At 40.7% G+C, this 266,972-nt stretch overlaps 78 non-coding genes across 78 annotated transcripts; all 78 read left to right on the top strand.

Moving 5' to 3' along the window:
* The first annotated feature begins 76,506 nt into the window (after positions 1–76,506).
* On the top strand, positions 76,507–76,580 carry TRNAF-AAA (transfer RNA phenylalanine (anticodon AAA)). The gene has a single exon. It is a non-coding gene; the product is annotated as a tRNA-Phe (tRNA).
* Positions 76,581–91,621: 15,041 nt separating this feature from the next.
* TRNAI-GAU (transfer RNA isoleucine (anticodon GAU)) lies at positions 91,622–91,695 on the top strand. The gene has a single exon. It is a non-coding gene; the product is annotated as a tRNA-Ile (tRNA).
* A 16,650-nt stretch (positions 91,696–108,345) lies between these two features.
* TRNAI-AAU (transfer RNA isoleucine (anticodon AAU)) lies at positions 108,346–108,419 on the top strand. The gene has a single exon. It is a non-coding gene; the product is annotated as a tRNA-Ile (tRNA).
* Positions 108,420–109,589: 1,170 nt separating this feature from the next.
* Positions 109,590–109,663, top strand: TRNAI-AAU (transfer RNA isoleucine (anticodon AAU)). The gene has a single exon. It is a non-coding gene; the product is annotated as a tRNA-Ile (tRNA).
* A 1,993-nt stretch (positions 109,664–111,656) lies between these two features.
* On the top strand, positions 111,657–111,730 carry TRNAI-AAU (transfer RNA isoleucine (anticodon AAU)). Its single transcript has one exon. It is a non-coding gene; the product is annotated as a tRNA-Ile (tRNA).
* Positions 111,731–112,900: 1,170 nt separating this feature from the next.
* TRNAI-AAU (transfer RNA isoleucine (anticodon AAU)) lies at positions 112,901–112,974 on the top strand. Its single transcript has one exon. It is a non-coding gene; the product is annotated as a tRNA-Ile (tRNA).
* Positions 112,975–114,967: 1,993 nt separating this feature from the next.
* TRNAI-AAU (transfer RNA isoleucine (anticodon AAU)) lies at positions 114,968–115,041 on the top strand. The gene has a single exon. It is a non-coding gene; the product is annotated as a tRNA-Ile (tRNA).
* A 1,170-nt stretch (positions 115,042–116,211) lies between these two features.
* On the top strand, positions 116,212–116,285 carry TRNAI-AAU (transfer RNA isoleucine (anticodon AAU)). Its single transcript has one exon. It is a non-coding gene; the product is annotated as a tRNA-Ile (tRNA).
* Positions 116,286–117,456: 1,171 nt separating this feature from the next.
* On the top strand, positions 117,457–117,530 carry TRNAI-AAU (transfer RNA isoleucine (anticodon AAU)). The gene has a single exon. It is a non-coding gene; the product is annotated as a tRNA-Ile (tRNA).
* Positions 117,531–118,708: 1,178 nt separating this feature from the next.
* TRNAI-AAU (transfer RNA isoleucine (anticodon AAU)) lies at positions 118,709–118,782 on the top strand. The gene has a single exon. It is a non-coding gene; the product is annotated as a tRNA-Ile (tRNA).
* Positions 118,783–124,525: 5,743 nt separating this feature from the next.
* Positions 124,526–124,599, top strand: TRNAI-AAU (transfer RNA isoleucine (anticodon AAU)). The gene has a single exon. It is a non-coding gene; the product is annotated as a tRNA-Ile (tRNA).
* A 4,900-nt stretch (positions 124,600–129,499) lies between these two features.
* TRNAI-AAU (transfer RNA isoleucine (anticodon AAU)) lies at positions 129,500–129,573 on the top strand. Its single transcript has one exon. It is a non-coding gene; the product is annotated as a tRNA-Ile (tRNA).
* Positions 129,574–130,743: 1,170 nt separating this feature from the next.
* TRNAI-AAU (transfer RNA isoleucine (anticodon AAU)) lies at positions 130,744–130,817 on the top strand. Its single transcript has one exon. It is a non-coding gene; the product is annotated as a tRNA-Ile (tRNA).
* Positions 130,818–131,987: 1,170 nt separating this feature from the next.
* TRNAI-AAU (transfer RNA isoleucine (anticodon AAU)) lies at positions 131,988–132,061 on the top strand. The gene has a single exon. It is a non-coding gene; the product is annotated as a tRNA-Ile (tRNA).
* Positions 132,062–133,232: 1,171 nt separating this feature from the next.
* On the top strand, positions 133,233–133,306 carry TRNAI-AAU (transfer RNA isoleucine (anticodon AAU)). Its single transcript has one exon. It is a non-coding gene; the product is annotated as a tRNA-Ile (tRNA).
* Positions 133,307–136,972: 3,666 nt separating this feature from the next.
* On the top strand, positions 136,973–137,046 carry TRNAI-AAU (transfer RNA isoleucine (anticodon AAU)). The gene has a single exon. It is a non-coding gene; the product is annotated as a tRNA-Ile (tRNA).
* A 1,170-nt stretch (positions 137,047–138,216) lies between these two features.
* Positions 138,217–138,290, top strand: TRNAI-AAU (transfer RNA isoleucine (anticodon AAU)). Its single transcript has one exon. It is a non-coding gene; the product is annotated as a tRNA-Ile (tRNA).
* A 1,178-nt stretch (positions 138,291–139,468) lies between these two features.
* Positions 139,469–139,542, top strand: TRNAI-AAU (transfer RNA isoleucine (anticodon AAU)). The gene has a single exon. It is a non-coding gene; the product is annotated as a tRNA-Ile (tRNA).
* A 2,111-nt stretch (positions 139,543–141,653) lies between these two features.
* On the top strand, positions 141,654–141,727 carry TRNAI-AAU (transfer RNA isoleucine (anticodon AAU)). Its single transcript has one exon. It is a non-coding gene; the product is annotated as a tRNA-Ile (tRNA).
* Positions 141,728–144,149: 2,422 nt separating this feature from the next.
* Positions 144,150–144,223, top strand: TRNAI-AAU (transfer RNA isoleucine (anticodon AAU)). Its single transcript has one exon. It is a non-coding gene; the product is annotated as a tRNA-Ile (tRNA).
* Positions 144,224–145,393: 1,170 nt separating this feature from the next.
* On the top strand, positions 145,394–145,467 carry TRNAI-AAU (transfer RNA isoleucine (anticodon AAU)). The gene has a single exon. It is a non-coding gene; the product is annotated as a tRNA-Ile (tRNA).
* Positions 145,468–146,645: 1,178 nt separating this feature from the next.
* TRNAI-AAU (transfer RNA isoleucine (anticodon AAU)) lies at positions 146,646–146,719 on the top strand. Its single transcript has one exon. It is a non-coding gene; the product is annotated as a tRNA-Ile (tRNA).
* A 2,110-nt stretch (positions 146,720–148,829) lies between these two features.
* On the top strand, positions 148,830–148,903 carry TRNAI-AAU (transfer RNA isoleucine (anticodon AAU)). Its single transcript has one exon. It is a non-coding gene; the product is annotated as a tRNA-Ile (tRNA).
* Positions 148,904–150,081: 1,178 nt separating this feature from the next.
* TRNAI-AAU (transfer RNA isoleucine (anticodon AAU)) lies at positions 150,082–150,155 on the top strand. Its single transcript has one exon. It is a non-coding gene; the product is annotated as a tRNA-Ile (tRNA).
* A 2,415-nt stretch (positions 150,156–152,570) lies between these two features.
* On the top strand, positions 152,571–152,644 carry TRNAI-AAU (transfer RNA isoleucine (anticodon AAU)). Its single transcript has one exon. It is a non-coding gene; the product is annotated as a tRNA-Ile (tRNA).
* A 1,178-nt stretch (positions 152,645–153,822) lies between these two features.
* Positions 153,823–153,896, top strand: TRNAI-AAU (transfer RNA isoleucine (anticodon AAU)). Its single transcript has one exon. It is a non-coding gene; the product is annotated as a tRNA-Ile (tRNA).
* A 1,171-nt stretch (positions 153,897–155,067) lies between these two features.
* Positions 155,068–155,141, top strand: TRNAI-AAU (transfer RNA isoleucine (anticodon AAU)). Its single transcript has one exon. It is a non-coding gene; the product is annotated as a tRNA-Ile (tRNA).
* A 1,170-nt stretch (positions 155,142–156,311) lies between these two features.
* Positions 156,312–156,385, top strand: TRNAI-AAU (transfer RNA isoleucine (anticodon AAU)). Its single transcript has one exon. It is a non-coding gene; the product is annotated as a tRNA-Ile (tRNA).
* A 1,170-nt stretch (positions 156,386–157,555) lies between these two features.
* On the top strand, positions 157,556–157,629 carry TRNAI-AAU (transfer RNA isoleucine (anticodon AAU)). The gene has a single exon. It is a non-coding gene; the product is annotated as a tRNA-Ile (tRNA).
* A 1,171-nt stretch (positions 157,630–158,800) lies between these two features.
* On the top strand, positions 158,801–158,874 carry TRNAI-AAU (transfer RNA isoleucine (anticodon AAU)). Its single transcript has one exon. It is a non-coding gene; the product is annotated as a tRNA-Ile (tRNA).
* A 1,170-nt stretch (positions 158,875–160,044) lies between these two features.
* TRNAI-AAU (transfer RNA isoleucine (anticodon AAU)) lies at positions 160,045–160,118 on the top strand. Its single transcript has one exon. It is a non-coding gene; the product is annotated as a tRNA-Ile (tRNA).
* A 1,170-nt stretch (positions 160,119–161,288) lies between these two features.
* On the top strand, positions 161,289–161,362 carry TRNAI-AAU (transfer RNA isoleucine (anticodon AAU)). The gene has a single exon. It is a non-coding gene; the product is annotated as a tRNA-Ile (tRNA).
* A 1,170-nt stretch (positions 161,363–162,532) lies between these two features.
* On the top strand, positions 162,533–162,606 carry TRNAI-AAU (transfer RNA isoleucine (anticodon AAU)). The gene has a single exon. It is a non-coding gene; the product is annotated as a tRNA-Ile (tRNA).
* A 2,413-nt stretch (positions 162,607–165,019) lies between these two features.
* TRNAI-AAU (transfer RNA isoleucine (anticodon AAU)) lies at positions 165,020–165,093 on the top strand. Its single transcript has one exon. It is a non-coding gene; the product is annotated as a tRNA-Ile (tRNA).
* Positions 165,094–168,189: 3,096 nt separating this feature from the next.
* Positions 168,190–168,263, top strand: TRNAI-AAU (transfer RNA isoleucine (anticodon AAU)). Its single transcript has one exon. It is a non-coding gene; the product is annotated as a tRNA-Ile (tRNA).
* A 2,792-nt stretch (positions 168,264–171,055) lies between these two features.
* Positions 171,056–171,129, top strand: TRNAI-AAU (transfer RNA isoleucine (anticodon AAU)). Its single transcript has one exon. It is a non-coding gene; the product is annotated as a tRNA-Ile (tRNA).
* Positions 171,130–173,922: 2,793 nt separating this feature from the next.
* On the top strand, positions 173,923–173,996 carry TRNAI-AAU (transfer RNA isoleucine (anticodon AAU)). Its single transcript has one exon. It is a non-coding gene; the product is annotated as a tRNA-Ile (tRNA).
* A 1,170-nt stretch (positions 173,997–175,166) lies between these two features.
* TRNAI-AAU (transfer RNA isoleucine (anticodon AAU)) lies at positions 175,167–175,240 on the top strand. The gene has a single exon. It is a non-coding gene; the product is annotated as a tRNA-Ile (tRNA).
* Positions 175,241–176,418: 1,178 nt separating this feature from the next.
* TRNAI-AAU (transfer RNA isoleucine (anticodon AAU)) lies at positions 176,419–176,492 on the top strand. Its single transcript has one exon. It is a non-coding gene; the product is annotated as a tRNA-Ile (tRNA).
* A 2,415-nt stretch (positions 176,493–178,907) lies between these two features.
* TRNAI-AAU (transfer RNA isoleucine (anticodon AAU)) lies at positions 178,908–178,981 on the top strand. The gene has a single exon. It is a non-coding gene; the product is annotated as a tRNA-Ile (tRNA).
* A 1,178-nt stretch (positions 178,982–180,159) lies between these two features.
* On the top strand, positions 180,160–180,233 carry TRNAI-AAU (transfer RNA isoleucine (anticodon AAU)). The gene has a single exon. It is a non-coding gene; the product is annotated as a tRNA-Ile (tRNA).
* Positions 180,234–181,403: 1,170 nt separating this feature from the next.
* On the top strand, positions 181,404–181,477 carry TRNAI-AAU (transfer RNA isoleucine (anticodon AAU)). Its single transcript has one exon. It is a non-coding gene; the product is annotated as a tRNA-Ile (tRNA).
* A 1,170-nt stretch (positions 181,478–182,647) lies between these two features.
* On the top strand, positions 182,648–182,721 carry TRNAI-AAU (transfer RNA isoleucine (anticodon AAU)). Its single transcript has one exon. It is a non-coding gene; the product is annotated as a tRNA-Ile (tRNA).
* A 1,178-nt stretch (positions 182,722–183,899) lies between these two features.
* Positions 183,900–183,973, top strand: TRNAI-AAU (transfer RNA isoleucine (anticodon AAU)). The gene has a single exon. It is a non-coding gene; the product is annotated as a tRNA-Ile (tRNA).
* A 2,413-nt stretch (positions 183,974–186,386) lies between these two features.
* TRNAI-AAU (transfer RNA isoleucine (anticodon AAU)) lies at positions 186,387–186,460 on the top strand. The gene has a single exon. It is a non-coding gene; the product is annotated as a tRNA-Ile (tRNA).
* Positions 186,461–188,313: 1,853 nt separating this feature from the next.
* On the top strand, positions 188,314–188,387 carry TRNAI-AAU (transfer RNA isoleucine (anticodon AAU)). Its single transcript has one exon. It is a non-coding gene; the product is annotated as a tRNA-Ile (tRNA).
* A 13,292-nt stretch (positions 188,388–201,679) lies between these two features.
* Positions 201,680–201,753, top strand: TRNAI-AAU (transfer RNA isoleucine (anticodon AAU)). The gene has a single exon. It is a non-coding gene; the product is annotated as a tRNA-Ile (tRNA).
* Positions 201,754–202,922: 1,169 nt separating this feature from the next.
* Positions 202,923–202,996, top strand: TRNAI-AAU (transfer RNA isoleucine (anticodon AAU)). Its single transcript has one exon. It is a non-coding gene; the product is annotated as a tRNA-Ile (tRNA).
* A 1,170-nt stretch (positions 202,997–204,166) lies between these two features.
* TRNAI-AAU (transfer RNA isoleucine (anticodon AAU)) lies at positions 204,167–204,240 on the top strand. Its single transcript has one exon. It is a non-coding gene; the product is annotated as a tRNA-Ile (tRNA).
* Positions 204,241–205,410: 1,170 nt separating this feature from the next.
* TRNAI-AAU (transfer RNA isoleucine (anticodon AAU)) lies at positions 205,411–205,484 on the top strand. The gene has a single exon. It is a non-coding gene; the product is annotated as a tRNA-Ile (tRNA).
* A 6,162-nt stretch (positions 205,485–211,646) lies between these two features.
* On the top strand, positions 211,647–211,720 carry TRNAI-AAU (transfer RNA isoleucine (anticodon AAU)). The gene has a single exon. It is a non-coding gene; the product is annotated as a tRNA-Ile (tRNA).
* Positions 211,721–215,346: 3,626 nt separating this feature from the next.
* TRNAI-AAU (transfer RNA isoleucine (anticodon AAU)) lies at positions 215,347–215,420 on the top strand. Its single transcript has one exon. It is a non-coding gene; the product is annotated as a tRNA-Ile (tRNA).
* A 6,026-nt stretch (positions 215,421–221,446) lies between these two features.
* Positions 221,447–221,520, top strand: TRNAI-AAU (transfer RNA isoleucine (anticodon AAU)). Its single transcript has one exon. It is a non-coding gene; the product is annotated as a tRNA-Ile (tRNA).
* A 1,729-nt stretch (positions 221,521–223,249) lies between these two features.
* TRNAI-AAU (transfer RNA isoleucine (anticodon AAU)) lies at positions 223,250–223,323 on the top strand. The gene has a single exon. It is a non-coding gene; the product is annotated as a tRNA-Ile (tRNA).
* A 2,414-nt stretch (positions 223,324–225,737) lies between these two features.
* On the top strand, positions 225,738–225,811 carry TRNAI-AAU (transfer RNA isoleucine (anticodon AAU)). Its single transcript has one exon. It is a non-coding gene; the product is annotated as a tRNA-Ile (tRNA).
* A 1,170-nt stretch (positions 225,812–226,981) lies between these two features.
* TRNAI-AAU (transfer RNA isoleucine (anticodon AAU)) lies at positions 226,982–227,055 on the top strand. Its single transcript has one exon. It is a non-coding gene; the product is annotated as a tRNA-Ile (tRNA).
* Positions 227,056–228,955: 1,900 nt separating this feature from the next.
* Positions 228,956–229,029, top strand: TRNAI-AAU (transfer RNA isoleucine (anticodon AAU)). Its single transcript has one exon. It is a non-coding gene; the product is annotated as a tRNA-Ile (tRNA).
* Positions 229,030–230,200: 1,171 nt separating this feature from the next.
* On the top strand, positions 230,201–230,274 carry TRNAI-AAU (transfer RNA isoleucine (anticodon AAU)). Its single transcript has one exon. It is a non-coding gene; the product is annotated as a tRNA-Ile (tRNA).
* A 1,170-nt stretch (positions 230,275–231,444) lies between these two features.
* TRNAI-AAU (transfer RNA isoleucine (anticodon AAU)) lies at positions 231,445–231,518 on the top strand. Its single transcript has one exon. It is a non-coding gene; the product is annotated as a tRNA-Ile (tRNA).
* A 1,170-nt stretch (positions 231,519–232,688) lies between these two features.
* TRNAI-AAU (transfer RNA isoleucine (anticodon AAU)) lies at positions 232,689–232,762 on the top strand. The gene has a single exon. It is a non-coding gene; the product is annotated as a tRNA-Ile (tRNA).
* A 1,170-nt stretch (positions 232,763–233,932) lies between these two features.
* On the top strand, positions 233,933–234,006 carry TRNAI-AAU (transfer RNA isoleucine (anticodon AAU)). Its single transcript has one exon. It is a non-coding gene; the product is annotated as a tRNA-Ile (tRNA).
* Positions 234,007–235,176: 1,170 nt separating this feature from the next.
* Positions 235,177–235,250, top strand: TRNAI-AAU (transfer RNA isoleucine (anticodon AAU)). The gene has a single exon. It is a non-coding gene; the product is annotated as a tRNA-Ile (tRNA).
* Positions 235,251–236,420: 1,170 nt separating this feature from the next.
* Positions 236,421–236,494, top strand: TRNAI-AAU (transfer RNA isoleucine (anticodon AAU)). The gene has a single exon. It is a non-coding gene; the product is annotated as a tRNA-Ile (tRNA).
* Positions 236,495–237,664: 1,170 nt separating this feature from the next.
* Positions 237,665–237,738, top strand: TRNAI-AAU (transfer RNA isoleucine (anticodon AAU)). Its single transcript has one exon. It is a non-coding gene; the product is annotated as a tRNA-Ile (tRNA).
* Positions 237,739–238,909: 1,171 nt separating this feature from the next.
* On the top strand, positions 238,910–238,983 carry TRNAI-AAU (transfer RNA isoleucine (anticodon AAU)). The gene has a single exon. It is a non-coding gene; the product is annotated as a tRNA-Ile (tRNA).
* A 1,170-nt stretch (positions 238,984–240,153) lies between these two features.
* TRNAI-AAU (transfer RNA isoleucine (anticodon AAU)) lies at positions 240,154–240,227 on the top strand. Its single transcript has one exon. It is a non-coding gene; the product is annotated as a tRNA-Ile (tRNA).
* Positions 240,228–241,397: 1,170 nt separating this feature from the next.
* TRNAI-AAU (transfer RNA isoleucine (anticodon AAU)) lies at positions 241,398–241,471 on the top strand. Its single transcript has one exon. It is a non-coding gene; the product is annotated as a tRNA-Ile (tRNA).
* Positions 241,472–243,885: 2,414 nt separating this feature from the next.
* On the top strand, positions 243,886–243,959 carry TRNAI-AAU (transfer RNA isoleucine (anticodon AAU)). Its single transcript has one exon. It is a non-coding gene; the product is annotated as a tRNA-Ile (tRNA).
* Positions 243,960–245,129: 1,170 nt separating this feature from the next.
* On the top strand, positions 245,130–245,203 carry TRNAI-AAU (transfer RNA isoleucine (anticodon AAU)). Its single transcript has one exon. It is a non-coding gene; the product is annotated as a tRNA-Ile (tRNA).
* A 1,170-nt stretch (positions 245,204–246,373) lies between these two features.
* TRNAI-AAU (transfer RNA isoleucine (anticodon AAU)) lies at positions 246,374–246,447 on the top strand. The gene has a single exon. It is a non-coding gene; the product is annotated as a tRNA-Ile (tRNA).
* A 1,170-nt stretch (positions 246,448–247,617) lies between these two features.
* TRNAI-AAU (transfer RNA isoleucine (anticodon AAU)) lies at positions 247,618–247,691 on the top strand. The gene has a single exon. It is a non-coding gene; the product is annotated as a tRNA-Ile (tRNA).
* Positions 247,692–251,370: 3,679 nt separating this feature from the next.
* TRNAI-AAU (transfer RNA isoleucine (anticodon AAU)) lies at positions 251,371–251,444 on the top strand. The gene has a single exon. It is a non-coding gene; the product is annotated as a tRNA-Ile (tRNA).
* Positions 251,445–252,614: 1,170 nt separating this feature from the next.
* On the top strand, positions 252,615–252,688 carry TRNAI-AAU (transfer RNA isoleucine (anticodon AAU)). The gene has a single exon. It is a non-coding gene; the product is annotated as a tRNA-Ile (tRNA).
* Positions 252,689–255,102: 2,414 nt separating this feature from the next.
* On the top strand, positions 255,103–255,176 carry TRNAI-AAU (transfer RNA isoleucine (anticodon AAU)). Its single transcript has one exon. It is a non-coding gene; the product is annotated as a tRNA-Ile (tRNA).
* A 1,170-nt stretch (positions 255,177–256,346) lies between these two features.
* TRNAI-AAU (transfer RNA isoleucine (anticodon AAU)) lies at positions 256,347–256,420 on the top strand. The gene has a single exon. It is a non-coding gene; the product is annotated as a tRNA-Ile (tRNA).
* A 1,170-nt stretch (positions 256,421–257,590) lies between these two features.
* TRNAI-AAU (transfer RNA isoleucine (anticodon AAU)) lies at positions 257,591–257,664 on the top strand. Its single transcript has one exon. It is a non-coding gene; the product is annotated as a tRNA-Ile (tRNA).
* Positions 257,665–260,078: 2,414 nt separating this feature from the next.
* TRNAI-AAU (transfer RNA isoleucine (anticodon AAU)) lies at positions 260,079–260,152 on the top strand. Its single transcript has one exon. It is a non-coding gene; the product is annotated as a tRNA-Ile (tRNA).
* Positions 260,153–266,298: 6,146 nt separating this feature from the next.
* Positions 266,299–266,372, top strand: TRNAI-AAU (transfer RNA isoleucine (anticodon AAU)). Its single transcript has one exon. It is a non-coding gene; the product is annotated as a tRNA-Ile (tRNA).
* Positions 266,373–266,972: the final 600 nt, after the last annotated feature.

Below are 266,972 nucleotides of genomic sequence, written 5' to 3'. Positions count from 1 at the left end.
CATCAACACTTGGTACGGGCCTTCCCATCGGTCTGTTAAACAATCTGAGCGTAAGAAATTGCGGATCATGAAATATTCCCCAGGTTCAACATCGTTAAATTTTTTTTTTTGGCATACCAGGTGACAGCATTTTGAGTTTCTGTTGCTATTGTCTTAGCTGTTTGCTCATTCTTATGAGATATTGAACAGTCACTTCATTGTTGCATTTTAAATCATCCTGTGGACCTATGATCAAATGATTAAGAGGAGGTCTGGGAGTGGTTCTGATGCTATGGAGGACTAGTGGCAAAGCTTCTGGCTATGCCAATTCAGTTTCAACCATTACCTTTCTCAATTTTTTCTTAATGGTACCGTTTACCCTTTCCACCTTACCACTGACTTGTGATCGGTAAGGAGTATGAAGTTAGCTATCATTTCCCATAAGTTTATATATGATCTGAAAGATATCACCAGTAAAATGAGTACCCTTTTCGCTTTCTATAATTCTAGGGACACCATATTTGCATACAAATTCCTGAACAATTTTTGTAGCAGTAAAAACAGCAGTATTAGTGGCAGCTGAAAATGCCTCTACCCAGTTAGAAAATACATCAGTGCACACAAATACATATTTGAGATTCTTGCACGGTGGAAATTGGATGAAATCAATTTGTATCAGCTGGAAAGGTCCATCTGTAGGAGAGATATGGGATGGCTCTGTTGGTATTGTCTTCTGGACATTTTTCCTTAGACAGGTAAGACAAGACATTGCCGTCTTACTGACTTGAGAAGAAACCTGGTGCACACCGGTATGCTCTAATGAGCTTATACATACCTTCTTTACCAAGATGAGTCAAATCATGTGCTGCCTCAGCTAGGCCTGGGAAATATGCTCTGAGAGCCACAGGCCTACCTTGACCAACTCTCCGAGTCCAAAGGACTCTTGACCACATCACTTTACCTTTCAGACCGCATTTTCCTTTAGGGAACACAAATCTTGCATTTCAATACATTTTTGTGTGTTTGTTATTTGGAAAACCATCATCTTGTCAATTAACATGTTTATAGATATCCCTACTTCCTACTTGGTAGCTTTGTCTGCCCTGCTATTGCCCACTGATGCTGGGTCTTCTTCGTATGTGTGGGTTTTGCACTTCATGATGGCTACCGTCTTAGGTAATTGTATCGCTGTCAAGAGTCCTTTTATGTGCTGTGAGTGTGTTACTGGTGTGCCTACCGATGTCATAGAGTTTCTAAGACGACAAAGGGCCCCAAAATCATGCACTACCCCAAAAGCGTGCCTAAGTCAGTGTATATATTAGCTTATTTACCCTCTGTCAACTCACACGCTCTTCTCAGTGCCACATTTTTGGTCACTTGGGCTGAGTGAGGTGAGTCAACAGATTCAGCTTCTATAACATTCTCATCTATGACAGCATAACCAGTACATAGTTTTCCTGTGTCTGTCTATGACAACTCCTATCCATGTAAAACGTAAAATCTACATTTCTAAGGGGGTGTCACGTTTGTCAGGTCTCACACTAAAAGTCTGGTTCAGATATTCCATAAAATCACGTGTATAAGTATGCCTGCAAAATTCACCCTCAGCTAGTGTCTCCTCTTCTTCCACTCTTTGTGCATCTTGAGGCAAATATGGTAGGTATGTAGCTGGATTTAAAGTGTTGCACTGTTTGATGGTGATTTTTGCAGGTGCCATTAGAGCTAGCTCCCACTTTGTGGACCTTGCTAAGGAGACATGTCTAGTTTGAACTGAATTTAATAGAGCAAATACTGCATGTAGTGTATAGACATTTGAATCATGTCCTAGTACTATGTCCTCGCTCTTACTTAGCAGAAGAGTAGTTGCTGCATCACTTCTTAAACATGTAGGGAGTGAATTTGCCACAGTGTCCAATTGTGCACTGTAGTATGCTAGTGGTTTGGTAGTGTCATCATGTTTCTGTGTCAAGACACCTGCTGCAAAAACCATCTTTTCATAATCAGGTTTTCCCAAAGCAGGTGCTTTAGTCAGACTCTCCTTAAGGTTAAAGAATGCCTGCTCTGACTCCTGTGTGTGTAACATGCTCAGGCTTTGAGGATGAAACTAACTCCTGCAATGGTAATGCCAGAATAGAAGAACCTGGAATCCATGATCTACAATACCCACACATCCCCAAGAAGGTACGGATCTGCTATTGGTTCTGTGGCAGGGTCATGTTTTCTATGGCCTTAATTCTGTCCATTGTCAGGTGTTTTAGCCCCTGGGTGAGACAGTGTCCCAAGTATTTTATTCTGATCTTACATGGCTGTAATTTATCCTTCGCAACCTTGTGTCCTGTCTGTGAGAGATGAAGCAACAACAGTTTAGTATCATAAACAGATGACATAAATGACTCAGGGCACAGCAACAAATCATCTACATATTGAATTAGAACAGACCCATTGCTTGGTTGGACGGATTGTAAACAGTCATATAAGGCTTGGGAGAAGGTATTGGGGCTGTCATTGAACCCCTCGGGCAATCTTGTCCATGTGTATTGCATCCCCCTATAGGAGAATGCAAAGAGATATTGATAGTCAGGATGAAGAGAGACAGAGAAGAAGGTAGAACAAACATCAATGACAGTAAAATGACTGGCAGATGGTGGAATATGCATTAGGTGTTAGGAACCCCTCCAGCCGGCACAACACAACCCGGAATCTACTCTGCCAGTCAGGTGCTCACTGGAGCCCCTGATGGTGGGGACAGACTGGGCTGCAGACTGACAGAGGGTCGTGAAGTGTGTACCGGCTGGGGAGAACACAGGCAAGCGGAGTAAGGTCCACGCAGAAGTCAAGGGCCGGCAGCAGACAGCGGTATCGGTAAACAAGCTGAGGTCAGGGCTCACAGGCGGATAGCAGAAACGATAAACAGGCCAGGGATCAGGGTCACAAGATACACGAGCGAAGTCAGTTCAAAGCAAAAAGGTCATACACGGTAAAGCAGACGTGGTCTCAGAAGACTAGAGCAGGAACAAGCAGGTCAGCAGACTGGAACACAGAAGCTATAACCGGCAATGAGGCAGCAGACCTCATTGCCTTAAATACACAGATGGGCCAATCAGAGCTTGCCTGCACCCCTGAGGACTAATCAGCAATCTGGCTCCAGACCAATCAGAGTTAGACCCTGTCAGACACCCACCGTTGCAGGCTAATGCCTGTAACTACAGCCCTGTATTAATTAGCCCACAGGCTTGCCTAGGCAACGGCCGGAACGAGCCCCCGGAAGTGACATCCCGGTCGTCATAGCGACGGCCGGGACGGAGGTAAGGGGGTCGCGGCGGTTGGGCACCGCCGCGGCTCGTAACATTAGGATAACAGCAGGATTGGACACTACGGGGAATTGACTCTCAACTACCTTATTAATTCCCCTTAGGTCTTGGACTAATTTGTTGTCCCCTCACCCCATTCTTCTCCACTGGGGTAATTGGACTATTGGCTGTGCTGGATGTACGAATTAAGATCCCTTGTTGCAGCAGCCTTTCAATTACAGGATACACCCCTAATTCCACCTCTGGTTTTAATGGATACTGTGGGATTTTTGGAGCTTGCCTGCCACTTCTCAGATGAATCATTACAGGGGCTACATTTGCCATCAATCCAGTGTCCTGACCATCTTTGGTCCATAGGGAACCCGGTATTTGTGATAACATTTCCTCTACCTGAGATGGACTTTGTTCTAGAATGGTAGAGTGCAGCATTAGCTTTTGTGGTGTGTCCAATATGTCCTGTACCTCATGTGCAACCTTCACTGGTATATCCAGAAATACACCATCAGGGGTGCAGTAAATGACACAACCCATTTTACACAATAAATCCCTGCCCAGTAGGTTAGTAGGAGCCGCTGCAGCCAAGAGAAATTAATGCTTGGTGTGCAGGGGCCGATAGAAACCTCTGCGGGTTTAGTGAAAGGGTAATGTAGCACTCTCCCCGTTACTCCCATAGCTGGAACAGTTTTGTTAGTAACCTGTAGACTTAAAGGAGAAGTTATCACTGACCTGGCTGCCCCTGTATCTACAAGAAAAGTTTGTGTTACACCAGATACGTTAACTGTCACTGTGGATTGTTCCCTAAGGTTTTCAGTTAACCTAACTGGTTTTAGAATACAGGTATGACCTGACCCCTATTGTTGGCTATTGTTCTCCTGCAAGGCATTTGCTGTCATGATGTGTGCGGGCAACTGTTGGGAAACCTCTGAGACTTGTGAATGCCTTCTTTGTAAGTATCTATGTGATTCCCTCCTAGGTTGCCCAAATCTTTTATTTTCCCCCTGTTCCCTCTATCTGTTCTCTCGTGTCAGTTTCTTGCTACATGTCCCATTTTAAAACATCTCATTGGCTCCTGCTTTTTTTCGCTTCCCATAATAAGTGTTGTTATACTGTGGTCGTGTGTGTAGTCCTTCTAACGCCTGGATACTCACCATCATCAACCTCTCACTCTGTGACTCCTTCCTTTTATTTATTTTTCTATCATGTTCCACAGCAGATTCCCTAAGGGCGTCTACTGTGATTCCCCTCCAATTAGGTAAAGAGGTCTGTACCCTGATTTACACATTTTCCTTGAGGCCATCCAACTGAAACAGCTACATCCCTGTAGTGCATGTCATCGTTTATGTCTGATAACCCAGTGTATTTGGCTATTGCTGTCAGGGCTCTGTCTTTTTGTTTGATAGTGAAAATTTTGCTCCAGTCCACTACTACTGGAAGATATATAACCAATTGGAGAGTTATGCGGCTAATATTTTCCTGATTATCGTCATCTGTTAAGGACTTATCTTCCTCTAACATACAATCCTTAATAAACTTTTGTAGGTCAGTATTGGGATGAAGACAGGCCCTGAACACCACTCGCCAATCTTTATTAGTTGGCTCATGGGCATTCCCCAGATCTTTAACAAATTTCTGACATCTGGCCAAATATTTCCTTGGGTCTGGGAAATCAGACATAATTGAATGCAGGTCAGATCTAATCCATGGACAATGCATTGCTAGGTGTTTTATGGAAACTACACCATCTTTGTCCGCTTTCCCATTGGGAACTGCTATTGTACGGACAGGATGTAAGCCTACCGAATCACTACATTCTGGTCTAATTGCTGGAATCACTGTTTCAATGCAATGAATGTTCCCCTGCCTATTGTTTTCTAATCTCACCAATTTCAGCCGCTGCCCCTGCTGTTGGGACCGCTCACTTTCCTTGTCTGTGGCACCTCTTACATGTCAATTGCAATTTCTTCAGAAACATTACCTTTCAAATTACTCAATATAGGGTATAAATTACTTATGTTAGTTTTATCATTTTTGGTATCGGCTGTACTTTCCTCTCCGTCCTCATATGGCGGCGGGGGCGCACTTACACTTCCTTCTCTTTGCACCGTTTCTTTCCGCTAAGCATGCGCTATCCTGCCACGTGTTACCTACCTGTTGCCACATTTTTAAACAGTCTTTTTGTTTAATTCTCAGTTTTAATAACTTAAAAAGATTTTATCTCTAACAGTACTTAACACCTCTGGATCGAACCTACCAACCTTAGGAAAGGATTTCACACACTCATTGGTCATCTTGACCCATTTATCACACTGTGCAGTTGCATACGCACCATATTTCCTACACATATAAATAACTCACAGACCCTATCGGGCCTTCTTTGACCTGTACGTCGGTCATATCGGCCATCTAACACGTTTGTTTAGCACTCATGTGGAAACGGAATCCTCAACGCTTTGCGGTGCAAAACTCATGCTTGAGATTTGTGGTGGCCATGGATGAATTCCGTAACCTGCGTCCACTCACTTCTTCCCAACTGCGTAAAACTTAACAATTCACGAGGACCCCTAACACAGTCACTTAACTGGAAAAATGGAAATATCAACACTTCACTGCATAAAACGATATCCCGCTTGTGACAAAATGGACCGCCTATGCCACCCTGTCTGTTGCTGCTGGAAACCGTTTGGGCTTACTATGCCACCGTTCCCTTTCGTTATCCCAAATGCGCCCTCTTGCCGCAGTAGGATGGGCTTACAAATGCTACCACCACTGGACTCCTTACCATCATCCAGTACTGGGTTTCTGCTGGGTAACTGATGCTGCGAGTGTACCCCGTTACTGGTGTACCTTGGCTGGTACTCTTGACCTCTTACTATGGATCAGGGTTGCTGTGGATGGATCCCTCCTATCACACAGACCAGAGTTGCAGGGTAGCTGGCAGAGTGGTGGTACCTGAAAAGCTGGGTCCAAACATCAGAAACAGCCGGGAACAGATTAGATTTTGGGTGTAATCTGTAGGTCACAGGATTTTCAGCATGGAAGATATTTTCAAGCAGGTATTTGAAGCAAGTGATGTTTATTTGCAGTCACACTGATTGGAGGTACTAGTGCTAAGGTCAGATGAAATCAGAAGAACAACTTTTAATACAAAACAGTGCTGTTTTTATACACATTTGAACACAGCCTCACTGGGTAAGCCAGCCCCCTTGAGGTTTGAGCTATTTTTAGAATCAGGATGTAACCCGTTTACCAAAACATGGATTTACCTGAAATGCAAAGCTAACAATATTTACACTTATCTGTGATATCCTAAAACCTTGCTGTGATTTCCTGCATCTTATTCCAGACACAACACGACATCACCACCTTGTCTATTTTGTCAAGGCGCAAATTTATGGCAGTATGGAAAATCAAATCCCTGCATGCAAAATTAAACAGACCTAAGAGCGCCTGAAATTGTTTCAATTTAAGGAAGGGAGCAGACATAGCATCAGATATCATCACTCTTAGCTTCGCGATTTTATCTGCTGGCAACCGACAGCAGCCGGCCACTGTGTCTATCTCTATCCCCAGGAAAGACAAACATGTAGTCGGACCTTCCGTTTTGTCCCGCGCTACCGGTACCCCCATGATCGTAAATAAGGCCTGCACAGAAAACAACGTATCCGCACACAATGAGGACTCCGCCAGGCCAACAAATAAAAAATCGTCAAGGTAATGAGCAATGCCCTCGTGTCTTGTCCCCGCTTAAACCGCCCAGTGAAGGAAAGAACTAAAAGATACAAAATAGGCACATGACAAGGAGCAACCCATGGGAAGACATCTATCTATATAGTACTCTCCTTTAATTTGAAACCCCATGTACTTGAAAGAACCGGGATGTAGGGGAAGTAATCTAAACGCCGATTCTATATCTAATTTTGCCATAAGAGCGCCCGCGCCAAATTGTCTAACCAACCACAGAGCTTCCTCAAATGACTGGTAGACAACCGAGCTAATATCCTGATCAATCGCGTCATTAACTGAACCGCCTATCGGGTGGGAAAGGTGTTGGATTAAGCAAAATTTACCGGGGGCCTTTTTTGGGACTATCCCTACCCGGGAGATTACTAAATCAACTATGGGGGGGGGGAACTGAAAGGGCCAATCATGCGTCCCAGGCTAACTTCTCCCCGATGCTTCTCGTCAAGAACTTCCGTAAAAACATAAGCCGATTTCAGATTTCTAGCGGCCCTAGCGTTAACCATAGACCCAATCGGAAGCCGGAACCCATGACGAAAACCCTCGCAGAGAAACTCAGCCTGTTCTGCATCTGGGTACAATCTAAGCCATCGCTCTAAAACATCATTGTGAATAGGAGAAGGGGCTTTAACCAACGTTTCCGCCGTTGCCACGACTTTTGCCAAGACCGGCGGCACTCCTCGGACACTCTTTGGCAGAATGCGGTCCGCAGCAATATGTACAATTGTGCCTGTACAGACACGCTTCTCCCCTTCCACACGAGGAATTATTAAACGCAAAGCATCTGTTTTTTGTAAACTGGGGTGCTCCACGTCTCCCCCCTTGCTGAAACCGAGTCCCCTGGGTTGCTGTACCAAAAACTACACTAGCCCGATTAAGCTGCATCCATATCTCCACGTCCTTAACTCCAAGCGGCATGTCCACCTGCCCTTCCACCTTTTCTCTAAATAATTCATCATACCTAAGCCTGGACGATCATTAATATACAACTCATTTATGAGATGCATATTTTTTTCCATACCTCCTCGCTCGCTTCCGGTCTTGTCTCAATATAGCAAGCAGCAAAAGCACAATAACCCTCAACCCAAACTGGATAAGTCTTATAGGCCTCTTCACCTATGCCCCCTTTCGCGCAAACCGCTTCTAGCCCTTTCTTCGCTGCTTTCGTAATCTCGAACATATTCACTAACCAACCCTTTTTAATCCTGTCCCTAATGCAAGCGCGCACGCCCGATATTAGGGCGGTATACTCACACTGCACCATAGGGGCTCTAACCGCAGCAGACTTTCCTGACGTAACCTTCCTACCCCCTTTTGACCCAGACCTACTAAAGTGAGTGTTGAGTATTTTTATCAACTTACGGGGACCCTCCCCCGAAAATGAGAATCCTCGTCAGTGGAAGACATGGGAGGACTATGTGTAAGCACGTGGGAAATATCGACATTCAACAATTCACCACCAGCGCCCGCCTCCTCTTGGTGCACGGCCCCTGTCGCTCTGGAAGGTCCAGGTGCTGACGCCTCCATGACGGTAGCCTGCTGTGATACCGGTCCCGACAAAGCTCCTGATGATGCTGCTACAGGCAAACTCTGACTCTTAGTTGCAACCACCTCTCGCTCCTCTGCACTCGGCCCGCTACTGACCACCCGCAAAGGCTGCATTGCTGCTCTTCCAACCAGAACTTGTGAATCTGCAACAAGAGGCACGATAACATCCGGCAGAATTTGTTGACTCCCAGTAGGAATGCCTACCAATCCTTCTGGTACGTTGCCACCCAAGAGCTCCGGTCCCAAACTGACAAACCCAGGGGGGGGGTCTGCCTAAAAACGGGCCTATGTCCCCCTGGCAATGCTCACCCCCCAACGCCATACGCTTGAAAGGAACCGGATAAGAATGAGTGTAATTGCCCGAAGGGATAGGGTAAGGGGGACCACCCCCTGCAACCAATGGACCAGCTAAAACCCCCCCATGGGGGGGTATGGCAAATCCCACGGGACCTGAGAGACCCCCGATGGGTACATCGTCTGCGGGAAGGAATGAGAACGGGAACTGCCCCGAACCGTCTGCCAAGGATCTACCTCTACCCCTACCAATGACCCTCCCCCAAAATAGAACCCGCACCCTTCATGCTAGGATAAGGGAGGTTAGCCTGACCCTGTCCAGAAAGGCCCATCCCAGCCCCCCCCCGCTGCGGATGGCAAAGGGAGTCCACTTAGCCACGGGTTGCAGATATAAGGTACCGAGCCCATGGCCCCAAGGCCCATGACACCACCCGGGGAGGGAAGGGTACCTGAACTAATACCACCGGCTATGTCCCCCTCCAAACGATCCATCCCTGACGACTCTCCAGAAAACACCCTTGAGAATGGGGGGTCCCACAAAATGGGGCCCAAGCCCCTGAACGCAGAGGGAGACTGCTGAGGCCTTACATACGAGGCCACACCCCTGGCCGGCACCCCCCCTGCAGACTACCAGCCCCTAACAATATTGCCACCCTGGGGCCACAGAAGAGGACAACGCTGCGGGGGGAGAAGGAACAGGAGAGCCCCCCGCCCCACCCCCCGCCGCTGCACCATAACATCCTCCCCTGCCATCCCCAACAGTGACAGGAGCCTCCAGTCCCGAAAACCACCTTGTGACCGCCTGGCGCTAAGTTTCCCTCTACTGCTGGACGGGGAAGATACACTGCGAGTCCCCCTGGCGTGCACACCGCCAGGAACTCGCTCCCCCGCTGACCGCACGGCTAGAGCCACTGGAAGTGACTCAGACTCCAGCCCCGCCTCTCTGTATCCAGCCGGTGCACTGCGCACCCGGCTCGGCCTAGACATGCTCCTGCAGAAGAAAGATGACCACGGAGCCCCGCGGACCACCGACAGAAAAAAGAGGTACGGGGAGGGAGAGGAGGGAAGGAGGGGGGGTGGGGAAGGGGAGAAATAATGAAGGGAAGAGACACGTGGAAGGAAAAGAAGGGGAGAAAACAGCACAGAAAAACAGAAACAGAGACAAGAAAAACAAAGAAGGCACAAGACCAATGAAAATAAAACAAAATATACAGATACAGTACAAAATTACAAACTCTACTCAGCCTGACTCCTCAGCTCTGACCAAACAGCTCGAAATCCGGAAGCAGAGAGGGGAAAATGGAGAACATTCACCTAAATAAAACAAAACCACTCCCCTCCTCTGCCTCATTGGTTACAAATAGAAGAAGCCCATAGGCTAAACACCTAATCACTCACCCACGTGATTTTAACTTTGTTTAGGCTGATGGCCACACTTCCCTAGATATACCGGTATATCTCACCTGAAAAAGGAGCAAAGGTCACTAATTCTGTTAGATGCTCTATTTTTGCTCCACTTTCAGTTCAATGCCTCCCCTCAATGCTCTGTAGTGCCTTCTGAAAGGTATATTCACTGATGTCTGTCCCTGGGATAATGGTGTCCATCTTCTCTGATTAAGCAGTTCCCAGCCTCCGCAGATGGGTGGATTGGGGGATTCCTTCATGAAAACAGGTTAGGTGCATCAGCGAGTCTACTTTTGTAACATGCTAAAATTACATTCCTTTTTTTGGGATAACATTTAAATGAAATAAAGTCAGAGAAGGTGCAATTAAAGGGGCGTTTCCATCTTTCCGTGAGGGCACTACTTTTAATGGAACACATCCTGCACATTGAGCTTGCACTTCGATCCAAAAAGTGCATTTCTATGTGAAATGTAATTAAAATAGCTTAAAAACACACAAATGTGACATGTAATAAAGATGTCCCCTAGCTCCGGGATATAAACCAGTAAGGAGGAAAAAAGGGCAAGCGTATCTGAATGACTGACAAAGGACAAAGTGAAAAAATGATAAATAGTATGTAATTAACTCTAAACTTAGAATGCTCTTAATTCTGGTAAAGACATTGTAAATACACGAGACAAGACCAAATTTAAGATTTTTTTGACCAGATCATAGAAAATAGGACTCTTGTAACCAGAATAACATAAATCGAAAAGAAGCTTCAATTTAAGAATAAACATTTCTATCTCTTTTTCCCAACATTAATCATATTGTCGACAAGAAAGTACACAAAACTTGGCATAATGACCCTGTATGTGTTCCCCAAATCACAAGTGCAAGGTGCATTTCACAAGAAATGCAGAATTCACAACCATATATAGGTGGCCATCTTATGATGTGTGCCAGCCTGAACAGCAACATATGCATCTGGTTTATGCCATGCACAGGACACAGACCTTTACATTCCACTTGCACCCATATTTTAAACCACTTATTTTATATGCAACTCATTATATTCATTAATATGCATTAAATCTTTTTTTTATCTTTTTCGATTAAAAGCCCTCACAACTCCCTATCTTGTGTCCAAAACAAGAAAAAAAGTTTAAACACACACAAAAGCTTGCTAATTGGTTAAGCAATAAAGAGATCACAATTCACTTTCAGGAATGTATTTGCAAACAGCCAATCACATACCGTATATGCTCGTGTATAAGCCGAGTTTTTCAGCACATTTTTGTATGCTGAAAAAGCCTTCTCGGCTTATATACAGGTGAACTAACCTGGTGTCCGGTCCCTGAGCTCCTATCTTCCGCAGTGGAACGCATGTGCGTTCCACTGACAGGAAGTTCGGCATTTGGAACGCAAATGCCGAACTTCCTGTCAGTGGAACGCACATGCGTTCCACTGCGGGTTAGTGAAAGGCTGTCTCGCTGTCTCGCTGTCTCTCTCGTTGTCTCGCTGTCTCCTTGTAAAGTATATTTGTTGCGCTGGTCAGGAAACAGTGTAGCTTTATATTAAGTTGGTGCACATCGTAAAATAGGGCAGCTAATAGGTCCATGAAAATATTGTGCCAAATATACAGCGCTGGTAAAGTAAAAGGTTAAAGTGTGGACTATTTGCAAGCCATCACATCTCCATTAAAATATATGGAAGACATGTAGTGCATGTTAATTTAAGATAAATAGACTAATGCATACAAGACCATTCACAATTATCCTTGGAATGCCTGGTTTTCGGGAGTGTGAGTAAAACGAGAATGAATGGCACATAAACATTAAAAGTCCTCTAATCTGGACTTAAATAGACCTACAAAAGATCTGGTGAGAATCCCTATAAAAATGTTTGAGTTATGACATCATTTTTTAAGACTGTGATTATCCTGAGTGTTTAAAACTCTGACTGAAATTACAGTAATTAAACAGAAGTAAGCTTTTGAAGAAAAAAAAATTACCAGTAGCTGCTGCATTTCCCACCCTAGGCTTATACTCGAGTCAATAAGTTTTCCCAGTTTTTGGTGGTAAAATTAGGTGCCTCGGCTTATATTCGGGTCGACTTATACTCGAGTATATACGGTAATTCTGGGGACAATAATCATCAAGTATTTACATCTGCCCCTGACCACCTGCAAATACAGATCTCATCTTTCATACCGGTTAATCTTATTTTTTTGCTGTGGCTTATTGATGTAACTGGTCCTTATGGGGTGGATAGGTTGCCTGCTCATGAGAATTCTTTCGCTTCTTAACCTTTTTCTGTCAAGACACCAAAAATGTCTGGAAATCAGCATTTTCTAAACATTGAGGGATAGATTCAATTAGCCGTGTTGCTCTAAAAAACTAATTGAATCTGCCCCATTAATATTATTGTTCATAAATATAAAATACATGAAACGGGAGATTTGTGCAAACGTATTGCAGTATTATTAGGGATTAGAGTATTAGTTGGTACTAAACACTAAAAAAGTTTGAAAGAAAGAATTATGGTGATCCAAATTAATGGTGGCCACATGTGGGCCTATCCTGTCATTTGGCTAAGATGCCAAGCAACAAGTTCAATGTGTTTGGCTACCTACATCGGCCATATACAGACCCGGATTAGGAGGGTCACGTGGATACGTGCCCTGGGGCCACCTCTTTCATGGGGCTCAGACTAGGGATTTACAACGCTGCAGCTCATTCCGGGGCCCTGACCTTAACTTTGAGTAGATGGGAGAAAATGTTATAAAATATTGAAAGGCTTTCCATGCAACACTCATTCCTTAAACTTGTCCAAAGATACATGAAAGAGAAAAAATCCCAACAAAGCTTGCAAAATCTCAACATAGAAGAGAATACACCACTTTAATTTAGCATGTCCTGACCAATAAGCCTAAAATGTAACAAACATTACATAAATGAACTACAAATAAAAGACTAATTTAGATTTGTAAACATATTAGGAACTTATATGAAGTAATGTTTTATGATACATTTTAATACTGTAATCCATTAGGTCGGCCCGTCCATTAAACAGTTGCATCCTTTCAATTTAGCTATCCACCATAGAAGCCAGATTTGAAACAGATCCAACCAAAAAAATTTACACAAAATATCTTGAAACCAACTTTACCAAATAAAATTGGCTGATAAGTGAAGACAATAGCTAAAATAATATATATCCAAATATATATCCAAATAATCCCCAGCAGCTGAATTTGCAACACATAAAACAAAAAAGCGAAAGTAAACAGCGCCGAAGATGATTAATAAAAAAACATATAATATATTATAAAAAAAAAACCCATATACATACAGATGGGCGATTAGACATTCAGGGATATGTACAAAACATTAAATCCATTTAAAATTATAAATGAATACACAGTCAAACACAATCCTAACATATAACGGATAATAAAACAATTTCATTGCAGAGATTAATACAGGCATATCAAACTCAAAACCAAAATTTTGGCAAATAATCAAAGTCTAACATTGTGTGGGCCGCAAGAAAAGTAAAAAGAAATAAATAACCATCGTCAGTATAAATGGGTAACACATTTGATAAACAATCGAAAGAACTGTCATATAAATGTACTAGGACACCAACATACCAAACGAATTCTGATAATGTTTTGAGCACAGTCACAGATTAACAAGTACCAAGTAGTTTGCCTGAATTACAAAAATGTACTGTTCCGACTGCCTGCGACAACATAAAGCAACTACAGTAAACCCAGGGCCTGATTAAGGGTTCCGGTCACCGTAGGCAAATGCACCGACAGCGCCTCCCTACCCCCCCAATGTATAGAAATGCTCCTAAATATAAATATTCGGAAATATTCTCCAGAATTCAAATTTAGATTGATTGCGCCGTTGTCTCTTACCTGTTCTTGCTCTTCTCTTGCTGCTTTATTGTCTTCTCGCTGGCTTTTGGAAATTTGGAGTCCTGTATTGAAAATGCAAAAATTGTATTATATTGCAAAATGTTAACAAACCCTGAATGATTAGGCTCTATAATTAAAAAAAAACCCACTCCATTATGGCCAGATAAAACTACCCCATTGTGCAGGCATACATAAGTAATATCTGAACATTTGTGGTCAATAAAATATTAACCTTTTCCATCCCCATCTCACTGGTATTTAATATTCTAGTGATAACTGAGACCAGAGAGCAGCCTTGTAACCGCCACACAAAAAAGATATCACGCCCCCCAAAGCTGCTCTATTTTTCAAATACCCCCCCAAGACATTTCATTAACCCTGTAGGTATTTTCATTAGCCACCAAAAAGCTTCAAACAGGTATAAGGCTCCGCTAATAACAAGGTAAACCAACGTGAAAAAATTAATAAAATAAATAGAAAAAAAATAAAATAAACTATATATATATATATATATATATATATATATATATATATATATATATATGTATGTGTATATACACACACACACACACACACACACACACACACACACACACACACATTTTTACTTATTCCCCCCCTGCAAACATTTTCAGTCCCTCTCCCCCCTGCAAACATTTTCAGTCTCTCTCCCCCCTGCAAACATTTTCTGTCCCTCTCCCCCCCGCAAACATTTTCTGTCCCCCCCTGCAGTAACTGTCACTGCCCCCACAGTACCATTTCCCTAAAGTTGTGCAAATAAAAAGTAAATACACCAATACATAACTTACCTGAGCAGCCTCCTGGAATCCACTATGCATCCTCTACAGCTAAACCGCGCTTTGTGAATGCTACGCGGCTGGGCGTGAAGTCACAATGTCACATCGCGTGGCCACGCGAAACTTGAAGCGCGGGAGCCGGGCTGGCCCACACAGCCGTAGTGATGTCACACGTCATGACGTTACACCGTGCGGCTGCATGAAACTTGAACTGCCGGATCCTGGGAGCGCTGGGAGCCGGACCAGCCCACACAGCCATCGGCCCTGCTGATAACTCTGCTGGACTCTATGCAGTGAAACACAGGCTCAGTTAGTAACCTGCTCCATCCTGTTCATCACTTCTGTGTAAATCTGCATCAGAGCATGGACTAGTAATTAGTCGCCAGCACATGAGGCTTCATCCATATGTTCATGCCTATATAAGCAACTTCATGAGACCAACACACTACCAGTTTATTAATCTTTTCTCCTTAAACCAGCACTTTGTATTCTGTTGTCACCTGACTGCCTTACACGGTCTGTCCCTTGGCTCACAGATGACTGCCCTCTCTTACTTTGACCTCTGGCTATTGGATAATATTCAAAAGAACATGACCATGGGGCTAGGGAATTTTCCCACTCTGCCGGCTGCTGCTCCTCTGTGTTCGTGCAGAACTGTGTTGAGTGTGTTCCACCTCGACAGGATTAGGGTCAGAATGAGTTGGCTCATACTGAAAGAATTGCCTTGCCGAATGTCCGGCTAATACAATTGTGCTACATTGTGGACAGCAAGCCTTAGTATCTAATTGCATCAGGATCGTTTGACAAACATCGAAGGTAGGATTACACCACCTTATACTATATTGTTTTTCAGCGGATAAAATACCCTACAGGTGCATGATTATTGGACTTTTTTCTTTTGGGGTTTTACCAGGGCCGGATTAACCCGAGGTCTAACTGGGCTATAGCCCAGGGGCCTCGGGCATCCAGGGGGCCCTTCAAACTCCTCAGCAGCATTATTGATCGGTCGGGGGCGGGGGCGCCCCCGGCCCGATCGATGCTGCTGAGTACTGTCAGTGCAGTCCTCCGTCCCGGCGCGCTGTAGTCTGCTTACTGAGGATATCTCGCGAGAGTTCATGAACTCTCGCGAGATCTCCTCAGTAAGGAGCTTACAGCGCGCCGGGACGGAGGACTGCACTGACAGGTAAGTGCTTGGGGGGGTCCTCGCGGGGGGTGGGGCGGCGGACGGCTCACATTGGGGGCCTCGCGGGGAATGGAGGGCCCCTTAGCCCAGGGGCCTCCATTCCCTTAATCCGGCCCTGGGTTTTACTGAGACCGGTCTCGTTTCATGGTACATTTGGGATTATATTTTACTTGTGTGTATTTTTTAGAGATTGTTTATTATTAAATATTTGTATTGGGACAATTATTCCCAGACTACTTCATTTATTTTTGCCATACGGAGGTTGATTTTGTTTTGCCATTTGTTTATATTTTGGATCTCTAGCATGGTCATGTTCTTTTGATTATTTTCTAAGAAAGGGTTTGGCATCAACTCTATGTATAGTACAGCTGCTGCTATTAAATTCTTAAGCTCAGCGCAGGACTTACATTTTTCTTTATTTATCTGGCTATTGGATGACTTCTTCATTGGTTTTGACCCCTGGCTCTTTGACATCTACCTTCTCTGGCTTTGACTCCTGAACTTGCTGCTGCATAAGACTCACTCTTTGTGTTTAAAGATACAGTACCTCTTCTCACTAAAGTCTCTTCCAGTGTTTTCCTGCTACTGGAAGCCAACAACCCAATATTTACAAACATAAATCCTACAGACCGGACACAAGCCTCTCAAGTAGTTTGGAAACAAAAGGGAGGAGAGTAAAAAAGTGGTAGTTGGAGACACAGGTAGGGTTGCGAGAGTTATTTGAGGGTAGGTGTAACATTTTAGCTGGATATTCCACACAAAAGTTATATGGAACTTACAACTTGGCACCCAAGACTAGAGGAATACATGTAGTAACATTGTTGGTTTGGAAACCCACCTACCTACAATAAGAACTTAAGTTTGACTTCCTCCTTAAGAGCACATTGGTCTTATTCCTTTATGGTAACTCAATGTTTTAATTCACATTTTATATACGAGCTGTTTTAACTGTTCTATAAATTAAGAGATACATTTACTCATACATGTGAATGATATCTTATAATGGGTATACACCTTGTGCTCTATAGACTGCATATTACTGGATTGTCTATTGTTCCTATTAGTAGCAGAGACACCTACATTTCACTTATCCTGTGCAGCAAAGACCTTGAGATGTGTTTATTTTAAAGGAAAATTCTATTTGACTAAATGAACTGGGGTCACTCTCACACCTACTTCTGGCCACACTGTGGCTATTATTAGCAGTGAGCACTCACTCCTACATGACTGTGCAGCGTCAATTATCCTTCACTTACACAATGATACAACCGTAACTCAGTTATTTATATAGGTCTTGCAAATATGTCTTTGACTATGCTTGAAGCCACTTATGGGTCCTCTTCATGTTAATATAAGACAGAATTCTTCATTACACATAAGCTACCTCATTTTACTTAGATGAGCTACAGCTATTTTAGGCCACACCATACTTAAAAAAAAAAAAAAGACAAAAAAACATTCCCCTCCTATTTTCACCTTTTTTACCTGTTCGAATCTCTTATACTCACTGTGCCTTGGAAAACATGTATGTCCCCTCTTTAATTTTGGGAACCACAATCAAACATTCACTACCAATCAGATGCAATACAAATATTGATTCATGTGTAAACCATGCAATCACTGCTGATAAAATACAATACACACTATATTTCATATGTTGACTTTAGATTAAAACTAACACTTTAGTAAAAATATACAAATGTTCTTTATTACCAGACAACTAACTGGATAAAGACATAAAAACATATCAGTATCCAATTCTCATGCAGTCTTCGATCCGGGTTGGGTACTATATAACGAACGTGTAAAATCCGACACTACTTACTCTGGCAGGTTGAAACCGAACAGAGCGTTGCCCACTGACTGAAAACACTGACACCTTCCAACATAGACTACTACCGCTTCGATCCCCGTACAGATGTACTCTTACCTCAGTGAGCAGAAACACAGGCACATAAGTGAAGCAATTCTCTGCAGTGTGGAATAGCAGAATGCCGGCAGCTTCTTCTCACTGTCCTGCAGTTCCCAGAGGATTTGATCTTTCAGAGTATCAGGTCCCCAATTTCACCAACATGTTTCAATTGTTAAATCTTTATCAAGGTGTGGGAGTGAGCTGAACAGTTCCAGGTTTTAAACTCTTAGGGCTAGATTTACTAAGCTGCAGGTTTGAAAAAGTGGGGATGTTGCCTATAGCAACCAATCAGATTCTAGCTGTCATTTTGTAGAAAGTACTAAATAAATGAAAGCTATAATCTAATTGGTTGCTATAGGCAAGATCCCCACTTTTTGAAACTCGCAGCTTAGTAAATCTAGCCCCTAGGGGCCAATCCTAATGTTTATAGCACATATGCATATAATTAATCAATCAGCTTTGCACACTAACTTCATTACAACCTATCATTACCTTTGAAAAGATTGAATTGTCTCCCAAATATAGTTTTTTACTAATCATGTTCCAAATTGTATTTGTTCATAATAAAAAACAAAACTTTTCTCATGTTCTTATTATTGTTAAACAACCTATGTATAATTCCAATAAACAAGATTTTACAAACACAATTAGCATAAAGATCACATTCACTACAATTTGAATAAATGCATTCCAGAATTAAAACACAATGTTTCAAATACTTAACATGAATATCATTAGTGTGCCCAAGGATCATATGGGATAAAAATGTATATTTCCTTCTCCCTATCTTTGGGGGGAAATTTTACAATTCTGTGTTTTTTTTTTTTGTTTTTTTTTAAAAAAAGGCTTTGAATTCTTTTTAAATACAATCCTAACTATAGCTTTCAACTCCCAACCTTAAGCATTATAAACAGAACATTACCCCTTGTGGAACATCAGGAGCAGGCTGGACTGGGGGGGGGGCAGGGGGGCATCTGCTCCCTGGGCCGGACCCATAGGGGGCTACCTTGGTCTGGATCACTGGGCCACCTGCATTTTTTTTTCATCTAAAATGCTCCTTATAGGCTGAATCGAGTCCTACGCCCTGGGCTAAAATTTGCGAACCCTCCCCTGTCACATAGATCTTATATAAATCTTCATAATATGTGGACACCATAATGTTTAAAATCAAGTTGAATACATAAAAAGAGAAAAAGAAGTACAAAGGTATCCACCAACAAAAGACATTCCTGCACATTGTTGTTAAAGTTACAATAATATGTCTGTCTCCAAATGCTAGGGCTTTAGACTCCAATCTTTTGAATATTTGGCATAACCCATATTGGTGTGTCCAGGGAGTCATAATACATGGAAATATGCTTGCAAATTTCATGTTTCTTATTAGGACAATTTACATTGAAGAAAAAATTATATGTTACTATTTACTTCAATCCTGATTTCAGGACTGAGGCCCCATCCTTCAACTTTGCAAACAAACCATTTCACTTTATGCCACATGGACCTTGTGTTGGATTTCTTAAGCTGGTACACACTACAGGGTTTTTGTCCAATAATCGGCTCAACCAGCCGACATACGACCGCTCGTTAGAAAGTCAGGTCAGTGTGTGTAGTGACACGATGGTCGAAAGTCTGCCCAAATGGACGATTGTTGCCTCATTTCGTTGGTCGTACCGTTCAATATTTTCATTCCAATCTGTTTTCTGTTGTGTAGTGTGTATAAGTTTCCAACCGATCCATGACAATCCTCCGATACTTTCTCGACCTGGGGGAGGGCATGTGTATGTAAATTTGTGATGCCTGTACCAGTCCCACATGGTGTGGTATCCACACATCACAGACTTGTGTTTTGTATAGATGTGTATTGCACCTGTCTGGTTCCAGACCATTACACTTGTATAAAGCACGTGTGTTGTTACCCTTTGCATCTATGTTGGGAATCTATTCATATTTACACTTTATAAGCTTTTACCTTTATAAACTATTCAACTTATAAATTCATATTAACCTTTTTTAACTAATATTTTTAAAATACCCAGAATAAACCACACAGTGTTGATGCAACAGTTTTATTGCAGGGAAAAAAAAGTACAACATTTTTTATTGTAGAATATTACAAGTGAAAAAAATAGTATTACATTTAAAAGGTGCTACTGGTTTGTGGCACAACAGTTTCAAACAGCTTATACATTTCAATAAAAGTATTCTCAAGATTTTTAATTTTTTTCTTGATGTTGGTTTCCTTTCATTTCTTTCAAATATTCGTAGAACTTTAGAACGTTTTTTTATCCCTCAGAACTTTCATCGGATATGACGATGGTATCTATGAAACAAGAAAATAAAAAATGTTTACCATTAAACTTCTATATCTGTAATAAAGTTAATAAAAGTCTTAATCCAACACGAGAAATGTGCTCACCTTGCAAACTTCTTGAGATCGGTTTGTGTTGTGGCTCCTCTGGCACAATCGCAACAATAGCGGGCTTAGCCTCCATAGATTCTGGAAAACAGGCGCCATTTTGGTTATTATAACGCTACAGGTATGTGCCCAAAGAATTTAGTTGTCTACATATGTTCATTGAAATACCTTTGTGTATAACTTCTTTCAGATCTTGGTGTACAACATAAAGTTTTTATTGTTTGATAACAGGTGTTACATTAGTGGTATCAGTGGTATCTAAACAGGACTTCTCACTGTTAATTATTCCTTCTGACAAAAACAAAATCAGGCGTTTGCAATGCTTCATGTGAAACTAGAATGAAATACATAAAGTCCTTCAAACAGGTACACTACACATGCTACTCACTTTTTTTAATGTTTCTATGAATTCGCTCCATTCTCCTTTCCTCTTTATTTTTAAGGTCCGACCACCTCTTCTGGGCTTGGAATTTATTTATTTTCTTTCCAAGTTGTTCCTTCAGTAATCGCAGTAGTTTTGCATTATCATTTCCTTTCTATTATTAACTTTTCTGTACTTTTGCTTTTGACAGTTGTAGTCGTACTGGTCCAATACTTTTACCATCAACTTCACCTTGGGCTCATTGACTTTGCTCTTTTAACTGCAGTAAATTTTATTTCTTCGTCTGCTTGAACTTCTCCATTCCCCACCTTCACTTTTGCAACATTTTTTGGCCCTTCCAGCACCATCTCTGAGTGCGTCTCTGTCTTCATAGCTGCAACCCCCACTGACACCTTCTCCTCACCCGCCATCTTCTCATGATCCTCGGCGCCAGACAGGCTCCTCTGTATTTTTATACACTCAGACATGGGCGTTTGTTTCTGCTGTGGACCAATCAGCGATGATGCCCGCAGAGAATGGAGCATTGTGGGTGATGCATATTCTTGTATAATAACCTTGTGTATGGAGATTTTTTGCTATAACTTTAACCCGTACAGGACCATTACATACGAAGGGATTTTACGATTGTTTTTAGCTGTACATTCGTTCACATATACGGTAAGTTCTTTCTGATTGGTGCATACATGTGTACTTGCATTGGTTTATTGTACACCACAGATGTAAAATATGTTTATTTTTATTGTAGCCAAACAGAACACAATGGCTTACAAAAGAAATGCTGACCTAATGAAGGATTTTATTGAGACCTACAGGGCTCACCCATATTTGTGGAAAGCCAAATCCAAAGATTATTCAAAAATAATGATGTGGAACGTGGCGATGCAAGAGCCATACCACCCTCGAGCAACTGTGGTATGGGCAAAACGCAAGATCCAGAACCTTAGGACTGTGTATAAAAAATAATTAAATAGAGTTGATGCTGCCAAAAAATCAGGAGCTGCAGCTGAAGACGTGTATGTGCCAAAGCTATGGTACTTTGATCTGTTACACTTTGTGAGGGACCAAGAAACACCACGTCCACTAGCAGCATGCCCATGCCCACAGACAGCAGTTCATCCACAGTGGTAGAGGAAGCATATGATATACCTGCAAGTGGCACAGTAAGTTCAGTACATTGTGATGTTGTCATGTAAAAGGTTTATTCATGTTAAAAGAATCAACAAAACAATAAAAATACATAACATGTATATAAACAGTTGTCATAAGCAATCATTCTGCCATGGCACGACACCATCTCCATTGAAATACGTAAGGTACGCCTCCTGATTTAATTTAGCCAATGTACTACTATTTCTAGAGTGTCCACACTCTAATGGTGTCAAGCCCTACTACCTACTACCTCCATGTCCTCTGTATTAGTGTCCACATAGGCCTGAGTGGTACGTCCACTGCTGCTTTTACGCCGTAGAAATTTATGCAGAACACAACAGGCCATCACTACTTTGTCAACTTTGTCTAAACGCAGGTTTATAGCAGAATGAAAAACTCGGAACCTGTTACTTAGAATCCCAAAGGCATTTTCAACAACATGCAGAGCACGTGACAGTCTGTAATTAAAGATACTTTTTTTAATGCTCCGATTTCTTTGTGGGTACGGTTTTAATATATTGTTGTGCAATGCAAAGGCGTCATCTGCCTCAAACACAAAGTTTAGTCCATATTTTGTGCAACTCCAAGATGGAAGGTTAAGCTATGTTTTGTAGTTTGTTATGGAAGGTAGTATGCTCCAATGCACCTCCGACACTCTTTCATTTTTCCCAATGTTTACAAATAAGAATTCATAGTTCGCATCCACTATGGCCATTAAAATAATGCTAAAAAATCCTTTGTAATTATAGTGGAAAGATCCACTGTTTGATGGTGGCATAATTATGACATGTTTGCCATCAATGGCACCACCGCAATTTGAAAATTCCATAGTCTCTCAAAGTCTTTGGCTATCACTTTCCAGTCTTCCTCTGTCATTAGAAACTGAAACATAAAGTCGTATAAATAGGTTACATGTGAACATGCATGCAATTGCATACCCTCATTATTTTTATTTTGCACTTTTTCAGCCTGCACACCTGTCTGAAGGCCTCTTGCTGGATGCTGCAGGCCAGGAAGCTACAACAAGTAATAGCACTGCACGTGAAAGCCAGCTAACTGCTGATAGCCAGGACATGACCGAAGCTGGTACACTAGCAAAAAACATTCAGAAGCGAAAGAGACGTAGCATAAGGGAAATACAAGAAAGTGATGCACTAACAGAAAAGATGCTTAATTGGGCTAACACTTTGATGACAAAAAGAAAGGAACAGGACACATTTGATTTCCTGGAAGCAACAATAGCTAGCAAATTGAGAAGTAGTAGCAAGCGCATACAAGCAGAAATGGAGCGGCTGCTGTGCGACCTCATGTGTAGGGCTATCGCTGAAGATTTGTGGTCGGACACAGTTATTTCCCCATCTAACCGCAGACACAAACAATCATACACATTTCACACAGCACAGTTGCAGCATGCTACCATGGGCGGACAAAGCGTAATGTCTCAACCGTGTATGACATCCACACCAATAGCATAAGGAAGGATGCCACATTAGCAGCGGCGGGCTGGGCCGGGGGGCAAGTAAGACCCCTGTTAGGACCGGCCGCCCCCAATCCCCCGGATGGAATATTACCGATATATAACCACGTGGCCGCATCACATCACACGTGATGCGGCCGAGTCAGTGCACGGGCAGCCGCATCACATGACAAGCGATGCGGCCGCGTCAAATGACGCGGCCGCATCGAGTGTCATGTGATGCGGCCACCTGTGTGCCCCCCAGGCTGCATGTTGCCAGCCCGCCTCTGCACATTACGCTGGGGACACATGTGGAATGGACACAAGCGACATTTTGCACAATTATAGACTGTTGCTCTGGTACACATAATTATTGCATTGCACGTTACAAGTTAAATGTATTTTTACAATTTTCTGTATGGTAATAAACTAGAGATGGGCGGGTCCGGTTCCCCAATAACCGAATTCACCCGAACTTTGCCTATCCGAGTACCGAGCTGAGTAGCTCGGTACTCTCCTGCCCCGCTCCGAATCCAAATCAAGGCCGAAGGTCATCGTGACGTCGTCGGATCTCGGGGCTCGGTTCTCGCGATACTTCAACATTATAAATACATGCCTCCACAGCAATCCATAGCCATTTGACAGAGGGAGAGAGCAGGGTGTAGTCACAGGCTGATTAGAGCAGGGACAAAGAATCCAATATTCTTCTTGCAATTGTTCTACCAAAAATCGCTAGAGAAGAGAGGAGGATAGAGGTTTATTATTATTTTTTTAATTTTTAGCACTCCTCAGTGCTTTTGGGGTGTCCCCCATAATTGTGCATAAATATTTCTGGCTGTCAAAAGTCATATCTGTCAGCAGTATCTACCAACTAATTTTTAGCACTCCCCAGTGCTTTTGGGGTGTCCTCCCTAATTGTGCATAAATATTTCTGGCTGTCAAAAGTCCTATCTGTCAGCAGTATCTGCCAACTAATTTTTAGAACTCCCCAGTGCTTTTGGGGTGTCCCCCATAATTGTGCATAAATATTTCTGGCTGTCAAAAGTCATATCTGTCAGGAGTATCTACCAAATAATTTTTACCACTACAAGTGCTTTGCGCTCAGAATGGATTCAAAGCAGTCCACATATGATCAGAATGAGCAACCAGGTTCTGTCACCAGTCCTGATGTTAGTGTTCCCAGTTCGTCATCTGGCCAAGGCGATGTCAAACAACAGAGTGTTTCCAAATCAGTGCAAAAAACAAAAAACAATTTTTTTTTTACTGTATTGAAGCGAAAAAGAAGTGTTGCTGAGCAAAAGTTAGGTGCCGATAAAAAAAATAAATTGCAAACATGCCATTCTACACACGCAGTGGCAAAGAGAGAATGAGGCCTTCCCCTTTGGCTATTAGTGGCAGATCCCAAAAAGTTACCCAGCCTACAATTGGTGCACAACTACTGTTACGCGTCAAAGCCGAGCTGCAAGATAACAGTAAGGCATTAGAGGAGAATGTTTGCTCTGATTCACAAATGACAACAATCCCTGTGGAGAGTCCATCCAACAGTGGGATGTCTAATCGTGAGCATTCTGCTGATGTGTGCCTAAATAGCCTGAGTGTAGCCGGTCATACCCAAATTGAGGATGCCACTTTGGAATTAGAAGAGGATGAGGGGGAGATTTGTGTAGGGCGCTAATGAGGATGTTGATGAGGATGAGGTTGTTTGTGTAAGTCCTGCACCAGTGGCAGCAGTTCTGGCACGTGACAAGAAAAAGGCCATTGTCATGCCTGGGCATAAAACAAAAAAATCCACTTCTTATGTGTGGAATTATTTCTACCCAAATCCAGACAACAATTGTATAGCCATTTGTAGTGTATGTCAAGCCACAGTCAGTTGAGGGAGGGACCTCAACCATCTTGGAACCTCGTCTATGTTATGCCATTTAACGAGAGTTCATGGCAAAGTGTTGGGAAAAGCTGAAAGTTCTTCCCAAAAAAATACAAGCACTCCATCATCAGCTAAGACCCTCCGCTCACCGACATCCCGACGGCTACAAAATACACCCACTACACCATCCTCATCAATATCCTCAGTAGCGCTCGGAGTTAGCCCGGCATCCCACTTAAGGCTGGATGACTCCTGCACTATTATTGATTCCTCTGAAGAAAGCGTTAGTCCCACTGCTGCTGCTGTTGCTGCTGCTGGGGGTGATTCGTCATCCCAGAGGCAGGTCAAGAAAATGAGCAGTCCTACATTTCAGCAATTAACTGTGAAACAATCATTTGCGAGCGGAAGCAAATATGACAGCAGTCACCCAGTGGCCAAGCGAATCACAGACGCCATGGCTGCAATGTTAGTGTTAGATCTGCGTCCAATCTCCACAATAAACGCAGCTGGTTTTTCACAGTTAATTGAGGTTTTGTGTCCGCTTTACAGAATTCCATTGCGACACCATTTCTCCCGTAAAGCAATTCCACAACTATACCAAAAAGTGTGTAAAAATGTAGAGATTGCGCTGAAAAATGCCATTCTGCCCACTGTCCACTTAACCACAGATATGTGGACAAGTGGAAGTGGCCAAACCAAACACTATACGACTGTGACAGCCCACTGGGTTGGTCATTCACCTTCACCAGCAGGAACAGCAGCAGCATGTACACCACTACGTAACATTTGTCACAGGCAGGCCACTCTTTGTATCACCGGCTTCACTAACAGGCAAACGGCTGACAATTTGTTACGCAAACTGAGAGATGTGATTGATGCATGGCTTATACCACTCGGACTCTCCCCAGGGTATGTCATTTTTGATAACGCCAACAATATAGTGCGAGCATTACAGCTGGGTGATTTCCAACATATTCCCTGTTTTGCTCACACCATCAACTTGGTGGTGTAGAGCTTCCTACGAAATAACCGTGAGGTGCAGGAGATGCTTTCGGTGGCCCGTAAAACTTAAGCCATTTCAGGCATTCAGCCACAGCATGTAGGAGATTACAGCAGCTCCAAGAGCAGTTTAACTTGCCCTGCCACCAACTTAAGCAAGAAGTGGTAACTAGGTGGAATTCCACCCTGTACATGCTTCAGAGGATGGAGGAACAGCGCAAAGCCATCCAAGCATATTGCACAAGCCATGACATTGGGAAAGGAGGGGGGATGTATTTCACTCTTGCACAGTGGGGAATCCTTTCAGTCCTGTGCAAGGTGCTGAAACCATTTGAAGTTGTGACGTGTGAGGTGAGTGCAGACTCTGCTAGTTTGATCCAAGTCATTCCTTTAATTAGACTATTGGAAAAGCAGCTTGAGAAAATGAAGGAGGAGCTGAAAGCAAGCAATTCAGCAAAGTATGTTGGGCTTGTCGATCAAGTACTTAATTCGCTTCACAATGATCCTCGAGTTATTAAGATCTTGAACTCGGATCAGTACGTTTTGGCCACTGTGCTTGATCCAAGGTTTAAAACCTACATTGTAAATGAGCGAGATGTGAACTTTTGCAAGGAGCTATTGCTCAGCAAGTTGGCCGCTGAACTGGGCCTCGGCTTGACAACGTGTCCTCCTTCACTTTCTCAAGCTGCTGCTGCTCGTAAAAAATTAAATTTCCCAAAAAGAAGCAGGGAAGACGCAGGGGGCAGACCAGAACAATTTAACATCTGGGCTGGTTTGAAGGATTTTTCAAAAAAATTTGTCACTTTGCCCATAACTCCATCCAATACGAGTATAAACATGCAAAGGATGGTGGAGGATTGATTTCAAGAGGTAGTTGATATGGAAATGTCAGACAGTCCCTTTCCTTACTGGGAAGAAAAGCAGTCCATTTAGAAACCCATGTACAAGCTTGCTTTGCAATACCTAAGCTGCCTACCCTCCAGTGTGTACTCTGAACGAGTGTTCAGCACAGCAGGGAACTTAGTCAGTGATCGCCGTAGAAGGTTACTTCCCAAAAATGTGGAGAAAATGATGTTTATAAAAATGAACTACATCTTCCACGAGGAAGGCCTTCAACATCCAAGACATCCAAGTACTGACTGTTCTCTAATGGTGGATTCAAGCGGCGATGAATTGATAGTCTGTGATGATGACGTACACACTGATGAGGGTGAGGATGAACCTGAAGATGATGACGATAACATCTTTTTAAAACTTTCTATGTAAGTGTAGGGTGCAATCTACCCCCAAAAAGGAAAGGGACTTGTGGCATTTCCATATCACGTACCGTCTTGAAAGGCTGCTGTTTGGGCAATTTATCCTTAAGGGTAGGGTGTCATAGACAGAGTGACCCCAAACTGCCTTTGTCCATTTCTCTTAATATTGTACAGTCTATAACGGCTGAATTTTTCGGTATTTTATACAAGTGGAGGGGGGCCTAGAGAGACAGAAACCAAACTGGCTTTGTTCATTTCAATTAATATTGTACAGTCTATAACGGCTGAATTTTTTTGTATTTTCGACAAGTGGAGGGGGGCCTATAGAACCAGAAACCAAACTGGCTTTGTTCATTTCAATTAATATTGTACAGTCTATAACGGCTGAATTTTTTTGTATTTTCGACAAGTGGAGGGGGTCCTATAGAGACAGAAAGCAAACTGCCTTTTTCCATTTCTTTACATATTTAACTATAAGTGTAGGGTGTAATATACATCCAAAGACGATGGCTGCATTGCCAATATGCATAGATGGAGAAGAAGACAATCTGTTTTGTGTGTAGAATAAATGAAGGCCTACCAACAAAGAATTAAACTGTATTTTTGGATGATTTATTACCTCTACAATTAGATTACTTATCTCTAAAACAGTTGGAAAAGTGAAGAGGATCGCATCGGAGAATAAGGTAAGTTAAGTTTTTTTTTAAATTACTTCAAGGGACGCTGACGGCTGACCAGTGCATAAAAAAAGTGATATATATATATATATATATATATATATATATATATATCTATCACTTTTTTTTACACACACACACACACACATATATATATATATATATATATATATATATAAAATCACTTTTCTTTTGTTTTTACGTGTGTGTATGTATATATATATATATATATATATATATATATGTGTGTGTGTGTGTGTGTGTGTGTAAAAAAAGTGATATACAATTGAGAAGAATCTTGTGGAAAATCTAAGGGATATTATTATCCAGATAAGCGATTTTATCTTCTGTTTTTGGTACGAGACCAATTTGGAATATATGGTCACTGTGTTGTTAATTGACGTTATCACACTATGTTTGGCGCTCCTTTTTTTGTATTTATCTAGGTGCCACATCCGCAATTGATGTATAAAAGTGAAGCAGCCTACTGTATGTGAATCTTTTTATATATAAGCACAATATATTCACGTGACTGTGTTAATGCACTAAGCGCCGATGTTGTTAAGAGGGCCCTGCCAGTGTCCTCCCTGTTGCCAACAATCTTAGCGTTGCCACCAGTCTTTGCTCTGGCGGTATGGATCTCCTTAAATGGGTGTTCTCCCTCTGGATGAGAGGAGTTACTAGTTGGAGCAGTTCCTGAAAAGTGGCATCATTCATACAAAGAAAATTCTTAAAGTCATCTGGGTTGTTGTCCCGTATCTCCTGTAGCAGGGGCATATGAGAGAATGTGTCTCTCCTCTTGAACCAATCTTTGCTCCAACAAGATCTACTCTTTCCCTTTTTTTCTCTTTGGTTCCGTACCTGCAGTTTTCTTGCCACAGCAAGCAGGAAAAGTGAATTTGCTTTTTCTTCTTCTACTGTATCCATTGTAGGTTTAAAAATAGAAATGAATGAATAGACAGGGTTGCCTCCTCTTTTTATGCAGTTTTGGGTGTTAACTATAGCAAAAGCTCTGCCCCTTTATGCTAATGTCTTTGGTATATCGTTACATGCCCCGCAAATGCTGCTTCCGTGTGTACGAAATTACAATCATTGCTCACGACAACATGGCTGTAAAAAGTCGCTAACGGGACGGCCGCTCTTCCCTTTATCGTCTAAATCAAGGCTAGTGTGTATGCAGTCCATGGACCGAGCGATCGGACCATTGATCACATGTAAAATCGATTGGAATAAAAAGTTGGTGGAAAATTCTGTAGTGTGTACCCAGCTTTAATCCATGGACACCCTGATACTTACAATTTAGGATGTTTAAAAAAGACAAGAAGAGATACAGAGATACAGCTATATAAGAAGCATTTCTGCACATTTTGTTACAAAAGGAACCACTTCAATTCAAAATCATTATTTAGTCCTCTAGGGAAAAATGAGCCAAATAAATAAATGAGACCCATCTCATTTTGTGCTAATTTAATAGTAGGGTCTTTCTCTCTCCAAACACCCTATACTTTTTTAATTCCACAGACAAACACTATGGAGTTGATGTTACAATTGTTCTTGTTTACAGTGTTTGGAAAATTAGTGTAAAGAATACCCTTTTTTGCTATTTCTAAGATGCTCTGCCAACCTTTCCCTTTGTCTTCTAGATGTCCTCCTTATATATTGCTTTTTACATTCACATTCTATAATATAAATGCAATTTTGGGAATTACATGTTATAAACTCACTAATACGGTGTATATATAATTCGACAAACTAGATTTAACTTTCTGTATTTTTGTAGTTTTAGTTTTTATGTTTCTACACATTATACAGGACCCACATCTCTGGAGGCTCTTGGTTGTGATTTTATTTTACCTTGGTTTTATACTGCAGCCAGTGGCGGACTGGGTCTAACAATTTTGGTTACCAGGAGACAAAGTGGGCTCACCTACAACTATAAGGCTATCATTTAATTTTTATAAGAAATAAAAACAATTTTCAAAAAATACATAAGTAGAAAAAGGGTACAATTAAATTTTTGCCAAAATAAACGTATATATTTTTTAGTAAATACAGTGTATATATTACTGGCAGTGTACAGTAGGTATTAAATGTAAAGATTGTTATAATTGATTTGTTTTTATTTTAAATAAATGGTGGATATTTTTAAATAGTTTGCTTATACTGAACATTTTACACTTTAACAGGTAGTTCAAAAGCATATTTCATGCAATCCACTATATAAAGAGCAATTGTTTGAATTCACTAGATGATTGTGTGAATCTGTCAATAATTGCTTCTGCATCCAATTCATCTAACAATTTATTTTCAATGGATAACAACATGTATGATTCCAAGTTCTCCTCAGACAGGGAGTTTCTTAGTCTTGTCTTTATGATCTTTGGCTTTGAAAATGTCCTCTCACATTGGACTTGAGTAACTGCTAGTGTGCAGATGACTTTATAAAGTTCATAAAAGTTATCATATGTCTTGTGATGAAGTCTGTTGGATGGCAGAATTTTAAGTACACACGATGGGCAAGTGCTACAAATTTTACACTTGTTGCAACTGGAATCCATATTCTCACCATCATTAAATAATAGCTTTAATACATCAAAGTTTAAAACAAAAGAAAACAATTCCAATATTAACAACAAAAAGAGCGCTTGAGCCAGATATATAATTGAATGTTTAATATAGTAAATGCTAAAATTGATAAAATACACCCAATATTAATTTTACTGTATGGGCACCTATTAAAATAATAAAAAAAAATATATAAATGAATAAATACAACATTCACTTTGCACAGGACCATTAGAGGCATTAATAGACTTTAAACAAAATGCGATAATGTATAAAATGGGACACATAAAGTACAATTTGTCAATACTCCTTAACCATAGTGGAAAAGTTCAGTATTCCTCCTTTAAATATCTCCAGGTGGTAATCGAGATGAGAATATAGGGAACCCCTTAATCAGATGTAATAGGATTACTGGTCCGCTGAATATATAAACTGTGTACAACAGAACCCTCAAGCATGTGGGAGCAATCCACAGTAAAGGTGATTATGAAAATTCATCTTGTTACTTATCCATCCAAGGAGTCCTGAATCCTATTCAATAGGGAGATTGGAGGAAACAGACATGTCTGGAGTGAAACATGTGCTCAGTCCCTTGATGTCCAGCAATTGGTCTCAAGTGCACAAATTCCAACACAGCGTCAACTGACGCATTTCTCAGCCTGAATGGCTATTTCATCAGAGTTATACATTAAAGTATTTTGTTTAAAGTCTATCAATACTGTCAGAGGAGGGCTGGCAGACTTTAGCCCGGGGGGCAAGCACACAGCACTGGCCCATAAGTAGCGGCCCATCCTTATAGGGTGGTTTTTGGTACAAAATATATTTATCTATATAAAAAGAGGCTATGTTAGTGTTGCTTAATCATATATATATTTGTATGCCCAGGCCCAGAGCTGGATTAAGGCTTTGGGGGGCCTGAGCACTTTAGACAGGTTAACCCCCTATGAGGTAGCATGGTTATCATTTAGACAAATACACAGGCAATACTGTGTGCACTACTGTTAGGTGCACACAGTTCTGCCTTCACGAGCAGTACACGGGGAAGCAGGACATTCCTTCCAACTGTCCTAATCGAAACAGTCACCCAAATTCGGGACTGTCCCACCAGATTCAGGACAGTTGGCAGACTGTCCAGCTTTCTCCTACATGTTATTGTTACTTTCACCACTTGTGGCTGCTGGTTACTTTAGCTCATTTGCTGGTTGTCTGGATCCTGGAATATTGGAGGCCCTATTTGGAAACAAAATGGGTACATAAAATTTAGAAAACTCCAACCAGTCCCAGTGTTAAATCAATAGCACCCACATTTTATAATTAGGTCTCCCTCCAGCCAAAATATTAAAATAATAGTATTCACATTTGAGAAATAAATCTATTTCCCTCTAACTAGCCCTGACATTAAATAGCATAAACATTTCATAAATAAACCTATTTCCCTCCCTCCAAACACCCCCAGCAATAAATTAAATGGCATTTACGTTTAATAAATATAACAATTTCCCACAACAATCACAGGCATTAAATAATTCAAAATCACATTTAATAAAATAGACCTCATTTTCCCCAAACAGCCCCACAATCAATTAATATCTCCCAAATCACCCCAGCATTAAAGTAAAAGTCCAATCACTCCATCTTAAATTCATAGGCCCCACTATTAAATTAAATTACCCCACCATACCGCACAATAATTAGCCCCCACCTGCCCTTCACGGTTAAATTAAGACCCCCTCCCTCACACACACTACACTCATTTAGTGGCCCCCACACACACACACACACACACATTCATATACTGGCCCCCCCCACACACACACACACACACACACACACATTCATATACTGGCTACCTCTCACACACACACACACACTCACATACATTCATATACTGGCCCCCTCTCACACACAAATACATTCATATACTCGCCCCTCTCACACACATATATTCATATACTGACCCCCTCTCACACACACACATACATTCATTCATATACTGGCCCCCTCGCACACACACATACATTCATATACTGCTCCCCTCACACACACATACATTCTTATACTGGCCCCCTATCACACTCACATACATTCATATACTGGCCCCCTATCACACTCACATACATTCATATACTGGCCACCTCTTACACATACATAGATTCATATACTGGCCCCTTCTCACACACACAAACATTCATATACTGGCCCACTCTCCAACACACATACATTCATATACTCGCCTCCTCTCACACACATACATTCATATACTGGCCCCCTCTCACACACACATACATTCATATACTGGCCCCCTCACACACACATACATACATTCATATACTGGCCCCCTCACACACACACATACATTCATATACTGGCCCCCTCACACACACATACATTCATATACTGGCCCACTCACACACACACATACATTCATATACTGGCCCCTTCTCACACACATACATTCATATACTGGCCCCCTCACACACACATACATTCAAATACTGGCCCACTCACACACACACACACACACACACACATTCATATACTGGCTACCTCTCACACACACACACACACTCACATACATTCATATACTGGCCCCCTCTCACACACAAATACATTCATATACTCGCCCCCTCTCACACACATATATTCATATACTGACCCCCTCTCACACTGTTAGGAACCCCTCCAGCCGGCACAACACAACCCGGAGTCTACTCTGCCAGTCAGGTGTTCACTGGAGCCCCTGATGGTGGGGACAGACTGGGCCGCAGACTGACAGAGGGTCGTGAAGTGTGTACCGGCTGGGGAGAACCCATGCAAGAAGAGTCAGGTCCACGCAGAGGTCAAAGGCCGGCAGCAGGTAACAGTAATGATGAACAAGCTGAGGTCAGAGGTCACAGGCAAAGTAGCAGAACGGGTAAACAAGCCAAGGATCAGGGTCACAGGAAACACAAGCGAAGTCCAATACGAAGCCAAGGGTCATACACGGGAAGTCAAACGTAGATACAGGATACAGGGACTGGAACAAGCAGGTCAGCAGACTGGAGCACAGAAGCTATAACCGGCCATGAGGCAGCAGACCTCATTGCCTTAAGTACAGACACAGACCAATCAGCAGTTGAACACACTCCTGCAGGCTAATTTACTAGTATCCAGCAGGGCCAATCAGGGCTTGCCCCTGACCTACACAGTTGCAGGCTAATGCCTGTTAATAAGCCTAATCAGCCCACAGGCTGCCTGCTATGCGCATGCGCCCGGCTACCAGCACCGCCGGGACGCAGCGCTAGTGTACTAGCGTCTGGCCGTTGCCCTGGTAACGGCCGGACAGGAAGAGGAAATGACGTCCCGGTCGTCAAGGTGACGGCCGGGACGCTGGGGCGCATGAGAAGCGAGCCGCGGCGACTGTGAGTACCGCCGCGGCTCGTGACACACACACACACATACATTCATTCATATACTGGCCCCCTCGCACACACACATACATTCATATACTGCTCCCCTCACACACACATACATTCATATACTGGCCACCTCTCACACATACATAGATTCATAAACTGGCCCCTTCTCACACACACATACATTCATATACTGGCCCACTCTCCAACACACATACATTCATATACTCGCCTCCTCTCACACACATACATTCATATACTGGCCCCCTCTCACACACATATACATTCATTCATATACTGGCCCCCTCTCACACACACATACATTCATATACTGGCCCCCTCACACACACATACATTCATATACTGGCCCCCTCACACACACATACATTCATATACTGGCCCCCTCACACACACATACATTCATATACTGGCCCCTTCTCACACACATACATTCATATACTGGCCCACTCACACACACATACATTCATATACTGGCCCCCTCACACACACATACATTCATATACTGGCCCCCTCACACTCACATACATTCATATACTGGCAGGGCCTGATTAAGGGTTCTGGCCGCCCTAGGCTAATACGGCCGCAGCGCCCCCCCGCCCGAATATATAAGTGTATAGGAACACTCCTGAATATGAATGTTCAGGTGTATTATCCAGCATTCAAATTTAGACAGACTGTGCCATTGTCTCTTACCTGTTCTTGCTCTTCTCTTTTGCAGCTTTGTTATCCTCTTGCTGGCTTCTGGAAAGTTGGCATCCTGTTTTGAAAATGCAAAAATTTATTATAATGCAGAATGCCAGCTAAAAGTACCCCATTGTACAGGCATATATAAGCAATATCTGAATATTTGTGGTCAATCAAATACAAAACTCTACCAGCCCCATCTCACTAATATTTAGTACTCTAGTGATTGCTGAGACCACAGAGAGCATCCATGTAACCGCCACACAATCATGAGATTATGCCCTCCAAAGCTGCTCTATTTTTTAAATACCCCCTGCAACCATTTTCCTTAACCACTCCCCCCCTGCAGCCATTTTCCTTAACCCCTGCTGCAGCCATTTTCCTTACCTCCCACCCTGCATCCATCCCCCCTGCAGCTATTTTCCTTACCTCCACTCTGTAGCTATCCCCCCCGTCACATCAAAACTCCAGTCACATATATCAGCCCCCCTCCTCTGCCCTCCTTCACACATATAAACCTCTCTCCCACCCTATAGATTTGTATGACAGTCCCCCCTCTCCCACCCTATAGATATGCATGGCAGTCCCCCGCCCTCTCCCTCCCTATACATATGCATGGCAGTCCAATCCTCTCCCTCCCTATAGATATGCATGGCAGTCCCATCCTTTCCCTCCCTATACACATGGCCGGATCAAGGGGGGGGCACAGGGGGCACCTGCCCCGGGCCCCCCTCTCTCTGAGGGCCCCCCGCCGCTAACCACCCGCCGCCGGCCGCACGCTGATCGGATCACCTGTCAGTTGGTGATCCGATTTTAGAGTGCTTCTCCGGCTGTGGGGCCCCCCTGACACAGGCGCTCCGCCCCCAAACAAAATTTGACAGCTGGCCTGAAGTACAGCAGCCGCGGTGCTGCTGTACATCAGGCCATTCCAAGATGCCGGAAATTAAGCTGCTGCGCATGCGCAGCTCCTCCCATACCAAAAGAGACTGGGGTTGCAGTGCAGAACGTGGCTTCCAATGTAAGTCACACTGTCACTTGGAGTGTGTGTGTGTATTATGTGTGTATATGTATGTATGTATGTATGTATGTATGTATATATGTGTGTGTGTGTGTGTGTGTATATGTATGTATCTATATATGTATATATATGTTAGTTTATAGGCATACTTGCTGTCGTGTTTATTACATTTAAAAACGTACCCAACCCACTATCATATATTATTGTGTTTTTTGATTTTTTGGAAGATCAAATACTTGTTTCTGGAGAGGACGTTTGGAATCCTTTAATACCCAGATAAGCTACACATCTATATTTAGTTTGGTACGTGTCTTGAAATGACACCATTTACTGTATAAAATTTTTATGTGCATACTACACCATGTTTGGTGCTTTGGCCTTTTTTTATGATTTATTTTAGATATAAACTTGCAACAGGAGTTTAATAGAGGAGCAGACAAACTGCATGGTAATTTGTAATTTATTTAGTCTGACTTCACCTATCACAGTTGTTTTATTTGTGTTACCACTTTTTTTTTTACCAGGATCTTATCTTTTCTATGTGACATTTTACATTTTCACGAATAATGGAATATTAGATGCAAAATATATATATATATATTGGCTTGAGTAATTACCTTAATAAAATAGAAGATCATATAACTTACACGTTATAATAATTATTAATCATTATATATATATATATATATATATATATATATATATATATATATATCTATATATATAGATATATATATATATGTGTGTATGTATATGTGTGTAGCCTAATTAAACCTTTAATATTTAATAGAAGAGGCAGGCCTCAATGATTACTAATAAAATAGAGGATCCCGTAACATAGTTGTTGTGTGTGTGTGTGTATATGTATATACATATATATATATATATATATATATATATATACACACACACACACACACACACACATATATGGCAATGATACCGCACATTAAAAAGAAAGAAACAGTGATAACATGTCAAAAAAATAAATATATATATATATATATATATATATATATATATATATGTTAAAACTGATGTCATTTTATCAGTGTTTCTTTTTTATTTTAATGTGCAGTATCAATGCTATTTTCTGGGGCGGGCTGGGACGGGGAGCTGGGGGGCATATGCCCGTTGGGCAGGGCAGGAAAAAATTACTATTTTGGTCCGGTTCCTGCACTGGTCCAAGTCTCTATTACTTGGTGGCTGGCCCCTCCTCTGAGACCAGCCACCTTCTATCATTGGTAGCGGATTCTTATGATCCATCCTCCCCTTCCCCTATGTGTAGCCTGCTATTGGTGTTACATGGGACGTGCACCACATGACAGGTGCCGTCCCATGTGTGAAGAGAAACAAGGTCATACAGCGAGCGGATAGAACAAAGTTAGTGGTGTTAGTATGTTAATAGAATGTGGTTGTGAGGGGGGTAGTATGTTAATATAATGTGTGTGTGTGAGGGGGTAGTATGTTAATATAATGTGTGTGTGTGAGGGGGGTAGTATGTTAATATAATGGGTGAGGGAAGGGGGTTCTTAATTTAATCTTGGATTGCAGGTGGATGCTAATTATTTAATATATGCTATTTTATTTGTGGGGTGATGGTGGGGCAATTTAATTTTATAGTGGGGGCTATCAATTTAAGATGGGGTGATTGGACCTTTAAATTTAATGCTGGGGTGGTTTGGAAGCTCATAAATGAATGTGGGGCTGTTTGGAGAAAATTAGATATTTTTCTTAAATGTGAAATATGAATTATTTAATGCCGTGGATGGTTGTGGAAAATGATTATATTTTTTAAATGTAAATGCCATTTAATTTATTGATAGGGCTGTTTCGAGGGAGGGAAATATGTTTATATATTAAATGGGAATACTATTGATTTAATGCTGGGGTAGGCTGAAATTTTCTAAATTTCATTTACCCATGTTTTTTTCCAAATAGGGCCCCCAACAGTCCAGGATCCAGACAAGCAGCAACTAAAGAAACCAGCAGCCACAGGTTGTGACCGTGACAAGAACAGGTAGGAGAGAGCAGGACAGTCTGCCAACTGTCCTGAATCTGGTCGGGCAGTCCTGAATTTGGGTGACTGTCTCACATAGTCAGGATTGGGGCCGACATCAAGGACAGTTGGGAGGTATGTCCCCCTCCACACTGTACTGCTTGTAAAGGCAGAGCTGCATGCACCTAACAGTAGTGCACACAGCATTGCCTGTGTATTTGCCTAAAATGATAACCATGTTATATCATAGGGACCCCCCTGCCTAAAGTGCCCCGGGCCCCCCAGAGCCTTAATCCAGCTCTGCCTATACACATGCAAGGCAGTCCCCCCCATCCCTATAGATATGCATGGCAGTCCCCCCCCATTTCCATCCCTATAGATATGCATGGTAGTCCCCCCCTCTCCCTCCCTATAGATATGCATGGTAGTCCCCCCCTCTCCCTCCCTATAGATATGCATGGCAGTCCCTCCCTTTAGATATGCATGGCAGTTCCCCCCTTTCCCTCCCTATAGATATGCATGGCAGTCCCCCCCTGTCCCTCCCTATAGATATACATGGCAGTCCCCCCTCCATCCCTATAGATATACATGGCAGTCCCCCCTCCATCCCTATAGTTATACATGGCAGTCACCCCTCCATCCCTATAGATATGCATGGCAGTGCCCCCCTTTCCCTCCCTATAGATATACATGGCAGTACCCCCTCCATCCCTATAGATATACATGGCAGTCGTCCCCCCCTTCGCTTACCTGTAGTTGAGTTGTGCTGGCCAGCGTCACTCCTCAGATCAGCAGACAGGAAGTGAAGACTTCCTGCTTCTTGTCTACAATGCTTTTGATCATCGCCACCTCCCCTCCCCCACCCCCCCGCGGCGACCCCCCTACAGAACCACCCCCCCACCCGCGGCGACCCCCGCGGCAACCAGTCCCCCCCAAAAAATGAATGAAAAAAAATGAATGTAAAAAAAATATAAAAAAAATAAATACCCGCAGCGCCGCATCCTCCGGGACCCAGCGCCCCAGGCTGCAGCCTGGTCAGCCTAGTGGTTGATCAGGCCCTGTATACTGGCCCCCTATCGCACTCAAATACATTCATATACTGACCCCCTCTCACAAACATTCATATACTGACCCCTCACACACACTACATTCATATACTGAACCCTCACACACGCATTACATTCATATACTGACCCCTCACACACACACTACATTCATATACTGGCCCTGTACCATTCACATACATTCTTATACTGGCCCCCTATCACACTCACATACATTCATATACGGGCCCCCTCTCACACACATTCATATACTGACCCCTTACACACCCACTGCATTCATATACTGACCTCTCACACACACACACACACACACACTACATTATTATACTGGCCCTGTACCTTACACACATTAATTTAGCATACTGACAAAAATACACTATATTAATGTACTGCTACTCCCCCCCCCCCCGACACTCACCTGGTTCCATCGGCGTGCGCTGTACAGTTCTTTACCTCTTCGCACATGGGACGGCACCTATCATGTCCCATGTGACACTATTAGAGGACAGATAGAGGAACGGAAATAGATCCGCGTTGTGGCCAATCGAAGAAGGTGGCTTGTCCCAGGGGAGGGGCCAACCACTAACTACATAACCCAGGCACTGGCCCAAAGTAATCTTTTTTGGCCCGGCCCGGGGGGCATGTGCCCCCATGCGCCCCGGCCCAGCCCGCCCCTGAATGCTGCTAGTGGTCTTGTGCATACAAAGTGAATGTTGAGCGCATTTTGTATTTATTCATTTATTTTTTTTATTATTTTAATAGGTGCCCATACAGCAAAAAGTATTTTATTAATTTAAGCATTTATTGCATCTGTATTAAACATTCAATTATATATCTGGTTCCAGCGCTCTTCTTGTTCTTTTTTTCTTCTTGTGTTGCATATTTATCTGACTACAGATCCCAGATTTGGAGAGAAGCAGTCCAGATAAGCACTGTTTATATATAAACAGTGTCACTTGTCTTATATATAAACAGTGTCACTTTTCTTTTTCTTTTCTTTTCTTTTTCTTTTTAATAATAATATAAATTAAGGCTGTTACACGATATATTTATACACTTTATAATAGATTTTCACTTTAAGTCACAATATTGTTTTAAAAGAACAATTACCTTGTTCCTCATTTTGTTATAATGGAACTCCTACATGACACTTTTATTGTAGTTATATTATTAGAAATTAAGCACGTTTTAATTTTATTATTTATATATTTTACTCACGCCATATGCATAGACAAGCTTATTATAATATAATATATATTAGTGATCAATATAAGATTTTATGTATCTAATAATAATTTTAATTTATGACAGTCACGTCACCATAACATAAAATATAATAACTTTACACATCGCATTATAGTAGCAGCAGCCTTTAGCTATTGAAGCATCAGAGACATGTAAACTAAAATTTATTAATTTGTGAGTAGTGTGTTCATTTTAAAAAATGTCTTTTGTTTCACAGAATGTTTTCCTTCTTTATTACGTTGAGCTGTTATTCGCAACTAAGAAAGTATGATTCTGGACTTAGCATTATTTGATCGATTCTGGACTAATCAGAGTCACTAGGAGGCGGGACTTTTAATATATTTACTTCTAATAGGACGTCGCTACTGTCAATTAATTCAATACAGCCTTCTCATGGTTGGTTATCACCTTGGACGTCAGATGGAGGCGCGACCCCTTGACTATTTACTCTGCCCTTCGGCTTGCCACAGATTACGCATACCTTAGCGAAACGCATGTCAGTGTTTTTGCTATCTGCACTTTGTCTTTCAACAATACTGAGGCTGCTCACTCTCTAGATATATATTTGCTCCGTTAAGCCCACAGTTTATTTGGTGACTCTGCAAGGCAGTCTGCAAATCACCTTCCATAGCAAAGACTACAACGTTTAGATATTAAGATAACATATAGCTTTAGGGCACAGAAATTATCCCTAGCAGTTTTAACTCACTCATGTTTATACACTTCTCACGTTGTTTAATATTTCGCTAATTTTATATTATATTTTATAATACTTAATAAAAGTTAAGTTTTAATTGAAGGATGCTTCTTCTGCTAAATTAATAAAATATTGAGAGTTGAAAGTGCACCTGCAGTAACCAACTTCTTTCTCTTTTTCTTATTATTAATTTAGTTAAGTTTAAGATTGCACCCCCATTCATACATACTTTATTGAAGATACAATAACAGTAATTAAATAATAATAAGTATACTTTGATAGTGGGTTAGTCAACTCCAAGTTATTGGTGCGACAGTCTTCTTTCTTGTACAATATATCTGTCACGATCGGACTTAAAGATGCCGCTGACTGGTATTGACTCTGCTAGGCTGGAAGGAGCGGAGTCTAACGTACCCCCGGTATTCACCAGGGACCCCCGCAAGGAGGTATGGGTTTGGCTGCGTGGGGCACACAGGTCGCGGTCCTTCAAGTTAGCTAACAGTGCAGCGGGAGATAGCAGGAGTAGTCGTACGTTCCGGGTCAAATCCAAACGATAGCGCGGTACACAAGGGAGATCCAGAGGGAAGGTCAGGTGGAAGCCAAGGGTCAGAATCCAAGAGCAGAAGTAGCCAAATCACAGGACAAAGAATGGTCAGGAACAATCCGGGAGTCAAACACCAAAGAAACACTAGGTATGGGAGCTGGATACAAACGCTGGAGATTGGTGAGCCCAATACTCTGGCACTGAAGGAGGGATAGGAGTGGCCTTAAATAGAAAGGCAGTGGCCCTGATAGGTCCCTGCGGCGGTCAGGTGCTCCTGACTGCCGATATAGCGGAGAAAAGCGTCCCATTGCCTAGCAACGGGATGCAGACACTGCGCATGCGCAGGCAGCGAAACTGGAAATACGTCCCATTGCTAGGCAACGTTGCTTTCCGAGAGACAGGCGTCTGTTCCCGACACCTGGCATGGTGCGGTTGCGGGGCTTGACAGTACCACCCTCCTTACTCTTTGGAGTCGAGGACTTATTCTTCAGAAATTGAGCCAGGAGATGAGGAGCATGAAGTTCTTTCTTGCTGACCCAGGATCTTTCCTCAGGTCCATAGACCCTCCAATGGACCAAAAACTGTGGTTTACCTTGAAACGTACTTTAAGGATACACTCGACTTCGAACTCATCCCCAAACATGGTCCTGACCGGAGGAGGAGCAGGAGTTCTTTTTGAAAATTCATTGATAACAAGAGGTTTGAGGAGAGAGATATGAAAATAGTTATGCACTCACATGGAGGAAGGTAATTGGAGTTTGTAAGTAACAGGATTCAGAACTTGCATCACAGGATAGGGTCCAATGTAGCGGGGTGCAAATTTCATGGATGGAACTCTGAGTTTAAGATTTCGAGTGGAAAGCCATACTTTTTCTCCAATGTGGAGTACAGGGATATTTTTCCGATGGCGATCCGCAAAATGTTTATAACGATTCAAAGAATGCTGTAATTTGGCCTGTACTTGAGACCAGATAGATGAGAAATTGTGAACCAAATCTTTAGCTGCCGGAACCATGGAAACAGGCAAGTCTGAGAAGGTAGGCATAATAGGATGTCTGCCAAACAGAATGAAGAAGGGAGACATAGTAGTGGATTCATGTAGATGATTATTGTGGGCGAATTCTGCCCAAGGAAGGAACTTACTCCACTTGGATTGTTGACCAGAACAGAAACATCGAATATATGACTCCAAATCCTGGTTGACCTGCTCAGTTTGTCCATTGGTCTGGGGATGGTATCCCGATGAAAACTTCAAATTGATTCCTAGGAGCTTACAGAAGGCTCTCCAAAAACTGGAAATAAACTGTACCCCTCTGTCGGAGATAATTTCTTGAGTGCAACTGTGCAGACGGAAGATGTGATGAATGAATAATGGTGCCAGTTCGGGAGCAGAGGGAAGAACTTTGAGGGGGACAAAATGAGCGAATTTGGAGAATCGGTCAACAACAACCCAAATACAGGTATAGCCATCACTGTTAGGGAGATCCGTGACAAAGTCAATACTCATGCTGGACCAAGGATGTTCAGGAATGGGAAGTGGGCGCAGGAGTCCGGCAGGAGGTTGTCTCGGAGTCTTATGTCTAGCGCATACCTCACAGGCTTTGATAAACTTCTGGACATCAAGGCTTAAAGAGGGTCACCAATAAGACCGGGAGAGGAGGGCCAGAGTGTCACGGGCACTAGGAGTCTTTGCCCAGGATAACACCAGATGTAGTCTTACCAGAGTAGTATATACACACAGTGGTCCTCTGATAGCTGGGTGACTAGCGGAACAGGAGAATCAGCAGATGGTGAGAGGATCCTAAAAGAAAGTCTATGACTAGCAGCAACTGGTTATGGATTAGACAATATGAACACGAGGATCTTGATGGACGTGAAGACGTGAGGAAAGTCAGTGGTCTGCGTACAGCAAGTTGTACCACTGCTATAGTGAGAGGAATTGTCCAGGAGTAGATAGGAGGTAGTGAAGTCAGTGGTCTGCGTACAGCAAGTTGTACCACTGCTATAGGTGAGGATAGGCACTAGTGTAGATGAGTGGAACATAGAAGGTAACACGGAGAGCACAAGGAACTTGATCCCAAATGGTATATACAATACAATAGCAAATGACAAGCGCTGCTTGAGAGATACAAAGTCACTACTGAGATCCAGGTCAAATGAGACAAAGCAAATAGCATCTATATCTTCTTAAGATAGAGGACTCCGTAGATGAGCAGGACACAGTCCAAGCGGATATGCAATAAACTAGTAAAGTCAATAGAAGGTAAGCATACCGCGATTCAGTTGAGCAGGCTGTCACAAGAGAAACACAGGGATAGCTGAGCGGCTGAACGCCGACACGAGTAGAGGCCACAGGAGAGTGGTAGCGGTAATCCGTGTCTGTGTAGCACACAGGCAGAGAACTTGACACGAGTGGAGCAATGATGATTCATGCAGAAATCAACAGGAACTGAAGACACGATGAAACACAGGAGAGTTGAAGCGGTCTGGAAACCGGTGATGCAATAGTCAGGAATCAGCTGGGACTGAAGACACGTTGATGCACAGGAGAGTTGAAGCGGTCTGGAAACCGGCAATGTAATAGTCAGGAATCAGCTGGAACTGAAGACATGATGAAACACAGGAGAGTTGAAGCGGTCTGGAAACCGGCAATGCAATAGTCAGGAATCAGCTGGGCCTGAAGACACAATGAAACACAGGAGAGTTGAAGTGGTCTGGAAACCGGCAATGCAATAGTCAGGAATCAGCTGGGACTGAAGACCCGATGAAACACTGGAGAGTTGAAGCGGTCTGGAAACCGGCACGTTGAAGCGGTCTGGAAACCGGCAATGCAATATAGAGGAATCAGCTGGAACTGAAGACACGATGAAACACAGGAGAGTTGAAGCGGTCTGGAAACCGGCACTTTGAAGCGGTCTGGAAACCGGCAATGCAATAGAGAGGAATCAGCTGGAACTGAAGACACGAGGAGAAACACAGGAACACCTTCAGAGACTCACAGGGAATGAGACTCCAAGAACAGGCAATGAGGTAATGACCACAGGTGCTTTAATTAGGGAGTGTTGCCTGATCAGCCAATTAACTAAAAGCAACAGGTCTGAAGGGTTCATAGAGGCTGCGCATGCGCAGACCATCAGGATGGCGGACGGCCACGGTTCCTAATAACAGGAGAAGAGGCACTCACGGTCCGGTGAGTGACAGTACCCCCCCTTTTAAAGGTGGGCACAGAACACATGGAACCGGGTTTGCCCGGGAATTTGGAATAGAACTTTTTTAGAAGAACTGGGGCATTGAGATCCTCAGCCCTAATCCATGAACGCTCTTCAGGGCCAAAGCCCTTCCAATGAACGAGGAAACGAAGCACACCTCGCAAAATTTTTGCATCTAATATAAGTGTGATCTCAAAATCCTCCTCTTGATGAGCTTGAACTGGCCGAGGTGCTGAAGGAGGAGCAGAGAAATGGTTGATGATGAGAGGTTTGAGCAATGACACATGGAAGGCATTGGAAATACGAAGATTCGTAGGTAGTAGAAGTTTGAAACAAACTGGGTTTATCACTTGAATGATCCTATATGGACTAATAAAACGAGGAGCGAACTTCATAGATGGGACCTTCAATTGAATATTTTTGGTTGATAACCATACACGATCTCCAATTTTAAGTGGTGGAATAGCCCGTCTTTTTTTTATCTGCAAAGGACTTAGATCTGGCAGATGTCTTCTTTAAACAGGTTTTGAACTGAGACCAAATATTTTTGAAGGTCTGACAAACAGTCTCTACAGCAAGAACTTGGGTGGGCGGGAAGGCAGGAAATTCCGGAAAAGACGGATGGTGACCGTAAACCACAAAAAATTGAGTTTTTGAAGATGACTCATGATACATGTTGTTATGGGCGAATTCAGCCCATGGAAGCAAATCTACCCAGTTATCTTGGTTGGCTGAAGAGAACATCCTTATGAAAGTCTCAAGATCTTGATTGACCCTCTCGGTCTGTCCGTTTGATTGAGGATGGTAGGAGGATGAGAGTGATAATCGAATACCCAAGGTCTTACAAAGGGCTCGCCAGAATCTGGAAACGAACTGCACCCCTCTATCTGAAACGATCTCTGAAGGACATCCATGAATACGGAAAATCTCTTTAATGAAATGATCAGCCAGGGTAGATGAAGAAGGTAAACCGGTCAAAGGAACAAAATGTGCCATCTTCGAAAATCTATCTACCACTACCCAAATGGTATTACACTTTTTACTAGGAGGAAGATCAGTAACAAAGTCCATACTAATATGGGTCCAAGGCTTGGAAGGAATGGGTAGTGGTTGAAGTAGACCCGCTGGTGTTCTGCGGGGAGTCTTGAACTGGGAACACCATTCACAGGCAGCCACAAAATCTTTGACATCTTTCCTCATGGAGGGCCACCAGTAGCTTCGAGAAAGAATTTCGAAAGTCTTGCGTTCACCAGAATGTCCAGAAAAACGTGAAGAATGAAACCACGACAGGATTTTCTTCCTAAGGGATGGAGGCACGAGAGTTCTCCCAAATGGTAGCACCTTAGTGGAGGAAGCGGCCAGAGAAACACATTTGGGATCTTATATTGAGTGGTTAGGACGATCTTCAACGTCTGAGGACGTCACGAATGCCCGAGATAGGGCGTCTGCTTTTTTATTTTTAGCAGCTGGTTTGAAGGTTATAATAAGTTCAAAACGAGAAAAGAAAAGAGACCATCTTGCTTGACGAGGATTCAAACATTGAGCAGACTGTAAATATGACAAAATTTTATGATCTGTAAAAATTGTCACAGGATGGCGAGCTCCCTCCAGCAAATATCTCCACTCCTTTAATGCTGCTTTTATAGCCAGCAACTCCTTGTCCCTGATGATATAATTCTTCTCTGCAGGTAGAAGGCCCCGAGAATAAAAGGCACAAGGATGAAATTTTTGTTGCTCCGATCTTTGGGATAGAATGGCTCCTAAGCCAACATTAGAGGCGTCTACCTCTAGGAAGAAGGGAAGCGTCACATCAGGCTGTCGAAGAACAGGAGCGGAGGAGAAGGACTCTTTGAGAAACTGGAAAGCTTGAAGGGCCTCGGAGGACCATTGTTTAGTATTAGCCCCTTTACGGGTTAGGGCCACAATAGGAGATGCAATTGAGGAAAAATCTTGGATGAAACGTCTGTAATAATTAGCAAAACCTAAAAAATGCTGAATTGCACGAAGAGTAGTTGGCTGAGGCCAACGTAATACAGCATTCATCTTTTCTGGATCCATCTGAAGACCCGGTGGACACGGTGAAATGGAGGATTGCTGTATCTTAAGTGGAACAACTTGAGAAAGGCAACGATGATGACACTCAGGCCCCCAAGACGTAACTTGAGGAGTGTTCCAGTCAATCTGAGGAGAATGCAGTTGAAGCCATGGAAGGCCTAGAACAATAGGACTGGTAGTAACAGGAAGAATTAGGAATGAAATTTTTTCCCGATGTAAGGCTCCAATTTGAAGAGTCACTGGAGATGTACTCTGAGTAATGAGACCATTAATAATACGTGATCCATCGATAGCAGTAACGGTAATGGGTACCTTTAAAGAAACCACTGGTAGGGACCATTGATTCACGAGGGATTTAGAAATAAAATTTCCTGCAGCTCCAGAATCAATAATTGCTTGGGACACAAAGGATTTGGTAGCAAAGGAAACGGTAACATCAAAAGCACAAACTTTTAATTTCGTGGAACTTGGAGAGGACTCCAGGAACCCTAACTTCACCTCTCCAGAACTGGTTAGGGCATGGCATTTCCCGACTTTTTAGGACATGAGTTGAGCATGTGAGTAGAATCGGCACAATAGATACAGAGTCTATTTTTTACTCTTCGGTCTCTTTCCTCTGAAGTTAATTTGGAGCGACCTATCTCCATAGGTACTACTGGAGATGGAGCTTGACGAACTTGAGGTCCTGAGCGAAAAGGTGCTTTATGGGAAGTTGTTTTTTCAGAATCTCTCTCACGAAATCTCATGTCCACACGATGGCAAAGAGAAATCAAATCCTCCAAGGAAGAGGGTAATTCTTGTGAGGTCAGTGCATCTTTAATTTTATCAGAAAGCCCCTGCCAGAAGGCGGCAATTAAGGCTTCAGTGTTCCATTGAAGTTCAGAGGCTAGTATCCGAAATTGAATGACGTACTGAGCTACAGTGCGAGATCCTTGGCATAGACGGAGGATACTGGATGCGGCAGAGATAACACGACCAGGTTCATCAAATACACTTCGAAACGTGGAAATAAACTTGCCACTATCTTGTAACAATGGATCATTTCTTTCCCACAGAGGGGAAGCCCATGCAAGAGCCTCTCCGGAAAACAAGGAGATGAGATAGGCCACTCTGGAACAATGAGTAGAGAAATTGTGAGGTTGAAGCTCAAAATGGACAGAGCATTGATTCAGAAAACCCCTACATGTTTTGGGGTCTCCATCATATTTTGAAGGAGTAGGCAGGTGTATCGTGGAAGCAGTAGACACCTGGGATGGCACTGGGGAAACAGGTGATGACACGGGAGTTTCAACAGTGGCTGTGGTATTTTGCACAGAAGTTCCTTGGGAGGCTAAAGTCTGATAACATTGCAGCAACTGTTGTTGGCGAACATCCTGTTGTTCAATTTGGGTAACCAGATACTGCAGCATCTCTTTAGCTGATGGTTCCGATCCTGGGTCTGTCATGGCCTGTTCTCACCGTAACGGGCACTAGGAGTCTTTGCCCAGGATAACACCAGATGTAGTCTTACCAGAGTCGTATATACACACAGTGGTCCTCTGATAGCTGGGTGACTAGCGGAACAGGAGAATCAGCAGATGGTGAGAGGATGCTAAAAGAAAGTCTATGACTAGCAGCAACTGGTTATGGATTAGACAATATGAACACAAGGATGTTGATGGACGTGAAGACGTGAGGAAAGTCAGTGGTCTGCGTACAGCAAGTTGTACCACTGCTATAGTGAGAGGAATTGTCCAGGAGTAGATAGGAGGTAGTGAAGTCAGTGGTCTGCGTACAGCAAGTTGTACCACTGCTATAGGTGAGGATAGGCACTAGTGTAGATGAGTGGAACATAGAAGGTAACACGGAGAGCACAAGGAACTTGATCCCAAATGGTATATACAATACAATAGCAAATGACAAGCGCTGCTTGAGAGATACAAAGTCACTACTGAGATCCAGGTCAAATGAGACAAAGTCAATAGCATCAATATCTTTTGAAGATAAAAAACTCCGTAGATGAGCAGGACACAGTCCAAGCGGATATGCAATAAACTAGTAAAGTCAATAAAAGGTAAGCATACCGCGATTCAGTTGAGCAGGCTGTCACGAGAGAAACACAGGGATAGCTGAGCGGCTGAACGCCGACACGAGTAGAGGCCACAGGAGCGTGGTAGCGGTAATCCGTGTCTGTGTAGCACACAGGCAGAGAACTTGACACGAGTGGAGCAATGATGATTCATGCAGAAATCAACAGGAACTGAAGACACGATGAAACACAGGAGAGTTGAAGCGGTCTGGAAACCGGTAATGCAATAGTCAGGAATCAGCTGGGACTGAAGACACGTTGAAGCACAGGAGAGTTGAAGCGGTCTGGAAACCGGCAATGCAATAGTCAGGAATCAGCTGGGACTAAAGACACAATGAAACACTGGAGAGTTGAAGCGGTCTGGAAACCGGCACGTTGAAGCGGTCTGGAAACCGGCAATGCAATAGAGAGGAATCAGCTGGAACTGAAGACACGATGAAACACAGGAGAGTTGAAGCGGTCTGGAAACCGGCACGTTGAAGCGGTCTGGAAACCGGCAATGCAATAGAGAGGAATCAGCTGGAACTGAAGACACGAGGAGAAACACAGGAACACCTTCAGAGACTCACAGGGAATGAGACTCCAAGAACAGGCAATGAGGTAATGACCACAGGTGCTTTAAATAGGGAGTGTTGCATGATCAGCCAATTAACTAAAAGCAACAGGTCTGAAGGGTTCATAGAGGCTGCGCATGCGCAGACCATCAGGATGGCGGACGGCCACGGTTCCTAATAACAGGAGAAGAGGCACTCACGGTCCGGTGAGTGACACAGAGTTTTCTTCACCCTGACATGGCCTGCAAATCTGGAGCAATGGGCCCAATTTAAAGCTTGCTGTGTAAATTGAAATCAACAAAAGAACAGCCCCTAAGAGGAGTTTTGACTGAGGATTGGGTCACAGACAGGATTTTTTCGGGGTTAATAATAGGTTTAATGGGCACAGACGTCTGTGAGTCGTGAGCGTGAGAAGGCATCTGCCCTGAGGTTTTTTGAGCCGGGCAGGAAGGTCAAGATGAGTTGGAAACGACTGAATAATAATGACCATCGTGCTTGACGAGCGTTCAAACATTTAGCGGTTTGCAGGTAAATGAGATTCTTGTGATCAGTAAAAATGGTGACTGGAAAGTGGGCTCCTTCCAATAGATAGTGCCATTTCTCCAGTGCGAGTTTTATAGCCAGGAGTTCTTTGTCCCCGATCCCTAGAGAAGAAGCCACAAGGTCTGAAGATGCCAAATGGGGTTCTGGGATAGAATAGCCCCCACACCTACAGCAGATGCGTCGACCTCCAGGAAGAAGGGTTTAAATAAATCGGGCTGAGTCAGAATGGGAACTAGAGAGAAGGCTTCTTTGATAGCTCTAAATGCCAAAACTGCTTCGTGGGGCCATAAATTCGCTTGGCCTCCCTTACGTGTCAGGGAAGTAATGGGAGTAATAAGAGTATAAAATCCCTGAATAAATTGCCAGTAGTAATTTGTGAACCTGATAAAGCATTGAGTAGCTTTTAACCCTGCAGGTTGAGGCCAGTCATGGATAGCTTTAAGTTTAGCTGGGTCCATTTGGAGGCCAGAACCGGAGATGATGTAATAGGCATTTCTCCATCTTGCAGTATAAGTGGTTCTCCCGAAGTCGAAGAAGCACCACTTTTACCTGACCCTGGTGAGAACAAAGATCCTGGGAAAATATCAAAATATCATCCCGATAGACCACCACGGACTGTATACCCTGTATACCGCTGACCTATGCCTACCTGTTCCACTCATTAGTGGTAATTGTGTGATCAACGCCCGCTACTTACTCTGCATGCACCGCTGACCTCCGCTGATCCGTTTCACCTCCAAGTGGTAATAGCCGTGGTTCACCGTCTGCTACATACCCTGTACACCGCTGATCTCTGCCTACCTGTTCCACTCGTTATTGGTAATCGCTGTGATCAATGCCCGCTACTTACTCTGCATGCACCGCTGATCTCCACTCATCCATTCCACCTCCAAGTGGTAATGGCTGTGGTTCACCGTCTGCTGCATACCCTGTATACTGCTGGTCTCTGCCTACCTGTTCCACTCGTTAGTGGTAATCGCTGTGATCAACACCCGCTACTTACTCTACATGCACCGCTGATCTCCGCTGATCCGTTCCACCTCCAAGTGGTAATAGCAGTGTTTCATTGTCGGCTGCATACACTGTGTACCGCTGATATCTGCCTACTTCACCTGTGATCAACGCCCGCTACTTATTCTTCATACATCGCTGACCTCCACTGGTTCCTTCTATTTCCAAGTGGTATAGCGAAGGTTTATCGTCTGCTAAATTCCTGGTCTCTGCTGATCTCTGCCTAGCCACCTCACCGTGGATTGCCCTGTAGGGCTCATCATCTCCTCCTCTCTAGTCTTCTACTAGGACTCATGTATCTGCTCTTCATTGGGTTTACTCCTCAGTGTCAAGTTGCCTCTTAAAGTCACCTCTCTGTCCTGTTTCACTGGGAACTTTCCTAGGGGGCCGCGACCTGCAGGATGGAATCCGCTAAAGCCAAAATCTCCTTGCGGGGATCCCTGGTGAATACCTTCCGCTCTGTTAGACTCCGCGCCTGTGGGTGAGTCTAGCAAATACTACCTGAGACAGCAGGATCTCACTCATCCTTCGTGTCAAATCCTGACAGTAAGAACTAGCCATGACAGATCCTGAAAGAGAGCCCTCTGCTAAAGATTTACTCCAACACCTGGTTGGTAGACTGGAATGCCAAGATGCTATGTAGATTCAATTACTTCAGTGCTTACAGTCGCTGGCTACCCGTATGGACACTTTACAAGCTTCTCTGCCTCCGCCTATTGCTGTTCAGGCTGCGGTTCATCCAGTAGTCCTGGAGACCTCTCCAGCTCCTTCTGCTTTTCGCCTGCCAACGCCTTCTCAGTTCGATGGTAATCCAAAATCTTGCAGGGGCTTTCTGAATCAATGTCTTATTCAATTTGAACTTCTTCCACAGAACTTTCCTTCATCAAGGTCCAAGGTCGCATATATCATTTCCCTCTTATCTGGGCAAGCGTTTGCCTGGGCTTCTCCTCTGTGGGAGCGAAATGATAATCTTCTAAATGATTGTTCTGCCTTCATTGCCACCTTCCAAATGATTTTTGATGAGCCAAGGTGAGTCATCTCCTCAGCCTCCAGTATCCTCCGGTTACGCCAGGGTTCACGTTCTGTGACCCAATATGTAATCAAATTTCGGACCGAATTACAGTGGAACGACGAAGCCTTGGTGGCTACCTACTGGCAAGGCCTCACTGACAAGGTCAAGAACGCTCTGTCTTCCCAAGAATTACGAGCTACCTTGGACTCCCTAATCTCATTATGCAATGGAGTGGACATCAGATTCCGTGAAAGGTCTTCTGAGAAGGGGAGTTCTAGACGTTCATCTTTTCGGCTAGCTCCTCGATTTCAATTTCCTGGCTTGTCTGATGACCATATGCAATTGGGCCATTCTCGCTTGACTCCCGAAGATAGAGATAAGAGAATAAAGAATAAACTTTGTCTTTATTGCACGGATGCTGGACATATCCTTAAACTATATCCTAAATGGTCGGGAAACACCAGACCTTAGCTTGCTTAGGAGAGGTCAGGCTAAGGGTGTTTCACCATTCTCCAGATTTCTCTTTTGACCAAATTTGTTAGTTTCCCGTTACCTTACAGTGGGCCTCTGAAACTGCTCATACCATGGCCTTGTTGGATTCAGGGGCTGCTGGAAGTTTCATTTCTTTACTCCTTGTCAAGCAACTGGCCCTCCCTATCATGATTACCGGCATCGATGGAGCTCGCTTTACCAACGGTCTTATTCACCACCGTGCTAGTCTATTCTCCTTAAAAAAATTTTCCTCGTTCTTCCTCTTACCACCAGTCCTCTCATCTTTGGCCTACCTTGGCTTCATCTCCACCCGCCCCAATTGGACTGGCCTTCTTCTCAGATTAAAGCCTGCTTAGGAAGATGTCTCACACAAGTAAAACCTGTAAGGACTCTTCTTGCTTATTCGGACTCAACTACCTCCGTCCTGCCTCCTTAGTATTCTTCCTTCGCTGATGTCTTTAATATATCTTATGCTGAATGTTTATCTCCTCATCGTCCTTGGGATTTCCCCATCGACTTAATTCCGGGTAAAGTTCTACCTAGAGGATGTGTCTACCCCCTGTCGTTGCCTGAGACTGAGGCTACCACAAATTATATTAAGGAGAATCTACAAAGAGGTTTCATTAGAACTTCCACCTCTCCAGCCGGAGCTGGCTTCTTTTTTTATAAAGAAAAAAGATGGAACACTCCCCCCCTGTATTGATTATAGGGGTCTAAATACCATCACAGTGAAAAACCGTTACCCCATTCCACTGATCACAGAATTATTCGATTGCATCAAAGGAGCAAAACATTTTTGTAAACTAGACCTCCGAGGGGCATACAACCTCATCCGAATATGAGCTGGAGATGAGTGGAAGACTGTATTCAACACGCGATATGCCCATTATGAATATCCTGTTCCAGAGCTATGTTAATGAAATTTTCCATGACCTTTTGTACTCTTCCGTGGTAGTGTACCTTGATGACCATGTGTAACTAGTGGCAGCAGATCCAATATCCTTTCCCCTATTCGTTACAGGCAGCTAGGGAGCGCTCACCGAATCAAACCTACACATGGTGAAAACCAGTGAAAGGTTTTAATTTTTTAAGCTACCTTGATGATATACTAATCTTCTCTAAAGACCTCCAGTCTCATCGCCTTCCTGTTGCCGAACTTCTTTCTCGACTGCGGAAAAACCACCTTTATTGTAAGTTGGAGAAATGCTCCTTTGAAGCCGCTGAGCTGCCCTTCCTAGGGTATATTCTGTCTAGTTCCGGTCTCCGGATGGACCCTGAGAAAGTTCGGGCTATTCTGGAATGGCCTCGCCCCGATACTCTCAAGACTATCCAACAATTCTTGGGCTTCGCCAACTATTACAGACGTTTTATTTCTGGATACTCCACCATCGTGGCCCTGCTAGTGGCTCTCACCAAGAAAGGTGCTGACACCCAGCATTGGCTTTTATAAACTGTTGAGGCATTTTCCTTTCTCAAGGAGGCATTCTCTACTGCTCCTGTCCTGAAGCAACCCGACCTCTCCCTCCCATTTTTTCTCGAAGTCGATGCATCTACGATGGGAGTGGGAGCAGTTCTTTCACAGAAGTCCAGTCAAGGGAAACTTCACCCCTGTGCCTTCTTTTTCCATAAATTCCTACCAGCTGAAAGTAACTCTTCTATAGGCGATAAGGAGTTATTGGCCATTAAACTAGCATTGAGCGAATGGCGTTATCTTTTGGAAGGGGCCCGACACATTGCCACATTGTTTACAGACCATAAAAACCTCCTCTATCTCCAATCCGCCCAGTGCCTAAATCCTTGTCAAGCCTGCTGGTCGCTCTTCTTCTCACGTTTTAACTTACATGTTACCTTCAAATCTGGCCAGAAAAATAAGAAGGCTGACGCGTTATCTCGATCATTTGACTGTTCTGAACCAGAGGACTTCCTGTATTGTCCCATTCTGGATTCAAAATGTGTCAATGCCATCAACCTATCTAAGTCCCCCACTCTCCCCCTCCCGGCAAAAACATTTGTTCCTCCCTCTCTGCGGAAGAAACTGTTGATCTGGTTCCATGCCTCGTGCTTTGCCGGACATCTGGGAGCCTGGAAGACCTTCAAATTAATTTCCCATCAATACTGGTGGCCCAAGTACCAGTCTGAAGTTAAGGAATTTGTAGCCACTTGTGCGGTCTGTGCCCAACACAAGTCCCCTCGCCAACCTCCATTGGGTCTTCTTCAGCCTTTTCAAGTATCTTCTAAACCGTGGACCCATATTTCGATGGACTTCATCACTGATGTTCCTATCAGCAAGAATTACAATACCATCTGGGTTATTGTAGAAAGTTTTTTCAAAATGGCGCACTTCGTCCCCTTGGTTGGTCTGCCTTCCTCTGCTGTCTTACCCCAAAATTTTGTGAAGGAGATTTTTTGCCTCCATGGTTGCCCTTCAGAGATTGTCTTGGATCAAGGAGTCCAATTCGTATCTAAGTTTTGGAGATCTCTGTGTCATCTTCTGGGCATCCGGCTAAAGTTCTCCTCTTCTTATAATCCCCAGACCAATGGGCAAACGGAGAGGGTCAATTAAGACTTGGAACCATTTCTTAGGATCTTCTCTTCAGACAACCAAGAAGACTGGGTCGATATGTTACCGTGGGCCGAATTTGTGCATAACAATGCCTTTCATGAATCCACCTCAGCGACTCCATTTTCCATTGTCTATAGCATACATACGCGAAATCCAGAAATTTCGGCTTTACCTTCCACCCAGGTTCCAGCAGTTAATTTCTTGAGACAGGATTTTATCTCCACCTGGGCACAAGTTCGAAGGGCATTGAAGAAATCTTCCTCTGGGTTTCCTATCTGCAGATAGGAAACACAGAGCTATGCCTCCCCTGGAGGTTGGTGACAAAGTTTGGCTGTCAACCAAGAATATTCGTCTCGGGGAACCCTGTATGAAGTTCGCTCCCTGCTACATCGGTCCCTATAAGATCTCTCTAGTCATCTCTCCGGTGTGCTCTAAACTTCAGCTTCCCTCAGCTCTCTGGATCACCATTACCTTCCATATCTCGCTACTGAAGCCTCTGGTCATCAATCGATTTTCTTCTCCCATTACCTCTTCCACTCATCCTGAAATCCAGCAAACCAAGAAATTCGAAATCTAGCAAATATTGGATTCCAAGTATTCTTGGAATCTCATTGACTGGAAAGGCTTTGGCCCCAAGAAATGATCATGGGTGCGAGCATCTGATGTCAATGCACCTCTTCTATTGAAGAAGTTTAATACTAAATTCCCCAGGAAACCTGGTTCTAGGTGTTTGGTGACCACCTTTAAAAGGGGGGTACTGTCACACATCGCTCTCCGGGTATCTCAACTCAAGCATCGGCACACCTGCCCTCATCTTAATTCTCCTCATTGTGCATGCTGTCACCAGCAGTCTGCACCTGTGCTATGCTTCACCTGTGTTACCTGGCCTATCTAGCCATTGGTCAGTACTCCTTTATAAGGCTCCTCCCTTCACCTTTCAGTGCTGGTTCTTTCGAGTCTTCACCTGGCCTGAAGCAGCTTCCTTCTCTCCGTTGTCATCTACCCCTGCTACCTATTTTGCATGCACCGATGACCTCCGCTGATCCGTTCCACCTCCAAGTGGTAATAGCTGTGATTCACCGTCTGCTGCATATACTGTATACCACTGGTCTCTGCCTACCTGTCCCACTCGTTAGTGGTAATCGCTGTGATCAACACCCGCTACTTACTCTGCATGCACCGATGACCTCCGCTGATCCGTTCCACCTCCAAGTGGTAATAGCTGTGATACACCCACTGCTGCATATCCTGTATACCGCTGATCTCTACTCACCTGTTCCACTGGTAGTGGTAATCACTGTGATCAACGCCCACTATCTACTCTGCATGCACCGACTTACTTCACTCATTAGTGATCACTGTGATCAACGCCCGCTACTTACTCTTTATACACCGCTGGTTCCTTCTATTTCCAAGTGGTATAGCTGAGGTTCATCGTCCACTACATTCCTGGTCTCTGCTGATCTCTGCCTAGCCACCTCACCGTGGATTGCCCTGTCGGGCTCATCATCTCCTCTCTAGTCTTCTACTCATGTATCTGCTCTTCATTGGGTTTACTCCTCAGTGTCAAGTTGCCTCTTAAAGTCAACTCTCTGTTCTGTCTCACTGGGAACGTCCCTAGGGGGCCGCAACCTGCATTGTGGAAGCCGTTAAAGCCCAAATCTCCTTGTGGGAATCCCTGGTGAATACCTTCCGCTCTGTTAGACTCCACGCCTCTGGGTGAGTCTAGCAAATGCCACCTGAGAGAGCAGGATCTCACTCATCCTTCGTCTCCAATCCTGACAACGTGACAGTAGAAACCGCTGAAAATGCTTTCTCACAATGAAAATCCCTGACATCAATTGGAGTAGACATAGTGAAGGCCAGTCCTCTTTAGCATAGGGACAGCATCCAGGGTTAGATTCACTGATGGTGAGTGTTGGATTTCTCATTTTTGTCTGTTTACGCTCAAAAGATCCTTCTGAGATTTTCACTCACTGGAGAACATATCTTAGCAATCACGATGATGTTAATGAAACCCTGCTCAGCAGAACATATAACCAACAGTAAAACATGGGCCGGTTAGCTCAGCTGGTTAGAGCGTGGTGCTAATAATGCCAAGGTCGTGGGTTTGATCTCCATACAGGCCAAACATTATAAGGTTATTCAGACTGTCTACTTTGTGGACATATTGTGAAAAAAAGTCAAAGAGTATAAATTAAAAGTCATGGCTGTATGTGTTGATATACACAGCACCATTACAGAAAAAACCATGAAGCAGTTTGCTTGTCTGCTTGTTATAGATTTAACTAATGTTTATTCCAGTAATATCAAAGAAACTGCAAAAGTTGCGTTTCACTTAACTGTTTAGGCACAAGAATTGGATTTAGTTGACGTATTCCTAGAGTTGAAGTAGCCAGTCTCCTGAAAGTTTACAAGCTTTCATTAAAACATTTGTCCCTTCAAGCTGGAAAAGGAATGTGAGGATCTGCAAAGTCATGAGAGAAAATGTCAATGGAAATCTTTTTTCAAACTAAAATTTCTGACCTCTCCATCCTCACCCAGTGCAATTTCAGCCAAAAATAGGGGATGCAGATTGCGTCACTGCACATGAACAATTTGCCAAATGATAACAGGTTGCATTAAAATGTTTCCTTTTCTAAGCCTGAAGAGAAATGTAAGGGTGCTAGAATGATTTTTACAAGTTTTGACAAACTTCAAGGATGCGGGATGAGAAATGGTGTAAGCTTGAAGCAATTCCATAAAAACACAAGCATTAATTTAAAGATGTTTAACCCTTCTTGATGACTGCTTAAGGATCCAGTGCACATGAGTTTGGCAGATGATAATAAAGAGTTCCTCTCGTACTTTCCCTCCATCTCCTCTCTTTGCTTTACACAGTTGCAACGTTTTCAGGCAAACTTCCCATGCAGACTTAAAACTTCTTGTCTCAATCTTCTAAACTACAGCAGATCCACATATCAGCCTACATCTGGACAGGTGACCACACCATGGGATCCCGGAGCAGAGGGCAATGGGATTGCTGAAAGTCCAAAGACATGATAGTAGAAACTGCTGAAAATGCTTTCTCACAATGAAAATCCCTGACATCAATTGGAGTAAACATAGTGAAGGCCAGTCCTCTTTAGCATAGGGACAGCATCCAGGGTTAGAATCCCTGATGGTGAGTGTTGGATTTCTCATTTTTTTCTGTTTACGCTCCAAAGATCCTTCTGGTATTTTCACTCACTGGAGAACATTTCTTAGCGATCACCATGATGTGAATGAAACCCTGTTAAGCAAAACATGCAAGCAGTAGAAACACATAGGCCTTTTATCTCAGCTGGTTAGAGTGTGGTGCTAATAACGCCAGGGCCGGATTAAGGGAATGGAGGCCCCTGGGTTAAGGGCGCCTCCATTCCCCTGTGAGGCCCCCAATGTGAGCCACCCGCCGCCCCCCGTGAGGGTCCCCCTTCCCCCAAGCGCTTACCTGTCAGTCCAGTCCTCCGTCCCCGGCGCGCTGTAAACTCTTTACTGAGGAGATCTCGCGAGAGTTCACTCGCGAGATCTCCTCAGTAAGCAGAGTACTGAGCGCTGAGTAATCAGCAGCATTGATCAGGCTGGGGGCGCCCACGCCCCCGGACCGATCAATAATGCTGCTGAGGACTTTGAAGGGCCCCCTGGATGCCCAAGGCCCCTGGGCTATAGCCCAGTTAGACCTCGGGTTAATCCAGCCCTGAATAACGCCAAGGTCGCAGGTTCGATCCCCGTATGGGCCAAATATTTTAAGGTTATTCAGACTGTCTACTTTGTGGACACATTGTGAAAAACCGTCAAAGAGTATAAATTAGAAGTGTCGGGGTACCAAGGCATGGTGCCCTCATTATCGATCTCTGATAACCTGATTTCCTAATTGGTAAAATACTGTTAACAGGAGAGTGAAGAAGTGAAACACAAACATGGTGTTTCAGTTTCACAATCAGCTCTGAGGGTCTTTGCAGGCTGGCCCTTTATTTATACCTAGGGTCCATCATTAACTCGTTAACAAGTACATATAAGGAAATCTCTTTAGCTCAGCAAATATTTCTTTGCAACAAAAATACATATAAGGCAACATCCTTTGTTCAGCATTACGTGCTTTTCCTCTCGGCCGTTTCCTTTAGTCTGGCATCCTGCTATTGTCTGTTCCATAGGAAATATTTGTTTTACTTCAAGGCGTAGTCCGGCATCTGTAGTATAGTTTTTAAGGCATTTCACACATATATTTGTACATCTTAATAACTATTAATTGTTTTATACCCTCATAATCCCCTCTTTTTATTACATTAAACAAATATACATGTGTTTCCTGACCCTTCCTATCTTGTCATGATTCAGGGCTACCTGGTTCTCAAGCTACATTTACCCAGATTTTGACCTAAAGTCTCCATGTGGATAGAGAATTAATCATTCACAAGAGAAAGTATCCTCACATCATTTATTCTTTCCCTAGCAGTATTCCACTGCAGTATACACATGTCATTTTTGCTTGATAGGGGTTATTCCGTTTACATGAGGTACATACTTTTTGAGTTTGATTAAAATATGTTGGTACCGGAGTCATGGCCTGATTAACCATTTTTCTAAACTTACAGGACAAATAACAATTCCATAAAATCAACAGGATTAAAACCCCTATTATTACCAGTATTGGATGGAGCATTACCTTAAAAATACCTGTTGCAGTGGGGGAATTACCTGTGAACACATTCCATCAATGGTGTTGCAGATTATCTTTTAATTGATGAGCTACATATTTTAATTCCTGTGCTTCTATCATTGTCTGCATTTGTGCATGATTAGCTGAATAGTTTACTTGTGCCAAATGTTCTGCCAGGTGCTAGGTGTTGTTTATAGCATTGATTATCCCCTTAAGATTAATAGTCAAGTTATAAGAGGGTTGTTGAATTGGGATCATTTGCTGATATATATTGTCTTTCCTATCCTTATAGAATATATAAGTCTCATTTCTCCATATTAGATGAGTAACATCTTGGATACATCCTGAAAATGGATTAGTCAAGTTATACATTTCTATAGTTTGTTTATAATGGGTTACTAAGCACACTATTTGTGGTGCTACTTCTATAAACATATCATTTCTCCTATCATGGAGCTCCCAATTACAGACACTAGTTGGATGTTCTAATTTACAAGGTTCATAAACTTAAGGTTTTTTTAGAGCACACTATTCCATTGTATGTACTTGAACACAATCCCGAGTTATGTGTGTTGTTTTTATCATCTATATACTCCCCTTTTATCTGCGTGGTCCATAATTGTGTTCAACCGACCTGGGCATAGAGTGGGACAGGCAATATGAGGAATTTACACATTATCTTGGTCCTCAGAATACTGTATGTCTAAAAACTTCCTATGCACCAGTTTTCTGTACACTTCACACCCATTCTATCAGTTTGGATCTATAACTGCGTAGTTACATTAAACATATTTCTATATACCAGTTCATTGTTAGTCATTTACTGTTACTAGTGCACATTATCACAAGAAAAGGATTCATGGTGCTTCAATTTCCACAGTCAGTTTTTTTTTCAGTGAGACGCGTGGACCCAGGTGTCTCTTCCTCCTAACTTAACAGAAATGGAATATGGACCATGAAATCTGGGTTCCAAAATTTTCCTCATGTGCCTTTTTAGGTAGACCCAATCACCTGGTTGCAAGGCATGTGTTCCTGTATCGTTATTTGGATCTGGAATGGAGGAGAAAACTTGAGAGTGCACATTAGTCATTATCTTTGTAAGCTGTACTAAATAATCAGTTAGATCTGCATAATTACGTTGCAATTGCTGAGGAAAATAAGACCCTCTCTTGGGGGCTCCCCCAAACAATATTTCATAAGGGAGCAACTTATGCTTCTTTCCTGGTATTGTTATAACTGAATATAGAGCTAAAGGTATACAATCTACCCAGATTTTTCCTGTTTCTGCAATCATTTTCTGAATTTTTAACTTTAATGTGCCATTCAATCTTTCCACTTTTCCACTTGCCTGAGGCCTAAAGCGGGGTATGAAAGGCTTTCTGTATCCCCATATCCTTCATTATATTTTGCATTACTTCCCCCATAAAATGCGATCCTCGATCTGATTCTATTGTTTCAGGTATTCCATACCTGCAAATTAATTCACTTATCAGTTTCTTGGCAGTGTTTTTAGCTGTTGCCTTAGCCAATGCCCAGATCTCTGGCCAATTTGAGAATAGATCTTTACACACAAAGACATACTCCTATGTTCCGACCCTAGCTGTATATAGTCAATCTGTAGGTCGCTGTATATAGTCAATCTGCAATCTCTGAAATGGGTACAATGGCTTTGGTGTGTTCTTCTGTGGTGTTTTCACTACCTGACCTGGATTGTATTTTCTGCATATCACACAGGCTGCTGCATATGCTGTAGCTGCAGCATTGAATCCTGGTGCTATCCAATGTCCTAAGACAATATTGGTCATAACTTATTTAGAATTGTGGACCAGGCCATGTGCCAATTGAGTCATCATGGGGTATAGGCTTCTGGGCAGACAATACTTATTATCTGTTCTCCAGAGCCCTCCCTGACATGTAGCACCTTCCTTTTCCCAGGCTTTTATGTCTATTGAGGAGACTTGTTCCTGGAACTTCTGCAGTATATCAAGGGTTACAGGCTCTACAGAGTTTTCACCCTGTGTCACATGACAGACCTGCACGCTGGGCATAAGGGCTGCCTGTTTAGCAGCAGCATCTGCCTTGGCATTTCCCATAGCCTCCCTAGTCTTTTCTTTAGTGTGTGCATGGACTTTCAATATAGCTACCTTTCTGGGTAGCTGCAGAGCTCTAAACAGCCCTTATCTGTTCTGCATGCTTAATAGGTTTTCCTGCTGACCCCACAAAATCCCTGCTCTTCCATATTGGCCCAAAGTCATGGGCCACGCCATATGCGTACCTGGAGTCTGTGTATATGATAGCTGTTTGGTTTTCTGCCATTATACATGCCTCAGTGAGTGCATGCAACTCCGCCTCCTGCGCTGAGCAGAAAGGTGAGAGTGGTTGTTGTATCAAAGTCTCTTCCAGGGTGGTCACAGCATACCCTGTGTGTGGTGACCCTTTATAATAATACCTGGAACCTTCAACAAATAAGTTCCAATCTGCATTATGTATAGGGATATCTGTCACATTTTCTAACTCCTTCATTTCTAGTTTCCTTAGTTCAGCACAGTCATGTGACTCAGAAAATGGAAAAACTTTGTGTGTATTTTGTCTGGTACTGATACATTCCTCCCTTTCTGATTCATCAAGGGTGGGTAGGTCCCCACCCACCTCTCTCCCCTCTGTTGAATCTGCTTTAACTGGGAACAGTGTAGCAGAATTAAAAACTGTGCACTTTTTAATTGTTACATGTGCGGGACTTAGTAATGACACCTTGTACTTAGTGAGCCTTGCTGTGGACAGACGCTTTGTTCTTGCTTGGTTTAGTATTTCTGTAACTGCATGTGGGACCTGTATGGTTAATGGATGGTCTAGTACTATGTCTGCCACTTTATCTTTTAGCAAAGCTGCAACTGCCAACGCCCTTAATTCCTTGGTATTCTGTGGTGGCTTTACCTACTGGATTGCAGTTATCCTGTTATGTGTGAGGTGTCTGGTACCTTGCAATGTTGCTGCCCTAAAAGGTTAATTAATCATGTAGTCTCTTCCTGACACCCCTCATTCGTTTGACAACATGTTAATAAGTCATCTACATATTAGAAGAGTATCTTGTTTTTATTCAACAGCTGCTGGAGCCTGTTCTAGTAATTTTGTACAATGTATTAAACACCTCTGTAACCACAAATCCCCAGAACCTACAGTTTTTGTTTTTTTCCTGCTACTCTAGCGGAACCAGCTACTTAATTTATTTGAATCTGTGAAATAGCCTGTGTCACTGAATCTCCTGCTGCTGCATCCAACATATCGTTGTATGCAGGTGGGGCAGGAGGTTCTTTTGGTTTCAATTCACCTGGTCTAGGGGTCTGACATTAAATCACACACAAATGTTCACCTAACATTCTCTCAACTGAATATACTTTCAGCATGCATACAATTATCCATAGAGAAAACACCAAAAAAGAAATCATTTACATCTACAATAGACCTAAACGACCTAGCTGGAATCCTAACATTGTACCACAAGTCAAATTACTAACAAAAATCCCTTTAAATTAATATCCAGAAATGTGGTAAAATTATACTAATACAAGTTTAAAAATGGAAAAGCAGAAAAGATTATTCATTCAGTAATCCACAAAACACTCTCTTTCTTGCTAAAACAGAAGAAAAAGATAAATATAACTGATATGTTACAGCATACAGTTGTGGAACTACAAGTCCCAGCATTCAATTAGCTTCAATTAGGTTGTTACCACTGCCAAGATATTTCAATTACTCTTGAATTACTGAAGCACACGTGTAAACTTCTTTTCTATCAACCACATATATTGTCAAATAAATCCTTCTCTTTCACACTGAACACTGAACAAACTGGGGAGAGAATCTGCAACTTCATTCCACCTCTGCTCATATCCCCCCTCCCTTTCTCAACACACTGAAGTCTTTTACACAGATTAGGAAGGGGAAGACATTCCATTCTCTTTCTCTCACTCACAGGTAGTAAGACAGAAACAAAACAAAAAACTAAAAAATATGCACAATGTGTAATTTGTCTTTTCTTTTTCCTAATTCATTTTGTACAACCAATACAAAAAGCATTATATCTGGCGCAAAAGAGAATAAATGAAAAATAAGACTGCAGCTAGACGTGGGATAGTGAATTCCCACAATAAATACACAAGCACAAAAAGAATAGTCCAGTGCAATTCTCAAGTTCCAATAGCCAAAAAGAATGACCCTCTGAATTTAAAAGGCTTTCTCGAATTTTTACCAGCACAAATACTGTTTACTCTAAATCCTTCAGTGGCTAATTTAAATATTATTGTACACTTTTCTTTAACAACACACATATAAAGCAATATGTCAACATATAACAAATACAAACAATGAATCTTACCAGAACTAAAAGGGTGAGTATTCTTGAACCTTCACATCAAACTGATGAATCTTAGAAGACACAGAAATAGCAACAACCTTTTTAGAGCAGAATAAAACTTCTACACACCGCGGTTTTGTCGTTCCTAGTTCTGCCTCTCCCCGACTCCTTCGCAGTTTTTCAGGAAGATTTTTGAAGCTCACTGTGGCCTCTAAGTATGTTAAAGGCAATAGACCTTTTGCCACCAGTAAAATCCCTTCTAATTCAGGTGTACGGTGCACACTGGAGAATTGATCTGAGACTCACACTGTTGTCTGGATTAATCAGTTTACTGAAACTGGTATACTAATATTTATACATAAAACATGGCATACCCTCTTGTGGTTACATACTATAATAATAAACAAAATCCTTTAAATTGTAGTTATGGCCTGCAATCAATTGAACAAAGACATCTGTAAATCTTTCTCACTAAGAGCAAGACAGACAGCTTGTCTTGCTTATCTTTACTGAAAGTGAGTTATATCTAAGTTTTTGAAGCATAACCGCTCGTCCTTTAAATCTGTTAATCTAATTGGAATTTCTTTATAGGTCTGTAGTTAGTCATTTTTAACTAATTGACTTCTACATTAACTATGAAAGCTATATATTGCTTAACTAAAAATATCATAATTTCTTTTACAGGGGGTAGTTGCCCTGACGTCCCTTCTAATGGGTGACTATGTGGGTCTGATGATGCACTTGGGGGTGGCTGAGTAGGAGGCAAGTTTACAGTTGTATGTCCCTGGATGTCTCCTAACATCTCCTCCTTTACCATTTGTTCTTGTTCTATTTGTTTACATGCCCTTACCCATGCTGATACTTGGTGTTCTTTATTATTCCTAGTAATCCATATAGCATGTTCTTTCTGAACATCTGGCATTACTGCCTTCCTAAAGATGATATGGATTTCTCTAACAGCCACAATACCTTCTCTTTCCTTAACTAGATCCGCAGGAGTGTATGATATCTGTACCATCATACCTTTACTGCCCTGGGCCCCCATTACTGCAGTTTTGAGATTACCGGCCCCTAGTGTGCCTGAGAAGTGACTGTTATTCTAATTTTATACACCTTTACAATTAAATCCTGTTATGGATTGCTTGATCAACTTGGTTAAATACTTTCCTGATATTTTAATAATTAATGGACATGTAAGTGGCCCTATCCTTCTAATGTTTTCTGGTAAAAAATGACATATTTGCCACCATCCCAATCCTATTTGGGTCTGGACAACCGTGTCTTCCAAATATTGCTGCATATATCGTTGGATTAAAAATTACCTCGTTATGTTTACCATATGTTACTGAACGATCAGTGTCAGTTCCTATCACCGCTATCAATTTACTAGTTTGTATCATCAATGCCTTTTGAATTATAACAACACATTTACAGTCTGGACAACTAAGATTATTTTCTGACATTTATACTCCCCACAGCATGTCTCTGATTCCCTCAGCTCCCTTTGATGTTTTTATGAAACAATATATTAATACTAGTACAATTGTTACTATTAAAATAATTCCACCAATACACTCAGCTATTTCTTCTAAAAGTGTCATCTAATCTTTCTTAAGACAATAGACAGTAGACAATAGACAATAGATAGTAGACAGTGGAAAGTAGACAGACCTATCCTCCGACCTCAGGCGCCCCTTAACAGAGGTACCTACAAGGAAATGCGGAGGACCCTTTCCAGAATCAGTGAGCAACCTTTCTGCACTTTTACCGTGTTACTCAGTTGTTACTTCTTTCAACCTCTAAGAGAGCTGAGGACCCTTGTAGACTGATAACTGGCCCAGTGATCGCACGTTTTATAAAACAAGGTCAAGCCTCAGTTGCATGTGCAAGGTACAGTCTTTGATCAGATCAGTCTTTTCAAGGTTATGTTGTCCCCTTATACATCTCTTATCAGTACAACATCACTCAATCTTTACAGGAGCTAAGGATTCTTATAATGACCTCTCAAACCCAAGGACAATCATCTACACAGAACAAGGCAACAAGTATAGAGGAATGCTTTTGATTATCGAGGTCAATTAATAAGTTATGTATTTGCATTCTTTTATATACATCCTGTATCGACACAAACACATATATTCACTTATCTAGTTTTCACAAAAAACAAATATGTCAGGAAAACAGGTTATTCAGTAATTGTTCAAATACCCATTATACCATCCTCTACTGAACCCCACCTTATATCTTACAGGAAGAGCAGATAAGAATAGAGAGGTGCAAATGCACAAAACTTCAACTACTCACCGCACGGATTTGTCTGCTGTTCCTGAAGATTGAGGAGGTCTCTGGTCAGTCCTGGGCTGGTATGTTGAGTATCCCAGATGAAGTCCCCAGTAAATGTCGGGGTACCAAGGCATGGTGCCCTCATTATCGATCTCTGATAACCTGATTTTCTATTTGGTAAAATACTGTTAACAGGAGAGTGAAGAAGTGAAACATAAACATGGTGTTGCAGTTTCAAAATCAGCTCTGAGGGTCTTTGCAGGCTGGCCCTTTATTTATACCTAGGGTCCATCATTAACTGATTAACAAGTACATATAAGGAAATCTCTTTAGCTCAGCAAATATTTCTTTGCAACAACAATACATATAAGGCAACATCCTTTGTTTAGCATTTCGTGCTTTTCCTCTCGGCCGTTTCCTTCAGTCTGGCATCCTGCTATTGTCTGTTCCATAGGAAACATTTGTTTTTCTGCATCTGTAGTATAGTTTTTAAGGCATTTCACACATATATTTGTACATCTTAATAACTATTAATTGTTTTATTCCCTCACAGAAGTCATGCTGTATGTGTTGGAATACACAGCACCATTACAGAAAAAATTGTGAAGCAGTTTGCTTGTCTGCTTGTTATAGATTTAACTAATGTTCATTCCAGTAATATCAAGAAAACAGCAAAAGGTGCTAAGTTGCGTTTCACTTAACTGTTTAGGCATGAGAATTGGATTTAGTTAAAGTATTCCTAGAGTTGAAGTAGCCAGTCTCCTGAAAGTTTACTAGCTTTTATTAAAACATTTGTCCCTTCAAGCTGGAAAAGGAATGTGAGGATCTGCAAAGTCATGAGAGAAAATGTCAATGGAAAACTTTTCTCAAACTAAAATTCCTGACCTCTCCATCCTCACCCAGTGCAATTTTAGCCAAAAATAGGGGATTCAGATTGCTCCACTGCACATGAACAATTTGCCAAATGATACCAGGTTGCATTAAAATGTTTCCCTTTGCAAGCCTGAAGAGAAATATAAGGGTGTGTTAGGGCTGAACTCCTGTATTGCTATACAGAGGTATATTTAACCTGCAATTGACAAGCCAAAGCTAATATGTATAATATAGTATAAAAAATAAGTGAAATCCCAAACAGCGCTTCACTTTTATCAGCTGCCCGCTGGAATTCAAGGGGAATATACACAAAATTCCCAACAGATAATAAAATGTCAACAATATATAGAAAACCTACAGGCGCTAATAAATATTCTCTATAAAGTATAGAATGGAAAAATACTTAAATTATATGTTGGTAATCCTCCAATTCTTATTTCTCACAGGTTGTTCATATATTCATAGAACAAAGAGAGAAGAGCAAAATAGTGTAATACAGTCAAAAAGATACATATATCAATTAGACTAGAATTTCAAATTAAAACAGAAAATCTTCTTTAATTGTGGACGCCCCCTTTAGTGGGGTACTCACAAGAGTTAGATGAAATATAAGCCCATCAAATTGTAGTTTTTCTTTTTCTTTACTCTTCACTGGATCTAGGTCCGTAAGTCAATTCCATTGAAAATCATCATGTGAGTTTCACCAGAAAAATAATAATAAAATATATATAGTGTGATATTGCTTTGATAAAATTTATTCATATATTCACAAAGATATAATATAAAACAATAAAAACAATGTATATCTACTCCTACCAGACAGATGATATATTCAGGCAGTTGGTATAAGTTCACAAGGCTTCCAAGTAGGTAACAATGTAGAACAGCCAGAAAAAAACACCAATGAAGTGGAGGAGATAAAATCATCAGTCAACAAGCTCCAACATGTTTCGACCTGGAATGGTCTTTCTCAAGGTGCATAGTGGACTGAACCCTCCTGTGGGCAATTTATATTGAAACCCTCCAATCAGGGCATTTCTTTCAATAGAGCTGGTGAAACATCTCAAATTCTAATCTTCTTAATATAATTCCTTTACAAGTTATATAGAAATCACAATGAGCAGTTCATAATACATATACAAAACCTTTACAGACCTTTCTTATCAAAATTCAGAAGTAACAAACATTTCTAAATAAAACATCTAACTTGCGCGATGTCACTTCCGGTTTTGGAACACGATGACATCATATCCGGTTTTAGCGATTTTCAACAAAGGAGTGAAACATCAATAATTCTAATATTTTCAATGTAATTCCTTTACATATAGTATAGGAATCGCAGTGAACAATTCATATTCCATATACAAAGCCTTTCTTTTCTGAAATTAAAGACATTTATTATGTGCGATGTCACTTCCGGTTTTAAAACAAAGTGACATCATATCCGGTTTGGTGATTTTCTAACATAAAGTTATTAATAGAAAATATGACTACCAACAATATAAGTCCAACAGGGTACATACAGAAAACATAAGGAAAGGCTCTCCAATCTCACTATACATATCAAATGCAGAATACATAATGACACTACATCACTTCCGATTTAGCTGGACAGTGAGCCTGGATATGTGGTACAAGGTGGAATATATAAATATATGAATCAGGGTTTTTTCATGATATACAACGTAATAGAAAGCATCCAATAGATATAAAGGACAAGACTTTTTTTAATTAAAATTAACTGGATAAATCGCGCAATGTCACTTCTGGTGTATACACATAGTGACACTGCATCCGGTTTGGCGATATATATCGAACTTACTAAACATTGAAAAATATACAGAACAGATAAATACAGAACAGGTAAAGAATCATGTGTACATAATCAACATATACAGAATATCCAAGTAACAACATTCCGGAAATTCCGATTTTTCGTTCTGGTAGTATCGTAGTACAGAGTGGAGATTCTTGATGTCATGTGATATACATCGGTTGTCATGAAAACAGAAAGAGATATATGTATGATACATATAAGATGTAAAATCAGAAACCAAAATAATGTTTTACCATCATACATAAAAGAAGTAATTTAAACTAAAAAACACTTCAACTCAAAATCTTTATTAAGTCCTTTAGGGATTAAAGTATCTAATTTATAAATCCAGGACATTTCTGTTCTTGCCAGTAAATTATCTATATCTCTGATTTTCCAATTGCTCTGTATAGAGTCTATGGCCATAAAAAATGTTAATTCAGATGGTGAACAGTTATGAATATTTTTAAAATGTTGAGAAACAGAATGTATAATTAACCCCTTCTTGATGTTTCTTACGTGTTCACTTATACGAATTTTTAATGGTCTTGATGTTCTTCCTACATATACTGTTGCAAAATTCTATAGAACTTTGAAGTATAAGCATAAAATACTGTTTCCGTCATCATGGTGATTTCTGATATTTCTCAATATCCTCCGATTTGCCATTTATTTCTTTAATCTGGAATTTTTGAGGTTGGTACATGTCTTGTTTTTTGCAGACTTTTCGCTGACGTAGATGTTTTGCGGTTGTCTGTTTTATCCGGACAGGAAATTAACACAAAATATCTGAATTTGACTTAAAGAACACAAACCATCTTTAATTGATCTGACAGAAAACATTGGATATGTTAAGAGCATAGATAGCATTATATTTGTTAATACCTTAAAACTTATGTCCGATTAGCTTAGTTTATGATTATAGCTTAAGGGCCCTAAATAATAAGATAACTTTTCCATCATTTATATGAACCTATGAACCTAGACCCCAAAGTCCCTGTTCTTTATCATATTAATTAGGGCTAAACTTTCCTGCCTAACAGGTAATAAGAGAAGAGGTTAAAGCGGTTTGTTGATGAATATATTTTGCAAAGACGCGTAGGCTTGTCCTACCATCAGAGCAAAGGCTAATGGCCATTCAACACCCCGCCGCTGTAACCTAATCACAACCTTCTATGACTCTATCATCAAGTGGGGTCTCTTCATATGTCTCATAAACTTTTTCCTCAGGTATTCTCCTTTCATCTCTAGTTAGTCCCCATCTCTCGTAAATGTTATCCATTGTCCTCCTTCTTGCCTGCGCCCATCTTTGTAAAATTCTTTTTCTTTTCGCTTTCTTATAGCTAGTTACACAGCAGACTCCTAGTTTACAGAGTAAATAACAGATCAGTAGAATACTCATTAATTTTGCCAGAAAAGTGAGAACTGCAGCAATCCAACCACTCGGACCAGAGAACCAATTAGCTGGATTCATCCATCCAAATGCTTTTTCCCACCATGTATCATTTACAACATCAGGGTCATAATTAGTTTTTCTAAATTCTTCCTTCAACTTTTCAATCTGGTCTATATGGTGTCTTCAGGATTTTCATCAGTGATATTGGGAATGAAATTACAACAGTGTGTTCCAAACTCTGTCTCTAATGTAAGACAATACCCTCCTGACTGTGCTGTCAGATAGTCTAAGACCAGTTGGTGTTGTGCAAGCTGCGTTTTTAAAGCTTGTAGTTCTTTACCCACATATCTGAAAGTTTCATCATAGATTTCAGTGATATTGTCCAACAAGTTTGCTAACTTTATTATCATATTATAGTTGGACGTAGTTCCATGTTCCAAAAGTTATTATATTATCAAGACCGATTGCTACTTTATGGGCTTTTGATATTTCCAATAATGGGACATGTTTCTGTCTTACTATTTTGATTTCCCTTTTTTTGAATAGAGTGATGTGTGTTACGGCCACTTTTAGTGGGTTTAAATTTCTGTAATAATTTCTGATGTGATATTATATATGCTGCTGGCACCACTCGTTCCACTGTACAATTACCATATCTACCATAGGGAAGCCATTTGTAGGCATAGCTACCGCATAGAAAATAAAGTCCATCTGGCAACAAAGGGGGCGTTCCCATACATATCCCTTTAATGTTCTGTATTCCCTGTCTTGCTATGGTGGCGTTTACATAAAGTATTGTTTTATTGCTTCCTGTCATATTCATTCAGTAGTGCAATTCTCCCTTTACCCAGAGCCCTACCCATGTCAATGTTCTATTATTCCAGCGTACTCTGTACGTTGGATTTATGGAACTGTGGTTATGGTATCTTCCAGGGGGTGACCATTTACCTACCCTGATCATAACTTCTTTGCACTGTGTTCCTCCTAAATATCTTTTTATAGGAATTATATCTCACATGCTTTCACGTTATGGGTTGGGGTTTAATGGTAATACAAAAGGATGTATTCCGATTGAGTAACTTAACTTTTATTTTAGGAGGGGCTTTGAAAACATATCTGTTTGCATCTTCTGGGCTGTAAGTGTCATTAAAATCATACGTGACCCATACTTCCCATGTTATGGGGAGAAACATCCAAGCCATTGTATTTGCTGAAACAGGGGAATGAGAGCATACCCAGTAATCTGACTGATTTGTCATTCTACTGATTGACTCGTGCATGTATAAAAATAAGTTCTCTGGATGCCATTTTGGAGAGTTACACCACCTGATGCATATTTCCTCTGGAGGCGCTCTACAATATTTGCAGATGCATTTGGGAATAGGGGGCAGGTGTTCACAACCCTCATTTAGCATTTGTCTTTTAATTCTATGGGCGGTCTCGAGAGTTAATATTGGGACCATGGATAAATTTTTGCAACAATCTTTCATGCATTGATTTCTCACTTCTACTATGGGGGGACACATGTATAACCAACATATCTCCACTCTTTTGAGTGTTTCATATCTCTGAGTACAACTGTATTGACCCATTTTCCTGTTCACCTGTAGGACTTATGTATATTATTGCAACACACAAAAAGATATAACATCTCATTTTTCTGCCGGAGGTTCAATCGTTATTTTGGTCTTTTTGCAATGAGATGCATGTATCCAGGTGTCTCTTCCCAGAATCTTGACTGATGTGGGGGTCGTTAACACAACTTGATACGGTCCCGTATATCTGGGTTCAAGGGTTCCACTTACGTGCTTTTTGAGATACACCCAGTCCCAATTTTCAGTTGGTGAGGGTTACTCAGGGAACCTGAATCAGGAAGAGATGAGAATACTTGTGCATGCAAATTAGTAAGTTGTTTTGTGAAATACAACATATAACAGATACCCTGTTAAGTCCCCATGCTTATGCTGTAACTCTTGGGGAAAATAACAACCTGTTTTTGGTACTGACCCAAACAATATTTTATAGGGGCTTAACTTCAGTTTTTTCAATGGTGTGGTTCTAACAGCGAATAAGGCTATAGGCAAACATTCTACCTATGTTTTCCCTGTTTCTCTCATGGCTTTCTGGATTTTTAATTTTAATGTACCATTTAGCCTCTCTACTCTTCCGCTGGCCTGGGGTCGGTACAGGGGAAACGCCTGGGTGATCTTTAGATCTGACATTATATTCTGCATGACTTCTCCCGTAAAATGAGCTCCTCTGTCTGACTCAATCACTTCAGGAATCCCGTATCTGCAGACTATTTCTGCTATCACCTTTTTGCAGCGTTTTTTGCTGTGGCTTTGCTAACCGCTCAACTTTCAGGCCATCGACTGAATATGTCTGTACAAACTAAGACATATTCATATGTGCCACATTTGGGTAACTGAATATAGTCAATCTGTAGTCTTTGGAAGGGGTATTTGGCTCTTGGAGTATTTCCGATTGGTGTTTTTACTCTTTGTCCTGAATTGTTTTCTGCACAGATCCAACACTGCTTCACAAATGCGTCGGCTGCTGTGTGAATGCCTGGCGCTATCCAATGTTGAAGTATTTGTGCTGCTGTCTGTCCCTTGCCTTTATGGTCCAGACCATGTGCTATTTGTATCATAGGAGTATATAAGGCTCGTGGCAGGCAAACAAGGTTTTCCTTGGTCCAGAGGCCTGTGCATGATTCCTTAGTTCAACGTTTTTCCCAACTGGCATGCTCCAATGGTCCTGCATTTTTGCCAGGTCTTTTGTCGTGACTTCTTCTTGTACAGAGGATTCTATGTTTAAGACATACAATGATTGCACAATGGATTTTATTCCCAACAGTCCTCTGATTTGTCTTTGTGTTTCAGGTACTTTTGCCTCCATTATCACCTTTATTCTTTGTGGTGTGAGGTGTTTCATCCCTTGAGAGATGCAATGTCCCAAAAATTTTACTGTCTCACGAACTTGTTGTATTTTATTTTTAGAGACTCTACAATCCTCTTCTGCCAAGAAAATTAACAGGTGTTCAGTCTCTTGTTGGCATTCTTCCATGCCTTCTAATGCAAGGAGTAAATCGTCCACATATTGCAATAGTTGTGTCTTTTCCAGGGTAAAGTGGGGTCCATTTCTCATAGGATTCAAGCTTTATCCTTCAGTTATACCGTAAAGGGTAACATACAATGAAGATCTGAATTAGGGCAAAATGGACTCTCTGCTTTTGGTCCTGAATGAAAGATTTTAACTACTTTAGGATATGTCTGTCCGTAGCTTACTTTACAAGCAGTACTATTGGTGTGAAATTCAGTTGCAGTCTATGATCTATCCCTTTTGTAAGACCTAACTTTAATTGACAATAATTCACAGAAGCAACTATAATATATTCGGGAGCATATGTTTTGCAATACCACACAACTTCAGCTGTTCAATATTCACAACCCCACTTCTCTCTGTATGAGTGAAAAATTCTAGACATTGATATCCTAGTACAGGCTACTTTACTTAGTCACAGCACTTTCAGTTTCTTTTCATTAACCCAAGAAGTTCCTCATTCCAACAATCTGACTCATAAAAAAATAAACAAAACCTCTTCTTTCTGCAATCTGATTTAGAGTCTGTCTAAAATTACTGCAGGGACACACAATAGGATTCACAATGTTTCCTCGAACATGATGTAAATAATCAAAATCTTCAACGTGAGTTCCCACTATAATTGTCAAATTTTCCCAGGAGTCTGAATTTAATCCCCAATATATTCCTGTGTGTGCTATTTGAGGTATCCCAGTTAATGTGAGTAAGCGATCTTCCCTTGACTGAAACACAATGCAACCTGAACAATCTCTACAACTCAACTCAATCAATTGATCCATCAACCATTCACTTTACAATTCAATATTATTATCCACTCAATATCTTAACCATCTGCTATCCCTCTTACAACGATCTACAGGATAACCTTTAATTATTATTTCCCTTTCAGGACCTTTTGGTAATATCTTTAAGCTGTGCAAACAAAGGGCTCTATGATCTTTGGGAAAATAATTATGGGGCCACTCAAGGATTATATCTGATCAATCCTTTTCCAATTGATCCTTTAAATATTCTGGATTTAAGTGACAGCCTAATGTAGCATAGTATTCTGACCCATTTGCTACATAACCAAATTGTACTCCCTTACTTGTTACAGCTTCTACATATGGCCCTTTAAATATACTTAACTTTCTCAAAATTACACAACACTTACAATAATTGCACGTTCCTTGCCCCATATACTGTCAAATAACTAAACAGTACAGTAATTAAGGAAAGAAAGAAAGAGAAGAAAAACAACAACAAAAAATAAAAAACTTTCTTTTTCTTTTTTCCCAACACAGATATAACAATGAGGATAAACAGTTGTTCTAACCAAATAATTATATCCCATTTTTACCACATTTTGCATACACAATAAACTTATATCTTAGCAATATCTTAGCAATTAGACTGAACTTTTAACCTAAAAACAAAAACTTTACAATTCTAGTTAAAAATATGACTCATCGATTGGGTTCGTGGAACTCCACAAATCAACTAGAAAGAAGTATTTCCATGAACCACAAGTACTGAATATTGAGTAATCAAAGGTGTAAATCACAAAGAAATTAATTACTCACCATGCATTCTGTAGTCAGTTGTTGTGGATCGTTATGGAAAGTTCTGTACTCCTGACAGGTGATGTGAGATTCTCGGGTTTCGGCACCAAAATGTTAGGGTTGAACTCCTGTATTGCTATACAGAGGTATATTTAACCTGCAATTGACAAGCCAAAGCTAATATGTATAATGCTGTATCAGCAATGTGATGTATATGATCGATCAGAGCTCAGAAAAAGAGACCACACAACCCTGTCTGGTTTCCAAATTGAACTGGTTTACTCATTCAAAATAGCTCATATTTATAACAAAATTACGTCATAATCACGTCACTGGAAAATAATTAATTAATTACATCAGTGTATAATGTTATTTAAAACTGTTGCAAGCTTCTATAGGACTTTGAAGTATAAGCATAAAATACTGTTTCCGTCAGCATGGTGATTTCTGATATTTCTCAATATCCTCAGATTCGCCATTTATTTCTTTAATCTGGAATTTTTGAGGTTCGTACACTTCTTGTTTTTTGCAGACTTTTCGCTGACGTAGATGTTTTGCGGTTGTCTGTTTTATCCGGACAGGAAATTAACACGAAATATCTGAATTTGACTTAAAGAACACAAACCATCTTTAATTGATCTGACAGAAAATATTGGATATGTTAAGAGCACACATAGCATTATATTTGTTAATACCTTAAAACTTATGTCTGGTTAGCTTAGTTTATGATTATAGCTTAAGGGCCCTAAATAATAAGATAACTTTTCCATCATTTATATGAAACTATGAACCTAGACCCCACAAGTGCTCCGATGATTTTTACAAGTTTTGACAAACTTCATGGATGCGGGATGAGAAATGAAGGTAGCTTGAAGCAATTCCTTAAAAACACAAGCATTAATCTAAAGACGTTTAACCCTTCTTGATGACTGCTTAAGGATCCAGTGCACATGAGTTTGGCAGATGATAATAAAGAGTTCCTCTCATACTTTCCCATCATCTTCTCTCTTTGCTTTACACAGTCACAAAGCTTTCAGGCAAACTTCCCATGCAGACTTAAAACTTCTTGTCTCAATCTTCTAAACTACAGCAGATCCACATATCAGCCTACATCTGGACAGGTGACCACACCATGGGATCCCGGAGCAGAGGGCAATGGGATTGCTGAAAGTCCAAAGACGTGATAGTAGAAACCGCTGAAAATGCTTTCTCACAATGAAAATCCCTGACATCATTTGGAGCAGACATAGTGAAGGCTAGTCCTCTTTAGCATAGGGACAGCATCCAGGGTTATATTCCCTGATGGTGAGTGTTGGATTTCTAATTTTTGTCTGTTTACGTTCAAAAGATCCTTCTGACATTTTCACTCACTGGAGAACGTATCTGAGCGATCACAATGATGTGTATGAAACCCTGCTCAGCAGAACATGTAACCAGTAGTAAAACATGGGCCGGTTAGCTCAGCTGGTTAGAGTGTGGTGCTAAAAACGCCAAGGTCGCGGGTTCGATCCCCGTACGTGCCAAACATTTTAAGGTTATTCAGACTGTCTACTCGTAGACACAATGTGAAAAACCGTCAGAGAGTATAAATTAGAAGTATTGAAATGTGTTGTTGATATACACAGCACCATTACAGAAAAAACAGTGAAGCTGTTTGCTTGTTATAGATTTAACTAATGTTCATTCCAGTAATATCAAAGGAACAGCAAAAGTTGCGTTTCACTTAACTGTTTAGGCATAAGAATTGGATTTAGTTGACGTATTCCTAGAGTTGAAGTAGCCAGTCTCCTGAAAGTTTACCAGCTTTTAGTAAAAACCTTTGTCCCTTCAAGCTGGAAAAGGAATTTGAGGATCTGCAAAGTTAAGAGAGAAAATGTCAATGGAAATCTTTTCTCAAACTAAAGTTCCTGACCTCTCCATCGTCACCCAGTGCAATTTTAGCAAAAAATAGGGGAATCAGATTGCTTCACTGCATATGAACAATTTGCCAAATTATACCAGGTTGCATTAAAATGTTTCTCTTTGCAAGCCTGAAGAGAAATATAAGGGTGCTCCAATGATTTTTACACGTTTTGACAAACTTCAAGGATACGGGATGAGAAATAAAGTTAGCTTGAAGCAATTCCTTAAAAACACAAGCATTAATCTAAAGATGTTTAACCCTTCTTGATGACTGCTTAAGGATCCAGTGCACATGAGTTTGGCAGATGATAATAAAGAGTTCCTCTCATACTTTCCCTCCATCTTCTCTCTTTGCTTTACACAGTTGCAACGCTTTCAGGCAATCTTCCCATGCAGACTTAAAACTTCTTGTCTCAATCTTCTAAACTACAGCAGATCCACATATCAGCCTACATCTGGACAGGTGACCACACCATAGGATCCCGGAGCAAAGGGCAATGGGATTGCTGAAAGTCCAAAGACGTGATAGTAGAAACCGCTGAAAATGCTTTCTGACAATGAAAATCCCTGACATCAATTGGAGTAGACACAGTCCTCTTTAGCATAGGGACAGCATCCAGGGTTAGATTCCCTGATGGTGAGTTTTGGATTTCTCATTTTTGTCTGTTTACGCTCCAAAGATCCTTCTGAGATTTTCACTCACTGAAGAACGTATCTTAGCGATCACCATGATGTGTATGAAATCCTGCTCAGCAGAACATGTAATCAGTAGTAAAACATGGGCCGGTTAGCTCAGCTGGTGGTAGCATGATGCTAATAACGCCAAGGTTGCGAGTTCGATCCCTGTACGGACCAAACATTTTAAGGTTATTTAGACTGTCTACTTCGTGGACACATTGTGAAAAACCGTCAAAGAGTATAAATAAGATGTCATGGCTGTATATGTTGGTAGCAGTCTGCTTGTTATAGATTTAACTAATGTTCATTCCAGTAATATCAAAGAAACAGTAAAAGTTGCGTTTCACTTAACTGTTTAGGCATGAGAATTGGATTTAGTTGACGTATTCCTAGTGTTGAAGTAGCCAGTCTCCTGAAAGTTTACCAGCTTTTATTGAAACATTTGTCCCTTCAAGCTGGAAAAGGAATGAGAGGATCTGCAAAGTCATGAGAGAAAATGTCAATGGAAATCTTTTCTCAAAATAAAATTCCTGACTTTTCCATCCTCTTCCAGTGCAATTTCAGCCAAAAATAGGGGATGCAGATTGCATCAATGCACATAAACAATTTGCCAAATGATAACAGGTTGCATTAAAATGTTTCCTTTTCTAGGCCTGAAGAGAAATGTAAGGGTGCTCAAATGAGTTTTACAAGTTTTGACAAACTTCAAGGATGCGGGATGAGAAATGAAGTAAGCTTGAAGCAATTTCTTAAAAACACAAGCATTAATCTAAAAATATTTAACACTTCTTGATGACTGCTTAAGGATCCAGTGCATATGAGTTGGCAGATGATAATAAAGAGTTTCTCTTGTACTTTCCCTCCATCTTCTCTCTTTGCTTTACTCGGTTGCAATGCTTTCAGGCAAACTTCCCATGCAGACTTAAAACTTCTTGTCTCAATCTTCTAAACTACAGCAGATCCACATATCAGCCTACATCTGGACAGGTGACCACACCATGGGATCCCGGAGCAGAGGGCAATGGGATTGCTAAAAGTCCAAAGACGTGATAGTAGAATCCGCTGAAAATGCTTTCTCACAATAAAAATCCCTGACATCAATTGGAGTAAACATAGTGAAGGCCAGTCCTCTTTAGCATAGGGACAGCATCCAGGATTAGATTCTCTGATGGTCAGTGTTGGATTTCTTATTTTTGTCTGTTTATGCTCCAAAGATCCTTCTGAGATTTTCACTCACTGGAGAATGTATCTTTTTTTTTTTTTAATCAAATTTTTTTATTGTTTATTTAAACAAATTTACACGTATGCAAAATCAGCAAGTGATTGTATAAGTGTCATAAAACGTAAATACATGAGGATACAATGTTAACAACATTTGAAAACGCATAATAGACAGAATGAAGCAATATCCAAATGTAGTTTTGGTGCATATAGTTCAAAGAAAAACAAACTTGTCGGTGAGGGTAGACGAACAAGGGTTAGAAGGGAAAGAGAGGGGAGGAATCTGAGGAGGAAAAGAAATAGATAAAAGAATTTGTCTATGGTCGCTGGAACAAGAGGTTGGTATATTTAGTGAGTCATCTGCAATCAAAAAGAAGTATGCAGATAAAAAGTTAAAATAGTAGAATGTCAAACGGTAGATAGGGGCGATTCAGCTTCGTAAAAGGATGTCCAAGGGTTCCACACAGCTTTGAATTGAATTGGAGTATCGTTGAGGGTGGCGGTTATACTTTCCAAGCGGTATGTTGACCAGATAGAATTTACGGTCGCAGTAAGTGAGGGTGGGATCGAACTCTTCCAGTGCTAAGCAATCAGGCAGTTAGCTGCATTCAGTATATGTCTAATTAGATTTTGGGTTGGGCGGGATATATTAGGGAGAGGTCTAGGGAGCAGTGAGAAGAGAGGCGTATCAGGAATTTGAATATGTGTAATGGAGCATATCAACTTATGGACTTGTTGCCAGTATGAAATTATTTTGGGACACGACCACCAAACGTGCAGCAGGGAGCCTCTACAACCACACTCCCTCCAACATCTGTCCGGGAAGGCTGGGAACATAGTATGAAGACGCGATGGAACCAGATGCCATCTACTATATATTTTAAATGAGTTTTCTTTGATTCGAACGGAAATAGAGGTTTTAGCCAGATTAGTTCTAATTTTGGTCCATTCTTTAGGATCTATAGTTTCTCCTGCGTCTTTCTCCAACGCAAGTTCATGTGGTTCTTTAGATGGTAGGCCAAAAATATTTATTAATTGGTATAATGTCTATATGAGGCCTCTCTTTGAGATTTAGTGTTTGCAGAGAGATTCTAGGGGAAAGCACTGATCTGTGAGGGTTGGTTTAGGTAGGGAGTTGTAGAAATGTCTAATTTGTAGGTACTGATAAAATATTGAATTGGGGAAATTGTATCTTTTTTTAAGTTCCGCAAATGTAGGGAAGATATTCATGCAAGCAATGTCCCATGGAAATAAAAGATGATGGTGAGTCCAGTAATGGAAGGCTTTATGATTTTTCCCTGGGAGGAATACAGAGGAATTCCATAATGGGACGAACAGTGGGTGTTGAGAACGAAGTTCATAAGTTTGTGTCACTCGGTCCCAAATGGCTAATGAGAATTTAGCTGTGGGGATATGGTTTAAGTGTTTAGTTCTGTGTTGGGGCTTGGTCCAATGTAACAAGGAGGGCGAGTATAGGTTAAGTAAATCAGCTTCTATATGTGTCCAGACACGCCTATTTGGGGAAGAGTGCCAAAGGATGCATTGGACTAAATGAGTGGCTTGATAGTATTTTGTTATATTGGGTAAGCCTAGGCCTCCTAAATTTTGGTGCTTGAATGAAAGCGAAGACGGATTCTTGGTTTACGACCGGCCCATATGAATTTTGACAGGGATTGCTGTAGGTCTTTAAGAACATGGGTGGGGACATGAATGGGGAGGGTCTGCCATAAATAAAGGAGGCGGGGTAATATATTCATTTTTATAGTGGCTATACCGCCGAACCAGGAGACCGTAAGTTTATACCACTGTGTGAGGTCAGCTTTTATTGTGTTAATGAGCTTTGGGAAATTAGCAGCATAAAGTTGGGAGTAAGATTTAGTTAGGTATACACCTAGATATTTGAGTTGTTTAGATTGCCACCTAAATTTGAAGTTAGTTTTGAGTATCTGAGTTTCCGCGGGTGCAAAATTTAAACTCAAAATCTCGGATTTGTCAGCATTAATCTTATAGTTGGATAGGGAGCTGTATGTGTCAATTTCTTTAATAAGATTCGGGAGCGTAATATAAGGATTAGTCAGTGATAAAATGACATCATCAGCGTACAAAGCTATTTTATGGTCTCTAGAGGAGGTTGGTATACCCGTAATATCAGGATTGTTTCATATGCGGGCTGCAAGGGGCTCCATTATGAGGGCAAATATGAGGGGAAAGAGAGGGCATCCCTGTCTGGTGCCATTGTGTATTGTAAAAGGAGTAGAGGTGAAGCCATTGGCTAATACTGAGGCTGTTGGGTTACGGTATAGTGCTGAGATACCACGACAGAAGTCTCCCTGAATTCCCATAGAAACTTATGTTTGTTGCATGAAAGGCCAAGCGACCCTATCAAAGGCCTTTTCGGCGTCTAAGGCGACCACCAGAGCAGGGAGAGCGTCCGTATTAGCTAGTGTTGTCCGAAGACTGTCTACCCGGGACGAAACCCACCTGGTCCGGGTGAACTATTGAGGGTAGTACTGGGCTCAGTCTATTGGCAAGAACCTTAGCAAAGATTTTTAAACCAACATTTAAGAGGGAGATGGGGCGGTAACTTCCTACCTCTGTGGGAATGACTACAATCCCTGGCCAGTGGTCGCCCCGTCGAATTTGCCCCCAGATAATATGAAGTTAAACAACCCAGAGAGCATGGGTGCCAGGGGATTAATGAATTTCTTATAATAAAGTGATGTGAATCCATCTGGTCCGGGTGCAGACTGACGTTTCAGAGATTTAATAACGTCAATGATTTCTTCTGTCGTGATCTCTGCGTTGAGGGAGGCAAGCTGCGCATGAGTTATTTTAGGGAGATGACACGATTGGAGGTATTTTTTTATGTTGGATTTTAGGAGAAGGGGGTCTGTGATGTCTGGGATGATATTATATAAGGATTCATAATATTCTCGAAATCTGTGTGCTATATGTTTTGGGTTATATAGTAATGAGCCTGTAGACGATTTTATAGAAGAGATTCTATTCTGCGTTCGCCTAGCTTTTAATTTGCGCACTTAAATAGAATCTGCCTTATCACCCTTCCCATAATGTTTTTGTTTCAGCCATAGCAAGGTTTTGGCTGCCTTTTTCGAAAGGATTTGATTCAATTGGCCTTTAAGAGATAACAATTTTAAATAAATACGTCTCTTAGGGTGCTGCTGGTGGAGAAGTGTGGTACGGTGGATGTCTAATTCTAAGGATTTTATACGGTCGTTTTCCTCTTTTTTTTGTTTTGATGACATACTAATAATAGTACCTCGTATTGTGGCCTTATGTGCCTCCCACAGAATAGCTTGAGATATATCTGGAGAAGAATTAAGGGAAACATATTCTGTAATTGCTTGTGTTATTTTTGAGATATGATCTTGTTTAAGCAGAAGTGTTTCATTAAGTCTCTATTTTGGGCGAGTGTCGTTTTGTTGAGGAATATGAAGTGTCAATTCCACCGCGTCGTGATCAGAAAAGTAGTCAATTCTCGTGTACAGGTCATGAGGAGGTGAATAGTGTGTATATGATCTAGAAGAGGGATATGACAGACGCCAAGCGTCATATAGATTATGCAAATGTAATTGTGTTTTCAGTCTTGTCGAATCTCTGGATTGTGTAGAGTGAGTTTTCTTGGGTCGAGTGCGGTCCAGAGCAGCGGTTCCCAAAGTGTGCGCCGCGGCTCCCAAGGGTGCCGCGGCGCTGTCACAGGGGTGCCGCGAGAAATTCAGAAAAAAACAAAACATAAACTCACCTATCCGCGCGGTGCCAGGACCCAGCATCCTCCTCTCTCACGCAGCTGTCACTATGACAGCTGCGTAAGAGAGAGGGAGAATGCTAAGTCCGGCGCCGCTCGGATTGGTGAGTTTATGTTTTGTTTTGTTTTTTTCTGGCTTTCCCGCGGCAGAGGGGACAGAGTGAGAGGGAGCGTGGCAGAGGAGAGGGGACAGCGTGACAGAGGCCAGAGGAGGGAACAGCGTGACAGAGGGAGAGGAGGGGGACAGAGGGCAGAGGAGGGTGACAGCGTGACAGAGGCCAGAAGAGGGGGACAGAGGCCAGAGGAGGGGACAGCGTGACAGAGGACAGAGGACAGAGGAGGGGGAAAAGGACAGAGGAGGGAACAGCGTGACAGAGGGCAGAGGAGAGGGGACAGAGGCCAGAGGAGGGGTTCAGCGTGACAGAGGGCAGAGGAGGGGGACAGTGTGACAGAGGGCAGAGGAGGGGGACAGAGGGCAGAGGAGGGGGACATGTGACAGAGGACAGAGGAGAGGGGACAGAGGCGAGAGGAGGGGGACAGTGTGACAGAGGCCAGAAGAGGGGGACAGAGGCCAGAGGAGGGGACAGCGTGACAGAGGACAGAGGACAGAGGAGGGGGAAAGAGGACAGAGGAGGGAACAGCGTGACAGAGGGCAGAGGAGAGGGGACAGAGGCCAGAGGAGGGGTTCAGCGTGACAGAGGGCAGAGGAGGGGGACAGTGTGACAGAGGGCAGAGGAGGGGGACAGAGGGCAGAGGAGGGGGACATGTGACAGAGGACAGAGGAGAGGGGACAGAGGCGAGAGGAGGGAGACAGCATGACAGAGGACAGAGGAGAGGGGACAGAGGCCAGAGGAGGGGGACAGAGTGGCAGAGGGCAGAGGAGGGGGACAGTGTGCCAGAGGGCAGAGGAGGGGGACAGAGGGCAAAGGAGGGGGACAGTGTGACAGAGGCCAGAGGAGGGGGACAGAGGCCAGAGGAGGGGGACAGTGTGAGAGAGGGCAGAGGAGGGGGGCAGTGTGAGAGAGGGCAGAGGGGGCAGTGGGAGAGGGGGCAGAGGCGGCAGCATGAGAGGGGTCAGAGTGACTGAATGCAGAGGGGGCAGTGTGTCTGGATGTAGAAGGGGCATTTTTGCATACAACTAAATAAGTATTTCTGTCCTGACCTAAATACTTATTACATTTTTTTGACCTAACTACTTCTAAAACAGGACTGCTCAGTAATTATTTTGGAGGAGTGCCTTGAAAAAATTATGGAGACTCTAAGGGTGCCGCGAACTGCAAAAGTTTTAGAACCACTGGTCTAGAGAGTTGTCAAGGACGTTATTAAAACCTCCTCCAACAATGGTAATCGTAGTCGTAAATGAGGAGAGTTGCTGAAAGAAACCAGAATAGAAGGTTTCCTGCCGCACGTTTGGGGCATAGACTGAGGCTATCGTTATAGTAGTTTGATTGAGCAATCCTTTCAGGACGAGAAATCTACCAAGTGGATCTGAGAACGTGGAATCTATGGTTAGGGGGACTTTGATGTATTAGAATAGCGGTGCCACGGCGCTTCGCACTGGAAGAGGAATAGAAAGCGTGTGGGTAGAGTTTAGATGTAAGTGAAGGGTGTGGGTCTGTAAAATGAGTCTCTTGAAGAAAAACTATATCTGGGTTCTGTCTCTTAATAAATTGGTGGCTATTGTCCTTTTGTGGGGGAGTTGAGCCCGTTGACATTCAACGAGAGAAGTCTAAACTTCACGGAGGTTTAAAAAGTGTAGATCGCTGAGAAAATAATTGGAGATGAGTGACTTGTGGTTCCAGATATGGGTTAAGGGGCATACATAGAGAGGTGAAAGGGAAAGGGTGTAAGGTTCTGAACTCAATCAGAGTTTTAGGAACCGGATTGGAAAGAGGCGAGAAGAGAAGGACTCCGTCTCTGTGTTTGGGGGGTGCATGAGGCAAATTTTGAGTAGCTGAAGATACATATACATTACAATTCTATTACATTTGATCATAGAAGAGCAATTGCATAGGAGGGTAGTGGCCTCGGGGAAGAGGACTAAGGTGTGTCAAGCAGAGAGTGTGTGTCTATTGTAGTAGACATACTGTTATAGTGTTGCCACTTTTAGAAACTAAGGCAAAAGTCAATAGAAAGGCAATAAACTGCAGAGGGAACATTCATTTCATGGATAATTGAGCATAAAGCAGAAAATTATCATCAGAAGGGGAGGAAGGCGAGAAGGAGCGCAGGGATTCATGAATACTCCATGACCCACCTCAGTATCAGAATGTTGGGGTCTAATATTTAGATTCCCATAGGAGTTCAGCGAGATCTAAAATAACAAAACTTTGCAAAACGCTCCTTCCCGACATCGAGCAACTGAATAATAACATTAAGTACCAACAATTTAATCAATAATGTTATAAGTTATAGTAAGATAGCATGTCTATTAAAAAACAAAAAAAACAAAACAGGTAACATGAAATGTAACAATGGTATTTGTATTGGTGTAAGCAGTAAAACGGTACTGATAAGGTTAGAGGGAACGGTCTCCAGAAGGGATCCAGTGCTCAACATTAATAAAAATGCGATGAAAGAATGAGCGCTTGAACAATGGATTTACAAAAACCAGGGAAGGGACCAACGATGAAATAGGTAATTAGAACCTGTGAGAGGCTATGGTGTGAGTAGCGGAACAATATATAAAGTCATAGTGAGACAAAGTACATAAGTGGAACCTGAACCTGGAAAAAGTGCTGTAGATGAAATCTGGATCTGGAGACCATTACCCGGAGCCCCCTACGTCCGTTGCCAGACTGGAGTCGGGGCAGGCGATCTTTGTGAGGTTGGTGAAGGTGTTGCTATCGATTCAGCATCCTGAAGAATACCGAAGCGCTTGAGCAGGTTGGGCGTTTTTACTGAGTGGGTGCGACCATTCTTCGAGACTATCAGTTGGAAGGGGAAACCCCATTTATATGTGATGGAATGGTTGCGTAATGCTTTTGTGACTTTGATCAAGTCCCTTCTCTTCTTGAGAGTAGAGGGGGCCAGATCCTGGTACAGTTGAAGATTAGTCCCCACATAAGAGATCGACTGAACATTTCTTATGGACGTCATTATTCTTTCTTTGGTTTTGAAGTAATGAAATCTTATAATTACATCCCGGGGGGGTTGATCTGAAGCAGGTTTAGCCTGAAGGGCCCTGTGGGCCCTATCCAGGTGAAGCATATCTGAAGACAGTTCGGGAATCAGTTGTAGGAAAAGCCCATTGAGGTAGTCAGGGAGGGCTTCAATGGTAACAGATTCAGGAACATTTTTAATGCGGATGTTATTCCGTCTATTGTGATTTTCTAGATCCTCAAGGTGATCTTTGTAAGTGTTGAATTCAGCCTCGAGGTCTACGATTTCTTTGTCAGTTGTTTGTTGATGTTGCCTAACTGTATCCAGTTGTTGCTCAATCTGATCTGTGCGAGTACCCAGTTCAGCGATTTCTTAACGAATCTCAGCAACTATAGAACGCATTTCAGATTGGATGGTTTTTGTGACAATATTAATTATCTCTTTAGGAGACAGGGGTAAATCTGCAACAGATGCGTCATCAGAGTCTGAATCCGGGTCCGTTTGCTGAGTATTTGTTTTAGGACGACCGTTGGCTTTCTCCAGCGTTTTTATAATGGTGTTTTTTGGAGTATTAATCGACTTTTTCTGTTTGTGAGACATGTTTAAAGATGTAATTGAATGTCTGACAAATCACCATCAAGGGAAAAACCAGTGAGTATATGTATATATATATATATACAGAGGCTAGATCAGCTGATGGTACAGGATGCAATTCGGAATATTTGTTGTATTAGCAACAGGATCACTGCTTGGCAGGTAGAGAATTCTTGGTCATGTGAAAAAAGTGCCACTAGCCTTGCTAGCAGTAAAGCATTGTTTGGATAAAGAGTGAGCTCAGAATTAAATTAGTGAAGGTTTAATATGATTTATTTCAATATGAGTTATTTCAAAGCAATACCAGAAACTGTCACTAGGTGGCAGACTTTGCTAATTGTTGCTTGTCTCCAGTAAATCACTTTAATAGAACGAAGTGGGGACTGAAAGACACTGACCAGATTACTGGCATATGGAGTAGAGGCAAAAAAGAGTAAATTGGCTAATTACCCTGGTTCCCGAACACAGAAGATTGCAGCCTTGCAGTGTGGGAAGTAACAGAGAGAGAGGCGATGGAACCAGATAAGTATGGGTAGAAGAATGTTTCCTCTTACCAATGCGACTAGACTCCGCCCTCCTCTGAATCACTGAAGGAGTCCCAGCAGGCACCGCAGGGCTCAGCTCTCCAGAAAAAAAGATGTTAATGGCGCCTGAGAACTTCCGGTCCCGCTTCACCAAACCACCTCGATCAACAGGGAGTAGGGGAGGGACTCAAATATGCGGTTCAGTGCCTGGGTGAACTAGGAGGTGAGTAGGACACTTGTTACAGGAGCCTCTGTTCAGGGGAGTCAGCGCAATTTTAGCGTGGCGCCTCTCAGTTTCTCCGGGGTTTTGAGATGGACTGCAGTGAGGGTAGGAGAGTGTAAGAGACAGACTCTTTAGCCTGAAAAGCCGCAGAGGGTCTTTTGTAACCCCGGGTAGACTCCCGTAGGTAGCTCACAGCAATCGGTGTTGAAACCCGTTACAACCAGCGGGACGCTGAGCTAGTAAACAATCTCTTCCTGGGAGAGAATAGGGCTTTACTGAGTGGAATAAATAGTATAAATTAGCCCTTTTGATCGGAGCTCAGGATGAGTGCTGCTATCGCGAACGGCTGCTAGGCCATGCCCTGTAGAACGTATCTTAGCGATCACCATGATGTGTATGAAACCCTGCTCAGCAGAACATGTAACAAGTAGTAAAACATGGGCTGGTTAGCTCAGCTGTTTAGAGTGTGGTGCTAATAACACCAAGGTCATGGGTTCGATCCCCATATGGGCCAAACATTTTAAGGTTATTCAGACTGTCTACTTCGTGGACACATTGTGAAAAACCGTCAAAGAGTATAAATTAGAAGTCATGGCTGTTTGTGTTGATATAAACAGCACCATTACAGAAAAACCAGTGAAGCAGTTTGCTTGTCTGCTTGTTATAGATTTAGCTAATGTTCATTCCAGTAATATCAAAGAAAAAGCAAAAGTTGCGTTTCACTTACCTGTTTAGGCATGAGAATTGGATTTAGTTGACTTATTCCTAGAGTTCAAGTAACCAGTCTCCTGAAAGTTTACTAGCTTTTATTAAAACATTTATCCCTTCAAGCTGGAAAAGGAATGTGAGGATCTGCAAAGTCATGAGAGAAAATGTCAATGGAAATCTTTTCTCGAACTAAAATTCTTGACTTTTCCATCCTCATCCAGTGCAATTTCAGCCAAAAATAGGGGATGCAGATTGCGTCACTGCACATGAACAATTTGCCAAATGATAACAGGTTGCATTAAAATGTTTCCTTTTCTAAGCCTGAAGAGAAATGTAAGGGTGCTCCAATGATTTTTACAAGTTTTGACAAACTTCAAGGATGCGGGATGAGAAATGAAGTTAGCTTGAAGCAATTCCTTAAAAGCACAAGCATTAATCTAAAGATTTTTAACCCTTCTTGATGACTGCTTAAGGATGCAGTGCACATGAGTTTGGCAGATGATGATAAAGAGTTCCTCTCGTACTTTCCCTCCATCTTCTCTCTTTGCTTTACTCGGTTGCAACGCTTTCAGGCAAACTTCCCATGCAGACTTAAAACTTCTTGTCTCAATCTTCTAAACTACAGCAGATCCACATATCAGCCTACATCTGGACAGGTGACCACACCATGGGATCCCGGAGCAGAGGGCAATGGGATTGCTGAAAGTCCAAAGACGTGATAGTAGAAATCGCTGAAAATGCTTTCTCACAATAAAAATCCCTGACATCAATTGGAGTAAACATAGTGAAGGCCAGTCCTCTTTAGCATAGGGACAGCATCCAGGGTTATATTCCCTGATGGTCAGTGTTGGATTTCTCGTTTTTGTCTGTTTACGTTTCAAAGATCCTTTTGAGATTTTCACTCACTGGAGAATGTATCTTAGCGATTACCATGATGTGTATGAAACCCTGCTCAGCAGAACATATAACCAACAGTAAAGCATGGGCCGGTTAGCTCAGCTGGTTAGAGCATGGTGCTAATAAAGCCAAGGTTGCAGGGTCGATTCCCGTGCAGGCCAAACATTTTAAGGTTATTCAGACTGTCTACTTCGTGGACACATTGTGAAAAACCGTCAAAGAGTATAAATTAGAAGTCATGGCTGTATGTGTTGATATTCACAGCACCAATACATAAAAACCAGTGAAGCAGTTTTCTTGTCTGCTTGTTATAGATTTATCTAATGTTCATTCCAGTAATATCAAAGAAAAAGCAAAAGTTGTGTTTCACTTAACTGTTTAGGCATGAGAATTGGATTTAGTTGACTTATTCCTAGAGTAGCCAGTCTCCTGAAAGTTTACCAACTTTTATTAAAACATTTGTCCCTTCAAGCTGGAAAAGTAATGTGAGGATCTGCAAAGTCATGAGAGAAAATGTCAATGGAAATCTTTTCTCTAAATAAAATTCCTGACTTTTTCATCCTCACCCAGTGCAATTTCAGCCAAAAATAGGGGATGCAGATTGCGTCACTGCACATGAACAATTTGCCAAATGATAACAGGTTGCATTAAAATGTTTACTTTTCTCAAAAGGTCCTGCCTAGCTAAGCCCACCCAGTCAGGGGGATATGGACTACCGCTCTTTGAGCGCTACTATCATGCAGTTAACCTCAGTCATATCATTTCCTGGCAGTCTGCTCCGGGGATCAAGAGATGGGTCGATCTAGAGAATGCACATACATCAGATCACAATCTGAATTCGCTCCCCTGGCTCCCTAGAGCTCAAAGGCCGGCCTAAGTGTACTCGCACCCCTCCATACAGTTCACACTCAACCTATGGGACAAGCTCCATAGAAAGTGGGAGCTCACCTCATTTCCTTCTCCTCTTACTCCACTGTGGCCTCACCCGGACTTTCCAGCAGGAAATATGCGGTCATTTTTGCGCCCCTGGCAAAAGGCTGGTATCACTCAGTTTACTTACATTATGGGAGATTTTGCTCCCCGCACTTTCCTGGATCTAAGAGAAAAAAAGGGCCTTCCTTCGTCCTTACAGTTTGCTTACACTCAAATCCAAAGCTTTATTCAATCACTCTGTAGATCTTCCAAGCTACGTACCCTCACTCCTTTTGAGAGGAGCTGTATGTATAGGCCAGGAGATTCAGGACTAATATCTCTGATATATCATAATTTCCTGGAACCAAAAACTGACACTGCGGAATCGTTTGAGGTGGCATGGCTTCGGGATACTGGTAGAGCTCTGGATCAGAAGGGATGGTCCCGGCTACGGGTGAGAATCTCCAAAATCTCCATTAATACCTCAATACGAGGAAACACATTCAAAGTATATACAAGATGGTATCTAGTGCCTTCAAAGCTCCACATAATATATCCGGGCACTTCTGACTCATGCTGGAGAGGGTGTGGGGAGGTGGGCTCATTCTACCACATCTGGTGGACATGCCCTAGAGTTTCAAATTTGTGGTCCCAGGTGGCTGACCTAATGAAAAGAATCCTAGAGGTTGAGGTTTCACCTGACCCAATGGTTATGCTGTTATGCTCCCAAGTTGATGGCCTAACTAAACAGGCAGATAGACTTGTTCAACACATTTGTGCCGCTACTCGCCTACAGATAGCGAAGGAATGGAAGTCCCTTCATCCACCCAGCCTCCAAAGTGCAGTCTCTCGTGTGTGGTACATGGCCTCTATAGAATACATCACCAGCCTTCTCCACGACAAAATTATAAATTTCAAAAAGGTATGGAATTTCTGGTATTCTTTTCATCAAGCAAATATGCCCGCTACTTAAAAGGCTGTTTTTTCAGAAGCTCTTACCAGGTCCTTCCACCCCCCCCCACTTCTCCACCCCTCCCCCCTTCCCTCTTCTTTTCTCCTCCACTTCTCTCTCTAAAAAATAAAAAAATAAAAGCAGCATCGATTTAGAGTTCCAAGGCAGCTGAGTCTTCCATAATCTTTGATTGGGTCAGCCTACTTCCTCTTTATAGGTTAAATTACTGCTTCCTTTTATGTTTAGGAATTTGTTTAACAATATGTCATTTGCCTGACTTTCTTCCCGTTTCTCAATTGCCATGTTCTGGCCCTTATGTTCAAATGTTTATCTTCCCTGTTATTATCTGTTATATGGAACTTCTGTTTTTTTTTCTGCATAAATAAAGAGATTAAAAAAAAAAAATGTTTCCTTTTCTAAGCCTGAAGAGAAATGTAAGGGTGCTCCAATGATTTTTACAAGTTTTGACAAACTTCAAGGATGCGGGATGAGAAATGAAGTTAGTTTGAAGCAATTCCTTAAAAACACAAGCATTAATCTAAAGATATTTAACCCTTCTTGATGACTGCTTAAGGATCCAGTGCACATGAGTTTGGCAGATGATGATAAAGAGTTCCTCTCGTACTTTACCTCCATCTTCTCTCTTTGCTTTACTCGGTTGCAACGCTTTCAGGCAAACTTCCCATGCAGACTTAAAACTTCTTGTCTCAATCTTCTAAACTACAGCAGATCCACATATCAGCCTACATCTGGACAGGTGACCACACCATGGGATCCTGGAGCAGAGGGCAATGGGATTGCTGAAAGTCCAAAGACGTGATAGTAGAAATCGCTGAAAATGCTTTCTCACAATAAAAATCCCTGACATCAATTGGAGTAAACATAGTGAAGGCCAGTCCTCTTTAGCATAGGGACAGCATCCAGGGTTATATTCCCTGACGGTCAGTGTTGGATTTCTCGTTTTTGTCTGTTTACGCTCCAACGATCCTTTTGAGATTTTCACTCATTGGAGAACGTATCTTAGCGATCACCATGATGTGTATGAAATCCTGCTCAGCAGAACATGTAACCAATAGTAAAGCATGGGCCGGTTAGCTCAGCTGGTTAGAGCATGGTGCTGATAACACCAAAGTCACAGGTTCAATCCCTGTACGGGCCAAACATTTTAAGGTTATTCAGACTGTCTAGTTCGTGGACACATTGTGAAAAACCGTCAAAAAGTATAAATTAGAAGTCATTGCTGTATGTGTTTATATACACAGCACCATTACAGAAAAACCAGTGAAGCAGTTTGCTTGTCTGCTTGTTATAGATTTAACTAATGTTCATTCCAGTAATATCAAAGAAAAAGCAAATGTTGTGTTTCACTTAACTATTTAGGTATGAGAATTGGATTTAGTTGACTTATTCCTAGAGTTCAAGTAGCCAGTCTCCTGAAAGTTTACCAGCTTTTATTAAAATATTTGTCCCTTCAAGCTGGAAAAGGAATGTAAGGATCTGCAAAGTCATGAGTGAAAATGTCTATGGAAATCTTTTCTCAAAATAAAATTCCTGACTTTTCCATCCTTACGCAGTGCAATTTCAGCCAAAAATAGGGGATGCAGATTGCGTCACTGCAAATGAACAATTTGCCAAATGATAACAGTTTGAATTAAAATGTTTCCTTTTCTAAGCCTGAAGAGAAATGTAAGGGTGCTCCAATGATTTTTACAAGTTTTGACAAACTTCAAGGATGCGGGATGAGAAATAAAGTTAGCTTGAAGCAATTCCTTAAAAACACAAGCATTAATCTAAAGATATTTAACCCTTCTTGATGACTGCTTAAGGATCCAGTGCACATGAGTTTGGCAGATGATGATAAAGAGTTCCTCTCGTACTTTACCTCCATCTTCTCTCTTTGCTTTACTCGGTTGCAACGCTTTCAGGCAAACTTCCCATGCAGACTTAAAACTTCTTGTCTCAATCTTCTAAACTACAGCCGATCCACATATCAGCCTACATCTGGACAGGTGACCACACCATGGGAATCAAAATAGATTTTAAATAACAAAATGCAAAGAAGTTGCATTTAAAATGTGCGTGCTTGGCGCACACACCATTTTTTTTTAAAATAGTTTTTCACAGTTTGGCTCTATAGAACATCATCAACTGTCCGAAGAGAGATTTTATTGCTGTGAATCACAATGAAAACGGTCTATTAACATATAGCAGTGGAAAGCACAAGTCCTATACATCCTTGGCTACACACGCTAAATGGAGTAGACTTTGTGGTTATCAGCGCGCCTGCCATCTGCTGACTCGGACCCGCCTGGGTCGGCTCATGTCTCCCACTGCCTGGACTCTATTATGCAAAAAGAAAAGAAAATGACCTTAAGGGGCACTCATGAATGGAAATGGACAACATATATATTTGCATTATATTGATATGTTGATGATATTAAAATCACTCTTTATTATGTACCAATTTAGAACGTACTTCTAGTAGCGAAATATTTAAAATTTGTAATTGAAAACATACATTGATATATACATAACTCAGTTAAAATAGACAATACTTTATTGTCTAGCCGCGAGGCTACTCTGATATTCTTATGTGATAATTGAATAAATATTTTCATAAAACCGCATTAACGGTATGACAATCAGCGGCCGGGGGCCGGCGGGCCCGGGCCGAGGCCCGGAGCACCGCCGGGGCGCCCCAGATTGGTCTTGGTCTGATAAATGCACGCATCCCGGGGGGTCAGTGCTCGTTGGCATGTATTAGCTCTAGAATTACCACAGTTATCCAAGTAACGGGTGGAGCAATCAAAGGAACCTGCCTGGACTCGCCTGCTGTCTCCTGCCGTCTTCCCCATCCATCCTCTACACGTGGCTCCTCTCTGACCGCCGCTGCCGTCTCTGGTACCGCTTCCTGTTTACCCTTATCCGTCCGCTGTCTCCTGCCGCCTGAGCTGCCTGTGTCTCCTGGTCACCGCCGCCTGGTCTTCCTGACAAGTTCCCCTGGACACCCACAGCCTTGGCCTGCCTTCCACGCTGCCTGCTGCCCGCTGCCGTTCCTGATCTCTGGCCCTCCAGAGGACTACAGCGACCTGTGGTAATCGGCCCTGCACTCCTCTGGACACCCGCTGCCTGAAGCTCCTGCTTCTAAGTCTCCTGGAAATCACATACGTCGCAGACTTTCTTCCAGCGACTTTGTCTCATCTCAGACTTCACAGACTTTCGCCCAGTGACTTTGTCTCATCTCCCGGGTTTGTTCTCATTCTCATTCTCCTGTTTTCACCCTAGTCCATATTGTACTGTATTTATTGTTCTCGGCTTCCTTAGGCCTTATTTTTATTTTTATTCCACTTGTATTTCTTTATTTATTTCTTTATTTATTATATTTTTATATTTATTTTCTCCATTCTTTATTTTTATTTTTCGCTCTCTATTTTTATTGCATTTACTGTACTTATTTTTATTTTTCGCTCTCTGTTTTTATTGCATTTACTTTATTTATTTATCTCTATTTGCATTTCTTATTTACTTATTTACTGTATTCAATTATAATTTAATTATTTCTCTTTGCATTTCCTAATCTATTCCAACAGCATTTTATTTCTCCCTTGCTACTCCTCTGCTCTCCGTCTATTGGCCTTTCTTGTCTCTTTGTTCCCCGTTCACGCCTCTCTGTCTCATTTAACACGGCTTGCCTTGCCTAGCCTCTTTGCCACACCTCTCCCCACCGTCATTGTCATTGTTGGCTATTACTTTATTTAACTCACTTATCTCATTTCCTCTTGTCTACCTTCTGACTCCCCCTGTCCATTGTCATTGTTAGCTATTACTTTATTTAACTCACTTATCTCAATTCCTCTTGTCTACCTTCTGACTCCCCCTGTACTCCTCTCCCGCCCCTCTGCTTCAGACGATTCTTCGGTCCCCTCTACTTCTTCCACTCCTCCTCCCCCACCCCTCCCTCACCTCACCATGCCTCCCTGTTCACTTGCCATACCCATACTCTCACCTCGCCCAACTTCACGCTCCTGTCCCCGCACTCCCCCGCGCACCGCTAACCTTGCCAACCTTATCCCCATCTCCCCTCTAACCTCCCTCCCTTTCTCCTGTGCCCTCTGGAATGCTAGATCCGTCCGCAACAAACTCCCCTCTATCCATGACCTCTTCTTATCTAACTCTCTTAACCTTCTTGCCATTACCGAAACCTTGCTCACCGATTCCAACACTGCCTCCCCTGCCGCTCTCTCCTATGGCGGCCTCTCCTTCAACCATTCCGCCAGACCTGGAGACCGCCCAGGCAGTGGAGTGGGCATTCTCCTATCCTCCACCTGTACTTCAGACTCATTCCTCCTGAACCCTCCCTCTCCTTCTCCTCTTTTGAAGTCCACTCTATCTGTCTCTTCTACCCCATCCATCTCCGCGTCTCTGTCATATACCGTCCCCCTGGGCCCTCCTCCCTTTTCTTTGACAACTTTGCTGCCTGGCTCCCACACAACCTCTCCTCTGACATCCCCTCCATTATCCTTGGCGACTACAATATCCCTATTGACAACCCCACTGACCCTTCTTCCGTCAAACTCCTTGCCCTTTCTTCCTCCCTTGGCCTCTCCCAATGGACCTCCTCTTCTACCCACTGCTTGGTCACTCCCTTGACCTTGTCTTCTCCCACCGTTGCAGTCTGTCCGACTTCTCAATCCCTCCCTTTCCACTCCCGGACCACCATCTCCTCTCATTCTCTCTCTCCTCTACTCCTGCACCCCTCCCCCCACCCAAATCTACCCGGTCCAGGCGCGATCTTGACACCCTTGATCCTGCTATTCTATCCTCTTCTCTCGAAACTCTCCTCTTTCCCCTTTCCACCCTGTCCTGCCCTAATCAGGCGGCCTCCCTCTATAACCAAACCCTCTCCTCCGCCCTTGATGCGGTTGCCCCTGCCCAGCCCATCCACCTTCGCTGCTCCAATCCCCAACCCTGGCACTCCAAACTTACCCGTTTCCTCCAAAAATGCTCTCGTACTGCCGAACGCCACTGGAGAAAATCTCGCTCCCTGGCTGATTTCCTCCACTTCAAGTTTATCCTCTCCTCCTACAGCTCTGCCCTCTCGTTCGCTAAGCAATCCTTCTTTAAATCCCTCATCTCCTCCCAGTCCTCCAACCCCCGCCGCCTCTTCGCTACCTTTAACACTTTCCTGTCTCCCCCACCTCCCCCCCTCCCTTCCTCCTTATCTGCCACTGACTTCACCTCCTTTTTCTCCTCTAAAATCGCGGCCATCAGACTTGAAATCTCCTCCTCCACCCACTCTTCCGCCACCCCCCCTCTCGCCCTTCCTCCCCCCTCCCCTCTTCCCCCCTCTCCCTCCAGCCACCAACTCCTTCTCTCCTTCCGCCCCACCTCGGGTGAGGAAGTCCACTCTCTCATTTCTTCTTCCCCCCCTTCTACCTGCCCCCAGGACCCCATCCCTTCTCACCTTTTTTGCTCCCTTTCCGCCTCCACCTGCTCCCACCTCGCTCACCTCTTTAATCTGTCCCTCTCCACTGGCATCTTCCCCTCCGCTTTTAAACATGCTCTCGTCTCACCCATTCTCAAGAAACCCAATCTTGACCCCACCTCACTCTCTAATTACCGCCCCATTTCCCTTCTCCCATGTGCCTCCAAAATACTCGAGAGACTTGTCTGCAACCGTCTCTCCATCTACCTCTCTGAACACTCCCTCCTTGACCCTCTCCAATCAGGCTTCCGCCCCCTCCATTCCACTGAAACTGCCTTGGCTCAAGTTACGAACGATCTCCTCTCGGCTAAAGCCATGGGCCACTACTCCCTCCTGATTCTCCTCGACCTCTCAACGGCCTTTGACACCGTTGACCATCCCCTCCTGCTTCACACCCTTCAGTCCATTGGCCTCTCCGGTACTGTCCTCTCCTGGTTCACCTCTTACCTTGCCGACCGTTCCTTCTCTGTTTCCACCTCTGATTCTCTCTCCCCTTCTCGGGGTCCCTTAGGGCTCTGTCCTTGGACCCTTACTATTCTCACTATACACCTCTTCTCTGGGTGCACTCATCAGCTCCTTTGGCCTCAAGTACCACCTTTATGCTGATGACACTCAACTCTACCTTTCCTCTCCTGATCTCTCTCCCTCCCTTCTTTCCAGGGTATCCGCATGCCTCTCTGCCATCTCCTCCTGGATGTCCTCTAGAACTCAATATTGCTAAAACTGAACTCATTGTCTTTCCTCCCACTCGTACCTCCTTCCCCTCTGACCTCTCCATCACTGTTGACAACTCATCTATCTCCCCTGTTCCCCAACTCCGCTGCCTAGGTGTCATCCTCGACTCCTCTCTCTCCTTTGCCCCTCACATTCACTCTCTCGCCAAATCCTGCCGTTTCCAGCTTCGCAACATTGCCCGCATTCGGCCCTTCCTCTCCCAGGATGCCACCAAATCTCTCGTCCACTCTCTGATTATCTCCCGCTTGGACTACTGCAACCTTCTCCTTATCGGCCTCCCCCTCTCTCATCTCGCTCCTCTTAGATCTGTACTTAACGCCGCTGCTAGGCTTATTTTCCTCTCTCGCCCTTCCACCTCTGTATCCCCACTCTACCAAGCCCTTCACTGGCTCCCCTTCCCCTACAGAATCCTTTTCAAGCTCCTCACTCTGACTTACAAGGCCCTCGCCAACTCCACTGCTCCCTATATCTCTAACCTTATCTCTATTCACACTCCCTCCCGCTCACTGCGATCGTCCAACGATCGTTGCCTCTCTTCCCCTGTGATTACGTCCTCTCACGCGCGTATCCAAGACTTCTCCCGCGCTGCTCCCCTCCATTGGAACAAGCTCCCCCGCTCCATCAGAACTTCCCCTAATCTGTCCTCTTTCAAACGAACATTAAAAACCCACCTTAAAGCCTTCCAGTCTCATGCCTAAACTCCCACCGGTCGGCTACCTCTCTTTCTCATACCTTCTTCCCTTCTCCCCCTTCCTCGACTCCGTCTCCGTTTCTCCTGTCTCTCCGTCTCATCCATGTGTCCGTCTGTCTTCCCCTCCCTTTAGATTGTTCGCTCTTTTGAGCAGGGCTCTCCTACCTTCAGTTTCCATCACTTTTAACTGCGCTCTCCAGCTACTCAGCTCACCTCCTCTCAGTCCCTCTGCCCTCTGTCTCCTCTCGCTTCTCTCCGCTCCCCTCAGTGACTCTCAACCTGTCATCCGTGCCCACCCTCTTGGGCCATAGTTACCTGCCTATACTCACTTTTCCCCTCCCTCCCTCTCTTTAATGCTGTGCCTGAGCCCCCAGAGTCATAGTGCTTACTGTTACTTGTACTGTGCTGTTTCACCTTGAACTGTGCCATTGTTTGTCCTTGTAAGGCGCTACGGATACTTTGTGGCGCCCTAAAAATAAAAATTAATAATAATAAAATAATAATAATCCCGGAGCAGAGGGCAATGGGATTGCTGAAAGTCCAAAGACGTGATAGTAGAAATTGCTGAAAATGCTTTCTCACAATAAAAATCCCTGACATCAATTGGAGTAAACATAGTGAAGGCCAGTCCTCTTTAGCATAGGGACAGCATCCAGGGTTATATTCCCTGATGGTCAGGGTTGGATTTCTCGTTTTTGTCTGTTTACGCTCCAAAGATCCTTTTGAGATTTTCACTCACTGGAGAACGTATCTTAGCGATCACCATAATGTGTATGAAACCCTGCTCAGCAGAACATATAACCAATAGTAAAGCATGGGCCGGTTAGCTCAGCTGGTTAGAACGTGGTGCTAATAACTCCAAGGTCATGGTTTTGATCCCTGTACGGGCCAAACATTTTAAGGTTATTCAGACTGTCTACTTCGTGGACACATTGTGAAAAACCATCAAAGAGTATAAATTAGAAGTCATGGCTGTATGTGTTGATATACACAGCACCATTACAGAAAAAACAGTGAAGCAGTTTGCTTGTCTGCTTGTTATAGATTTAACTAATGTTCATTCCAGTAATATCAAAGAAACAGCAAAAGTTGCGTTTCACTTAATTGTTTAGGCATGAGAATTGGATTTAATTGACGTATTCCTAGAGTTGAAGTAGCCAGACTCCTGAAAGTTTAAAAGCTTTTATTAAAACATTTGTCCCTTCAAGCTGGAAAAGGAATGTGAGGATCTGCAAAGTCATGAGAGAAAATGTCAATGGAAATCTTTTCTCGAACTAAAATTCCTGACTTTTCCACCCTCACCCAGTGCAATTTCAGCCAAAAATAGGGGATGAATATTGCGTCACTGCACATGAACAATTTGCCAAATGATAACAGGTTGCATTAAAATGTTTCCTTTTCTAAGCCTGAAGAGAAATGTAAGGGTGCTCCAATGATTTTTACAAGTTTTGACAAACTTCAAGGATGCGGGATGAGAAATGAAGTTAGTTGGAAGCAATTTCTTAAAAACACAAGCATTAATCTAAAGATATTTAACCCTTCTTGATGACTGCTTAAGGATCCAGTGCACATGAGTTTGGCAGATGATAATAAAGAGTTCCTCTCGTACTTTACCTCCATCTTCTCTCTTTGCTTTTCTCGGTTGCAACGCTTTCAGACAAACTTCCCATGCAGACTTAAAACTTCTTGTCTCAATCTTCTAAACTACAGCAGATCCACATATCAGCCTACATCTGGACAGGTGACCACACCATGGGATCCCGGAGCAGAGGGCAATGGGATTGCTGAAAGTCCAAAGACGTGATAGTAGAAATCGCTGAAAATGCTTTCTCACAATAAAAATCCCTGACATCAATTGGAGTAAACATAGTGAAGGCCGGGTGTGTGGCCTGGTGGGTAATGGAGTAAGACGCTTCTGTCGGAGCTCCTCAGCCTAACTATCCTTTTCATACATCCTCCTATGTACCGGCTGGCCCAACTTACCTGCAATTGTGCTGGAGCCTCTTCTCTTCTTTCCGGTCCAGGTTCACGCTGCAGCGGTGACTCGGGGCGCTTGTTACAGGTGTTTGTCCTCCGGAGCTCTGCTGTGAAGGAGATCACGCTGACAGAGGGGAGCTGGATGCCCGCTTCGGTGAGTCCTCTGGTCAGCGGGAAATTTAAAAAATCAATAATTTGAGGCTGTTAGGAGGGGAACGTAGCAGCCGAAGAGGTCCCTGAGATCCTGGTTTTCCGCCGTGGAACGAGTGGCGGGCGCCATTTTGGGAGCAAATAACGGAGGAGAGAGTGAGCTGGCATATAGTGCTAGGAGCTGCAGCTGCTGTAACCATACCCATTATTATATACAGAGGCAGTGAGAGGAATATATTCTTTGCCCCTTTCTCCATATCTGGTTGTGCACGGGCTCTGGCTGATCTGTAGTTATTATCTGGCCCTTCCACAGTATAGAGTCTGGTCATTAATCTAGCCGGGACTGGACGCTCTGCTGCAGCCTTTCTTTGTATGCTAAATTGCATATATAATATCTAAGGGTGCATTTGACAGCGACTGTGCACAGAGGAGGTCAATATGGGTAAACATTCTGCGAGCACCACCGCGGCTGGTAGATTGGAGAAATATGCTCGTTCCAACCCTGCTACGGCCTCAGGCGGAGCTCCTGTATCTGACCTGCAGGTACCTCAGCCTTTGAAAGATCCAGATTCGCCTACTGATTCTACTCTTCAAGAAGTCCTGAAAGCTATTGCTGCCTCTGAAAAGAAGGTAATGGATAAAATTGGAGAGGTGCAGGTTGATTTGTCATTGATGCGGCAGGATTTTCAGAAAATCCGAGAGCGAGTGTCGGAGACGGAGGCCCGCATCTCTATACTTGAAGATAGTACAGTCCCTTTACCGCAATAAATTGCTGGTTTGGAGGCTCAGATGGTGTCGGTTAAACAGAAGATGTCAGATATGGAGGGTCGCCTCAGACGCAGTAATATTCGTTTGGTGGGTCTCCCTGAGAAGGCGGAGGGAGATGCTCCGGAGACATTCTTGGAGAATTGGATGATCCAGCTATTCGGCAGAGAGGAGTTCACGGCCCAGTTTGCAGTGGAAAGGGCGCATCGGATTTCGACTCAGAGACCGCCTCCTGGTGCACAGCCACGCACGTCTATTGCCAAGATGTTGCATTATAAGGATCGGGATGCTATTCTGCACCTGGCTCGGATTAAGGGCCCATTGATGTTTCAAAATCAGAGAGTTGCTGTATTTCCTGATTTCTCGGTGGATGTGCAAAAAAGCAGAGCTCAATTTATTCAGGTGAAGCGCCGTCTTCGTGAAATGCAACTGCCATATGCTATGCTCTTCCCTGCAAGACTGAGGGTGATTGCGGATGGAACTACCCTGTTCTTTGGGTCATCGTCTGAGGCGACTCACTGGTTGGATAGGAGAGCTCCTAGTGGTCTACATCCAGATTGAACATACTCCTGGTGATGTATTGGTTTCCTGAACTGAGATGATGCCTTTAAAGACTGTGTGCCTTTAATAGTTACAATGTTTGAAATATGCTCCGTCACTATATATCACTTTTATTTCTGGTTATATATGACTAAAATTTTTGGTTAATATTGTAGGTATCTGGATTCTTTTGAAAATGTCAGTTATGGAGTGATATTGTTTGAGATTGTTGGATCCTATAATTGGTGCTAACGGTCTGGGTGGGTATGGAGGGTTAGAAGAGTACTAGGGTAAACTTGTGGGCTGGGGGGCTTCCCTTGCTTAAAGGGTCGCGATCTCCCTTTCCTTTTGTTCGGTGCATACGGGTATTTCCATAAGAACGTGGAGATAGTTGTGTGTGCTGTTTAAGGGGATGCGGGACAGTTATAAGGGGATCCAGGTATATCTAAGTTGGGGATGGATATACGGGGAGGTGGGTTGTTTGAATAGGGCAGGGAGGGGTAGGGTTTTTCAATGCAGTGACAGGTGTGATATTTTAATTTTATGCAAATATTTTCAGATGATGAAATTGACTATTTTGATATATGCAAATGTGATTGACTGGTGGCTGGGTGTCTGCCTGGCCTGGAAAGGGTTGCTTTTTTATGCAGAAATGTCTCATGTGTATTCCCTGGTGTTATGGCGACTGGTAAGATGAATAGGGGGTCTATTAAAATTCTGACTTGGAATGTCCGCGGCCTAAATGATAAAATTAAGCGGTCCTTGGTCATATCCCAATTAAAAAAGTATGAAGCGGATGTTATATGTCTAACTGAAACACATTTAGTGGGAGGCAGGGTGTTGGCCCTTAAAAAACCATGGATTGGATGGGCATACCATGCTACTCATACGGGTCATTCTAGAGGGGTATCTCTCCTTATACGTAAGAAAGTAAATTTTATTTTGGAAACGGTGGAGTTGGACCCATTAGGTAGATATGTTTTTGTAAGGGGCATTTTTGATTCCAAGCGTATAAACTTACTGTCAGTTTATGTTCCCCCCCGTATAGTGGTGAGGTCTTAAAAAAAATGTAGTGAATTTGTCTCTCTCTCACCTGATACTCCGGTGATTTGCTGTGGGGATTTCAATAATGTGTTGGACTCTAATGTTGACAGGTGGAGGGAGGTGGGGGACAATACACATGCTAAGAGATCAAAGTTTGCTGATTTGGTGGCAGAAATGGGTTTGGTGGATGTGTGGCGTCTGAGGCATCCGGCAGAGGTTTGTTTCTCATGTTTCTCCACTTCATATAAGGCCTTCTCCCGAATTGATCTAGGACTTGTATCAAGGGAACTGTTGCCGGCTGTCTCTGGTGCTGCATATTTGCCAAGGGGAATTTCAGATCATTCTCCATTGATATTAACAGTTGAACTTAATGTTTCTCAAGGTTAAGCATTTTGGAGGCTTAACCCCTTTTGGTTGACATTATTACAGGATGGAAATATTTTAGAGTCCCAATGGGAAGAGTACTTTGCTACCAATGTGGATACAGCGACTCTGTCTGTCGTGTGGGATTCCTTTAAAGCGTTCTTAAGAGGCTCTTTAATTAGAAGCATCAACTGTTTCAAGAGAGAATCTAGGTTGAAAGGCGATAGATTGGAAAAAGAGGTTGTGCGGTTGGATGAAGTATACCTCTCCTCTCATGCGGCTTCTGATAGGATGGCTTGGATAACAGTACAGAGAGAGTGCTCGGACTATTTGCTAGATAAATCAAGGCGTAAGTTGCTATTTGCTAAGCATACACAATACTTTGAAGCGGATAAGTGTGGTAGGTTTTTAGCCTATTTAACTAGGTCTGAAAGGGCGGCGGCTGTAGTGGCGGGGATTACTGATACTTTGGGTGTTGTACATACCGTGGATGAAGAGATTAGTGATGTTTTTTATACATATTTCAAAGAGGCTTATGCGTCTAGAGCTGAGTACTCAGATTCTGATTTAGATACGTTTCTGGCGGCTGTTTCCATGCCCGAACTGAGTATAGATGGTAGAGAAAGTTTGGAACTGTCAATTTCTGATGAGGAGATTGTAGCTGCAATATCATCATTCCCAAATGGTAAGGCCCCGGGCATAGATGGGATACCCATAGAGCTGTATAAGAAACATCTGGGGTTTTTTGTGCCTCACCTGAAGGACATGTTTACAAGTTTTAGAGATCAGGGGTGTGTATCTCCGTCTATGGCTGAAGCCATTATAGTTCTTATCCCTAAAGCGGGAAAGGATCCCTTGTTTCCAGAATCATACAGACCGATATCGTTACTGGCAACGGATATTAAGATCTTAGCAAAAATTTTGGCGACGCGGTTGAACCGGGTGATTAGTGAGATAGTGCATCCTGATCAAACTGGTTTTATGCCAGGAAAATCTACGGCCATAAATCTGCGTAGGCTTTTTTGTCATTTACAATTGCCCCATCCTGCGGAGGAGGAAGCAGTGGTGGTGTCCTTGGATGCTGCTAGGGCCTTTGACTCTGTGGAGTGGAGGCACCTGTGGGTGGTGCTTTTGAAATTTGGGTTTGGACCGTTTTTTATTCAGTGGATTAGACTATTGTATTCTTGTCCTACAGCTAGAGTCTGTGTAAATGGTTTTGTGTCCTGCCAGTTTGTTATGGGCAGAGGTACCAGACAGGGATGTCCCCTGTCCCCTGCTCTGTTTGCCCTTGCCATAGAGCCATTGGCATGTGTGGTAAGAATGCAGTCAGATATTACTGGTTTAAGGATGGGTGGCAGGACGGACAAGATTGCCCTTTATGCAGATGATATGCTGCTTTTTTTGTCATATCCTAATAAATCGTTGCCAAACCTACTCCATGTGGTTTCGGTGTTCGGTAGATACTCTGGACTATTGATTAACTGGGATAAATCTAGTGTAACTCTGATTAGGGGAACTTGCCCTACGGGCCAAGTTCTGCAGACTTCTCTTAAATGGACTCCGGTATTTAAATATCTTGGTATCTGGATTTCTAGTGATATGGGTCAATATATTCAGCGTAATGTCCAGTCTAAGATTGATTACCTTAGGAGCCGAGTTGGGGTGTGGAAGCAGCTGCCATTGTCGGTCACAGGTAGAATTAATCTGGTCAAAATGATAGTTCAACCAAAGTTTCTGTATGTTTTGCAGCAGTCGCCGGTCTATATCCCCCATAGTACATTCCGTTACATAGACCGTCTTATGCCTTCTTTGATATGGGCAGGCAGGAGGGCAAAAGTTAAACTCACTACCTTATATCGTTCTCGAGGATCGGGGGGCTTGGCTTTGCCGAATCTACGGCTTTATTATTTTGCCACCCAGTTAGCACATATTGAAGTTTGGTTTAGGTCAAGGCTGGGTCTAGACTTGCATGTTTTTTTGGTTTCTGAGACAGGATCTAGTCATACACGTGTGCAGTTTCTTCTGGCCGGAAGAAAAGTTGGGAGGGACCCCCCTTTATTAACACAGGCCATAAAGGTTTGGAGATTGTCATCCCAGATTGGAGGTGGAATGGATCTGGATCCATGCACTCCACTATGGGACAATTTGGATTTTGGAGAGCTGACTAAGATGGAGGGGGCTGGAGCTTGGCGAAACTACAATATAACACACATTGGACAATTGTATGAGAATGGTATATTATATTCATTTGAGCAACTTCAGACACTACATGAACTACCTAGGGGTTACTTTTATAGATATTTGCAATTAAGACATGCTCTGGCCTCGCAGTTTCGGGAAGCTACTCCGAGCTTTAACGCAGATTCCTTAAGGGTGCAACTGTCAAGGTTGGGCCAGAGGCGGCAAATCTCCTTTATGTATTCAATTTTGGTGGAAGGATCTGGCGAAGGGGGCTTGCCGGAGCTGCGATGAAGGTGGGAGGGAGATCTGGGGCGTTTCAGTGATAAGGCATGGGGTATGGTGTTATGTAGCCCAAAGAAGGTCACCGCATCAGTTAGATTTCGATAAGTTCAATTTTTTCTGTTACTCAGAGCATATCTCACCCCTCTTCGGCTTTCTAAGTTCAGTGGCGGCCAGAAAGTGTTGTGTCCCAAATGTAGGAGCGAGGAGGGGGGCTTCTGGCATATGCTCTGGGAATGTCCGATGGTTTCATCCTTTTAGGGAAAGGTGGAGGACTGTATTAAAAGATTGGAGGTGGGAGTGAATGCCCTGACTCCAAGGCTCTGTATATTCGGTTTAGGCCTGAACAAAAAAACTCGTAGACTCATTAGATTGCTTATCAATACATTACTCATGCTGGCAAAGGTAGTGATAGCTAGGAAATGGATGGCACCAGAAGGTCCGACATTGAATAGCTGGATTGACCTTGTTAACGATACAGTCGGGCATGAAAGGTTCATGTATACCAGCAGGAATTTGGTGGATAAGTATGAAAGAATATGGTATAGATGGAGGATATCCCCGTATGTCACGGAGGGATTGAGAGAAGTGGAACTCTCCTGATTGAAGCTTGGGGCAGACATCCAGCCGCCTATTATGTTATTAAGATCAACGATTATATCTTGTATTGCCAAAGCTGTACCATTATTTCACTATATCTTGGAAAAATTTATATATCCTTACTTGGAAATGCGAATGTCAATGTTTTTTTGCTTTTTCTAACTGCATGGTGTACATATACTTGCCAATACTTGTATCAGTTGGGGGGATAACCTACTGTGTTGGTTTTTTTTTTTGTTGTTTAAAGGAAAAAATGCAATAAAATTTTACCTGATTTTAAAAAAAAAAAAACATAGTGAAGGCCAGTCCTCTTTAGCATAGGGACAGCATCCAGGGTTATATTCCCTGATGGTCAGTGTTGGATTTCTCCTTTTTGTCTGTTTACGTTCCAAAGATTCTTTTGAGATTTTCACTCACTGGAGAATGTATCTTAGCGATCACCATGATGTGTATGAAACCCTGCTCAGCAGAACATATAACCAACAGTAAAGCATGGGCCGGTTAGCTCAGCTGGTAAGAGCGTGGTGCTAATAACACCAAAGTCATGGTTTTGATCCCTGTACGGGCCAAACATTTTAAGGTTATTCAGACTGTCTACTTCGTGGACACATTGTGAAAAACAGTCAAAGAGTAGAAATTAGAAGTCATGGCTGTATGTGTTTATATACACAGCACCATTACAGAAAAACCAGTGAAGCAGTTTGCTTGTCTGCTTGTTATAGATTTAACTAATGTTCATTCCAGTAATATCAAAGAAACAGCAAAAGTTGCGTTTCACTTAATTGTTTAGGCATAAGAATTGGATTTAATTGACATATTCCTAGAGTTCAAGTAGCCAGTCTCCTGAAAGTTTAAAAGCTTTTATTAAAACATTTTTCCCTTCAAGCTGGAAAAGGAATGTGAGGATCTGCAAAGTCATGAGAGAAAATGTCAATGGAAATCTTTTCTCGAACTAAAATTCCTGACTTTTCCACCCTCACCCAGTGCAATTTCAGTCAAAAATAGGGGATGCAGATTGCGTCACTGCACATGAACAATTTGCCAAATGATAACAGGTTGCATTAAAATGTTTCCTTTTCTAAGCCTGAAGAGAAATGTAAGGGTGCTCCAATGATTTTTACAAGTTTTGACAAACTTCAAGGATGCGGGATGAGAAATGAAGTTAGCTTGAAGCAATTCCTTAAAAACACAAGCATTAATCTAAAGATATTTAACCCTTCTTGAGGACTGCTTAAGGATCCAGTGCACATGAGTTTGGCAGATGATGATAAAGAGTTCCTCTCGTACTTTACCTCCATCTTCTCTCTTTGCTTTACTCGGTTGCAACGCTTTCAGGCAAACTTCCCATGCAGACTTAAAACTTCTTGTCTCAATCTTCTAAACTACAGCAGATCCACATTTCGGCCTACATCTGGACAGGTGACCATACCATGGGATCCCGGAGCAGAGGGCAATGGGATTGCTGAAAGTCCAAAGACGTAATAGTAGAAACCGCTGAAAATGCTTTCTCACAATAAAAATCCCAGACATCATTTGGAGTAAACATAGTGAAGGCCAGTCCTCTTTAGTATAGGGACAGCATCCAGGGTTATATTCCCTGATGGTCAGTGTTGGATTTATCGTTTTTGTCTGTTTACGCTCCAAAGATTCTATTGAGATTTTTACTCACTGGAGAACGTATCTTAGCGATCACCATGATGTGTATGATACCCTGCTCAGCAGAACATGTAACCAATAGTAAAACATGGGCCGGTTAGCTCTGCTGATTAGAGCGTGGTGCTAATAACGCCAAGGTCACGCGTTCGACACCCGTACGGGCCAAAAATTTTAAGGTTATTCAGACTGTCTACTTCGTGGACACATTGTGAAAAACAGTCAAAGAGTATAAATTAGAAGTCATTGCTGCATGTGTTTATATACACAGCACCATTACAGAAAAACCAGTGAAGCAGTTTGCTTGTCTGCTTGTTATAGATTTAACTAATGTTCATTCCAGTAATATCAAAGAAAAAGCAAAAGTTGCGTTTCACTTAACTGTTTAGGCATGAGAATTGGATTTAGTTGACTTATTCCTAGAGTTGAAGTAGCCAGTCTCCTGAAAATTTACCAGCTTTTATTAAAACATTTGTCCCTTCAAGCTGCAAAAGGAATGTGAGGATCTGCAAAGTCATGAGAGAAAATGTCAATGGAAATGTTTTCTCGAACTAAAATTCTTGACTTTTCCATCCTCATCCAGTGCAATTTCAGCCAAAAATAGGGGATGCAGATTGCATCACTGCACATGAACAATTTGACAAATGATAACAGGTTGCATTAAAATGTTTCCTTTTCTAAGCCTGAAGAGAAATGTAAGGGTGCTCCAATGATTTTTACAAGTTTTGACAAACTTCAAGGATGCGGGATGAGAAATGAAATTAGTTTGAAGCAATTCCTTAAAAACACAAGCATTAATCTAAAGATATTTAACCCTTCTTGATGACTGCTTAAGGATCCAGTGCACATGAGTTTGGCAGATTTTAATAAAGAGTTCATCTCGTACTTTCCCTCCATCTTCTCTCTTTGCTTTTCTCGGTTGCAACGCTTTCAGGCAAACTTCCCATGCAGACTTAAAACTTCTTGTCTCAATCTTCTAAACTACAGCAGATCCACATATCAGTCTACATCTGGACGGGTGACCACACCATGGGATCCCGGAGCAGAGGGCAATGGGATTGCTGAAAGTCCAAAGACGTGATAGTAGAAATCGCTGAAAATGCTTTCTCACAATAAAAATCCCTGACATCAATTGGAGTAAACATAGTGAAGGCCAGTCCTCTTTAGAATAGGGACAGCATCCAGGGTTATATTCCCTGATGGTCAGTGTTGGATTTCTCATTTTTGTCTGTTTACGCTCCAAAGATCCTTTTGAGGTTTTCTCTCACTGGAGAACATATCTTAGCGATCACCATTATGTGTATGAAACCCTGCTCAGCAGAACATGTAACCAATAGTAAAACATGGGCCGGTTAGCTCAGCTGGTTAGAGCGTGGTGCTAATAACGCCAAGGTCGCAGGTTCGATCCCCGTACGGGCCAAAAATTTTAAGGTTATTCAGACTGTCTACTTCGTGGACACATTGTGAAAAACCGTCAAATAGTATAAATTAGAAGTCATGGCTGTATGTGTTTATATACACAGCACCATTACAGAAAAACCAGTGAAGCTGTTTGCTTGTTATAGATTTAACTAATGTTCATTCCAGTAATATCAAAGAAAAAGCAAAAGTTGCGTTTCACTTAACTGTTTAGGCATGAGAATTGGATTTAGTTGACTTATTCCTAGAGTTCAAGTAGCCAGTCTCCTGAAAGTTTACAAGCTTTTATTAAAACATTTGTCCCTTCAAGCTGCAAAAGGAATGTGAGGATCTGCAAAGTCATGAGAGAAAATGTCAATGGAAATCTTTTCTCGAACTAAAATTATTGACTTTTCCATCCTCATCCAGTGCAATTTCAGCCAAAAATAGGGGATGCAGATTGCGTCACTGCACATGAACAATTTGCCAAATGATAACAGGTTGCATTAAAATGTTACCTTTTCTAAGCCTGAAGAGAAATGTAAGGGTGCTCCAATGATTTTTACAAGTTTTGACAAACTTCAAGGATGCGGGATGAGAAATGAAGTTAGCTTGAAGCAATTCCTTAAAAACACAAGCATTAATCTAAAGATATTTAACCCTTCTTGATGACTGCTTAAGGATCCAGTGCACATGAGTTTGGCAGATGATGATAAAGAGTTCCTCTCGTACTTTACCTCCATCTTCTCTCTTTGCTTTACTCGGTTGCAACGCTTTCAGGCAAATTTCCCATGCAGACTTAAAACTTCTTGTCTCAATCTTCTAAACTACAGCAGATCCACATATCAGCCTACATCTGGACAGGTGACCACACCATGGGATCCCGGAGCAGAGGGCAATGGGATTGCTGAAAGTCCAAAGACGTGATAGTAGAAATCGCTGAAAATGCTTTCTCACAATAAAAATAACTGACATCAATTGGAGTAAACATAGTGAAGGCCAGTCCTCTTTAGCAAAGGGACAGCATCCAGGGTTATATTCCCTGATGGTCAGTGTTGGATTTCTCATTTTTGTCTGTTTACGCTCCAAAGATCCTTTTGAGGTTTTCACTCACTGGAGAACATATCTTAGCGATCACCATTATGTGTATGAAACCCTGCTCAGCAGAACATGTAACCAACAGTCAAACATGGGCCGGTTAGCTCAGCTGGTTAGAGCGTGGTGCTAATAACGCCAAGGTCGCGGGTTCGATCCCCGTACGGGCTAAAAATTTTAAGGTTATACAGACTGTTTACTTCGTGGACACATTGTGAAAAACCATCAAAGAGTATAGATTAGAAGTCATGGCTGTATGTGTTTATATACACAGCACCATTACAGAAAAACCAGTGAAGCAGTTTGCTAGTTATAGATTTAACTAATGTTCATTCCAGTAATATCAAAGAAAAAGCAAAAGTTGCGTTTCACTTAACTGTTTAGGCATGAGAATTGGATTTAGTTGACTTATTCCTAGAGTTCAAGTAGCCAGTCTCCTAAAAGTTTACCAGCTTTTATTAAAACATTTGTCCCTTCAAGCTGGAAAAGGAATGAGAGGATCTGCAAAGTCATGAGAGAAAATGTCAATGGAAATCTTTTCTCGAACTAAAATTCTTGACTTTTCCATCCTCATCCAGTGGAATTTCAGCCAAAAATAGGGGATGCAGATTGCGTCACTGCACATGAACAATTTGCCAAATGATAACAGGTTGCATTAAAATGTTTCCTTTTCTAAGCCTGAAGAGAAATGTAAGGGTGCTCCAATGATTTTTACAAGTTTTGACAAACTTCAAGGATGCGGGATGAGAAATGAAGTTAGCTTGAAGCAATTCCTTAAAAACACAAGCATTAATCTAAAGATATTTAACCCTTCTTGATGACTGCTTAAGGATCCAGTGCACATGAGTTTGGCAGATGATGATAAAGAGATCCTCTCGTACTTTACCTCCATCTTCTCTCTTTGCTTTACTCGGTTGCAGCGCTTTCAGGCAAACTTCCCATGCAGACTTAAAATTTCTTGTCTCAATCTTCTAAACTACAGCAGATCCACATATCAGCCTACATCTGGACAGGTGACCACACCATGGGATCCTGGAGCAGAGGGCAATGGGATTGCTGAAAGTCCAAAGACGTGATAGTAGAAATCGCTGAAAATGCTTTCTCACAATAAAAATCCCTGACATCAATTGGAGTAAACATAGTGAAGGCCAGTCCTCTTTAGCATAGGGACAGCATCCAGGGTTATATTCCCTGATGGTCAGTGTTGGATTTCTCGTTGGATTTAGTTGACTTATTCCTAGAGTTCAAGTAACCAGTCTCCTGAAAGTTTACCAGCTTTTATTAAAACATTTGTCCCTTCAAGCTGAAAAAGGATTGTGAGGATCTGCAAAGTCATGAGAGAAAATGTCAATGGAAATCTTTTCTCGAACTAAAATTATTGACTTTTCCATCCTCATCCAGTGGAATTTCAGCCAAAAATAGGGGATGCAGATTGCGTCAATGCACATGAACAATTTGCCAAATGATAACAGGTTGCATTAAAATGTTTCCTTTTCTAAGCCTGAAGAGAAATGTAAGGGTGCTCCAATGATTTTTACAAGTTTTGACAAACTTCAAGGATGCGGGATGAGAAATGAAGTTAGCTTGAAGCAATTCCTTAAAAACACAAGCATTAATCTAAAGATATTTAACCCTTCTTGATGACTGCTTAAGGATCCAGTGCACATGAGTTTGGCAGATGATGATAAAGAGTTCCTCTCGTACTTTACCTCCATCTTCTCTCTTTGCTTTACTCGGTTGCAACGCTTTCAGGCAAACTTCCCATGCAGACTTAAAATTTCTTGTCTCAATCTTCTAAACTACAGCAGATCCACATATCAGCCTACATCTGGACAGGTGACCACACCATGGGATCCCGGAGCAGAGGGCAATGGGATTGCTGAAAGTCCAAAGACGTGATAGTAGAAATCGCTGAAAATGCTTTCTCACAATAAAAATCCCTGACATCAATTGGAGTAAACATAGTGAAGGCCAGTCCTCTTTAGCATAGGGACAGCATCCAGGGTTATATTCCCTGATGGTCAGTGTTGGATTTCTCGTTTTTGTCTGTTTACGCTCCAAAGATCCTTTTGAGGTTTTCACTCACTGCAGAACATATCTTAGCGATCACCATTCTGTGTATGAAACCCTGATCAGCAGAACATGTAACCAATAGTAAAACATGGGCCGGTTAGCTCAGCTGGTTAGAGCGTGGTGCTAATAACGCCAAGGTCACGGGTTCGATCCCCGTACGGGCCAAAAATTTTAAGGTTATTCAGACTGTCTACTTCGTGGACACATTGTGAAAAACCATCAAAGAGTATAAATTAGAAGTCATGGCTGTATGTGTTTATATACACAGCACCATTACAGAAAAACCAGTGAAGCAGTTTGCTTGTTATAGATTTAACTAATGTTCATTCCAGTAATATCAAAGAAAAAGCAAAAGTTGCGTTTCACTTAACTGTTTAGGCATGAGAATTGGATTTAGTTGACTTATTCCTAGAGTTCAAGTAGCCAGTCTCCTAAAAGTTTAGCAGCTTTTATTAAAACATTTGTCCCTTCAAGCTGGAAAAGGAATGTGAGGATCTGCAAAGTCATGAGAGAAAATGTCAATGGAAATCTTTTCTCGAACTAAAATTCTTGACTTTTCCATCCTCATCCAGTGGAATTTCAGCCAAAAATAGGGGATGCAGATTGCGTCAATGCACATGAACAATTTGCCAAATGATAACAGGTTGCATTAAAATGTTTCCTTTTCTAAGCCTGAAGAGAAATGTAAGGGTGCTCCAATGATTTTTACAAGTTTTGACAAACTTCAAGGATGCGGGATGAGAAATGAAGTTAGCTTGAAGCAATTCCTTAAAAACACAAGCATTAATCTAAAGATATTTAACCCTTCTTGATGACTGCTTAAGGATCCAGTGCACATGAGTTTGGCAGATGATGATAAAGAGTTCCTCTCGTACTTTACCTCCATCTTCTCTCTTTGCTTTACTCGGTTGCAACGCTTTCAGGCAAACTTCCCATCCAGACTTAAAATTTCTTGTCTCAATCTTCTAAACTACAGCAGATCCACATATCAGCCTACATCTGGACAGGTGACCACAACATGGGATCCCGGAGCAGAGGGCAATGGGATTGCTGAAAGTCCAAAGACGTGATAGTAGAAATCGCTGAAAATGCTTTCTCACAATAAAAATCCCTGACATCAATTGGAGTAAACATAGTGAAGGCCAGTCCTCTTTAGCATAGGGACAGCATCCAGGGTTATATTCCCTGATGGTCAGTGTTGGATTTCTCGTTTTTGTCTGTTTACGCTCCAAAGATCCTTTTGAGGTTTTCACTCACTGGAGAACATATCTTAGCGATCACCATTATGTGTATGAAACCCTGCTCAGCAGCACATGTAACCAATAGTAAAACATTGGCCGGTTAGCTCAGCTGGTTAGAGCATGGTGCTAATAACGCCAAGATTGCGGGTTCGATCCCCGTACAGGCCAAAAATTTTAAGGTTATTCAGACTGTCTACTCCGTGGACACATTGTGAAAAACCGTCAAAGAGTATAAATTAGAAGTCATGGCTGTATGTGTTTATATACACAGCACCATTACAGAAAAACCAGTGAAGCAGTTTGCTTGTTATAGATTTAACTAATGTTCATTCCAGTAATATCAAAGAAAAATCAAAAGTTGCGTTTCACTTAACTGTTTAGGCATGAGAATTGGATTTAGTTGACTTATTCCTAGAGTTCAAGTAGCCAGTCTCCTAAAAGTTTACCAGCTTTTATTAAAACATTTGTCCCTTCAAGCTGCAAAAGGAATGTGAGGATCTGCAAAGTCATGAGAGAAAATGTCAATGGAAATCTTTTCTCGAACTAAAATTCTTGACTTTTCCATCCTCATCCAGTGCAATTTCAGCCAAAAATAGGGGATGCAGATTGCGTCACTGCACATGAACAATTTGCCAAATGATAACAGGTTGCATTAAAATGTTTCCTTTTCTAAGCCTGAAGAGAAATGTAAGGGTGCTCCAATGATTTTTACAAGTTTTGACAAACTTCAAGGATGCGGGATGAGAAATGAAGTTAGCTTGAAGCAATTCCTTAAAAACACAAGCATTAATCTAAAGATATTTAACCCTTCTTGATGACTGCTTAAGGATCCAGTGCACATGAGTTTGGCAGATGATGATAAAGAGATCCTCTCGTACTTTACCTCCATCTTCTCTCTTTGCTTTACTCGGTTGCAGCGCTTTCAGGCAAACTTCCCATGCAGACTTAAAATTTCTTGTCTCAATCTTCTAAACTACAGCAGATCCACATATCAGCCTACATCTGGACAGGTGACCACACCATGGGATCCTGGAGCAGAGGGCAATGGGATTGCTGAAAGTCCAAAGACGTGATAGTAGAAATCGCTGAAAATGCTTTCTCACAATAAAAATCCCTGACATCAATTGGAGTAAACATAGTGAAGGCCAGTCCTCTTTAGCATAGGGACAGCATCCAGGGTTATATTCCCTGATGGTCAGTGTTGGATTTCTCGTTGGATTTAGTTGACTTATTCCTAGAGTTCAAGTAACCAGTCTCCTGAAAGTTTACCAGCTTTTATTAAAACATTTGTCCCTTCAAGCTGAAAAAGGATTGTGAGGATCTGCAAAGTCATGAGAGAAAATGTCAATGGAAATCTTTTCTCGAACTAAAATTCTTGACTTTTCCATCCTCATCCAGTGGAATTTCAGCCAAAAATAGGGGATGCAGATTGCGTCAATGCACATGAACAATTTGCCAAATGATAACAGGTTGCATTAAAATGTTTCCTTTTCTAAGCCTGAAGAGAAATGTAAGGGTGCTCCAATGATTTTTACAAGTTTTGACAAACTTCAAGGATGCGGGATGAGAAATGAAGTTAGCTTGAAGCAATTCCTTAAAAACACAAGCATTAATCTAAAGATATTTAACCCTTCTTGATGACTGCTTAAGGATCCAGTGCACATGAGTTTGGCAGATGATGATAAAGAGTTCCTCTCGTACTTTACCTCCATCTTCTCTCTTTGCTTTACTCGGTTGCAACGCTTTCAGGCAAACTTCCCATGCAGACTTAAAATTTCTTGTCTCAATCTTCTAAACTACAGCAGATCCACATATCAGCCTACATCTGGACAGGTGACCACACCATGGGATCCCGGAGCAGAGGGCAATGGGATTGCTGAAAGTCCAAAGACGTGATAGTAGAAATCGCTGAAAATGCTTTCTCACAATAAAAATCCCTGACATCAATTGGAGTAAACATAGTGAAGGCCAGTCCTCTTTAGCATAGGGACAGCATCCAGGGTTATATTCCCTGATGGTCAGTGTTGGATTTCTCGTTTTTGTCTGTTTACGCTCCAAAGATCCTTTTGAGGTTTTCACTCACTGCAGAACATATCTTAGCGATCACCATTCTGTGTATGAAACCCTGATCAGCAGAACATGTAACCAATAGTAAAACATGGGCCGGTTAGCTCAGCTGGTTAGAGCGTGGTGCTAATAACGCCAAGGTCGCGGGTTCGATCCCCGTACGGGCCAAAAATTTTAAGGTTATTCAGACTGTCTACTTCGTGGACACATTGTGAAAAACCATCAAAGAGTATAAATTAGAAGTCATGGCTGTATGTGTTTATATACACAGCACCATTACAGAAAAACCAGTGAAGCAGTTTGCTTGTTATAGATTTAACTAATGTTCATTCCAGTAATATCAAAGAAAAAGCAAAAGTTGCGTTTCACTTAACTGTTTAGGCATGAGAATTGGATTTAGTTGACTTATTCCTAGAGTTCAAGTAGCCAGTCTCCTAAAAGTTTAGCAGCTTTTATTAAAACATTTGTCCCTTCAAGCTGGAAAAGGAATGTGAGGATCTGCAAAGTCATGAGAGAAAATGTCAATGGAAATCTTTTCTCGAACTAAAATTCTTGACTTTTCCATCCTCATCCAGTGGAATTTCAGCCAAAAATAGGGGATGCAGATTGCGTCAATGCACATGAACAATTTGCCAAATGATAACAGGTTGCATTAAAATGTTTCCTTTTCTAAGCCTGAAGAGAAATGTAAGGGTGCTCCAATGATTTTTACAAGTTTTGACAAACTTCAAGGATGCGGGATGAGAAATGAAGTTAGCTTGAAGCAATTCCTTAAAAACACAAGCATTAATCTAAAGATATTTAACCCTTCTTGATGACTGCTTAAGGATCCAGTGCACATGAGTTTGGCAGATGATGATAAAGAGTTCCTCTCGTACTTTACCTCCATCTTCTCTCTTTGCTTTACTCGGTTGCAACGCTTTCAGGCAAACTTCCCATCCAGACTTAAAATTTCTTGTCTTAATCTTCTAAACTACAGCAGATCCACATATCAGCCTACATCTGGACAGGTGACCACAACATGGGATCCCGGAGCAGAGGGCAATGGGATTGCTGAAAGTCCAAAGACGTGATAGTAGAAATCGCTGAAAATGCTTTCTCACAATAAAAATCCCTGACATCAATTGGAGTAAACATAGTGAAGGCCAGTCCTCTTTAGCATAGGGACAGCATCCAGGGTTATATTCCCTGATGGTCAGTGTTGGATTTCTCGTTTTTGTCTGTTTACGCTCCAAAGATCCTTTTGAGGTTTTCACTCACTGGAGAACATATCTTAGCGATCACCATTATGTGTATGAAACCCTGCTCAGCAGCACATGTAACCAATAGTAAAACATTGGCCGGTTAGCTCAGCTGGTTAGAGCATGGTGCTAATAACGCCAAGATTGCGGGTTCGATCCCCGTACAGGCCAAAAATTTTAAGGTTATTCAGACTGTCTACTCCGTGGACACATTGTGAAAAACCGTCAAAGAGTATAAATTAGAAGTCATGGCTGTATGTGTTTATATACACAGCACCATTACAGAAAAACCAGTGAAGCAGTTTGCTTGTTATAGATTTAACTAATGTTCATTCCAGTAATATCAAAGAAAAATCAAAAGTTGCGTTTCACTTAACTGTTTAGGCATGAGAATTGGATTTAGTTGACTTATTCCTAGAGTTCAAGTAGCCAGTCTCCTAAAAGTTTACCAGCTTTTATTAAAACATTTGTCCCTTCAAGCTGCAAAAGGAATGTGAGGATCTGCAAAGTCATGAGAGAAAATGTCAATGGAAATCTTTTCTCGAACTAAAATTCTTGACTTTTCCATCCTCATCCAGTGCAATTTCAGCCAAAAATAGGGGATGCAGATTGCGTCACTGCACATGAACAATTTGCCAAATGATAACAGGTTGCATTAAAATGTTTCCTTTTCTAAGCCTGAAGAGAAATGTAAGGGTGCTCCAATGATTTTTACAAGTTTTGACAAACTTCAAGGATGCGGGATGAGAAATGAAGTTAGCTTGATGCAATTCCTTAAAAACACAAGCATTAATCTAAAGATATTTAACCCTTCTTGATGACTGCTTAAGGATCCAGTGCACATGAGTTTGGCAGATGATGATAAAGAGTTCCTCTCGTACTTTAACTCCATCTTCTCTCTTTGCTTTACTCGGTTGCAGCGCTTTCAGGCAAACTTCCCATGCAGACTTAAAACTTCTTGTCTCAATCTTCTAAACTACAGCAGATCCACATATCAGTCTACATCTGGACGGGTGACCACACCATGGGATCCCGGAGCAGAGGGCAATGGGATTGCTGAAAGTCCAAAGACGTGATAGTAGAAATCGCTGAAAATGCTTTCTCACAATAAAAATAACTGACATCAATTGGAGTAAACATAGTGAAGGCCAGTCCTCTTTAGCATAGGGACAGCATCCAGGGTTATATTCCCTGATGGTCAGTGTTGGATTTCTCGTTTTTTGTCTGTTTACGCTCCAAAGATCCTTTTGAGGTTTTCACTCACTGGAGAACATATCTTAGCGATCACCATTATGTGTATGAAACCCTGCTCAGCAGAACATGTAGCCAATAGTAAAACATGGGCCAGTTAGCTCAGCTGGTTAGAGCTTGGTGCTAATAACGCCAAGGTCACAGGTTCGATCCCCGTACGGGCCAAACATTTTAAGGTTATTCAGACTGTCTACTTCGTGGACACATTGTGAAAAACCGTCAAAGAGTATAAATTAGAAGTCAATGCTGTATGTGTTTATATACACAGCACCATTACAGAAAAACCAGTGAAGCAGTTTGCTTGTCTGCTTGTTATAGATTTAACTAATGTTCATTCCAGTAATATCAAAGAAACAGCAAAAGTTGCGTTTCACTTAACTGTTTAAGCATGAGAATTGGATTTAGTTGACTTATTCCTAGAGTTCAAGTAGCCAGTCTCCTGAAAGTTTACCAGCTTTTATTAAAACATTTGTCCCTTCAAGCTGCAAAAGGAATGTGAGGATACGCAAAGTCATGAGAGAAAATGTCAATGGAAATCTTTTCTCGAACTAAAATTCTTGACTTTTCAATCCTCATCCAGTGCAATTTCAGCCAAAAATAGGGGATGTAGATTGCGTCACTGCACATGAACAATTTGCCAAATGATAACAGGTTGCATTAAAATGTTTCCTTTTCTAAGCCTGAAGAGAAATGTAAGGGTGCTCCAATGATTTTTACAAGTTTTGACAAACTTCAAGGATGCGGGATGAGAAATGAAGTTAGCTTGAAGCAATTCCTTAAAAACACAAGCATTAATCTAAAGATATTTAACCCTTCTTGATGACTGCTTAAGGATCCAGTGCACATGAGTTTGGCAGATGATGATAAAGAGTTCCTCTCGTACTTTACCTCCATCTTCTCTCTTTGCTTTACTCGGTTGCAGCGCTTTCAGGCAAACTTCCCATGCAGACTTAAAACTTCTTGTCTCAATCTTCTAAACTACAGCAGATCCACATATCAGTCTACATCTGGACGGGTGACCACACCATGGGATCCCGGAGCAGAGGGCAATGGGATTGCTGAAAGTCCAAAGACGTGATAGTAGAAATCGCTGAAAATGCTTTCTCACAATAAAAATAACTGACATCAATTGGAGTAAACATAGTGAAGGCCAGTCCTCTTTAGCATAGGGACAGCATCCAGGGTTATATTCCCTGATGGTCAGTGTTGGATTTCTCGTTTTTGTCTGTTTACGCTCCAAAGATCCTTTTGAGGTTTTCACTCACTGAAGAACATATCTTAGCGATCACCATTATGTGTATGAAACCCTGCTCGGCAGAACATGTAACCAATAGTAAAACATGGGCTGGTTAGCTCAGCTGGTTAGAGCGTGGTGCTAATAACACCAAGGTCACAGGTTCGATCCCTGTACGGGCCAAAAATTTTAAGGTTATTCAGACTGTCTACTTCGTGGACACATTGTGAAAAACCGTCAAAGAGTATAAATTAGCAGTCATGGCTGTATGTGTTTATATACACAGCACCATTACAGAAAAATCAGTGAAGCAGTTTGCTTGTTATAGATTTAACTAATGTTCATTCCAGTAATATCAAAGAAAAAGCAAAAGTTGCGTTTCACTTAACTGTTTAGGCATGAGAATTGGATTTAGTTGACTTATTCCTAGAGTTCAAGCAGCCAGTCTCCTAAAAGTTTACCAGCTTTTATTAAAACATTTGTCCCTTCAAGCTGCAAAAGGAATGTGAGGATCTGCAAAGTCATGAGAGAAAATGTCAATGGAAATCTTTTCTCGAACTAAAATTCTTGACTTTTCCATCCTCATCCAGTGCAATTTCAGCTAAAAATAGGGGATGCAGATTGCGTCACTGCACATGAACAATTTGCCAAATGATAACAGGTTGCATTAAAATGTTTCCTTTTCTAAGCCTGAAGAGAAATGTAAGGGTGCTCCAATGATTTTTACAAGTTTTGACAAACTTCAAGGATGCGGGATGAGAAATGAAGTTAGCTTGAAGCAATTCCTTAAAAACACAAGCATTAATCTAAAGATATTTAACCCTTCTTGATGACTGCTTAAGGATCCAGTGCACATGAGTTTGGCAGATGATGATAAAGAGATCCTCTCGTACTTTACCTCCATCTTCTCTCTTTGCTTTACTCGGTTGCAACGCTTTCAGGCAAACTTCCCATGCAGACTTAAAACTTCTTGTCTCAATCTTCTAAACTACAGCAGATCCACATATCAGTCTACATCTGGACGGGTGACCACACCATGGGATCCCGGAGCAGAGGGCAATGGGATTGCTGAAAGTCCAAAGACGTGATAGTAGAAATCGCTGAAAATGCTTTCTCACAATAAAAATAACTGACATCAATTGGAGTAAACATAGTGAAGGCCAGTCCTCTTTAGCATAGGGACAGCATCCAGGGTTATATTCCCTGATGGTCAGTGTTGGATTTCTCGTTTTTTGTCTGTTTACGCTCCAAAGATCCTTTTGAGGTTTTCACTCACTGGAGAACATATCTTAGCGATCACCATTATGTGTATGAAACCCTGCTCAGCAGAACATGTAGCTAATAGTAAAACATGGGCCAGTTAGCTCAGCTGGTTAGAGCTTGGTGCTAATAACGCCAAGGTCACAGGTTCGATCCCCGTACGGGGCAAACATTTTAAGGTTATTCAGACTGTCTACTTCGTGGATACATTGTGAAAAACCGTCAAAGAGTATAAATTAGAAGTCAATGCTGTATGTGTTTATATACACAGCACCATTACAGAAAAACCAGTGAAGCAGTTTGCTTGTCTGCTTGTTATAGATTTAACTAATGTTCATTCCAGTAATATCAAAGAAACAGCAAAAGTTGCGTTTCACTTAACTGTTTAGGCATGAGAATTGGATTTAGTTGACTTATTCCTAGAGTTCAAGCAGCCAGTCTCCTAAAAGTTTACCAGCTTTTATTAAAAGATTTGTCCCTTCAAGCTGCAAAAGGAATGTGAGGATCTGCAAAGTCATGAGAGAAAATGTCAATGGAAATCTTTTCTCGAACTAAAATTCTTGACTTTTCCATCCTCATCCAGTGCAATTTCAGCTAAAAATAGGGGATGCAGATTGCGTCACTGCACATGAACAATTTGCCAAATGATAACAGGTTGCATTAAAATGTTTCCTTTTCTAAGCCTGAAGAGAAATGTAAGGGTGCTCCAATGATTTTTACAAGTTTTGACAAACTTCAAGGATGCGGGATGAGAAATGAAGTTAGCTTGAAGCAATTCCTTAAAAACACAAGCATTAATCTAAAGATATTTAACCCTTCTTGATGACTGCTTAAGGATCCAGTGCACATGAGTTTGGCAGATGATGATAAAGAGATCCTCTCGTACTTTACCTCCATCTTCTCTCTTTGCTTTACTCGGTTGCAACGCTTTCAGGCAAACTTCCCATGCAGACTTAAAACTTCTTGTCTCAATCTTCTAAACTACAGCAGATCCACATATCAGTCTACATCTGGACGGGTGACCACACCATGGGATCCCGGAGCAGAGGGCAATGGGATTGCTGAAAGTCCAAAGACGTGATAGTAGAAATCGCTGAAAATGCTTTCTCACAATAAAAATAACTGACATCAATTGGAGTAAACATAGTGAAGGCCAGTCCTCTTTAGCATAGGGACAGCATCCAGGGTTATATTCCCTGATGGTCAGTGTTGGATTTCTCGTTTTTTGTCTGTTTACGCTCCAAAGATCCTTTTGAGGTTTTCACTCACTGCAGAACATATCTTAGCGATCACCATTATGTGTATGAAACCCTGCTCAGCAGAACATGTAGCTAATAGTAAAACATGGGCCAGTAAGCTCAGCTGGTTAGAGCTTGGTGCTAATAACGCCAAGGTCACAGGTTCGATCCCCGTACGGGCCAAACATTTTAAGGTTATTCAGACTGTCTACTTCGTGGATACATTGTGAAAAACCGTCAAAGAGTATAAATTAGAAGTCAATGCTGTATGTGTTTATATACACAGCACCATTACAGAAAAACCAGTGAAGCAGTTTGCTTGTCTGCTTGTTATAGATTTAACTAATGTTCATTCCAGTAATATCAAAGACACAGCAAAAGTTGCGTTTCACTTAACTGTTTAGGCATGAGAATTGGATTTAGTTGACTTATTCCTAGAGTTCAAGTAGCCAGTCTCCTGAAAGTTTACCAGCTTTTATTAAAACATTTGTCCCTTCAAGCTGCAAAAGGAATGTGAGGATCTGCAAAGTCATGAGAGAAAATGTCAATGGAAATCTTTTCTCGAACTAAAATTCTTGACTTTTCAATCCTCATCCAGTGCAATTTCAGCCAAAAATAGGGGATGTAGATTGCGTCACTGCACATGAACAATTTGCCAAATGATAACAGGTTGCATTAAAATGTTTCCTTTTCTAAGCCTGAAGAGAAATGTAAGGGTGCTCCAATGATTTTTACAAGTTTTGACAAACTTCAAGGATGCGGGATGAGAAATGAAGTTAGCTTGAAGCAATTCCTTAAAAACACAAGCATTAATCTAAAGATATTTAACCCTTCTTGATGACTGCTTAAGGATCCAGTGCACATGAGTTTGGCAGATGATGATAAAGAGTTCCTCTCGTACTTTACCTCCATCTTCTCTCTTTGCTTTACTCGGTTGCAGCGCTTTCAGGCAAACTTCCCATGCAGACTTAAAACTTCTTGTCTCAATCTTCTAAACTACAGCAGATCCACATATCAGCCTACATCTGGACGGGTGACCACACCATGGGATCCCGGAGCAGAGGGCAATGGGATTGCTGAAAGTCCAAAGGCGTGATAGTAGAAATCGCTGAAAATGCTTTCTCACAATAAAAATAACTGACATCAATTGGAGTAAACATAGTGAAGGCCAGTCCTCTTTAGCATAGGGACAGCATCCAGGGTTATATTCCCTGATGGTCAGTGTTGGATTTCTCGTTTTTGTCTGTTTACGCTCCAAAGATCCTTTTGAGGTTTTCACTCACTGAAGAACATATCTTAGCGATCACCATTATGTGTATGAAACCCTGCTCGGCAGAACATGTAACCAATAGTAAAACATGGGCTGGTTAGCTCAGCTGGTTAGAGCGTGGTGCTAATAACACCAAGGTCGCAGGTTCGATCCCCATACGGGCCAAAAATTTTAAGGTTATTCAGACTGTCTACTTCGTGGACACATTGTGAAAAACCGTCAAAGAGTATAAATTAGAAGTCATGGCTGTATGTGTTTATATACACAGCACCATTACAGAAAAACCAGTGAAGCAGTTTGCTTGTTATAGATTTAACTAATGTTCATTCCAGTAATATCAAAGAAAAAGCAAAAGTTGCGTTTCACTTAACTGTTTAGGCATGAGAATTGGATTTAGTTGACTTATTCCTAGAGTTCAAGTAACCAGTCTCCTAAAAGTTTACCAGCTTTTATTAAAACATTTCTCCCTTCAAGCTGGAAAAGGAATGTGAGGATCTGCAAAGTCATGAGAGAAAATGTCAATGGAAATCTTTTCTCGAACTAAAATTCTTGACTTTTCCATCCTCATCCAGTTCAATTTCAGCCAAAAATAGGGGATGCAGATTGCGTCACTGCACATGAACAATTTGCCAAATGATAACAGGTTGCATTAAAATGTTTCCTTTTCTAAGCCTGAAGAGAAATGTAAGGGTGCTCCAATGATTTTTACAAGTTTTGACAAACTTCAAGGATGCGGGATGAGAAATGAAGTTAGCTTGAAGCAATTCCTTAAAAACACAAGCATTAATCTAAAGATATTTAACCCTTCTTGATGACTGCTTAAGGATCCAGTGCACATGAGTTTGGCAGATGATGATAAAGAGATCCTCTCGTACTTTACCTCCATCTTCTCTCTTTGCTTTACTCGGTTGCAACGCTTTCAGGCAAACTTCCCATGCAGACTTAAAATTTCTTGTCTCAATCTTCTAAACTACAGCAGATCCACATATGAGCCTACATCTGGACAGGTGACCACACCATGGGATCCCGGAGCAGAGGGCAATGGGATTGCTGAAAGTCCAAAGACGTGATAGTAGAAATCGCTGAAAATGCTTTCTCACAATAAAAATCCTTGACATCAATTGGAGTAAACATAGTGAAGGCCAGTCCTCTTTAGCATAGGGACAGCATCCAGGGTTATATTCCCTGATGGTTAGTGTTGGATTTCTCGTTGGATTTAGTTGACTTATTCCTAGAGTTCAAGTAACCAGTCTCCTGAAAGTTTATCAGCTTTTATTAAAACATTTGTCCCTTCAAGCTGCAAAAGGAATGTGAGGATCTGCAAAGTCATGAGAGAAAATGTCAATGGAAATCTTTTCTCAAACTAAAATTCTTGACTTTTCCATCCTCATCCAGTGGAATTTCAGCCAAAAATAGGGGATGCAGATTGCGTCACTGCACATGAACAATTTGCCAAATGATAACAGGTTGCATTAAAATGTTTCCTTTTCTAAGCCTGAAGAGAAATGTAAGGATGCTCCGATGATTTTTACAAGTTTTGACAAACTTCAAGGATGCGGGATGAGAAATGAAGTTAGCTTGAAGCAATTCCTTAAAAAAACAAGCATTAATCTAAAGATATTTAACCCTTCTTGATGACTGCTTAAGGATCCAGTGCACATGAGTTTGGCAGATGATGATAAAGAGTTCCTCTCGTACTTTACCTCCATCTTCTCTCTTTGCTTTACTCGGTTGCAACGCTTTCAGGCAAATTTCCCATGCAGACTTAAAACTTCTTGTCTCAATCTTCTAAACTACAGCAGATCCACATATCAGCCTACATCTGGACGGGTGACCACACCATGGGATCCCAGAGCAGAGGGCAATGGGATTGCTGAAAGTCCAAAGACGTGATAGTAGAAATCGCTGAAAATGCTTTCTCACAATAAAAATAACTGACATCAATTGGAGTAAACATAGTGAAGGCCAGTCCTCTTTAGCATAGGGACAGCATCCAGGGTTATATTCCCTGATGGTCAGTGTTGGATTTCTCGTTTTTGTCTGTTTACGCTCCAAAGATCCTTTTGAGGTTTTCACTCACTGGAGAACATATCTTAGCGATCACCATTATGTGTATGAAACCCTGCTCAGCAGAACATGTAACCAATAGTAAAACATGGGCCGGTTAGCTCAGCTGGTTAGAGCGTGGTGCTAATAACGCCAAGGTCGCGGGTTCGATCTCCGTACGGGCCAAAAATTTTAAGGTTATTCAGACTGTCTACTTTGTGGACACATTGTGAAAAACCGTCAAAGAGTATAAATTAGAAGTCATGGCTGTATGTGTTTATATACACAGCACCATTACAGAAAAACCAGTGAAGCAGTTTGCTTGTTATAGATTTAACTAATGTTCATTCCAGTAATATCAAAGAAAAAGCAAAAGTTGCGTTTCACTTAACTGTTTAGGCATGAGAATTGGATTTAGTTGACTTATTCCTAGAGTTCAAGTAACCAGTCTCCTAAAAGTTTACCAGCTTTTATTAAAACATTTCTCCCTTCAAGCTGGAAAAGGAATGTGAGGATCTGCAAAGTCATGAGAGAAAATGTCAATGGAAATCTTTTCTCGAACTAAAATTCTTGACTTTTCCATCCTCATCCAGTTCAATTTCAGCCAAAAATAGGGGATGCAGATTGCGTCACTGCACATGAACAATTTGCCAAATGATAACAGGTTGCATTAAAATGTTTCCTTTTCTAAGCCTGAAGAGAAATGTAAGGGTGCTCCAATGATTTTTACAAGTTTTGACAAACTTCAAGGATGCGGGATGAGACATGAAGTTAGCTTGAAGCAATTCCTTAAAAACACAAGCATTAATCTAAAGATATTTAACCCTTCTTGATGACTGCTTAAGGATCCAGTGCACATGAGTTTGGAAGATGATGATAAAGAGTTCCTCTTGTACTTTACCTCCATCTTCTCTCTTTGCTTTACTCGGTTGCAATGCTTACAGGCAAACTTCCCATGCAGACTTAAAACTTCTTGTCTCAATCTTCTAAACTACAGCAGATCCACATATCAGCCTACATCTGGACAGGTGACCACACCATGGGATCCCGGAGCAGAGGGCAATGGTATTGCTGAAAGTCCAAAGACGTGATAGTAGAAATTGCTGAAAATGCTTTCTCATAATAAAATCCCTGACATCAATTGGAGTAAACATAGTGAAGGCCAGTCCTCTTTAGCATAAGGACAGCATCCAGGGTTATATTCCCTGATGGTCAGTGTTGGATTTCTCGTTTTTGTCTGTTTACGCTCCAAAGATCCTTTTGAGATTTTCACTCACTGGAGAACATATCTTTGCGATCACCATGATGTGTTTTAAACCCTGCTCAGCAGAACATGTAACCAATAGTAAATCATGGGCTAGTAAGCTCAGCTGGTTATAGTGTGGAGCTAATAACCCCAAGGTCACAGGTTTGATCCCCGTACGGGCCAAACATTTTAAGGTTATTCAGACAGCCTACTTCGTGGACACATTGTGAAAAACCGTCAAAGAGTAGAAATTAGAAGTCATGGCTGTATGTGTTTATATACACAGCACCATTACAGAAAAACCAGTGAAGCAGTTTGCTTGTTATAGATTTAACTAATGTTCATTCCAGTAATATCAAAGAAAAAGCAAAAGTTGCGTTTCACATAACTGTTTAGGTATGAGAATTGGATTTAGTTGACTTATTCCTAGAGTTCAAGTAGCCAGTCTCCTAAAAGTTTACCAGCTTTTATTAAAACATTTATCCCTTCAAGCTGGAAAAGGAATGTGTGGATCTGCAAAGTCATGAGAGAAAATGTCAATGGAAATATTTTCTCGAACTAAAATTCTTGACTTTTCCATCCTCATCCAGTGCAATTTCAGCCAAAAATAGGGGATGCAGATTGCGTCACTGCACATGAACAATTTGCCAAATGATAACAGGTTGCATTAAAATGTTTCCTTTTCTAAGCCTGAAGAGAAATGTAAGGGTGCTCCAATGATTTTTACAAGTTTTGACAAACTTCAAGGATGCGGGATGAAAAATGAAGTTAGCTTGAAGCAATTCCTTAAAAACACAAGCATTACTCTAAAGATATTTAACCCTTCTTGATGACTGCTTAAGGATCCAGTGCACATGAGTTTGGCAGAGGTTGATAAAGAGTTCCTCTCGTACTTTACCTCCATCTTCTCTCTTTGCTTTACTCGGTTGCAACGCTTTCAGGCAAACTTCCCATGCAGACTTAAAATTTCTTGTCTCAATCTTCTAAACTACAGCAGATCCACATATCAGCCTACATCTGGACAGGTGACCACACCATGGGATCCCGGAGCAGAGGGCAATGGGATTGCTGAAAGTCCAAAGACGTGATAGTAGAAATCGCTGAAAATGCTTTCTCACAATAAAAATCCCTGACATCAATTGGAGTAAACATAGTGAAGGCCAGTCCTCTTTAGCATAGGGACAGCATCCAGGGTTATATTCCCTGATGGTCAGTGTTGGATTTCTCGTTTTTGTCTGTTTACGCTCCAAAGATCCTTTTGAGGTTTTCACTCACTGGAGAACATATCTTAGCGATCACCATTATGTGTATGAAACCCTGCTCAGCAGCACATGTAACCAATAGTAAAACATGGGCCGGTTAGCTCAGCTGGTTAGAGCGTGGTGCTAATAACACCAAGGTCTCGGGTTTGATCCCTGTACAGGCCAAAAATTTTAAGGTTATTCAGACTGTCTACTCCGTGGACACATTGTGAAAAACCGTCAAAGAGTATAAATTAGAAGTCATGGCTGTATGTGTTTATATACACAGCACCATTACAGAAAAACCAGTGAAGCAGTTTGCTTGTTATAGATTTAACTAATGTTCATTCCAGTAATATCAAAGAAAAAGCAAAAGTTGCGTTTCACTTAACTGTTTAGGCATGAGAATTGGATTTAGTTGACTTATTCCTAGAGTTCAAGTAGCCAGTCTCCTAAAAGTTTACCAGCTTTTATTAAAACATTTGTCCCTTCAAGCTGGAAAAGGAATGTGAGGATGTGCAAAGTCATGAGAGAAAATGTCAATGGAAATCTTTTCTCGAACTAAAATTCTTGACTTTTCCATCCTCATCCAGTGCAATTTCAGCCAAAAATAGGGGATGCAGATTGCGTCACTGCACATGAACAATTTGCCAAATGATAACAGGTTGCATTAAAATGTTTCCTTTTCTAAGCCTGAAGAGAAATGTAAGGGTGCTCCAATGATTTTTACAAGTTTTGACAAACTTCAAGGATGCGGGATGAGACATGAAGTTAGCTTGAAGCAATTCCTTAAAAACACAAGCATTAATCTAAAGATATTTAACCCTTCTTGATGACTGCTTAAGGATCCAGTGCACATGAGTTTGGAAGATGATGATAAAGAGTTCCTCTTGTACTTTACCTCCATCTTCTCTCTTTGCTTTACTCGGTTGCAATGCTTTCAGGCAAACTTCCCATGCAGACTTAAAACTTCTTGTCTCAATCTTCTAAACTACAGCAGATCCACATATCAGCCTACATCTGGACAGGTGACCACACCATGGGATCCCGGAGCAGAGGGCAATGGTATTGCTGAAAGTCCAAAGACGTGATAGTAGAAATTGCTGAAAATGCTTTCTCATAATAAAATCCCTGACATCAATTGGAGTAAACATAGTGAAGGCCAGTCCTCTTTAGCATAAGGACAGCATCCAGGGTTATATTCCCTGATGGTCAGTGTTGGATTTCTCGTTTTTGTCTGTTTACGCTCCAAAGATCCTTTTGAGATTTTCACTCACTGGAGAACATATCTTTGCGATCACCATGATGTGTTTTAAACCCTGCTCAGCAGAACATGTAACCAATAGTAAATCATGGGCTAGTAAGCTCAGCTGGTTATAGTGTGGAGCTAATAACCCCAAGGTCACAGGTTTGATCCCCGTACGGGCCAAACATTTTAAGGTTATTCAGACAGCCTACTTCGTGGACACATTGTGAAAAACCGTCAAAGAGTAGAAATTAGAAGTCATGGCTGTATGTGTTTATATACACAGCACCATTACAGAAAAACCAGTGAAGCAGTTTGCTTGTTATAGATTTAACTAATGTTCATTCCAGTAATATCAAAGAAAAAGCAAAAGTTGCGTTTCACTTAACTGTTTAGGTATGAGAATTGGATTTAGTTGACTTATTCCTAGAGTTCAAGTAGCCAGTCTCCTAAAAGTTTACCAGCTTTTATTAAAACATTTATCCCTTCAAGCTGGAAAAGGAATGTGTGGATCTGCAAAGTCATGAGAGAAAATGTCAATGGAAATATTTTCTCTAACTAAAATTCTTGACTTTTCCATCCTCATCCAGTGCAATTTCAGCCAAAAATAGGGGATGCAGATTGCATCACTGCACATGAACAATTTGCCAAATGATAACAGGTTGCATTAAAATGTTTCCTTTTCTAAGCCTGAAGAGAAATGTAAGGGTGCTCCAATGATTTTTACAAGTTTTGACAAACTTCAAGGATGCGGGATGAAAAATGAAGTTAGCTTGAAGCAATTCCTTAAAAACACAAGCATTACTCTAAAGATATTTAACCCTTCTTGATGACTGCTTAAGGATCCAGTGCACATGAGTTTGGCAGAGGTTGATAAAGAGTTCCTCTCGTACTTTACCTCCATCTTCTCTCTTTGCTTTACTCGGTTGCAACGCTTTCAGGCAAACTTCCCATGCAGACTTAAAATTTCTTGTCTCAATCTTCTAAACTACAGCAGATCCACATATCAGCCTACATCTGGACAGGTGACCACACCATGGGATCCCGGAGCAGAGGGCAATGGGATTGCTGAAAGTCCAAAGACGTGATAGTAGAAATCGCTGAAAATGCTTTCTCACAATAAAAATCCCTGACATCAATTGGAGTAAACATAGTGAAGGCCAGTCCTCTTTAGCATAGGGACAGCATCCAGGGTTATATTCCCTGATGGTCAGTGTTGGATTTCTCGTTTTTGTCTGTTTACGCTCCAAAGATCCTTTTGAGGTTTTCACTCACTGGAGAACATATCTTAGCGATCACCATTCTGTGTATGAAACCCTGATCAGCAGAACATGTAACCAATAGTAAAACATGGGCCGGTTAGCTCAGCTGGTTAGAGCGTGGTGCTAATAACGCCAAGGTCGCGGGTTCGATCCCCGTACGGGCCAAAAATTTTAAGGTTATTCAGACTGTCTACTTCGTGGACACATTGTGAAAAACCGTCAAAGAGTATAAATTAGAAGTCATGGCTGTATGTGTTTATATACACAGCACCATTACAGAAAAACCAGTGAAGCAGTTTGCTTGTTATAGATTTAACTAATGTTCATTCCAGTAATATCAAAGAAAAAGCAAAAGTTGCGTTTCACTTAACTGTTTAGGCATGAGAATTGGATTTAGTTGACTTATTCCTAGAGTTCAAGTAGCCAGTCTCCTAAAAGTTTAGCAGCTTTTATTAAAACATTTGTCCCTTCAAGCTGCAAAAGGAATGTGAGGATCTGCAAAGTCATGAGAGAAAATGTCAATGGAAATCTTTTCTCGAACTAAAATTCTTGACTTTTCCATCCTCATCCAGTGGAATTTCAGCCAAAAATAGGGGATGCAGATTGCGTCAATGCACATGAACAATTTGCTAAATGATAACAGGTTGCATTAAAATGTTTCCTTTTCTAAGCCTGAAGAGAAATGTAAGGGTGCTCCAATGATTTTTACAAGTTTTGACAAACTTCAAGGATGCGGGATGAGAAATGAAGTTAGCTTGAAGCAATTCCTTAAAAACACAAGCATTAATCTAAAGATATTTAACCCTTCTTGATGACTGCTTAAGGATCCAGTGCACATGAGTTTGGCAGATGATGATAAAGAGTTCCTCTCGTACTTTACCTCCATCTTCTCTCTTTGCTTTACTCGGTTGCAACGCTTTCAGGCAAACTTCCCATGCAGACTTAAAATTTCTTGTCTCAATCTTCTAAACTACAGCAGATCCACATATCAGCCTACATCTGGACAGGTGACCACACCATGGGATCCCGGAGCAGAGGGCAATGGGATTGCTGAAAGCCCAAAGACGTGATAGTAGAAATCGCTGAAAATGCTTTCTCACAATAAAAATCCCTGACATCAATTGGAGTAAACATAGTGAAGGCCAGTCCTCTTTAGCATAGGGACAGCATCCAGGGTTATATTCCCTGATGGTCAGTGTTGGATTTCTCGTTTTTGTCTGTTTACGCTCCAAAGATCCTTTTGAGGTTTTCACTCACTGGAGAACATATCTTAGCGATCACCATTATGTGTATGAAACCCTGCTCAGCAGCACATGTAACCAATAGTAAAACATGGGCCGGTTAGCTCAGCTGGTTAGAGCGTGGTGCTAATAACGCCAAGGTCGCGGGCTCGATCCCCGTACAGGCCAAAAATTTTAAGGTTATTCAGACTGTCTACTCCGTGGACACATTGTGAAAAACCGTCAAAGAGTATAAATTAGAAGTCATGGCTGTATGTGTTTATATACACAGCACCATTACAGAAAAACCAGTGAAGCAGTTTGCTTGTTATAGATTTAACTAATGTTCATTCCAGTAATATCAAAGAAAAAGCAAAAGTTGCGTTTCACTTAACTGTTTAGGCATGAGAATTGGATTTAGTTGACTTATTCCTAGAGTTCAAGTAGCCAGTCTCCTAAAAGTTTAGCAGCTTTTATTAAAACATTTGTCCCTTCAAGCTGGAAAAGGAATGTGAGGATCTGCAAAGTCATGAGAGAAAATGTCAATGGAAATCTTTTCTCGAACTAAAATTCTTGACTTTTCCATCCTCATCCAGTGGAATTTCAGCCAAAAATAGGGGATGCAGATTGCGTCAATGCACATGAACAATTTGCCAAATGATAACAGGTTGCATTAAAATGTTTCCTTTTCTAAGCCTGAAGAGAAATGTAAGGGTGCTCCAATGATTTTTACAAGTTTTGACAAACTTCAAGGATGCGGGATGAGAAATGAAGTTAGCTTGAAGCAATTCCTTAAAAACACAAGCATTAATCTAAAGATATTTAACCCTTCTTGATGACTGCTTAAGGATCCAGTGCACATGAGTTTGGCAGATGATGATAAAGAGTTCCTCTCGTACTTTACCTCCATCTTCTCTCTTTGCTTTACTCGGTTGCAACGCTTTCAGGCAAACTTCCCATGCAGACTTAAAATTTCTTGTCTCAATCTTCTAAACTACAGCAGATCCACATATCAGCCTACATCTGGACAGGTGACCACACCATGGGATCCCGGAGCAGAGGGCAATGGGATTGCTGAAAGTCCAAAGACGTGATAGTAGAAATCGCTGAAAATGCTTTCTCACAATAAAAATCCCTGACATCAATTGGAGTAAACATAGTGAAGGCCAGTCCTCTTTAGCATAGGGACAGCATCCAGGGTTATATTCCCTGATGGTCAGTGTTGGATTTCTCGTTTTTGTCTGTTTACGCTCCAAAGATCCTTTTGAGGTTTTCACTCACTGGAGAACATATCTTAGCGATCACCATTATGTGTATGAAACCCTGCTCAGCAGCACATGTAACCAATAGTAAAACATGGGCCGGTTAGCTCAGCTGGTTAGAGCGTGGTGCTAATAACGCCAAGGTCGCAGGTTCGATCCCTGTACAGGCCAAAAATTTTAAGGTTATTCAGACTGTCTACTCCGTGGACACATTGTGAAAAACCGTCAAAGAGTATAAATTAGAAGTCATGGCTGTATGTGTTTATATACACAGCACCATTACAGAAAAACCAGTGAAGCAGTTTGCTTGTTATAGATTTAACTAATGTTCATTCCAGTAATATCAAAGAAAAAGCAAAAGTTGCGTTTCACTTAACTGTTTAGGCATGAGAATTGGATTTAGTTGACTTATTCCTAGAGTTCAAGTAGCCAGTCTCCTAAAAGTTTACCAGCTTTTATTAAAACATTTGTCCCTTCAAGCTGGAAAAGGAATGTGAGGATGTGCAAAGTCATGAGAGAAAATGTCAATGGAAATCTTTTCTCGAACTAAAATTCTTGACGTTTCCATCCTCATCCAGTGCAATTTCAGCCAAAAATAGGGGATGCAGATTGCGTCACTGCACATGAACAATTTGCCAAATGATAACAGGTTGCATTAAAATGTTTCCTTTTCTAAGCCTGAAGAGAAATGTAAGGGTGCTCCAATGATTTTTACAAGTTTTGACAAACTTCAAGGATGCGGGATGAGAAATGAAGTTAGCTTGATGCAATTCCTTAAAAACACAAGCAATAATCTAAAGATATTTAACCCTTCTTGATGACTGCTTAAGGATCCAGTGCACATGAGTTTGGCAGATGATGATAAAGAGTTCCTCTCGTACTTTACCTCCATCTTCTCTCTTTGCTTTACTCGGTTGCAGCGCTTTCAGGCAAACTTCCCATGCAGACTTAAAACTTCTTGTCTCAATCTTCTAAACTACAGCAGATCCACATATCAGTCTACATCTGGACGGGTGACCACACCATGGGATCCCGGAGCAGAGGGCAATGGGATTGCTGAAAGTCCAAAGACGTGATAGTAGAAATCGCTGAAAATGCTTTCTCACAATAAAAATAACTGACATCAATTGGAGTAAACATAGTGAAGGCCAGTCCTCTTTAGCATAGGGACAGCATCCAGGGTTATATTCCCTGATGGTCAGTGTTGGATTTCTCGTTTTTTGTCTGTTTACGCTCCAAAGATCCTTTTGAGGTTTTCACTCACTGGAGAACATATCTTAGCGATCACCATTATGTGTATGAAACCCTGCTCAGCAGAACATGTAGCCAATAGTAAAACATGGGCCAGTTAGCTCAGCTGGTTAGAGCTTGGTGCTAATAACGCCAAGGTCACAGGTTCGATCCCCGTACGGGCCAAACATTTTAAGGTTATTCAGACTGTCTACTTCGTGGACACATTGTGAAAAACCGTCAAAGAGTATAAATTAGAAGTCAATGCTGTATGTGTTTATATACACAGCACCATTACAGAAAAACCAGTGAAGCAGTTTGCTTGTCTGCTTGTTATAGATTTAACTAATGTTCATTCCAGTAATATCAAAGAAAAAGCAAAAGTTGCGTTTCACTTAACTGTTTAGGCATGAGAATTGGATTTAGTTGACTTATTCCTAGAGTTCAAGTAGCCAGTCTCCTGAAAGTTTACCAGCTTTTATTAAAACATTTGTCCCTTCAAGCTGCAAAAGGAATGTGAGGATCTGCAAAGTCATGAGAGAAAATGTCAATGGAAATCTTTTCTCGAACTAAAATTCTTGACTTTTCAATCCTCATCCAGTGCAATTTCAGCCAAAAATAGGGGATGTAGATTGCGTCACTGCACATGAACAATTTGCCAAATGATAACAGGTTGCATTAAAATGTTTCCTTTTCTAAGCCTGAAGAGAAATGTAAGGGTGCTCCAATGATTTTTACAAGTTTTGACAAACTTCAAGGATGCGGGATGAGAAATGAAGTTAGCTTGAAGCAATTCCTTAAAAACACAAGCATTAATCTAAAGATATTTAACCCTTCTTGATGACTGCTTAAGGATCCAGTGCACATGAGTTTGGCAGATGATGATAAAGAGTTCCTCTCGTACTTTACCTCCATCTTCTCTCTTTGCTTTACTCGGTTGCAGCGCTTTCAGGCAAACTTCCCATGCAGACTTAAAACTTCTTGTCTCAATCTTCTAAACTACAGCAGATCCACATATCAGTCTACATCTGGACGGGTGACCACACCATGGGATCCCGGAGCAGAGGGCAATGGGATTGCTGAAAGTCCAAAGACGTGATAGTAGAAATCGCTGAAAATGCTTTCTCACAATAAAAATAACTGACATCAATTGGAGTAAACATAGTGAAGGCCAGTCCTCTTTAGCATAGGGACAGCATCCAGGGTTATATTCCCTGATGGTCAGTGTTGGATTTCTCGTTTTTGTCTGTTTACGCTCCAAAGATCCTTTTGAGGTTTTCACTCACTGAAGAACATATCTTAGCGATCACCATTATGTGTATGAAACCCTGCTCGGCAGAACATGTAACCAATAGTAAAACATGGGCTGGTTAGCTCAGCTGGTTAGAGCGTGGTGCTAATAACACCAAGGTCGCAGGTTCGATCCCCATACGGGCCAAAAATTTTAAGGTTATTCAGACTGTCTACTTCGTGGACACATTGTGAAAAACCGTCAAAGAGTATAAATTAGAAGTCATGGCTGTATGTGTTTATATACACAGCACCATTACAGAAAAACCAGTGAAGCAGTTTGCTTGTTATAGATTTAACTAATGTTCATTCCAGTAATATCAAAGAAAAAGCAAAAGTTGCGTTTCACTTAACTGTTTAGGCATGAGAATTGGATTTAGTTGACTTATTCCTAGAATTCAAGTAGCCAGTCTCCTAAAAGTTTACCAGCTTTTATTAAAACATTTGTCCCTTCAAGCTGCAAAAGGAATGTGAGGATCTGCAAAGTCATGAGAGAAAATGTCAATGGAAATCTTTTCTCGAACTTAAATTCTTGACTTTTCCATCCTCATCCAGTGCAATTTCAGCCAAAAATAGGGGATGCAGATTGCGTCACTGCACATGAACAATTTGCCAAATGATAACAGGTTGCATTAAAATGTTTCCTTTTCTAAGCCTGAAGAGAAATGTAAGGGTGCTCCAATGATTTATACATGTTTTGACAAACTTCAAGGATGCGGGATGAGAAATGAAGTTAGCTTGAAGCAATTCCTTAAAAACACAAGCATTAATCTAAAGATATTTAACCCTTCTTGATGACTGCTTAAGGATCCAGTGCACATGAGTTTGGCAGATGATGATAAAGAGATCCTCTCGTACTTTACCTCCATCTTCTCTCTTTGCTTTACTCGGTTGCAACGCTTTCAGGCAAACTTCCCATGCAGACTTAAAACTTCTTGTCTCAATCTTCTAAACTACAGCAGATCCACATATCAGCCTACATCTGGACAGGTGACCACACCATGGGATCCCGGAGCAGAGGGCAATGGGATTGCTGAAAGTCCAAAGACGTGATAGTAGAAATCGCTGAAAATGCTTTCTCACAATAAAAATCCTTGACATCAATTGGAGTAAACATAGTGAAGGCCAGTCCTCTTTAGCATAAGGACAGCATCCAGGGTTATATTCCCTGATGGTCAGTGTTGGATTTCTCGTTTTTGTCTGTTTACGCTCCAAAGATCCTTTTGAGATTTTCACTCACTGGAGAACATATCTTTGCGATCACCATGATGTGTTTTAAACCCTGCTCAGCAGAACATGTAACCAATAGTAAATCATGGGCTAGTAAGCTCAGCTGGTTATAGTGTGGAGCTAATAACCCCAAGGTCACAGGTTTGATCCCCGTACGGGCCAAACATTTTAAGGTTATTCAGACAGCCTACTTCGTGGACACATTGTGAAAAACCGTCAAAGAGTAGAAATTAGAAGTCATGGCTGTATGTGTTTATATACACAGCACCATTACAGAAAAACCAGTGAAGCAGTTTGCTTGTTATAGATTTAACTAATGTTCATTCCAGTAATATCAAAGAAAAAGCAAAAGTTGCGTTTCACATAACTGTTTAGGTATGAGAATTGGATTTAGTTGACTTATTCCTAGAGTTCAAGTAGCCAGTCTCCTAAAAGTTTACCAGCTTTTATTAAAACATTTATCCCTTCAAGCTGGAAAAGGAATGTGTGGATCTGCAAAGTCATGAGAGAAAATGTCAATGGAAATATTTTCTCGAACTAAAATTCTTGACTTTTCCATCCTCATCCAGTGCAATTTCAGCCAAAAATAGGGGATGCAGATTGCGTCACTGCACATGAACAATTTGCCAAATGATAACAGGTTGCATTAAAATGTTTCCTTTTCTAAGCCTGAAGAGAAATGTAAGGGTGCTCCAATGATTTTTACAAGTTTTGACAAACTTCAAGGATGCGGGATGAAAAATGAAATTAGCTTGAAGCAATTCCTTAAAAACACAAGCATTACTCTAAAGATATTTAACCCTTCTTGATGACTGCTTAAGGATCCAGTGCACATGAGTTTGGCAGAGGTTGATAAAGAGTTCCTCTCGTACTTTACCTCCATCTTCTCTCTTTGCTTTACTCGGTTGCAAGGCTTTCAGGCAAACTTCCCATGCAGACTTAAAATTTCTTGTCTCAATCTTCTAAACTACAGCAGATCCACATATCAGCCTACATCTGGACAGGTGACCACACCATGGGATCCCGGAGCAGAGGGCAATGGGATTGCTGAAAGTCCAAAGACGTGATAGTAGAAATCGCTGAAAATGCTTTCTCACAATAAAAATCCCTGACATCAATTGGAGTAAACATAGTGAAGGCCAGTCCTCTTTAGCATAGGGACAGCATCCAGGGTTATATTCCCTGATGGTCAGTGTTGGATTTCTCGTTTTTGTCTGTTTACGCTCCAAAGACCCTTTTGAGATTTTCACTCACTGGAGAACGTATCTTAGCGATCACCATGATGTGTATGAAACCCTGCTCCGCAGAACATGTAACCAATAGCAAAACATGGGCCGGTTAGCTCAGCTGGTTAGAGCATGGTGCTAATAACACCAAGGCCGCGGGTTCGATCCCCGTACAGGCCAAAACTTTTAAGATTATTCAGACTGTCTACTTCGTGGACACATTGTGAAAAACCGTCAAAGAGTATAAATTAGAAGTCATGGCTGTATGTGTTTATATACACAGCACCATTACAGAAAAACCAGTGAAGCAGTTTGCTTGTTATAGATTTAACTAATGTTCATTCCAGTAATATCAAAGAAAAAGCAAAAGTTGCGTTTCACTTAACTGTTTAGGCATGAGAATTGGATTTAGTTGACTTATTCCTAGAGTTCAAGTAGCCAGTCTCCTGAAAGTTTACCAGCTTTTATTTAAACATTTCTCCCTTCAAGATGGAAAAGGAATGCGAGGATCTGCAAAGTCATGAGAGAAAATGTCAATGGAAATCTTTTCTCAAACTAAAATTCCTGACTTTTCCATCCTCACCCAGTGCAATTTCAGCCAAAAATAGGGGATGCAGATTGCGTCACTGCACATGAACAATTTGCCAAATGATAACAGGTTGCATTAAAATGTTTCCTTTTCTAAGCCTGAAGAGAAATGTAAGGGTGCTCCAATGATTTTTATAAGTTTTGACAAACTTCAAGGATGCGGGATGAAAAATGAAGTTAGCTTGAAGCAATTCCTTAAAAACACAAGCATTACTCTAAAGATATTTAACCCTTCTTGATGACTGCTTAAGGATCCAGTGCACATGAGTTTGGCAGAGGTTGATAAAGAGTTCCTCTCGTACTTTACCTCCATCTTCTCTCTTTGCTTTACTCGGTTGCAACGCTTTCAGGCAAACTTCCCATGCAGACTTAAAACTTCTTGTCTCAATCTTCTAAACTACAGCAGATCCACATATCAGCCTACATCTGGACAGGTGACCACACCATGGGATCCCGGAGCAGAGGGCAATGGGATTGCTGAAAGTCCAAAGACGTGATAGTAGAAATCGCTGAAAATGCTTTCTCACAATAAAAATCCCTGACATCAATTGGAGTAAACATAGTGAAGGCCAGTCCTCTTTAGCATAGGGACAGCATCCAGGGTTATATTCCCTGATGGTCAGTGTTGGATTTCTCGTTTTTGTCTGTTTTCGCTCCAAAGATCCTTTTGAGATTTTCACTCACTGGAGAACGTATCTTAGCGATCACCATGATGTCTATGAAACCCTGCTTAGCAGAACATGTAACCAATAGTAAAACATGGGCCGGTTAGCTCAGCTGGTTAGAGCGTGGTGCTAATAACGCCAAGGTCACGGGTTCGATCCCCGTACGGGCCAAAAATTTTAAGGTTATTCAGACTGTCTACTTCGTGGACACATTGTGAAAAACCGTCAAAGAGTATAAATTAGAAGTCATGGCTGTATGTGTTTATATACACAGCACCATTACAGAAAAACCAGTGAAGCAGTTTGCTTGTTATAGATTTAATTAATGTTCATTCCAGTAATATCAAAGAAAAAGCAAAAGTTGCGTTTCATTCAACTGTTTAGGCATGAGAATTGGATTTAGTTGACTTATTCCTAGAGTTCAAGTAACCAGTCTCCTGAAAGTTTACCAGCTTTTATTAAAACATTTGTCCCTTCAAGCTGCAAAAGGAATGTGAGGATCTGCAAAGTCATGTAAGAAAATGTCAATGGAAATCTTTTCTCGAACTAAAATTCTTGACTTTTCCATCCTCATCCAGTGCAATTTCAGCCAAAAATAGGGGATGCAGATTGCGTCACTGCACATGAACAATTTGCCAAATGATAACAGGTTGCATTAAAATGTTTCCTTTTCTAAGCCTGAAGAGAAATGTAAGGGTGCTGCAATGATTTTTACAAGTTTTGACAAACTTCAAGGATGCGGGATGAGAAATGAAGTTAGCTTGAAGCAATTCCTTAAAAACACAAGCATTAATCTAAAGATATTTAACCCTTCTTGATGACTGCTTAAGGATCCAGTGCACATGAGTTTGGCAGATGATGATAAAGAGTTCCTCTCGTACTTTACCTCCATCTTCTCTCTTTGCTTTACTCGGTTGCAACGCTTTCAGGCAAACTTCCCATGCAGACTTAAAACTTCTTGTCTCAATCTTCTAAACTACAGCAGATCCACATATCAGCCTACATCTGGACAGGTGACCACACCATGGGATCCCGGAGCAGAGGGCAATGGGATTTCTGAAAGTCCAAAGACGTGATAGTAGAAATCGCTGAAAATGCTTTCTCACAATAAAAATCCCTGACATCAATTGGAGTAAACATAGAGAAGGCCAGTCCTCTTTAGCATAGGGACTGCATCCAGGATTATATTCCCTGATGGTCAGTGTTGGATTTCTCGTTTTTGTCTGTTTTCGCTCCAAAGATCCTTTTGAGATTCTCACTCACTGGAGAACGTATCTTAGCGATCACTATGATGTCTATGAAACCCTGCTCAGCAGAACATGTAACCAATAGTAAAACATTAAAACATGGGCCGGTTAGCTCAGCTGGTTAGAGCGTGGTGCTAATAACACCAAGGTCACGGGTTCGATCCCCGTACGGGCCAAACATTTTAAGGTTATTCAGACTGTCTACTTCAAGGACACATTGTGAAAAACCGTCAAAGAGTATAAATTAGAAGTCATGGCTGTATGTGTTTATATACACAGCACCATTACAGAAAAACCAGTGAAGCAGTTTGCTTGTTATAGATTTAATTAATGTTCATTCCAGTAATATCAAAGAAAAAGCAAAAGTTACGTTTCATTTAACTGTTTAGGCATGAGAATTGGATTTAGTTGACTTATTCCTAGAGTTCAAGTAGCCAGTCTCCTGAAAGTTTACCAGCTTTTTTAAAAACATTTGTCCCTTCAAGCTGCAAAAGGAATGTGAGGATCTGCAAAGTCATGAGAGAAAATGTCAATGGAAATCTTTTCTCGAACTAAAATTCTTGACTTTTCCATCCTCATCCAGTGCAATTTCAGCCAAAAATAGGGGATGCAGATTGCGTCACTGCACATGAACAATTTGCCAAATGATAACAGGTTGCATTAAAATGTTTCCTTTTCTAAGCCTGAAGAGAAATGTAAGGGTGCTCCAATGATTTTTACAAGTTTTGACAAACTTCAAGGATGCGGGATGAGAAATGAAGTTAGCTTGAAGCAATTCCTTAAAAACACAAGCATTAATCTAAAGATATTTAACCCTTCTTGATCACTGCTTAAGGATCCATTGCACATGAGTTTGGCAGATGATGATAAAGAGTTCCTCTCGTACTTTACCTCCATCTTCTCTCTTTGCTTTACTCGGTTGCAACGCTTTCAGGCAAACTTCCCATGCAGACTTAAAACTTCTTGTCTCAATCTTCTAAACTACAGCAGATCCACATATCAGCCTACATCTGGACAGGTGACCACACCATGGGATCCCATGGGCCGGTTAGCTCAGCTGGTTAGAGCGTGGTGCTAATAACGCCAATGTCACGGGCTCCATCCCCGTACAGGCCAAAAATTTTAAGGTTATTCAGACTGTCTACTTCGTGGACACATTGTGAAAAACCGTCAAAGAGTATAAATTAGAAGTCATGGCTGTATGTGTTTATATACACAGCACCATTACAGAAAAACCAGTGAAGCAGTTTGCTTGTTATAGATTTAACTAATGCTCATTCCAGTAATATCAAAGAAAAAGCAAAAGTTGCGTTTCACTTAACTGTTTAGGCATAAGAATTGGATTTAGTTGACTTATTCCTAGAGTTCAAGTAACCAGTCTCCTGAAAGTTTACCAGCTTTTATTAAAACATTTGTCCCTCCAAGCTGCAAAAGGAATGTGAGGATCTGCAAAGTCATGAGAGAAAATGTCAATGGAAATCTTTTCTCGAACTAAAATTCTTGACTTTTCCATCCTCATCCAGTGCAATTTCAGCCAAAAATAGGGGATGCAGATTGCGTCACTGCACATGAACAATTTGCCAAATGATAACAGGTTGCATTAAAATGTTTCCTTTTCTAAGCCTGAAGAGAAATGTAAGGGTGCTCCAATGATTTTTACAAGTTTTGACAAACTTCAAGGATGCGGGATGAGAAATGAAGTTAGCTTGAAGCAATTCCTTAAAAACACAAGCATTAATCTAAAGATATTTAACCCTTCTTGATGACTGCTTAAGGATCCATTGCACATGAGTTTGGCAGATGATGATAAAGAGTTCCTCTCGTACTTTACCTCCATCTTCTCTCTTTGCTTTACTCGGTTGCAGCGCTTTCAGGCAAACTTCCCATGCAGACTTAAAACTTCTTGTCTCAATCTTCTAAACTACAGCAGATCCACATATCAGTCTACATCTGGACGGGTGACCACACCATGGGATCCCGGAGCAGAGGGCAATGGGATTGCTGAAAGTCCAAAGACGTGATAGTAGAAATCGCTGAAAATGCTTTCTCACAATAAAAATAACTGACATCAATTGGAGTAAACATAGTGAAGGCCAGTCCTCTTTAGCATAGGGACAGCATCCAGGGTTATATTCCCTGATGGTCAGTGTTGGATTTCTCGTTTTTTGTCTGTTTACGCTCCAAAGATCCTTTTGAGGTTTTCACTCACTGGAGAACATATCTTAGCGATCACCATTATGTGTATGAAACCCTGCTCAGCAGAACATGTAGCCAATAGTAAAACATGGGCCAGTTAGCTCAGCTGGTTAGAGCTTGGTGCTAATAACGCCAAGGTCACAGGTTCGATCCCCGTACGGGCCAAACATTTTAAGGTTATTCAGACTGTCTACTTCGTGGACACATTGTGAAAAACCGTCAAAGAGTATAAATTAGAAGTCAATGCTGTATGTGTTTATATACACAGCACCATTACAGAAAAACCAGTGAAGCAGTTTGCTTGTCTGCTTGTTATAGATTTAACTAATGTTCATTCCAGTAATATCAAAGAAAAAGCAAAAGTTGCGTTTCACTTAACTGTTTAGGCATGAGAATTGGATTTAGTTGACTTATTCCTAGAATTCAAGTAGCCAGTCTCCTAAAAGTTTACCAGCTTTTATTAAAACATTTGTCCCTTCAAGCTGCAAAAGGAATGTGAGGATCTGCAAAGTCATGAGAGAAAATGTCAATGGAAATCTTTTCTCGAACTTAAATTCTTGACTTTTCCATCCTCATCCAGTGCAATTTCAGCCAAAAATAGGGGATGCAGATTGCGTCACTGCACATGAACAATTTGCCAAATGATAACAGGTTGCATTAAAATGTTTCCTTTTCTAAGCCTGAAGAGAAATGTAAGGGTGCTCCAATGATTTATACATGTTTTGACAAACTTCAAGGATGCGGGATGAGAAATGAAGTTAGCTTGAAGCAATTCCTTAAAAACACAAGCATTAATCTAAAGATATTTAACCCTTCTTGATGACTGCTTAAGGATCCAGTGCACATGAGTTTGGCAGATGATGATAAAGAGATCCTCTCGTACTTTACCTCCATCTTCTCTCTTTGCTTTACTCGGTTGCAACGCTTTCAGGCAAACTTCCCATGCAGACTTAAAACTTCTTGTCTCAATCTTCTAAACTACAGCAGATCCACATATCAGCCTACATCTGGACAGGTGACCACACCATGGGATCCCGGAGCAGAGGGCAATGGGATTGCTGAAAGTCCAAAGACGTGATAGTAGAAATCGCTGAAAATGCTTTCTCACAATAAAAATCCTTGACATCAATTGGAGTAAACATAGTGAAGGCCAGTCCTCTTTAGCATAAGGACAGCATCCAGGGTTATATTCCCTGATGGTCAGTGTTGGATTTCTCGTTTTTGTCTGTTTACGCTCCAAAGATCCTTTTGAGATTTTCACTCACTGGAGAACATATCTTTGCGATCACCATGATGTGTTTTAAACCCTGCTCAGCAGAACATGTAACCAATAGTAAATCATGGGCTAGTAAGCTCAGCTGGTTATAGTGTGGAGCTAATAACCCCAAGGTCACAGGTTTGATCCCCGTACGGGCCAAACATTTTAAGGTTATTCAGACAGCCTACTTCGTGGACACATTGTGAAAAACCGTCAAAGAGTAGAAATTAGAAGTCATGGCTGTATGTGTTTATATACACAGCACCATTACAGAAAAACCAGTGAAGCAGTTTGCTTGTTATAGATTTAACTAATGTTCATTCCAGTAATATCAAAGAAAAAGCAAAAGTTGCGTTTCACATAACTGTTTAGGTATGAGAATTGGATTTAGTTGACTTATTCCTAGAGTTCAAGTAGCCAGTCTCCTAAAAGTTTACCAGCTTTTATTAAAACATTTATCCCTTCAAGCTGGAAAAGGAATGTGTGGATCTGCAAAGTCATGAGAGAAAATGTCAATGGAAATATTTTCTCGAACTAAAATTCTTGACTTTTCCATCCTCATCCAGTGCAATTTCAGCCAAAAATAGGGGATGCAGATTGCGTCACTGCACATGAACAATTTGCCAAATGATAACAGGTTGCATTAAAATGTTTCCTTTTCTAAGCCTGAAGAGAAATGTAAGGGTGCTCCAATGATTTTTACAAGTTTTGACAAACTTCAAGGATGCGGGATGAAAAATGAAATTAGCTTGAAGCAATTCCTTAAAAACACAAGCATTACTCTAAAGATATTTAACCCTTCTTGATGACTGCTTAAGGATCCAGTGCACATGAGTTTAGCAGAGGTTGATAAAGAGTTCCTCTCGTACTTTACCTCCATCTTCTCTCTTTGCTTTACTCGGTTGCAAGGCTTTCAGGCAAACTTCCCATGCAGACTTAAAATTTCTTGTCTCAATCTTCTAAACTACAGCAGATCCACATATCAGCCTACATCTGGACAGGTGACCACACCATGGGATCCCGGAGCAGAGGGCAATGGGATTGCTGAAAGTCCAAAGACGTGATAGTAGAAATCGCTGAAAATGCTTTCTCACAATAAAAATCCCTGACATCAATTGGAGTAAACATAGTGAAGGCCAGTCCTCTTTAGCATAGGGACAGCATCCAGGGTTATATTCCCTGATGGTCAGTGTTGGATTTCTCGTTTTTGTCTGTTTACGCTCCAAAGACCCTTTTGAGATTTTCACTCACTGGAGAACGTATCTTAGCGATCACCATGATGTGTATGAAACCCTGCTCCGCAGAACATGTAACCAATAGCAAAACATGGGCCGGTTAGCTCAGCTGGTTAGAGCATGGTGCTAATAACACCAAGGCCGCGGGTTCGATCCCCGTACAGGCCAAAACTTTTAAGATTATTCAGACTGTCTACTTCGTGGACACATTGTGAAAAACCGTCAAAGAGTATAAATTAGAAGTCATGGCTGTATGTGTTTATATACACAGCACCATTACAGAAAAACCAGTGAAGCAGTTTGCTTGTTATAGATTTAACTAATGTTCATTCCAGTAATATCAAAGAAAAAGCAAAAGTTGCGTTTCACTTAACTGTTTAGGCATGAGAATTGGATTTAGTTGACTTATTCCTAGAGTTCAAGTAGCCAGTCTCCTGAAAGTTTACCAGCTTTTATTTAAACATTTCTCCCTTCAAGATGGAAAAGGAATGCGAGGATCTGCAAAGTCATGAGAGAAAATGTCAATGGAAATCTTTTCTCAAACTAAAATTCCTGACTTTTCCATCCTCACCCAGTGCAATTTCAGCCAAAAATAGGGGATGCAGATTGCGTCACTGCACATGAACAATTTGCCAAATGATAACAGGTTGCATTAAAATGTTTCCTTTTCTAAGCCTGAAGAGAAATGTAAGGGTGCTCCAATGATTTTTATAAGTTTTGACAAACTTCAAGGATGCGGGATGAAAAATGAAGTTAGCTTGAAGCAATTCCTTAAAAACACAAGCATTACTCTAAAGATATTTAACCCTTCTTGATGACTGCTTAAGGATCCAGTGCACATGAGTTTGGCAGAGGTTGATAAAGAGTTCCTCTCGTACTTTACCTCCATCTTCTCTCTTTGCTTTACTCGGTTGCAACGCTTTCAGGCAAACTTCCCATGCAGACTTAAAACTTCTTGTCTCAATCTTCTAAACTACAGCAGATCCACATATCAGCCTACATCTGGACAGGTGACCACACCATGGGATCCCGGAGCAGAGGGCAATGGGATTGCTGAAAGTCCAAAGACGTGATAGTAGAAATCGCTGAAAATGCTTTCTCACAATAAAAATCCCTGACATCAATTGGAGTAAACATAGTGAAGGCCAGTCCTCTTTAGCATAGGGACAGCATCCAGGGTTATATTCCCTGATGGTCAGTGTTGGATTTCTCGTTTTTGTCTGTTTTCGCTCCAAAGATCCTTTTGAGATTTTCACTCACTGGAGAACGTATCTTAGCGATCACCATGATGTCTATGAAACCCTGCTTAGCAGAACATGTAACCAATAGTAAAACATGGGCCGGTTAGCTCAGCTGGTTAGAGCGTGGTGCTAATAACGCCAAGGTCACGGGTTCGATCCCCGTACGGGCCAAAAATTTTAAGGTTATTCAGACTGTCTACTTCGTGGACACATTGTGAAAAACCGTCAAAGAGTATAAATTAGAAGTCATGGCTGTATGTGTTTATATACACAGCACCATTACAGAAAAACCAGTGAAGCAGTTTGCTTGTTATAGATTTAATTAATGTTCATTCCAGTAATATCAAAGAAAAAGCAAAAGTTGCGTTTCATTCAACTGTTTAGGCATGAGAATTGGATTTAGTTGACTTATTCCTAGAGTTCAAGTAACCAGTCTCCTGAAAGTTTACCAGCTTTTATTAAAACATTTGTCCCTTCAAGCTGCAAAAGGAATGTGAGGATCTGCAAAGTCATGTAAGAAAATGTCAATGGAAATCTTTTCTCGAACTAAAATTCTTGACTTTTCCATCCTCATCCAGTGCAATTTCAGCCAAAAATAGGGGATGCAGATTGCGTCACTGCACATGAACAATTTGCCAAATGATAACAGGTTGCATTAAAATGTTTCCTTTTCTAAGCCTGAAGAGAAATGTAAGGGTGCTGCAATGATTTTTACAAGTTTTGACAAACTTCAAGGATGCGGGATGAGAAATGAAGTTAGCTTGAAGCAATTCCTTAAAAACACAAGCATTAATCTAAAGATATTTAACCCTTCTTGATGACTGCTTAAGGATCCAGTGCACATGAGTTTGGCAGATGATGATAAAGAGTTCCTCTCGTACTTTACCTCCATCTTCTCTCTTTGCTTTACTCGGTTGCAACGCTTTCAGGCAAACTTCCCATGCAGACTTAAAACTTCTTGTCTCAATCTTCTAAACTACAGCAGATCCACATATCAGCCTACATCTGGACAGGTGACCACACCATGGGATCCCGGAGCAGAGGGCAATGGGATTTCTGAAAGTCCAAAGACGTGATAGTAGAAATCGCTGAAAATGCTTTCTCACAATAAAAATCCCTGACATCAATTGGAGTAAACATAGAGAAGGCCAGTCCTCTTTAGCATAGGGACTGCATCCAGGATTATATTCCCTGATGGTCAGTGTTGGATTTCTCGTTTTTGTCTGTTTTCGCTCCAAAGATCCTTTTGAGATTCTCACTCACTGGAGAACGTATCTTAGCGATCACTATGATGTCTATGAAACCCTGCTCAGCAGAACATGTAACCAATAGTAAAACATTAAAACATGGGCCGGTTAGCTCAGCTGGTTAGAGCGTGGTGCTAATAACACCAAGGTCACGGGTTCGATCCCCGTACGGGCCAAACATTTTAAGGTTATTCAGACTGTCTACTTCAAGGACACATTGTGAAAAACCGTCAAAGAGTATAAATTAGAAGTCATGGCTGTATGTGTTTATATACACAGCACCATTACAGAAAAACCAGTGAAGCAGTTTGCTTGTTATAGATTTAATTAATGTTCATTCCAGTAATATCAAAGAAAAAGCAAAAGTTACGTTTCATTTAACTGTTTAGGCATGAGAATTGGATTTAGTTGACTTATTCCTAGAGTTCAAGTAGCCAGTCTCCTGAAAGTTTACCAGCTTTTTTAAAAACATTTGTCCCTTCAAGCTGCAAAAGGAATGTGAGGATCTGCAAAGTCATGAGAGAAAATGTCAATGGAAATCTTTTCTCGAACTAAAATTCTTGACTTTTCCATCCTCATCCAGTGCAATTTCAGCCAAAAATAGGGGATGCAGATTGCGTCACTGCACATGAACAATTTGCCAAATGATAACAGGTTGCATTAAAATGTTTCCTTTTCTAAGCCTGAAGAGAAATGTAAGGGTGCTCCAATGTTTTTTACAAGTTTTGACAAACTTCAAGGATGCGGGATGAGAAATGAAGTTAGCTTGAAGCAATTCCTTAAAAACACAAGCATTAATCTAAAGATATTTAACCCTTCTTGATCACTGCTTAAGGATCCATTGCACATGAGTTTGGCAGATGATGATAAAGAGTTCCTCTCGTACTTTACCTCCATCTTCTCTCTTTGCTTTACTCGGTTGCAACGCTTTCAGGCAAACTTCCCATGCAGACTTAAAACTTCTTGTCTCAATCTTCTAAACTACAGCAGATCCACATATCAGCCTACATCTGGACAGGTGACCACACCATGGGATCCCATGGGCCGGTTAGCTCAGCTGGTTAGAGCGTGGTGCTAATAACGCCAATGTCACGGGCTCCATCCCCGTACAGGCCAAAAATTTTAAGGTTATTCAGACTGTCTACTTCGTGGACACATTGTGAAAAACCGTCAAAGAGTATAAATTAGAAGTCATGGCTGTATGTGTTTATATACACAGCACCATTACAGAAAAACCAGTGAAGCAGTTTGCTTGTTATAGATTTAACTAATGCTCATTCCAGTAATATCAAAGAAAAAGCAAAAGTTGCGTTTCACTTAACTGTTTAGGCATAAGAATTGGATTTAGTTGACTTATTCCTAGAGTTCAAGTAACCAGTCTCCTGAAAGTTTACCAGCTTTTATTAAAACATTTGTCCCTCCAAGCTGCAAAAGGAATGTGAGGATCTGCAAAGTCATGAGAGAAAATGTCAATGGAAATCTTTTCTCGAACTAAAATTCTTGACTTTTCCATCCTCATCCAGTGCAATTTCAGCCAAAAATAGGGGATGCAGATTGCGTCACTGCACATGAACAATTTGCCAAATGATAACAGGTTGCATTAAAATGTTTCCTTTTCTAAGCCTGAAGAGAAATGTAAGGGTGCTCCAATGATTTTTACAAGTTTTGACAAACTTCAAGGATGCGGGATGAGAAATGAAGTTAGCTTGAAGCAATTCCTTAAAAACACAAGCATTAATCTAAAGATATTTAACCCTTCTTGATGACTGCTTAAGGATCCATTGCACATGAGTTTGGCAGATGATGATAAAGAGTTCCTCTCGTACTTTACCTCCATCTTCTCTCTTTGCTTTACTCGGTTGCAACGCTTTCAGGCAAACTTCCCATGCAGACTTAAAACTTCTTGTCTCAATCTTCTAAACTACAGCAGATCCACATATCAGCCTACATCTGGACAGGTGACCACACCATGGGATCCCGGAGCAGAGGGCAATGGGATTGCTGAAAGTCCAAAGACGTGATAGTAGAAATCGCTGAAAATGCTTTCTCACAATAAAAATCCCTGACATCAATTGGAGTAAACATAGTGAAGGCCAGTCCTCTTTAGCATAGGGACAGCATCCAGGGTTATATTCCCTGATGGTCAGTGTTGGATTTCTCGTTTTTGTCTGTTTTCGCTCCAAAGATCCTTTTGAGATTTTCACTCACTGGAGAACGTATCTTAGCGATCACCATGATGTCTATGAAACCCTGCTTAGCAGAACATGTAACCAATAGTAAAACATGGGCCGGTTAGCTCAGCTGGTTAGAGCGTGGTGCTAATAACGCCAAGGTCACGGGTTCAATCCCCGTACGGGCCAAAAATTTTAAGGTTATTCAGACTGTCTACTTCGTGGACACATTGTGAAAAACCGTCAAAGAGTATAAATTAGAAGTCATGGCTGTATGTGTTTATATACACAGCACCATTACAGAAAAACCAGTGAAGCAGTTTGCTTGTTATAGATTTAATTAATGTTCATTCCAGTAATATCAAAGAAAAAGCAAAAGTTGCATTTCATTCAACTGTTTAGGCATGAGAATTGGATTTAGTTGACTTATTCCTAGAGTTCAAGTAACCAGTCTCCTGAAAGTTTACCAGCTTTTATTAAAACATTTGTCCCTTCAAGCTGCAAAAGGAATGTGAGGATCTGCAAAGTCATGAGAGAAAATGTCAATGGAAATCTTTTCTCGAACTAAAATTCTTGACTTTTCCATCCTCATCCAGTGCAATTTCAGCCAAAAATAGGGGATGCAGATTGCGTCACTGCACATGAACAATTTGCCAAATGATAACAGGTTGCATTAAAATGTTTCCTTTTCTAAGCCTGAAGAGAAATGTAAGGGTGCTGCAATGATTTTTACAAGTTTTGACAAACTTCAAGGATGCGGGATGAGAAATGAAGTTAGCTTGAAGCAATTCCTTAAAAACACAAGCATTAATCTAAAGATATTTAACCCTTCTTGATGACTGCTTAAGGATCCAGTGCACATGAGTTTGGCAGATGATGATAAAGAGTTCCTCTCGTACTTTACCTCCATCTTCTCTCTTTGCTTTACTCGGTTGCAACGCTTTCAGGCAAACTTCCCATGCAGACTTAAAACTTCTTGTCTCAATCTTCTAAACTACAGCAGATCCACATATCAGCCTACATCTGGACAGGTGACCACACCATGGGATCCCGGAGCAGAGGGCAATGGGATTTCTGAAAGTCCAAAGACGTGATAGTAGAAATCGCTGAAAATGCTTTCTCACAATAAAAATCCCTGACATCAATTGGAGTAAACATAGAGAAGGCCAGTCCTCTTTAGCATAGGGACTGCATCCAGGATTATATTCCCTGATGGTCAGTGTTGGATTTCTCGTTTTTGTCTGTTTTCGCTCCAAAGATCCTTTTGAGATTCTCACTCACTGGAGAACGTATCTTAGCGATCACTATGATGTCTATGAAACCCTGCTCAGCAGAACATGTAACCAATAGTAAAACATTAAAACATGGGCCGGTTAGCTCAGCTGGTTAGAGCGTGGTGCTAATAACGCCAAGGTCACGGGTTCGATCCCCGTACGGGCCAAACATTTTAAGGTTATTCAGACTGTCTACTTCAAGGACACATTGTGAAAAACCGTCAAAGAGTATAAATTAGAAGTCATGGCTGTATGTGTTTATATACACAGCACCATTACAGAAAAACCAGTGAAGCAGTTTGCTTGTTATAGATTTAATTAATGTTCATTCCAGTAATATCAAAGAAAAAGCAAAAGTTGCGTTTCATTTAACTGTTTAGGCATGAGAATTGGATTTAGTTGACTTATTCCTAGAGTTCAAGTAGCCAGTCTCCTGAAAGTTTACCAGCTTTTTTAAAAACATTTGTCCCTTCAAGCTGCAAAAGGAATGTGAGGATCTGCAAAGTCATGAGAGAAAATGTCAATGCAAATCTTTTCTCGAACTAAAATTCTTGACTTTTCCATCCTCATCCAGTGCAATTTCAGCCAAAAATAGGGGATGCAGATTGCGTCACTGCACATGAACAATTTGCCAAATGATAACAGGTTGCATTAAAATGTTTCCTTTTCTAAGCCTGAAGAGAAATGTAAGGGTGCTCCAATGATTTTTACAAGTTTTGACAAACTTCAAGGATGCGGGATGAGAAATGAAGTTAGCTTGAAGCAATTCCTTAAAAACACAAGCATTAATCTAAAGATATTTAACCCTTCTTGATCACTGCTTAAGGATCCATTGCACATGAGTTTGGCAGATGATGATAAAGAGTTCCTCTCGTACTTTACCTCCATCTTCTCTCTTTGCTTTACTCGGTTGCAACGCTTTCAGGCAAACTTCCCATGCAGACTTAAAACTTCTTGTCTCAATCTTCTAAACTACAGCAGATCCACATATCAGCCTACATCTGGACAGGTGACCACACCATGGGATCCCAGAGCAGAGGGCAATGGGATTGCTGAAAGTCCAAAGACGTGATAGTAGAAATCGCTGAAAATGCTTTCTCACAATAAAAATCCCTGACATCAATTGGAGTAAACATAGTGAAGGCCAGTCCTCTTTAGCATAGGGACAGCATCCAGGGTTATATTCCCTGATGGTCAGTGTTGGATTTCTCGTTTTTGTCTGTTTTCGCTCCAAAGATCCTTTTGAGATTTTCACTCACTGGAGAACGTATCTTAGCGATCACCATTATGTCTATGAAACCCTGCTCAGCAGAACATGTAACCAATCTTAAAACATGGGCTGGTTAGCTCAGCTGGTTAGAGCGTGGTGCTAATAACACCAAGGTCACGGTTTCGATCCCCGTACGGGCCAAAAATTTTAAGGTTATTCAGACTGTCTTCTTCGTGGACACATTGTGAAAAACCGTCAAAGAGTATAAATTAGAAGTCATGGCTGTATGTGTTTATATACACAGCACCATTACAGAAAAACCAGTGAAGCAGTTTGCTTGTTATAGATTTAATTAATGTTCATTCCAGTAATATCAAAGAAAAAGTAAAATGTTGCGTTTCATTTAACTGTTTAGGCATGAGAATTGGATTTAGTTGACTTATTCCTAGAATTCAAGTAGCCAGTCTCCTGAAAGTTTACCAGCTTTTATTAAAACATTTGTCCCTTCAAGCTGCAAAAGGAATGTGAGGATCTGCAAAGTCATGAGAGAAAATGTCAATGCAAATCTTTTCTCGAACTAAAATTATTGACTTTTCCATCCTCATCCAGTGCAATTTCAGCCAAAAATAGGGGATGCAGATTGCGTCACTGCACATGAACAATTTGCTAAATGATAACAGGTTGCATTAAAATGTTTCCTTTTCTAAGCCTGAAGAGAAATGTAAGGGTGCTGCAATGATTTTTACAAGTTTTGACAAACTTCAAGGATGCGGGATGAGAAATGAAGTTAGCTTGAAGCAATTCCTTAAAAACACAAGCATTAATCTAAAGATATTTAACCCTTCTTGATGACTGCTTAAGGATCCAGTGCACATGAGTTTGGCAGATGATGATAAAGAGTTCCTCTCGTACTCTACCTCCATCTTCTCTCTTTGCTTTACTCGGTTGCAACGCTTTCAGGCAAACTTCCCATGCAGACTTAAAACTTCTTGTCTCAATCTTCTAAACTACAGCAGATCCACATATCAGCCTACATCTGGACAGGTGACCACACCATGGGATCCCGGAGCAGAGGGCAATGGGATTTCTGAAAGTCCAAAGACGTGATAGTAGAAATCGCTGAAAATGCTTTCTCACAATAAAAATCCCTGACATCAATTGGAGTAAACATAGAGAAGGCCAGTCCTCTTTAGCATAGGGACTGCATCCAGGATTATATTCCCTGATGGTCAGTGTTGGATTTCTCGTTTTTGTCTGTTTTCGCTCCAAAGATCCTTTTGAGATTTTCACTCACTGGAGAACGTATCTTAGCGATCACCATGATGTCTATGAAACCCTGCTCGGCAGAACATGTAACCAATAGTAAAACATGGGCCGGTTAGCTCAGCTGGTTAGAGCGTGGTGCTAATAACGCCAATGTCGCAGGTTCGATCCCCGTACGGGCCAAACATTTTAAGGTTATTCAGACTGTCTACTTCAAGGACACATTGTAAAAAACCGTCAAAGAGTATAAATTAGAAGTCATGGCTGTATGTGTTTATATACACAGCACCATTACAGAAAAACCAGTGAAGCAGTTTGCTTGTTATAGATTTAATTAATGTTCATTCCAGTAATATCAAAGAAAAAGCAAAAGTTGCATTTCATTCAACTGTTTAGGCATGAGAATTGGATTTAGTTGACTTATTCCTAGAGTTCAAGTAACCAGTCTCCTGAAAGTTTACCAGCTTTTATTAAAACATTTGTCCCTTCAAGCTGCAAAAGGAATGTGAGGATCTGCAAAGTCATGAGAGAAAATGTCAATGGAAATCTTTTCTCGAACTAAAATTCTTGACTTTTCCATCCTCATCCAGTGCAATTTCAACCAAAAATAGGGGATGCAGATTGCGTCACTGCACATGAACAATTTGCCAAATGATAACAGGTTGCATTAAAATGTTTCCTTTTCTAAGCCTGAAGAGAAATGTAAGGGTGCTGCAATGATTTTTACAAGTTTTGACAAACTTCAAGGATGCGGGATGAGAAATGAAGTTAGCTTGAAGCAATTCCTTAAAAACACAAGCATTAATCTAAAGATATTTAACCCTTCTTGATGACTGCTTAAGGATCCAGTGCACATGAGTTTGGCAGATGATGATAAAGAGTTCCTCTCGTACTTTACCTCCATCTTCTCTCTTTGCTTTACTCGGTTGCAACGCTTTCAGGCAAACTTCCCATGCAGACTTAAAACTTCTTGTCTCAATCTTCTAAACTACAGCAGATCCACATATCAGCCTACATCTGGACAGGTGACCACACCATGGGATCCCGGAGCAGAGGGCAATGGGATTTCTGAAAGTCCAAAGACGTGATAGTAGAAATCGCTGAAAATGCTTTCTCACAATAAAAATCCCTGACATCAATTGGAGTAAACATAGAGAAGGCCAGTCCTCTTTAGCATAGGGACTGCATCCAGGATTATATTCCCTGATGGTCAGTGTTGGATTTCTCGTTTTTGTCTGTTTTCGCTCCAAAGATCCTTTTGAGATTCTCACTCACTGGAGAACGTATCTTAGCGATCACTATGATGTCTATGAAACCCTGCTCAGCAGAACATGTAACCAATAGTAAAACATTAAAACATGGGCCGGTTAGCTCAGCTGGTTAGAGCGTGGTGCTAATAACGCCAAGGTCACGGGTTCGATCCCCGTACGGGCCAAACATTTTAAGGTTATTCAGACTGTCTACTTCAAGGACACATTGTGAAAAACCGTCAAAGAGTATAAATTAGAAGTCATGGCTGTATGTGTTTATATACACAGCACCATTACAGAAAAACCAGTGAAGCAGTTTGCTTGTTATAGATTTAATTAATGTTCATTCCAGTAATATCAAAGAAAAAGTAAAAAGTTGCGTTTCATTTAACTGTTTAGGCATGAGAATTGGATTTAGTTGACTTATTCCTAGAGTTCAAGTAGCCAGTCTCCTGAAAGTTTACCAGCTTTTATTAAAACATTTGTCCCTTCAAGCTGCAAAAGGAATGTGAGGATCTGCAAAGTCATGAGAGAAAATGTCAATGCAAATCTTTTCTCGAACTAAAATTATTGACTTTTCCATCCTCATCCAGTGCAATTTCAGCCAAAAATAGGGGATGCAGATTGCGTCACTGCACATGAACAATTTGCTAAATGATAACAGGTTGCATTAAAATGTTTCCTTTTCTAAGCCTGAAGAGAAATGTAAGGGTGCTGCAATGATTTTTACAAGTTTTGACAAACTTCAAGGATGCGGGATGAGAAATGAAGTTAGCTTGAAGCAATTTCTTAAAAACACAAGCATTAATCTAAAGATATTTAACCCTTCTTGATGACTGCTTAAGGATCCAGTGCACATGAGTTTGGCAGATGATGATAAAGAGTTCCTCTCGTACTCTACCTCCATCTTCTCTCTTTGCTTTACTCGGTTGCAACGCTTTCAGGCAAACTTCCCATGCAGACTTAAAACTTCTTGTCTCAATCTTCTAAACTACAGCAGATCCACATATCAGCCTACATCTGGACAGGTGACCACACCATGGGATCCCGGAGCAGAGGGCAATGGGATTTCTGAAAGTCCAAAGACGTGATAGTAGAAATCGCTGAAAATGCTTTCTCACAATAAAAATCCCTGACATCAATTGGAGTAAACATAGAGAAGGCCAGTCCTCTTTAGCATAGGGACTGCATCCAGGATTATATTCCCTGATGGTCAGTGTTGGATTTCTCGTTTTTGTCTGTTTTCGCTCCAAAGATCCTTTTGAGATTTTCACTCACTGGAGAACGTATCTTAGCGATCACCATGATGTCTATGAAACCCTGCTCGGCAGAACATGTAACCAATAGTAAAACATGGGCCGGTTAGCTCAGCTGGTTAGAGCGTGGTGCTAATAACGCCAATGTCACGGGTTCGATCCCCGTACGGGCCAAACATTTTAAGGTTATTCAGACTGTCTACTTCAAGGACACATTGTAAAAAACCGTCAAAGAGTATAAATTAGAAGTCATGGCTGTATGTGTTTATATACACAGCACCATTACAGAAAAACCAGTGAAGCAGTTTGCTTGTTATAGATTTAATTAATGTTCATTCCAGTAATATCAAAGAAAAAGCAAAAGTTGCGTTTCATTTAACTGTTTGGGCATGAGAATTGGATTTAGTTGACTTATTCCTAGAGTTCAAGTAGCCAGTCTCCTGAAAGTTTACCAGCTTTTATTAAAACATTTGTCCCTTCAAGCTGCAAAAGGAATGTGAGGATCTGCAAAGTCATGAGAGAAAATGTCAATGCAAATCTTTTCTCGAACTAAAATTATTGACTTTTCCATCCTCATCCAGTGCAATTTCAGCCAAAAATAGGGGATGCAGATTGCGTCACTGCACATGAACAATTTGCTAAATGATAACAGGTTGCATTAAAATGTTTCCTTTTCTAAGCCTGAAGAGAAATGTAAGGGTGCTCCAATGATTTTTACAAGTTTTGACAAACTTCAAGGATGCGGGATGAGAAATGAAGTTAGCTTGAAGCAATTCCTTAAAAACACAAGCATTAATCTAAAGATATTTAACCCTTCTTGATGACTGCTTAAGGATCCAGTGCACATGAGTTTGGCAGATGATGATAAAGAGTTCCTCTCGTACTTTACCTCCATCTTCTCTCTTTGCTTTACTCGGTTGCAACGCTTTCAGGCAAACTTCCCATGCAGACTTAAAACTTCTTGTCTCAATCTTCTAAACTACAGCAGATCCACATATCAGCCTACATCTGGACAGGTGACCACACCATGGGATCCCAGAGCAGAGGGCAATGGGATTGCTGAAAGTCCAAAGACGTGATAGTAGAAATCGCTGAAAATGCTTTCATACAAAAAAAATCCCTGACATCAATTGGAGTAAACATAGTGAAGGCCAGTCCTCTTTAGCATAGGGACAGCATCCAGGGTTATATTCCCTGATGGTCAGTGTTGGATTTCTCGTTTTTGTCTGTTTTCGCTCCAAAGATCCTTTTGAGATTTTCACTCACTGGAGAACGTATCTTAGCGATCACCATGATGTCTATGAAACCCTGCTCGGCAGAACATGTAACCAATAGTAAAACATGGGCCGGTTAGCTCAGCTGGTTAGAGCGTGGTGCTAATAACGCCAATGTCACGGGTTCGATCCCCGTACGGGCCAAACATTTTAAGGTTATTCAGACTGTCTACTTCAAGGACACATTGTGAAAAACCGTCAAAGAGTATAAATTAGAAGTCATGGCTGTATGTGTTTATATACACAGCACCATTACAGAAAAACCAGTGAAGCAGTTTGCTTGTTATAGATTTAATTAATGTTCATTCCAGTAATATCAAAGAAAAAGCAAAAGTTGCGTTTCATTTAACTGTTTAGGCATGAGAATTGGATTTAGTTGACTTATTCCTAGAGTTCAAGTAGCCAGTCTCCTGAAAGTTTACCAGCTTTTTTAAAAACATTTGTCCCTTCAAGCTGCAAAAGGAATGTGAGGATCTGCAAAGTCATGAGAGAAAATGTCAATGGAAATCTTTTCTCGAACTAAAATTCTTGACTTTTCCATCCTCATCCAGTGCAATTTCAGCCAAAAATAGGGGATGCAGATTGCGTCACTGCACATGAACAATTTGCCAAATGATAACAGGTTGCATTAAAATGTTTCCTTTTCTAAGCCTGAAGAGAAATGTAAGGGTGCTCCAATGATTTTTACAAGTTTTGACAAACTTCAAGGATGCGGGATGAGAAATGAAGTTAGCTTGAAGCAATTCCTTAAAAACACAAGCATTAATCTAAAGATATTTAACCCTTCTTGATCACTGCTTAAGGATCCATTGCACATGAGTTTGGCAGATGATGATAAAGAGTTCCTCTCGTACTTTACCTCCATCTTCTCTCTTTGCTTTACTCGGTTGCAACGCTTTCAGGCAAACTTCCCATGCAGACTTAAAACTTCTTGTCTCAATCTTCTAAACTACAGCAGATCCACATATCAGCCTACATCTGGACAGGTGACCACACCATGGGATCCCAGAGCAGAGGGCAATGGGATTGCTGAAAGTCCAAAGACGTGATAGTAGAAATCGCTGAAAATGCTTTCTCACAATAAAAATCCCTGACATCAATTGGAGTAAACATAGTGAAGGCCAGTCCTCTTTAGCATAGGGACAGCATCCAGGGTTATATTCCCTGATGGTCAGTGTTGGATTTCTCGTTTTTGTCTGTTTTCGCTCCAAAGATCCTTTTGAGATTTTCACTCACTGGAGAACGTATCTTAGCGATCACCATTATGTCTATGAAACCCTGCTCAGCAGAACATGTAACCAATCTTAAAACATGGGCTGGTTAGCTCAGCTGGTTAGAGCGTGGTGCTAATAACGCCAAGGTCACGGTTTCGATCCCCGTACGGGCCAAAAATTTTAAGGTTATTCAGACTGTCTTCTTCGTGGACACATTGTGAAAAACCGTCAAAGAGTATAAATTAGAAGTCATGGCTGTATGTGTTTATATACACAGCACCATTACAGAAAAACCAGTGAAGCAGTTTGCTTGTTATAGATTTAATTAATGTTCATTCCAGTAATATCAAAGAAAAAGTAAAAAGTTGCGTTTCATTTAACTGTTTAGGCATGAGAATTGGATTTAGTTGACTTATTCCTAGAGTTCAAGTAGCCAGTCTCCTGAAAGTTTACCAGCTTTTATTAAAACATTTGTCCCTTCAAGCTGCAAAAGGAATGTGAGGATCTGCAAAGTCATGAGAGAAAATGTCAATGCAAATCTTTTCTCGAACTAAAATTATTGACTTTTCCATCCTCATCCAGTGCAATTTCAGCCAAAAATAGGGGATGCAGATTGCGTCACTGCACATGAACAATTTGCTAAATGATAACAGGTTGCATTAAAATGTTTCCTTTTCTAAGCCTGAAGAGAAATGTAAGGGTGCTGCAATGATTTTTACAAGTTTTGACAAACTTCAAGGATGCGGGATGAGAAATGAAGTTAGCTTGAAGCAATTTCTTAAAAACACAAGCATTAATCTAAAGATATTTAACCCTTCTTGATGACTGCTTAAGGATCCAGTGCACATGAGTTTGGCAGATGATGATAAAGAGTTCCTCTCGTACTCTACCTCCATCTTCTCTCTTTGCTTTACTCGGTTGCAACGCTTTCAGGCAAACTTCCCATGCAGACTTAAAACTTCTTGTCTCAATCTTCTAAACTACAGCAGATCCACATATCAGCCTACATCTGGACAGGTGACCACACCATGGGATCCCGGAGCAGAGGGCAATGGGATTTCTGAAAGTCCAAAGACGTGATAGTAGAAATCGCTGAAAATGCTTTCTCACAATAAAAATCCCTGACATCAATTGGAGTAAACATAGAGAAGGCCAGTCCTCTTTAGCATAGGGACTGCATCCAGGATTATATTCCCTGATGGTCAGTGTTGGATTTCTCGTTTTTGTCTGTTTTCGCTCCAAAGATCCTTTTGAGATTTTCACTCACTGGAGAACGTATCTTAGCGATCACCATGATGTCTATGAAACCCTGCTCGGCAGAACATGTAACCAATAGTAAAACATGGGCCGGTTAGCTCAGCTGGTTAGAGCGTGGTGCTAATAACGCCAATGTCACGGGTTCGATCCCCGTACGGGCCAAACATTTTAAGGTTATTCAGACTGTCTACTTCAAGGACACATTGTAAAAAACCGTCAAAGAGTATAAATTAGAAGTCATGGCTGTATGTGTTTATATACACAGCACCATTACAGAAAAACCAGTGAAGCAGTTTGCTTGTTATAGATTTAATTAATGTTCATTCCAGTAATATCAAAGAAAAAGCAAAAGTTGCGTTTCATTTAACTGTTTAGGCATGAGAATTGGATTTAGTTGACTTATTCCTAGAGTTCAAGTAGCCAGTCTCCTGAAAGTTTACCAGCTTTTATTAAAACATTTGTCCCTTCAAGCTGCAAAAGGAATGTGAGGATCTGCAAAGTCATGAGAGAAAATGTCAATGCAAATCTTTTCTCGAACTAAAATTATTGACTTTTCCATCCTCATCCAGTGCAATTTCAGCCAAAAATAGGGGATGCAGATTGCGTCACTGCACATGAACAATTTGCTAAATGATAACAGGTTGCATTAAAATGTTTCCTTTTCTAAGCCTGAAGAGAAATGTAAGGGTGCTCCAATGATTTTTACAAGTTTTGACAAACTTCAAGGATGCGGGATGAGAAATGAAGTTAGCTTGAAGCAATTCCTTAAAAACACAAGCATTAATCTAAAGATATTTAACCCTTCTTGATGACTGCTTAAGGATCCAGTGCACATGAGTTTGGCAGATGATGATAAAGAGTTCCTCTCGTACTTTACCTCCATCTTCTCTCTTTGCTTTACTCGGTTGCAACGCTTTCAGGCAAACTTCCCATGCAGACTTAAAACTTCTTGTCTCAATCTTCTAAACTACAGCAGATCCACATATCAGCCTACATCTGGACAGGTGACCACACCATGGGATCCCAGAGCAGAGGGCAATGGGATTGCTGAAAGTCCAAAGACGTGATAGTAGAAATCGCTGAAAATGCTTTCATACAAAAAAAATCCCTGACATCAATTGGAGTAAACATAGTGAAGGCCAGTCCTCTTTAGCATAGGGACAGCATCCAGGGTTATATTCCCTGATGGTCAGTGTTGGATTTCTCGTTTTTGTCTGTTTACGCTCCAAAGATCCTTTTGAGATTTTCACTCACTGGAGAACATATCTTAGCGATCACCATGATGTGTATGAAACCCTGCTCAGCAGAACATGTAACCAATAGTAAAACATGGGCCGGTTAGCTCAGCTGGTTAGAGCGTGGTGCTAATAACACCAATGTCACGGGTTCGATCCCCGTACGGGCCAAACATTTTAAGGTTATTCAGACTGTCTACTTCGTGGACACATTGTGAAAAACCGTCAAAGAGTATAAATTAGAAGTCATGGCTGTATGTGTTTATATACACAGCACCATTACAGAAAAACCAGTGAAGCAGTTTGCTTGTTATAGATTTAACTAATGTTCATTCCAGTAATATCAAAGAAAAAGCAAAAGTTGCGTTTCACTTAACTGTTTAGGCATGAGAATTGGATTTAGTTGACTTATTCCTAGAGTTCAAGTAACCAGTCTCCTGAAAGTTTACCAGCTTTTATTAAAACATTTGTCCCTTCAAGCTGCAAAAGGAATGTGAGGATCTGCAAAGTCATGAGAGAAAATGTCAATGGAAATCTTTTCTCGAACTAAAATTCTTGACTTTTCCATCCTCATCCAGTGCAATTTCAGCCAAAAATAGGGGATGCAGATTGCGTCACTGCACATGCACAATTTGCCAAATGATAACAGGTTGCATTAAAATGTTTCCTTTTCTAAGCCTGAAGAGAAATGTAAGGGTGCTCCAATGATTTTTACAAGTTTTGACAAACTTCAAGGATGCGGGATGAGAAATGAAGTTAGCTTGAAGCAATTCCTTAAAAACACAAGCATTAATCTAAAGATATTTAACCCTTCTTGATGACTGCTTAAGGATCCATTGCACATGAGTTTGGCAGATGATGATAAAGAGTTCCTCTCGTACTTTACCTCCATCTTCTCTCTTTGCTTTACTCGGTTGCAACGCTTTCAGGCAAACTTCCCATGCAGACTTAAAACTTCTTGTCTCAATCTTCTAAACTACAGCAGATCCACATATCAGCCTACATCTGGACAGGTGACCACACCATGGGATCCCGGAGCAGAGGGCAATGGGATTGCTGAAAGTCCAAAGACGTGATAGTAGAAATCGCTGAAAATGCTTTCTCACAATAAAAATCCCTGACATCAATTGGAGTAAACATAGTGAAGGCCAGTCCTCTTTAGCATAGGGACAGCATCCAGGGTTATATTCCCTGATGGTCAGTGTTGGATTTCTCGTTTTTGTCTGTTTACGCTCCAAAGATCCTTTTGAGGTTTTCACTCACTGGAGAACATATCTTAGCGATCACCATTATGTGTATGAAACCCTGCTCAGCAGAACATGTAACCAATAGTAAAACATGGGCCGGTTAGCTCAGCTGGTTAGAGCGTGGTGCTAATAACGCCAAGGTCACGGGTTCAATCCCCGTACAGGCCGAACATTTTAAGGTTATTCAGACTGTCTACTTCGTGGACACATTGTGAAAAACCGTCAAAGAGTATAAATTAGAAGTCATGGCTGTATGTGTTTATATACACAGCACCATTACAGAAAAACCAGTGAAGCAGTTTGCTTGTTATAGATTTAATTAATGTTCATTCCAGTAATATCAAAGAAAAAGCAAAAGTTGCGTTTCATTTAACTGTTTAGGCATGAGAATTGGATTTAGTTGACTTATTCCTAGATTTCAAGTAGCCAGTCTCCTGAAAGTTTACCAGCTTTTATTAAAACATTTGTCCCTTCAAGCTGCAAAAGGAATGTGAGGATCTGCAAAGTCATGAGAGAAAATGTCAATGGAAATCTTTTCTCGAACTAAAATTATTGACTTTTCCATCCTCATCCAGTGCAATTTCAGCCAAAAATAGGGGATGCAGATTGCGTCACTGCACATGAACAATTTGCCAAATGATAACAGGTTGCATTAAAATGTTTCCTTTTCTAAGCCTGAAGAGAAATGTAAGGGTGCTCCAATGATTTTTACAAGTTTTGACAAACTTCAAGGATGCGGGATGAGAAATGAAATTAGCTTGAAGCAATTCCTTAAAAACACAAGCATTAATCTAAAGATATTTAACCCTTCTTGATCACTGCTTAAGGATCCATTGCACATGAGTTTGGCAGATGATGATAAAGAGTTCCTCTCGTACTTTACCTCCATCTTCTCTCTTTGCTTTACTCGGTTGCAACGCTTTCAGGCAAACTTCCCATGCAGACTTAAAACTTCTTGTCTCAATCTTCTAAACTACAGCAGATCCACATATCAGCCTACATCTGGACAGGTGACCACACCATGGGATCCCGGAGCAGAGGGCAATGGGATTTCTGAAAGTCCAAAGACGTGATAGTAGAAATCGCTGAAAATGCTTTCTCACAATAAAAATCCCTGACATCAAATGGAGTAAACATAGTGAAGGCCAGTCCTCTTTAGCATAGGGAAAGCATCCAGGGTTATATTCCCTGATGGTCAGTGTTGGATTTCTCGTTTTTGTCTGTTTACGTTTCAAAAATCCTTTTGAGATTTTCACTCACTGGAGAACATATCTTAGCGATCACCATGATGTCTATGATACCCTGCTCAGCAGAACATGTAACCAATAGTAAAACATGGGCCGGTTAGCTCAGCTGGTTAGAGCGTGGTGCTAATAACGCCAAGGTCACGGGTTCGATCCCCGTACGGGCCAAAAATTTTAAGGTTATTCAGACTGTCTACTTCGTGGACACATTGTGAAAAACCGTCAAAGAGTATAAATTAGAAGTCATGGCTGTATGTGTTTATATACACAGCACCATTACAGAAAAACCAGTGAAGCAGTTTGCTTGTTATAGATTTAATTAATGTTCATTCCAGTAATATCAAAGAAAAAGCAAAAGTTGCGTTTCATTTAACTGTTTAGGCATGAGAATTGGATTTAGTTGACTTATTCCTAGAGTTCAAGTAGCCAGTCTCCTGAAAGTTTACCAGCTTTTATTAAAACATTTGTCCCTTCAAGCTGCAAAAGGAATGTGAGGATCTGCAAAGTCATGAGAGAAAATGTCAATGGAAATCTTTTCTCGAACTAAAATTCTTGACTTTTCCATCCTCATCCAGTGCAATTTCAGCCAAAAATAGGGGATGCAGATTGCGTCACTGCACATGAACAATTTGCCAAATGATAACAGGTTGCATTAAAATGTTTCCTTTTCTAAGCCTGAAGAGAAATGTAAGGGTGCTCCAATGATTTTTACAAGTTTTGACAAACTTCAAGGATGCGGGATGAGAAATGAAGTTAGCTTGAAGCAATTCCTTAAAAACACAAGCATTAATCTAAAGATATTTAACCCTTCTTGATCACTGCTTAAGGATCCATTGCACATGAGTTTGGCAGATGATGATAAAGAGTTCCTCTCGTACTTTACCTCCATCTTCTCTCTTTGCTTTACTCGGTTGCAACGCTTTCAGGCAAACTTCCCATGCAGACTTAAAACTTCTTGTCTCAATCTTCTAAACTACAGCAGATCCACATATCAGCCTACATCTGGACAGGTGACCACACCATGGGATCCCGGAGCAGAGGGCAATGGGATTTCTGAAAGTCCAAAGACGTGATAGTAGAAATCGCTGAAAATGCTTTCTCACAATAAAAATCCCTGACATCAAATGGAGTAAACATAGTGAAGGCCAGTCCTCTTTAGCATAGGGAAGGCATCCAGGGTTATATTCCCTGATGGTCAGTGTTGGATTTCTCGTTTTTGTCTGTTTACGCTCCAAAGATCCTTTTGAGATTTTCACTCACTGGAGAACATATCTTAGCGATCACCATGATGTCTATGAAACCCTGCTCAGCAGAGCATGTAACCAATAGTAAAACATGGGCCGGTTAGCTCAGCTGGTTAGAGCATGGTGCTAATAAGGCCAAGGTCACAGGTTCGATCCCCATACGGGCCAAATATTTTAAGGTTATTCAGACTGTCTACTTCGTGGACACATTGTGAAAAACCGTCAAAGAGTATAAATTAGAAGTCATGGCTGTATGTGTTTATATACACAGCACCATTACAGAAAAACCAGTGAAGCAGTTTGCTTGTTATAGATTTAACTAATGTTCATTCCAGTAATATCAAAGTAAAAGCAAAAGTTGCGTTTCACTTAACTGTTTAGGCATGAGAATTGGATTTAGTTGACTTATTCCTAGAGTTCAAGTAACCACTCTCCTGAAAGTTTACCAGCTTTTATTAAAACATTTGTCCCTTCAAGCTGCAAAAGGAATGTGAGGATCTGCAAAGTCATGAGAGAAAATGTCAATGGAAATCTTTTCTCGAACTAAAATTATTGACTTTTCCATCCTCATCCAGTGCAATTTCAGTCAAAAATAGGGGATGCAGATTGCGTCACTGCACATGACAATTTGCCAAATGATAACAGGTTGCATTAAAATGTTTCCTTATCTAAGCCTGAAGAGAAATGTAAGGGTGCTCCAATGATTTTTACAAGTTTTGACAAACTTCAAGGGTGCGGGATGAGAAATGAAGTTAGCTTGAAGCAATTCCTTAAAAACACAAGCATTAATCTAAAGATATTTAACCCTTCTTGATGACTGCCTAAGGATCCAGTGCACATGAGTTTAGCAGATGATGATAAAGAGTTCCTCTCGTACTTTACCTCCATCTTCTCTCTTTGCTTTACTCGGTTGCAACGCTTTCAGGCAAACTTCCCATGCAGACTTAAAACTTCTTGTCTCAATCTTCTAAACTACAGCAGATCCACATATCAGCCTACATCTGGACAGGTGACCACACCATGGGATCCCAGAGCAGAGGGCAATGGGATTGCTGAAAGTCCAAAGACGTGATAGTAGAAATCGCTGAAAATGCTTTCATACAAAAAAAATCCCTGACATCAATTGGAGTAAACATAGTTAAGGCCAGTCCTCTTTAGCATAGGGACAGCATCCAGGGTTATATTCCCTGATGGTCAGTGTTGGATTTCTCGTTTTTGTCTGTTTACGCTCCAAAGATCCTTTTGAGATTTTCACTCACTGGAGAACATATCTTAGCGATCACCATGATGTGTATGAAACCCTGCTCAGCAGAACATGTAACCAATAGTAAAACATGGGCCGGTTAGCTCAGCTGGTTAGAGCGTGGTGCTAATAACGCCAATGTCGCAGGTTCGATCCCCGTACGGGCCAAAAATTTTAAGGTTATTCAGACTGTCTACTTCGTGGACACATTGTGAAAAACCGTCAAAGAGTATAAATTAGAAGTCATGGCTGTATGTGTTTATATACACAGCACCATTACAGAAAAACCAGTGAAGCAGTTTGCTTGTTATAGATTTAACTAATGTTCATTCCAGTAATATCAAAGAAAAAGCAAAAGTTGCGTTTCACTTAACTGTTTAGGCATGAGAATTGGATTTAGTTGACTTATTCCTAGAGTTCAAGTAACCAGTCTCCTGAAAGTTTACCAGCTTTTATTAAAACATTTGTCCCTTCAAGCTGCAAAAGGAATGTGAGGATCTGCAAAGTCATGAGAGAAAATGTCAATGGAAATCTTTTCTCGAACTAAAATTCTTGACTTTTCCATCCTCATCCAGTGCAATTTCAGCCAAAAATAGGGGATGCAGATTGCGTCACTGCACATGAACAATTTGCCAAATGATAACAGGTTGCATTAAAATGTTTCCTTTTCTAAGCCTGAAGAGAAATGTAAGGGTGCTGCAATGATTTTTACAAGTTTTGACAAACTTCAAGGATGCGGGATGAGAAATGAAGTTAGCTTGAAGCAATTCCTTAAAAACACAAGCATTAATCTAAAGATATTTAACCCTTCTTGATGACTGCTTAAGGATCCAGTGCACATGAGTTTGGCAGATGATGATAAAGAGTTCAGACTGTCTACTTCAAGGACACATTGTGAAAAACCGTCAAAGAGTATAAATTAGAAGTCATGGCTGTATGTGTTTATATACACAGCACCATTACAGAAAAACCAGTGAAGCAGTTTGCTTGTTATAGATTTAATTAATGTTCATTCCAGTAATATCAAAGAAAAAGCAAAAGTTGCGTTTCATTTAACTGTTTAGGCATGAGAATTGGATTTAGTTGACTTATTCCTAGAGTTCAAGTAGCCAGTCTCCTGAAAGTTTACCAGCTTTTATTAAAACATTTGTCCCTTCAAGCTGCAAAAGGAATGTGAGGATCTGCAAAGTCATGAGAGAAAATGTCAATGGAAATCTTTTCTCGAACTAAAATTCTTGACTTTTCCATCCTCATCCAGTGCAATTTCAGCCAAAAATAGGGGATGCAGATTGCGTCACTGCACATGAACAATTTGCCAAATGATAACAGGTTGCATTAAAATGTTTCCTTTTCTAAGCCTGAAGAGAAATGTAAGGGTGCTCCAATGATTTTTACAAGTTTTGACAAACTTCAAGGATGCGGGATGAGAAATGAAGTTAGCTTGAAGCAATTCCTTAAAAACACAAGCATTAATCTAAAGATATTTAACCCTTCTTGATCACTGCTTAAGGATCCATTGCACATGAGTTTGGCAGATGATGATAAAGAGTTCCTCTCGTACTTTACCTCCATCTTCTCTCTTTGCTTTACTCGGTTGCAACGCTTTCAGGCAAACTTCCCATGCAGACTTAAAACTTCTTGTCTCAATCTTCTAAACTACAGCAGATCCACATATCAGCCTACATCTGGACAGGTGACCACACCATGGGATCCCGGAGCAGAGGGCAATGGGATTTCTGAAAGTCCAAAGACGTGATAGTAGAAATCGCTGAAAATGCTTTCTCACAATAAAAATCCCTGACATCAAATGGAGTAAACATAGTGAAGGCCAGTCCTCTTTAGCATAGGGAAGGCATCCAGGGTTATATTCCCTGATGGTCAGTGTTGGATTTCTCGTTTTTGTCTGTTTACGCTCCAAAGATCCTTTTGAGATTTTCACTCACTGGAGAACATATCTTAGCGATCACCATGATGTCTATGAAACCCTGCTCAGCAGAGCATGTAACCAATAGTAAAACATGGGCCGGTTAGCTCAGCTGGTTAGAGCATGGTGCTAATAAGGCCAAGGTCACAGGTTCGATCCCCATACGGGCCAAATATTTTAAGGTTATTCAGACTGTCTACTTCGTGGACACATTGTGAAAAACCGTCAAAGAGTATAAATTAGAAGTCATGGCTGTATGTGTTTATATACACAGCACCATTACAGAAAAACCAGTGAAGCAGTTTGCTTGTTATAGATTTAACTAATGTTCATTCCAGTAATATCAAAGTAAAAGCAAAAGTTGCGTTTCACTTAACTGTTTAGGCATGAGAATTGGATTTAGTTGACTTATTCCTAGAGTTCAAGTAACCACTCTCCTGAAAGTTTACCAGCTTTTATTAAAACATTTGTCCCTTCAAGCTGCAAAAGGAATGTGAGGATCTGCAAAGTCATGAGAGAAAATGTCAATGGAAATCTTTTCTCGAACTAAAATTATTGACTTTTCCATCCTCATCCAGTGCAATTTCAGTCAAAAATAGGGGATGCAGATTGCGTCACTGCACATGACAATTTGCCAAATGATAACAGGTTGCATTAAAATGTTTCCTTATCTAAGCCTGAAGAGAAATGTAAGGGTGCTCCAATGATTTTTACAAGTTTTGACAAACTTCAAGGGTGCGGGATGAGAAATGAAGTTAGCTTGAAGCAATTCCTTAAAAACACAAGCATTAATCTAAAGATATTTAACCCTTCTTGATGACTGCCTAAGGATCCAGTGCACATGAGTTTAGCAGATGATGATAAAGAGTTCCTCTCGTACTTTACCTCCATCTTCTCTCTTTGCTTTACTCGGTTGCAACGCTTTCAGGCAAACTTCCCATGCAGACTTAAAACTTCTTGTCTCAATCTTCTAAACTACAGCAGATCCACATATCAGCCTACATCTGGACAGGTGACCACACCATGGGATCCCAGAGCAGAGGGCAATGGGATTGCTGAAAGTCCAAAGACGTGATAGTAGAAATCGCTGAAAATGCTTTCATACAAAAAAAATCCCTGACATCAATTGGAGTAAACATAGTTAAGGCCAGTCCTCTTTAGCATAGGGACAGCATCCAGGGTTATATTCCCTGATGGTCAGTGTTGGATTTCTCGTTTTTGTCTGTTTACGCTCCAAAGATCCTTTTGAGATTTTCACTCACTGGAGAACATATCTTAGCGATCACCATGATGTGTATGAAACCCTGCTCAGCAGAACATGTAACCAATAGTAAAACATGGGCCGGTTAGCTCAGCTGGTTAGAGCGTGGTGCTAATAACGCCAATGTCGCAGGTTCGATCCCCGTACGGGCCAAAAATTTTAAGGTTATTCAGACTGTCTACTTCGTGGACACATTGTGAAAAACCGTCAAAGAGTATAAATTAGAAGTCATGGCTGTATGTGTTTATATACACAGCACCATTACAGAAAAACCAGTGAAGCAGTTTGCTTGTTATAGATTTAACTAATGTTCATTCCAGTAATATCAAAGAAAAAGCAAAAGTTGCGTTTCACTTAACTGTTTAGGCATGAGAATTGGATTTAGTTGACTTATTCCTAGAGTTCAAGTAACCAGTCTCCTGAAAGTTTACCAGCTTTTATTAAAACATTTGTCCCTTCAAGCTGCAAAAGGAATGTGAGGATCTGCAAAGTCATGAGAGAAAATGTCAATGGAAATCTTTTCTCGAACTAAAATTCTTGACTTTTCCATCCTCATCCAGTGCAATTTCAGCCAAAAATAGGGGATGCAGATTGCGTCACTGCACATGAACAATTTGCCAAATGATAACAGGTTGCATTAAAATGTTTCCTTTTCTAAGCCTGAAGAGAAATGTAAGGGTGCTGCAATGATTTTTACAAGTTTTGACAAACTTCAAGGATGCGGGATGAGAAATGAAGTTAGCTTGAAGCAATTCCTTAAAAACACAAGCATTAATCTAAAGATATTTAACCCTTCTTGATGACTGCTTAAGGATCCAGTGCACATGAGTTTGGCAGATGATGATAAAGAGTTCAGACTGTCTACTTCAAGGACACATTGTGAAAAACCGTCAAAGAGTATAAATTAGAAGTCATGGCTGTATGTGTTTATATACACAGCACCATTACAGAAAAACCAGTGAAGCAGTTTGCTTGTTATAGATTTAATTAATGTTCATTCCAGTAATATCAAAGAAAAAGCAAAAGTTGCGTTTCATTTAACTGTTTAGGCATGAGAATTGGATTTAGTTGACTTATTCCTAGAGTTCAAGTAGCCAGTCTCCTGAAAGTTTACCAGCTTTTATTAAAACATTTGTCCCTTCAAGCTGCAAAAGGAATGTGAGGATCTGCAAAGTCATGAGAGAAAATGTCAATGGAAATCTTTTCTCGAACTAAAATTCTTGACTTTTCCACCCTCACCCAGTGCAATTTCAGCCAAAAATAGGGGATGCAGATTGCGTCACTGCACATGAACAATTTGCCAAATGATAACAGGTTGCATTAAAATGTTTCCTTTTCTAAGCCTGAAGAGAAATGTAAGGGTGCTCCAATGATTTTTACAAGTTTTGACAAACTTCAAGGATGCGGGATGAGAAATTAAGTTAGCTTGAAGCAATTCCTTAAAAACACAAGCATTAATCTAAAGATATTTAACCCTTCTTGATCACTGCTTAAGGATCCATTGCACATGAGTTTGGCAGATGATGATAAAGAGTTCCTCTCGTACTTTACCTCCATCTTCTCTCTTTGCTTTACTCGGTTGCAACGCTTTCAGGCAAACTTCCCATGCAGACTTAAAACTTCTTGTCTCAATCTTCTAAACTACAGCAGATCCACATATCAGCCTACATCTGGACAGGTGACCACACCATGGGATCCCATGGGCCGGTTAGCTCAGCTGGTTAGAGCATGGTGCTAATAACGCCAATGTCACGGGCTCCATCCCCGTACAGGCCAAAAATTTTAAGGTTATTCAGACTGTCTACTTCGTGGACACATTGTGAAAAACCGTCAAAGAGTATAAATTAGAAGTCATGGCTGTATGTGTTTATATACACAGCACCATTACAGAAAAACCAGTGAAGCAGTTTGCTTGTTATAGATTTAACTAATGTTCATTCCAGTAATATCAAAGAAAAAGCAAAAGTTGCGTTTCACTTAACTGTTTAGGCATAAGAATTGGATTTAGTTGACTTATTCCTAGAGTTCAAGTAACCACTCTCCTGAAAGTTTACCAGCTTTTATTAAAACATTTGTCCCTTCAAGCTGCAAAAGGAATGTGAGGATCTGCAAAGTCATGAGAGAAAATGTCAATGGAAATCTTTTCTCGAACTAAAATTATTGACTTTTCCATCCTCATCCAGTGCAATTTCAGTCAAAAATAGGGGATGCAGATTGCGTCACTGCACATGACAATTTGCCAAATGATAACAGGTTGCATTAAAATGTTTCCTTATCTAAGCCTGAAGAGAAATGTAAGGGTGCTCCAATGATTTTTACAAGTTTTGACAAACTTCAAGGGTGCGGGATGAGAAATGAAGTTAGCTTGAAGCAATTCCTTAAAAACACAAGCATTAATCTAAAGATATTTAACCCTTCTTGATGACTGCCTAAGGATCCAGTGCACATGAGTTTAGCAGATGATGATAAAGAGTTCCTCTCGTACTTTACCTCCATCTTCTCTCTTTGCTTTACTCGGTTGCAACGCTTTCAGGCAAACTTCCCATGCAGACTTAAAACTTCTTGTCTCAATCTTCTAAACTACAGCAGATCCACATATCAGCCTACATCTGGACAGGTGACCACACCATGGGATCCCAGAGCAGAGGGCAATGGGATTGCTGAAAGTCCAAAGACGTGATAGTAGAAATCGCTGAAAATGCTTTCATACAAAAAAAATCCCTGACATCAATTGGAGTAAACATAGTTAAGGCCAGTCCTCTTTAGCATAGGGACAGCATCCAGGGTTATATTCCCTGATGGTCAGTGTTGGATTTCTCGTTTTTGTCTGTTTACGCTCCAAAGATCCTTTTGAGATTTTCACTCACTGGAGAACATATCTTAGCGATCACCATGATGTGTATGAAACCCTGCTCAGCAGAACATGTAACCAATAGTAAAACATGGGCCGGTTAGCTCAGCTGGTTAGAGCGTGGTGCTAATAACGCCAATGTCGCAGGTTCGATCCCCGTACGGGCCAAAAATTTTAAGGTTATTCAGACTGTCTACTTCGTGGACACATTGTGAAAAACCGTCAAAGAGTATAAATTAGAAGTCATGGCTGTATGTGTTTATATACACAGCACCATTACAGAAAAACCAGTGAAGCAGTTTGCTTGTTATAGATTTAACTAATGTTCATTCCAGTAATATCAAAGAAAAAGCAAAAGTTGCGTTTCACTTAACTGTTTAGGCATGAGAATTGGATTTAGTTGACTTATTCCTAGAGTTCAAGTAACCAGTCTCCTGAAAGTTTACCAGCTTTTATTAAAACATTTGTCCCTTCAAGCTGCAAAAGGAATGTGAGGATCTGCAAAGTCATGAGAGAAAATGTCAATGGAAATCTTTTCTCGAACTAAAATTCTTGACTTTTCCATCCTCATCCAGTGCAATTTCAGCCAAAAATAGGGGATGCAGATTGCGTCACTGCACATGAACAATTTGCCAAATGATAACAGGTTGCATTAAAATGTTTCCTTTTCTAAGCCTGAAGAGAAATGTAAGGGTGCTGCAATGATTTTTACAAGTTTTGACAAACTTCAAGGATGCGGGATGAGAAATGAAGTTAGCTTGAAGCAATTCCTTAAAAACACAAGCATTAATCTAAAGATATTTAACCCTTCTTGATGACTGCTTAAGGATCCAGTGCACATGAGTTTGGCAGATGATGATAAAGAGTTCAGACTGTCTACTTCAAGGACACATTGTGAAAAACCGTCAAAGAGTATAAATTAGAAGTCATGGCTGTATGTGTTTATATACACAGCACCATTACAGAAAAACCAGTGAAGCAGTTTGCTTGTTATAGATTTAATTAATGTTCATTCCAGTAATATCAAAGAAAAAGCAAAAGTTGCGTTTCATTTAACTGTTTAGGCATGAGAATTGGATTTAGTTGACTTATTCCTAGAGTTCAAGTAGCCAGTCTCCTGAAAGTTTACCAGCTTTTATTAAAACATTTGTCCCTTCAAGCTGCAAAAGGAATGTGAGGATCTGCAAAGTCATGAGAGAAAATGTCAATGGAAATCTTTTCTCGAACTAAAATTCTTGACTTTTCCACCCTCACCCAGTGCAATTTCAGCCAAAAATAGGGGATGCAGATTGCGTCACTGCACATGAACAATTTGCCAAATGATAACAGGTTGCATTAAAATGTTTCCTTTTCTAAGCCTGAAGAGAAATGTAAGGGTGCTCCAATGATTTTTACAAGTTTTGACAAACTTCAAGGATGCGGGATGAGAAATTAAGTTAGCTTGAAGCAATTCCTTAAAAACACAAGCATTAATCTAAAGATATTTAACCCTTCTTGATCACTGCTTAAGGATCCATTGCACATGAGTTTGGCAGATGATGATAAAGAGTTCCTCTCGTACTTTACCTCCATCTTCTCTCTTTGCTTTACTCGGTTGCAACGCTTTCAGGCAAACTTCCCATGCAGACTTAAAACTTCTTGTCTCAATCTTCTAAACTACAGCAGATCCACATATCAGCCTACATCTGGACAGGTGACCACACCATGGGATCCCATGGGCCGGTTAGCTCAGCTGGTTAGAGCGTGGTGCTAATAACGCCAATGTCACGGGCTCCATCCCCGTACAGGCCAAAAATTTTAAGGTTATTCAGACTGTCTACTTCGTGGACACATTGTGAAAAACCGTCAAAGAGTATAAATTAGAAGTCATGGCTGTATGTGTTTATATACACAGCACCATTACAGAAAAACCAGTGAAGCAGTTTGCTTGTTATAGATTTAACTAATGTTCATTCCAGTAATATCAAAGAAAAAGCAAAAGTTGCGTTTCACTTAACTGTTTAGGCATAAGAATTGGATTTAGTTGACTTATTCCTAGAGTTCAAGTAACCAGTCTCCTGAAAGTTTACCAGCTTTTATTAAAACATTTGTCCCTCCAAGCTGCAAAAGGAATGTGAGGATCTGCAAAGTCATGAGAGAAAATGTCAATGGAAATCTTTTCTCGAACTAAAATTCTTGACTTTTCCATCCTCATCCAGTGCAATTTCAGCCAAAAATAGGGGATGCAGATTGCGTCACTGCACATGAACAATTTGCCAAATGATAACAGGTTGCATTAAAATGTTTCCTTTTCTAAGCCTGAAGAGAAATGTAAGGGTGCTCCAATGATTTTTACAAGTTTTGACAAACTTCAAGGATGCGGGATGAGAAATGAAGTTAGCTTGAAGCAATTCCTTAAAAACACAAGCATTAATCTAAAGATATTTAACCCTTCTTGATGACTGCTTAAGGATCCATTGCACATGAGTTTGGCAGATGATGATAAAGAGTTCCTCTCGTACTTTACCTCCATCTTCTCTCTTTGCTTTACTCGGTTGCAACGCTTTCAGGCAAACTTCCCATGCAGACTTAAAACTTCTTGTCTCAATCTTCTAAACTACAGCAGATCCACATATCAGCCTACATCTGGACAGGTGACCACACCATGGGATCCCGGAGCAGAGGGCAATGGGATTGCTGAAAGTCCAAAGACGTGATAGTAGAAATCGCTGAAAATGCTTTCTCACAATAAAAATCCCTGACATCAATTGGAGTAAACATAGTGAAGGCCAGTCCTCTTTAGCATAGGGACAGCATCCAGGGTTATATTCCCTGATGGTCAGTGTTGGATTTCTCGTTTTTGTCTGTTTACGCTCCAAAGATCCTTTTGAGGTTTTCACTCACTGGAGAACATATCTTAGCGATCACCATTATGTGTATGAAACCCTGCTCAGCAGAACATGTAACCAATAGTAAAACATGGGCCGGTTAGCTCAGCTGGTTAGAGCGTGGTGCTAATAACGCCAAGGTCGCGGGTTCGATCTCCGTACGGGCCAAAAATTTTAAGGTTATTCAGACTGTCTACTTCGTGGACACATTGTGAAAAACCGTCAAAGAGTATAAATTAGAAGTCATGGCTGTATGTGTTTATATACACAGCACCATTACAGAAAAACCAGTGAAGCAGTTTGCTTGTTATAGATTTAATTAATGTTCATTCCAGTAATATCAAAGAAAAAGCAAAAGTTGCATTTCATTCAACTGTTTAGGCATGAGAATTGGATTTAGTTGACTTATTCCTAGAGTTCAAGTAACCAGTCTCCTGAAAGTTTACCAGCTTTTATTAAAACATTTGTCCCTTCAAGCTGCAAAAGGAATGTGAGGATCTGCAAAGTCATGAGAGAAAATGTCAATGGAAATCTTTTCTCGAACTAAAATTCTTGACTTTTCCATCCTCATCCAGTGCAATTTCAGCCAAAAATAGGGGATGCAGATTGCGTCACTGCACATGAACAATTTGCCAAATGATAACAGGTTGCATTAAAATGTTTCCTTTTCTAAGCCTGAAGAGAAATGTAAGGGTGCTGCAATGATTTTTACAAGTTTTGACAAACTTCAAGGATGCGGGATGAGAAATGAAGTTAGCTTGAAGCAATTCCTTAAAAACACAAGCATTAATCTAAAGATATTTAACCCTTCTTGATGACTGCTTAAGGATCCAGTGCACATGAGTTTGGCAGATGATGATAAAGAGTTCCTCTCGTACTTTACCTCCATCTTCTCTCTTTGCTTTACTCGGTTGCAACGCTTTCAGGCAAACTTCCCATGCAGACTTAAAACTTCTTGTCTCAATCTTCTAAACTACAGCAGATCCACATATCAGCCTACATCTGGACAGGTGACCACACCATGGGATCCCGGAGCAGAGGGCAATGGGATTGCTGAAAGTCCAAAGACGTGATAGTAGAAATCGCTGAAAATGCTTTCTCACAATAAAAATCCCTGACATCAATTGGAGTAAACATAGTGAAGGCCAGTCCTCTTTAGCATAGGGACAGCATCCAGGGTTATATTCCCTGATGGTCAGTGTTGGATTTCTCGTTTTTGTCTGTTTACGCTCCAAAGATCCTTTTGAGGTTTTCACTCACTGGAGAACATATCTTAGCGATCACCATTATGTGTATGAAACCCTGCTCAGCAGAACATGTAACCAATAGTAAAACATGGGCCGGTTAGCTCAGCTGGTTAGAGCGTGGTGCTAATAACGCCAAGGTCGCGGGTTCGATCTCCGTACGGGCCAAAAATTTTAAGGTTATTCAGACTGTCTACTTCGTGGACACATTGTGAAAAACCGTCAAAGAGTATAAATTAGAAGTCATGGCTGTATGTGTTTATATACACAGCACCATTACAGAAAAACCAGTGAAGCAGTTTGCTTGTTATAGATTTAATTAATGTTCATTCCAGTAATATCAAAGAAAAAGCAAAAGTTGCATTTCATTCAACTGTTTAGGCATGAGAATTGGATTTAGTTGACTTATTCCTAGAGTTCAAGTAACCAGTCTCCTGAAAGTTTACCAGCTTTTATTAAAACATTTGTCCCTTCAAGCTGCAAAAGGAATGTGAGGATCTGCAAAGTCATGAGAGAAAATGTCAATGGAAATCTTTTCTCGAACTAAAATTCTTGACTTTTCCATCCTCATCCAGTGCAATTTCAGCCAAAAATAGGGGATGCAGATTGCGTCACTGCACATGAACAATTTGCCAAATGATAACAGGTTGCATTAAAATGTTTCCTTTTCTAAGCCTGAAGAGAAATGTAAGGGTGCTGCAATGATTTTTACAAGTTTTGACAAACTTCAAGGATGCGGGATGAGAAATGAAGTTAGCTTGAAGCAATTCCTTAAAAACACAAGCATTAATCTAAAGATATTTAACCCTTCTTGATGACTGCTTAAGGATCCAGTGCACATGAGTTTGGCAGATGATGATAAAGAGTTCCTCTCGTACTTTACCTCCATCTTCTCTCTTTGCTTTACTCGGTTGCAACGCTTTCAGGCAAACTTCCCATGCAGACTTAAAACTTCTTGTCTCAATCTTCTAAACTACAGCAGATCCACATATCAGCCTACATCTGGACAGGTGACCACACCATGGGATCCCGGAGCAGAGGGCAATGGGATTTCTGAAAGTCCAAAGACGTGATAGTAGAAATCGCTGAAAATGCTTTCTCACAATAAAAATCCCTGACATCAATTGGAGTAAACATAGAGAAGGCCAGTCCTCTTTAGCATAGGGACTGCATCCAGGATTATATTCCCTGATGGTCAGTGTTGGATTTCTCGTTTTTGTCTGTTTTCGCTCCAAAGATCCTTTTGAGATTCTCACTCACTGGAGAACGTATCTTAGCGATCACTATGATGTCTATGAAACCCTGCTCAGCAGAACATGTAACCAATAGTAAAACATTAAAACATGGGCCGGTTAGCTCAGCTGGTTAGAGCGTGGTGCTAATAACGCCAAGGTCACGGGTTCAATCCCCGTTAGGGCCAAAAATTTTAAGGTTATTCAGACTGTCTACTTCGTGGACACATTGTGAAAAACCGTCAAAGAGTATAAATTAGAAGTCATGGCTGTATGTGTTTATATACACAGCACCATTACAGAAAAACCAGTGAAGCAGTTTGCTTGTTATAGATTTAATTAATGTTCATTCCAGTAATATCAAAGAAAAAGCAAAAGTTGCATTTCATTCAACTGTTTAGGCATGAGAATTGGATTTAGTTGACTTATTCCTAGAGTTCAAGTAACCAGTCTCCTGAAAGTTTACCAGCTTTTATTAAAACATTTGTCCCTTCAAGCTGCAAAAGGAATGTGAGGATCTGCAAAGTCATGAGAGAAAATGTCAATGGAAATCTTTTCTCGAACTAAAATTCTTGACTTTTCCATCCTCATCCAGTGCAATTTCAGCCAAAAATAGGGGATGCAGAATGCGTCACTGCACATGAACAATTTGCCAAATGATAACAGGTTGCATTAAAATGTTTCCTTTTCTAAGCCTGAAGAGAAATGTAAGGGTGCTCCAATGATTTTTACAAGTTTTGACAAACTTCAAGGATGCGGGATGAGAAATGAAGTTAGCTTGAAGCAATTCCTTAAAAACACAAGCATTAATCTAAAGATATTTAACCCTTCTTGATCACTGCTTAAGGATCCATTGCACATGAGTTTGGCAGATGATGATAAAGAGTTCCTCTCGTACTTTACCTCCATCTTCTCTCTTTGCTTTACTCGGTTGCAACGCTTTCAGGCAAACTTCCCATGCAGACTTAAAACTTCTTGTCTCAATCTTCTAAACTACAGCAGATCCACATATCAGCCTACATCTGGACAGGTGACCACACCATGGGATCCCAGAGCAGAGGGCAATGGGATTGCTGAAAGTCCAAAGACGTGATAGTAGAAATCGCTGAAAATGCTTTCTCACAATAAAAATCCCTGACATCAATTGGAGTAAACATAGTGAAGGCCAGTCCTCTTTAGCATAGGGACAGCATCCAGGGTTATATTCCCTGATGGTCAGTGTTGGATTTCTCATTTTTGTCTGTTTTCGCTCCAAAGATCCTTTTGAGATTTTCACTCACTGGAGAACGTATCTTAGCGATCACCATTATGTCTATGAAACCCTGCTCAGCAGAACATGTAACCAATCTTAAAACATGGGCTGGTTAGCTCAGCTGGTTAGAGCGTGGTGCTAATAACACCAAGGTCACGGTTTCGATCCCCGTACGGGCCAAAAATTTTAAGGTTATTCAGACTGTCTTCTTCGTGGACACATTGTGAAAAACCGTCAAAGAGTATAAATTAGAAGTCATGGCTGTATGTGTTTATATACACAGCACCATTACAGAAAAACCAGTGAAGCAGTTTGCTTGTTATAGATTTAATTAATGTTCATTCCAGTAATATCAAAGAAAAAGTAAAAAGTTGCGTTTCATTTAACTGTTTAGGCATGAGAATTGGATTTAGTTGACTTATTCCTAGAATTCAAGTAGCCAGTCTCCTGAAAGTTTACCAGCTTTTATTAAAACATTTGTCCCTTCAAGCTGCAAAAGGAATGTGAGGATCTGCAAAGTCATGAGAGAAAATGTCAATGCAAATCTTTTCTCGAACTAAAATTATTGACTTTTCCATCCTCATCCAGTGCAATTTCAGCCAAAAATAGGGGATGCAGATTGCGTCACTGCACATGAACAATTTGCTAAATGATAACAGGTTGCATTAAAATGTTTCCTTTTCTAAGCCTGAAGAGAAATGTAAGGGTGCTGCAATGATTTTTACAAGTTTTGACAAACTTCAAGGATGCGGGATGAGAAATGAAGTTAGCTTGAAGCAATTCCTTAAAAACACAAGCATTAATCTAAAGATATTTAACCCTTCTTGATGACTGCTTAAGGATCCAGTGCACATGAGTTTGGCAGATGATGATAAAGAGTTCCTCTCGTACTCTACTTCCATCTTCTCTCTTTGCTTTACTCGGTTGCAACGCTTTCAGGCAAACTTCCCATGCAGACTTAAAACTTCTTGTCTCAATCTTCTAAACTACAGCAGATCCACATATCAGCCTACATCTGGACAGGTGACCACACCATGGGATCCCGGAGCAGAGGGCAATGGGATTTCTGAAAGTCCAAAGACGTGATAGTAGAAATCGCTGAAAATGCTTTCTCACAATAAAAATCCCTGACATCAATTGGAGTAAACATAGAGAAGGCCAGTCCTCTTTAGCATAGGGACTGCATCCAGGATTATATTCCCTGATGGTCAGTGTTGGATTTCTCGTTTTTGTCTGTTTTCGCTCCAAAGATCCTTTTGAGATTTTCACTCACTGGAGAACGTATCTTAGCGATCACCATGATGTCTATGAAACCCTGCTCGGCAGAACATGTAACCAATAGTAAAACATGGGCCGGTTAGCTCAGCTGGTTAGAGCGTGGTGCTAATAACGCCAATGTCGCGGGTTCGATCCCCGTACGGGCCAAACATTTTAAGGTTATTCAGACTGTCTACTTCAAGGACACATTGTAAAAAACCGTCAAAGAGTATAAATTAGAAGTCATGGCTGTATGTGTTTATATACACAGCACCATTACAGAAAAACCAGTGAAGCAGTTTGCTTGTTATAGATTTAATTAATGTTCATTCCAGTAATATCAAAGAAAAAGCAAAAGTTGCATTTCATTCAACTGTTTAGGCATGAGAATTGGATTTAGTTGACTTATTCCTAGAGTTCAAGTAACCAGTCTCCTGAAAGTTTACCAGCTTTTATTAAAACATTTGTCCCTTCAAGCTGCAAAAGGAATGTGAGGATCTGCAAAGTCATGAGAGAAAATGTCAATGGAAATCTTTTCTCGAACTAAAATTCTTGACTTTTCCATCCTCATCCAGTGCAATTTCAGCCAAAAATAGGGGATGCAGATTGCGTCACTGCACATGAACAATTTGCCAAATGATAACAGGTTGCATTAAAATGTTTCCTTTTCTAAGCCTGAAGAGAAATGTAAGGGTGCTGCAATGATTTTTACAAGTTTTGACAAACTTCAAGGATGCGGGATGAGAAATGAAGTTAGCTTGAAGCAATTCCTTAAAAACACAAGCATTAATCTAAAGATATTTAACCCTTCTTGATGACTGCTTAAGGATCCAGTGCACATGAGTTTGGCAGATGATGATAAAGAGTTCCTCTCGTACTTTACCTCCATCTTCTCTCTTTGCTTTACTCGGTTGCAACGCTTTCAGGCAAACTTCCCATGCAGACTTAAAACTTCTTGTCTCAATCTTCTAAACTACAGCAGATCCACATATCAGCCTACATCTGGACAGGTGACCACACCATGGGATCCCGGAGCAGAGGGCAATGGGATTTCTGAAAGTCCAAAGACGTGATAGTAGAAATCGCTGAAAATGCTTTCTCACAATAAAAATCCCTGACATCAATTGGAGTAAACATAGAGAAGGCCAGTCCTCTTTAGCATAGGGACTGCATCCAGGATTATATTCCCTGATGGTCAGTGTTGGATTTCTCGTTTTTGTCTGTTTTCGCTCTAAAGATCCTTTTGAGATTCTCACTCACTGGAGAACGTATCTTAGCGATCACTATGATGTCTATGAAACCCTGCTCAGCAGAACATGTAACCAATAGTAAAACATTAAAACATGGGCCGGTTAGCTCAGCTGGTTAGAGCGTGGTGCTAATAACACCAAGGTCACGGGTTCGATCCCCGTACGGGCCAAACATTTTAAGGTTATTCAGACTGTCTACTTCAAGGACACATTGTGAAAAACCGTCAAAGAGTATAAATTAGAAGTCATGGCTGTATGTGTTTATATACACAGCACCATTACAGAAAAACCAGTGAAGCAGTTTGCTTGTTATAGATTTAATTAATGTTCATTCCAGTAATATCAAAGAAAAAGCAAAAGTTGCGTTTCATTTAACTGTTTAGGCATGAGAATTGGATTTAGTTGACTTATTCCTAGAGTTCAAGTAGCCAGTCTCCTGAAAGTTTACCAGCTTTTTTAAAAACATTTGTCCCTTCAAGCTGCAAAAGGAATGTGAGGATCTGCAAAGTCATGAGAGAAAATGTCAATGGAAATCTTTTCTCGAACTAAAATTCTTGACTTTTCCATCCTCATCCAGTGCAATTTCAGCCAAAAATAGGGGATGCAGATTGCGTCACTGCACATGAACAATTTGCCAAATGATAACAGGTTGCATTAAAATGTTTCCTTTTCTAAGCCTGAAGAGAAATGTAAGGGTGCTCCAATGATTTTTACAAGTTTTGACAAACTTCAAGGATGCGGGATGAGAAATGAAGTTAGCTTGAAGCAATTCCTTAAAAACACAAGCATTAATCTAAAGATATTTAACCCTTCTTGATCACTGCTTAAGGATCCATTGCACATGAGTTTGGCAGATGATGATAAAGAGTTCCTCTCGTACTTTACCTCCATCTTCTCTCTTTGCTTTACTCGGTTGCAACGCTTTCAGGCAAACTTCCCATGCAGACTTAAAACTTCTTGTCTCAATCTTCTAAACTACAGCAGATCCACATATCAGCCTACATCTGGACAGGTGACCACACCATGGGATCCCAGAGCAGAGGGCAATGGGATTGCTGAAAGTCCAAAGACGTGATAGTAGAAATCGCTGAAAATGCTTTCTCACAATAAAAATCCCTGACATCAATTGGAGTAAACATAGTGAAGGCCAGTCCTCTTTAGCATAGGGACAGCATCCAGGGTTATATTCCCTGATGGTCAGTGTTGGATTTCTCGTTTTTGTCTGTTTTCGCTCCAAAGATCCTTTTGAGATTTTCACTCACTGGAGAACGTATCTTAGCGATCACCATGATGTCTATGAAACCCTGCTCGGCAGAACATGTAACCAATAGTAAAACATGGGCCGGTTAGCTCAGCTGGTTAGAGCGTGGTGCTAATAACGCCAATGTCACGGGTTCGATCCCCGTACGGGCCAAACATTTTAAGGTTATTCAGACTGTCTACTTCAAGGACACATTGTAAAAAACCGTCAAAGAGTATAAATTAGAAGTCATGGCTGTATGTGTTTATATACACAGCACCATTACAGAAAAACCAGTGAAGCAGTTTGCTTGTTATAGATTTAATTAATGTTCATTCCAGTAATATCAAAGAAAAAGCAAAAGTTGCGTTTCATTTAACTGTTTAGGCATGAGAATTGGATTTAGTTGACTTATTCCTAGAGTTCAAGTAGCCAGTCTCCTGAAAGTTTACCAGCTTTTATTAAAACATTTGTCCCTTCAAGCTGCAAAAGGAATGTGAGGATCTGCAAAGTCATGAGAGAAAATGTCAATGCAAATCTTTTCTCGAACTAAAATTATTGACTTTTCCATCCTCATCCAGTGCAATTTCAGCCAAAAATAGGGGATGCAGATTGCGTCACTGCACATGAACAATTTGCTAAATGATAACAGGTTGCATTAAAATGTTTCCTTTTCTAAGCCTGAAGAGAAATGTAAGGGTGCTCCAATGATTTTTACAAGTTTTGACAAACTTCAAGGATGCGGGATGAGAAATGAAGTTAGCTTGAAGCAATTCCTTAAAAACACAAGCATTAATCTAAAGATATTTAACCCTTCTTGATGACTGCTTAAGGATCCAGTGCACATGAGTTTGGCAGATGATGATAAAGAGTTCCTCTCGTACTTTACCTCCATCTTCTCTCTTTGCTTTACTCGGTTGCAACGCTTTCAGGCAAACTTCCCATGCAGACTTAAAACTTCTTGTCTCAATCTTCTAAACTACAGCAGATCCACATATCAGCCTACATCTGGACAGGTGACCACACCATGGGATCCCAGAGCAGAGGGCAATGGGATTGCTGAAAGTCCAAAGACGTGATAGTAGAAATCGCTGAAAATGCTTTCATACAAAAAAAATCCCTGACATCAATTGGAGTAAACATAGTGAAGGCCAGTCCTCTTTAGCATAGGGACAGCATCCAGGGTTATATTCCCTGATGGTCAGTGTTGGATTTCTCGTTTTTGTCTGTTTACGCTCCAAAGATCCTTTTGAGATTTTCACTCACTGGAGAACATATCTTAGCGATCACCATGATGTGTATGAAACCCTGCTCAGCAGAACATGTAACCAATAGTAAAACATGGGCCGGTTAGCTCAGCTGGTTAGAGCGTGGTGCTAATAACACCAATGTCGCGGGTTCGATCCCCGTACGGGCCAAACATTTTAAGGTTATTCAGACTGTCTACTTCGTGGACACATTGTGAAAAACCGTCAAAGAGTATAAATTAGAAGTCATGGCTGTATGTGTTTATATACACAGCACCATTACAGAAAAACCAGTGAAGCAGTTTACTTGTTATAGATTTAACTAATGTTCATTCCAGTAATATCAAAGAAAAAGCAAAAGTTGCGTTTCACTTAACTGTTTAGGCATGAGAATTGGATTTAGTTGACTTATTCCTAGAGTTCAAGTAACCAGTCTCCTGAAAGTTTACCAGCTTTTATTAAAACATTTGTCCCTTCAAGCTGCAAAAGGAATGTGAGGATCTGCAAAGTCATGAGAGAAAATGTCAATGGAAATCTTTTCTCGAACTAAAATTCTTGACTTTTCCATCCTCATCCAGTGCAATTTCAGCCAAAAATAGGGGATGCAGATTGCGTCACTGCACATGAACAATTTGCCAAATGATAACAGGTTGCATTAAAATGTTTCCTTTTCTAAGCCTGAAGAGAAATGTAAGGGTGCTCCAATGATTTTTACAAGTTTTGACAAACTTCAAGGATGCGGGATGAGAAATGAAGTTAGCTTGAAGCACTTCCTTAAAAACACAAGCATTAATCTAAAGATATTTAACCCTTCTTGATCACTGCTTAAGGATCCATTGCACATGAGTTTGGCAGATGATGATAAAGAGTTCCTCTCGTACTTTACCTCCATCTTCTCTCTTTGCTTTACTCGGTTGCAACGCTTTCAGGCAAACTTCCCATGCAGACTTAAAACTTCTTGTCTCAATCTTCTAAACTACAGCAGATCCACATATCAGCCTACATCTGGACAGGTGACCACACCATGGGATCCCGGAGCAGAGGGCAATGGGATTGCTGAAAGTCCAAAGACGTGATAGTAGAAATCGCTGAAAATGCTCTCTCACAATAAAAATCCCTGACATCAATTGGAGTAAACATAGTGAAGGCCAGTCCTCTTTAGCATAGGGACAGCATCCAGGGTTATATTCCCTGATGGTCAGTGTTGGATTTCTCGTTTTTGTCTGTTTTCGCTCCAAAGATCCTTTTGAGATTTTCACTCACTGGAGAACGTATCTTAGCGATCACCATGATGTCTATGAAACCCTGCCCAGCAGAACATGTAACCAATAGTAAAACATTAAAACATGGGCCGGTTAGCTCAGCTGGTTAGAGCGTGGTGCTAATAACGCCAAGGTCACGGGTTCAATCCCCGTACAGGCCAAACATTTTAAGGTTATTCAGACTGTCTACTTCGTGGACACATTGTGAAAAACCGTCAAAGAGTATAAATTAGAAGTCATGGCTGTATGTGTTTATATACACAGCACCATTACAGAAAAACCAGTGAAGCAGTTTGCTTGTTATAGATTTAATTAATGTTCATTCCAGTAATATCAAAGAAAAAGCAAAAGTTGCGTTTCATTTAACTGTTTAGGCATGAGAATTGGATTTAGTTGACTTATTCCTAGAGTTCAAGTAGCCAGTCTCCTGAAAGTTTACCAGCTTTTATTAAAACATTTGTCCCTTCAAGCTGCAAAAGGAATGTGAGGATCTGCAAAGTCATGAGAGAAAATGTCAATGGAAATCTTTTCTCGAACTAAAATTCTTGACTTTTCCATCCTCATCCAGTGCAATTTCAGCCAAAAATAGGGGATGCAGATTGCGTCACTGCACATGAACAATTTGCCAAATGATAACAGGTTGCATTAAAATGTTTCCTTTTCTAAGCCTGAAGAGAAATGTAAGGGTGCTCCAATGATTTTTACAAGTTTTGACAAACTTCAAGGATGCGGGATGAGAAATGAAGTTAGCTTGAAGCAATTCCTTAAAAACACAAGCATTAATCTAAAGATATTTAACCCTTCTTGATCACTGCTTAAGGATCCATTGCACATGAGTTTGGCAGATGATGATAAAGAGTTCCTCTCGTACTTTACCTCCATCTTCTCTCTTTGCTTTACTCGGTTGCAACGCTTTCAGGCAAACTTCCCATGCAGACTTAAAACTTCTTGTCTCAATCTTCTAAACTACAGCAGATCCACATATCAGCCTACATCTGGACAGGTGACCACACCATGGGATCCCGGAGCAGAGGGCAATGGGATTTCTGAAAGTCCAAAGACGTGATAGTAGAAATCGCTGAAAATGCTTTCTCACAATAAAAATCCCTGACATCAAATGGAGTAAACATAGTGAAGGCCAGTCCTCTTTAGCATAGGGAAGGCATCCAGGGTTATATTCCCTGATGGTCAGTGTTGGATTTCTCGTTTTTGTCTGTTTACGCTCCAAAGATCCTTTTGAGATTTTCACTCACTGGAGAACATATCTTAGCGATCACCATGATGTCTATGAAACCCTGCTCAGCAGAGCATGTAACCAATAGTAAAACATGGGCCGGTTAGCTCAGCTGGTTAGAGCATGGTGCTAATAAGGCCAAGGTCACAGGTTCGATCCCCATACGGGCCAAATATTTTAAGGTTATTCAGACTGTCTACTTCGTGGACACATTGTGAAAAACCGTCAAAGAGTATAAATTAGAAGTCATGGCTGTATGTGTTTATATACACAGCACCATTACAGAAAAACCAGTGAAGCAGTTTGCTTGTTATAGATTTAACTAATGTTCATTCCAGTAATATCAAAGTAAAAGCAAAAGTTGCGTTTCACTTAACTGTTTAGGCATGAGAATTGGATTTAGTTGACTTTTTCCTAGAGTTCAAGTAACCACTCTCCTGAAAGTTTACCAGCTTTTATTAAAACATTTGTCCCTTCAAGCTGCAAAAGGAATGTGAGGATCTGCAAAGTCATGAGAGAAAATGTCAATGGAAATCTTTTCTCGAACTAAAATTATTGACTTTTCCATCCTCATCCAGTGCAATTTCAGTCAAAAATAGGGGATGCAGATTGCGTCACTGCACATGACAATTTGCCAAATGATAACAGGTTGCATTAAAATGTTTCCTTATCTAAGCCTGAAGAGAAATGTAAGGGTGCTCCAATGATTTTTACAAGTTTTGACAAACTTCAAGGATGCGGGATGAGAAATGAAGTTAGCTTGAAGCAATTCCTTAAAAACACAAGCATTAATCTAAAGATATTTAACCCTTCTTGATGACTGCCTAAGGATCCAGTGCACATGAGTTTAGCAGATGATGATAAAGAGTTCCTCTCGTACTTTACCTCCATCTTCTCTCTTTGCTTTACTCGGTTGCAACGCTTTCAGGCAAACTTCCCATGCAGACTTAAAACTTCTTGTCTCAATCTTCTAAACTACAGCAGATCCACATATCAGCCTACATCTGGACAGGTGACCACACCATGGGATCCCAGAGCAGAGGGCAATGGGATTGCTGAAAGTCCAAAGACGTGATAGTAGAAATCGCTGAAAATGCTTTCATACAAAAAAAATCCCTGACATCAATTGGAGTAAACATAGTTAAGGCCAGTCCTCTTTAGCATAGGGACAGCATCCAGGGTTATATTCCCTGATGGTCAGTGTTGGATTTCTCGTTTTTGTCTGTTTACGCTCCAAAGATCCTTTTGAGATTTTCACTCACTGGAGAACATATCTTAGCGATCACCATGATGTGTATGAAACCCTGCTCAGCAGAACATGTAACCAATAGTAAAACATGGGCCGGTTAGCTCAGCTGGTTAGAGCGTGGTGCTAATAACGCCAATGTCGCAGGTTCGATCCCCGTACGGGCCAAAAATTTTAAGGTTATTCAGACTGTCTACTTCGTGGACACATTGTGAAAAACCGTCAAAGAGTATAAATTAGAAGTCATGGCTGTATGTGTTTATATACACAGCACCATTACAGAAAAACCAGTGAAGCAGTTTGCTTGTTATAGATTTAACTAATGTTCATTCCAGTAATATCAAAGAAAAAGCAAAAGTTGCGTTTCACTTAACTGTTTAGGCATGAGAATTGGATTTAGTTGACTTATTCCTAGAGTTCAAGTAACCAGTCTCCTGAAAGTTTACCAGCTTTTATTAAAACATTTGTCCCTTCAAGCTGCAAAAGGAATGTGAGGATCTGCAAAGTCATGAGAGAAAATGTCAATGGAAATCTTTTCTCGAACTAAAATTCTTGACTTTTCCATCCTCATCCAGTGCAATTTCAGCCAAAAATAGGGGATGCAGATTGCGTCACTGCACATGAACAATTTGCCAAATGATAACAGGTTGCATTAAAATGTTTCCTTTTCTAAGCCTGAAGAGAAATGTAAGGGTGCTGCAATGATTTTTACAAGTTTTGACAAACTTCAAGGATGCGGGATGAGAAATGAAGTTAGCTTGAAGCAATTCCTTAAAAACACAAGCATTAATCTAAAGATATTTAACCCTTCTTGATGACTGCTTAAGGATCCAGTGCACATGAGTTTGGCAGATGATGATAAAGAGTTCAGACTGTCTACTTCAAGGACACATTGTGAAAAACCGTCAAAGAGTATAAATTAGAAGTCATGGCTGTATGTGTTTATATACACAGCACCATTACAGAAAAACCAGTGAAGCAGTTTGCTTGTTATAGATTTAATTAATGTTCATTCCAGTAATATCAAAGAAAAAGCAAAAGTTGCGTTTCATTTAACTGTTTAGGCATGAGAATTGGATTTAGTTGACTTATTCCTAGAGTTCAAGTAGCCAGTCTCCTGAAAGTTTACCAGCTTTTATTAAAACATTTGTCCCTTCAAGCTGCAAAAGGAATGTGAGGATCTGCAAAGTCATGAGAGAAAATGTCAATGGAAATCTTTTCTCAAACTAAAATTCTTGACTTTTCCACCCTCACCCAGTGCAATTTCAGCCAAAAATAGGGGATGCAGATTGCGTCACTGCACATGAACAATTTGCCAAATGATAACAGGTTGCATTAAAATGTTTCCTTTTCTAAGCCTGAAGAGAAATGTAAGGGTGCTCCAATGATTTTTACAAGTTTTGACAAACTTCAAGGATGCGGGATGAGAAATTAAGTTAGCTTGAAGCAATTCCTTAAAAACACAAGCATTAATCTAAAGATATTTAACCCTTCTTGATCACTGCTTAAGGATCCATTGCACATGAGTTTGGCAGATGATGATAAAGAGTTCCTCTCGTACTTTACCTCCATCTTCTCTCTTTGCTTTACTCGGTTGCAACGCTTTCAGGCAAACTTCCCATGCAGACTTAAAACTTCTTGTCTCAATCTTCTAAACTACAGCAGATCCACATATCAGCCTACATCTGGACAGGTGACCACACCATGGGATCCCGGAGCAGAGGGCAATGGGATTGCTGAAAGTCCAAAGACGTGATAGTAGAAATCGCTGAAAATGCTTTCTCACAATAAAAATCCCTGACATCAAATGGAGTAAACATAGTGAAGGCCAGTCCTGTTTAGCATAGGGACAGCATCCAGGGTTATATTCCCTGATGGTCAGTGTTGGATTTCTCGTTTTTGTCTGTTTACGCTCCAAAGATCCTTTTGAGATTTTCACTCACTGGAGAACATATCTTAGCGATCACCATGATGTCTATGAAACCCTGCTCAGCAGAACATGTAACCAATAGTAAAACATGGGCCGGTTAGCTCAGCTGGTTAGAGCGTGGTGCTAATAACTCCAAGGTCACGGGTTCGATCCCCGTACGGGCCAAACATTTTAAGGTTATTCAGACTGTCTACTTCAAGGACACATTGTGAAAAACCGTCAAAGAGTATAAATTAGAAGTCATGGCTGTATGTGTTTATATACACAGCACCATTACAGAAAAACCAGTGAAGCAGTTTGCTTGTTATAGATTTAATTAATGTTCATTCCAGTAATATCAAAGAAAAAGCAAAAGTTGCGTTTCATTTAACTGTTTAGGCATGAGAATTGGATTTAGTTGACTTATTCCTAGAGTTCAAGTAGCCAGTCTCCTGAAAGTTTACCAGCTTTTATTAAAACATTTGTCCCTTCAAGCTGCAAAAGGAATGTGAGGATCTGCAAAGTCATGAGAGAAAATGTCAATGGAAATCTTTTCTCAAACTAAAATTCTTGACTTTTCCATCCTCATCCAGTGCAATTTCAGCCAAAAATAGGGGATGCAGATTGCGTCACTGCACATGAACAATTTGCCAAATGATAACAGGTTGCATTAAAATGTTTCCTTTTCTAAGCCTGAAGAGAAATGTAAGGGTGCTCCAATGATTTTTACAAGTTTTGACAAACTTCAAGGATGCGGGATGAGAAATGAAGTTAGCTTGAAGTAATTCCTTAAAAACACAAGCATTAATCTAAAGATATTTAACCCTTCTTGATGACTGCTTAAGGATCCAGTGCACATGAGTTTGGCAGATGATGATAAAGAGTTCCTCTCGTACTTTACCTCCATCTTCTCTCTTTGCTTTACTCGGTTGCAACGCTTTCAGGCAAACTTCCCATGCAGACTTAAAACTTCTTGTCTCAATCTTCTAAACTACAGCAGATCCACATATCAGCCTACATCTGGACAGGTGACCACACCATGGGATCCCGGAGCAGAGGGCAATGGGATTGCTGAAAGTCCAAAGACGTGATAGTAGAAATCGCTGAAAATGCTTTCTCACAATAAAAATCCCTGACATCAATTGGAGTAAACATAGTGAAGGCCGGGTGTGTGGCCTGGTGGGTAATGGAGTAAGACGCTTCTGTCGGAGCTCCTCAGCCTAACTATCCTTTTCATACATCCTCCTATGTACCGGCTGGCCCAACTTACCTGCAATTGTGCTGGAGCCTCTTCTCTTCTTTCCGGTCCAGGTTCACGCTGCAGCGGTGACTCGGGGCGCTTGTTACAGGTGTTTGTCCTCCGGAGCTCTGCTGTGAAGGAGATAACGCTGACGGAGGGGAGCTGGATGCCCGCTTCGGTGAGTCCTCTGGTCAGCGGGAAATTTAAAAAATCAATAATTTGAGGCTGTTAGGAGGGGAACGTAGCAGCCGAAGAGGTCCCTGAGATCCTGGTTTTCCGCCGTGGAACGAGTGGCGGGCGCCATTTTGGGAGCAAATAACGGAGGAGAGAGTGAGCTGGCATATAGTGCTAGGAGCTGCAGCTGCTGTAACCATACCCATTATTATATACAGAGGCAGTGAGAGGAATATATTCTTTGCCCCTTTCTCCATATCTGGTTGTGCACGGGCTCTGGCTGATCTGTAGTTATTATCTGGCCCTTCCACAGTATAGAGTCTGGTCATTAATCTAGCCGGGACTGGACGCTCTGCTGCAGCCTTTCTTTGTATGCTAAATTGCATATATAATATCTAAGGGTGCATTTGACAGCGACTGTGCACAGAGGAGGTCAATATGGGTAAACATTCTGCGAGCACCACCGCGGCTGGTAGATTGGAGAAATATGCTCGTTCCAACCCTGCTACGGCCTCAGGCGGAGCTCCTGTATCTGACCTGCAGGTACCTCAGCCTTTGAAAGATCCAGATTCGCCTACTGATTCTACTCTTCAAGAAGTCCTGAAAGCTATTGCTGCCTCTGAAAAGAAGGTAATGGATAAAATTGGAGAGGTGCAGGTTGATTTGTCATTGATGCGGCAGGATTTTCAGAAAATCCGAGAGCGAGTGTCGGAGACGGAGGCCCGCATCTCTATACTTGAAGATACTACAGTCCCTTTACCGCAATAAATTGCTGGTTTGGAGGCTCAGATGGTGTCGGTTAAACAGAAGATGTCAGATATGGAGGGTCGCCTCAGACGCAGTAATATTCGTTTGGTGGGTCTCCCTGAGAAGGCGGAGGGAGATGCTCCGGAGACATTCTTGGAGAATTGGATGATCCAGCTATTTGGCAGAGAGGAGTTCACGGCCCAGTTTGCAGTGGAAAGGGCGCATCGGATTTCGACTCAGAGACCGCCTCCTGGTGCACAGCCACGCACGTTTATTGCCAAGATGTTGCATTATAAGGATCGGGATGCTATTCTGCACCTGGCTGGGATTAAGGGCCCATTGATGTTTCAAAATCAGAGAGTTGCTGTATTTCCTGATTTCTCGGTGGATGTGCAAAAAAGCAGAGCTCAATTTATTCAGGTGAAGCGCCGTCTTCGTGAAATGCAACTGCCATATGCTATGCTCTTCCCTGCAAGACTGAGGGTGATTGCGGATGGAACTACCCTGTTCTTTGGGTCATCGTCTGAGGCGACTCACTGGTTGGATAGGAGAGCTCCTAGTGGTCTACATCCAGATTGAACATACTCCTGGTGATGTATTGGTTTCCTGAACTGAGATGATGCCTTTAAAGACTGTGTGCCTTTAATAGTTACAATGTTTGAAATATTCTCCGTCACTATATATCACTTTTATTTCTGGTTATATATGACTAAAATTTTTGGTTAATATTGTAGGTATCTGGATTCTTTTGAAAATGTCAGTTATGGAGTGATATTGTTTGAGATTGTTGGATCCTATAATTGGTGCTAACGGTCTGGGTGGGTATGGAGGGTTAGAAGAGTACTAGGGTAAACTTGTGGGCTGGGGGGCTTCCCTTGCTTAAAGGGTCGCGATCTCCCTTTCCTTTTGTTCGGTGCATACGGGTATTTCCATAAGAACGTGGAGATAGTTGTGTGTGCTGTTTAAGGGGATGCGGGACAGTTATAAGGGGATCCAGGTATATCTAAGTTGGGGATGGATATACGGGGAGGTGGGTTGTTTGAATAGGGCAGGGAGGGGTAGGGTTTTTCAATGCAGTGACAGGTGTGGTATTTTAATTTTATGCAAATATTTTCAGATGATGAAATTGACTATTTTGATATATGCAAATGTGATTGACTGGTGGCTGGGTGTCTGCCTGGCCTGGAAAGGGTTCCTTTTTTATGCAGAAATGTCTCATGTGTATTCCCTGGTGTTATGGTGACTGGGAAGATGAATAGGGGGTCTATTAAAATTCTGACTTGGAATGTCCGCGGCCTAAATGATAAAATTAAGCGGTCCTTGGTCATATCCCAATTAAAAAAGTATGAAGCGGATGTTATATGTCTAACTGAAACACATTTAGTGGGAGGCAGGGTGTTGGCCCTTAAAAAACCATGGATTGGATGGGCATACCATGCTACTCATACGGGTCATTCTAGAGGGGTATCTCTCCTTATACGTAAGAAAGTAAATTTTATTTTGGAAACGGTGGAGTTGGACCCATTAGGTAGATATGTTTTTGTAAGGGGCATTTTTGATTCCAAGCGTATAAACTTACTGTCAGTTTATGTTCCCCCCCGTATAGTGGTGAGGTCTTAAAAAAAATGTAGTGAATTTGTCTCTCTCTCACCTGATACTCCGGTGATTTGCTGTGGGGATTTCAATAATGTGTTGGACTCTAATGTTGACAGGTGGAGGGAGGTGGGGGACAATACACATGCTAAGAGATCAAAGTTTGCTGATTTGGTGGCAGAAATGGGTTTGGTGGATGTGTGGCGTCTGAGGCATCCGGCAGAGGTTTGTTTCTCATGTTTCTCCACTTCATATAAGGCCTTCTCCCGAATTGATCTAGGACTTGTATCAAGGGAACTGTTGCCGGCTGTCTCTGGTGCTGCATATTTGCCAAGGGGAATTTCAGATCATTCTCCATTGATATTAACAGTTGAACTTAATGTTTCTCAAGGTTAAGCATTTTGGAGGCTTAACCCCTTTTGGTTGACATTATTACAGGATGGAAATATTTTAGAGTCCCAATGGGAAGAGTACTTTGCTACCAATGTGGATACAGCGACTCTGTCTGTCGTGTGGGATTCCTTTAAAGCGTTCTTAAGAGGCTCTTTAATTAGAAGCATCAACTGTTTCAAGAGAGAATCTAGGTTGAAAGGCGATAGATTGGAAAAAGAGGTTGTGCGGTTGGATGAAGTATACCTCTCCTCTCATGCGGCTTCTGATAGGATGGCTTGGATAACAGTACAGAGAGAGTGCTCGGACTATTTGCTAGATAAATCAAGGCGTAAGTTGCTATTTGCTAAGCATACACAATACTTTGAAGCGGATAAGTGTGGTAGGTTTTTAGCCTATTTAACTAGGTCTGAAAGGGCGGCGGCTGTAGTGGCGGGGATTACTGATACTTTGGGTGTTGTACATACCGTGGATGAAGAGATTAGTGATGTTTTTTATACATATTTCAAAGAGGCTTATGCGTCTAGAGCTGAGTACTCAGATTCTGATTTAGATACGTTTCTGGCGGCTGTTTCCATGCCCGAACTGAGTATAGATGGTAGAGAAAGTTTGGAACTGTCAATTTCTGATGAGGAGATTGTAGCTGCAATATCATCATTCCCAAATGGTAAGGCCCCGGGCATAGATGGGATACCCATAGAGCTGTATAAGAAACATCTGGGGTTTTTTGTGCCTCACCTGAAGGACATGTTTACAAGTTTTAGAGATCAGGGGTGTGTATCTCCGTATATGGCTGAAGCCATTATAGTTCTTATCCCTAAAGCGGGAAAGGATCCCTTGTTTCCAGAATCATACAGACCGATATCGTTACTGGCAACGGATATTAAGATCTTAGCAAAAATTTTGGCGACGCGGTTGAACCGGGTGATTAGTGAGATAGTGCATCCTGATCAAACTGGTTTTATGCCAGGAAAATCTACGGCCATAAATCTGCGTAGGCTTTTTTGTCATTTACAGTTGCCCCATCCTGCGGAGGAGGAAGCAGTGGTGGTGTCCTTGGATGCTGCTAGGGCCTTTGACTCTGTGGAGTGGAGGCACCTGTGGGTGGTGCTTTTGAAATTTGGGTTTGGACCGTTTTTTATTCAGTGGATTAGACTATTGTATTCTTGTCCTACAGCTAGAGTCTGTGTAAATGGTTTTGTGTCCTGCCAGTTTGTTATGGGCAGAGGTACCAGACAGGGATGTCCCCTGTCCCCTGCTCTGTTTGCCCTTGCCATAGAGCCATTGGCATGTGTGGTAAGAATGCAGTCAGATATTACTGGTTTAAGGATGGGTTGCAGGACGGACAAGATTGCCCTTTATGCAGATGATATGCTGCTTTTTTTGTCATATCCTAATAAATCGTTGCCAAACCTACTCCATGTGGTTTCGGTGTTCGGTAGATACTCTGGACTATTGATTAACTGGGATAAATCTAGTGTAACTCTGATTAGGGGAACTTGCCCTACGGGCCAAGTTCTGCAGACTTCTCTTAAATGGACTCCGGTATTTAAATATCTTGGTATCTGGATTTCTAGTGATATGGGTCAATATATTCAGCGTAATGTCCAGTCTAAGATTGATTACCTTAGGAGCCGAGTTGGGGTGTGGAAGCAGCTGCCATTGTCGGTCACAGGTAGAATTAATCTGGTCAAAATGATAGTTCAACCAAAGTTTCTGTATGTTTTGCAGCAGTCGCCGGTCTATATCCCCCATAGTACATTCCGTTACATAGACCGTCTTATGCCTTCTTTGATATGGGCAGGCAGGAGGGCAAAAGTTAAACTCACTACCTTATATCGTTCTCGAGGATCGGGGGGCTTGGCTTTGCCGAATCTACGGCTTTATTATTTTGCCACCCAGTTAGCACATATTGAAGTTTGGTTTAGGTCAAGGCTGGGTCTAGACTTGCATGTTTTTTTGGTTTCTGAGACAGGATCTAGTCATACACGTGTGCAGTTTCTTCTGGCCGGAAGAAAAGTTGGGAGGGACCCCCCTTTATTAACACAGGCCATAAAGGTTTGGAGATTGTCATCCCAGATTGGAGGTGGAATGGATCTGGATCCATGCACTCCACTATGGGACAATTTGGATTTTGGAGAGCTGACTAAGATGGAGGGGGCTGGAGCTTGGCGAAACTACAATATAACACACATTGGACAATTGTATGAGAATGGTATATTATATTCATTTGAGCAACTTCAGACACTACATGAACTACCTAGGGGTTACTTTTATAGATATTTGCAATTAAGACATGCTCTGGCCTCGCAGTTTCGGGAAGCTACTCCGAGCTTTAACGCAGATTCCTTAAGGGTGCAACTGTCAAGGTTGGGCCAGAGGCGGCAAATCTCCTTTATGTATTCAATTTTGGTGGAAGGATCTGGCGAAGGGGGCTTGCCGGAGCTGCGATGAAGGTGGGAGGGAGATCTGGGGCGTTTCAGTGATAAGGCATGGGGTATGGTGTTATGTAGCCCAAAGAAGGTCACCGCATCAGTTAGATTTCGATAAGTTCAATTTTTTCTGTTACTCAGAGCATATCTCACCCCTCTTCGGCTTTCTAAGTTCAGTGGCGGCCAGAAAGTGTTGTGTCCCAAATGTAGGAGCGAGGAGGGGGGCTTCTGGCATATGCTCTGGGAATGTCCGATGGTTTCATCCTTTTAGGGAAAGGTGGAGGACTGTATTAAAAGATTGGAGGTGGGAGTGAATGCCCTGACTCCAAGGCTCTGTATATTCGGTTTAGGCCTGAACAAAAAAACTCGTAGACTCATTAGATTGCTTATCAATACATTACTCATGCTGGCAAAGGTAGTGATAGCTAGGAAATGGATGGCACCAGAAGGTCCGACATTGAATAGCTGGATTGACCTTGTTAACGATACAGTCGGGCATGAAAGGTTCATGTATACCAGCAGGAATTTGGTGGATAAGTATGAAAGAATATGGTATAGATGGAGGATATCCCCGTATGTCACGGAGGGATTGAGAGAAGTGGAACTCTCCTGATTGAAGCTTGGGGCAGACATCCAGCCGCCTATTATGTTATTAAGATCAACGATTATATCTTGTATTGCCAAAGCTGTACCATTATTTCACTATATCTTGGAAAAATTTATATATCCTTACTTGGAAATGCGAATGTCAATGTTTTTTTGCTTTTTCTAACTGCATGGTGTACATATACTTGCCAATACTTGTATCAGTTGGGGGGATAACCTACTGTGTTGGTTTTTTTTTTTGTTGTTTAAAGGAAAAAATGCAATAAAATTTTACCTGATTTTAAAAAAAAAAAACATAGTGAAGGCCAGTCCTCTTTAGCATAGGGACAGCATCCAGGGTTATATTCCCTGATGGTCAGTGTTGGATTTCTCCTTTTTGTCTGTTTACGTTCCAAAGATTCTTTTGAGATTTTCACTCACTGGAGAATGTATCTTAGCGATCACCATGATGTGTATGAAACCCTGCTCAGCAGAACATATAACCAACAGTAAAGCATGGGCCGGTTAGCTCAGCTGGTAAGAGCGTGGTGCTAATAACACCAAAGTCATGGTTTTGATCCCTGTACGGGCCAAACATTTTAAGGTTATTCAGACTGTCTACTTCGTGGACACATTGTGAAAAACAGTCAAAGAGTAGAAATTAGAAGTCATGGCTGTATGTGTTTATATACACAGCACCATTACAGAAAAACCAGTGAAGCAGTTTGCTTGTTATAGATTTAACTAATGTTCATTCCAGTAATATCAAAGAAAAAGCAAAAGTTGCGTTTCACTTAACTGTTTAGGCATGAGAATTGGATTTAGTTGACTTATTCCTAGAGTTCAAGTAGCCAGTCTCCTAAAAGTTTAGCAGCTTTTATTAAAACATTTGTCCCTTCATGCTGGAAAAGGAATGTGAGGATCTGCAAAGTCATGAGAGAAAATGTCAATGGAAATCTTTTCTCGAACTAAAATTCTTGACTTTTCCATCCTCATCCAGTGGAATTTCAGCCAAAAATAGGGGATGCAGATTGCGTCAATGCACATGAACAATTTGCCAAATGATAACAGGTTGCATTAAAATGTTTCCTTTTCTAAGCCTGAAGAGAAATGTAAGGGTGCTCCAATGATTTTTACAAGTTTTGACAAACTTCAAGGATGCGGGATGAGAAATGAAGTTAGCTTGAAGCAATTCCTTAAAAACACAAGCATTAATCTAAAGATATTTAACCCTTCTTGATGACTGCTTAAGGATCCAGTGCACATAGGTTTGGCAGATGATGATAAAGAGTTCCTCTCGTACTTTACCTCCATCTTCTCTCTTTGCTTTACTCGGTTGCAACGCTTTCAGGCAAACTTCCTATGCAGACTTAAAATTTCTTGTCTCAATCTTCTAAACAACAGCAGATCCACATATCAGCCTACATCTGGACAGGTGACCACACCATGGGATCCCGGAGCAGAGGGCAATGGGATTGCTGAAAGTCCAAAGACGTGATAGTAGAAATCGCTGAAAATGCTTTCTCACAATAAAAATCCCTGACATCAATTGGAGTAAACATAGTGAAGGCCAGTCCTCTTTAGCATAGGGACAGCATCCAGGGTTATATTCCCTGATGGTCAGTGTTGGATTTCTCGTTGGATTTAGTTGACTTATTCCTACAGTTGAAGTAGCCAGTCTCCTGAAAGTTTACCAGCTTTTATTAAAACATTTGTCCCTTCAAGCTGCAAAAGGAATGTGAGGATCTGCAAAGTCATGAGAGAAAATGTCAATGGAAATCTTTTCTCGAACTAAAATTCTTGACTTTTCCATCCTCATCCAGTGCAATTTCAGCCAAAAATAGGGGATGCAGATTGCGTCACTGCACATGAACAATTTGCCAAATGATAACAGGTTGCATTAAAATGTTTCCTTTTCTAAGCCTGAAGAGAAATGTAAGGGTGCTCCAATGATTTTTACAAGTTTTGACAAACTTCAAGGATGCGGGATGAGAAATGAAGTTAGCTTGAAGCAATTCCTTAAAAACACAAGCATTAATCTAAAGATATTTAACCCTTCTTGATGACTGCTTAAGGATCCAGTGCACATAGGTTTGGCAGATGATGATAAAGAGTTCCTCTCGTACTTTACCTCCATCTTCTCTCTTTGCTTTACTCGGTTGCAACGCTTTCAGGCAAACTTCCCATGCAGACTTAAAATTTCTTGTCTCAATCTTCTAAACTACAGCAGTTCCACATATCAGCCTACATCTGGACAGGTGACCACACCATTGGATCCCGGAGCAGAGGGCAATGGGATTGCTGAAAGTCCAAAGACGTGATAGTAGAAATCGCTGAAAATGCTTTCTCACAATAAAAATCCCTGACATCAATTGGAGTAAACATAGTGAAGGCCAGTCCTCTTTAGCATAGGGACAGCATCCAGGGTTATATTCCCTGATGGTCAGTGTTGGATTTCTCGTTTTTGTCTGTTTACGCTCCAAAGATCCTTTTGAGGTTTTCACTCACTGGAGAACATATCTTAGCGATCACCATTATGTGTATGAAACCCTGCTCAGCAGAACATGGAACCAATAGTAAAACATGGGCTGGTTAGCTCAGCTGGTTAGAGCGTGGTGCTAATAACACCAAGGTCGCAGGTTCGATCCCCATACGGGCCAAAAATTTTAAGGTTATTCAGACTGTCTACTTCGTGGACACATTGTGAAAAACCGTCAAAGAGTATAAATTAGAAGTCATGGCTTTATGTGTTTATATACACAGCACCATTACAGAAAAACCAGTGAAGCAGTTTGCTTGTTATAGAGTTAACTAATGTTCATTCCAGTAATATCAAAGAAAAAGCAAAAGTTGCGTTTCACTTAACTGTTTAGGCATGAGAATTGGATTTAGTTGACTTATTCCTAGAGTTCAAGTAACCAGTCCCCTAAAAGTTTACCAGCTTTTATTAAAACATTTGTCCCTTCAAGCTGCAAAAGGAAAGTGAGGATCTGCAAAGTCATGAGAGAAAATGTCAATGGAAATCTTTTCTCGAACTAAAATTCCTGACTTTTCCATCCTCACCCAGTGCAATTTCAGCCAAAAATAGGGGATGCAGATTGCGTCACTGCACATGAACAATTTGCCAAATGATAACAGGTTGCATTAAAATGTTTCCTTTTCTAAGCCTTAAGAGAAATGTAAGGGTGCTCCAATGATTTTTACAAGTTTTGACAAACTTCAAGGATGCGGGATGAGAAATGAAGTTAGCTTGAAGCAATTCCTTAAAAACACAAGCATTAATCTAAAGATATTTAACCCTTCTTGATGACTGCTTAAGGATCCAGTGCACATGAGTTTGGCAGATGATGGTAAAGAGTTCCTCTCGTACTTTACCTCCATCTTCTCTCTTTGCTTTACTCGGTTGCAAGGCTTTCAGGCAAACTTCCCATGCAGACTTAAAATTTCTTGTCTCAATCTTCTAAACTACAGCAGATCCACATATCAGCCTACATCTGGACAGGTGACCACACCATGGGATCCCGGAGCAGAGGGCAATGGGATTGACGAAAGTCCAAAGACGTGATAGTAGAAATCGCTGAAAATGCTTTCTCACAATAAAAATCCCTGACATCAATTGGAGTAAACATAGTGAAGGCCAGTTATCTTTAGCATAGGGACAGCATCCAGGGTTATATTCCCTGATGGTCAGTGTTGGATTTCTCGTTTTTGTCTGTTTACGCTCCAAAGATCCTTTTGAGGTTTTCACTCACTGGAGAACATATCTTAGCGATCACCATTATGTGTATGAAACCCTGCTCAGCAGAACATGTAACCAATAGTAAAACATGGGCCAGTTCGCTCAGCTGCTTAGAGCGTGGTGCTAATAACGCCAAGGTCGCGGGTTCGATCCCCGTACGGGCCAAAAATTTTAAGGTTATTCAGACTGTCTACTTCGTGGACACATTGTGAAAAACCGTCAAAGAGTATAAATTAGAAGTCATGGCTGTATGTGTTTATATACACAGCACCATTACAGAAAAACCAGTGAAGCAGTTTGCTTGTTATAGATTTAACTAATGTTCATTCCAGTAATATCAAAGAAAAAGCAAAAGTTGCGTTTCACTTAACTGTTTAGGCATGAGAATTGGATTTAGTTGACTTATTCCTAGAGTTCAAGTAGCCAGTCTCCTAAAAGTTTACCAGCTTTTATTAAAACATTTGTCCCTTCAAGCTGCAAAAGGAATGTGAGGATCTGCAAAGTCATGAGAGAAAATGTCAATGGAAATCTTTTCTCGAACTAAAATTCTTGACTTTTCCATCCTCATCCAGTGCAATTTCAGCCAAAAATAGGGGATGCAGATTGCGTCACTGCACATGAACAATTTGCCAAATGATAACAGGTTGCATTAAAATGTTTCCTTTTCTAAGCCTGAAGAGAAATGTAAGGGTGCTCCAATGATTTATACAAGTTTTGACAAACTTCAAGGATGCGGGATGAGAAATGAAGTTAGCTTGAAGCAATTCCTTAAAAACACAAGCATTAATCTAAAGATATTTAACCCTTCTTGATGACTGCTTAAGGATCCAGTGCACATGAGTTTGGCAGATGATGATAAAGAGATCCTCTCGTACTTTACCTCCATCTTCTCTCTTTGCTTTACTCGGTTGCAACGCTTTCAGGCAAACTTCCCATGCAGACTTAAAACTTCTTGTCTCAATCTTCTAAACTACAGCAGATCCACATATCAGCCTACATCTGGACAGGTGACCACACCATGGGATCCCGGAGCAGAGGGCAATGGGATTGCTGAAAGTCCAAAGACGTGATAGTAGAAATCGCTGAAAATGCTTTCTCACAATAAAAATAACTGACATCAATTGGAGTAAACATAGTGAAGGCCAGTCCTCTTTAGCATAGGGACAGCATCCAGGGTTATATTCCCTGATGGTCAGTGTTGGATTTCTCGTTTTTGTCTGTTTACGCTCCAAAGATCCTTTTCAGGTTTTCACTCACTGGAGAACATATCTTAGCGATCACCATTATGTGTATGAAACCCTGCTCAGCAGAACATGTAACCAATAGTAAAACATGGGCCGGTTAGCTCAGCTGGTTAGAGCGTGGTGCTAATAACGCCAAGGTCGCAGGTTCGATCTCCGTACGGGCCAAAAATTTTAAGGTTATTCAGACTGTCTACTTCGTGGACACATTGTGAAAAACCGTCAAAGAGTATAAATTAGAAGTCATGGCTGTATGTGTTTATATACACAGCACCATTACAGAAAAACCAGTGAAGCAGTTTGCTTGTTATAGATTTAACTAATGTTCATTCCAGTAATATCAAAGAAAAAGCAAAAGTTGCGTTTCACTTAACTGTTTAGGCATGAGAATTGGATTTAGTTGACTTATTCCTAGAGTTCAAATAACCAGTCTCCTAAAAGTTTACCAGCTTTTATTAAAACATTTCTCCCTTCAAGCTGGAAAAGGAATGTGAGGATCTGCAAAGTCATGAGAGAAAATGTCAATGGAAATCTTTTCTCGAACTAAAATTCTTGACTTTTCCATCCTCATCCAGTTCAATTTCAGCCAAAAATAGGGGATGCAGATTGCGTCACTGCACATGAACAATTTGCCAAATGATAACAGGTTGCATTAAAATGTTTCCTTTTCTAAGCCTGAAGAGAAATGTAAGGGTGCTCCAATGATTTTTACAAGTTTTGACAAACTTCAAGGATGCGGGATGAGAAATGAAGTTAGCTTGAAGCAATTCCTTAAAAACACAAGCATTAATCTAAAGATATTTAACCCTTCTTGATGACTGCTTAAGGATCCAGTGCACATGAGTTTGGCAGATGATGATAAAGAGTTCCTCTTGTACTTTACCTCCATCTTCTCTCTTTGCTTTACTCGGTTGCAACGCTTTCAGGCAAACTTCCCATGCAGACTTAAAACTTCTTGCCTCAATCTTCTAAACTACAGCAGATCCACATATCAGCCTACATCTGGACAGGTGACCACACCATGGGATCCCGGAGCAGAGGGCAATGGGATTGCTGAAAGTCCAAAGACGTGATAGTAGAAATTGCTGAAAATGCTTTCTCATAATAAAATCCCTGACATCAATTGGAGTAAACATAGTGAAGGCCAGTCCTCTTTAGAATAAGGACAGCATCCAGGTTTATATTCCCTGATGGTCAGTGTTGGATTTCTCGTTTTTGTCTGTTTACGCTCCAAAGATCCTTTTGAGATTTTCACTCACTGGAGAACATATCTTAGCGATCACCATGATGTGTATGAAACCCTGCTCAGCAGAACATGTAACCAATAGCAAAACATGGGCCGGTTAGCTCAGCTGGTTAGAGCATGGTGCTAATAACGCCAAGGTCGCGGGTTCGATCCCCGTACAGGCCAAAAATTTTAAGATTATTCAGACTGTCTACTTCGTGGACACATTGTGAAAAACCGTCAAAGAGTATAAATTAGAAGTCATGGCTGTATGTGTTTATATACACAGCACCATTACAGAAAAACCAGTGAAGCAGTTTGCTTGTTATAGATTTAACTAATGTTCATTCCAGTAATATCAAAGAAAAAGCAAAAGTTGCGTTTCACTTAACTGTTTAGGCATGAGAATTGGATTTAGTTGACTTATTCCTAGAGTTCAAGTAGCCAGTCTCCTGAAAGTTTACCAGCTTTTATTAAAACATTTCTCCCTTCAAGCTGGAAAAGGAATGTGAGGATCTGCAAAGTCATGAGAGAAAATGTCAATGGAAATCTTTTCTCGAACTAAAATTCTTGACTTTTCCATCCTCATCCAGTGCAATTTCAGCCAAAAATAGGGGATGCAGATTGCATCACTGCACATGAACAATTTGCCAAATGATAACAGGTTGCATTAAAATGTTTCCTTTTCTAAGCCTGAAGAGAAATGTAAGGGTGCTCCAATGATTTTTACAAGTTTTGACAAACTTCAAGGATGCGGGATGAGAAATCAAGTTAGCTTGAAGCAATTCCTTAAAAACACAAGCATTAATCTAAATATATTTAACCCTTCTTGATGACTGCTTAAGGATCCAGTGCACATGAGTTTGGCAGATGATGATAAAGAGTTCCTCTCGTACTTTACCTCCATCTTCTCTCTTTGCTTTACTCGGTTGCAACGCTTTCAGGCAAACTTCCCATGCAGACTTTAAACTTCTTGCCTCAATCTTCTAAACTACAGCAGATCCACATATCAGCCTACATCTGGACAGGTGACCACACCATGGGATCCCGGAGCAGAGGGCAATGGGATTGCTGAAAGTCCAAAGACGTGGTAGTAGAAATTGCTGAAAATGCTTTCTCATAATAAAATCCCTGACATCAATTGGAGTAAACATAGTGAAGGCCAGTCCTCTTTAGCATAAGGACAGCATCCAGGTTTATATTCCCTGATGGTCAGTGTTGGATTTCTCGTTTTTGTCTGTTTACGCTCCAAAGATCCTTTTGAGATTTTCACTCACTGGAGAACATATCTTAGCGATCACCATGATGTGTATGAAACCCTGCTCAGCAGAACATGTAACCAATAGCAAAACATGGGCCGGTTAGCTCAGCTGGTTAGAGCATGGTGCTAATAACGCCAAGGTCGCGGGTTCGATCCCCGTACAGGCCAAAAATTTTAAGATTATTCAGACTGTCTACTTCGTGGACACATTGTGAAAAACCGTCAAAGAGTATAAATTAGAAGTCATTGCTGTATGTGTTTATATACACAGCACCATTACAGAAAAACCAGTGAAGCAGTTTGCTTGTTATAGATTTAACTAATGTTCATTCCAGTAATATCAAAGAAAAAGCAAAAGTTGCATTTCACTTAACTGTTTAGGCATGAGAATTGGATTTAGTTGACTTATTCCTAGAGTTCAAGTAACCAGTCTCCTGAAAGTTTACCAGCTTTTATTAAAACATTTCTCCCTTCAAGCTGGAAAAGGAATGTGAGGATCTGCAAAGTCATGAGAGAAAATGTCAATGGAAATCTTTTCTCAAACTAAAATTCCTGACTTTTCCATCCTCACCCAGTGCAATTTCAGCCAAAAATAGGGGATGCAGATTGCGTCACTGCACATGAACAATTTGCCAAATGATAACAGGTTGCATTAAAATGTTTCCTTTTCTAAGCCTGAAGAGAAATGTAAGGGTGCTCCAATGATTTTTACAAGTTTTGACAAACTTCAAGGATGCGGGATGAGAAATCAAGTTAGCTTGAAGCAATTCCTTAAAAACACAAGCATTAATCTAAATATATTTAACCCTTCTTGATGACTGCTTAAGGATCCAGTGCACATGAGTTTGGCAGATGATGATAAAGAGTTCCTCTCGTACTTTACCTCCATCTTCTCTCTTTGCTTTACTCGGTTGCAACGCTTTCAGGCAAACTTCCCATGCAGACTTAAAACTTCTTGTCTCAATCTTCTAAACTACAGCAGATCCACATATCAGCCTACATCTGGACAGGTGACCACACCATGGGATCCCGGAGCAGAGGGCAATGGGATTTCTGAAAGTCCAAAGACGTGATAGTAGAAATCGCTGAAAATGCTTTCTCACAATAAAAATCCCTGACATCAATTGGAGTAAACATAGAGAAGGCCAGTCCTCTTTAGCATAGGGACTGCATCCAGGATTATATTCCCTGATGGTCAGTGTTGGATTTCTCGTTTTTGTCTGTTTTCGCTCCAAAGATCCTTTTGAGATTTTCACTCACTGGAGAACGTATCTTAGCGATCACCATGATGTCTATGAAACCCTGCTCAGCAGAACATGTAACCAATAGTAAAAGATGGGCCGGTTAGCTCAGCTGGTTAGAGCGTGGTGCTAATAACACCAAGGTCACGGGTTCGATCCCCATACGGGCCAAAAATTTTAAGGTTATTCAGACTGTCTACTTCGTGGACACATTGTGAAAAACCGTCAAAGAGTATAAATTAGAAGTCATGGCTGTATGTGTTTATATACACAGCACCATTACAGAAAAACCAGTGAAGCAGTTTGCTTGTTATAGATTTAACTAATGTTCATTCCAGTAATATCAAAGAAAAAGCAAAAGTTGCATTTCACTTAACTGTTTAGGCATGAGAATTGGATTTAGTTGACTTATTCCTAGAGTTCAAGTAACCAGTCTCCTGAAAGTTTACCAGCTTTTATTAAAACATTTGTCCCTTCAAGCTGCAAAAGGAATGTGAGGATCTGCAAAGTCATGAGAGAAAATGTCAATGGAAATCTTTTCTCGAACTAAAATTCTTGACTTTTCCATCCTCATCCAGTGCAATTTCAGCCAAAAATAGGGGATGCAGATTGCGTCACTGCACATGAACAATTTGCCAAATGATAACAGGTTGCATTAAAATGTTTCCTTTTCTAAGCCTGAAGAGAAATGTAAGGGTGCTCCAATGATTTTTACAAGTTTTGACAAACTTCAAGGATGCGGGATGAGAAATGAAGTTAGCTTGAAGCAATTCCTTAAAAACACAAGCATTAATCTAAATATATTTAACCCTTCTTGATGACTGCTTAAGGATCCAGTGCACATGAGTTTGGCAGATGATGATAAAGAGTTCCTCTCGTACTTTACCTCCATCTTCTCTCTTTGCTTTACTCGGTTGCAACGCTTTCAGGCAAACTTCCCATGCAGACTTAAAACTTCTTGTCTCAATCTTCTAAACTACAGCAGATCCACATATCAGCCTACATCTGGACAGGTGACCACACCATGGGATCCCGGAGCAGAGGGCAATGGGATTTCTGAAAGTCCAAAGACGTGATAGTAGAAATCGCTGAAAATGCTTTCTCACAATAAAAATCCCTGACATCAATTGGAGTAAACATAGAGAAGGCCAGTCCTCTTTAGCATAGGGACTGCATCCAGGATTATATTCCCTGATGGTCAGTGTTGGATTTCTCGTTTTTGTCTGTTTTCGCTCCAAAGATCCTTTTGAGATTTTCACTCACTGGAGAACGTATCTTAGCGATCACCATGATGTCTATGAAACCCTGCTCAGCAGAACATGTAACTAATAGTAAAACATGGGCCGGTTAGCTCAGCTGGTTAGAGCGTGGTGCTAATAACACCAAGGTCACGGGTTCGATCCCCGTACGGGCCAAAAATTTTAAGGTTATTCAGACTGTCTACTTCGTGGACACATTGTGAAAAACCGTCAAAGAGTATAAATTAGAAGTCATTGCTGTATGTGTTTATATACACAGCACCATTACAGAAAAACCAGTGAAGCAGTTTGCTTGTTATAGATTTAACTAATGTTCATTCCAGTAATATCAAAGAAAAAGCAAAAGTTGCATTTCACTTAACTGTTTAGGCATGAGAATTGGATTTAGTTGACTTATTCCTAGAGTTCAAGTAACCAGTCTCCTGAAAGTTTACCAGCTTTTATTAAAACATTTCTCCCTTCAAGCTGGAAAAGGAATGTGAGGATCTGCAAAGTCATGAGAGAAAATGTCAATGGAAATCTTTTCTCAAACTAAAATTCCTGACTTTTCCATCCTCACCCAGTGCAATTTCAGCCAAAAATAGGGGATGCAGATTGCGTCACTGCACATGAACAATTTGCCAAATGATAACAGGTTGCATTAAAATGTTTCCTTTTCTAAGCCTGAAGAGAAATGTAAGGCTGCTCCAATGATTTTTACAAGTTTTGACAAACTTCAAGGATGCGGGATGAAAAATGAAGTTAGCTTGAAGCAATTCCTTAAAAACACAAGCATTACTCTAAAGATATTTAACCCTTCTTGATGAATGCTTAAGGATCCAGTGCACATGAGTTTGGCAGAGGTTGATAAAGAGTTCCTCTCGTACTTTACCTCCATCTTCTCTCTTTGCTTTACTCGGTTGCAAGGCTTTCAGGAAAACTTCCCATGCAGACTTAAAATTTCTTGTCTCAATCTTCTAAACTACAGCAGATCCACATATCAGCCTACATCTGGACAGGTGACCACACCATGGGATCCCGGAGCAGAGGGCAATGGGATTGCTGAAAGTCCAAAGACGTGATAGTAGAAATCGCTGAAAATGCTTTCTCACAATAAAAATCCCTGACATCAATTGGAGTAATCATAGTGAAGGCCAGTCCTCTTTAGCATAGGGACAGCATCCAGGGTTATATTCCCTGATGGTCAGTGTTGGATTTCTCGTTTTTGTCTGTTTACGCTCCAAAGATCCTTTTGAGATTTTCACTCACTGGAGAACGTATCTTAGCCATCACCATGATGTGTATGAAACCCTGCTCAGCAGAACATGTAACCAATAGGAAAACATGGGCCGGTTAGCTCAGCTGGTTAGAGCGTGGTGCTAATAGCGCCAAGGTCGCGGTTTCGATCCCCGTACGGGCCAAAAATTTTAAGATTATTCAGACTGTCTACTTCATGGACACATTGTGAAAAACCGTCAAAGAGTATAAATTAGAAGTCATGGCTGTATGTGTTTATATACACAGCACCATTACAGAAAAACCAGTGAAGCAGTTTGCTTGTTATAGATTTAACTAATGTTCATTTCAGTAATATCAAAGAAAAAGAAAAAGTTGCGTTTCACTTAACTGTTTAGGCATGAGAATTGGATTTAGTTGACTTATTCCTAGAGTTCAAGTAGCCAGTCTCCTAAAAGTTTACCAGCTTTTATTAAAACATTTGTCCCTTCACGCTGGAAAAGGAATGTGAGGATCTGCAAAGTCATGAGAGAAAATGTCAATGGAAATCTTTTCTCAAACTAAAATTCCTGACTTTTCCATCCTCACCCAGTGCAATTTCAGCCAAAAATAGGGGATGCAGATTGCGTCACTGCACATGAACAATTTGCCAAATGATAACAGGTTGCATTAAAATGTTTCCTTTTCTAAGCCTGAAGAGAAATGTAAGGGTGCTCCAATGATTTTTACAAGTTTTGACAAACTTCAAGGATGCGGGATGAGAAATGAAGTTAGCTTGAAGCAATTCCTTAAAAACACAAGCATTAATCTAAAGATATTTAACCCTTCTTGATGACTGCTTAAGGATCCAGTGCACATGAGTTTGGCAGATGATGATAAAGAGTTCCTCTCGTACTTTACCTCCATCTTCTCTCTTTGCTTTACTCGGTTGCAACGCTTTCAGGCAAACTTCCCATGCAGACTTAAAATTTCTTGTCTCAATCTTCTAAACTACAGCAGATCCACATATCAGCCTACATCTGGACAGGTGACCACACCATGGGATCCCGGAGCAGAGGGCAATGGGATTGCTGAAAGTCCAAAGACGTGATAGTAGAAATCGCTGAAAATGCTTTCTCACAATAAAAATCCCTGACATCAAATGGAGTAAACATAGTGAAGGCCAGTCCTCTTTAGCATAGGGACAGCATCCAGGGTTATATTCCCTGATGGTCAGTGTTGGATTTCTCGTTTTTGTCTGTTTACGCTCCAAAGATCCTTTTGAGATTTTCACTCACTGGAGAACATATCTTAGCGATCACCATGATGTGTATGAAACCCTGCTCAGCAGAACATGTAACCAATAGTAAAACATGGGCCGGTTAGCTCAGCTGGTTAGAGCATGGTGCTAATACTGCCAAGGTCGCAGGTTCGATCCCCATACAGACCAAGCATTTTAAGGTTATTCAGACTGTCTACTTCGTGGACACATTGTGAAAAACCGTCAAAGAGTATAAATTAGAAGTCATGGCTGTATGTGTTTATATACACAGCACCATTACAGAAAAACCAGTGAAGCAGTTTGCTTGTCTGCTTGTTTTAGATTTAACTAATGTTCATTCCAGTAATATCAAAGAAAAAGCAAAAGTTGCGTTTCACTTAACTGTTTAGGCATGAGAATTGGATTTAGTTGACCTATTCCTAGAGTTCAAGTAGCCAGTCTCCTGAAAGTTTACCAGCTTTTATTAAAACATTTCTCCCTTCAAGCTGGAAAAGGAATGTGAGGATCTGCAAAGTCATGAGAGAAAATGTCAATGGAAATCTTTTCTCAAACTAAAATTCTTGACTTTTCCATCCTCATCCAGTGCAATTTCAGCCAAAAATAGGGGATGCAGATTGCATCACTGCACATGAACAATTTGCGAAATAATAACAGGTTGCATTAAAATGTTTCCTTTTCTAAGCCTGAAGAGAAATGTAAGGGTGCTCCAATGATTTTTACAAGTTTTGACAAACTTCAAGGATGCGGGATGAGAAATGAAGTTAGCTTGAAGCAATTCCTTAAAAACACAAGCATTAATCTAAAGATATTTAACCCTTCTTGATGACTGCTTAAGGATCCAGTGCACATGAGTTTGGCAGATGCTGATAAAGAGTTCCTCTCGTACTTTACCTCCATCTTCTCTCTTTGCTTTACTCGGTTGCAACGCTTTCAGGCAAACTTCCCATGCAGACTTAAAACTTCTTGTCTCAATCTTCTAAACTACAGCAGATCCACATATCAGCCTACATCTAGACAGGTGACCACACCATGGGATCCCGGAGCAGAGGGCAATGGGATTGCTGAAAGTCCAAAGACGTGATAGTAGAAATCGCTGAAAATGCTTTCTCACAATAAAAATCCCTGACATCAATTGGAGTAAACATAGTGAAGGCCAGTCCTCTTTAGCATAGGGACAGCATCCAGGGTTATATTCCCTGATGGTCAGTGTTGGATTTCTCATTTTTGTCTGTTTACGCTCCAAAGATCCTTTCAAGATTTTCACTCACTGGAGAACGTATCTTAGCGATCACCATGATGTGTATGAAACCCTGCTCAGCAGAACATGTAACCAATAGTAAAGCATGGGCCGGTTAGCACAGCTGCTTAGAGCATGGTGCTAATAACACCAAGGTCGCGTGTTCGATCCCCGTACGGGCCAAAAATTTTAAGGTTATTCAGACTGTCTACTTCGTGGACACATTGTGAAAAACCGTCAAAGAGTATAAATTAGAAGTCATGGCTGTATGTGTTTATATACACAGCACCATTACAGAAAAACCAGTGAAGCAGTTTGCTTGTTATAGATTTAACTAATGTTCATTCCAGTAATATCAAAGAAAAAGCAAAAGTTGCGTTTCACTTAACTGTTTAGGCATGAGAATTGGATTTAGTTGACTTATTCCTAGAGTTCAAGTACCCAGTATCCTGAAAGTTTACCAGCTTTTATTAAAACATTTGTCCCTTCAAGCTGCAAAAGGAATGTGAGGATCTGCAAAGTCATGAGAGAAAATGTCAATGGAAATCTTTTCTCGAACTAAAATTCTTGACTTTTCCATCCTCATCCAGTGCAATTTCAACCAAAAATAGGGGATGCAGATTGCGTCACTGCACATGAACAATTTGCCAAATGATAACAGGTTGCATTAAAATGTTTCCTTTTCTAAGCCTGAAGAGAAATGTAAGGGTGCTCCAATGATTTTTACAAGTTTTGACAAACTTCAAGGATGCGGGATGAGAAATGAAGTTAGCTTGAAGCAATTCCTTAAAAACACAAGCATTAATCTAAAGATATTTAACCCTTCTTGATGACTGCTTAAGGATCCAGTGCACATGAGTTTGGCAGATGATGATAAAGAGTTCCTCTCGTACTTTACCTCCATCTTCTCTCTTTGCTTTACTCGGTTGCAACGCTTTCAGGCAAACTTCCCATGCAGACTTAAAATTTCTTGTCTCAATCTTCTAAACTACAGCAGATCCACATATCAGCCTACATCTGGACAGGTGACCACACCATGGGATCCCGGAGCAGAGGGCAATGGGATTGCTGAAAGTCCAAAGACGTGATAGTAGAAATCGCTGAAAATGCTTTCTCACAATAAAAATCCCTGACATCAAATGGAGTAAACATAGTGAAGGCCAGTCCTCTTTAGCATAGGGACAGCATCCAGGGTTATATTCCCTGATGGTCAGTGTTGGATTTCTCATTTTTGTCTGTTTACGCTCCAAAGATCCTTTTGAGATTTTCACTCACTGGAGAACATATCTTAGCGATCACCATGATGTGTATGAAACCCTGCTCAGCAGAACATGTAACCAATAGTAAAACATGGGCCGGTTAGCTCAGCTGGTTAGAGCATGCTGCTAATACTGCCAAGGTCGCGGGTTCGATCCCCATACAGACCAAGCATTTAAAGGTTATTCAGACTGTCTACTTCGTGGACACATTGTGAAAAACCGTCAAAGAGTATAAATTAGAAGTCATGGCTGTATGTGTTTATATACACAGCACCATTAGAGAAAAACCAGTGAAGCAGTTTGCTTGTCTGCTTGTTATAGATTTAACTAATGTTCATTCCAGTAATATCAAAGAAAAAGCAAAAGTTGCGTTTCACTTAACTGTTTAGGCATGAGAATTGGATTTAGTTGACTTATTCCTAGAGTTCAAGTAGCCAGTCTCCTGAAAGTTTACCAGCTTTTATTAAAACATTTCTCCCTTCATGCTGGAAAAGGAATGTGAGGATCTGCAAAGTCATGAGAGAAAATGTCAATGGAAATCTTTTCTCAAACTAAAATTCTTGACTTTTCCATCCTCATCCAGTGCAATTTCAGCCAAAAATAGGGGATGCAGATTGCATCACTGCACATGAACAATTTGCGAAATGATAACAGGTTGCATTAAAATGTTTCCTTTTCTAAGCCTGAAGAGAAATGTAAGGGTGCTCCAATGATTTTTACAAGTTTTGACAAACTTCAAGGATGCGGGATGAGAAATGAAGTTAGCTTGAAGCAATTCCTTAAAAACACAAGCATTAATCTAAAGATATTTAACCCTTCTTGATGACTGCTTAAGGATCCAGTGCACATGAGTTTGGCAGATGCTGATAAAGAGTTCCTCTCGTACTTTACCTCCATCTTCTCTCTTTGCTTTACTCGGTTGCAACGCTTTCAGGCAAACTTCCCATGCAGACTTAAAATTTCTTGTCTCAATCTTCTAAACTACAGCAGATCCACATATCAGCCTACATCTAGACAGGTGACCACACCATGGGATCCCGGAGCAGAGGGCAATGGGATTGCTGAAAGTCCAAAGATGTGATAGTAGAAATCGCTGAAAATGCTTTCTCACAATAAAAATCCCTGACATCAATTGGAGTAATCATAGTGAAGGCCAGTCCTCTTTAGCATAGGGACAGCATCCAGGGTTATATTCCCTGATGGTCAGTGTTGGATTTCTCGTTTTTGTCTGTTTACGCTCCAAAGATCCTTTTGAGATTTTCACTCACTGGAGAACGTATCTTAGCCATCACCATGATGTGTATAAAACCCTGCTCAGCAGAACTTGTAACCAATAGGAAATCATGGGCCGGTTAGCTCAGCTGGTTAGAGCGTGGTGCTAATAACGCCAAGGTCGCAGGTTCGATCCCCGTACGGGCCAAAAATTTTAAGATTATTCAGACTGTCTACTTCGTGGACACATTGTGAAAAACCGTCAAAGAGTATAAATTAGAAGTCATGGCTGTATGTGTTTATATACACAGCACCATTACAGAAAAACCAGTGAAGCAGTTTGCTTGTTATAGATTTAACTATTGTTCATTTCAGTAATATCAAAGAAAAAGCAAAAGTTGCGTTTCACTTAACTGTTTAGGCATGAGAATTGGATTTAGTTGACTTATTCCTAGAGTTCAAGTAGCCAGTCTCCTAAAAGTTTACCAGCTTTTATTAAAACATTTGTCCCTTCACGCTGGAAAAGGAATGTGAGGATCTGCAAAGTCATGAGAGAAAATGTCAATGGAAATCTTTTCTCAAACTAAAATTCCTGACTTTTCCATCCTCACCCAGTGCAATTTCAGCCAAAAATAGGGGATGCAGATTGCGTCACTGCACATGAACAATTTGCCAAATGATAACAGGTTGCATTAAAATGTTTCCTTTTCTAAGCCTGAAGAGAAATGTAAGGGTGCTCCAATGATTTTTACAAGTTTTGACAAACTTCAAGGATGCGGGATGAGAAATGAAGTTAGCTTGAAGCAATTCCTTAAAAACACAAGCATTAATCTAAAGATATTTAACCCTTCTTGATGACTGCTTAAGGATCCAGTGCACATGAGTTTGGCAGATGATGATAAAGAGTTCCTCTCGTACTTTACCTCCATCTTCTCTCTTTGCTTTACTCGGTTGCAACGCTTTCAGGCAAACTTCCCATGCAGACTTAAAATTTCTTGTCTCAATCTTCTAAACTACAGCAGATCCACATATCAGCCTACATCTGGACAGGTGACCACACCATGGGATCCCGGAGCAGAGGGCAATGGGATTGCTGAAAGTCCAAAGACGTGATAGTAGAAATCGCTGAAAATGCTTTCTCACAATAAAAATCCCTGACATCAAATGGAGTAAACATAGTGAAGGCCAGTCCTCTTTAGCATAGGGACAGCATCCAGGGTTATATTCCCTGATGGTCAGTGTTGGATTTCTCATTTTTGTCTGTTTACGCTCCAAAGATCCTTTTGAGATTTTCACTCACTGGAGAACATATCTTAGCGATCACCATGATGTGTATGAAACCCTGCTCAGCAGAACATGTAATCAATAGTAAAACATGGGCCGGTTAGCTCAGCTGGTTAGAGCATGGTGCTAATACTGCCAAGGTCGTGGGTTCGATCCCCATACAGACCAAGCATTTTAAGGTTATTCAGACTGTCTACTTCGTGGACACATTGTGAAAAAACGTCAAAGAGTATAAATTAGAAGTCATGGCTGTATGTGTTTATATACACAGCACCATTAGAGAAAAACCAGTGAAGCAGTTTGCTTGTCTGCTTGTTATAGATTTAACTAATGTTCATTCCAGTAATATCAAAGAAAAAGCAAAAGTTGCGTTTCACTTAACTGTTTAGGCATGAGAATTGGATTTAGTTGACTTATTCCTAGAGTTCAAGTAGCCAGTCTCCTGAAAGTTTACCAGCTTTTATTAAAACATTTCTCCCTTCAAGCTGGAAAAGGAATGTGAGGAACTGCAAAGTCATGAGAGAAAATGTCAATGGAAATCTTTTCTCAAACTAAAATTCTTGACTTTTCCATCCTCATCCAGTGCAATTTCAGCCAAAAATAGGGGATGCAGATTGCATCACTGCACATGAACAATTTGCCAAATGATAACAGGTTGCATTAAAATGTTTCCTTTTCTAAGCCTGAAGAGAAATGTAAGGGTGCTCCAATGATTTTTACAAGTTTTGACAAACTTCAAGGATGCGGGATGAGAAATGAAGTTAGCTTGAAGCAATTCCTTAAAAACACAAGCATTAATCTAAAGATATTTAACCCTTCTTGATGACTGCTTAAGGATCCAGTGCACATGAGTTTGGCAGATGCTGATAAAGAGTTCCTCTCGTACTTTACCTCCATCTTCTCTCTTTGCTTTACTCGGTTGCAACGCTTTCAGGCAAACTTCCCATGCAGACTTAAAACTTCTTGTCTCAATCTTCTAAACTACAGCAGATCCACATATCAGCCTACATCTAGACAGGTGACCACACCATGGGATCCCGGAGCAGAGGGCAATGGGATTGCTGAAAGTCCAAAGACGTGATAGTAGAAATCGCTGAAAATGCTTTCTCACAATAAAAATCCCTGACATCAAATGGAGTAAACATAGTGAAGGCCAGTCCTCTTTAGCATAGGGACAGCATCCAGGGTTATATTCCCTGATGGTCAGTGTTGGATTTCTCATTTTTGTCTGTTTACGCTCCAAAGATCCTTTCGAGATTTTCACTCACTGGAGAACGTATCTTAGCGATCACCATGATGTGTATGAAACCCTGCTCAGCAGAACATGTAACCAATAGTAAAGCATGGTTAGCACAGCTGCTTAGAGCATGGTGCTAATAACACCAAGGTCACGGGTTCGATCCCCGTACAGGCCAAAAATTTTAAGGTTATTCAGACTGTCTACTTCGTGGACACATTGTGAAAAACCGTCAAAGAGTATAAATTAGAAGTCAGAAAAACCAGTGAAGCAGTTTGCTTGTTATAGATTTAACTAATGTTCATTCCAGTAATATCAAAGAAAAAGCAAAAGTTGCGTTTCACTTAACTGTTTAGGCATGAGAATTGGATTTAGTTGACTTATTCCTAGAGTTCAAGTACCCAGTATCCTGAAAGTTTACCAGCTTTTATTAAAACATTTGTCCCTTCAAGCTGCAAAAGGAATGTGAGGATCTGCAAAGTCATGAGAGAAAATGTCAATGGAAATCTTTTCTCGAACTAAAATTCTTGACTTTTCAATCCTCATCCAGTGCAATTTCAACCAAAAATAGGGGATGCAAATTGCGTCACTGCACATGAACAATTTGCCAAATGATAACAGGTTGCATTAAAATGTTTCCTTTTCTAAGCCTGAAGAGAAATGTAAGGGTGCTCCAATGATTTTTACAAGTTTTGACAAACTTCAAGGATGCGGGATGAGAAATGAAGTTAGCTTGAAGCAATTCCTTAAAAACACAAGCATTAATCTAAAGATATTTAACCCTTCTTGATGACTGCTTAAGGATCCAGTGCACATGAGTTTGGCAGATGATGATAAAGAGTTCCTCTCGTACTTTACCTCCATCTTCTCTCTTTGCTTTACTGGGTTGCAACGCTTTCAGGCAAACTTCCCATGCAGACTTAAAACTTCTTGTCTCAATCTTCTAAACTACAGAAGATCCACATATCAGCCTACATCTGGACAGGTGACCACACCATGGGATCCCGGAGCAGAGGGCAATGGGATTGCTGAAAGTCCAAAGACGTGATAGTAGAAATCGCTGAAAATGCTTTCTCACAATAAAAATCCATGACATCAAATGGAGTAAACATAGTGAAGGCCAGTCCTCTTTAGCATAGGGACAGCATCCAGGGTTATATTCCCTGATGGTCAGTGTTGGATTTCTCGTTTTTGTCTGTTTACGCTCCAAAGATCCTTTTCAGATTTTCACTCACTGGAGAACATATCTTAGCGATCACCATGAGGTGTATGAAACCCTGCTCAGCAGAACATGTAACCAATAGTAAAACATGGGCTGGTTAGCTCAGCTGGTTAGAGCATGGTGCTAATAACGCCAAGGTCGCGGGTTCGATCCCCGTACAAGCCAAACATTTTAAGGTTATTCAGACTGTCTACTTCGTGGACACATTGTGAAAAACCGTCAAAGAGTATAAATTAGAAGTCATGGCTGTATGTGTTTATATACACAGCACCATTACAGAAAAACCAGTGAAGCAGTTTGCTTGTCTGCTTGTTGTAGATTTAACTAATGTTCATTCCAGTAATATCAAAGAAACAGCAAAAGTTGCGTTTCACTTAACTGTTTAGGCATGAGAATTATATTTAGTTGACTTATTCCTAGAGTTCAAGTAGCCAGTCTCCTGAAAGTTTACCAGCTTTTATTAAAACATTTGTCCCTTCAAGCTGCAAAAGGAATGTGAGGATCTGCAAAGTCATGAGAGAAAAATGTCAATGGAAATCTTTTCTCGAACTAAAATTCTTGACTTTTCCATCCTCATCCAGTGCAATTTCAGCCAAAAATAGGGGATGCAGATTGCGTCACTGCACATGAACAATTTGCCAAATGATAACAGGTTGCATTAAAATGTTTCCTTTTCTAAGCCTGAAGAGAAATGTAAGGGTGCTCCAATGATTTTTACAAGTTTTGACAAACTTCAAGGATGCGGGATGAGAAATGAAGTTAGCTTGAAGCAATTCCTTAAAAACACAAGCATTAATCTAAAGATATTTAACCCTTCTTGATGACTGCTTAAGGATCCAGTGCACATTAGTTTGGCAGATGATGATAAAGAGTTCCTCTCGTACTTTACCTCCATCTTCTCTCTTTGCTTTACTCGGTTGCAACGCTTTCAGGCAAACTTCCCATGCAGACTTAAAACTTCTTGTCTCAATCTTCTAAACTACAGCAGATCCACATATTAGCCTACATCTGGACAGGTGACCACACCATGGGATCCCGGAGCAGAGGGCAATGGGATTGCTGAAAGTCCAAAGACGTGATAGTAGAAATCGCTGAAAATGCTTTCTCACAATAAAAATCCATGACATCAAATGGAGTAAACATAGTGAAGGCCAGTCCTCTTTAGCATAGGGATAGCATCCAGGGTTATATTCCCTGATGGTCAGTGTTGGATTTCTCGTTTTTGTCTGTTTACGCTCCAAAGATCCTTTTCAGATTTTCACTCACTGAAGAACATATCTTAGCGATCACCATGATGTGTATGAAACCCTGCTCAGCAGAACTTGTAACCAATAGTAAAACATAGGCTGGTTATTAGCGTGGTGCTAATAACGCCAAGGTCGCATGTTCAATCCCCATACGGGCCAAAAATTTTAACATTATTCAGACTGTCTACTTCGTGGACACATTGTGAAAAACCATCAAAGAGTATAAATTAGAAGTCATGGCTGTATGTGTTTATATACACAGCACCATTACAGAAAAACCAGTGAAGCAGTTTGCTTGTTATAGATTTAACTAATGTTCATTGCAGTAATATCAAAGAAAAAGCAAAAGTTGCGTTTCACTTAACTGTTTATGCATGAGAATTGGATTTAGTTGACTTATTCCTAGAGTTCAAGTTAGCAGTCTGAAAGTTTACCAGCTTTTATTAAAACATTTGTCCCTTCAAGCTGCAAAAGGAATGTGAGGATCTGCAAAGTCATGAGAGAAAATGTCAATGGAAATCTTTTCTCGAACTAAAATTCTTGACTTTTCCATCCTCACCCAGTGCAATTTCAGCCAAAAATAGGGGATGCAGATTGCGTCACTGCACATGAACAATTTGCCAAATGATAACAGGTTGCATTAAAATGTTTCCTTTTCTAAGCCTGAAGAGAAATGTAAGGGTGCTCCAATGATTTTTACAAGTTTTGACAAACTTCAAGGATGCGGGATGAGAAATGAAGTTAGCTTGAAGCAATTCCTTAAAAACACAAGCATTAATCTAAAGATATTTAACCCTTCTTGATGACTGCTTAAGGATCCAGTGCACATGAGTTTGGCAGATGATGATAAAGAGTTCCTCTCGTACTTTACCTCCATCTTCTCTCTTTGCTTTACTCGGTTGCAACGCTTTCAGGCAAACTTCCCATGCAGACTTAAAATTTCTTGTCTCAATCTTCTAAACTACAGCAGATCCACATATCAGCCTACATCTGGACAGGTGACCACACCATGGGATCCCGGAGCAGAGGGCAATGGGATTGCTGAAAGTCCAAAGACGTGATAGTAGAAATCGCTGAAAATGCTTTCTCACAATTAAAATCCCTGACATCAATTGGAATAAACATAGTGAAGACCAGTCCTCTTTAGCATAGGGACAGCATGCAGGGTTATATTCCCTGATGGTCAGTGTTGGATTTCTCGTTTTTGTCAGTTTACGCTCCAAAGATCCTTTTGAGATTTTCACTCACTGGAGAACATATCTTAGCGATCACCATGATGTGTATGAAACCCTGCTCAGCAGAACATGTAACCAATAGTAAAACATGGGCCGGTTAGCTCAGCTGGTTAGAGCATGGTGCTAATACTGCAAAGGTCGTGGGTTCAATCCCCATACAGACCAAGCATTTTAAGGTTATTCAGACTGTCTACTTCGTGGACACATTGTGAAAAACCGTCAAAGAGTATAAATTAGAAGTCATGGCTGTATGTGTTTATATACACAGCACCATTAGAGAAAAACCAGTGAAGCAGTTTGCTTGTCTGCTTGTTATAGATTTAACTAATGTTCATTCCAGTAATATCAAAGAAAAAGCAAAAGTTGCGTTTCACTTAACTGTTTAGGCATGAGAATTGGATTTAGTTGACTTATTCCTAGAGTTCAAGTAGCCAGTCTCCTGAAAGTTTACCAGCTTTTATTAAAACATTTCTCCCTTCAAGCTGGAAAAGGAATGTGAGGATCTGCAAAGTCATGAGAGAAAATGTCAATGGAAATCTTTTCTCAAACTAAAATTCTTGACTTTTCCATCCTCATCCAGTGCAATTTCAGCCAAAAATAGGGGATGCAGATTGCATCACTGCACATGAACAGTTTGCCAAATGATAACAGGTTGCATTAAAATGTTTCCTTTTCTAAGCCTGAAGTGAAATGTAAGGGTGCTCCAATGATTTTTACAAGTTTTGACAAACTTCAAGGATGCGGGATGAGAAATGAAGTTAGCTTGAAGCAATTCCTTAAAAACACAAGCATTAATCTAAAGATATTTAACCCTTCTTGATGACTGCTTAAGGATCCAGTGCACATGAGTTTGGCAGATGCTGATAAAGAGTTCCTCTCGTACTTTACCTCCATCTTCTCTCTTTGCTTTACTCGGTTGCAACGCTTTCAGGCAAACTTCCCATGCAGACTTAAAATTTCTTGTCTCAATCTTCTAAACTACAGTAGTCTCCTGAAAGTTTACCAGCTTTTATTAAAACATTTGTCCCTTCAAGCTGCAAAAGGAATGTGAGGATCTGCAAAGTCATGAGAGAAAATGTCAATGGAAATCTTTTCTCGAACTAAAATTCTTGACTTTTCCATCCTCACCCAGTGCAATTTCAGCCAAAAATAGGGGATGCAGATTGCGTCACTGCACATGAACAATTTGCCAAATGATAACAGGTTGCATTAAAATGTTTCCTTTTCTAAGCCTGAAGAGAAATGTAAGGGTGCTCCAATGATTTTTACAAGTTTTGACAAACTTCAAGGATGCGGGATGAGAAATGAAGTTAGCTTGAAGCAATTCCTTAAAAACACAAGCATTAATCTAAAGATATTTAACCCTTCTTGATCACTGCTTAAGGATCCAGTGCACATGAGTTTGGCAGATGATGATAAAGAGTTCCTCTCGTACTTTACCTCCATCTTCTCTCTTTGCTTTACTCGGTTGCAACGCTTTCAGGCAAACTTCCCATGCAGACTTAAAATTTCTTGTCTCAATCTTCTAAACTACAGCAGATCCACATATCAGCCTACATCTGGACAGGTGACCACACCATGGGATCCCGGAGCAGAGGGCAATGGGATTGCTGAAAGTCCAAAGACGTGATAGTAGAAATCGCTGAAAATGCTTTCTCACAATTAAAATCCCTGACATCAATTGGAATAAACATAGTGAAGACCAGTCCTCTTTAGCATAGGGACAGCATGCAGGGTTATATTCCCTGATGGTCAGTGTTGGATTTCTCGTTTTTGTCAGTTTACGCTCCAAAGATCCTTTTGAGATTTTCACTCACTGGAGAACATATCTTAGCGATCACCATGATGTGTATGAAACCCTGCTCAGCAGAACATGTAACCAATAGTAAAACATGGGCCGGTTAGCTCAGCTGGTTAGAGCATGGTGCTAATACTGCCAAGGTTGTGGGTTCGATCCCCATACAGACCAAGCATTTTAAGGTTATTCAGACTGTCTACTTCGTGGACACATTGTGAAAAACCGTCAAAGAGTATAAATTAGAAGTCATGGCTGTATGTGTTTATATACACAGCACCATTAGAGAAAAACCAGTGAAGCAGTTTGCTTGTCTGCTTGTTATAGATTTAACTAATGTTCATTCCAGTAATATCAAAGAAAAAGCAAAAGTTGCGTTTCACTTAACTGTTTAGGCATGAGAATTGGATTTAGTTGACTTATTCCTAGAGTTCAAGTAGCCAGTCTCCTGAAAGTTTACCAGCTTTTATTAAAACATTTCTCCCTTCAAGCTGGAAAAGGAATGTGAGGATCTGCAAAGTCATGAGAGAAAATGTCAATGGAAATCTTTTCTCAAACTAAAATTCTTGACTTTTCCATCCTCATCCAGTGCAATTTCAGCCAAAAATAGGGGATGCAGATTGCATCACTGCACATGAACAGTTTGCCAAATGATAACAGGTTGCATTAAAATGTTTCCTTTTCTAAGCCTGAAGTGAAATGTAAGGGTGCTCCAATGATTTTTACAAGTTTTGACAAACTTCAAGGATGCGGGATGAGAAATGAAGTTAGCTTGAAGCAATTCCTTAAAAACACAAGCATTAATCTAAAGATATTTAACCCTTCTTGATGACTGCTTAAGGATCCAGTGCACATGAGTTTGGCAGATGCTGATAAAGAGTTCCTCTCGTACTTTACCTCCATCTTCTCTCTTTGCTTTACTCGGTTGCAACGCTTTCAGGCAAACTTCCCATGCAGACTTAAAATTTCTTGTCTCAATCTTCTAAACTACAGTAGTCTCCTGAAAGTTTACCAGCTTTTATTAAAACATTTGTCCCTTCAAGCTGCAAAAGGAATGTGAGGATCTGCAAAGTCATGAGAGAAAATGTCAATGGAAATCTTTTCTCGAACTAAAATTATTGACTTTTCCATCCTCATCCAGTGCAATTTCAGCCAAAAATAGGGGATGCAGATTGCGTCACTGCACATGAACAATTTGCCAAATGATAACAGGTTGCATTAAAATGTTTCCTTTTCTAAGCCTGAAGAGAAATGTAAGGGTGCTCCAATGATTTTTACAAGTTTTGACAAACTTCAAGGATGCGGGATGAGAAATGAAGTTAGCTTGAAGCAATTCCTTAAAAACACAAGCATTAATCTAAAGATATTTAACCCTTCTTGATCACTGCTTAAGGATCCATTGCACATGAGTTTGGCAGATGATGATAAAGAGTTCCTCTCGTACTTTACCTCCATCTTCTCTCTTTGCTTTACTCGGTTGCAACGCTTTCAGGCAAACTTCCCATCACGTCTTTGTAGACTTAAAACTTCTTGTCTCAATCTTCTAAACTACAGCAGATCCACATATCAGCCTACATCTGGACAGGTGACCACACCATGGGATCCCGGAGAAGAGGGCAATGGGATTGCTGAAAGTCCAAAGACGTGATAGTAGAAATCGCTAAAAAATGCTTTCTCACAATAAAAATCCCTGACATCAAATGGAGTAAACATAGTGAAGGCCAGTCCTCTTTAGCATAGGGAAAGCATCCAGGGTTATATTCCCTGATGGTCAGTGTTGGATTTCTCGTTTTTGTCTGTTTACGCTCCAAAGATCCTTTTGAGATTTTCACTCACTGGAGAACATATCTTAGCGATCACCATGATGTGTATGAAACCCTGCTCAGCAGAACATGTAACCAATAGTAAAACATGGGCCGGTTAGCTCAGCTGGTTAGAGCGTGGTGCTAATAACACCAAGGTCACGGGTTCGATCCCCGTACGGGCCAAAAATTTTAAGGTTATTCAGACTGTCTACTTCGTGGACACATTGTGAAAAACCGTCAAAGAGTATAAATTAGAAGTCATGGCAGTATGTGTTTATATACACAGCACCATTACAGAAAAACCAGTGAAGCAGTTTGCTTGTTATAGATTTAATTAATGTTCATTGCAGTAATATCAAAGAAAAAGCAAAAGTTGCGTTTCACTTAACTGTTTATGCATGAGAATTGGATTTAGTTGACTTATTCCTAGAGTTCAAGTTAGCAGTCTGAAAGTTTACCAGCTTTTATTAAAACATTTGTCCCTTCAAGCTGCAAAAGGAATGTGAGGATCTGCAAAGTCATGAGAGAAAATGTCAATGGAAATCTTTTCTCGAACTAAAATTCTTGACTTTTCCATCCTCACCCAGTGCAATTTCAGCCAAAAATAGGGGATGCAGATTGCGTCACTGCACATGAACAATTTGCCAAATGATAACAGGTTGCATTAAAATGTTTCCTTTTCTAAGCCTGAAGTGAAATGTAAGGGTGCTCCAATGATTTTTACAAGTTTTGACAAACTTCAAGGATGCGGGATGAGAAATGAAGTTAGCTTGAAGCAATTCCTTAAAAACACAAGCATTAATCTAAAGATATTTAACCCTTCTTGATGACTGCTTAAGGATCCAGTGCACATGAGTTTGGCAGATGCTGATAAAGAGTTCCTCTCGTACTTTACCTCCATCTTCTCTCTTTGCTTTACTCGGTTGCAACGCTTTCAGGCAAACTTCCCATGCAGACTTAAAATTTCTTGTCTCAATCTTCTAAACTACAGTAGTCTCCTGAAAGTTTACCAGCTTTTATTAAAACATTTGTCCCTTCAAGCTGCAAAAGGAATGTGAGGATCTGCAAAGTCATGAGAGAAAATGTCAATGGAAATCTTTTCTCGAACTAAAATTATTGACTTTTCCATCCTCATCCAGTGCAATTTCAGCCAAAAATAGGGGATGCAGATTGCGTCACTGCACATGAACAATTTGCCAAATGATAACAGGTTGCATTAAAATGTTTCCTTTTCTAAGCCTGAAGAGAAATGTAAGGGTGCTCCAATGATTTTTACAAGTTTTGACAAACTTCAAGGATGCGGGATGAGAAATGAAGTTAGCTTGAAGCAATTCCTTAAAAACACAAGCATTAATCTAAAGATATTTAACCCTTCTTGATCACTGCTTAAGGATCCATTGCACATGAGTTTGGCAGATGATGATAAAGAGTTCCTCTCGTACTTTACCTCCATCTTCTCTCTTTGCTTTACTCGGTTGCAACGCTTTCAGGCAAACTTCCCATCACGTCTTTGTAGACTTAAAACTTCTTGTCTCAATCTTCTAAACTACAGCAGATCCACATATCAGCCTACATCTGGACAGGTGACCACACCATGGGATCCCGGAGAAGAGGGCAATGGGATTGCTGAAAGTCCAAAGACGTGATAGTAGAAATCGCTAAAAAATGCTTTCTCACAATAAAAATCCCTGACATCAAATGGAGTAAACATAGTGAAGGCCAGTCCTCTTTAGCATAGGGAAAGCATCCAGGGTTATATTCCCTGATGGTCAGTGTTGGATTTCTCGTTTTTGTCTGTTTACGCTCCAAAGATCCTTTTGAGATTTTCACTCACTGGAGAACATATCTTAGCGATCACCATGATGTGTATGAAACCCTGCTCAGCAGAACATGTAACCAATAGTAAAACATGGGCCGGTTAGCTCAGCTGGTTAGAGCGTGGTGCTAATAACACCAAGGTCACGGGTTCGATCCCCGTACGGGCCAAAAATTTTAAGGTTATTCAGACTGTCTACTTCGTGGACACATTGTGAAAAACCGTCAAAGAGTATAAATTAGAAGTCATGGCAGTATGTGTTTATATACACAGCACCATTACAGAAAAACCAGTGAAGCAGTTTGCTTGTTATAGATTTAATTAATGTTCATTCCAGTAATATCAAAGAAAAAGCAAAAGTTGCGTTTCATTTAACTGTTTAGGCATGAGAATTGGATTTAGTTGACTTATTCCTAGAGTTCAAGTAACCAGTCTCCTGAAAGTTTACCAGCTTTTATTAAAACATTTGTCCCTTCAAGCTGCAAAAGGAATGTGAGGATCTGCAAAGTCATGAGAGAAAATGTCAATGGAAATCTTTTCTCGAACTAAAATTCTTGACTTTTCCATCCTCATCCAGTGCAATTTCAGCCAAAAATAGGGGATGCAGATTGCGTCACTGCACATGAAAAATTTGCCAAATGATAACAGGTTGCATTAAAATGTTTCCTTTTCTAAGCCTGAAGAGAAATGTAAGGGTGCTCCAATGATTTTTACAAGTTTTGACAAACTTCAAGGATGCGGGATGAGAAATGAAGTTAGCTTGAAGCAATTCCTTAAAAACACAAGCATTAATCTAAAGATATTTAACCCTTCTTGATGACTGCTTAAGGATCCAGTGCACATGAGTTTGGCAGATGATGATAAAGAGTTCCTCTCGTACTTTACCTCCATCTTCTCTCTTTGCTTTACTCGGTTGCAACGCTTTCAGGCAAACTTCCCATGCAGACTTAAAACTTCTTGTCTCAATCTTCTAAACTACAGCAGATCCACATATCAGCCTACATCTGGACAGGTGACCACACCATGGGATCCCAGAGCAGAGGGCAATGGGATTGCTGAAAGTCCAAAGACGTGATAGTAAAAATCGCTGAAAATGCTTTCATACAAAAAAAATCCCTGACATCAATTGGAGTAAACATAGTGAAGGCCAGTCCTCTTTAGCATAGGGACAGCATCCAGGGTTATATTCCCTGATGGTCAGTGTTGGATTTCTCGTTTTTGTCTGTTTACGCTCCAAAGATCCTTTTGAGATTTTCACTCACTGGAGAACATATCTTAGCGATCACCATGATGTGTATGAAACCCTGCTCAGCAGAACATGTAACCAATAGTAAAACATGGGCAGGTTAGCTCAGCTGGTTAGAGCGTTGTGCTAATAACGTCAATGTCGCGGGTTCGATCCCCGTACGGGCCAAAAATTTTAAGGTTATTCAGACTGTCTACTTCGTGGACACATTGTGAAAAACCATCAAAGAGTATAAATTAGAAGTCATGGCTGTATGTGTTTATATACACAGCACCATTACAGAAAAACCAGTGAAGCAGTTTGCTTGTTATAGATTTAACTAATGTTCATTCCAGTTATATCAAAGAAAAAGCAAAAGTTGCGTTTCACTTAACTGTTTAGGCATGAGAATTGGATTTAGTTGACTTATTCCTAGAGTTCAAGTAGCCAGTATCCTGAAAGTTTACCAGCTTTTATTAAAACATTTGTCCCTTCAAGCTGCAAAAGGAATGTGAGGATCTGCAAAGTCATGAGAGAAAATGTCAATGGAAATCTTTTCTCGAACTAAAATTCTTGACTTTTCCATCCTCATCCAGTGCAATTTCAGCCAAAAATAGGGGATGCAGATTGCGTCACTGCACATGAACAATTTGCCAAATGATAACAGGTTGCATTAAAATGTTTCCTTTTCTAAGCCTGAAGAGAAATGTAAGGGTGCTCCAATGATTTTTACAAGTTTTGACAAACTTCAAGAATGCGGGATGAGAAATGAAGTTAGCTTGAAGCAATTCCTTAAAAACACAAGCATTAATCTAAAGATATTTAACCCTTCTTGATCACTGCTTAAGGATCCAGTGCACATGAGTTTGGCAGATGATGATAAAGAGTTCCTCTCGTACTTTACCTCCATCTTCTCTCTTTGCTTTACTCGGTTGCAACGCTTTCAGGCAAACTTCCCATGCAGACTTAAAACTTCTTGTCTCAATCTTCTAAACTACAGCAGATCCACATATCAGCCTACATCTGGACAGGTGACCACACCATGGGATCCCAGAGCAGAGGGCAATGGGATTGCTGAAAGTCCAAAGACGTGATAGTAGAAATCGCTGAAAATGCTTTCATACAATAAAAATCCCTGACATCAATTGGAGTAAACATAGTGAAGGCCAGTCCTCTTTAGCATAGGGACAGCATCCAGGGTTATATTCCCTGATGGTCAGTGTTGGATTTCTCGTTTTTGTCTGTTTTCGCTCCAAAGATCCTTTTGAGATTTTCACTCACTGGAGAACGTATCTTAGCGATCACCATGATGTCTATGAAACCCTGCTTAGCAGAACATGTAACCAATAGTAAAACATGGGCCGGTTAGCTCAGCTGGTTAGAGCGTGGTGCTAATAACGCCAAGGTCACGGGTTCAATCCCCGTACGGGCCAAAAATTTTAAGGTTATTCAGACTGTCTACTTCGTGGACACATTGTGAAAAACCGTCAAAGAGTATAAATTAGAAGTCATGGCTGTATGTGTTTATATACACAGCACCATTACAGAAAAACCAGTGAAGCAGTTTGCTTGTTATAGATTTAATTAATGTTCATTCCAGTAATATCAAAGAAAAAGCAAAAGTTGCGTTTCATTTAACTGTTTAGGCATGAGAATTGGATTTAGTTGACTTATTCCTAGAGTTCAAGTAGCCAGTCTCCTGAAAGTTTACCAGCTTTTATTAAAACATTTGTCCCTTCAAGCTGCAAAAGGAATGTGAGGATCTGCAAAGTCATGAGAGAAAATGTCAATGGAAATCTTTTCTCGAACTAAAATTATTGACTTTTCCATCCTCATCCAGTGCAATTTCAGCCAAAAATAGGGGATGCAGATTGCGTCACTGCACATGAACAATTTGCCAAATGATAACAGGTTGCATTAAAATGTTTCCTTTTCTAAGCCTGAAGAGAAATGTAAGGGTGCTCCAATGATTTTTACAAGTTTTGACAAACTTCAAGGATGCGGGATGAGAAATGAAGTTAGCTTGAAGCAATTCCTTAAAAACACAAGCATTAATCTAAAGATATTTAACCCTTCTTGATCACTGCTTAAGGATCCATTGCACATGAGTTTGGCAGATGATGATAAAGAGTTCCTCTCGTACTTTACCTCCATCTTCTCTCTTTGCTTTACTCGGTTGCAACGCTTTCAGGCAAACTTCCCATGCAGACTTAAAACTTCTTGTCTCAATCTTCTAAACTACAGCAGATCCACATATCAGCCTACATCTGGACAGGTGACCACACCATGGGATCCCGGAGCAGAGGGCAATGGGATTTCTGAAAGTCCAAAGACGTGATAGTAGAAATCGCTGAAAATGCTTTCTCACAATAAAAATCCCTGACATCAAATGGAGTAAACATAGTGAAGGCCAGTCCTCTTTAGCATAGGGAAAGCATCCAGGGTTATATTCCCTGATGGTCAGTGTTGGATTTCTCGTTTTTGTCTGTTTACGCTCCAAAGATCCTTTTGAGATTTTCACTCACTGGAGAACATATCTTAGCGATCACCATGATGTCTATGAAACCCTGCTCAGCAGAACATGTAACCAATAGTAAAACATGGGCCGGTTAGCTCAGCTGGTTAGAGCGTGGTGCTAATAACACCAAGGTCACGGGTTCGATCCCCGTACGGGCCAAAAATTTTAAGGTTATTCAGACTGTCTACTTCAAGGACACATTGTGAAAAACCGTCAAAGAGTATAAATTAGAAGTCATGGCTGTATGTGTTTATATACACAGCACCATTACAGAAAAACCAGTGAAGCAGTTTGCTTGTTATAGATTTAATTAATGTTCATTCCAGTAATATCAAAGAAAAAGCAAAAGTTGCGTTTCATTTAACTGTTTAGGCATGAGAATTGGATTTAGTTTACTTATTTCTAGAGTTCAAGTAGCCAGTCTCCTGAAAGTTTACCAGCTTTTATTAAAACATTTGTCCCTTCAAGCTGCAAAAGGAATGTGAGGATCTGCAAAGTCATGAGAGAAAATGTCAATGGAAATCTTTTCTCGAACTAAAATTATTGACTTTTCCATCCTCATCCAGTGCAATTTCATCCAAAAATAGGGGATGCAGATTGCGTCACTGCACATGAACAATTTGCCAAATGATAACAGGTTGCATTAAAATGTTTCCTTTTCTAAGCCTGAAGAGAAATGTAAGGGTGCTCCAATGATTTTTACAAGTTTTGACAAACTTCAAGGATGCGGGATGAGAAATGAAGTTAGCTTGAAGCAATTCCTTAAAAACACAAGCATTAATCTAAAGATATTTAACCCTTCTTGATGACTGCTTAAGGATCCAGTGCACATGAGTTTGGCAGATGATGATAAAGAGTTCCTCTCGTACTTTACCTCCATCTTCTCTCTTTGCTTTACTCGGTTGCAACGCTGTCTACTTCAAGGACACATTGTGAAAAACCGTCAAAGAGTATAAATTAGAAGTCATGGCTTTATGTGCTTATATACACAGCACCATTACAGAAAAATCAGTGAAGCAGTTTGCTTGTTATAGATTTAACTAATGTTCATTCCAGTAATATCAAAGAAAAAGCAAAAGTTGCGTTTCATTTAACTGTTTAGGCATGAGAATTGGATTTAGTTGACTTATTCCTAGAGTTCAAGTAACCAGTCTCCTGAAAGTTTACCAGCTTTTATTAAAACATTTGTCCCTCCAAGCTGCAAAAGGAATGTGAGGATCTGCAAAGTCATGAGAGAAAATGTCAATGGAAATCTTTTCTCGAACTAAAATTCTTGACTTTTCCATCCTCATCCAGTGCAATTTCAGCCAAAAATAGGGGATGCAGATTGCGTCACTGCACATGAACAATTTGCCAAATGATAACAGGTTGCATTAAAATGTTTCCTTTTCTAAGCCTGAAGAGAAATGTAAGGGTGCTCCAATGATTTTTACAAGATTTGACAAACTTCAAGGATGCGGGATGAGAAATGAAGTTAGCTTGAAGCAATTCCTTAAAAACACAAGCATTAATCTAAAGATATTTAACCCTTCTTGATGACTGCTTAAGGATCCAGTGCACATGAGTTTGGCAGATGATGATAAAGAGTTCCTCTCGTACTTTACCTCCATCTTCTCTCTTTGCTTTACTCGGTTGCAACGCTTTCAGGCAAACTTCCCATGCAGACTTAAAACTTCTTGTCTCAATCTTCTAAACTACAGCAGATCCACATATCAGCCTACATCTGGACAGGTGACCACACCATGGGATCCCGGAGCAGAGGGCAATGGGATTGCTGAAAGTCCAAAGACGTGATAGTAGAAATCGCTGAAAATGCTTTCTCACAATAAAAATCCCTGACATCAATTGGAGTAAACATAGAGAAGGCCAGTCCTCTTTAGCATAGGGACTGCATCCAGGATTATATTCCCTGATGGTCAGTGTTGGATTTCTCGTTTTTGTCTGTTTTCGCTCCAAAGATCCTTTTGAGATTTTCACTCACTGGAGAACGTATCTTAGCGATCACCATGATGTCTATGAAACCCTGCTCAGCAGAACATGTAACCAATAGTAAAACATGGGCCGGTTAGCTCAGCTGGTTAGAGCGTGGTGCTAATAACGCCAAGGTCACGGGTTTAATCCCCGTACGGGCCAAACATTTTAAGGTTATTCAGACTGTCTACTTCGTGGACACATTGTGAAAAACCGTCAAAGAGTATAAATTAGAAGTCATGGCTGTATGTGTTTATATACACAGCACCATTACAGAAAAACCAGTGAAGCAGTTTGCTTGTTATAGATTTAATTAATGTTCATTTCAGTAATATCAAAGAAAAAGCAAAAGTTGTGTTTCATTTAACTGTTTAGGCATGAGAATTGGATTTAGTTGACTTATTCCTAGAGTTCAAGTAGCCAGTCTCCTGAAAGTTTACCAGCTTTTATTAAAACATTTGTCCCTTCAAGCTGCAAAAGGAATGTGAGGATCTGCAAAGTCATGAGAGAAAATGTCAATGGAAATCTTTTCTCGAACTAAAATTATTGACTTTTCCATCCTCATCCAGTGCAATTTCAGCCAAAAATAGGGGATGCAGATTGCGTCACTGCACATGAACAATTTGCCAAATGATAACAGGTTGCATTAAAATGTTTCCTTTTCTAAGCCTGAAGAGAAATGTAAGGGTGCTCCAATGATTTTTTCAAGTTTTGACAAACTTCAAGGATGCGGGATGAGAAATGAAGTTAGCTTGAAGCAATTCCTTAAAAACACAAGCATTAATCTAAAGATATTTAACCCTTCTTGATCACTGCTTAAGGATCCATTGCACATGAGTTTGGCAGATGATGATAAAGAGTTCCTCTCGTACTTTACCTCCATCTTCTCTCTTTGCTTTACTCGGTTGCAACGCTTTCAGGCAAACTTCCCATGCAGACTTAAAACTTCTTGTCTCAATCTTCTAAACTACAGCAGATCCACATATCAGCCTACATCTGGACAGGTGACCACACCATGGGATCCCGGAGCAGAGGGCAATGGGATTGCTGAAAGTCCAAAGACGTGATAGTAGAAATCGCTGAAAATGCTTTCTCACAATAAAAATCCCTGACATCAATTGGAGTAAACATAGTGAAGGCCAGTCCTCTTTAGCATAGGGACAGCATCCAGGGTTATATTCCCTGATGGTCAGTGTTGGATTTCTCGTTTTTTGTCTGTTTTCGCTCCAAAGATCCTTTTGAGATTTTCACTCACTGGAGAACGTATCTTAGCGATCACCATGATGTCTATGAAACCCTGCTCAGCAGAACATGTAACCAATAGTAAAACATGGGCCGGTTAGCTCAGCTGGTTAGAGCGTGGTGCTAATAACGCCAAGGTCATGGGTTCGATCCCCGTACAGGCCAAACATTTTAAGGTTATTCAGACTGTCTACTTCAAGGACACATTGTGAAAAACCGTCAAAGAGTATAAATTAGAAGTCATGGCTGTATGTGTTTATATACACAGCACCATTACAGAAAAACCAGTGAAGCAGTTTGCTTGTTATAGATTTAATTAATGTTCATTCCAGTAATATCAAAGAAAAAGCAAAAGTTGCGTTTCATTTAACTGTTTAGGCATGAGAATTGGATTTAGTTGACTTATTCCTAGAGTTCAAGTAGCCAGTCTCCTGAAAGTTTACCAGCTTTTATTAAAACATTTGTCCCTTCAAGCTGCAAAAGGAATGTGAGGATCTGCAAAGTCATGAGAGAAAATGTCAATGGAAATCTTTTCTCGAACTAAAATTATTGACTTTTCCATCCTCATCCAGTGCAATTTCAGCCAAAAATAGGGGATGCAGATTGCGTCACTGCACATGAACAATTTGCCAAATGATAACAGGTTGCATTAAAATGTTTCCTTTTCTAAGCCTGAAGAGAAATGTAAGGGTGCTCCAATGATTTTTACAAGTTTTGACAAACTTCAAGGATGCGGGATGAGAAATGAAGTTAGCTTGAAGCAATTCCTTAAAAACACAAGCATTAATCTAAAGATATTTAACCCTTCTTGATCACTGCTTAAGGATCCATTGCACATGAGTTTGGCAGATGATGATAAAGAGTTCCTCTCGTACTTTACCTCCATCTTCTCTCTTTGCTTTACTCGGTTGCAACGCTTTCAGGCAAACTTCCCATGCAGACTTAAAACTTCTTGTCTCAATCTTCTAAACTACAGCAGATCCACATATCAGCCTACATCTGGACAGGTGACCACACCATGGGATCCCGGAGCAGAGGGCAATGGGATTGCTGAAAGTCCAAAGACGTGATAGTAGAAATCGCTGAAAATGCTTTCTCACAATAAAAATCCCTGACATCAAATGGAGTAAACATAGTGAAGGCCAGTCCTCTTTAGCATAGGGAAAGCATCCAGGGTTATATTCCCTGATGGTCAGTGTTGGATTTCTCGTTTTTGTCTGTTTACGCTCCAAAGATCCTTTTGAGATTTTCACTCACTGGAGAACATATCTTAGCGATCACCATGATGTGTATGAAACCCTGCTCAGGAGAACATGTAACCAATAGTAAAACATGGGCCGGTTAGCTCAGCTGGTTAGAGCGTGGTGCTAATAACGCCAAGGTCACGGGTTTAATCCCCGTACGGGCCAAAAATTTTAAGGTTATTCAGACTGTCTACTTCGTGGACACATTGTGAAAAACCGTCAAAGAGTATAAATTAGAAGTCATGGCTGTATGTGTTTATATACACAGCGCCATTACAGAAAAACCAGTGAAGCAGTTTGCTTGTTATAGATTTAACTAATGTTCATTCCAGTAATATCAAAGAAAAAGCAAAAGTTGCGTTTCACTTAACTGTTTAGGCATGAGAATTGGATTTAGTTGACTTATTCCTAGAGTTCAAGTTACCAGTCTCCTGAAAGTTTACCAGCTTTTATTAAAACATTTGTCCCTCCAAGCTGCAAAAGGAATGTGAGGATCTGCAAAGTCATGAGAGAAAATGTCAATGGAAATCTTTTCTCGAACTAAAATTATTGACTTTTCCATCCTCATCCAGTGCAATTTCAGCCAAAAATAGGGGATGCAGATTGCGTCACTGCACATGAAATATTTGCCAAATGATAACAGGTTGCATTAAAATGTTTCCTTTTCTAAGCCTGAAGAGAAATGTAAGGGTGCTCCAATGATTTTTACAAGTTTTGACAAACTTCAAGGATGTGGGATGAGAAATGAAGTTAGCTTGAAGCAATTCCTTAAAAACACAAGCATTAATCTAAAGATATTTAACCCTTCTTGATGACTGCTTAAGGGTCCAGTGCACATGAGTTTGGCAGATGATGATAAAGAGTTCCTCTCGTACTTTACCTCCATCTTCTCTCTTTGCTTTACTCGGTTGCAACGCTTTCAGGCAAACTTCCCATGCAGACTTAAAACTTCTTGTCTCAATCTTCTAAACTACAGCAGATCCACATATCAGCCTACATCTGGACAGGTGACCACACCATGGGATCCCAGAGCAGAGGGCAATGGGATTGCTGAAAGTCCAAAGACGTGATAGTAGAAATCGCTGAAAATGCTTTCATACAAAAAAAATCCCTGACATCAATTGGAGTAAACATAGTGAAGGCCAGTCCTCTTTAGCATAGGGACAGCATCCAGGGTTATATTCCCTGATGGTCAGTGTTGGATTTCTCGTTTTTGTCTGTTTACGCTCCAAAGATCATTTAAAGATTTTCACTCACTGGAGAACATATCTTAGCGATCACCATGATGTGTATGAAACCCTGCTCAGCAGAACATGAAACCAATAGTAAAACATGGGCCAGTTAGCTCAGCTGGTTAGAGCGTGGTGCTAATAACACCAAGGTCACGGGTTCGATCCCCGTACAGGCCAAACATTTTAAGGTTATTCAGACTGTCTACTTCAAGGACACATTGTGAAAAACCGTCAAAGAGTATAAATTAGAAGTCATGGCTGTATGTGTTTATATACACAGCACCATTACAGAAAAACCAGTGAAGCAGTTTGCTTGTTATAGATTTAATTAATGTTCATTCCAGTAATATCAAAGAAAAAGCAAAAGTTGCGTTTCATTTAACTGTTTAGGCATGAGAATTGGATTTAGTTGACTTATTCCTAGAGTTCAAGTAGCCAGTCTCCTGAAAGTTTACCAGCTTTTATTAAAACATTTGTCCCTCCAAGCTGCAAAAGGAATGTGAGGATCTGCAAAGTCATGAGAGAAAATGTCAATGGAAATCTTTTCTCGAACTAAAATTCTTGACTTTTCCATCCTCATCCAGTGCAATTTCAGCCAAAAATAGGGGATGCAGATTGCGTCACTGCACATGAACAATTTGCCAAATGATAACAGGTTGCATTAAAATGTTTCCTTTTCTAAGCCTGAAGAGAAATGTAAGGGTGCTCCAATGATTTTTACAAGTTTTGACAAACTTCAAGGATGCGGGATGAGAAATGAAGTTAGCTTGAAGCAATTTCTTAAAAACACAAGCATTAATCTAAAGATATTTAACCCTTCTTGATCACTGCTTAAGGATCCATTGTACATGAGTTTGGCAGATGATGATAAAGAGTTCCTCTCGTACTTTACCTCCATCTTCTCTCTTTGCTTTACTCGGTTGCAACGCTTTCAGGCAAACTTCCCATGCAGACTTAAAACTTCTTGTCTCAATCTTCTAAACTACAGCAGATCCACATATCAGCCTACATCTGGACAGGTGACCACACCATGGGATCCCGGAGCAGAGGGCAATGGGATTGCTGAAAGTCCAAAGACGTGATAGTAGAAATCGCTGAAAATGCTTTCTCACAATAAAAATCCCTGACATCAATTGGAGTAAAAATAGAGAAGGCCAGTCCTCTTTAGCATAGGGACTGCATCCAGGATTATATTCCCTGATGGTCAGTGTTGGATTTCTCGTTTTTGTCTGTTTTCGCTCCAAAGATCCTTTTGAGATTTTCACTCACTGGAGAACGTATCTTAGCGATCACCATGATGTCTATGAAACCCTGCTCAGCAGAACATGTAACCAATAGTAAAACATGGGCTGGTTAGCTCAGCTGGTTAGAGCGTGGTGCTAATAACGCCAAGGTCACGGGTTCGATCCCCTTACGGGCCAAAAATTTTAAGGTTATTCAGACTGTCTACTTCGTCGACACATTGTGAAAAACCGTCAAAGAGTATAAATTAGAAGTCATGGCTGTATGTGTTTATATAGACAGCACCATTACAGAAAAACCAGTGAAGCAGTTTGCTTGTTATAGATTTAATTAATGTTCTTTCCAGTAATATCAAAGAAAAAGCAAAAGTTGCGTTTCATTTAACTGTTTAGGCATGAGAATTGGATTTAGTTGACTTATTCCTAGAGTTCAAGTAGCCAGTCTCCTGAAAGTTTACCAGCTTTTATTAAAACATTTGTCCCTTCAAGCTGCAAAAGGAATGTGAGGATCTGCAAAGTCATGAGAGAAAATGTCAATGGAAATCTTTTCTCGAACTAAAATTCTTGACTTTTCCATCCTCATCCAGTGCAATTTCAGCCAAAAATAGGGGATGCAGATTGCGTCACTGCACATGAACAATTTGCCAAATGATAACAGGTTGCATTAAAATGTTTCCTTTTCTAAGCCTGAAGAGAAATGTAAGGGTGCTCCAATGATTTTTACAAGTTTTGACAAACTTCAAGGATGCGGGATGAGAAATGAAGTTAGCTTGAAGCAATTCCTTAAAAACACAAGCATTAATCTAAAGATATTTAACCCTTCTTGATGACTGCTTAAGGATCCAGTGCACATGAGTTTGGCAGATGATGATAAAGAGTTCCTCTTGTACTTTACCTCCATCTTCTCTCTTTGCTTTACTCGGTTGCAACGCTTTCAGGCAAACTTCCCATGCAGACTTAAAACTTCTTGTCTCAATCTTCTAAACTACAGCAGATCCACATATCAGCCTACATCTGGACAGGTGACCACACCATGGGATCCCGGAGCAGAGGGCAATGGGATTGCTGAAAGTCCAAAGACGTGATAGTAGAAATCGCTGAAAATGCTTTCTCACAATAAAAATCCCTGACATCAAATGGAGTAAACATAGAGAAGGCCAGTCCTCTTTAGCATAGGGACTGCATCCAGGATTATATTCCCTGATGGTCAGTGTTGGATTTCTCGTTTTTGTCTGTTTTCGCTCCAAAGATCCTTTTGAGATTTTCACTCACTGGAGAACGTATCTTAGCGATCACCATGATGTCTATGAAACCCTGCTCAGCAGAACATGTAACCAATAGTAAAAAATGGGCCGGTTAGCTCAGCTGGTTAGAGCGTGGTGCTAATAACGCCAAGGTCACGGGTTTAATCCCCGTACAGGCCAAACATTTTAAGGTTATTCAGACTGTCTACTTCGTGGACACATTGTGAAAAACCGTCAAAGAGTATAAATTAGAAGTCATGGCTGTATGTGTTTATATACACAGCACCATTACAGAAAAACCAGTGAAGCAGTTTGCTTGTTATAGATTTAATTAATGTTCATTTCAGTAATATCAAAGAAAAAGCAAAAGTTGTGTTTCATTTAACTGTTTAGGCATGAGAATTGGATTTAGTTGACTTATTCCTAGAGTTCAAGTAGCCAGTCTCCTGAAAGTTTACCAGCTTTTATTAAAACATTTGTCCCTTCAAGCTGCAAAAGGAATGTGAGGATCTGCAAAGTCATGAGAGAAAATGTCAATGGAAATCTTTTCTCGAACTAAAATTATTGACTTTTCCATCCTCATCCAGTGCAATTTCAGCCAAAAATAGGGGATGCAGATTGCGTCACTGCACATGAACAATTTGCCAAATGATAACAGGTTGCATTAAAATGTTTCCTTTTCTAAGCCTGAAGAGAAATGTAAGGGTGCTCCAATGATTTTTACAAGTTTTGACAAACTTCAAGGATGCGGGATGAGAAATGAAGTTAGCTTGAAGCAATTCCTTAAAAACACAAGCATTAATCTAAAGATATTTAACCCTTCTTGATGACTGCTTAAGGATCCAGTGCACATGAGTTTGGCAGATGATGATAAAGAGTTCCTCTTGTACTTTACCTCCATCTTCTCTCTTTGCTTTACTCGGTTGCAACGCTTTCAGGCAAACTTCCCATGCAGACTTAAAACTTCTTGTCTCAATCTTCTAAACTACAGCAGATCCACATATCAGCCTACATCTGGACAGGTGACCACACCATGGGATCCCGGAGCAGAGGGCAATGGGATTGCTGAAAGTCCAAAGACGTGATAGTAGAAATCGCTGAAAATGCTTTCTCACAATAAAAATCCCTGACATCAATTGGAGTAAACATAGAGAAGGCCAGTCCTCTTTAGCATAGGGACTGCATCCAGGATTATATTCCCTGATGGTCAGTGTTGGATTTCTCGTTTTTGTCTGTTTTCGCTCCAAAGATCCTTTTGAGATTTTCACTCACTGGAGAACGTATCTTAGCGATCACCATGATGTCTATGAAACCCTGCTCAGCAGAACATGTAACCAATAGTAAAAAATGGGCCGGTTAGCTCAGCTGGTTAGAGCGTGGTGCTAATAACGCCAAGGTCACGGGTTTAATCCCCGTACAGGCCAAACATTTTAAGGTTATTCAGACTGTCTACTTCGTGGACACATTGTGAAAAACCGTCAAAGAGTATAAATTAGAAGTCATGGCTGTATGTGTTTATATACACAGCACCATTACAGAAAAACCAGTGAAGCAGTTTGCTTGTTATAGATTTAATTAATGTTCATTTCAGTAATATCAAAGAAAAAGCAAAAGTTGTGTTTCATTTAACTGTTTAGGCATGAGAATTGGATTTAGTTGACTTATTCCTAGAGTTCAAGTAGCCAGTCTCCTGAAAGTTTACCAGCTTTTATTAAAACATTTGTCCCTTCAAGCTGCAAAAGGAATGTGAGGATCTGCAAAGTCATGAGAGAAAATGTCAATGGAAATCTTTTCTCGAACTAAAATTATTGACTTTTCCATCCTCATCCAGTGCAATTTCAGCCAAAAATAGGGGATGCAGATTGCGTCACTGCACATGAACAATTTGCCAAATGATAACAGGTTGCATTAAAATGTTTCCTTTTCTAAGCCTGAAGAGAAATGTAAGGGTGCTCCAATGATTTTTACAAGTTTTGACAAACTTCAAGGATGCGGGATGAGAAATGAAGTTAGCTTGAAGCAATTCCTTAAAAACACAAGCATTAATCTAAAGATATTTAACCCTTCTTGATCACTGCTTAAGGATCCATTGCACATGAGTTTGGCAGATGATGATAAAGAGTTCCTCTCGTACTTTACCTCCATCTTCTCTCTTTGCTTTACTCGGTTGCAACGCTTTCAGGCAAACTTCCCATGCAGACTTAAAACTTCTTGTCTCAATCTTCTAAACTACAGCAGATCCACATATCAGCCTACATCTGGACAGGTGACCACACCATGGGATCCCGGAGCAGAGGGCAATGGGATTGCTGAAAGTCCAAAGACGTGATAGTAGAAATCGCTGAAAATGCTTTCTCACAATAAAAATCCCTGACATCAAATGGAGTAAACATAATGAAAGCCAGTCCTCTTTAGCATAGGGAAAGCATCCAGGGTTATATTCCCTGATGGTCAGTGTTGGATTTCTCGTTTTTGTCTGTTTACGCTCCAAAGATCCTTTTGAGATTTTCACTCACTGGAGAACATATCTTAGCGATCACCATGATGTGTATGAAACCCTGCTCAGCAGAACATGTAACCAATAGTAAAACATGGGCCGGTTAGCTCAGCTGGTTAGAGCGTGGTGCTAATAACGCCAAGGTCACGGGTTCGATCCCCGTACAGGCCAAACATTTTAAGGTTATTCAGACTGTCTACTTCAAGGACACATTGTGAAAAACCATCAAAGAGTATAAATTAGAAGTCATGGCTGTATGTGTTTATATACACAGCACCATTACAGAAAAACCAGTGAAGCAGTTTGCTTGTTATAGATTTAATTAATGTTCATTCCAGTAATATCAAAGAAAAAGCAAAAGTTGCGTTTCATTTAACTGTTTAGGCATGAGAATTGGATTTAGTTGACTTATTCCTAGAGTTCAAGTAGCCAGTCTCCTGAAAGTTTACCAGCTTTTATTAAAACATTTGTCCCTTCAAGCTGCAAAAGGAATGTGAGGATCTGCAAAGTCATGAGAGAAAATGTCAATGGAAATCTTTTCTCGAACTAAAATTATTGACTTTTCCATCCTCATCCAGTGCAATTTCAGCCAAAAATAGGGGATGCAGATTGCGTCACTGCACATGAAATATTTGCCAAATGATAACAGGTTGCATTAAAATGTTTCCTTTTCTAAGCCTGAAGAGAAATGTAAGGGTGCTCCAATGATTTTTACAAGTTTTGACAAACTTCAAGGATGCGGGATGAGAAATGAAGTTAGCTTGAAGCAATTCCTTAAAAACACAAGCATTAATCTAAAGATATTTAACCCTTCTTGATCACTGCTTAAGGATCCATTGCACATGAGTTTGGCAGATGATGATAAAGAGTTCCTCTCGTACTTTACCTCCATCTTCTCTCTTTGCTTTACTCGGTTGCAACGCTTTCAGGCAAACTTCCCATGCAGACTTAAAACTTCTTGTCTCAATCTTCTAAACTACAGCAGATCCACATATCAGCCTACATCTGGACAGGTGACCACACCATGGGATCCCGGAGCAGAGGGCATTGGGATTGCTGAAAGTCCAAAGACGTGATAGTAGAAATCGCTGAAAATGCTTTCTCACAATAAAAATCCCTGACATCAATTGGAGTAAACATAGTGAAGGCCAGTCCTCTTTAGCATAGGGACAGCATCCAGGGTTATATTCCCTGATGGTCAGTGTTGGATTTCTCGTTTTTTGTCTGTTTTCGCTCCAAAGATCCTTTTGAGATTTTCACTCACTGGAGAACGTATCTTAGCGATCACCATGATGTCTATGAAACCCTGCTCAGCAGAACATGTAACCAATAGTAAAACATGGGCCGGTTAGCTCAGCTGGTTAGAGCGTGGTGCTAATAACGCCAAGGTCACGGGTTTGATCCCTGTACAGGCCAAAAATTTTAAGGTTATTCAGACTGTCTACTTCGTGGACACATTGTGAAAAACCGTCAAAGAGTATAAATTAGAAGTCATGGCTGTATGTGTTTATATACACAGCACCATTACAGAAAAACCAGTGAAGCAGTTTGCTTGTTATAGATTTAATTAATGTTCATTCCAGTAATATCAAAGAAAAAGCAAAAGTTGCGTTTCATTTAACTGTTTAGGCATGAGAATTGGATTTAGTTGACTTATTCCTAGAGTTCAAGTAGCCAGTCTCCTGAAAGTTTACCAGCTTTTATTAAAACATTTGTCCCTTCAAGCTGCAAAAGGAATGTGAGGATCTGCAAAGTCATGAGAGAAAATGTCAATGGAAATCTTTTCTCGAACTAAAATTATTGACTTTTCCATCCTCATCCAGTGCAATTTCAGCCAAAAATAGGGGATGCAGATTGCGTCACTGCACATGAACAATTTGCCAAATGATAACAGGTTGCATTAAAATGTTTCCTTTTCTAAGCCTGAAGAGAAATGTAAGGGTGCTCCAATGATTTTTACAAGTTTTGACAAACTTCAAGGATGCGGGATGAGAAATGAAGTTAGCTTGAAGCAATTCCTTAAAAACACAAGCATTAATCTAAAGATATTTAACCCTTCTTGATGACTGCTTAAGGATCCAGTGCACATGAGTTTGGCAGATGATGATAAAGAGTTCCTCTCGTACTTTACCTCCATCTTCTCTCTTTGCTTTACTCGGTTGCAACGCTTTCAGGAAAACTTCCCATGCAGACTTAAAACTTCTTGTCTCAATCTTCTAAACTACAGCAGATCCACATATCAGCCTACATCTGGACAGGTGACCACACCATGGGATCCCAGAGCAGAGGGCAATGGGATTGCTGAAAGTCCAAAGACGTGATAGTAGAAATCGCTGAAAATGCTTTCATACAAAAAAAATCCCTGACATCAATTGGAGTAAACATAGTGAAGGCCAGTCCTCTTTAGCATAGGGACAGCATCCAGGGTTATATTCCCTCATGGTCAGTGTTGGATTTCTCGTTTTTGTCTGTTTACGCTCCAAAGATCATTTAAAGATTTTCACTCACTGGAGAACATATCTTAGCGATCACCATGATGTGTATGAAACCCTGCTCAGCAGAACATGTAACCAATAGTAAAACATGGGCCGGTTAGCTCAGCTGGTTAGAGCGTGGTGCTAATAACACCAAGGTCACGGGTTCGATCCCTGTACAGGCCAAACATTTTAAGGTTATTCAGACTGTCTACTTCAAGGACACATTGTGAAAAACCGTCAAAGAGTATAAATTAGAAGTCATGGCTGTATGTGTTTATATACACAGCACCATTACAGAAAAACCAGTGAAGCAGTTTGCTTGTTATAGATTTAATTAATGTTCATTCCAGTAATATCAAAGAAAAAGCAAAAGTTGCGTTTCATTTAACTGTTTAGGCATGAGAATTGGATTTAGTTGACTTATTCCTAGAGTTCAAGTAGCCAGTCTCCTGCAAGTTTACCAGCTTTTATTAAAACATTTGTCCCTTCAAGCTGCAAAAGGAATGTGAGGATCTGCAAAGTCATGAGAGAAAATGTCAATGGAAATCTTTTCTCGAACTAAAATTATTGACTTTTCCATCCTCATCCAGTGCAATTTCAGCCAAAAATAGGGGATGCAGATTGCGTCACTGCACATGAACAATTTGCCAAATGATAACAGGTTGCATTAAAATGTTTCCTTTTCTAAGCCTGAAGAGAAATGTAAGGGTGCTCCAATGATTTTTACAAGTTTTGACAAACTTCAAGGATGCGGGATGAGAAATGAAGTTAGCTTGAAGCAATTCCTTAAAAACACAAGCATTAATCTAAAGATATTTAACCCTTCTTGATCACTGCTTAAGGATCCATTGCAAATGAGTTTGGCAGATGATGATAAAGAGTTCCTCTCGTACTTTACCTCCATCTTCTCTCTTTGCTTTACTCGGTTGCAACGCTTTCAGGCAAACTTCCCATGCAGACTTAAAACTTCTTGTCTCAATCTTCTAAACTACAGCAGATCCACATATCAGCCTACATCTGGACAGGTGACCACACCATGGGATCCCGGAGCAGAGGGCAATGGGATTGCTGAAAGTCCAAAGACGTGATAGTAGAAATCGCTGAAAATGCTTTCTCACAATAAAAATCCCTGACATCAAATGGAGTAAACATAGTGAAGGCCAGTCCTCTTTAGCATAGGGAAAGCATCCAGGGTTATATTCCCTGATGGTCAGTGTTGGATTTCTCGTTTTTGTCTGTTTACGCTCCAAAGATCCTTTTGAGATTTTCACTCACTGGAGAACATATCTTAGCGATCACCATGATGTGTATGAAACCCTGCTCAGGAGAATATGTAACCAATAGTAAAACATGGGCCGGTTAGCTCAGCTGGTTAGAGCATGGTGCTAATAACGCAAAGGTCGCGGGTTCGATCCCCGTACGGGCCAAAAATTTTAAGGTTATTCAGACTGTCTACTTCGTGGACACATTGTGAAAAACCGTCAAAGAGTATAAATTAGAAGTCATGGCTGTATGTGTTTATATACACAGCACCATTACAGAAAAACCAGTGAAGCAGTTTGCTTGTTATAGATTTAATTAATGTTCATTCCAGTAATATCAAAGAAAAAGCAAAAGTTGCCTTTCATTTAACTGTTTAGGCATGAGAATTGGATTTAGTTGACTTATTCCTAGAGTTCAAGTAGCCAGTCTCCTGAAAGTTTACCAGCTTTTATTAAAACATTTGTCCCTTCAAGCTGCAAAAGGAATGTGAGGATCTGCAAAGTCATGAGAGAAAATGTCAATAGAAATCTTTTCTCGAACTAAAATTCTTGACTTTTCCATCCTCATCCAGTGCAATTTCAGCCAAAAATAGGGGATGCAGATTGCGTCACTGCACATGAACAATTTGCCAAATGATAACAGGTTGCATTAAAATGTTTCCTTTTCTAAGCCTGAAGAGAAATGTAAGGGTGCTCCAATGATTTTTACAAGTTTTGACAAACTTCAAGGATGCGGGATGAGAAATGAAGTTAGCTTGAAGCAATTCCTTAAAAACACAAGCATTAATCTAAAGATATTTAACCCTTCTTGATCACTGCTTAAGGATCCATTGCACATGAGTTTGGCAGATGATGATAAAGAGTTCCTCTCGTACTTTACCTCCATCTTCTCTCTTTGCTTTACTCGGTTGCAACGCTTTCAGGCAAACTTCCCATGCAGACTTAAAACTTCTTGTCTCAATCTTCTAAACTACAGCAGATCCACATATCAGCCTACATCTGGACAGGTGACCACACCATGGGATCCCGGAGCAGAGGGCAATGGGATTGCTGAAAGTCCAAAGACGTGATAGTAGAAATCGCTGAAAATGCTTTCTCACAATAAAAATCCCTGACATCAAATGGAGTAAACATAGTGAAGGCCAGTCCTCTTTAGCATAGGGAAAGCATCCAGGGTTATATTCCCTGATGGTCAGTGTTGGATTTCTCGTTTTTGTCTGTTTACGCTCCAAAGATCCTTTTGAGATTTTCACTCACTGGAGAACATATCTTAGCGATCACCATGATGTGTATGAAACCCTGCTCAGGAGAACATGTAACCAATAGTAAAACATGGGCCGGTTAGCTCAGCTGGTTAGAGCATGGTGCTAATAACGCAAAGGTCGCGGATTCGATCCCCATACGGGCCAAAAATTTTAAGGTTATTCAGACTGTCTACTTCGTGGACACATTGTGAAAAACCGTCAAAGAGTATAAATTAGAAGTCATGGCTGTATGTGTTTATATACACAGCGCCATTACAGAAAAACCAGTGAAGCAGTTTGCTTGTTATAGATTTAACTAATGTTCATTCCAGTAATATCAAAGAAAAAGCAAAAGTTGCGTTTCACTTAACTGTTTAGGCATGAGAATTGGATTTAGTTGACTTATTCCTAGAGTTCAAGTAGCCAGTCTCCTGAAAGTTTACCAGCTTTTATTAAAACATTTGTCCCTTCAAGCTGCAAAAGGAATGTGAGGATCTGCAAAGTCATGAGAGAAAATGTCAATGGAAATCTTTTCTCGAACTAAAATTCTTGACTTTTCCATCCTCATCCAGTGCAATTTCAGCCAAAAATAGGGGATGCAGATTGCGTCACTGCACATGAACAATTTGCCAAATGATAACAGGTTGCATTAAAATGTTTCCTTTTCTAAGCCTGAAGAGAAATGTAAGGGTGCTCCAATGATTTTTACAAGTTTTGACAAACTTCAAGGATGCGGGATGAGAAATGAAGTTAGCTTGAAGCAATTTCTTAAAAACACAAGCATTAATCTAAAGATATTTAACCCTTCTTGATCACTGCTTAAGGATCCATTGTACATGAGTTTGGCAGATGATGATAAAGAGTTCCTCTCGTACTTTACCTCCATCTTCTCTCTTTGCTTTACTCGGTTGCAACGCTTTCAGGCAAACTTCCCATGCAGACTTAAAACTTCTTGTCTCAATCTTCTAAACTACAGCAGATCCACATATCAGCCTACATCTGGACAGGTGACCACACCATGGGATCCCGGAGCAGAGGGCAATGGGATTGCTGAAAGTCCAAAGACGTGATAGTAGAAATCGCTGAAAATGCTTTCTCACAATAAAAATCCCTGACATCAAATGGAGTAAACATAGTGAAGGCCAGTCCTCTTTAGCATAGGGACAGCATCCAGGGTTATATTCCCTGATGGTCAGTGTTGGATTTCTCGTTTTTGTCTGTTTTCGCTCCAAAGATCCTTTTGAGATTTTCACTCACTGGAGAACGTATCTTAGCGATCACCATGATGTCTATGATACCCTGCTTAGCAGAACATGTAACCAATTGTAAAACGTGGGCCGGTTAGCTCAGCTGGTTAGAGCGTGGTGCTAATAACGCCAAGGTCGTGGGTTCGATCCCCATACAGGACAAACATTTTAAGGTTATTCAGACTGTCTACTTCAAGGACACATTGTGAAAAACCATCAAAGAGTATAAATTAGAAGTCATGGCTGTATGTGTTTATATACACAGCACCATTACAGAAAAACCAGTGAAGCAGTTTGCTTGTTATAGATTTAATTAATGTTCATTCCAGTAATATCAAAGAAAAAGCAAAAGTTGCCTTTCATTTAACTGTTTAGGCATGAGAATTGGATTTAGTTGACTTATTCCTAGAGTTCAAGTAGCCAGTCTCCAGGAAGTTTACCAGCTTTTATTAAAACATTTGTCCCTCCAAGCTGCAAAAGGAATGTGAGGATCTGCAAAGTCATGAGAGAAAATGTCAATGGAAATCTTTTCTCGAACTAAAATTCTTGACTTTTCCATCCTCATCCAGTGCAATTTCAGCCAAAAATAGGGGATGCAGATTGCGTCACTGCACATGAACAATTTGCCAAATGATAACAGGTTGCATTAAAATGTTTCCTTTTCTAAGCCTGAAGAGAAATGTAAGGGTGCTCCAATGATTTTTACAAGTTTTGACAAACTTCAAGGATGCGGGATGAGAAATGAAGTTAGCTTGAAGCAATTCCTTAAAAACACAAGCATTAATCTAAAGATATTTAACCCTTCTTGATGACTGCTTAAGGATCCAGTGCACATGAGTTTGGCAGATGATGATAAAGAGTTCCTCTCGTACTTTACCTCCATCTTCTCTCTTTGCTTTACTCGGTTGCAACGCTTTCAGGCAAACTTCCCATGCAGACTTAAAACTTCTTGTCTCAATCTTCTAAACTACAGCAGATCCACATATCAGCCTACATCTGGACAGGTGACCACACCATGGGATCCCAGAGCAGAGGGCAATGGGATTGCTGAAAGTCCAAAGACGTGATAGTAGAAATCGCTGAAAATGCTTTCATACAAAAAAAATCCCTGACATCAATTGGAGTAAACATAGTGAAGGCCAGTCCTCTTTAGCATAGGGACAGCATCCAGGGTTATATTCCCTGATGGTCAGTGTTGGATTTCTCGTTTTTGTCTGTTTACGCTCCAAAGATCCTTTTGAGATTTTCACTCACTGGAGAACATATCTTAGCGATCACCATGATGTCTATGAAACCCTGCTCAGCAGAACATGTAACCAATAGTAAAACATGGGCCGGTTAGCTCAGCTGGTTAGAGCGTGGTGCTAATAACGCCAAGGTCACGGGTTCGATCCCCGTACGGGCCAAACATTTTAAGGTTATTCAGACTGTCTACTTCAAGGACACATTGTGAAAAACCGTCAAAGAGTATAAATTAGAAGTCATGGCTGTATGTGTTTATATACACAGCACCATTACAGAAAAACCAGTGAAGCAGTTTGCTTGTTATAGATTTAATTAATGTTCATTCCAGTAATATCAAAGAAAAAGCAAAAGTTGCCTTTCATTTAACTGTTTAGGCATGAGAATTGGATTTAGTTGACTTATTCCTAGAGTTCAAGTAGCCAGTCTCCTGAAAGTTTACCAGCTTTTATTAAAACATTTGTCCCTCCAAGCTGCAAAAGGAATGTGAGGATCTGCAAAGTCATGAGAGAAAATGTCAATGGAAATCTTTTCTCGAACTAAAATTCTTGACTTTTCCATCCTCATCCAGTGCAATTTCAGCCAAAAATAGGGGATGCAGATTGCGTCACTGCACATGAACAATTTGCCAAATGATAACAGGTTGCATTAAAATGTTTCCTTTTCTAAGCCTGAAGAGAAATGTAAGGGTGCTCCAATGATTTTTACAAGTTTTGACAAACTTCAAGGATGCGGGATGAGAAATGAAGTTAGCTTGAAGCAATTCCTTAAAAACACAAGCATTAATCTAAAGATATTTAACCCTTCTTGATGACTGCTTAAGGATCCAGTGCACATGAGTTTGGCAGATGATGATAAAGAGTTCCTCTCGTACTTTACCTCCATCTTCTCTCTTTGCTTTACTCGGTTGCAACGCTTTCAGGCAAACTTCCCATGCAGACTTAAAACTTCTTGTCTCAATCTTCTAAACTACAGCAGATCCACATATCAGCCTACATCTGGACAGGTGACCACACCATGGGATCCCAGAGCAGAGGGCAATGGGATTGCTGAAAGTCCAAAGACGTGATAGTAGAAATCGCTGAAAATGCTTTCATACAAAAAAAATCCCTGACATCAATTGGAGTAAACATAGTGAAGGCCAGTCCTCTTTAGCATAGGGACAGCATCCAGGGTTATATTCCCTGATGGTCAGTGTTGGATTTCTCGTTTTTGTCTGTTTACGCTCCAAAGATCCTTTTGAGATTTTCACTCACTGGAGAACATATCTTAGCGATCACCATGATGTCTATGAAACCCTGCTCAGCAGAACATGTAACCAATAGTAAAACATGGGCCGGTTAGCTCAGCTGGTTAGAGCGTGGTGCTAATAACGCCAATGTCGCGGGTTCGATCCCCGTACGGGCCAAACATTTTAAGGTTATTCAGACTGTCTACTTCAAGGACACATTGTGAAAAACCGTCAAAGAGTATAAATTAGAAGTCATGGCTGTATGTGTTTATATACACAGCACCATTACAGAAAAACCAGTGAAGCAGTTTGCTTGTTATAGATTTAATTAATGTTCATTCCAGTAATATCAAAGAAAAAGCAAAAGTTGCCTTTCATTTAACTGTTTAGGCATGAGAATTGGATTTAGTTGACTTATTCCTAGAGTTCAAGTAGCCAGTCTCCTGAAAGTTTACCAGCTTTTATTAAAACATTTGTCCCTTCAAGCTGCAAAAGGAATGTGAGGATCTGCAAAGTCATGAGAGAAAATGTCAATGGAAATCTTTTCTCGAACTAAAATTCTTGACTTTTCCATCCTCATCCAGTGCAATTTCAGCCAAAAATAGGGGATGCAGATTGCGTCACTGCACATGAACAATTTGCCAAATGATAACAGGTTGCATTAAAATGTTTCCTTTTCTAAGCCTGAAGAGAAATGTAAGGGTGCTCCAATGATTTTTACAAGTTTTGACAAACTTCAAGGATGCGGGATGAGAAATGAAGTTAGCTTGAAGCAATTCCTTAAAAACACAAGCATTAATCTAAAGATATTTAACCCTTCTTGATGACTGCTTAAGGATCCAGTGCACATGAGTTTGGCAGATGATGATAAAGAGTTCCTCTCGTACTTTACCTCCATCTTCTCTCTTTGCTTTACTCTGTTGCAACGCTTTCAGGCAAACTTCCCATGCAGACTTAAAACTTCTTGTCTCAATCTTCTAAACTACAGCAGATCCACATATCAGCCTACATCTGGACAGGTGACCACACCATGGGATCCCGGAGCAGAGGGCAATGGGATTTCTGAAAGTCCAAAGACGTGATAGTAGAAATCGCTGAAAATGCTTTCTCACAATAAAAATCCCTGACATCAATTGGAGTAAACATAGAGAAGGCCAGTCCTCTTTAGCATAGGGACTGCATCCAGATTTATATTCCCTGATGGTCAGTGTTGGATTTCTCGTTTTTGTCTGTTTACGCTCCAAAGATCCTTTTGAGATTTTCACTCACTGGAGAACATATCTTAGCGATCACCATGATGTGTATGAAACCCTGCTCAGCAGAACATGTAACCAATAGTAAAACATGGGCCGGTTAGCTCAGCTGGTTAGAGCGTGGTGCTAATAACGCCAATGTCGCGGGTTCGATCCCCGTACGGGCCAAACATTTTAAGGTTATTCAGACTGTCTACTTCAAGGACACATTGTGAAAAACCGTCAAAGAGTATAAATTAGAAGTCATGGCTGTATGTGTTTATATACACAGCACCATTACAGAAAAACCAGTGAAGCAGTTTGCTTGTTATAGATTTAATTAATGTTCATTCCAGTAATATCAAAGAAAAAGCAAAAGTTGCCTTTCATTTAACTGTTTAGGCATGAGAATTGGATTTAGTTGACTTATTCCTAGAGTTCAAGTAGCCAGTCTCCTGAAAGTTTACCAGCTTTTATTAAAACATTTGTCCCTTCAAGCTGCAAAAGGAATGTGAGGATCTGCAAAGTCATGAGAGAAAATGTCAATGGAAATCTTTTCTCGAACTAAAATTCTTGACTTTTCCATCCTCATCCAGTGCAATTTCAGCCAAAAATAGGGGATGCAGATTGCGTCACTGCACATGAACAATTTGCCAAATGATAACAGGTTGCATTAAAATGTTTCCTTTTCTAAGCCTGAAGAGAAATGTAAGGGTGCTCCAATGATTTTTACAAGTTTTGACAAACTTCAAGGATGCGGGATGAGAAATGAAGTTAGCTTGAAGCAATTCCTTAAAAACACAAGCATTAATCTAAAGATATTTAACCCTTCTTGATGACTGCTTAAGGATCCAGTGCACATGAGTTTGGCAGATGATGATAAAGAGTTCCTCTCGTACTTTACCTCCATCTTCTCTCTTTGCTTTACTCTGTTGCAACGCTTTCAGGCAAACTTCCCATGCAGACTTAAAACTTCTTGTCTCAATCTTCTAAACTACAGCAGATCCACATATCAGCCTACATCTGGACAGGTGACCACACCATGGGATCCCGGAGCAGAGGGCAATGGGATTTCTGAAAGTCCAAAGACGTGATAGTAGAAATCGCTGAAAATGCTTTCTCACAATAAAAATCCCTGACATCAATTGGAGTAAACATAGAGAAGGCCAGTCCTCTTTAGCATAGGGACTGCATCCAGGATTATATTCCCTGATGGTCAGTGTTGGATTTCTCGTTTTTGTCTGTTTACGCTCCAAAGATCCTTTTGAGATTTTCACTCACTGGAGAACGTATCTTAGCGATCACCATGATGTCTATGAAACCCTGCTCAGCAGAACATGTAACCAATAGTAAAACATGGGCCGGTTAGCTCAGCTGGTTAGAGCGTGGTGCTAATAACGCCAAGGTCACGGGTTCGATCTCTGTACGGGCCAAACATTTTAAGGTTATTCAGACTGTCTACTTCGTGGACACATTGTGAAAAACCATCAAAGAGTATAAATTAGAAGTCATGGCTGTATGTGTTTATATACACAGCACCATTACAGAAAAACCAGTGAAGCAGTTTGCTTGTTATAGATTTAACTAATTCCAGTAATTAGTTAAATCCAGTTCATTCCAGTAATATCAACGTAAAAGCAAAAGTTGCGTTTCACTTAACTGTTTAGGCATGAGAATTGGATTTAGTTGACTTATTCCTAGAGTTCAAGTAACCAGTCTCCTGAAAGTTTACCAGCTTTTATTAAAACATTTGTCCCTTCAAGATGCAAAAGGAATGTGAGGATCTGCAAAGTCATGAGAGAAAATGTCAATGGAAATCTTTTCTCGAACTAAAATTATTGACTTTTCCATCCTCATCCAGTGCAATTTCAGCCAAAAATAGGGGATGCAGATTGCGTCACTGCACATGAACAATTTGCCAAATGATAACAGGTTGCATTAAAATGTTTCCTTTTCTAAGCCTGAAGAGAAATGTAAGGGTGCTCCAATGATTTTTACAAGTTTTGACAAACTTCAAGGATGCGGGATGAGAAATGAAGTTAGCTTGAAGCAATTCCTTAAAAACACAAGCATTAATCTAAATATATTTAACCCTTCTTGATGACTGCTTAAGGACCCAGTGCACATGAGTTTGGCAGATGATGATAAAGAGTTCCTCTCGTACTTTACCTCCATCTTCTCTCTTTGCTTTACTCGGTTGCAACGCTTTCAGGCAAACTTCCCATGCAAACTTAAAACTTCTTGTCTCAATCTTCTAAACTACAGCAGATCCACATATCAGCCTACATCTGGACAGGTGACCACACCATGGGATCCCGGAGCAGAGGGCAATGGGATTTCTGAAAGTCCAAAGACGTGATAGTAGAAATCGCTGAAAATGATTTCTCACAATAAAAATCCCTGACATCAATTGGAGTAAACATAGTGAAGGCCAGTCCTCTTTAGCATAGGGACAGCATCCAGGGTTATATTCCCTGATGGTCAGTGTTGGATTTCTCGTTTTTGTCTGTTTACGCTCCAAAGATCCTTTTGAGATTTTCACTCACTGGAGAACATATCTTAGCGATCACCATGATGTGTATGAAACCCTGCTCAGCAGAACATGTAACCAATAGTAAAACATGGGCCGGTTAGCTCAGCTGGTTAGAGCATGGTGCTAATAACACCCATGTCGCGGGTTCGATCCCTGTACGGGCCAAAAATTTTAAGGTTATTCAGACTGTCTACTTCGTGGACACATTGTGAAAAACCGTCAAAGAGTATAAATTAGAAGTCATGGCTGTATGTGTTTATATACACAGCACCATTACAGAAAAACCAGTGAAGCAGTTTGCTTGTTATAGATTTAACTAATGTTCATTCCAGTAATATCAAAGAAAAAGCAAAAGTTGCGTTTCACTTAACTGTTTAGGCATGAGAATTGGATTTAGTTGACTTATTCCTAGAGTTCAAGTAGCCAGTCTCCTGAAAGTTTACCAGCTTTTATTAAAACATTTGTCCCTTCAAGCTGCAAAAGGAATGTGAGGATCTGCAAAGTCATGAGAGAAAATGTCAATGCAAATCTTTTCTCGAACTAAAATTATTGACTTTTCCATCCTCATCCAGTGCAATTTCAGCCAAAAATAGGGGATGCAGATTGCGTCACTGCACATGAACAATTTGCCAAATGATAACAGGTTGCATTAAAATGTTTCCTTTTCTAAGCCTGAAGAGAAATGTAAGGGTGCTCCAATGATTTTTACAAGTTTTGACAAACTTCAAGGATGCGGGATGAGAAATGAAGTTAGCTTGAAGCAATTCCTTAAAAACACAAGCATTAATCTAAAGATATTTAACCCTTCTTGATCACTGCTTAAGGATCCATTGCACATGAGTTTGGCAGATGATGATAAAGAGTTCCTCTCGTACTTTACCTCCATCTTCTCTCTTTGCTTTACTCGGTTGCAACGCTTTCAGGCAAACTTCCCATGCAGACTTAAAACTTCTTGTCTCAATCTTCTAAACTACAGCAGATCCACATATCAGCCTACATCTGGACAGGTGACCACACCATGGGATCCCGGAGCAGATGGCAATGGGATTGCTGAAAGTCCAAAGACGTGATAGTAGAAATCGCTGAAAATGCTTTCTCACAATAAAAATCCCTGACATCAAATGGAGTAAACATAGTGAAGGCCAGTCCTCTTTAGCATAGGGAAAGCATCCAGGGTTATATTCCCTGATGGTCAGTGTTGGATTTCTCGTTTTTGTCTGTTTACGCTGCAAAGATCCTTTTGAGATTTTCACTTACTGGAGAACATATCTTAGCGATCACCATGATGTCTATGAAACCCTGCTCAGCAGAACATGTAACCAATAGTAAAACATGGGCCGGTTAGCTCAGCTGGTTAGAGCGTGGTGCTAATAACACCAAGGTCATGGGTTCGATCCCCGTACGAGCCAAAAATTTTAAGGTTATTCAGACTGTCTACTTCGTGGACACATTGTGAAAAACCGTCAAAGAGTATAAATTAGAAGTCATGGCTGTATGTGTTTATATACACAGCACCATTACAGAAAAACCAGTGAAGCAGTTTGCTTGTTATAGATTTAACTAATGTTCATTCCAGTAATATCAAAGAAAAAGCAAAAGTTGCGTTTCACTTAACTGTTTAGGCATGAGAATTGGATTTAGTTGACTTATTCCTAGAGTTCAAGTAGCCAGTCTCCTGAAAGTTTACCAGCTTTTATTAAAACATTTGTCCCTTCAAGCTGCAAAAGGAATGTGAGGATCTGCAAAGTCATGAGAGAAAATGTCAATGCAAATCTTTTCTCGAACTAAAATTATTGACTTTTCCATCCTCATCCAGTGCAATTTCAGCCAAAAATAGGGGATGCAGATTGCGTCACTGCACATGAACAATTTGCCAAATGATAACAGATTGCATTAAAATGTTTCCTTTTCTAAGCCTGAAGAGAAATGTAAGGGTGCTCCAATGATTTTTACAAGTTTTGACAAACTTCAAGGATGCGGGATGAGAAATGAAGTTAGCTTGAAGCAATTCCTTAAAAAAACAAGCATTAATCTAAAGATATTTAACCCTTCTTGATCACTGCTTAAGGATCCATTGCACATGAGTTTGGCAGATGATGATAAAGAGTTCCTCTCGTACTTTACCTCCATCTTCTCTCTTTGCTTTACTCGGTTGCAACGCTTTCAGGCAAACTTCCCATGCAGACTTAAAACTTCTTGTCTCAATCTTCTAAACTACAGCAGATCCACATATCAGCCTACATCTGGACAGGTGACCACACCATGGGATCCCGGAGCAGAGGGCAATGGGATTGCTGAAAGTCCAAAGACGTGATAGTAGAAATCGCTGAAAATGCTTTCTCACAATAAAAATCCCTGACATCAATTGGAGTAAACATAGTGAAGGCCAGTCCTCTTTAGCATAGGGACAGCATCCAGGGTTATATTCCCTGATGGTCAGTGTTGGATTTCTCGTTTTTTTCTGTTTTTGCTCCAAAGATCCTTTTGAGATTTTCACTCACTGGAGAACGTATCTTAGCGATCACCATGATGTCTATGAAACCCTGCTCAGCAGAACATGTAACCAATAGTAAAACCTGGGCCGGTTAGCTCAGCTGGTTAGAGCGTGGTGCTAATAACGCCAAGGTCATGGGTTCGATCCCCGTACGGGCCAAACATTTTAAGGTTATTCAGACTGTCTACTTCAAGGACACATTGTGAAAAACCGTCAAAGAGTATAAATTAGAAGTCATGGCTGTATGTGTTTATATACACAGCACCATTACAGAAAAACCAGTGAAGCAGTTTGCTTGTTATAGATTTAATTAATGTTCATTCCAGTAATATCAAAGAAAAAGCAAAAGTTGCGTTTCATTTAACTGTTTAGGCATGAGAATTGGATTTAGTTGACTTATTCCTAGAGTTCAAGTAGCCAGTCTCCTGAAAGTTTACCAGCTTTTATTAAAACATTTGTCCCTTCAAGCTGCAAAAGGAATGTGAGGATCTGCAAAGTCATGAGAGAAAATGTCAATGGAAATCTTTTCTCGAACTAAAATTATTGACTTTTCCATCATCATCCAGTGCAATTTCAGCCAAAAATAGGGGATGCAGATTGCGTCACTGCACATGAACAATTTGCCAAATGATAACAGGTTGCATTAAAATGTTTCCTTTTCTAAGCCTGAAGAGAAATGTAAGGGTGCTCCAATGATTTTTACAAGTTTTGACAAACTTCAAGGATGCGGGATGAGAAATGAAATTAGCTTGAAGCAATTCCTTAAAAACACAAGCATTACTCTAAAGATATTTAACCCTTCTTGATCACTGCTTAAGGATCCATTGCACATGAGTTTGGCAGATGATGATAAAGAGTTCCTCTCGTACTTTACCTCCATCTTCTCTCTTTGCTTTACTCGGTTGCAACGCTTTCAGGCAAACTTCCCATGCAGACTTAAAACTTCTTGTCTCAATCTTCTAAACTACAGCAGATCCACATATCAGCCTACATCTGGACAGGTGACCACACCATGGGATCCCGGAGCAGAGGGCAATGGGATTGCTGAAAGTCCAAAGACGTGATAGTAGAAATCGCTGAAAATGCTTTCTCACAATAAAAATCCCTGACATCAAATGGAGTAAACATAGTGAAGGCCAGTCCTCTTTAGCATAGGGAAAGCATCCAGGGTTATATTCCCTGATGGTCAGTGTTGGATTTCTCGTTTTTGTCTGTTTTCGCTCCAAAGATCCTTTTGAGATTTTCACTCACTGGAGAACATATCTTAGCGATCACCATGATGTGTATGAAACCCTGCTCAGCAGAACATGTAACCAATAGTAAAACATGGGCCGGTTAGCTCAGCTGGTTAGAGCGTGGTGCTAATAACACCCATGTCGCGGGTTCGATCCCTGTACGGGCCAAAAATTTTAAGGTTATTCAGACTGTCTACTTCGTGGACACATTGTGAAAAACCGTCAAAGAGTATAAATTAGAAGTCATGGCTGTATGTGTTTATATACACAGCACCATTACAGAAAAACCAGTGAAGCAGTTTGCTTGTTATAGATTTAACTAATGTTCATTCCAGTAATATCAAAGAAAAAGCAAAAGTTGCGTTTCACTTAACTGTTTAGGCATGAGAATTGGATTTAGTTGACTTATTCCTAGAGTTCAAGTAGCCAGTCTCCTGAAAGTTTACCAGCTTTTATTAAAACATTTGTCCCTTCAAGCTGCAAAAGGAATGTGAGGATCTGCAAAGTCATGAGAGAAAATGTCAATGCAAATCTTTTCTCGAACTAAAATTATTGACTTTTCCATCCTCATCCAGTGCAATTTCAGCCAAAAATAGGGGATGCAGATTGCGTCACTGCACATGAACAATTTGCCAAATGATAACAGGTTGCATTAAAATGTTTCCTTTTCTAAGCCTGAAGAGAAATGTAAGGGTGCTCCAATGATTTTTACAAGTTTTGACAAACTTCAAGGATGCGGGATGAGAAATGAAGTTAGCTTGAAGCAATTCCTTAAAAACACAAGCATTAATCTAAAGATATTTAACCCTTCTTGATCACTGCTTAAGGATCCATTGCACATGAGTTTGGCAGATGATGATAAAGAGTTCCTCTCGTACTTTACCTCCATCTTCTCTCTTTGCTTTACTCGGTTGCAACGCTTTCAGGCAAACTTCCCATGCAGACTTAAAACTTCTTGTCTCAATCTTCTAAACTACAGCAGATCCACATATCAGCCTACATCTGGACAGGTGACCACACCATGGGATCCCGGAGCAGATGGCAATGGGATTGCTGAAAGTCCAAAGACGTGATAGTAGAAATCGCTGAAAATGCTTTCTCACAATAAAAATCCCTGACATCAAATGGAGTAAACATAGTGAAGGCCAGTCCTCTTTAGCATAGGGAAAGCATCCAGGGTTATATTCCCTGATGGTCAGTGTTGGATTTCTCGTTTTTGTCTGTTTACGCTGCAAAGATCCTTTTGAGATTTTCACTTACTGGAGAACATATCTTAGCGATCACCATGATGTCTATGAAACCCTGCTCAGCAGAACATGTAACCAATAGTAAAACATGGGCCGGTTAGCTCAGCTGGTTAGAGCGTGGTGCTAATAACACCAAGGTCATGGGTTCGATCCCCGTACGAGCCAAAAATTTTAAGGTTATTCAGACTGTCTACTTCGTGGACACATTGTGAAAAACCGTCAAAGAGTATAAATTAGAAGTCATGGCTGTATGTGTTTATATACACAGCACCATTACAGAAAAACCAGTGAAGCAGTTTGCTTGTTATAGATTTAACTAATGTTCATTCCAGTAATATCAAAGAAAAAGCAAAAGTTGCGTTTCACTTAACTGTTTAGGCATGAGAATTGGATTTAGTTGACTTATTCCTAGAGTTCAAGTAGCCAGTCTCCTGAAAGTTTACCAGCTTTTATTAAAACATTTGTCCCTTCAAGCTGCAAAAGGAATGTGAGGATCTGCAAAGTCATGAGAGAAAATGTCAATGCAAATCTTTTCTCGAACTAAAATTATTGACTTTTCCATCCTCATCCAGTGCAATTTCAGCCAAAAATAGGGGATGCAGATTGCGTCACTGCACATGAACAATTTGCCAAATGATAACAGATTGCATTAAAATGTTTCCTTTTCTAAGCCTGAAGAGAAATGTAAGGGTGCTCCAATGATTTTTACAAGTTTTGACAAACTTCAAGGATGCGGGATGAGAAATGAAGTTAGCTTGAAGCAATTCCTTAAAAAAACAAGCATTAATCTAAAGATATTTAACCCTTCTTGATCACTGCTTAAGGATCCATTGCACATGAGTTTGGCAGATGATGATAAAGAGTTCCTCTCGTACTTTACCTCCATCTTCTCTCTTTGCTTTACTCGGTTGCAACGCTTTCAGGCAAACTTCCCATGCAGACTTAAAACTTCTTGTCTCAATCTTCTAAACTACAGCAGATCCACATATCAGCCTACATCTGGACAGGTGACCACACCATGGGATCCCGGAGCAGAGGGCAATGGGATTGCTGAAAGTCCAAAGACGTGATAGTAGAAATCGCTGAAAATGCTTTCTCACAATAAAAATCCCTGACATCAATTGGAGTAAACATAGTGAAGGCCAGTCCTCTTTAGCATAGGGACAGCATCCAGGGTTATATTCCCTGATGGTCAGTGTTGGATTTCTCGTTTTTGTCTGTTTTTGCTCCAAAGATCCTTTTGAGATTTTCACTCACTGGAGAACGTATCTTAGCGATCACCATGATGTCTATGAAACCCTGCTCAGCAGAACATGTAACCAGTAGTAAAACCTGGGCCGGTTAGCTCAGCTGGTTAGAGCGTGGTGCTAATAACGCCAAGGTCATGGGTTCGATTCCCGTACGGGCCAAACATTTTAAGGTTATTCAGACTGTCTACTTCAAGGACACATTGTGAAAAACCGTCAAAGAGTATAAATTAGAAGTCATGGCTGTATGTGTTTATATACACAGCACCATTACAGAAAAACCAGTGAAGCAGTTTGCTTGTTATAGATTTAATTAATGTTCATTCCAGTAATATCAAAGAAAAAGCAAAAGTTGCGTTTCATTTAACTGTTTAGGCATGAGAATTGGATTTAGTTGACTTATTCCTAGAGTTCAAGTAGCCAGTCTCCTGAAAGTTTACCAGCTTTTATTAAAACATTTGTCCCTTCAAGCTGCAAAAGGAATGTGAGGATCTGCAAAGTCATGAGAGAAAATGTCAATGGAAATCTTTTCTCGAACTAAAATTATTGACTTTTCCATCATCATCCAGTGCAATTTCAGCCAAAAATAGGGGATGCAGATTGCGTCACTGCACATGAACAATTTGCCAAATGATAACAGGTTGCATTAAAATGTTTCCTTTTCTAAGCCTGAAGAGAAATGTAAGGGTGCTCCAATGATTTTTACAAGTTTTGACAAACTTCAAGGATGCGGGATGAGAAATGAAATTAGCTTGAAGCAATTCCTTAAAAACACAAGCATTACTCTAAAGATATTTAACCCTTCTTGATCACTGCTTAAGGATCCATTGCACATGAGTTTGGCAGATGATGATAAAGAGTTCCTCTCGTACTTTACCTCCATCTTCTCTCTTTGCTTTACTCGGTTGCAACGCTTTCAGGCAAACTTCCCATGCAGACTTAAAACTTCTTGTCTCAATCTTCTAAACTACAGCAGATCCACATATCAGCCTACATCTGGACAGGTGACCACACCATGGGATCCCGGAGCAGAGGGCAATGGGATTGCTGAAAGTCCAAAGACGTGATAGTAGAAATCGCTGAAAATGCTTTCTCACAATAAAAATCCCTGACATCAAATGGAGTAAACATAGTGAAGGCCAGTCCTCTTTAGCATAGGGAAAGCATCCAGGGTTATATTCCCTGATGGTCAGTGTTGGATTTCTCGTTTTTGTCTGTTTTCGCTCCAAAGATCCTTTTGAGATTTTCACTCACTGGAGAACATATCTTAGCGATCACCATGATGTGTATGAAACCCTGCTCAGCAGAACATGTAACCAATAGTAAAACATGGGCCGGTTAGCTCAGCTGGTTAGAGCGTGGTGCTAATAACGCCAATGTCGCGGGTTCGATCCCTGTACGGGCCAAACATTTTAAGGTTATTCAGACTGTCTACTTCAAGGACACATTGTGAAAAACCGTCAAAGAGTATAAATTAGAAGTCATGGCTGTATGTGTTTATATACACAGCACCATTACAGAAAAACCAGTGAAGCAGTTTGCTTGTTATAGATTTAATTAATGTTCATTCCAGTAATATCAAAGAAAAAGCAAAAGTTGCCTTTCATTTAACTGTTTAGGCATGAGAATTGGATTTAGTTGACTTATTCCTAGAGTTCAAGTAGCCAGTCTCCTGAAAGTTTACCAGCTTTTATTAAAACATTTGTCCCTTCAAGCTGCAAAAGGAATGTGAGGATCTGCAAAGTCATGAGAGAAAATGTCAATGGAAATCTTTTCTCGAACTAAAATTCTTGACTTTTCCATCCTCATCCAGTGCAATTTCAGCCAAAAATAGGGGATGCAGATTGCGTCACTGCACATGAACAATTTGCCAAATGATAACAGGTTGCATTAAAATGTTTCCTTTTCTAAGCCTGAAGAGAAATGTAAGGGTGCTCCAATGATTTTTACAAGTTTTGACAAACTTCAAGGATGCGGGATGAGAAATGAAGTTAGCTTGAAGCAATTCCTTAAAAACACAAGCATTAATCTAAAGATATTTAACCCTTCTTGATGACTGCTTAAGGATCCAGTGCACATGAGTTTGGCAGATGATGATAAAGAGTTCCTCTCGTACTTTACCTCCATCTTCTCTCTTTGCTTTACTCTGTTGCAACGCTTTCAGGCAAACTTCCCATGCAGACTTAAAACTTCTTGTCTCAATCTTCTAAACTACAGCAGATCCACATATCAGCCTACATCTGGACAGGTGACCACACCATGGGATCCCGGAGCAGAGGGCAATGGGATTGCTGAAAGTCCAAAGACGTGATAGTAGAAATCGCTGAAAATGCTTTCTCACAATAAAAATCCCTGACATCAAATGGAGTAAACATAGTGAAGGCCAGTCCTCTTTAGCATAGGGAAAGCATCCAGGGTTATATTCCCTGATGGTCAGTGTTGGATTTCTCGTTTTTGTCTGTTTACGCTGCAAAGATCCTTTTGAGATTTTCACTCACTGGAGAACATATCTTAGCGATCACCATGATGTCTATGAAACCCTGCTCAGCAGAACATGTAACCAATAGTAAAACATGGGCCGGTTAGCTCAGCTGGTTAGAGCGTAGTGCTAATAAGGCCAAGGTCACAGGTTCGATCCCCGTACAGGCCAAATATTTTAAGGTTATTCAGACTGTCTACTTCGTGGACACATTGTGAAAAACCGTCAAAGAGTATAAATTAGAAGTCATGGCTGTATGTGTTTATATACACAGCACCATTACAGAAAAACCAGTGAAGCAGTTTGCTTGTTATAGATTTAATTAATGTTCATTCCAGTAATATCAAAGAAAAAGCAAAAGTTGCGTTTCATTTAACTGTTTAGGCATGAGAATTGGATTTAGTTGACTTATTCCTAGAGTTCAAGTAGCCAGTGTTCTGAAAGTTTACCAGCTTTTATTAAAACATTTGTCCCTTCAAGCTGCAAAAGGAATGTGAGGATCTGCAAAGTCATGAGAGAAAATGTCAATGGAAATCTTTTCTCGAACTAAAATTATTGACTTTTCCATCCTCATCCAGTGCAATTTCAGCCAAAAATAGGGGATGCAGATTGCGTCACTGCACATGAACAATTTGCCAAATGATAACAGGTTGCATTAAAATGTTTCCTTTTCTAAGCCTGAAGAGAAATGTAAGGGTGCTCCAATGATTTTTACAAGTTTTGACAAACTTCAAGGATGCGGGATGAGAAATGAAGTTAGCTTGAAGCAATTCCTTAAAAACACAAGCATTAATCTAAAGATATTTAACCCTTCTTGATGACTGCTTAAGGATCCAGTGCACATGAGTTTGGCAGATGATGATAAAGAGTTCCTCTCGTACTTTACCTCCATCTTCTCTCTTTGCTTTACTCGGTTGCAACGCTTTCAGGCAAACTTCCCATGCAGACTTAAAACTTCTTGTCTCAATCTTCTAAACTACAGCAGATCCACATATCAGCCTACATCTGGACAGGTGACCACACCATGGGATCCCGGAGCAGAGGGCAATGGGATTTCTGAAAGTCCAAAGACGTGATAGTAGAAATCGCTGAAAATGCTTTCTCACAATAAAAATCCCTGACATCAATTGGAGTAAACATAAAGAAGGCCAGTCCTCTTTAGCATAGGGACTGCATCCAGGATTATATTCCCTGATGGTCAGTGTTGGATTTCTCGTTTTTGTCTGTTTTCGCTCCAAAGATCCTTTTGAGATTTTCACTCACTGGAGAACGTATCTTAGCGATCACCATGATGTCTATGAAACCCTGCTTAGCAGAACATGTAACCAATAGTAAAACATGGGCCGGTTAGCTCAGCTGGTTAGAGCGTGGTGCTAATAACGCCAAGGTCACGGGTTCGATCCCCGTACAGGACAAACATTTTAAGGTTATTCAGACTGTCTACTTCAAGGACACATTGTGAAAAACCGTCAAAGAGTATAAATTAGAAGTCATGGCTGTATGTGTTTATATACACAGCACCATTACAGAAAAACCAGTGAAGCAGTTTGCTTGTTATAGATTTAATTAATGTTCATTCCAGTAATATCAAAGAAAAAGCAAAAGTTGCGTTTCATTTAACTGTTTAGGCATGAGAATTGGATTTAGTTGACTTATTCCTAGAGTTCAAGTAGCCAGTCTCCTGAAAGTTTACCAGCTTTTATTAAAACATTTGTCCCTTCAAGCTGCAAAAGGAATGTGAGGATCTGCAAAGTCATGAGAGAAAATGTCAATGGAAATCTTTTCTCGAACTAAAATTCTTGACTTTTCCATCCTCATCCAGTGCAATTTCAGCCAAAAATAGGGGATGCAGATTGCGTCACTGCACATGAACAATTTGCCAAATGATAACAGGTTGCATTAAAATGTTTCCTTTTCTAAGCCTGAATAGAAATGTAAGGGTGCTCCAATGATTTTTACAAGTTTTGACAAACTTCAAGGATGCGGGATGAGAAATTAAGTTAGCTTGAAGCAATTCCTTAAAAACACAAGCATTAATCTAAAGATATTTAACCCTTCTCTATGACTGCTTAAGGATCCAGTGCACATGAGTTTGGCAGATGATGATAAAGAGTTCCTCTCGTACTTTACCTCCATCTTCTCTCTTTGCTTTACTCGGTTGCAACGCTTTCAGGCAATCGTCCCATGCAGACTTAAAACTTCTTGTCTCAATCTTCTAAACTACAGCAGATCCACATATCAGCCTACATCTGGACAGGTGACCACACCATGGGATCCCAGAGCAGAGGGCAATGGGATTGCTGAAAGTCCAAAGACGTGATAGTAGAAATCGCTGAAAATGCTTTCATACAAAAAAAATCGCTGACATCAATTGGAGTAAACATAGTGAAGGCCAGTCCTCTTTAGCATAGGGACAGCATCCAGGGTTATATTCCCTGATGGTCAGTGTTGGATTTCTCGTTTTTGTCTGTTTACACTCCAAAGATCCTTTTGAGATTTTCACTCACTGGAGAACATATCTTAGCGATCACCATGATGTGTATGAAACCCTGCTCAGCAGAACATGTAACCAGTAGTAAAACATGGGTCAGTTAGCTCAGCTGGTTAGAGCGTGGTGCTAATAACGCCAATGTCGCGGGTTCGATCCCTGTACGGGCCAAAAATTTTAAGGTTATTCAGACTGTCTACTTCGTGGACACATTGTGAAAAACCGTCAAAGAGTATAAATTAGAAGTCATGGCTGTATGTGTTTATATACACAGCACCATTACAGAAAAACCAGTGAAGCAGTTTGCTTGTTATAGATTTAATTAATGTTCATTCCAGTAATATCAAAGAAAAAGCAAAAGTTGCGTTTCATTTAACTGTTTAGGCATGAGAATTGGATTTAGTTGACTTATTCCTAGAGTTCAAGTAGCCAGTCTCCTGAAAGTTTACCAGCTTTTATTAAAACATTTGTCCCTTCAAGCTGCAAAAGGAATGTGAGGATCTGCAAAGTCATGAGAGAAAATGTCAATGGAAATCTTTTCTCGAACTATAATTCTTGACTTTTCCATCCTCATCCAGTGCAATTTCAGCCAAAAATAGGGGATGCAGATTGCGTCACTGCACATGAACAATTTGCCAAATGATAACAGGTTGCATTAAAATGTTTCCTTTTCTAAGCCTGAAGAGAAATGTAAGGGTGCTCCAATGATTTTTACAAGTTTTGACAAACTTCAAGGATGCGGGATGAGAAATTAAGTTAGCTTGAAGCAATTCCTTAAAAACACAAGCATTAATCTAAAGATTTTTAACCCTTCTCTATGACTGCTTAAGGATCCAGTGCACATGAGTTTGGCAGATGATGATAAAGAGTTCCTCTCGTACTTTACCTCCATCTTCTCTCTTTGCTTTACTCGGTTGCAACGCTTTCAGGCAAACGTCCCATGCAGACTTAAAACTTCTTGTCTCAATCTTCTAAACTACAGCAGATCCACATATCAGCCTACATCTGGACAGGTGACCACACCATGGGATCCCAGAGCAGAGGGCAATGGGATTGCTGAAAGTCCAAAGACGTGATAGTAGAAATCGCTGAAAATGCTTTCTCACAATAAAAATCGCTGACATCAATTGGAGTAAACATAGTGAAGGCCAGTCCTCTTTAGCATAGGGACAGCATCCAGGGTTATATTCCCTGATGGTCAGTGTTGGATTTCTCGTTTTTGTCTGTTTACACTCCAAAGATCCTTTTGAGATTTTCACTCACTGGAGAACATATCTTAGCGATCACCATGATGTGTATGAAACCCTGCTCAGCAGAACATGTAACCAATAGTAAAACATGGGCCGGTTAGCTCAGCTGGTTAGAGCGTGGTGCTAATAACACCAATGTCGCGGGTTTGATCCCTGTACGGGCCAAAAATTTTAAGGTTATTCAGACTGTCTACTTCGTGGACACATTGTGAAAAACCGTCAAAGAGTATAAATTAGAAGTCATGGCTGTATGTGTTTATATACACAGCACCATTACAGAAAAACCAGTGAAGCAGTTTGCTTGTTATAGATTTAACTAATGTTCATTCCAGTAATATCAAAGAAAAAGCAAAAGTTGCGTTTCACTTAACTGTTTAGGCATGAGAATTGGATTTAGTTGACTTATTCCTAGAGTTCAAGTAACCAGTCTCCTGAAAGTGTACCAGCTTTGATTAAAACATTTGTCCCTCCAAGCTGCAAAAGGAATGTGAGGATCTGCAAAGTCATGAGAGAAAATGTCAATGGAAATCTTTTCTCGAACTAAAATTATTGACTTTTCCATCCTTATCCAGTGCAATTTCAGCCAAAAATAGGGGATGCAGATTGCGTCACTGCACATGAACAATTTGCCAAATGATAACAGGTTGCATTAAAATGTTTCCTTTTCTAAGGCTGAAGAGAAATGTAAGGGTGCTCCAATGATTTTTACAAGTTTTGACAAACTTCAAGGATGCGGAATGAGAAATGAAGTTAGCTTGAAGCAATTCCTTAAAAACACAAGCATTAATCTAAAGATATTTAACCCTTCTTGATGACTGCTTAAGGATCCAGTGCACATGAGTTTGGCAGATGATGATAAAGAGTTCCTCTCGTACTTTACCTCCATCTTCTCTCTTTGCTTTACTCGGTTGCAACGCTTTCAGGCAAACTTCCCATGCAGACTTAAAACTTCTTGTCTCAATCTTGTAAACTACAGCAGATCCACATATCAGCCTACATCTGGACAGGTGACCACACCATGGGATCCCGGAGCAGAGGGCAATGGGATTTCTGAAAGTCCAAAGACGTGATAGTAGAAATCGCTGAAAATGCTTTCTCACAATAAAAATCCCTGACATCAATTGGAGTAAACATAGAGAAGGCCAGTCCTCTTTAGCATAGGGACTGCATCCAGGATTATATTCCCTGATGGTCAGTGTTGGATTTCTCGTTTTTGTCTGTTTTCGCTACAAAGATCCTTTTGAGATTTTCACTCACTGGAGAACGTATCTTAGCGATCACCATGATGTCTATGAAACCCTGCTCAGCAGAACATGTAACCAATAGTAAAACATGGGCTGGTTAGCTCAGCTGGTTAGAGCGTGGTGCTAATAACACCAAGGTCACGGGTTCGATCCCCATACGGGCCAAACATTTTAAGGTTATTCAGACTGTCTACTTCAAGGACACATTGTGAAAAACCGTCAAAGAGTATAAATTAGAAGTCATGGCTGTATTTGTTTATATACACAGCACCATTACAGAAAAACCAGTGAAGCAGTTTGCTTGTTATAGATTTAATTAATGTTCATTCCAGTAATATCAAAGAAAAAGCAAAAGTTGCGTTTCATTTAACTGTTTAGGCATGAGAATTGGATTTAGTTGACTTATTCCTAGAGTTCAAGTAGCCAGTCTCCTGAAAGTTTACCAGCTTTTATTAAAACATTTGTCCCTTCAAGCTGCAAAAGGAATGTGAGGATCTGCAAAGTCATGAGAGAAAATGTCAATGGAAATCTTTTCTCGAACTAAAATTCTTGACTTTTCCATCCTCATCCAGTGCAATTTCAGCCAAAAATAGGGGATGCAGATTGCATCACTGCACATGAACAATTTGCCAAATGATAACAGGTTGCATTAAAATGTTTCCTTTTCTAAGCCTGAAGAGAAATGTAAGGGTGCTCCAATGATTTTTACAAGTTTTGACAAACTTCAAGGATGCGGGATGAGAAATGAAGTTAGCTTGAAGCAATTCCTTAAAAACACAAGCATTAATCTAAAGATATTTAACCCTTCTTGATGACTGCTTAAGGATCCAGTGCACATGAGTTTGGCAGATGATGATAAAGAGTTCCTCTCGTACTTTACCTCCATCTTCTCTCTTTGCTTTACTCGGTTGCAACGCTTTCAGGCAAACTTCCCATGCAGACTTAAAACTTCTTGTCTCAATCTTCTAAACTACAGCAGATCCACATATCAGCCTACATCTGGACAGGTGACCACACCATGGGATCCCAGAGCAGAGGGCAATGGGATTGCTGAAAGTCCAAAGACGTGATAGTAGAAATCACTGAAAATGCTTTCATACAAAAAAAATCCCTGACATCAATTGGAGTAAACATAGTGAAGGCCAGTCCTCTTTAGCATAGGGACAGCATCCAGGGTTATATTCCCTGATGGTCAGTGTTGGATTTCTCGTTTTTGTCTGTTTACGCTCCAAAGATCCTTTTGAGATTTTCACTCACTGGAGAACATATCTTAGCGATCACCATGATGTGTATGAAATCCTGCTCAGCAGAACATGTAACCAATAGTAAAACATGGGCCGGTTAGCTCAGCTGGTTAGAGCGTGGTGCTAATAACGCTAATGTCGCCAGTTCGATCCCCGTACGGGCCAAAAATTTTAAGGTTATTCAGACTGTCTACTTCGTGGACACATTGTGAAAAACCGTCAAAGAGTATAAATTAGAAGTCATGGCTGTATGAGTTTATATACACAGCACCATTACAGAAAAACCAGTGAAGCAGTTTGCTTGTTATAGATTTAACTAATGTTCATTCCAGTAATATCAAAGAAAAAGCAAAAGTTGCGTTTCACTTAACTGTTAAGGCATGAGAATTGGATTTAGTTGACTTATTCCTAGAGTTCAAGTAACCAGTCTCCTGAAAGTTTACCAGCTTTTATTAAAACATTTGTCCCTCCAAGCTGCAAAAGGAATGTGAGGATCTGCAAAGTCATGAGAGAAAATGTCAATGGAAATCTTTTCTCAAACTAAAATTCTTGACTTTTCCATCCTCATCCAGTGCAATTTCAGCCAAAAATAGGGGATGCAGATTGCGTCACTGCACATGAACAATTTGCCAAATGATAACAGGTTGCATTAAAATGTTTCCTTTTCTAAGCCTGAAGAGAAATGTAAGGGTGCTCCAATGATTTTTACAAGTTTTGACAAACTTCAAGGATGCGGGATGAGAAATGAAGTTAGCTTGAAGCAATTCCTTAAAAACACAAGCATTAATCTAAAGATATTTAACCCTTCTTGATGACTGCTTAAGGATCCAGTGCACATGAGTTTGGCAGATGATGATAAAGAGTTCCTCTCGTAATTTACCTCCATCTTCTCTCTTTGCTTTACTCGGTTGCAACGCTTTCAGGCAAACTTCCCATGCAGACTTAAAACTTCTTGTCTCAATCTTCTAAACTACAGCAGATCCACATATCAGCCTACATCTGGACAGGTGACCACACCATGGGATCCCGGAGCAGAGGGCAATGGGATTTCTGAAAGTCCAAAGACGTGATAGTAGAAATCGCTGAAAATGCTTTCTCACAATAAAAATCCCTGACATCAATTGGAGTAAACATAGAGAAGGCCAGTCCTCTTTAGCATAGGGACTGCATCCAGGGTTATATTCCCTGATGGTCAGTGTTGGATTTCTCGTTTTTGTCTGTTTATGCTCCAAAGATCCTTTTGAGATTTTCACTCACTGGAGAACATATCTTAGCGATCACCATGATGTGTATGAAACGCTGCTCAGCAGAACATGTAACCAATAGTAAAACATGGGCCGGTTAGCTCAGCTGGTTAGAGCGTGGTGCTAATAACGCCAAGGTCACGGGTTCGATCCCCGTACGGGCCAAAAATTTTAAGGTTATTCAGACTGTCTACTTCGTGGACACATTGTGAAAAACCATCAAAGAGTAGAAATTAGAAGTCATGGCTGTATGTGTTTATATACACAGCACCATTACAGAAAAACCAGTGAAGCAGTTTGCTTGTTATAGATTTAACTAATGTTCATTCCAGTAATATCAAAGAAAAAGCAAAAGTTGCGTTTCACTTAACTGTTTAGGCATGAGAATTGGATTTAGTTGACTTATTCCTAGAGTTCAAGCAACCAGTCTCCTGAAAGTTTACCAGCTTTTATTAAAACATTTGTCCCTTCAAGCTGCAAAAGGAATGTGAGGATCTGCAAAGTCATGAGAGAAAATGTCAATGGAAATCTTTTCTCGAACTAAAATTCTTGACTTTTCCATCCTCATCCAGTGCAACTTCAGCCAAAAATAGGGGATGCTGATTGCGTCACTGCACATGAACAATTTGCCAAATGATAACAGGTTGCATTAAAATGTTTCCTTTTCTAAGCCTGAAGAGAAATGTAAGGGTGCTCCAATGATTTTTACAAGTTTTGACAAACTTCAAGGATGCGGGATGAGAAATGAAGTTAGCTTGAAGCAAT

The sequence above is a fragment of the Mixophyes fleayi genome, chromosome 2, assembly GCF_038048845.1.
Source record: "Mixophyes fleayi isolate aMixFle1 chromosome 2, aMixFle1.hap1, whole genome shotgun sequence".
NCBI lineage: Eukaryota > Metazoa > Chordata > Amphibia > Anura > Limnodynastidae > Mixophyes > Mixophyes fleayi.
This window is presented reverse-complemented; position numbering and strand designations above follow the sequence as displayed.